Source organism: Falco biarmicus, chromosome Z (assembly GCF_023638135.1).
Source record: "Falco biarmicus isolate bFalBia1 chromosome Z, bFalBia1.pri, whole genome shotgun sequence".
Lineage (NCBI taxonomy): Eukaryota > Metazoa > Chordata > Aves > Falconiformes > Falconidae > Falco > Falco biarmicus.
The window spans coordinates 18,421,975-18,710,332 of record NC_079311.1 but is presented as its reverse complement, the minus strand read 5'-3'; the positions used below and the strand labels follow the sequence as shown (position 1 = coordinate 18,710,332).

The following is a 288,358-nucleotide window of genomic DNA, read 5'->3' as shown; positions in this document are numbered from 1 at the left end:
TGTGATTGTTTCACTGAACTCGAGAGGAACTTTTAACAGCTATATGCCTTTGTACCTATATATCTCTATACATCTATTCCTTTGTGCCTGTGTGCACATATGTGTGAATTGATTTAGGTACCTCATAGTAGTTATGAATATCAGAATCTCGGATCCACAATTGTTACTGTTGTGATTGTAGTAAATTGCACTTGATTCACTTTGTATGTGATAAATTAGTCAATGATTAAGTGCTGCTAAAATTCTATGAGCAACTTTAGTCTGTGAACAAAATCTTGTATATTCTTTAGGTATAAACAGTTGCCCATGTCTGAGACCAGGACTGGGTCTAGACAAACCTAAACTCTGTTCAGAGTTCAGAAAGCAAGAGCATCTCCTCTGAACCTTGTGGTGGAGCAGGACAGTCTCTCTTGCAATTCCACATCTTTAATCTCTGTGTAAATCATTCCAGATTAATTTTAATTTGATTCTTCTTTGTGTGGTTTATCTAGGTAGTAAATAATAAAAGTGAACCTTGCCATCGAACTTTGTGAAGTTGCACTCCCACAAATTCCTGTTAAAGCTATTTCACTCATACCTTTGATGGTGATTCTTTAAGGCACTTAATCAAACCACTCATTTGTGACAAATTGGCATAGTTGGCAGGATGGCAAGTATATCACTGATTACTTCGAGAAACATAGAATAAGCCCAAGTCCTAATATCTCAGAATGGTCTCACGATAACTAGCATGATTTGTTGAGAAGCTGCGTATATAACCTGGACAGCAAAGAGTTAAAATCACTGGAATAAACAGAGCAAGTGTTATTTGTCAAACTTCCAAAGTTAATTTCTGGCTCTCAGGTGAGAAGTGCACATCATCTGCTCCCTTTGCGATTAAAGATCACAATGAAAACATTTTAGGTTTTGATGTTTTGAACTGCTGAACCTGGAGCCTGCTGGATAGCAGCATATGGCCTTTTGGTTTAAATATCTGCCCCAACCCTGATAAATATCAGGAAGCTACTACCACTACCTTGCGGGCACTCCACACAGCACCTGCGCTCCTTGATTGAAACATTACTCATGTACCGCAACACCCAATTTCTGCTGCAGCATGAAAGGGAATCTCTGAAGTCATGGCAGACTTGGAAAACCACCAAATCATCTCCAGAACCCACCCCCGTATAATTCACCAGTTTGGCCAGTCCAAAAATAAGACAGAAATGGCATCTTATAATTGATTACCAGGACTTGAATGCAAATACAGCTCCACTAACAACTGCAGTACCTAATATTGCAACCGTAACAGCCACTTTACAAGCAGCTGCACACCCAGCACTAGATGTAAAAGATGTGTTCTTTGTGGCCCCCCTTACAACAGGAGGATAAAAAGAAAGCTGCCTTCACAATGTATATAATGTACCATTAACAGATTCCCACAGGGGTATAAACTTTTACAAATAGTCACACTTCCTCAGAATGTGAAACTGCACCAACATATAGATGGCATTCTAATCAGAGAGGAGGTACCTGAAGAGGTAGGTGAAGCAGCAACAGCACTGTGGCAAGCACTACATGAAACAGAAGTTGGAACACCATCTGAAAAATGTCAGGGACCAAGCTAAGAAGTAAAGATTTTGGGTACTTTGTGGATAGCAGGCAGTGCAATGATACCTCCAGATGACTTGAGAAAAACAGAACAATTGCAGATGCCCAGTCTAGGAAACAATTACAAATGCTTATGGGTACTTTAGGATATTGGAGAAAACATGTACCTGGACTTTCTATGATTGCTCACCTATTATACTCACTTTTACAAAAAAGGAAACCATGGAAATGGAGTATAGACCATGAAGAAGCAGTCAAAACTTTAATGAAGGAATTAAAAACATACCAGTTGTTGGGACCAGTACACCCCCACGACCCTATGTAGTAAAATAGGGTTTGGCTAAACATGGTACTTACTGTAAGCTCATCCAAACTGGTCCTGAGAGACCAAAAATACTTTTATTATTTAGCTCAACTGCATTTAAAGAGACAGAACAGAGATATTCTGAATGGGAAAAAGGGATTTTTTTTCTTTAGGAGGATAACTACAAGCAGGAAAACCTGTTACTGTAGATTTACCACAAATTGGAACCGTGACTCCAATTAAACCTCGTGGGCCACTTGCTCAGGAAGCTACTGATAGCAGTGGAGCAAAACATAAAATCAGTACTAGATGGATTTATACTGTGTCATGAAAGCGGTAACTCAACCTTCTCCACCGAGACAATTCTTTCTTTTGTCTTACAGGAGAAAATGAATTGATGGCAACAACAACAATGGCAGTATACTCCTAACATAGTTTCATATTTCCTCTTCATTAGGATAAATCTAATCTTTCTAATTCAAACGCAAAAATTTTGGGACCACTAAATTATACTATATACACACACTACTAAATCATACTGCAAGTGTTGGGATGTCATCAAAAGATAAGGCAAACTTGAATCTTGCCACTCTGGTTATAAATGGAAACAAAGCATATCTAAAGGATGAATGGAGATGGGAGACACTATACTAAAAGGGAATTGGGATATTTCACAAAAGTAACAATATCCATCAAATAACATCACTTCAAGCCACACCAGGGAAAGAGATAAAAATAGGGTGCTGGGCAATCAATGGATCTACTCACGAAAAACCCACTGAAATTAAAATATACTATACTGATTTTTCTAAACAAAGAAATAATGAGAAATATTGCTACACAACACCAAAACCTGATTGCTGGTACAATTTCACTTTTCACAACCCATACTTGCATCTGCCTTTGAGCATACATACTTCTTGAGGTACCCACAGCTGGTCTAAATTTACCTGTAGTAGCATTGCATAATAGCATTACCTTTTGCAGGCAGGAATGGATTGTTGCAGATGGAAGTGAGAATCAACAAATTCCATCTTTAAAGGGAAACAAGACAGCATTTCAGTAGGATATTGAATTGGAAATCACATTAAATGTGTAACAGCAATCTTACACATCGTGATTAAACTCTAACAAACACGTAACTGCATACCTGTCCTTTCAAACACGAAAGATGGTACACCCTTACTATCTCCCATCCAGCACACATAATGTGTCTTTGGACAGACCCCAACTCTTGTTCCAGCCTAGGTTTTCAATTCAAGATTGTCATCGAACAACCAGATCCATAAACTCCACCTCCTATCAAACTGTCTCCTTACACTTACGACACATAGTTAAAAATAGAGCAACACCAAATGTTGTTTAACCCGTCATGACATCTTAAACAAGTGGAACTATCAATGCAGGTTGATATCTCTACAATTAAAACTGCCTGCTCACCATCCCTAAACACAGCTTGTTTGTGACACCTTTTTTTTCCCTAAAAATACATTAAAAATCTATCTACTGAAATCTGTATCTTTATGATGTGACTGCATGTTTAAATATTTTATATCAAGTGTCCTCTGGACTGAAACCCAGGTGTCTTCTTATCCATACCTCAAGCAGTCTCTCAGCCACCTCTGCTTTAGAAGGCAGAGATGACTCCACCTGCCTTTTTTTTTTTTCTGTTGAATTTACTTCTCCACCTTTTATGTTTTTATCCCTCTAAAATAAACAGCACTGAACAGATGACACTTTGGAGAGATGAAAAGGTGGCTCCCCGGGACACCACAGGACACATACTGTTCTGCGTCTACCTAACATTTCTTTGACAGCTCCCCATAAGTGAGGAAGAATGCTCAGCTAGTACCTTTCTGCTGTTAAAAGTGATGTGAAAGATTTTGTCCATTTAATTCCCTATATTATCATGAGACATGAGTGTCCAGACTTTCTTCTTACCCCAAGTAATGGCCTGAAGCTAGCATCCCCAGTCTTTGTGCAACCTGGTCTTCTTCCTCTATGTTTTATGAGAGTACCTAGCACTTTATTTTGTTGCTTTCCCTCCTTTTCAACTATGCAGCAAAATGTAGCTCAACTTCAGATATATATTTCAGTATACTTCCTGAATTCAGTTCACACACTTAAGATGGCTTTTGTACAGCAATTCTACAGCCTGTTTTGCAGGGCTTCATTAAGACCTTGTTAAGAGTACTTAAAGCAGCAGAATTCCCATTTCCTCACACTGTGTTTGTATATGGTTTTGTGTCTGCGTTCGGTCATAGCAATAACTTCCTCCTTGGTTTAGGTAGTTTTTCCATTTTCAAAGTTTTTACAGTTCAAGAGGGAAAAGGATGAAGTTGTACCAGGAATGAAGCTGTCTGTTTTTCTTTGCCAGGGGCACTGCATTTCAAAGTGGAAAAGTCTTTTTGGAAACATTTTGTTTTCCAGTTACTTACAGAGTCATTCACATGCCTAAACAAAATGTAGGCATTTAGTGCCAATTTAGATACCTTCAAGTATCTAAGACAACAGCAGGGTAATATAATATGATACAGGACTACCAGGAGCCCTCCATCTGTCTGGAGCAGCAGCACAAATCCGAATGGCATACACTGGCAATTTTAAACTGGTACTAGAAACCACGTGTAGGCAGCTGAATTGGTCCCTTAGGATATATATAACAGTTTCAACATGAGGAACCTCTGGTCTATATGCAGTGCTTTCTGTGCCCACCTTATATTGTTGCACAGTTAGGCAAGAATAGATCCTTCATGGCAAACACTGAGAAGAGAGAGTGGAAGCATCACGTTTCTTGTAGATCATGTTGAAGGTACACGCAGAGCGCCAGGCAGGGACATGTCCTGCTCTTGAGATGAAGGAAGTCTTTTGTAGTCTGTTGCCTCAACTGTGAAATGTACAAGTATTCATTGATTCAAACACAATCTTCTTTTAAGGTGTTTCATCACTCTTTTGTCCCTAAGGCTGTGAATGTGCTTCCTGTAGTTTCTGTTTCACGGGTGTTGTGGTTTAACCCCCCAGCTGGCAAACCCCCTGATTTCTTCATTACAGTTTAAGCCCACCCCAGCTGCTCACTCACTGCACCCAGTGGAATGAAGGAGAGAATCGGAAGGGTAAAAGTGAGAAAACTCATGGGTTGGGATAAATTTAATAGATATAGCAAAACAAGCAGTTCACTCACTGCTCTCCATCAGCAGGCAGGTGTTCAGCCACCCCCAGGAAAGCAGGGCTCCGTCACACATAACGCTTACTCGGGAAGACAAAATACCGCAACTCCAAATGTGTGTGTGTGTCCCCTTCCTTCTTCCCCAGATTTATATGCTGAGCATGACATCATATGGCATGGAATATCCCTTTGGTCGGTTGGGATCAGCAGTCCCAGCTGTGTCCTCTCCCAACTCCTTGTGCCTCTCCAGCCCACTCGCTAGTGGGGTGGTGTGAGAATCAGAAAAACTCTTGGCTCTGTTTAAGCACTGCACTGTATTATCAGCACAGCTTTCAGCACAAATCCAAAACATAGCCCATACTAGCTACTATGAAGAAAATTGACTCTATCCCAGCTAAAACAAGCACACACAGTCATGAGTCTTTACAGTCCACCAAATTCTGGGACCTGCCATAACATCTAGAGTAAATTATACAATCATTTATAGTTTGATACTGTGAAACATATTAATTGTGAAAAATCCATGTATATGGTGTGCATTTTACCACAGAGTAAGCAACTATGCATGTGTTTGTGAATTGGTACAGGATCACTAATGCTCACTGAAAACAGATTCATCAGAATCACAAGACTATTTATAACTAGAATAAAATTGAAGAATGTTGATGGAACGCCTGATTTATCCCTGATGAAAACCTGGGATTTACAGAATACTGTGTTGGTTGCTGCTTTTATTATTGGACTAGTCTACTGTTTCTGAACACCCAAAAATATTACCATTTCTAGCAGAGATATACAAGAATATACCTATTTTGAGCTAGCAAATATCTCATGTAGACAAAAATAGTTGTGCACACTTCCTACTTTTTTTTTGGGGGGGACCTTTCGTCGCATGCCTACATGGCCAGTTGTCACTGAACTATATTTCGTATGTCCTTTCATTTAACACTAAGCTTCTCCATCTGCATTAAAATTACAGTTAGGGAAAAAAAAAAAAAAAAAGTGATTTTTCTGTCAGCCATCTCACTGCTTTATTGCAGTTAATTTTTATCAGTCCCCAACTCCAGACTTAGGACAACAGTCACACTATTTTTCTGTGTCACGGAGTAACACAATAGGAAACTTATTCCAGCATGTTGTCAAGGTACAACTTGGTGCCTTTCAGTGCTGCATGCAAGTGCAGTGGAGGATTAGGCTTCTAATACTAGAAGTAAACATAAATAGCATTAATGGAGAGACTAAGCAAAGTAAAAAAAAAAAACCTAATCTTCAAAGAAGATTAGATGTCTTCAAAGTTCTGCTGTGGTAATTAGATATTAGATCTCTCCAATCATGCACATCAACCTCTCTCTTTTCACTCCTCCCCTCTCTTCCAAGCTGCAAGGGATACAATGCTTTTTCTTCTGATAAGGAGCTGAAAGGATCTTAGGAGTAAGATAAATATTGAAACATTTTATATTTGGGGGTTTGAAAATTCTTCAAGTTACATATATTTGAGAAGCATGTAATTAGGGATACATGACCCGCAAACTTCTTATGGTATGACAGAGTTAGCAAACGGAAAAAATGCTGAGCAGTCTTGTATACATTTTTGTGATATATAGGGAGTGTGTGGCAATTTTCTGTGCAGGGATACTTGTTTGATCTCTCTTCAGGGAGTGGGAAACTAAGTCAGCAGAATGCATGTTAGGGAAACTAATTTTTAGTTATTTTAGGTTATTTCCCACTTTGTTACCAAAATCTACAGTTCTTGAAAGGTACTTCCAGTCATTCAAGACTAATTGCAGTATGCTTGCATAGTGGTAATGTGAGAGGCCAGGTAAAGTGAAATTCTATTCTGCAAGATTGTATAAACTTAATGCCCTACTGTATTCAAATTAAAGGGAATTAAGTCTTCACAGCCATATAACCTCCAAAAGTAGCTTATCCTCATAAAAAAAAAAAATATGTGATGTATGGCTAAGACAAGCCTCGTCAAGTACGCACTGCCCGCAGCTCTTAGGTGCCTACCAAGCTGCCATGGTGATCTTGCATGCTTTCTGGAGTCCAGACAAAGCCTGTGCATTGCCCATGTCTCTGGCTTTCCAGTACTCCTCTCATTACATGGACTTCTCTTTTTAGCACTTACAGAACTGAGAACAGTTGTCACCTCTTGCAACTGGCACCATTTTTTCATAGGCTGTTCTGTAACTTAAGAACACCTTTTTCCACAGTGCCAGCCCTGAAAGTACTTTAGTTCAAATTTCATCCCTTTAACGAATATGGCAGTTGATACATGTGAAGCCAAGCTTTATGGAGTTCACACATATACAAACATACCATCCAGTTTTGGAATTCACTTTCGTTTCTCAACTGGGCTAAATTTTTATTATTTATCATGGCAGTTGCTTTTGTATTATTCCAGCTACAGCAATAATTCTGGATTATTCGGGTTAACATGCAGTGTGCTGTGCATGTTCTGCCTGAACGATCACTTCCACTACCATGCAGAACTACATTAAAATATATCCAGTTGTCTTATACTCCATCAATGTTAATAATATTTTCAAGCAGGTTATCTGCAAAATTCATGAAAGAGTAATCTTTTCCTTTTAGCCCTGCTATTCTTCATACTGTATTCTCAGAGTGTGTTAGGGACATACCAGTGTTGAAGAGCACCTCTTTGCCTCCATCCCTGTGTGCAGCGACCCTCCTATTTTTACAGTCTTATTCATTAGACTTCTCTGCTGGAGCAATAAGCTGCTGTTCCCCACCTGGACCATGTCTGTTCTGCTTTGGAAAAGTTTGAAAGCAGATAAAGTCTGCATTTTTTGTTCTTCATTTTTATGTGACAAAAGTAGTCTTAAGCAAGTGTGGAAATGAAATACAGGTATAAGAAGAGCTTGAAAAAGGGATGAATATAATCTGAAAGTGAAGTTGGAAGCTTGATTGGGTCAAGTTGTTGTTGAGAAGCAGAGAGCAAGGAAGAGAGACAAATGTGCATGATCTTGAGGGCATGTCATTTTCTAGAGAACATTGTGATCAGAAAAAGTATCCAGATCACAACGCAACTCCTGGCTATGTCACATGACTTTCCAGAAAAAAAGTAGAGTTTAGAATGGAAAAAAACCTTTTTTTATTTTATCACATATTTTCAAAAGGCAGAAGTCACAAGAATTTTCATCTGTATTACTGTAACATCAAAAATATTTTTGAATATTTGTGGGAGTTTTGGTGGGTTAGAGGGTTGGCTAAAACACAACAGTTAGTCATGTTGACTAAATTTCAGAATTATTTTATCTCTTATCTATTAGTTTCTTCATATAATGTATAATTCAACAACAATGTATCTGAAGGTGAAAAATTTGTCTTTTGAAAACATTACTAGCTGACCAGGGCCTAGCCTCAGCTGGAACAACAGATGAGCAGCAGCAAGAAATATTTTAGGGCTAACGTGAATTTAATAAATGGTGATATAATAATTTTCTAGATTATGTGGTGTCATCTTCATGCTATCTAGTTTTGGTGGAGAGATTATTCCTAAGGCTCAATCAAAAGCCCATGTGAAATCATTGTAAACATTTTCACATATATGTCTGCAAAGTAATCAAGCCAGGGAAAATCCCATGGTAATTCTCAAGTGACAAGAGACTCATTGCACCTCAACTCTTTGAGAATAAAATGCATGAGAAAGATGATAAATAAGGGATATAGAAAAATATATAAGCAAAAACATGAAATGTTTTGTAATATTCTCCATTGGTATGACCCACATCCTGATCTGGTAATGGCCTACACTTATCAGGGCTTCCTTTCTTGTGCATTTCTTCTGCACCAACATGAAGTCAGAACACAGCTGAAATACACAGTTGGAAGCACTAGCTGGAAAGCACTTTCAATTTTTTGAATCTCATAACTTGGCAGATACAAAGATTAAGAACTGTATGATACCAATGAATTTGCAGTGATATTTTTAAAATAATGTTTTTACCATTTTTCTTTCAATTCTTTTCCCAAAAACAGGTGGTTATCTTACAGCCAAATAACTAATGTAAATTAGCTGTCTGAATCTAAGATCCTATCAGAGTCAAGGCATGAGTAATTATTATTTTTTCTTTTTTTTGCTACCACTGTGTGACTAGGTGTGGTTAACACTACAGCCTGACCTTACCTACCTACATTACAGCCAAAAGTTTAATTTCCATTAGGATTTGACAGAAAGCTAGCTAATGCATGCAGTTATCTCATTGGAAAAAAAAAAAAAAAAAGCTTTTTTGACAGTGAAGACACAGCCTAAGTCTACATAGTAAGACAGATGGGGCTAGTTGTGTGAGCGAGCAGGATTTTATTCCTTATGGCTCTCAATCACAGAAGCCATAAGCAGAATGGAGCATAATAGCAGGAGGTAGTTGAAAAATATGAAAGGGACATTTGTAATAGAGTGAGTATAAGTAAAAGAGCAGGTTTATATGCTAATATTAATTTTGGAAAATTTTCTGCCAGCAGATGTATCTTGCTAAAGAACTGTTTTCTTTGTTGCAATAACAGATGCATATAATTGTACCCTGAGAAAATGGTATTTGCTAACATCAATCCCATATGCTTTTTGTTTTAAGGTAAAAAAAGGTATTTATGCTTCCACCATTCTGCCAACATTAGTTCATTTACAATGCCAATCTGTTTCTTTTTAATCTAAAAGTTATAACCTGAAATGTTACCTGATTTAAATTTCAAATTCACAGGTCACTATAAACTTTTATAGTGGTGAACAGATGTTCATGTGAGCTTGACTTAGCTGTAGAGCACCTTAAAAGAAAAACATGTCAATGGAATGTCAAAATTAAATCTCCATAGGAAATGCCAGGGGGGTAAATCTTTCAAAAATATTGAAGTTTGCTATTAGTTTTGCTGTAACCCCTTGTTCTTTGCCCCCCTGGCTTTATGTGAACCACAGACTACTACTGATTGCTTTAGAAATTTATACCCACTCAGAAGGATAGTTTCAAGACTCAGAGGTAAAGTAGAATGGTAACACATATGTGGCTTTACTTACGCTATGTGTTTCTGCACATCTGTGTAGACAGTGTCTTGCTCAAACATAAAAAGACTTGTACCTGTTAAGATGTCACTGCTACTGTATTTGTACTTGATTAAATGTCTCATGACAGTTAGCAACAACCATAACAATCATAACAATGAAAAAAAAAAAAAAAGCAGCAAATTGTCAGTATCACACTTTTTAGGGACACATGCAGCTGTTCCTTAGCTCGGCAAATGAGGAAGAAAAAAACAGGAAAGTGCGAGAGAATTTATCAAAAAAGTTAGCTGTGACTTTGTAATTTAAAAACAAAGCCATTAGCTACAAATATTTGTGCCTAAATTCTTCCTTCAAGATTGCTGTATTCCTAAGTATCACCATAAATGACTTAGGTTTTGCAGTGGTGAGTGGCAGATAAGAATCAGGTCCTCAGAGCTTGGTTCATTACCTTGGCTACAGGTATCACAAGTGTCAAAGCTATGAATAATTTCACAGCTTGAGCAGAAGTATTATGATTTGTTCTTATCTCTCATGGAAACATACAGGCTCAGAACGATGACTTGTGTCAAAGTCATTGTATGCATTCTAGTGGGTCATAAAACCAGTCTGATCAATATTTTTGTATGCTGAGAATGACTTGGGGCCTCAGCATTCTTCATTTAAGGAGAAAACTCTGTGGCACAGTCTTGACCACAAATCCATGACTCCTTCCCTCACAACACAGCCTGCTTTAAAGGATAGTAGGCTGATGCTCAAATCAGCAGCATTATCAGCACTCTCCTGCCCTTGTCCTTTCACTCAGGGCAGGAAAACAGCACAAAGAATGTAGAGGGCTTTGTGGAGGAATATCAGAAGGAATAAAGAGGGGTTTTCTCAGGCCTAGAAATGTGCATGCATTGTGCAGAGCTGCCTGAATGTAGCACTCTCACTCCATCTGGAAGGTTTCTGAGAACAAGCTTGGATTTTGTTTTGAACAGGGATATTCCAGCACATGAAGCATCTTCACAATGGTCTCCTCCTCATGGTTAACATTCAAGTATTTCCAAACGAACATTTCTTTTAAATTCTGCTCAGTCCAAATCAACATGTGCCTTTGGGTGGCTACAGCCAAATGAAGGTCACTTGTCAAAGAAGGCCAGCCTATGCTCTTGTTTCAATGAAAGCAGAGTTCAAGCTCTAACTTACAATGCCAACTCACAGTGTCTTCTCTGGCTCAAAACTCTTTCCTGTATATTCTGAGTAAAAACTTGTTATTTCTTATCTTGCCACATCTTAATGTGTTTTTATAGGGCTGTAAACCTCCTCATTTTCAAATCCATAAGTTTGCTTCATTTTACTGTTGGAGCTAAGGTAGTCCTCTCCTATTCTTATTATGAGGCACTGCACTGTCACCAGTTTATCCTTTTGTTCCATTGCACGCACTTCCTTGCATACTGCTTTTCATCCTGCTGAGTTCACATGGCAATCAAATTCTAAATGTAATTTGATTCTAGGTGTATTAACCACAGGTACACTGCTCTTCAGACACTGTGAAGGATTGAAAGAAAAATACATAAGGATATTAATGGTGGGGCATGGCTCCAGTTACTCTGCTGGCACCATACTGTGATCCCGATCATCTCTTAGATCTCATGTACCACCCAACCACACCAAACATTTGTGCCCCTGGGAGGAAAGGACAGTGTGGAGGCAATAACAACCGGTGACGGAAAGGAGGTAGGGCTGCTTCTGTCAGTGACATTGGCTAACGGTTTTACATTATGACAGTTTTTATAACACAATAACTTAATTAGAATCATCTTGCAGAGTAACTTTACAAGCAAATGAGTCAGCAAAGGCCTGTTGGCAGGATCCAAAGAGGCATAGCAATGGATGTCACACCAGTGCACATTGAAGTTTTTATGCTAAAGTTTCAGGCTTTGATCACATTGCGAAGTTGCATTCTATCCATAAAGATCCAAGGAGGAAAACAAAGCTACAAAATTCAAATATGTATATCATGTTGTCTGACTTCCTACTGTCATTAATCATCACTGCATTACTCTATGTGTATAGCTCTTTTAATTCCTTCCTTTTTCCTTCTGACCACCAGATTTGTTTTCTCCTCCTTCCTCAAGTCTCTCTTGTCTACCAATTTTTTTTTCTAAATAAGCAATGCTCAAAACCAATGTATGATATACACAGTAGAGTTCAATATTTAGAAGTGTGTGCTATTTGAGCATATTGCTTTTTCTGTTAAGCTGTGGTGAGACCCAGCCATTTGCAACTCTAAATTAAAACTTAATTCCTGAATCTCCTTTTAAATACATGCTGACAAAAGCACAAACTCAAATCAAGCCAATAAAACAGGTCTTTCTTTAAAAACTAGTGGCCTTGAACTCTGTCATCCCATTGCCTCTTTATTTCTCCTTCTAGTAAATATTGCAGAGAGGATCGTATTTTTAATCAGTTACTGAGAGTTGTTCTTGGCTTTAGGTTGAAGGTCAGAAGTCAGCCTTCATTTACAAGAAACGCCTTTCATTATTCCATTAGAAGCTGGGTTTGATGTCACTGAATAATGAGCCACTGAAACTCCAGTTTGCCTATGTATAGCATGTTACAGTTGGCATTTTTCATTAGGTTTGTAAATTGCTCTGATAGGAAAGGCTGCCATAAGCCTATGTATGCAATTAACTTAGCTGTATATTAACCAGTGAGCTGTAGCATGGGCTTCTTAAAAATGACTGCTCTGGTGCATCTGCCCAAGGCACCAGCTTAACTGTATCAGAGGCCTTGAGCATTACAACACCTTCCTTTCCACCAGACTTCTTGGGGCAGAATTTTAGCATATAGCCTTTGTTAATACTGTTTCCTCTTCCCTAAGTGCCTTCCTGAAAACATAGGTTTTCTCCCATTTCTCATTAGGTTTAAGTGTTCTGGGGAACTGCCCAGGTGTATTTTCTAGCTCTGAGATAAGGCATTTTTTAAGCTTATACCCCAGTCCTGTGTTTTTCAGGGTGTCTGCTCAGAAGGGTGAAATTCTGTGCTTGAGCTGTCAACTGCATAACACACAACTCATAGCCCGAGGAGAGAAGATGAGCGAGGATGGGTACCAGACACCTCAGCTTACCTTTCCATGCTGCTGCCTGGCTCATGGCATAACCAAAAAGCCCTGAGAGAACAGCCTCGGTTACAGTAGTCTGCCAAGCACGTCCTTTTTCATGGCTTGTTGGAGGTGGTTCAGACAGATCAAGTCAAACCATCTGTTAAAATCACAGTTGTGTCCTAGCCTGCTAGCTACAGCTTGCCCTGTTTTGGGTGAGTTTTTGTCTCTGGGGCCGCTGCCCTCACTTGGATTAGCAAGAGACTCCTCCCCAACAAAACATTGGGCCCACTTCATCTTGGACACAGAAGTCCTTGCTTGGACTCAGACATCCCTGCCTTGGTTTCAAGCATCTTATGCCCCTCTCCCAGCTGAGGGAGCACTATTTCATAACACTGAAAGGACAGCATGTCCTGCTTTACCTGGCACAGTCCCGTTCAGACTTCAGCACCGCAGTATGGGCAAGGCAAAGTCACTCTGATGCCACTCCAAAGGGATCTGCAGGTAGCAAATTGGCAGTTCCTTTTACATGCTGTCTTAAGTGAAGGATTCACTTAATTAGAAACAGAGCCTGCAGACTGTTTTTTACATGGTCCTCATGCTTTTTCTTTGCAAAAAGACACTGAGCAAAGCATATATTCCCCCTTTTCCACAACATATTTCTTGTAGAACTGCAGAGCAACTAATAAAACCTAATGTGTTAGTGTGAGACTGAAACCAAATTCTGTGGTCATAAAAGACCTTAATCAACATGTCAGACGTGTCAGTAGTTGAGTCTGTGTAGACTTCTTTCTACAGTCCTTCCCCATGTAAGGAACAGTCCTTTCTCATGCAAATAGCCCCCAAAGCCTGTTCCGTTTCCTGAATGAGTAATTCCATTCAGGACTGGCCATGCTTCCTCTCACAGAAATCGTGGCTCCTATGCACAGATAAACTTCTACCATCTTCATGAGCAAAAGGCACACTTCTCAAAATACCCAGCAAGCATTTCAGCTGTAAGGAAGGATGTAATTATATGCACTTATTGACAGCTATTAATCTCAGACTCTGCCTTCTCCCCCACAAAACCCCAAAACCAAACACCATCAAAGTGCAAAATTGTCTATACACAAGCATAGAGTTTTGAAAACTGCTTAAAGGTAGAAAAATAACCTAACTTCACTGAAGCACATGGGAATGATTATAAATCAGACATAAATTTTGAAAACAAACCTGCAAATGTATGTAAAGGTAAATTCTGGCCATTTGCTGTGCAATAAAATGCACTGTTAGCCAGGTAATGGAATCATAAAACACTGGTTGTATTTTCCAGACATTTCCAGGAAAGGAAATATAAAACCATTTTGTTTTTTTTAACCAGATTTTCAAATCTTATATTTTTAATAGTTTTTCTTTCAATCAGCTGGCAAAAGAGCTCTAGGAAAAAAGCTGAATTGTGCCTTTCTTCACCATGCAAGTTATTGCAGTGATTTGAACAGAATGACTGATGCTAGTTAGGTAAAACTTAGAATAATTAGCACAAACTGCCAGGGTCAGGCCCATAGAGATCATTAAGTTCAAGAGAAAAAGAGCTATTTTTAATCAAAGGGTAGTATTCACTCTTGATCATGTTGAAGGTGAGGAGTGCTTGCAGCCATCTTCTACAGTACCTGTATTATATTCAAAACTTATGGTCTTTTGAACTAAACCTTTGAACTGAATTTAAACTAGCAACTAAGTGATTATTTAGTTCATTTGAAATGCCAACTTATTTAAACTACCAGCTCAATAATGAAAAATAATTGCAGGGTTTACAGAAGCACTAACACTTGAAGAAACTATCTTCCAGTTCATGTAAGTCAACTCATCATCCTGCTGTGATTGTCACATCTTTGCACTACAGTTTGTACACCTGGCACACTGAAACAATGGACATTAAGACTGTGTATTTAAAAGATACTGGACTAATTTCAGTAATTCATGACTGAAATACCCTCTTTTACAGTATCTTATGATGTTTTCCACATATTGCATCTCAAAGCTCTGCGTGGGTATTTTTAGCCTGCTATGAATTAATTGCATGCAGACACATGCACCAGCTCACCTATTCAGCAAGTGGCAGCTTAGAGTGAGAAGCATTTGTTTTACTGTAATCTGTGTTAATCTGCAGTGATATTACCTAAGACAGGGAATATAAACAGGGGTGCTTGGCTTGTTATCTATTGCTTTTTTCAAATAACAACAAAGGACTTTAAACATCTATTGAAAAAAACACTAGAAAGGAGAAGATACAGTATTTTCCCCAAGAGATCAGCTCAGATGTCTGACACCACCTTTAGATAAAATGCAAGAAGTGTACAAAACTTTAGTCGGTAATAATGAAATTTTTGATATAATGAATTTACACTGCATGTCAGCTAAGCTTTTAACTTTTCTGCTGTTCCCAAACGTACATCCACAAAATTTCTCAGGGATCAATTATGTCTCTAGGTTTTTGTTGTTGTTATTTTTCAGGCTAATGCATTTTAATACTACTTTTTAAACATTGTGAGACTAGTTTTTGGTTTAATATTTTCTGAAATGGAATGCAAGAAAAAGTTCAAACTGTGTAGTTACAGTACTAAACTGGGAGAGAGAATTCAACTGTTTTGTAGTATCACAGTTTTGGATATTTTTTTAAAATTGGGAATGCCACCTAGCAAAAGCATTCTAGTGCTAAAACAGATTCATAATTCAGCTTATCTCATTTTAGTCATTACTGATGTTTATAGTGAAAAACTCTGGTCTCATAGAACAAAAAATGGGTCAAGAGTAACAGTGAAGGACTAGAGGAACTACTCTACGCTACAGATCATTTTTTAATATCAAGCCTTACTTCACACAAATTTTAGCTTTTATTTTCCTTTTATTACACCATATAAAAATAACCTTAGTGCTATAGCTCCCTTTACAACCCGAGGACAGCTTTTTGAAGAGGCCACAGAATCTTTTAGGACCCAATTTGAAATTCACTGCACTGAATGGAAAGGTTTTAACTTGAGTTAGCCAAAGCATGGAGCTGCAGGAGGTTCAGTATGGGATCTAGACTGGTCCTGACTGTACCCAAGCCTTTCCTCTGTGTGAGTGACTGTGAAAAGCACCTTTGATTCAATCGCTTATGAATGTAAGAGGGAGAGCAGTATAGAGAGTGAAGAACAGTGAGAGTGTCAGGATGCTTAGAAGTCAGTCATGCCTCTGATTTTTGTACCACTTGACATTGCAAACCAACAGACTCTGACAGTCACATCCTGCCTGCCTCCTTGCCGTACTTGCTTCAGGAATTGTCACCCTGTACAAGTACATAGACCAGGAGGAGGAGAATAGCACAGAGCAAAATAGTTCCTGCTTTAACATTCACACTGGAATAATGAGAAAATTTAGCTGAGCAGGGGGAGACCAGATTTTCAGCAGCTTTTGGTGAAGAAAACTACCAAGACACAGGAAAACTGCTGACTAGAAAAAGGATACTCTTCAAAGTTTAAGAAAGGTAATAAAAAGTGTAGAAGACAATAACTGAAATGCCTGCTTTGGCACTGTGAAACATAAAGGGCATTTCTTATTGATTTTACAGAAAAAGTGCTGAGGAACACATCTTGTTCACATTTATTCTAGGAAAATTCCAGTGACTTTTGGAGGAATAAAACCAGTTCTTTTCCAGGGAAATGTTCCATGATTCTATAACAACTGAGGATTTCAGTAAGTATGGTTTTACTTCAGTAGGTTTTAGAACCGTCCTTTAGATTTTGCAGAGCAGATATACAATTTTTAAAGAATCTTTTTTTCTCAGTTTCTATAAAATGATTAAAACCCAGTGATAAACCATTATATACATAAACAGAGACAGGACTAACCCTGTGTTTTGGTTCAAATCAGTATTTCAAAAGCCATCTATATGGTTTCTAAAGAGAAGAAAAATACATGTATATTTTCAAACATTAAAATACACACTCGAGATGAAAATTTACCAACTCAGTTCTTGTAAGGTTCCCTCAACTCCCATTAAAATCAAAGGGACACGTGCTTAAACACTTTCCAGGAGAGAGACATTTTCTTAAATTAGTCATAATGAAAATGAATTCATTTTGGTCTACTTCCCAGTATTCCCCTAGAGTCACAGTTTTTATATTTCCCTCTCAACTGTAGTCTGGGTGAGATCTTGTGCCTGGAGTTTTTGAGCTATAAGTTTTTGTAGGCAATAAAGCCTATTTCTGCTTGGCACAACTTCTTGCTTTGCTAGATTGGCCCTAAGGAAGGAAAAAAACTGTGCCACAACACTAGAATTAATGTTTTCAGGAGACCATGTGCATGCATATCACCCTGAAAGAGAGCAACTGATGTCCCAAAGTTTTTTAACTTCTGTGTACCAGCTATAAGGTGGTAAATCTAATTCATTAACAAAAATACAGCACCTCTAGGAAAAATGATACAGGAACAGTACTGCCATCTTGCTGGAAGAACAAAATAATGTGATTTGTGTTTCTCTACATTGTTTAGATAGCCTAGAATTATCAGAATTAAGAACGGTAATAACCTGGTAATTAATAGTAATTCCTTTTATCTCTGTGGAAATGGCATTACAGAAGCATCACTGACCTAGAATTTTTTTCACGAGTTCTACAGCTATTGTCAGTATATTTCTAATTACCCTTACAGTCACCCAAACTATTTCAGAGCAGTTACTGAGATGATGCCAAAGAACCCTGGATCATCCTATTTTCTTTATCAACTGATTGAAAGGTCAGAACTGTCACAAAAATTTAACCATAATGTGACAAGCAGGGTACATTGAAGAAGTAATTAGAACTATCATCTGCCACTTGATAACTTTTGGGAATATGAATGTAGGCAAATGGGCAGAATTAAAAAAAAGAAAGCAAAGTTGTTACTGCTTCAGACTGCCCATCTGTAATAAAAACTGCAATTAAAAAATATAGCAAAAAGCAAAGTTGTTAAAAAAAATGCAAAGCAACCACCTTTGTTGCTTGACCTGTCTATTAATTGCTGTTATCATCAGTGTTTTACATGCCTTCTCCACATAAGTGGGGAGAATGAAGTCTTAGAGGTTCAGGGAGTAGCTGGTGGAAGTTTTAGTTTGATCCTAGGTTTTTCATTCTTTTTCTTCCATCCCTGTGCAACATGTAAATGCCATTTCACTGCTTGCAGAGCAGTGAGCCAGGACCATCTTTGCTGGAGCAGGCATTGGGTGCTGGGCCCGAAGGCAGGTGACAGGGCTGTGCTGACTCCTGACCAGGCATGTCAGGAGCTGAAGGACCACATACCTCTGCATGGTCCCTTGGGAACTATGGGGAACAGGTAAAAGTTAATGTGTTAGTAAACCCAGAAAAGATAAAACTGTGAGGTTGGCTAAAACTGCCTTTCCATCTCCCATGCCCATTTTTTGGGCCGATGACAGCTAATCAAGGGCAGGTCTCCTGATTGTGGTAACAACTAAAGAAGTTTCTGCTGAGAGTGGTAGTGATTCACTGCAGGACTCTCAAGGCCACATGGCTGCTGTCACCTAGACAACCTACCCTTCTGAAACTTTTTTCAGTGTTTGGATGAAGATTACCTTCACTAGGACTGTTTTACCACTTTAGAAAAAGACAACCAAATACTGAGTGTTTATATTCTCCTAGAAACAGATCTTCCTCTCAGTCATTTGGAAAAGTTCTGCCTAAAAGGTAGCTGAAGGGAACATCAGAAAAGACCATAAAGTACCCCATCAGCTAACCTGCACGAGTGAAATTAAATACTCAGTATAGGCGTTTGTGAGTGAACATGTAGTAGGAGAAAATAGTAGCAAGAAGAACAGAAATGGCACACAAACAAAAGGTCTGTCATGTTTCTTTTGCTTTTAAAAGGTTCCAGTTTCACCACTTTGTCAGCTCCTTGCCTTTGCACTTTTCCACCTCAGTTCTCTCCCTCTTACTACTTGGTCACTCTGTTCCCCCCTTCGCTTCTCTTTGCTGTCCTTTTTCATCTGGAAAGCCCCAGGATGCTCAGGACTTGCCCATGAATCCCTGAGTAGGACTTCAAGCTGTCTCCAGCACTGCAGCCTGAACGGTTCCAGTTTAAAAATGCTCAGCAGGCAGCTTTGCAGATCCCACAGCTCCAAGGGACCCTCCCAGTACCAGTTCCAGTGAATATTAACATTTAATATAGTGTGTATGTCATAGAAATATGTTATGCCTACAGAAACTATAATAGTATGTTTGCTGTTTCACTTGCCATGTTTTGGATAACAAGATAAAGGGATTCAGTACTTGTAAAGTTAAAGTGATTGTGTATTAGCTGGACTTAGCAATGCTATGCCTATGATTTAGCTATGCGTGCATGGATTGACTTCATGCAGCTTCTTTCAAGCACTTCTACTGCAATGTGTGTTTCTTCATTTAAACTCTTTAAAGGTTGCTATGGCCATGATAAATACCAGGAGTTGTTAAAAAACCTGTAACACATGCCTAGCTTCATAGCTGTTGCTTCCCAAGGCAGTCCCATTTCATGAAATGCAGGCCTGCAGTGTTTATATTTGGACTTTTCAGACTCTTTTAAGATATAGAACGTCTTTTAATACAAGTTGTCTTGCTAACACTTTGCCTTCCCTACATGACCACATAGATCAGACCTTCCATTTAAAAATGGCAAATATTTTTTCAGAGCTGTTTTAAAAAAAGGGAAAATTACTTTTTTTAAAAAAATACTTATTAAAAAAAGGATGGATTTCATTGAAATGAGAAAAAGCTGGAATATGTAATCCCCTAGATCTCTGCAAGCCCTGGCCACTGCTAGTAAGCCATATGGAACATCTCCGATTTAATTTTATCAACAATAAAAAATTGCTTTCTAAGAGAAATTCCTTCCAAGAAAGAAAAGGTTAAGTGGTTTGGTCTCAGCTTTTATCTACAGTGACAAAACTTTACATTGCCCTCTGTCTCCAAAACTGGCGCTGCTAGCCAGGAGAGGAGTTACCAATGAATGGGAGGTATTCACCAGGAAGCTCTAAATCACCCAAACAGTAGATTCTGCCTACTTGTGTCCTATGCCATTTCTGGAAAAAAAAAATCTGTTCCTGGCAATCCTGCCATGTTGTATGAGCCTAGCAAGGCTGATTGCTGATGTCGTACATTAGAACAGCCATTACGCTTCCCTCATTCATGCTAGCTTCCTGGCAGCCCCTGTATCAAGAGATCACAGCACTAACTGAACTGTGAGTCCTTCTTTTTTCCTTTGAGTGTCTCTTCACATTTGGTGAACAGACTACCCTGACTGTGTGCTTTGTCTCATCCTAGTTAGGCATACATCCAGAGAAGCCCAAAAAATTACATCAGTGAGACATTAAATGAGTTATTTGCATTATGTGTGTGATCTTGTTTTATCTGCTGAATAAGTGGTTAAGATCATACCACAAACATGCCTGAAGATGACTTTTTTATTTACTTTTCATTATAGCAGTTCTAGTATTTTAAATTATTATAATAACAGTTAAGAGAAAAATGTTACAGAGTTAGTCACTCTACATGGAGAATTTATATAGCCTATGACTTGTTGAGGCTCTTTTTTTTGATATACTAAATATTTTGCAGCTTAATCACTCATGCATAATGTGAGAACATATAGCGGTCACTCTCTAAGAATGTAAGTACACATTGCTATCCAACATATGAGTTTAGAGCTGAAGTGGGATTCTTGTTGAACTACACACACAGGGTAACCGGAGTCCTTTTATCTATGATACCTTATACATTTCCTCTCATAGTTTTTTCACACTTCCCTTTCCACCAAGCCATGGATTTTGCCCCTGATTTTCCTTTGTGGAACAGAAAACGTGAATCTGGGGAAAAAATCTGCTTGTTGGACAAGGTGATAATGAATCTCAACATGGCAGTTTCCTGTTGAATGTATTGATTACTGCTACTGCCCATTCACTATAGAGTGTCATACAATGGCTGTTACAGTTTTCACAGCTCTCAGTCTAATTATATGGTCTTTGATTTTCAAATACAACGGAATTCTGGTAGCAGTTGCCTTATTATAATAGCCCTTTTTATTTGCTTCAGGATTTAAATTCTTTACTTCTTGATCAAAGGGCACTTTCTATTATACTTCAGAGAACAGTGGGTTATGTAAGAGGTAGTTCTTATTCCTGAAAACTACTTTATTTGGAGAAATACAAATTTCTTATGAAGTCTCTGGTGCCACAGACCTTGTATGAACTTTGCTCAGTTTAGACAATTAATTTCAGAGCAGAAGTTAAATGAAAAGGAGCATGATCAAACAGTTAAAATGTTAAACTTAGCTTACGGCTCTTGCTTTTAGGATAGAGAGCCCATGTTTGTGATCTGTAAATGAGTCATGGCATGTATGTTCTTCAGTTTCTTGATCTGCAGTGAAAAAGTCAAAGACCTTCTATATGCCTTATGAGTGTTGAAGGGCCTACATTTACAGAAGCTCAAACCAGCACTCCAAAAATAAGCCTGGCCTTGCGTTTTATCCAGTGTGGGTTCAAAATTGTGGAAAAAAAAATTCTGACTCTGTACCTAGAATACACTGAAATGGTTTTCAAGTTCATTAGAAACTAATCCAAGATTTCCCAAAATTTGGACACATGCCTGCTTAAAACTTGGCAAATCTTTCAGGATTCAGAAGGCAGAAGAATAGCTGAGAGTGAAACAAAAAGTTAAAAGCTCAGGATTTCATCTGCTTTATGTTTATCGTGACAGACAAAAAAAACCCCACATTCGTAAGTGAAGTGGAAAGCTGTGATCTAAATGCCAGCTCACCTTGTGTGCTGCTTCAGCACATGTCATATGCCTTTGAGTCTCAGGAAGTAAAACCCAGAAGTAACCAGTTAAACTCAGAAATCACCCTTTTCATCTAATTATTTTAATTGGACTCATCTTAGCTATGATTTACATATGCATAATGGTAAGTTAAATAAGTGCAATAAAACACTGGAGAGAAATCATTGCCTAATTCAAATCCCCATTGACACAAGCAGTGCTATGCTTCAGCTTTAGCTCTTTCATGTCTGTTTTGACTCTTGGATTTCAACATGCATTGGAAAAGAAAGCACTATACATTCTCTCAACACTTCTGGGTGAAATGACTTGTTATACATTATGTAGAGTCATCCATTTACTTACATACAAGTCTATATACTTATGTTAACCCCATAAAGGGCTTAATTTCTCCAGCATGGTAAACAGAAGGCAAAAAGTTAAACTCCTGTTACCAGTAGCCAGAACATCTGCAGCTGCTACCTGAAATTCCACTTCTGTGTTTAATAGTTATTGAGAGAGCCTTTCAGAATATGGGCTCATCTAATTGGTCTCAGGTGCCTTATTCCCTGGAGGGCAGGTAGAACAAAGAGAGTGGCAGGTGAAAAGGAAACAGCATGAGTTTCTTCTATTTAGGCTTTAAGCCATCAAAGATCTGTTGGCTGTGATTAAGCTCTGTGCTGCAAGAAGTTCACTGATTTTGGGGGGCTAGCTGGCCAAAGGTAGTTCTCATTCTCTTCTAGAGAGCTGGTTATAGATCCCCTATGTGGTATCTCTTTGCTGCAAAGTAGCACCTAGATAACACCTAGAAGGGCCTGGGCTTGACCACAAAAGTTTGAGCATCAGAGGATTATTGCAGGAAGCCAGAGCCCTGCAGAAACTGGAGGCTGGTCAGGATGTCCTCCATACCAATTATAACAGGAGCGTCAGAACTGCTGTTCTTGACGAGGTATGCCTTCCATGTGTCTTGCAGAAGTGAAGTAACAAAATTTTGAGAAAAAGGTAGACTTTTGGTTGGCTTCTGTTAGTGTCCCAGCCAGCACTTATTCCTAGTCTTTGGTCTGGTATAGATTAGGCCAATAACAAGGGTGCCTGTTTCATCAGAACGTGTTGATCTTGACAGACTTTAGCCTGACTTAGTAGTATGCAACATGGAGCTGAAACTAGAATTTTGCCTGCTAAAATTAGAAGTTTGAGGGCATGTTTGAAAGAAAGAGTTGGAATGGGGATGACATCAACAACAACAGCTAGGTCTAAGTTTTACATAGTCTTAACTGAGGATTTTCCAAATACCTTTTACTCAGTATGAACTTTCATTAGGAGACTAGACACTGTAGGTTTATAAACTCATTTTTTTAATGAAGAAAAAAGAGCAGAAATAAAAAAATGCATGAAAAGCTCTTACTCTCCCTTGCCTAGACCCTGGGCCCCTCACACTTTGCTGCATATCCTGGAGATGTTTCAATGTAAAGAAAATTCAGAGTTGCTCCAGAGAAGTCCTACCCATCCTGAAAACAAGGGAATGTCTTTTGAGTTTTCAGATATTTGTGTGCATCCCTGTACTCTCATCTTTCCTGATAATTACATGAAATCTTTGAAATGGCAGAGAATTCCACTTTTATTAAAGAAAGGCTCAGGTACCCAATGCACTATAGGGATCTGACCTCTAAGTGAAGACACTCTGCATGTAAATATCCGCTTTCTTTGTTATAAAGTTCTTAAAATTGTTTGCTTTGTGCACACAGTTGTGTGTTTTGTGGTGCCTTAGAGAAAATAGGCATTGTTTGGGAAACAGAAATATATCTTCAGAGCAGTCAAAAGCATCCTCAAGAATTTACATGTTTGCAATGCCAGAGATTTATTTGGCTGAACAGAGACTCAAGCATTAATTTCAGATATGAAAAAAAAAATTCTCCAGCTGTTGTCACATCTGTTATCAGGACCTACTGCCATGTCAGTGAATACATTTAGGCAATTGTTACAAGAAGCCACCTTTGGCTCTTTGTGCCTACGGGAAAGAGGGATCCATTAGAAGCTGTGAAACATTAATCTTTCGATGCAGAACATCAAAAATGGATTTCAATCTTAATGGAAGATAGGATACTTGGATATCAAAATCAGAGTGAGAAAAAAATACTGCAGTACTAAAACAATGTGCAGGTGAATTCGTTTGGAAACTTAAACACAGGAAAATTTATGTGAAGTCACTTTGAGCAATAGAATGACATGCCTTCAGCTGACAACAAAAAGACTCCTGTGTATAAACTGACATGTGTCACTGAATTAAATGTATACCTGTTTGTTCTAGCTGGTAAAGAATTCTCAAGGGCTTTTGTGTAACATTTTAATGTTTCTTGACATATATATACCATTCTTACAAATTCGGTCTTGGAGCAGTAGGTAAAGTGAGAAGTAAGGGAGCTCTCTGAGAATAACTTGATAAGTGCCTGTGGAAGTATAATATTCACTTTATAAAAGGACAATATTTTGTGATAGGAACAACTAGTTTTAAAAGTATGTATGTTTAAAAATACTTTTTAAATAGTTAAGATTTTAAAAGAGACTTTTAATGTTACAGTTTTGTAAAAAACTTCTAGAGAGAAGCAGAGATACACAATATATTGCACACCTTCTATACAAGTCTGTAACAGGCTGGATAGCTTTCACGCCTGCGGTTGTTAGAAAATCTTTCCAATTGCTTAATCAGTAAAGAATACCAATACAAACAACTCTCTTCGATGATTTTCTTTTCAGGTCACTTCTTTCATCACGGATTTGCATTTGGCATCTTTCTTACTGTATGTTCAGTGCACTAGTCAAACAAATGTAGTGCCACAGCCATCATAAAAGTCATCAAACATTCCAAGCTGAACAAATTGGTTTGCACCTGCCAAATACTGCACAATTGTTATTTTGATACATTGTGCATTAAAGCAAAATCCATCAACAGAAGAGCTTAAGAGGAAACAAAAAGTCTTATCTTCTGGAGACACCTAAAAGACCAGCCATAGTGGTGGTGAAATTTCTGTGTCATGATTTAATTTAAAAAGAACATTGTCTTACCCTTTCAGTACTAGATTTTAAGTCAGATAGTCTTCTGAAAAGATAGAGTTAGTAGTCCAGATAATAAAACTGCTGTTACAGCTGTTTTTCTTGTGCTGTTATTTCTGTACCTTAGTACTTCATCTGGGGACTGAGGCCCTCCTCACGGTGTGCACTGTCTATATATCAAATAAGCTGATAGTCTTAGTTCCAAGAAGAGGGCTGCTATTTGTGAAGATCAGGAAGGACAGAAGCACAAAGAAAACTTATCAAAAGTTTTACATTGAACAGACCTTTCCCTTTCCTTCTTCCTGGACTGTCTCTTCTTCAATGAGGTACTGTTTTCTATGTTATTTTTACTCACTTCCATCTTCAAGTCCCAAATTCTAATCACCATCCTTCCTTTTGAAAACGAAAGTGGAATGCAGTTTCTACTGGAGACTGTAAATCCATTTTTGCTGCAGGATTGATACAGCAAACTTCCATCCTCCAGAAACACTTGCTGCTCTATTTTAGACTTCTTAATACAACATTCAAAAAGTGAAAGGTCCTAAGGTTTTCTTAAATATGTGCATGTATGTGCAATCTATCCTTACACTTAGCTGGACGCTTCTTTGATGTGTGTGCAATGTGGAGCTGATATAATATTTGGTAGCTGTTTGTCTTGGTGGTTTTAAGGCAGCCTTGCTGTATGATTACAGCAAACCCATCAGCTTTACCAGTAAGAATTTTCCCTTAACCCTCAGTAAAATGAGAATCCTTACTTTTCAGAAGGTGAAGGATTTGTGTTTCACTACTTATTATTGTGCTGGTATTTCAAATGGGAGACTGCATGTCCAGAAATCCTAGGCAAATGATCCAGAAAATGGTAGGGCACATAAAATGACAAATAGCATGTTTTCCTGCTGCAGATGCAAAACATCTAGGCCAGTTCATAAAAATTCCTACTGCACAGTGAGCTCTTAGGAGTATGAACTATGGTAAGTGTAATTCTGGCTTTCCTCAGCAGGACTCCAATCTGGAAGGGGGCTTTTAGGTACTATGATCATATAAGGTGCAAGACATAATAATGTGAGGTTTTCCTTCCTTTGTAATAAAAAGGCAGATCCTCACTGTACTATCAAATGGAGGATGCCTGCTTTACCATACATTAGCTTGCCCCCATAGTATCAGTGGAGTTAAAAGAGAAAAACTGAAGGGGGATGAACATCAGACTTCGTTCAGAAATCTGTTGTCCTAGGCTGTTTGGAACTGGTGCAGTGAAACTGCAAAGAACACTTTGTGTGGCTGTAGCAGTTTTCAGTTATATTTCAAAAACATCAAAGGTAACATGTCTTGTATTTCTCCTTTGGACCTGGAGATTGAGATAATAAAAATTAGATGTGTTTCTTTTAACTTTCTGCGTGGCTGGGCTCACTTCTTATGGAAGCTTAGTGTTAATGAATAGGTTAAGTACAGTTGGAAATTAGCCTTCCCCCCCAAAAGCTCACTTGAATCAAGGTATTTTTCAGATTTTTAAAGTTAAACTGCTTTTCTTCAGCATTTGAACAATCACAGGTGCTTCTGAATAGTCAGTGCAAACAGAAAAAAGTTGCCGTTTCACTTTGCTCATTTGATTTTCTTTCTTGCGTCTTGGCAAAATGTGCCAGTGTGGATTTCTCTAACAGCAGCCTCCGAAGTGCTCCTACTTATGTGTCAAATTCTTCATGGTTGGTATATCTTCATAAGACAGAAACACAGCATAATAATTCTATTTTTAAATAGAACAGATTTTTGCAGTGTTACAAACAACACAATAGCACAACCTCTGTGCTTGATTGTGTTAATTATATGAATATTGTTAAAACAATTTCCACTTCATACTTAAAATATTCATGTGCCTGTGTCTTCTGTAAAACATCTTCATTGCCTCTTTCTTGCCTTGCTGTTGACTGCTGCTAAAGATCTTTCTGTAGGACTTACATTCAGAACTTCAGTTAGCCAGAGAAGCAGTCCCACCATGATGAAGTTGGCTATGACCCAGAAAATAAACATTATTTTGTCTTTAGAGTACATTCATCTTTCACTTACCAATCCAACAAGTATCCCTAACTGTCTGATGTAAGTGCTCCTTTAAACAACCAGTTTTTATGGCAGAGAGAAATCATTTCCCTAGAAACCCAGTGCAACCAGTACCATATACAGGTGAATGTGTATTTGTGCCTTCTGTATTTGTGGTGCAAGAAGTTGCATGTTTTCATCAAACTTGGAGGTGCACATGGGAAAAGTAAGAAAAAGCCCCAGTCTTTCTTTCAGTCCTATCCAAGATCAGCATTTCTTCTGAAACAATTTCCTTTTGTGTGTAATTGCCAGACACAGACATAGGCGTTGCATGGAAAGTACCGTGGTTAATTCAGTGGTATTCTCTGCCAAGGAGCCAGAGGGAGATCCGAGAGATGTAGGAACTGGTGTGGAGGAACAAGGCTTCTTTGTACCCTGAGACTCAAGTGCATCCTGTAATAGCAGTGGTAGGTTCATGGCCCTAGGAGAAGCAAACTCCCTCTTTCTAATGACCACCTCTGTGTCACCCATGGTGCAATTGAAGAGGTCATTTTCTCCATGGCTCTTACTTTCAGATGAAATTTTCTTTATTTTATCATAAGCAGAATCTGTTTTTGTTTTCACAACATGAACACCCAATTTTGATTGCAAGCAGCTGTTGCCATCTGATCAGGGATGTATTACAAATATTTTAGCAAATGTTTCTCCTGCTTCTCTTTTTCCCCTAAGACTCCAACGAAGTTGATGCGTGACTGGGAAATCTATTCATATGTGAAGAAATTCGCTGTGTCGACCTCCAGACTTCAGGCAATACCATTTCACAAGCACGTACATCAAATGGCACCTGTTAGAGTTTAAACTTTGTTCCCTAAAACCTTGGTAAGAGATGGTAAGAGAGGTGTGTGGTTTACTCTGTGAAGCTTGGAGGTGATGAGGAAGTTCAGTCCCTGTTGACTAAACCTGAAACCAAAAGCGCACTGCAAGTGTGAAGCTAGACCTTCACTGTGTCCTTCCCCACGTGCTCCACTGAGAACAGTGGTGTTTAAATCACTGAGATGTGATAATACCCCAGAAACAGGCTCTTCAGAAGTATTACGAGTGCCAGAAAATATTTTCTGCTGTAGTTCAAGGTCAGGGAGCCTTAATCTCTTTGGGGGAGAATAAGAGGTTGTTTAAACAAAGTCCCTAACTCAGATCAATAGGGAAAAGAACAACTTACAGCAACAGAGCTCTGAATCCCTGGTTTTAATTTGATTCATCATTTTCTTAACTATGAAAATGACATCACTGGGACAAAAACTGCTTGTTCCATTCATGCTGTTACTCTTCAAAGTGAATAAGGTGAGCAAGACATGAATGGTCCCACTATACTATGGAATAGATGCCATTTACATATACTATATTTAAATTCAGATCCAAATTCTGCCCTAGTATATGCTCAGGTTCTGATTCAAAGGTGGAAATCTACTCCATAATTGTTTGGTTACTATGTACTTTCAGTGGGAAGTAAATCAGAAAACTTTGTTACACAGAAAGAGTGTATTTTTTGATATGGTGTGTACAGCAAAATCCAGCAACATGTCTCGTATCTCCACATCAGGTCTGCAGATTATCAGCTCCCAGCAAGTCCAGCAGAGATGGTAGATGCTGACCTCTTCCTAGAAAATACTCTGTGTTGTCCAGAATGCTGACTGAATGGCAAACATAAGCGTCCAGTGGTTCATTTGATGTCCCTAGGCAGTTTGCTGCAAGATTAGTTTCAAGTTTTAATGAAAATAAGTGGTAATGATCTAATGGGCTTTTTAATCAGAAAATGTACAGTCCTTCAGCACATTCCACTTGAGTCCTGGGTGACTGAAAAGCAAATCAGAACAACCACTGATGAACACAGAGATACTCGTTCTGATTATTCTACGAACTTGTAGAGCTTTATATTGCATACCATAAACACTGTATCACAATTTTTCTAGGCGTTTGTGGCCAAACACTGTAAATACACACAGGACATGTATAGCAATGCTGTAATCATCTCCATGTACATCTGATGGTGCGTGTCGCTAATATCAGGAAATAACCAGTTAAAAAAATATGTGTGTGTGCACAACACTTTTGCGTCTTCTAATATGACTGATCAAGGGTACAGGCTGGATCCTGATTCCTTGGTCTCCATGTGTAACTTCTGTTTACTTTAGCAATCAGAGGCTATTTCTATGGTAGGTTGCTCCAAGCATAAGGTGTTATACCCACTTACTGCAGAAGTAAAAGCTACCCATGCTCTCATGTGCTTTTTCTCAAGCTGCTCTCTCTCGTTTCTAATTCTAATGTGAATGATTCACATTAGAAACATTGCCCTCGTGTTTTTTTCTTCATGCTTTTAATTTCTTTTGTTGCTGCACTGTTCAGAGGATACAAAAAGGTTAAGAGTGTTGTACTTATTAGATTTGATCATATAAAGCAATATTGCTAATAAAGATCCCAGACAACTCTGAAGTGTAAGATTATTTCTGATGTTTACTGTTAAAAAGCCTAATCCCTTTCCCCTTGGTAGCGCTGCAGTAACCTGAAGTTCCACAATGAGTTTTTTGAATTTTTTAAAATTTTACAGCCTGGTAAACTCTCTGATAGATTCTTTATCACTCCAGGTAAACTGAAAAGCTTGTGTTCATGACATAAAATGTTATTGAACATGTTTAATGAAGTTTCACAACACACAAAAAAAAGAAATTTAGTAATAAAATACAAAACAATGGAGAGAAGAAGCAATATGAAACGTGAAAAAGGCTTCCAGGACACCATTCTAACACTTCTAGGAAAAAAATGCTTCTAGTCTCCTCTTTCTAAATGCAACACTTTTATCAAAGACTGAAAAATAAATATGCAGCTAAATAACATAACTCAGAAAAGTGATTTTCATGGCTGTGCAGACAACAGAGACCAATGTATGGAGTATAGACAGTTCTGGTGTCTGAATAACCTCCTTGAAAACAAAGTTCAAAGCAGTATGAAAGAGACAGAGCTCTCTCAAGAACAATAATGAGAAAATATCATAAGATGTCGCATGGCTTGAAACATGCTCAGCTGTAAATTAAACCATTAACCAGGAAGCTTTCATGGAAGAAAAATCATACAGTTACAGTTCATATATAGTCTGAACTCTGACTTTGTTTCCTTTTTACCAGGAAATAGTTTTTTATGTGCTATTTTATACAGACTGCACAATAGCTGATTAATATTTAATGCAGCATGAACCCTTTAATGATGATAGACTTTATCTTGTGCACTGGGACTTGTGCTGCAGAAGATTCCCTTTGGTTTTCTTTGCATGACAGGGTTCTAGAAAAATAAGAATCTCCGCTTTTCTTGAAAGAGTAGTTTTAGCTGACTGCCCTGTCAAAACAGGGCTTGAAAAATGTAAACCAATACACAGTAGGCTATTTCTGCTACTGCATTTTTCTTACAGATGGCTGGAAAGAAAGGGAACAGGCCAATAAATGACTTATACGCAAATATGTAGAAATGAATGCACCCAAGCTCTTTAGTCACAAACCAGTTACATTTGCAGTTAACTAAAAATAATCTTCCTGGTTATTTCTCCAAATCTGTAGGCTGGATCCTTGCTTTGTGGATAAGAATAGGTTACATTTTTGTGGGGGAGGATGGACATGTTTTGCAGGCTCAGACAGGCTCTGAATACTAACTCATGGGTGCAACCTATATATACATTTTATAAGACTATCTTTTTCTGTCCATTTGTGGGCAAAACTGTGTTCTCTCATTGTTCACCCTGGTACACTCTGCAGTGTTTTTGAAGACCTGAATTTCATATTTTGATCCTGTGGGGACAAAATTCCTATGAAGGATCAGTGAATCTTTGCAAAAAGGACAGTCATATCAGAATGTTTCTGTTTAGGCTGACGATAAGGGATGCACCTTGATTCTGGTAGCTACTTTATTGCTACTTAAATGGTACTTCTTAAATTTCTGAAATGGAAAAATTATCATCTTAATATACTGCAAATTGAAGCCATTCGTGATGTCTTAATTTTTGTCTGTGCTACTTCATATGTTTTGTAAGTTCAGAAAATACTATCTTTGTATTATATATTATGTATATATTTGTATTATATATATTAATATTTATCTTAACATCAATAGCATGGAAGTCATTCCCCATGCTGTCAACATCAGTGTAAAGACATCAAAATAAAGTCATGATCTGTGAACAAGCACTTCAATTCTTTCCATTCAGGAGTGGTATAAGGGTTCCCTGGATCAGAGTTTCTCAGTAAGTTACTTCTCTCTTCTGTATCCTGCTATCTTTCCCTGCTTCATGGATTTTTTACAACCCTTCTGAAAGCCTGATGCTGCTTGCCAATTTACATTCCTGCATCCTCATGGCTACTCACCGAGCCCATCAGATGCTGCAACTACTTCATTCGCTACTGCTTGCAACCCCAAAACGTGCCTCTGTGTGAAGGTTATTTTTCATGTTTAATGAGGTGCTATGATTATACCACAATTTCTAGTGTTTGCCATGATGTTAAAGAGTCACCTTGTCTGACATTGTAAATGAACTGTATTTGCAAAGTAAATATTTTCTCAAAGGTTTCAGTTCCCAAAGAGCAAATTTGAAGCTGCCTAGTGTTCAGATGTAGTTGAATGCAATTTATATGATTGCTCACTGAACCATGTGCACTGTTCTGCAACATTCCTTAACTGAGAGCCAAAATTGTAGCTTCTGCCATGTGTCTTGACTGAGTCACATAACTATAGTCAAGTAGGTGACACAATAACTATGACAATTGCCTTATTACTTAATAATGATGACTATAAACACTGTATTCTGTTCATGTACCAGTCACTCCACATTCAACAATTCTCTGGAGTACAAAGTTTGCCACCTGGTTAAAAAAAGCATGATGGATATGAAAGCATAGGAGAACTACATCCAAATCCTGAGTACTGATTAGTACAGATTAGCCTTGGGGCAGGAAGGTGCAGGTGGCTGTTATTCTGGGAGCACACACAAAGGGTGCAAGTGAAGGGTGGTGGCCCATGCAAAAAGGTTTATCCAAGTCATCTCATTTCCCCACCTGTCAAATGAGGAAAAGTAATAGCTTTGTTCACAGTGGCATTGTGAAAAAAAAGACATTAGTTGCTTGTAAGGTACTTGGAAATCCTCCGATTGAAAATACTGTGGAAGTGCAAACTATTAATTAGGTCTATAAATTTTATGAACCTGTGTCCTTGGCTTGCACAGAATAAATGATACGTTACTGGCACAGGCCAATTAAATTATTTTAAAGTTGCAAAACAGACAAAACAAACTGCCTTTAATATATGCTAAAATAGTATGTTTCAGCCTGATTTTGCTTTCTGCTTTCAAATGGGTGGGTGATGAAACCCTGTAACCTCTTTTCCCTCCAAGGTATTTTTCTTGTAAACCTTTTTTCTTAAAGCGTTTAAGGTTGAAAACTATCTTTATTTGGGAGACAATTTACTCTTTCATTCTATTATTTTATTTAGGATAAAGACTTGATTATAAAAACAGTAAGTGTTTTATTGTAAGTGGTACATTGCTTTTTTCCCTATTAAAAACCTGATTAAAAGCACTTAGTTCCATGGTCTTGTAACTTTGGCCCTCACTCTGAAAATTCACTAACTTCCTGTTGAATCTATTGTGTAATTACCAGGTTTTTAAACAAAATAAAAAAGAAAAAACTAATTTTCTGCTGAAAAAAAGAATTCAATAAAACTTTAAACACTCTGATCAGGCCTGTCTACACATTACCAGTACAAAAACATTGCCATCCCAGACTGCAGAATGACTTTTGGTAGTTACTTGGTTTTGGTTGTAAAGAAACCCTTCCCGACATCTTTCTGGAACCACAGCCAGCTCTTAATATTCCTTTGGGCAAATGTCAACAGTGCGTCTTCCAGCTTTCAAATTTGCTGTACGCGATACAGATTACTTTGATGTGATGGTGAACTAATCACCACTGGGAAAGAGACTTTCTGTTAACCCAGTTCTACCTGATTAAAAACAGTTTTTCATATAAGGCCTTTTAAAGAAAGCCTCCTCCGTGTGTGGGTAAAAGTCCTATAATCTGGGTAAATTTAGCTGTAGAAGGGATAGCAGCTCCTGTCTGCCAGATGCGTTACTTTCCTTCACACAATGCAGACTTTCGCTTAGATACATACTGTCATCAACTAACATAAATTGTGACCTACCACTTTTCACATAAGACGCAATAACATATCCCTACCTGTATTAAGACTGTAGAGTTGCCTGGAGCATGACTTCTTCCAGGGTCTCATTACTGAGCAGGGAAGAAGCAAGTTGTCAGACATCATAAAATAAGCAGCCATAAGAGCCATTAAAGGGGAAATGTAGACATTGCCAGGAGCAATGGAAACAGGGGCATGCAAGTGACAAGCGCTCAGAGTGTGAATGGGACTGGGAATGAAAGTGATACCCACCTTTGAATGGTCACTGCCATGCCACTGTCTCTGTAAGCTGCTCTCTTAAGAGTGGTTGGTTTTATTTTTGCAAACACAGAGTCCACTGCTTGGTATGTGACACCAGTAACTGCAAACCAAAGAAAACAAACAGTGTACTACAGTTAAACAGAACACTTAAACAGAGTCCTTCCACTTACCAGCCTTGGCAAAGACCCTCAAGTACTTATTTTGTATTGTGATCCCATAGATGAAATACTGTCAGAAACTGAGATTCTGTTTAAAGATAGCATCAACATTCCTTGGGTAGGCTCTAAATCTTAAAAAGAAACTCAGTATGGTTTTTTGCTGAATTATGCTCTCTGTTTCAACACAGAGTAGACCTTGAAAACACAAACTGTTTATTGTGTTTTAGGCATTTATGTGCTTCACAGAAAAAGTAAACTTGACAGGTTATACCCATGTGTTTGATTTGTAATAATATTAAATTATTCTTAAAGGGACTATAGAGGAACCAGAGGCTCCAGGACCCTCTGGATTTTTAAGACTGATACCTGTTACTAAGTACCACCAATGCTGCTTTTTTTTTTTTTTTTTTTTTTTGGTATGCTTATATCTAGGTAATTCCTGAAATTAAAGAGAGTGAAGAACAAAGGGGAGAGGAGGATACCTGCAGTTCTGAAACTTTGCCTATTTCTCCTTCAAGAGACCCTTCCTTCCTCCACGCAGCTATCATTTTCAGAGTGCAGCCAGGGAAACTGCAGTTCGGGTGTTGGCATGTAGCAGAGGGCAGTTGTCAGAGAGCCACTGGAGGAGTGTCAGGGTGTCTAAACCCACATTGCCATGGTTGCAGATCTTGTCTGCCTTCTTGTTTCCGGTAGTTGTGCAACACCATCTCCCTGTCCAATTTTTGCTGTTAGCTTGAGGATTTGGCGGTTCCTGGGCATTTCAGTTGCAATAAAGTTATGAGAGGGCTGTCTATAACAGGCTCATCTTCACCTATGAAACATGCACCCCTAAACATGCAACAAGGATCAAGGCTACCAAAGTTTGTATTTTCATTCCTCAACATGGAATAGGGTCCTGTGACTCCACTATGTACTGTTACACAGACCTCCAAAGTCTTTTTCTTTTTGCTGTTGTTTCCCAATAGACTTCAGCCTTTTGTCCCTTCGTTCTGAGAAATCTGTCTTCTTGCTTTTTCTGGCTCCAGGATCAGGGCACATGGGATTTCTTCTCACAAAGTGATTTGTGCAAGTTAAGAGCTAGCCCTGGCACCCACATGTCTTAACATTCATTAGTTTCCTTGAATTTTCTCATAATTTAGATTATGCAAATTCAAGTTCCACAGACTTTCTTTAGAGCCACAAATTTGTGCAAATATTCTTCTCTTTCTGGGAGTCAGTTGTTTGGGTTTAGTGTCCATCTTTCTCAGATTTTCTGTTCAGCTTTTGCAATTCATTGTGAGAACCTCTTGGGGCTGCCTTGTAACGATCACATGTTTTTGCTATAGCCACTAGACAAATACCACTATAAGCAAAAGCAAATCCAAATGCTAATCCAGGGTGCAACCTTAGCATGTTAGTACTGTTTTTTAAAAGTACCTCAGTGCTTGAGGGATGTAATGAAACTTATGGAGGATTCTGTGTTTGTATGATTAGGTGTGTTTTTTTAGGAAGGGCTGCCACATATACTTCCTGTGGGATAAGAGTGGAGTGTTTGGGCATTTGACAGTTTAAATCAAAGCTCCTGCCTCATTGTCAGTAAGACAAGCAACAACACTTAGCAAGTAACATAATAACATTTTCTGCATAGCTCTTATTTTCCTGTAGAAAAGTTGATTCAGTGATTTCACCGTTTAAGATGCCAGCATGGGAAACCCTAAGTAGGTCTGAATAAATTTCCCTGTTTGTGTTTTGTGCTCCACCAGGACTGTATTAGCCTCCAAAACCTGTTGTCCATTCAGAAACAACATAACAATATCTATTATACTGCAGGGAGAGCAAACCTCAAGTGAAGGCTTTAATGATCCTCATTTTTACTTTACTAGAGACAAAAAAATTCCCTGCAGAAGTTTCTGAAACTGGGTGTTTTCTTATTCATGTATGTCCCTGTAGTACTGAAGAGTAGAAATGTCTTTTCATTATGGAATTTTGGTGCTGGTTTTTGCTTCTTTCTGAGGTAATAGATTAGGAGGTTTTCAAGGGCATTTGTAGAAATTCTACATGGAAATTTCCATTAACATTTCCTAAGTGCATATGACCAGCAGGCACAGACCACTCATTTATCTCCTAGTGGACATGTTGATTCAGTGACAGAAGAACAAAGAGAAAGGAAGAAGTAGGTCATCCACATTTGCCTTAAAATGGCTAAATCCCACCTTCTGTAAAGACTCTCTAGGGAAATTCAGCCACAGATGCCCCAGTGACCACCTACCATCAAGTATGGGATACCTTGCAGAGATGGTGAGAACGTGATAACTTTGCCACCAAGAACTGATGAATTGTTGAGCACTCTACACTACTAGAAAAATCACTGAGATCTGTGTTGTGCACCTTGTAACATGCTCTAGCAAAGCTAATCCTTTTGAGAAAGTCAGCTCCACCCTCATTTAACATGGACACCTGCAATTAATGCACTCTTCTGAACGCTTTGATTTCATCATAACCTATCTCTCCCCATCTAAGATGAGGAAAATAACAACACTTCATCTGATGGGGATTATAAGGATAAAGTCAGGGCTTACAAAGCTCTCAGATAATGTAGTGAGGAGAATTATAGAAAAATCTATGAGGAAAATAATGATTCTGCACTGAGCACAAGGAATAACTGGTATATAACAAAAAGCAAGGTCGGTGACTATGAATTCAGAGATCGCAGTCCAGACTGTGAATTCAAGAAGATAGAATGTTTCAAGGGGGGAAGCGGTATAGGGTAGTGCTGTCAAAAACTAGGCAGAGTGATTGTTCTTTTACCCTGTTGAAATCTTACTGTGGTCAGCAAGAAAAATTTGCTTCAGATGTCAGGAAGCTCTTGCTTTAGACCAAGGGGTCAAGCCAAGTATCCCAAAGGAGCTTATCCAAGTGAGATGGCCACATGTGGTGTCACTGGACGGCCCGTTTCACTGAGCATGGAAAATAGTGCAGAAACCTTGACCTAACAGAGAAATCTCAAATCTTCACCTTTGTTTTTTGGTGGAGATATCTGGAGAGGATATATATGTAAATATGACCACTGCAAATGGACCATTAACTCGAAATTTATTTGGGAAATTTTGAGAGTCTTTGGGATTGATTGAACCACTTCATGTTTCACTCAGTAAAAAGAAGGGAAAGATTATGTCCAAAGATTGGAGAAGGAAAAAATTGCCCTTCCTGCTTATTAATATTCATCCTTAAATATCAGCAATGGTTTAGAAATGATAGCATGTATAAATTGTTTTTTCCTATGTAACCTACCACAAAAAAAGAACTTTTGAAACAGGGGTAAGGGGAGGAAAATAAGACAGAGTACCATGCTTGTATCAGCTCTCCCTCCTGACAGCAGAAGTCAACAGTTGCCTTTCTGAGTATCAGCAGCAAAAAAAAGTCAAGCCACAATTTTGTTAGGGTAGGTGGAAAAAGTAATTTACAGCCTTTAGTGATGCATATTTTATCACATGCTGGGGAGAAGCTGCAGTAGCCTCATAGCACTGTGATGCATAAAAAGATTCATTTAATAAGTCCCAAAAATAAAATAGGGCTAATTAAAACTCTGTTATAAATGTCATGCTGCAAATTTTAGTCAGAATGAAGGATCAAGTAGAAGTTTTAAATAGAAGTGAAATATTCCAAAAATAGATTTGATGGTACTGAGTCGTCAGGTGTTTTTCATACAGTGAAAATAGCATGTGTGGTATTTTGACCCTGGCTGGACTGCAGGTGCTCGCCAAAACCATTCTATCATTCCCTTCCTCAGCTGGACGAGGGAAAGAAAATATAATGAAAGGCTCATGGGTTGAGATAAGGACAGGGAGAGATTCCTCAGCAACTACCATCATGGGCAAAACAGACTGAACTCAGGGAAATTAATTCAATTCGTTACCAATCGAATCAGAGCAGGATAGAGAGAAATAATGCAAATTCTTAAAACACCTTCTCCCCCACCCCCACCCATTCCATCTTCCCAGGCTCCTGCCAGCAATCCTGCTCTGGCCTGGGCTCCTCCCTCTGTGGTTCCACAGGTCCTGCCAGGAGCCTGCTCCAGCACGGAGTTCCCATGGGGTCACAGACTCCTTCAGGCACCCACCTGCTATGACAAGGGATCCTCCATGGGCTGCAGGTGGGTACCTGCCCCACCACGGGCCTCCCTGGGCTGAGGGGCACAGCCTGCCTTGAATGGGCTTCACCACGGGCTGGGGGGAACCTCTGCTGCGGCCCCTGGAGCCCCCCCTGCCCCTCCTGTGGCGCTGGCCTGGGGGGCTGCAGGGCCGCTGCTCTCAAATATTCTCACTTCTCTCTATTTGCTGCTTTTCTATCCCAGCAGGGTTTTTTCCCCCTCCTTAAATAAGTAATTACAGATGCTTTACCTCTCATACAGGAGATGTTAACATATCACTTTCCTTGGGAAGGAAGTAGAATGGAAGAGCAGTAGGGATTGCAGGAGGTAGAATATAATATATTTTTCAAGGGCCATGCTACCAGTACTGCCATTTACCTCACCAAGTCATGATGCCACAAGCCTTCAGCTTTCTGAATCTATTTCAAACACTGTAACAGCTCATGTTTTTCTGAGGCTGAGATTTGTCCTTTGGAGGAGTGCTTTAAAGTGCAATTCCTTTGATACAGACAAACAATGCCTACTTGAAGTAAAAAGGGAAGAAAACCAGGAAAGTGTGAAGGTGTCCACATTCCCATTCTGTATATGTGAAATTGTGTGGAACAAACCAACTCAAATGTAAATCTGATAAATAAAACTAAGCAGAACTGGGAGAGAAAAGAAGGAAGGGAAGGGAAGGGAAGGGAAGGGAAGGGAAGGGAAGGGAAGGGAAGGGAAGGGAAGGGAAGGGAAGGGAAGGGAAGGGAAGGGAAGGGAAGGGAAGGGAAGGGAAGGGAAGGGAAGGGAAGGGAAGGGAAGGGAAGGGAAGGGAAGGGAAGGGAAGGGAAGGGAAGGGAAGGAAAAAGGAAAAAGGGAAAAAGGGAAACAGAGGGAAGAAAACTTTGGTCCGTAGACCCAGAAGAAAAAATTGTTTCTAACCTCAAACCTGGGAAGCAGTGCAGCTTTGTACATTCTAGCAGGTACCATTGTCATTAAGACATAAACTGGAAAGGGCATACAGTTCACTATTTAAGTCCAAGTAAAGCTGGTGAGAGCCTCATGAACATACAGGGGGGACAATGGACCCCAAGGTTTTAGTATATGGATTAAATGTTCTTTCTTCAATTTCATTTCAGTCAGCCTGGCCTATTTTTGAACCATTTAAAGTAAATTTTATGGTTTCAAGTACTTTTTCTGCTTAGAGAACTCAAAACAATCTGTAAATTTTTTAATAACATTTGCAGTCAATTTTTCCCAAATAGAAATTAATTAGTTTTCCCCATTTGGAAAATACATAAAACTAGATTGTATTCCTTCTTTTATAAAAACAGATATCATCCATGCTTTTAATTGTGTTTCTTTTTCTATACTAGGTATGGAACTACTGAAGGTTCCTTGAACTGAGTCATGGCTTTTTAACAGGTGATTTCTGACACAGATGATCCTAATGAATTCATAAAAATTAGTGCAGTTTACTATTATTAATGTTTTAGAATGATGCTAGTAATATTCTTCCTCCTAAATTCTTCATTTCTACTGTTGTATCTTTGTGTGCCAGTGGTTATCAGACTTTATCCCTGGGTCTTGAGACATATGAAATGTTTTGCAAGTGAATTCAGAGCTTGTCGTAAGTGTCCTAGATAAATTTAAGGATATTTTCATCACTTCTCACTTAACATTGCATGTTGTTGGGTTTTTTTTAGCTGGGGTCTTTTGTTTTCAGTTTTCTGCCATCCTTTAACATAGGTTTAAAATGCATTTGTTGTCTTGCATGTAATCAACAGTTTTATATCTATTTGGAACCTAGTTTTAAAAGTACTAATCTCCATATGGGAGATCAAAACATCATTGATGGAATATGCCAAAAGGGTTTCTTTCATAAGTTTCCTCTAGATTACTCCTCCAGAGATCAAATCCTTCATCAGTACTAAAGGAAGAGGGAATTGGTTCTTCTGCATAATATTCAAATAGCAGCCCTGTGTTCATACCTGACTTCAAAGGGTGCCTTTGCAACCCCTCTCTCAAATGTATTTTGTCTGGCTCCATATGGGGATGAAACACCTCCTTCAGGGAAACACAGCTGCACAGGAAAGGAGAGCACACAGCTAGCCCCCTCCCCACAGTAAAGGGCTGGGACACTGAGAGCACTTGCCCTGCCTGAGCACACAGGCACAGACATTCAGTTCAACTTTACTGTTCAGAGACAGGGAGAAAAGCAGGAAGATTCTCTAAAGAAACAGTTCTCCATGTCTGTTTATCACAGCGTCCTGACTTGAGCAACATTTTGTTTGGCTTGAGCCTACTGTGCATTTACAGAGTACGAGGAAGACACTGTCCACCTAAGTGCAAGTGTTTTCTAAGGTACTGTTATGGTTTGACCCCTGCCGGCAACTAAGCCCCACACAGGGGCTTGTTCACTGCCCCCACAGTGGGATGGGGGAGAGGATCAGAAGACTGAAAATGAGAAAACTTGTGGGTTGAGATAAAGAGTTTAATAGGTAAAGCAAAAGCCATACACACAAGCAAAATAAAACAAGGAATACATTCACCACTTCCCATGGGCAGGCAGGTGTTCAGCCATCCCCAGGAAAGCAGGGCTCCATCACACATAACAGTTACTTGGGAAGGCAAATGCCATAATGCCGAACGTCCCTCTCCTTCCTTCTTCTTCCCCCTGCTTATATACTCAGCATGATGTCCCATCGTGTGGAATATCCCTTTGGCTAGTTTGGATGACCTGTCCTGATTGTGTCCCCTCCTGATTTCTTGTGCCCCTCCAGCACCCTTGCTGGTAGGGCCCAAGAAACTGAAAAACCCTTGTCTTAGTATAAACATCACCCAGCAACAACTAAAAACATCAGTGTCCTGTCAACATTGTTCTCACATCACATCCAAAACATAGCACTGCAGCAGCTATAAGAAGAAAATTAATCCTATCCCAGCTGAAACCAGGACAGGTACCCTCATTGAACTCAATGTAAATGGATTAAGGACTTAGAAGGTCCATTTAATATTGTGTTAGTGTATAATATAGGAAATGAAAATATTACATTTTCAACTTTATAAACATTTTAGGGAACCATCTATCAAGTGCAAGCTGGTAAATGGTTTGGCTCAGCATGCGAGGGCAATGAGTTTATCTCAGCATCAATGATTGAATTGATGGTTTGGGACTGATTAGCCTGAGCAATCCATTTGCAGGTTTGAATGAAATAAGTGATTTGTGACTTAGGGAGAGGGAGCAATATCAATAATGCAATTCCCTACAGCAAAAAAAAAAAGTTAAACCAGAGGCAGTGAACTTATCCTAGACTTACTTTACAAGCCTATACAATGGCAAAAAAAACACTAATAAAGTCTAGCTGACTGCTGTATTTTGAAATAAACCCCAAAACCACTATTAAGGTATGTGAAATCACATTAAAATGAGGTTTCTGGCTCAAGCTGACATAACACACAAGCCTTTTTTATGTTCCAGCAACAAATGCTGTGTTTTGGAGTGTGGCAAAACTCACTTGCCCTAGTTATTAACGAATGAGAACATCCTTGACAATGGGATTTAAATGTGGAAAAGACAGTGATAAGGAAAAAGACATGTTAATTAATGGCATGTCTCCCTCAGAATATATTGGTTTTTCTGCATCAGCATTATAAATAGTTGAGTAGCCTCTTGAGGCAATCATCCAGAGACTGTTTGTAAAACCAGTAACTTAAAAAAAAAAAAATCTGACTAAATGACTATAGCAAGTGAAGTGGGAATGTGCATTTATAGGCCAAAGGTCAGTACAGCTAAATACAATGCAGGCTTCCGTCCTGCTGTACTTTACCAAAATTCATGTCATTACTCTGTAGTGATTGGTTTTGCTAGCAGATTAAAGCACAGTTGACCTTGTCTTCCTTCCAACATTCAATTTTACATTTAGAATACTGTCCTGGTTTCAGCTGGGATAGAGTTAATTTTCTTCCTAGTAGCTGATACAGGGCTGGATTTTTGGATTTAGTATGAGAATAATGTTGGTAACACACCGACGTTTTAGCTGTTGCTGAGCAGTACTTATTCTAAGTCAAGAACTTTTCAGTTTGCCATGCTCTGCCAGCAGGGAGGTGTGCAAGAAGCTGGGAGGGAGCAGAGTCAGGACAGATGACCCAAACTAGACAAAGGGATGTTCCATACCATAGAATGTCATGCTCAGTATATAAACTGGATGCAGTTGGCTAGGGACACTGATCACTGCTGGGGGGGCTGGCTGGGCATCAGTCAGCAGGTGGTGAGCAATTGTGTTGTGCATCATTTGTCTGTCTTGAATGTTGTTCCACTCTCTCCTTTTATTGTCTCCCTTTTCACTACTACTACTACTACTATTGCTATTGCTATTACATAATTATTGTTATTGTTATATAGCTTATTATATAGATTTTATGAGTATATATTATTGTTATTGTATTATTATGTAATTAATATTATTATATAATCTCAATTATTAAACTGTTCTTACCTCAACCCACAGGTTTTACCTTTTTTCTGACTCTCCTCCCCATACCACTGGGGGTGAGGTTGTGGTGGTGGACTGAGCAGCTGCATGGCACTTAGTTGCCAGCTGGGGTTAAGCCATAACAAATGCTAAAATACAGTTGGTTATTAGATAAAATTACACTGCAAAGATTATTAGTTGAGTCAAAGACCACTTCCATGACTTGCACATCAGTTATTTCCTTCATATTAGCATATTGCATGTAACTTGTTCCTTTCAGATGTCAAACGGTTAAAGTATATTTATACATAAAATCTCAACTCTGATGCTCAGACAGCAGGGACTGTGACTTTGAATTACAGAAGAGTTTGCTACATAGCAAGGCCAAAAATAACGCCCAGGAGGTGAAACAGGTTTGAAGAAGTCTAGGTGAGAGTCAGGGGTGGGGGGGTGGGGAGGGGGGGTGTCTTTGTTTCATCTGAAAAAAGAAGGATCATGTGACTGCTTTGCTTCTCATCATGCCCACTATTCACAATAACATTTCTTTTTGGTCAGCTTTCACTGAATTTGACAGACAGAAGACTTAGGGAAATGAAGCTCCCATACATAATAGGCACCATCAATTTTAGAGAGAAAAGTAGGGAAAATAGCCATATCCATTTTGTCTGGCAGCTGCCTGCTGGTCAGGATGACTACTTGTAGTAGGATCTAGCTTCAGCCAGTGCTGCCCTTCACTTGGTTGACTTCCAAGGAGGAGGAAGGACAGGCCATGTGAAGGGAGGTCTACGTGCTACAATGGGTATTAAAGATGCCCATATTACAGCAGTGATCACCTCATGCAAGCCATGGAAAAGCTAACAGAAGTATAATGGGTACAGGGGCATTATGCTCTCTCTTCTGCAAACACTTCGTGCATTCTTTTGCTTAACCACATTTTTCCTTTATAAACTCTAACCATGCAGAAAGAGAGGCTATTTCCACATGTGGAAAAATCCATTGAATTCATAGGTTAAGAAGAAGGGGAACAGGAAAAGACAGGAGGGTATATTTCCAGGTGTTGCAGGCAGAAAACTGCAAGTGTATGACCACAGCTTTGTGGTAAGGAAGGAGGAAGGGTGGAGCATCTTGGCACAGCAGTCCAAAAGATTAAGTAGCTCCTTGCCAGTGCCAGAATAACGGAAAAGAGGCACATGAGGGCAGAGTAGGTGAGAAGGCAAAGGCAGCAGCTTGTGCAACACAGTAGGAAAAACCTCTGAATGCTGTTGAATAAAAGCTGCAGTGGAGACTTCCCTCTCTTGAGCAGTTCTCAGATCTCTTCCACTGGAGCACAATGGAGCCATCCACCTCCAAGAACTGTCATAGGAAAACTGCTAATCCTATTGCAGATAAACCTCAACCGCTGTTACTGCTATTTCCACTCACACTTGGGAACCATCCAGCAAAATGACACATGCTGAAAAAAAGCTTAGCAGCAGTTGTTTGCCAGCCTAAGAAACAAAAGAGACTCTTGAGCGTTACAAAGGGATTGTTTTGCCTGCCTTTGTCATCTCAAGGAGAATCAATGATTTGAAAAGACCAAGACTTGTTTCAGTACCCCGAAGAGCTAATATGCTGTCTGTGACTTCAGTGAGGCAGCTGCATGTTTCACCTAAACAAGATTCATGTGCTAATAGCACAGGTGATTTAAGCAGAAGCCTCACATGAGAGCAGAAAGGAAAAAATACATAAGTGGCAACCTGGCCCATCCAAGTACAAAAGCAAGGCTTGACTTTAAACACTCAATTTCAGCATTGTTTAATTTAGTGGAATGATTCACCTTCTTAAAGACAAGCATATTCCTGTGTGCTTTGCACATGAGGTGTGTTTAAGCACTGCATTGCATTCTCAGTTACCCTGTTTACACTGATGAAAATGATACATTTGAGTAAGACACAGCTTTAGCAAATGGAAGAATAAACTGGAGCACAGTGAGAGTAAAAGCTTGTGAAGTTGATTTGCTCAGTGTCTCTTGGAACACCCCACAGCAAACCATAAGAAAACTCATATCATTGCAGGATATTTGATTTCTGAGTTATTTTATCTGTCAAATGTTTCTGCAACATAGATTCCCATGTGTCAGGTGTTGCTTTGTTTTGGAGACATGTTAAAGAAAAGCTAATGAAGAGTGAAGAAATGCTTGTCTTCTATTCAGTCCGGTTTTCTTTCTGTTCTATTTCTTTCCAGTGTTTCTAGGGAGGGTTTTTTTGTTACTGTCTACTGTGGTAGGAGTCCTGAATGCTAGTTGTTTTCAGCCCTTGGTTCAACTCCAGGAAGTCGTGCTGAGCAAATTACTATAACATGTGAAAATGATACGACAAGTATATTTTACACTCCCCTTGAATCAGATGGGTGAGTGCAAATTAAATTTTGCACTGACTTGCTCAAAACAGCACATAATCTGAATGTTTAGGCTGATTGAAATACGAAAAATACAGAGATTTCACCTATTTGAGCACTGCACAGGTATAGCAAAAGTATTTTTTGCCATTATCAAAAGTCGGGGACTTTCAGCCACTCTGCTAGAATGATGCGAAGTTGAGCCTTTGAAGAATGTTACACGGTACACATCATATCATACAAGTTTCAGAACTAGTTAGGGCCTATAACCAGATGGGCATGAAGCAGAGATCTACAAGACATTTATTACCTAAGAGGATACAAGGCATGGTGACCTAGTACTCTGAACATAAGGAATGGGGAATTTAGTTCTGCTTTATTGGTGATTAGCTATCTGCACTGAAATAACTTTTATGGCTTTTTTTCTTTGCATCAGTTTCCCTTACAATGTTGAGTAAATCATCATCTCTTGTCAATCTGTCAGCTGATAAATATAGGCTTTTGGTTTTTTCCCATCCTGTGTTAATGCTGATTATTAGTGATCTGTGCTGTCTTAATGCTGATTATTAGTGATCTGTGCTGTCTTAGAATCTCGCAATATGTTTTTTACACTCTGAAAACTATTCTTTCTGTAAATAACCATATAAATTATATAGTTGATAATCTACATTCTACCATTCATCCAGGTGTGGCCTTGCCAGTAGGAGAGCTGTCAGTCCTCGCCACTGCATGGCAGGAATGACCATGGAAAAGCCAGCATGGAGAAGCTGGCAACAGCATCACCACCTCCTTCCCCCAGGGTCTGATAAGTGACCTTCAAGTAGAGATCCCCAGGTGCATAAACAGTGTTTTATCCTGCTTTGTGTCCTCCTCCTTAAAAGCTGGTCATACCTGAATTCAGTCTTCCCTCCTTCTGGTACCACATGCATGGAGGGGTGGCACAAATGCAGAACATCTCAGGGTTCACTTTGAACAACCCTGACTAGTTACACTAGCACCTGGGGCTTCTGGATTTCAGTGGAGCAGGCATTGCAAGCTGTGGGAATCTGCAGTATCAGACAGTTTCTCTTCAGGACAAACCCGTTAGGCAGCATTTGTACTTTATCAGCATGTAACAGGGAACAGCTTCAGGGCTGAGACATGCCCTGGGACACTGTGGAAGAGTGCTTAGTTAATGCTGTGGCATCACTTGTGGGAGAAGGGAGACATTTGTAAGGGTTTAGTAAAATTCCTCTCTCAAAAATGCAGGAAAACTCGTGCTATATTCTAGATTTCACTCACTTGCACAAAACAGCAATGATGGTGAACGAGCCGTGAAAAATGATTGATTGTGGCAGCAACTTTTAAATTTACCTTTGTACCTTTATAGTGCAAGAGACAACTGCAGCACACTACAGGGTTCATACACATCAATGCACCCTCTATTTCAAATGTCATGTTTGAATGCTTCAGGCCTAATTGTTGGTTCAGTTGTCATAAACCATGGGGAATGTTGACTGAATATCTCATGGCAAAGGAAGATAGGGGCATTGTGTTTTGTGTTGCCTAAGGCATACAGGACAAAGGCTTCCTTATTTCAAGCAGAGTAAACTCATCAAGTCCACATTGTTTCAAGTTGGATTTTACCCTGTGATCAGAAATGGTTAGAATGAGTGAAAGCACAAAAAGCCCAGTGATTTACAACCCAGTGGGGAAAATTTACATTAAATGCAATAATAAACTGAGAAACAAAACATCTTTCATTGATCATTTTTCTTTCATACTCATCTATATGTGGTGATTGCTGACATCACAGCTTTGTAAAGAGAAACTGATTTTATCACTACATAGTTAGGGTTTAGGGTTTGGGGTTTGGGAGAAGGGTTTGTCTTTGGTTTTCTGGCTTTTTACTTCGTGAAAAGAAGAAAACAAAGCTGAAAGAATGTCATAACATGACTGTGTGTGTTTTTTTCTTATCAAGGAATAAAAAGGCTTAAACACACTCTGAATCCTGCAGTGGAAAATAGAAAGTGTTTCACATTGTTCATTCATGACTCTTTCTGCTGTAATTAAGCAGCTAATGCTCCAGATGGCTTAGTTTTCAAAATTAATAAATTTCAGCTCTGCTGAACACTTTATTTTGAAACATGCAAAATACTAACCAGAAGCTCTCAGTAACTTCAGTTGCAAATGTCCCAAAACACTGGAGGCTTTGTGACATTTGCAACTTGGGGTAAGGATGTAGTGTCCCAAGTTTCGTGCTCAGTGTAGCACTGTACTGCTTGGCTCATGCAGTTCCCAGGATCCAGTCCATGCCCAGCAGCCTCTCTGGTGCAGAATCAGCACTTCTCCCAGTTAAGCATTGCCTATCCTCTTTGCATCACTTTTCAGGGATGGACTGAGACTTTGGCAAGGGATATTTGCAGGGAGACATCTGGCCTTAACATGCCAGTCAAAAAGAGAGTCCTGCTTGTTGCTTGGGACAAATATGTGCAATACCACCAGCATCAGCATTAAAGCAATTTGCCACAGTTGCTTGTGGAGGTCAACTGAACTGAGTTTCCATTTGTTCTCCGTCTGTGGCAACCATCTGCTTGCTTTGGGAGGGAGTCTGCAAATACACGGCATGTTCTTATCCTGCACACTCAGGTCTAAGGCATAGCTAGCCTATGCTGGGACTTACCAGAGACTTTGTGCAGCCTTGCATGCTTCTCTAGACAAAGTCCAACCCAGCCTTTAAGTTCAAATTTCTTTAGCAGCAACTTAATGTGACTCTGGAAAAAAAAACATTCCTCTGACTTTTCTGTGCAACCTATTCTTATAATGGCATGCATGTGTGAAAAAGTACTGCTTAATGGATGATATGTTATTTCATGTTTTCTTGCTGTTTGTCACTGAGGATGAACTACTTTTACAAAATAATGTTGTATTAAACTTGTAGGAGTCTTCAGGCATTGTGAATGTATTTTTCATCTTCTGCACTGCTTCTTTTTGCTGGATTATTTTTTGGCAACCTCTGCCATGTAGCTCCAAACTTTAAACATCTCAGAAGTCTGAGCCTCCTAGAAGGCACATTGCTTATACATTCCAACATCTTTGCTAAAAGCAGGCACCTAGTACTAAGGCCAGTGCGAAAATAAGCACTGCTGCTTCTGCAAGCTTATGGTATGAAAGGAGTGGCCTTTCAGAGGAGCAGAGGGAAGATTTGGAAAGCAAGGGCTAGCCCATAACATGACTTGGGAAGACTTCATGAATTAGGTTAATTTTTAACTGCTGTTGAAGGTAAAATCAGTAAACTGATTGATCTGGCATCTCAGATATCTGGCACTGAAGAGGGTGTGGTCCCTTTTCTGGGTCGCAGAAGATCAGAGCATTATCACTGCTGCCAGTTTCTTAAAGGTATCTCTCCCATAGTGCTGTGACACAGCCAGTTGTTTGTATTCTCACGCTCCTGAATTGACAGTACTGAATGACTGCAAATACCTTGTACCAAAGAAAAAGATTTACTTTGTGGAATTGATTCTGGGCAGAGTCCAGCCTGTGCTCACCTTCCCTCAACAGCATCACTGCCTGGCTGCTCACTCACAGTCCCAAGCAGAGCAGAGAAGACACACCGTGCCTTTGCCTTGAGCCGGTGTCCAGAGGCCTGCAAAGGCCACCAAAGAAATCCAGAATTGTCTTTTCCTTAGCTGTCCCGGTAACTGGAAGAAAGATGTTCCGTGAGGTGGTGTGTGAGGCTAGCATCACCTGAGGATTTGATTTGGCAGGCAGAGCTCTACGGATTTGGATTTATGGTTCCCACATGCTGGTCTGTCAGCATGAAGCTGTTGTAACACAGCCAATATTCCAGGTCACTGTTTGTGGCTTTTTGTCCTTTTTTGCACATTTTCAAATGAAGACTGTGCTCACTATCAGACCGAACTGATTACAAGCCAGCTTGTCCTGCACCTTCTGTTCTATCTTGTATTTTCATGTGCAGGTCAGTCATAGCTCTTTTACCATATTTCCTCTGAAGCTGCATTCATGAAAGAGCTTTGAGTTTTATCCACCGCCACCCCAACCACCTGTTTCTGCCTCTGAAAACAGGCTTATTGTAAACTAGTCAAACCTCAAATGAGCACACAGGGAAAGGGATCATTTGATTTACTGTAAGACCACCATGAGATTTCTTTCAAGCTCTGATAAACAGGCTTCTCAAAGATCTTAAAAAACATCTCCAGGGCCAGGACCTCTGTTTACTGCTTAGGCCTTTAACTCACTTATGAAAGGCTGTACTTAAAGGAAAACAATTCCTTTCTAAGGTCACAGCCCTTCATGGTGGGCTTCACATCCTGCACAAGGAATGGTCTGTGTGGTCACTGCTCAGAGCTGTGGGGTATTGGGCAGTTTAAAAACTGTGAGACTATGGAGTAGTATAGGAGTAACTTGCAGATTTAGGGAAGAAATAATAACTTCTAGTTGATGTTGGAAGCACTGAGAGCTGAGAGTGGGAACAGACAATAAAAAAGGCAGCTCTCTAAAGGATTCCCTTTTAAAGATGTCATCAGCAGGGGCTGCCAGACGAAGAGTAGTAGGGGTGTAAAGACTACACCAGTAACAGCATCAAGTGATAACAGGAGATCCTGACAGTGGATGGGAGTTTCAATTGGGTATTTCCTTCCAGTTCCTGCAGAAGATGTAGGAACTGAAACACAGAAGGGATGCCATGCCCACATACCGGCAAGCCTGTGCCGACAGCACTAAGGCAGCTCAGGAGGCTTTGGCTCTCAGACCCACATCCCACTTCCTGTCCTTTGCTGTGTCTCACCATATTTACCATTGGCACTTGTGAGATCAAGAGCAGGACCTGCCAGCTGGAACAGCTCTTCTGCACTAAACCTACTCCTCTAGCCATGTGTTGTGGTAAGGTACGCCCAGTGAACGCTGTGTTCACCGTGTCCATCTTTGTGTGCTACATTTTATTTCACAGCATTTTCATCCTCACTTCCCTTGTGTTGGTAGGAGAACTTCTTCTAAAATCCTACACACCCTGGGTGGCTTCAAACAGTCTTGCTTGTGCCAATTTAAAAACAAAAAAACCCAAAAAACAAAAAAAAAGCAAAAAAATTAACAAAGCAATTTCATCCTTCAAGCCAAATTAGGAACAGTCACGGTCAATCCTAGACATAGTGAACTGTTAATCTGTTGTGATATAATTTAAAATGTTCTAGCTAGGAATATCCATTTAATTATTCCACTGGGGAGGTGAAGCTCCAAGTTTAGGAAGATTAGTTTCTAGTTTAGATCAAGCATAAAACAGTTGATTTTAAAGTCCATCGCTCTTATCACTAGCTTTTTTATTCAGGAATATTTCTAGAATGATCTTCTGTTTCTTTTTCTCTCTTCTACAGTTCTCGTATACCACTGAATTGCCAATGAAGGACTAAAATCTCATATATTTACTGCAAGTATAATTCAAAATAACCAAAGTGTGATAATATGTAATGGAATTAAGCAATAACACATAGGATTTACTTTTATGGCTCTTTCACAGTGTCACTTTTTGAAAGCAATGCCACCACATTGAATTCACTCTATTGAATGCTCCTTTACAGATCTCACAGTTAACAAAGTTGCTCAGAAAACACCTTAACCATTCCAGTTCTCCTGTGAGTCACTCAGATCTCTAAATCTATCAGTTTTCACTCATCACCAATCAAAGGGCAAGAAACCCTGAGGTATCTCAAAAAACTTTGATATAGCAAAAATTAACAAAAGTGTCTTCCAACATTTCAGTACAGCTCAGGATTTAGAAAAATCTGAAGATCTGCTGCCTGGAATGGAGAATTAAGTCTTTGTTCCAGGCTGAAGTGATTTGTCTATTATTCTCTAGCATGGTCATTCTCAAAACAGTAAGTACACTTTAAAAAAAAATTATACCACAATCCTGTGTGTGAACTCCTACTTCTTTTCCAGCCTTATAATAGTGTGTGTTCAAAGGATCATTTAAAAATATTCTTGTTTCTGAGTATAAAAGTGAAAGCCACAGGTGCTGTGCTGGATGGCTTTTATTACTTTTAAAAAAATCTATTTCACATTTCCAGAGGATTCCATCACATTTAAGGCTTTGATATATCATCTGTCTATTTCAACATTATATACTGATCATTACAATGTAAGGCTAAGAAGGGATGATTAATATTCACAATAATGACAGCTTTGGGACAAGTTATTCATGTGAGCATTATACTGATTTCTGAGTGTTCTGCCTTCATGGAGAATGCACGTCCCTCTGGCAGGTCTGATGATCGTCTGCCTTGGGAAGGACCATGCCTGAAGGAGAGGCAGGTTTCTTGTTTGATCTTCTGAGCAGTTAGGAAGGCGCCCATGCACAGCTCTAGCTGAAGAATGAAGCAGTGCCCTTGCTGTGTGTTCGACTTCTTTCAGCTGGGTGTTTCAATGATTCAGCCCACTTCAGGGTCACCTAAGGTCACCACCATCCTAAGACCTGGAGGAACATGACCAAACCTTGCTGTTCATCTAGATACTTTTTCTGTGACCTGTTTCTATCTGGGTAGTTGATTAGCAGCAGGGTACAGTCTGGATGTGTTTACAAAATACAACAGAGTACATGTTCAAGACTAGCAGCTAAATCACATAGAAGAACTTCTTAGAAAATTAATTTTCACCAAACCTTTTATTTATTTATTTATTTATTTATTTATTTATTTATTCATTTATTTATTCATTTATTTATTTATTTATGTCTATACAGAGTGGGAAGACAAAGTCAACGTTCAGAAATGATCCATGAGGTTCATTTCAGGGGGAAACCTGTTTTGGTAAAAAAGCTGTGATCACATTCCAATCCCCAAAATATTTGTATAAATTTTGCAATATTTTAACATTACTGAAAGCCTTTTCAAAGTAAAAATAAATAAAATGGTGCAATATGACATTTTTGATATTTTTAAATCAATTCTGTTTCTAAAACAAATGCTGATCTATGAAATACTGCTTGAAAGTTGTCAACTTTACTGAAAGGCCTGTTTCCAGGGCAACCGTGTTTGATTTACACTTTCTGACCAGATTTTCTGTGCAGAACTTTCATACTATTACCCTCTATTGCACTTTGCAGTCACAGCCTCTTCAGTATCTATTAGTCTTTTACCCTTCCTAAAGTGCTCTGTTGTAAGTCAAAGTAAATGGGTAGGGAGAAATGGCCTTTAATATTTTACTGAGCAAACCTGGTTATAGCCAGCCTCCTGTCACGCAGCCTTGGTTCTTGAAGTGTGTTTCATTAATTCTTCAGTATGTCCTGTGATATCCTTTCTGATCATCATAGGATAAAGTTCATTTCCTTCACACTTTTTTTGGAGCTCTTTGAGGTGGTTTTCATTTTTGTTTCCAGATGTACGAACAGTTTTGTGCTTCTAAGCCAAATGTGGTTTAAATTTCCCTTCCATTCAGGAAATGAACAAAATAATCCACAGCTATGCTCATGTAAAGCACATCATTTGTCTCCAAGTGCTTGCAACAGAGTCAGGAAAAGCAACTGAGCACTGGCTATCCTTGACAATGAAACTTTCTCATTTCCAGTTTAAGACCCATTACAGGGTTGGAGTCCATTCTCCAAAGACACTTCAAAACATTTTAAGTGTCATTGTGTCAGCCACGTCAGTTTATTAAGTTAAAAGACAGCAGGGCTATCTGAGGGAGGTGGAAACTGCTTTACTGCTTCCTGCTCCTCGCAAATATTTGGTCCCAAAGCACAAAAGCAAATGTGATTTTGTCTTAAAGTTTAAAGATGTGTCTGGTCTCAAACCATGCCAGCACAGTTCTGCCCTCTACAAGTGACTAGCGGGGCATCCAGCTCCTGCCAAGTCTGTGGCAAAGAAGTGCCAGGAGGAATATCCTTCAGCTGGTCTGGGAGCAAGGGTCTGGGGAGCTGCAGGAGCCCAGCCACCCCCAGGCCCCCAGCGTGAGTCATCCGGCAGCTGCTGCAGCCTCTCTGGCAGCTGACATTTGATGAGTTGCTTTCTAACCTAGTAACCTGGCAAACACTGTGCAACCTTTGTGAAACCCAAACAGCCCATATCAGACCTGAATGTCAGGCAGATCTTTTTAATCTTTTTTTTTTCTTTCTTTCTTTCTTTCACACACATATATGAACACCTCATTCATAACTGGTTATTGTTTAGCTGAGTGGAGGGAACCTTAATGTTTCTAAAGCATCAGCAAGCTGGTATCTTAGAGGAATATGTTCAAAGCTAGGTTGAGAGTTATTCACTGTGTGAGTCAATAAGTATTGCAGAAAATGCAGAGGCTGATATATGCTGTCAAGAAAATTTAATTATTTTTCCTGTCATTCCATGCATGCACACACATACCTACTGTCCAGCATAGTTATCTGTCACTGTTTTGGGTTTGTATGCTGGAAAAAAAGGTAGGACGTTTTTGTTTAAACAAAAAAACAAAGAATAAATCCTTGGCTTTTGGTCCAGTGGTCTGAAGCCAAAACCACTACAAATATATTACTCCACATGTTTCAGATTAACATGAGAACCCACACATAGGGGAAAAAAAATGTCCTTTCAAAATCGCCTACTTTTTGTAGCATTGAAACCTAAACTACTGTTGATTGGCAGGGCCAGTGCTGGCAATTTTTATTCACATAGTTTGTACCATGACTTAGCTTAACCCATTTTATTTGGACTTATGGGTCCTGAACAAGTGGACAAATTATTCTGAATTTCCTCCAGACCTGGCAGGTATCTCTTCCAGAGTGTGTGAGTTACACCTGACACACACATTTGGCACATTTTTAACACGAGAGTCTGACTTGGAAACTGCTGAGTGCTCCACTTCTTATTGAGAAAGAGCATCAAGACCTTAAAAAACAATGCATGAAGAGAACAACAAAAATAAAACACTGCAAAATCCAGCACCTGGGTAGAATTTGCTACTGCATTTTGAAATGCATTTCTCTTCATGGCTGCCCAGTGTGGCTAGAGTTCTCTGAAGCAGCTGACGTCTCAAGTATCCAAAACAATTTAAAATACTTCTGTTCCTAATTTAATTCTGGAAGAAGAAAGAATGGGTAGGAGTTTGGGACGTAATCTCTAATAAGTAAAATTACTCAAAAAATAAGCAAAAATTCAAACCTACCCATTCAAGTGCATTGTTCTTGTCCTGACTTTAATAAGCATCAGAAACACAGTCAAAATTAAATTTCTCGTAAAATTTTATGATCCAGGAAGTAGAGATAATTAGCTGTTTAAAATTTCTGGATTCAAATGTTATACAAATTACTTTGTTGCATGTGGTTAGAAGAACCTTTCACGTAAATCACTCTATGGCTTGTTGGCAAAACCCTGTTCCTCTAGCCTATCACCTGGTCCTGGTCCTCAGCTTGTGCACAAAGTCGAGTGATCAGGTGGTCAGCATCCAGAGTCTCCTCCACATGCAAGACCTACTGAGCATTTGCTGGTTCTCTTCAATACACTTTTTCAGGAGGTCAGGTGTCATCTGGCTCCCTGCTTCTGGAGCAAGCCATGTAACCAGCTCAGTTTAAAATGAACAGGCACAGTTAATTAAATTGTTACAGCTCTCAAACTGAAGTAATGCATAGACCTTCACAATGCATAACTGTACCTTGCTACAACATATTTCAGCACATGTGTCTCTGGACTATAAATGGTACATTCAGATTATTCCATATTATTAAAATGCCTCATATCCTAATGAGTGACTTAGCCAGCCAGGTCAGAGAAAATAAAACTGAGCTTCTCTCTGAAAATTTTCATTAGATAATAAGGTAATAACATAGAATGAAACAAGATTATTATTAATTCCTTCTAAGCTATCCCAAAATATTTAGTGAATACAGTATTTTAGCTTTGGACCTATTTTACAATGTGTGAAAGAGGAATTGGCATTAATCATCTAACATGTAAAACAATCTTTCATGTAGTTGCAAGATATATACATCACTAAAATAAAGTGCTGTATTCAAGCTGATAAGGTAAACATAAACTGTAAGACTTGGGTCCTTCTTAAACAAGGTATGTTTTAAAACACCACTACTTCCAGAACTTAAAAAAGTGGTTTAAAACCATACAGGTTTACAAAGCATAGAAATTACAACAAAAGCAATTCTAAACCAACATACTTGCAGGTACTGGTTTAATTAATTTTGAGTCCTCTAAAACTCCCTTAAAAACCACAACAAAATGGACTTGACCTTCAGAAATGTGGGAAACTGGGCATGCAAACCCTGTCCAAGTCTCTTCAAAACTGCAGTTGCATTCTGTGGGCTTTAGATCAATCAGTGGCTTAAGTTTCTTATTAACTTTGCATATCTGATTTCACCATTTAACCAGCCACCCTTTTAAAGAGAGCTCATTAAATGGGCAAATTGATTGAATGATTATTTCAGCCTTTTTTGCACGTGGTAAGTTCTGGGTCAAATTGTTTTCTTTTGCTTGGAGAAGTGGTAGGTATACTAGGCAGACTCTGTCTGAATGTTAATGTGGGTTAATTGTACCTGTATCAGTCCTCGTTCTGTCAATGAAGTAGGTAATATTCATTTCCTTCACCTCCAGTCTGCATTGGGACACATCACTTTTATGTGCAGTTGCAAATACATTGCATCTTTATCACTTTTGACAGGCTGCTTTCTCCACTGAGAGCACGTCTCGGACCACGGAAAACATCTGTCTGTTGATGAATACTGTACAATGAGGCACATGTGTGCCTTGTAATTTCTGGTATTTTTTGATATAGCACATTCTGTTCTGTGGAAAATTTCTTTCTCTGTATCTTCACTTATAAATTAAAGTCTATTCTCTTGGATCATAGAAATGAATCTATGAAAGCCAATAGTTTTTATTTCCACAAGTAATTTCTTCCCCTGTCCACTCATACTCCTAAAATAACATACAGATAGGAAATACACTAAGTTGCACTGCTTTTTGTCCCATATACCATTCCTTCAGGTAAAAGTAAGCAAATAGCTTGGAAAGTTGAGCTGAATTTTGGGTATCCCTGACAAGATACATTGAAGCTGTACATATCTGAAGGTCTGTGTTTGGCACCACTCTTACTCACCACTGTTATCCCTACTGGAACAAGTTACCACAGGACCAGATAGCACTGTTTGTCTGCTGTCATCTGCCACAGACTAAGTCCTTTCCCAAAGACTGCTGAGTTACAAAAAGTTTCAGATATCCGCTTCTGACCAAATGCGGTGATTTTACCAATGTCCCATACAACACAAGTCATTTGAAACTGCTCACAATGATGTTGTCCACTAGAAAGTCCCAATAACTCTGACTACTGAAAATGGTGTTCTCAGCAGTTCCAACCTTTAGTATCACAGCATTCACAGCCCATAGATATTTTAAACCAGTATAGGAAAGCAGAAATACAGAGCCCATGTTGAGATTCTTCTTTTCCAATAAATGCACAGTTTAGGAACCAGAAGGTTGCTCAGGTTTTTTTAAACAACTGTGTGGTTTGTTTAAAGAATTGTCTGTGCTAACTGTTGCTGATCTTTTTCTTTCTGTATTAGGCACAAAGGAATGGACTCCATCTAACTGTAAGTGTAAACAGCCATTTTTTTAACCATGGTTGACTTTTATATGTCATAGCTTGTGGAGAAGCAAATAGAAAGTTTAATTAAAACAGAGCTCAGTCAGGTTGAACCTGCAACCTTTGAAATAAGAAGTAAAGCTGTTATCCACTTGGCTACCTGGTCTCCATGGGAGTGCATACATATATATATATATATATATATATATCAGTTTACTATATGCACTTTTGTTCCCTGAGAATATTAGAAATCTGGAGTGAATACAACATTTAAAATAATTTTAAAGATCAAATATAAGTAGTATTCAGTTCAAACAAAACCTATTCCCCAATTCATACAAAGATCTAAGTGCATAGAAAATTTAATTAAGGTTAGATTGGAAGTAATAGTCTGTTATTTTGTTTGAACCAAAGAGATTTGAAGTTTTAAGGGCCAAATATTAGCAATAGTCAGCATACCAGGTACTGATTTCAATGGGATCAGGGTATGGCCCCTGATGCCTCATTTTGGCATTCTAATGAATTTATTTGACTGCTTTGAAAATTCTCTTGGCAGAGAGCTGCTGCAAATACAATGGTTTGGTAATGTGGGTCCATTTTTTCCCTCTATGCTGTACTGGCTGTACTTTTAGCTATTCTGGAATAGAAATATTATTCAGAAAAATAATCATATTAACAACTATAGAGGGAACGTAATTAAAAGTGAGGTGTAAATGCTGACTTCAGACAAAAATTACTCCTTACTTCATAACTCCATAAGTAAACAAAATGTAATACAAGGTGAAGCTGATCTACTGTTTTACTTCTTAGAAAAAATGGTGTGAAAATGTGTTAAATACTTCTTTGATACTAAATCCATAAATATATGCAGAAAGATGGCAATAATAAAGTGACTTTGGGATATGGGAGTGATTGAGTCTGTGCAAGCCCATCTAGGGACTGATATTTAAGAGTCTGGTATTAAAGTTTGCATCTGAATATGAATTGTCCCTGGCATGTCACACAATATTTAGGGCTTAGGAAAGGGCATATATCCATGTATATCCTGGCTTGTTTATGTGAGTTGTGTAAGACCAACACATTTTTCCTCTGCGAGTGGCTTTCTTGCAGGGTGGTTTTTTTGCCTATATGGATAATACAATATTTCACTCTCCTAAGTTTTCTCTTGAAGATACAAGGATTTCTGTTCGTGATAAACTGTGTGTTGATACATGTCTTTATTCTTTATGGGTCATTTACCCACATCCCGTTTGTACATATATCTTCAGCATGTGTGTTTGGGAATCTGAATTACTTACCTCAATTGTTCTGTCCTTTAGATGTGAGATCCCTGGCACAGTTATATTACACTAATAAAAGAATGCCATGGGCTTTGTTAATATCCAGCTTCTAATGGTTATCTGTGATGTCCCTCCCAACCACCAAAAAAAAAAAAAAAAAAATCTGTTTTTTACCAAATGAAATCAGCCGGGGAAAAATCAAAGTGCTATGGAAGGCCATGGCAATGCTGGTTTGGACTATAAACCCATGCCCTTTAGTCAGCAGAATACCAGATACTCCATCAAGTATCATCTTACCAATGTCATATTTGTGAAACTCCCTATTTAGCTGAGCATCATAACCATGATGAGACAGATACGTGTTGAAGTTCAGTGTATGCTGGTGACTACTAATCTCAAGCAGCCTCTTTGACATTGCATTGTCTAGCCACATGTTTAACCAGAGGATTTGACTTGCACAGCAGGTTCACCAACAGCAGCAATATGTGAGTGGTTAAACAGTTCATTTTATGCAGACTGGGGGGCAATGAGTAATACACATTCCCTGTCTCACTCTGCTAGCTCCTTGAAGGAGAAAGTGATAGGATGCTACCATTGCTATGCAAGTTTCTTCCAGCTGTTCTAGGAGAACATTTGTCCTAAGTCACCCATGTTTGCTGACTGACTGAGCAAGCTTAATTTAATGTTTTGTGTATATGATAGCACTGTGCAATGATATATAGAAAAATGGAAGAGAGACTCGGTGGAATAACCAAACAAAGCTAAAATAGTTGCTGTGCTTTGCAGTGCATCACAGATAGCTGGTGGTGTTTCTCATTTACATATACCATGAAGAAATTAGACTATGGTGGACGGGTCTTGAAATGGAAAAGCAGCACAGAACTGACATTAATGTGGTTTCAGTGTTTTAATAGCCCATGTCTCTGCAACAGCTCCATTGCAGCAGCTGGGCTATTCTCACTATCCTTTACTAAGAGGTGGGTTTTATCTACCTCAGCCTTCTCCTCTCAATCATTTGAAATCAAGCTAACTTGTCAGGACGCTGATGAAGTAAGTTTTGGGCACGCTGACAATGCACTTGTAGCTAGAATAGTGGTCTTATTTTAATTTATGTTTTAGTAATAGTAGCACTGCAGTTGGCAGCACTAAGACAGTTAGCAACAGAATTCCTGCTCTCTATGCAGCTTTTCTGCAGAGCACTCAGTGGCAGTGGGTGGCAGAGGATGGACTTAGATGCTCTGTATATTTTAAGTATATAGACAAGTAAGTATGCTCTTGACACAACATTTTCACCTTTATAGATCAAATATGGGACTTAATTGCAGAAGAGGTCTTTTTAATACTTCTTGAATGACAACACTCAGAGAATAAAGACATAAATCTATGTGTTCAACCTTTTCTGTCTGTAAGTAGCAGTATACTGCAAAACGGTAGTGGGTTGCTCTTGGAAGTAAATATTCCACAGCCTCAGGACGGCAAAACAGGCCTGTCAGCAGTTAGGCAGTTTATAGTTACTCTCTCCATTTTCTGTTGTTAGCTGCCTTCTGTACCTCTGTCTCTCACTGACATGGTCTTGGAGAGTTTGTGGGAGCTTACAGCTTTTAGATAAGGAAAAATGTAACAAAGGAGGAAAATGCTGTGACTTTTGATTCCTGAAAGTGTCTGCTTCTACTACTAAATCCTAGCATATGTGCCACCTACAAACATGTAACCAGGAGGGGTGGTGTGTGTGTGTGTGTGTGTGTGTGTGTGGTGTGGTGTGGCTGTATAAAATATAAAGGAAAGGCAAAACACATGATCTTAGGCAGAAGGAGTTAAAATTATCACAGTGTAACTTGTTATAAGATGCTGTGTTGAGCTTTTCAAGAAATGTTTGTTCAATGGGCCAGCAAGTACTGCAGATTCCTGGAAATGTGTGGAAATAAGAGACAAAGCATCTTAGTAAGCACACACTTTAATGATGCCTACAAAGACTCCCTAAACATTTGTGCAGATTTCCCCCATAATTTTTAATACAGACAAAATGGCTAAGAAAATCATCATGGGGAAAAAGAAACAGCATGCAGTAGCCTCCTGATTAGCTGTAATCCTGAGGTAAATTACACATGTTTATGCAGGAGGTCAGTCACTTCTGTAGTAGAGAGAAGCTAAATATCTGGCTAGTCAAGCATAACAATTGTACCCTGAACACTTAGCAATAGATGGAATTCACCATTTGATAAAACTGTTTACTCTAATTCACTCAGCAGGAATAGCCAATGGTTAAGTGAGGCTATATCTCACAAGAGTATAATCTATGGAAATGTATGTAGCATCCCATGAATACTAAACAAATTCATTATGATCAGCAGTATTTCCAATGAATCTGTAATGATGGAACCTTTAAATTAAATTGTCTGTCTTGATTTTTCAGTGTAATCAAGTTCATCAGTCCATTCCTTTTTTTCCCTTATTTAAGGCATCAAACCCATGAGCTCGTCAACATATGAAAGCAAATTTGAGCAGCTCAGCCCAAGAACAAAACAGAGAGAAAGAGACAAAGGAGTCATTCTTCACATCACGGAGCACCAAATTCTTCATTGTAAAAAGCACAGTGAAAAAAAGACAGGGATTAAGAAATACAGAACAAAATACCCATGCTAGAGAAACTGCAAGGCTCCACTTCCTAATCTCTATTCTGCAAAGGTATTGTAATGCCTAAGAGGGATAAGATACCCCCTGACATTTCGATCAGTCAGAAGGATTTTTGAAAGGCAATTGTGACAAAGCTTAAGCCAGTTTCTTCCTAATGAGACAAACTCCTAAACAACATGCTGACAGAAAAAACATATATTTTCTACCTGTCCCTCAAACTCTTACCAGGAGCACCTCAGTGGTGCCATCAGCAGACTGCTTGCACCAGCACTGGTCAGAGAAGCATTTCCCTAGGCTGACAGCAAAGTGGGTTTGTTTTTTTTCTCCTTTGGGTGAATCACCTGCCAACACATCAGGTATCCAAGTGGGACACAACTTCTTTTATTTCTTCAGCATTACCATTGAGTCATCAGAGAAACAGCAAATTAATAACTACTGTCGTAGTATTGTAGGAACCCTTGGCTTCCTTCATCTATTAGTGACATTCTCTTAGTGACATCATCTTCCAAACAGTGCAGTTCTACAGCTGCATTATCTGCTCTTTTATTGCTCAAAAACTGTTTACAGTCACCAAAAGGCAAAGGCTACTGATTCTGCATGTCTAACAGCTCTGAATTTATACCTTCATATATCTGTGTTTCTCCCAGCAGACTAGGAGCACAAGTCACTATCAACACTTCTATCCAATACAGGGAATATGTATATGAACATCTCAAGCTTTAGTGTCTTATGACTTTTTTAAACAGTGCAGCCAGCTGAAATGTGTCTTTTCAAGCTAAAAGATCTTCTGTACTTAGCAGAATTGTTGAAAAAGGGTCTCCACTGGCAGTAAATGGCAGCATTTACCGATTTAATTGTTTCAGTAGATTTATATAATTTCAGTATTTACCCCAGTGAATACCTTCTCAGCTTTATTTCTCTGTCAGAAATTAGTTTGAGTCCTACATAAAAAGTAATTTTATTCTCTCTATCCAGTGCATAAGTATAGTTTAAAATATAGCATCTCACTTCAGTATATGTGAATCAGAATTAGTCAAGGAATCAGAGAAACTTGATGCAATTGTTGATGACAAGTGGTCTTGATAATTTTTAACTGGTTGCAGCATTCTTATTTATCCAGTAGGTTAAAGTGCATGCAATTTGCTGTGTCAGCATTTGATACAGCTCTCTGAGCAGTCTTCCTGCATCAGACTTCTCATCTATGAAGAGACAGAGATGACACTTAACCTTTTTTTAAGTGAATATAGTTAAATTTCTCATAAACTTTCTTCAGTACAAGTGTAAGATAAACAAAACTATAGACATGGTTGAGTTAAATTCCTTTGAAAATGAAAAGGAATTTTTAAAGAGCCTTTTCTTTTGTAATATTCATTTAGCTCTCTTACGGACATGGAATTGTCTTTCTTTTGTCTACCCATCTATTTTCATGTTCAATACAGAAACATAGGACACCATTCATCATATCAAATCAGCCCTGAGGTCCATCTAACAGTGTACGTCTCCTGTTGGTGTTGATAAATGTCAGATGCTCCAAAGGAAGTTTTAGGCCAAAGCTGAATAAACTGTCCCTTGATCTCTGCTAATAGAGACTGACTAAAATCTTGAGGATCAAAGATAATAACACCTTCAAAATTTTGCTGTCACTTTGAAGTTCAGTGAGTGACTCTGCTGTTCAAATAATTAATCAAGTCTTCAAAGTAAAACAATACAAAATTCTGGAAAACTGTCCCTATTTCATGCTACTGGGAGATGTCAAGTTAATTGCACAAACAAAAGGTTTCTAATGTGCTTGCTATATCACTGTAACCAACACCTGCTCTCTCCCAAGTTCACTGAACACCCTTCAAAAATACATGCTGGTGTAGCTTTGATTTGTTTTGATCTGTTGCATCTCTATAGTAGAACTAACAGGAAAAAGTTTTGCATGAATTGTGTGACCTCTCCCTTTCACTGTAGAGTGGCTGCAGTAAACACATGTTTACAGGAAGAAGGTAATACAACAGCAGAGCAGAAATATGTCACTGCAAATATAAGCAGCTTCATAAAATCACTTCTCACTTTCCACTGCCCTATGAAACATTGTTTCAACACAGTTAGATTCCTGCTCATCAGCATTTCACTGATGTGGGTGTATCTTCACATTTTTGCTCAGTTTGGGCAGATGTATGTCTTTGGCAACACTGTATTCATCTATTGAAGTCCCTAAACATGTGGCAGCAACACATATCTCGGCTGCCTGTGCCTGGCTCTACACATAAGCCAGGATTTACATTGCTGGCACAGAAAATCTCCTTTTCAAAAGACCATATAAAGAAAGCAAAGCAAATCTTAACAGACTTAGCAGTTTCTATTAGCATTTATTAAAGGTCTCATCCAATAGCCATACAAATCAACAGGATATTTTTTTTTTTTTTTGATACCAATAAGCGTTTGGGTTAATTCCTAACACAGCTGTTCATCTTTTCTCAAAGTTGTCAATGAATATATCACAGAGAATTGGAAGTACTTAGGGATGATGTTTACAGTGCCATAACATTAATATCTACAGCAGTGCCATGGAATACTTGACATTGCTTGAGCATAATGGATGATACAGAATGTGTTCAGCAAGAATTAGATTATACCCTGTTACACAACAAATATTCCGATTAATTAAAAAAAAAAAAAAAGCTGCATCAATGTTACTCAAGGTTCTTTAGCATTTACCATCTGGAGACATTTAAACAGTCTTAGAACTGACATGATTATTTGTTGTAGATTCAAAGAAACTGAATTTTTAAAATAGGTATCTATACAAATCAGTCACAACAAGAAAAGTATTTGGGAAGTTTTACTTAACAGAAGATGGAAGAGATTACTGTGTTTGACTAGTGGCAACTAAACACTTTTAAAATAGTAAGCACTGAACGTCTGTTCAGATCATGATGGCACAAAAATATAGTATGAACAAAAATATTTAAAATTAACTGAAAGACAATTGTATCATAACTGTAGAAAATTTTGAGTTTGATATTTCCCTTGGTTTTGCCTCCTTGAAAAGATCTGCTGCTAGAATATAAGAACCTTCCATAGACACTTTTTTCAGACTAGACGTAGTCTTTTTTTAAAATAAAAAAAAAAAAAACAGTGAATGCTTAAGGAAAAAATCTCAGCAAAAATTAGATTAGTTATAAAAATCTCTCAAAATAATTGGTAGGTAGTGAACCCATGACAGCCTGGGTACTTTGAAGGGATCTGAAAAGCTAGACAGTAAGGCAAATATCCCCAAGTGAGGTGTCCCATAATAACAGAAAAGGTCCCCTGAGTCTTGCCTTTCTGCTGTCTTTCTGGAATGCCATTAAGAATTCTCCCATTTTTAAAGAAACCCTACAAACACCAAGTATTAATGGACCCATGACTGTATCCCAAAAGCTCTTGCTCGGTGTTTTCTGAATATTTCTGGAGGCAAAGTACTTGTGTGTTACTGTAGTTCTTATTACTGATATCTTTTTTTTTTTTTCCTTGACTTGCACATCATCTTGAAATTTAACCAGAAATTATCCATAACTTGCCAGATTGCTGGCCTCTGATACTTTCTTCTCACTTAATAACCACAATTTCAGAAGATAAGGACAAACATAGCTATTGTAAAATTAAGGCATTCACCAAGAAGCTTCTCTGTTTATTAAGTATAAGGAAATATCTTTGACAAACTTGGAATCTATGACAATTTCTTAGTTGAAAGCAAGTTGACACCTGATTATATAAAAATCAAAATAAAAGAATGTTGTTACAGCCCAACGTCAGTTGTTGTAGTTCTTCCCTGAAAATAATAAGAACAATGACTGGATGCAAAACCTATTTACACAAAATGACAGCTATCTCACCAGTGTAACAGCTAAGGTAGCACCATGGCAAATTACCCAGTGATAGTGGAGTGATGCTTGATCTGAACTCAGAACTCCTTGTGCAGTTCAGCTGAAAACAAAAGAGGAGTAGTGTGACATAGCAGGTGCCACAAGGATCATCCTGAAGCTTCTTCTCATCACATCCTTACATGAATATTTGTGTTTGGCCTTAGCAACAATGAAGATGAAATCTCAAGATAAACTGGATGGAGGACAATACTGCTAGTGAAACAGTGAAATGGCCACTGCTTGTTCACTTAGTACCATAAGCCCATCTCAGCTAAGTAAAACTCCCTGAACAAAACTGCAATTACACATAATGTTGCCTTGAGTTATTTTGCACACAATGCCTTTTAATGGTTTTTATTGTCAGATTGATTAAAAGTCCTACACAGCAATACATGTACACAAAATTTCAAAAGAAGCTTAAATGCCTCTATTGAAAATATCAGCCATTCCTCAAAGACTGCCAAGTGCTTCTACTTGCATTAAGTATTACCCAATCAAAAATATCCAGCTGTTTTACACAAGAAGCCATAAAGACTAAATCACTGAACTGATTTTCCTTTGAGTGAACACAACTTAGGAAAAGTATAAAACAGACAGGAATTGGATTCTATATTACTGTATTCTAAAGAATTTTCAATTAAACAAACACTTGAACAAAACATTTGAACAAACTCCACACCCTACAATTACAGGAGGGTCCAAATACTTCATGGAAACAACTGAAGCACAGAGCAACCTAATGTAATATTGGTCTTACCCTGAGGACAAAGTGGACCTCCTGAGTCCCCTCCCAGCCCAAGCTGGTCTATGATATTGCATATCTGTTGCTTTGAGCAGTGGATCTCAGCTATGAAAGCAGACATCTAATTTCTAAACCCTTGAAGAGTCATTGTTTGCTATACATATATTTGCTGTATATATATTTTGTTACATAGGCAGGCAACAACTAGAAGAGCTGATGACCATACATCAAAGCTCTGTTTTCTCAACCAAAGATATTAGAGGTCTGAGAGACTTTAATAAGACTTCCTTGGCTTTATGTAGTTTAGAACATGTCAGTGTTTTCAGGAGATGCCAAGTGCAAAAGAAGCCTCCAAACGACAGTCCACCCACAATTAACTTAGTAAACAAGACATTTAAATGAAATGGCTTCCCTAGATTAAGTCATTTATGAGTATAGACAATTAACTTGAGGCTCCACACATTTTCCCAAATGCCTATCTTCCAAGTATGTGAGTAGTCTCATTTACTGTAACAAGAGGCTGCTGGCTGAGGTTAAGCAAATGAGTAAATATTTATAGAACTAAATTATTGCCAAAATACTAGATACAAACAGCTATGCACTACTTTCTAATTCTAAACATTCAATATCTAGAAAATAAAATCTGATAGCTTTTCTATTTTTCTTTTTAAAAATAAAAGGAAGAAGGGAAGAGAACACAGAGAAAGGATTTCATTTCACCTGCACGATTTAGGATGCAATATTGGAAGAATTTCTTACAACCTGCCTTATATAAGAGTAGAACACCCTTTTTCTCCTTTTCAGCACACACTTCTAATGCTGATTGGAATGGCTATGGTGTAATAAAACCCAACAATATAGCATGTTATTAAATAGTGGTTTCAAATTGCCTTAATCTGCTAGGGCCCCCACAGATCCCCAGCACTGTAAAAACTTCCACCCCCTTTCTCTTTCTGGCTGTTGTAGCTTTTTCCGAAGTATTCTGTGCTAGTCAGTTGTTGTGTACAATTTGATATATTTTATGGCAACCTTCAAAATATTATTTTTGTAGGTTTTGTTTTGCCCAATAAAATTCTAAGGAAGCACAGCTGACGTCTCTCTCCAGATATACTTTCACAGTGATGTCGCAGTTTGTTTCAGCTGCAGTTAGTGTAAATATCCATGAACTCCTGGTCTTAGCAAATTTCTCATTGAAATGGTTTTAGTTAATTTCCAATGCATACATCAAATACTACAACATTTCTAAACATGTTTTATTTAGTGGTCTCTGCTACTGTCCCCTGGGTAAAACTCATCCTTTTTCCTAAGTCTCATGGCTGATGAGAGAAATTGCAAGAGAGGAATAGCCAGCGCCAGTGTTAGCCTGGGGGTTGTTGCTCAGGGTAGCAGATTGCTCCAGCAAGAGGCATTTAATCCCCGTGCAGCCACATCTTCCATCTTTCTTCACTAGTGGTGGAGACAAGAGGCAGAAGAGGAGCTTGAGAGGAGCCTGCCACCCTGCAAGGAGCAGGGCACTGTTGGGATGGCTCCCTGCAAGAAAAGGAGCCAGAAGAAGAGGGCTTCTGACCACAGGTGCTACAGTCTGCAGCTCTCCAGGGCTGATGCTTCCAGAGGAGAAAGTCTTACACTGGTGAGGGCCAAAGGATTTGCTTTATCCCTGCAGGGCACTAATGGCAGTGGACTATCCAGGTCAATACAGATAAGCAGGGGAAAAAAAGTGACATCTGGATCAGGAAATATATTTTGTTCTTCCTCCAGAGCAGCAGAATATAAGCTTTTCCCACACTGCTGAGAAGGCCTTAACCAGCACTTCTCCTCTGTGCTAGTACAAGTGTTCTCTGCACTGGTTTGAGTAACAATTGGATAGGGTTATGCCCCAGAAAAGTTTTCGAGGAGCTATTTGTTCTCCCTGTTCTTAATATATGCTCAGGTCACTCTGATCGCTTTCTGTGTAAGAAAGAATAAGTATCACTACCATGCACAAACACCCCCAACTTTCTAACAAAAGGAAAATCTTTACTTTAAATGCCTCTTCTAGGGATGGATCTGGGTAGTTGAGGTCAATATTTGGTTACACTCTACCCTTTTGCACTGGGAATGTCTGCAGAGCAACTATCCAAATGCTGCTTCCTTCTGTAGTGATTATTGCTCATGCTCTCAGGACAGTGGGTGATCTAACAATTCATGTTGCAGAAAACAGGAGCAAGAGGTCTCTTAGACACTTCTGCATTGGAGAGCTGCTCCTGTAAGAACTCTTTTATGTTCAAAGATCTGATTTAAGTTAAACTATGCCGATCCTGTTATTTTAGGCAGCACCAAGCTAGCTTAAATAGCTTAATGTTTCTTGTTTTTCAGCTGCCATGTTTGTGAGGCATGGAGAGGACTGGTGGTGGTGTGAGCAAAAATTAGAAAGGAGTGAAACAAAAGAGTAGTGGAGAGGCCAGAGAGTACTGTGGAAGACTGAAGTAGTTGTAGCAGATGGAGCTTGATTTTGTGAGGCAATGTCCTCTTGAAAGGTTTGTATTCCTCCAGCTCTCCCTGTTTGCAGAACCAAGTGTAAAATTTCCTATCCCAGCTGTTCACCACTAAAGCAGTATATTAGGACTTGTAACAGTTTATTAATATGTCAGATTATTTTATTCCACAGAATGAGATTTCTTTCATCCAGAAAAAGGGCATACTGTCCTACATAAGAAATGCCAGTAGATATTAAATTCTAACTCTGTAGGGACAATGTAAAATCTGTTTTCCTTCTTCTAAGTGTTGATTTGGTTTGGTGGGGTTTTTTATTATTAATATTATGTCTTATATCCTTATTACACTGCGTCCCTCTTCTTCTGAAAACTCTGGTTGCCTTCAGCTGTTTGTTATGATTTGGTTTTCTGGATCACTTCAGTATCTCTTTAGGACTTCACTCCTTTCCTGTCTTTTTTCTCTCTGAGATCTCTCTTCATTTTCCTTTCTCTTAAATGCTCCTCTTGTCCTCTCTGTTTCCTTTCATTATATATTTCCCCCTCATCATATGTTTGCTTTTCTAGCGCAGAGAAACATAGTGATTGATTCTATGCTTGTCACATTTTCCAGAGCTGGAATGAGAGGGTCTATGGTGGATTCAGGTGTTACCACTGTCACACAAGCTGCCACCTCAACTCATTCCTGCACACAGCCTAGGTACGAGGCCTTTTCTCTGTACTCTGGGGTCATCACAGAGAAACTCCTCAGGAAGTCCTTGCACAAAGGACAAATGCTGCAGATATACAGCATTTTGGCCATATATCTCTTGGAACACCCCCACTTGATTCAAGGGTATTTGAAGTAATATGTGATATAACTTTTCCATCCTCTTTTCATAATATAACAAACCTGTGCAAGCTACACATAAAGCGATGGTGTAGAAATCAGCAAAAGCTCAAATGCTGAAAGTCCTGGCTTTAATCCAACCCTTCCTGCTACTTGTTTAAAATATCCTGCAGAGGGGACTTGGAGGGGGAAGGCTGTGTGACTGCTCGTCCAGTCAGTGGGATCTCAGTTGTTAACAACTGTGCCCTTTAACAAAAGAAGTTCTTCTGCTACTCATTTTCTTTTTCCTCTTGGCAAAGAACATGTATGAAAAACATTCAGCCACAGCACTGTATTTCTCCCACCATTTTTATGCATTTCATTCATCCTTTTTTGAAGATTGTTGCTAGAATGAAAAGACAGTAGAAGGCCGTGCTTCCAGAGATCAAGCTTCCCATTGTTTTTTGAGTAAGAGATTGTATTTGAGTACAGTGATTTGCATAAGAATTAGTCCCCTTCCTTGTATCGTCAGCCATTTTCAGCTCAGTATAGCAATCTTCAAATTTTTGGTTGTAACTATGGCAATAAGATTAGATGTTATTCAGTAAAATTCATTTTACAAATTAGCACAGGAGGGTGGCCATGACTGTCATAGAAGGAGAGATGTAAAAACATTGTGGAATGAGATTGAAATTAAACAAGAACTCAGAATATTCCTCAAAATAATGATTCTCAAACTCATCCAGCACAATCTGGTAGTTTGTAAATGATTTACAGTTAGCCACGATAAACATGATGGGATCAGTGGGCCTGATGAGGGTTATATTTCTTACTCAAAGCCATTTTGAAAAGACATTTTAACCCTATTTTGGGTGGATGCTGAACTCTTTGATCTGGAACTTTTATAACAGTAGCAGTCAAATCAGTTCCAAACACTTTCATTACAGTACAGATCTACAAAGCTCATTACGGTCTGGGAAGAAAAGAAGAAAAAAAAAAAAAAAAAGAAAAGTCACACTCCAGGCCTCAGGTCATGTTATAATGAGGGCAAGAACGAGCAGTGGTAGGTACTATTTGGAGTTCTGCCTCTGCCTTTCTGCTGCCTGGTACAGTCCTGTCAGTTCATCAGAACAGCAGAACTTAATTTGCACACACTAAAAATGGCTTCCTGAAGTTTTGCATCATTTGCAATAAACCTTGGTTTTGATCATATTTCATTACTAATGAGTCTCCTGTTCATACCTAGCCTCTGGTGTTCTTAATGATATATGCAAACAGGGTTTAGAAGGAAGTTGGGTTTAGATACTTTTTTTTTTCAGAAGTGTAATGAACACTTTATTATTATTATTATTTGCATTGTCCCAAGGAGACTGTTACCTTAATAACAAAAGTATTGTAAAACGTGTTTTCAAAACGTGTTTGACTAACTGGTTCTTTCATTGGTATGGTATGATATGACACATAATCTAATATGATATGATGCTGATTTCATATTGATAGGGTCCTTTCATCAAATATTAAGAAAATATCAAATTTCAAAAAGCAAGTGAAGTTTTAACTTTTTTGCTCTTCTAAATACAGTCTTTCACAGCTTTTCTTGGATATAAGTTGGTATATTAGAATGCTGGCAGAGATCAGCCTTCCACAGGAAGACAGCAGTATTGCATGAAGTTTAATCTCCCAATACAAGTTAACCTCAAATTGTGTCATTCAGTGTTGTATGAGGCCTGTACTAGCCCTCCAGAAAGCAAGCTGTCCTCATGGAACAAACACATGTTCAAATTGCATAAATAAGGAAAATAGAAATTTGCCTTTATAAGTAACGTCAAGCAGCCCTGACTCACAATCTGACCTTACTATCCTACCAAAGTGCATGCATAGTTTCCAAGATCATGCCTAGCCAAACCTGACCTTTCAGGAAGAAGGGGAATAACAGATGGCCTAGATTTATGCAGGACTATTAGTACTGTCTGGTAAGGTCATCTTCAGGTATTTTCTCAGTGCTTAGTCCTGAGGTAGCAAAGGTCTTAGGAAGAACACTCAGAGCCCTTCAAGATACAGCCAATATTTCCTGACCATTTGGGGCATTCCCAAAGTAAATAAATGTGTAGCTATGTTGGCTACTTTTTTTTTTATAATACCTTCTTCTGAATTATTTAATTGCAAATACTCACCGAAAGCCAGGAACAGGGACATTACTTCAGTAGACACATCATACATTATCAAAATTGTTTTGTGTTTCTTCTCAGGTAAAAACAAAAGCTATTGGGGTGGAAATCTACTTGCTCTCACTATTGGTTACCTGAATAATTGTTTGTTGTTCTAAATGAAAACAAATGGATGTTTGTATATAAATAATCACAACCCATTTTCTTGCCAGCAATACATATTCCAATTGGTGGTATATAAACCATCAGTTACTCACTGGCTCAAAAATTACTGTCCCTTTTTTTAATGGTTTATTCTGCAGGATAAAACAGTTTCTGGCAGCATGGGCAAGAGCTTGCAGTCACAGTTTTAAACTCTCCATACTTTTGAAGGACAGGATTCAGCAGTATGCTTAGTTTACTGTGAGTCTCTGAAATAGATCACACCACGGCACAAATTCATCTTACACAGGGTATGCATTACAACCAGGGAGTATAATGCAGTATGACAGCAGAATGACAATGCACATACCAGATTACTAACATCTGTGTATTATGTAGTTATCAGTGAGTTTAAATGAAGCAAAACAGTGGGGAGACTGGAATCAAATACTGTAATTCAGGAGGTGACATGACATTCGTCCTGATTTCAAAAGCAAAGGGTGAAAGGATCAGGCAGGTCTGTGAAGGCTGTTCTCTTCCCAAGTAGGAAGAGCATCAGTTCAGGACACAACTTGCTACACAGTGAGCTAGGTGAGGAATGGAACTAGACCATCTAACGCATGTCAAAGTATTGTTTAAACACTTGGTAGTTACCAGAAAATACCAGGTAGCACTCATAGGTTTAGCTTGTGCCATTTAGATGAAGCAGTTATAGGATAGGTAGGAATGTGATAAGGACAGCTTTTCAAGAATACCCACAGGAATATCTACTGCTTCATTCTTATGCAATGGACAGATTTGCCTTGGATTCCAGCCCTAAATCTAATCTCTATTCAGGTGCCAGAAGTGCTGCATAAAGGCATTTTATGTGTAGCACGGCTCCATAAGTAACTTGTCTCATAGCAGCTGCCCAATAAATCTCTTTCCTTGACTTCTCCAAGCATCAAAGTGAACAGTAGTGGCAGGACCTTCAGTTGTCCCTGTTTCCAGACAGGGAAGACACCCTGAGTTGTTCCTTTTTCTGAGTTGAATGCACATGAGCTGGGATGCATGTGTGCACTAGCAGTGGGAAATAGCTGACAATCCAGTTGAGAGCAGATGAGGCATGGGTTAACAAAAGGTTGCTGAAAAAGCCTATCCTGCCTGTCTTGGTAAAAGTTGCACATTATGTGTATAAATAAAGGGAAAAGAAACCATCTTAAAAGAACAACTAGTTTTCAGGCACTAAACTGACCTGCAGACCTACTTACTACATCTGTCTCCTGCCTTAGCCAATCAAGGCCATACAGCCTTGAAATGCCACGAGACAATCAGTTAAGTGTATCAACAGCCTTTGTAATTGCTGACTGTGTTTCTGCTTTTAATTTGTGAATGTGCTGTGTCTCATAATGCCTGCCTCTGATTGAAGGAAATGCCTGAGTGTAACAGGAGCCTGTGGATAAGGTTTGCTCTCCTGTTGTCCTTCACATACTGAGAACAATGCAGAAAATGAGTCATTACTTAGCTGACAATGTAGCAGATCAGAAGTAGCTGATATTTATCTCTGATTAGGAAAGCACCACTATAATTCTTTTTACCTGAGCAACTTAAAACCTTTTCTTTAATCTGAGAGAAAGGAAGCTCTGCCGTTGTACTGAGTGGAGGATATTTTTAGAGTTACTGAATACTGTAGGATCAGACTTTCCACCTGTCTTTGAAACGTGTTGGAGCCTTCCTGTTCTTGTGGACTAGTTTCTTTGTCTCATTATAGCCTGTCCATCCTACTTGTTATACAGTTCTCATGTGATGAAAGAAATACATGAGGGCATACTGGTATACAGTGCACAAGCAATGTCCAACTCTTTACGTAGATAGCTAACCACCAGCTTTTAGCTCCTCCAGGTGGGTATTTGGAGGGCTATAAGGCCCTATATGTGTGTGCCTTTAGTGCAGTTGTGGGTTAAATGAAATACCAAAATTATCATCTGCTGACAAAGGTCTATATAACACTGCATTTGGGATTTGTGGGGAACTGAGCTGCCAAAGGTGCAAAGCACAGTAAAAATGTATGGATAAAAATGAAAAAAGGAAGTAATTCTGCAAAGTGCTTTAGGGTAGGTGAGGTATAGAGGTATTTTTAGCATTTTTAATCAAGCTGCAAGGAAAATTATGCAGCATACTCATTCTTGTAGGGTTTATATAGTCAGTACTCATCATCAGTATGGGTTTGCTGGTGTACAATGGAACATTCAGCTGAAACAGTGAGATCTACTGTCTTTTTCAATATAGCTGGTATATAGCTGATATGAAGAAGATTGGTTACCTTTATCACAAAAATACAGGCTGATCACGTGTGTAATTTTTTTCTGCAAGGTCATGTGCTGGTTCCCCAGACTCATGAGGAAATCAGAGTGTAGCTTAGCTTGTTTCCACTCTATTTCTGCTTTGGACTGCCTAAGACAATGATGTTCAACACACAAGCAGGAAAATGACAACTTTATAGGCAACTCCAGAGCAAGAATGGGAGGTTCTCCTTGGAGTCTACCTGGTTTCTCCTCTAAAAATCAGAACAAACCCATTGAGGATGGTAAAAACGGGGGGAAAAGAGGAGGATCTTCTGATGAAGGACCGTGAAGAGTGAAAACCACCAGCAAGCATTATGGTGAATTCATTGCTTGTTCTTTACAGTTGAGAATGCAGAGCAGAAACTGCATCATCACCAGAATGCCCTTCAGCTGTTTACTGATGGCAACACTGCTGCTGCTGTGACTCATCCTTGGCTTCTCTTTGTCTTGTGGTTATTAAACACATTGGGACTGTGGTTGGCCGCAGCCCAGCACCAAGAATCTTTGCCCCAGCTGCAATTTGGGAGCAGCCCGTAGGTCAGCATGCTCAGAGAGCAACAGAAAGTAGGATCCATCCTGAGTCCAATACCATAACTCTGCTATCACAGATCACTACTGTTATTACAACAGATCCTGTAGAAGTGCCCCATATCTCCACACAGTAACAAGAACCTGTTTTCTGAATACATATTACAGTGCAGGTAATTCCTGTAGGAGATGCAGCAGTTTAATGTGAAAATTTCCTCATTCAGTCTTTGCTTGTTCTTGTGAAACACTGGAGCTACTCTTCACTGCAGAGTGGTCCTACTGTGCCCTTTCCTGATGTAAATCACATTACACCCAGCTAAGAGTTTCCTGCCTGTTTGCTTGCCAAATGGGCAGGAAGGCTCACACTTAATTTACAGGTATCTGCATTTGCTGACTTGCCCTATTAAGCATGTTGACTGGCTCTTTTACTAATTGAGAGTGCAAGAAAATGAGAAAGAGGCAGAAAGAGAGCAAGCAAGCACAAACTGAGAAAACCCAGACACTGAATTTTTGGAAACGTGTGGTAATTTATGTGTGATAACTCTGAAATGCCTGACTGATAGAAATTGGCTAATGGATTCAGAGCTGCCAGTGGGGAAGGAGGGGATGTCAGACAAGGAAAGAAAGCAATGTGGTTATACAGGTCTTGTTTCCTTGGTGAAAGCAGCAGGGGACAAAAACAGCATTAAAATAAAACCTAGGAAAAAAAGTAGCCATGGAGAGTTTTCCTCAGAAAACTTGGGCCCTTTCCAGCTACTTTAGCAACACAGTCCATCACTGGTCACAAGGCCCATGTGTACCTATATTCCATATAATTTTATGTGAGGAGTAAGTGCAACTCAAAAGGGATGGATTTTTATTGTTTATGCTCTCTGCTCAGGCAAGCATTTAATTCCAGTTGAGCAACACCTAGTAACAGGTTGAACACACAGGACATCCTTCACTTATCACTAGAAGTAAAAATAAGCCACAAATACAGAAACCAGTTTTCATAGAGCTTGATGATGTCAGGGTGTCTGTTGCTGCTTTGGCCTATTTCTAATTGTCACAGAAAGGATGGAGTTATCTAAGCAATGTGTCTTACCAGGGTGTGCTAGATCCACCTAGCAATTGTCATTAGACAATTACTAGAGAAGGAGATCATTTTCTCAAAGACAGAATCAGCTCAAAAATTACAACAACCTAGAAAATTAATTCTTGCAGCTACTTTATGTTAGCAGATATGTAATGCTGAAGGAGACCAATAACATATTATATTATAGGAGTTCTGATAAAGAAGTATTGCATTGTTTTTAAATATTACTGCTTAGACATTGTTCAAATTGAATGTATTCTGGTTTTGATGAATAAAATGTGGTGTCAGCTGAAGTGAAAGACAAAAAATTAAGTTCCTTAATCTTATCAAAAGCAAAGCCATTTCTAAGCCAAAATGTTCCCATTTGAAACATTCTGTTATTCTGATTTATCAACTTCCTTCTTTTATTTGAAAACTTTAACAACATGAAAAATTCACAGATGTGTTCATAAATCGGTCAAATTTTGCAGAAAATAATTTGTTTGGGACATATGGTGGCTGCATTTCTCCAGACAGCTTTCTAGGGAAACAAGACTGATTCAAGAATCAAGATGATTCAAAATGCATCCCATTTTTATCACTGAAAGTCTTGACCAGGGCTTGTGCCCCACTGTTTCTTATAAATGAGGTACTTGAAGGAGATACTCCAAAGTGGGGCACTGCTTCCTCCTTGTGCGCCACCACCCTCCCCACCCCACCCCCCAAAACACCAGCTAAACAGCATCAGCCTCAAACCCAGCAAAGATGATGAAAGAGAGTTGGTTATAGAAGATGTGGATGTACTGAAATACATAGCATACCAGTTTAGACAATCAGTGCATATCAGTAGCTGACTGCATACTTAAGTGTTTTCATTTACAACCAAAAATATTATCTGTGGAGCTGGTCAAAGTGTATACTGACACAGACGCACTATCTGACTATGAACCAAGCAAAATATTTTCTGCTGCTGCCTTCTTTTCTGCCTCCAAATATTAATTCATTGTTTCTTTGGTTCACCCAGTGGGCAGTTGGACCTGCAGAACTCCCTTCTGATCTATGTTATCATACAGTTCTTCAAGTTTACTTTTTTGTTGTTTAAGTAAGAACTAATTAGGTGCACATGTAGGAATAAGAATGGAACAGAAATAACTTGTCTGTGCCATTAAAGGGCTAACGATGGGTGACAGTACCAGGCACATTCTACTAAAGCATGACAGCTGACTTTAGGGCAGGTGTGTATTAGCAGGTAGAAGTTCTGAAAAGGGAGTGGGGTGCAAGATGCACTGCTGAGAAGTAAGCATTTTAAGAATAAGCATAAAAAGAAGCTTTTGCAGATGCTTTATCTCACATTGGGAGACAGTGTCTCTACCAGCACCCTACCAAGTAATGAGGAGGTGTTGATATTAGTACGTTTTTGCTGGTTGTGGCAAAGCTTTCTTTCCACTGAGTCACCATTTAACTAGCCAAGTGTGAAGAGAAAGTTTCAGGCAGAAACAAAAACTTTAAGCTCTTTCATTTTCATGACAGTGGACATGTAGTGGGGTTGGGGCGGGCGGTGGATTTGGTAATAATAACCAAGTGATTTTTTATATGTTGAGGATTTGTCACTTTCTGGAAAGAGTTATTGTGAGGCTGGAAATAGTTACAGTCAGTGAGACCTTTCAAAGATAAACAGTCCTCTTAGAAAGCTCTGCCAGAGCCTTATGTCATGGCCAGAGTGACCTGACAGGGGGGCCTGGGTGGCTCTTCCTTGGGAGCATCCAGAGACCACTGAGCCCTCACTGCCCTGGCAGCAGTGGGAGCTGTGGGTGCACCCTGGGGCCTGGCCTGGGTGGCTACGGAGGGCCTCTCCATGTCCATCTTCTACTGTCCCATGGAGGACCCCTGCCCTGCTGCCTCCCCAGGGGGCACTCCTGCTCCTGGCCTGGCCCTCCTGCAGTCCAGCCCATGGAGAAGCTCTCCTGGAGGCACCTTGGCCATTCATGGGGGTCTCAGCTTCCCCCGCCATCCCTGTCCCCAGGTCCTAATGAGGAGCTGGAAGAGGCGGCAGGTCCCTCTGCTCTGGGCCAGGGCAGGGCCTGCTCGGCCAGGGACCCCCAACACCCCTGAGGAAGAGGCCCGGCAGCTCAGAGGCCCGGCAAAAGGCCACCTTACTGGTGGCACTGGGAGGGCACCCCACTTGGAAATGACTCAATTAAATGATGTTTTCATCATCTAGGAAACTCTCCCAAATAGCAGATACATCTTGAATTTTTTCTTTCAAAGAGTGTTCCAAGGAAAGCTGGTAACCTGGTATGCTTACAGTCAGTGATGAATTTGGTGGAATAGGGTTTTTTTCTCTTATGGAAGGAGCAGCTGAGAAACAGATTAGTGATAGCTGCCCTCCTCACTCCCAAACACTGTCCACAGCTGGCAGAAGGCACAGACCAGGACCAGCAGGATAAAAAGTATTACTGTAGCTTTTTATTCTGTACAGTAAAAATTAAATATGTTTACATGACTTTTTATACTTGAAGTGACTTCTCCATGATAAGAACCTTGTTATCTCTTGCCTTACTTTGTTTGGGCCTTTCCAAAGCCCGTATAAAATGGCCCCATTACCATGAGCAGAGATTTTGCATTTTTTTGTCTTGTGCACAGACCTGGACATACTTTATCAATGTATAAATGACTATGCAAGGTAGAGGAGAAGCTAACTCCCTATATACTTACTCACAGAAAGGACTGTATTTCCTACCTACTTCTCTTGAGAAAATAAATGATGCATGAAATCATAAGGAGTATTCTCTGAGCTAAGCCCTTTTATACCCCTTCTCATTCATCTCTCTGAAGGATTTCGGATCCAGTCCAGCACAGATTCAGAATTTTTACTTTTTATGATAGGAACTGGTATTTTAATTTCTTAAGACTTGCAGTGTCATCATCACCATTAGACTGTTCCCTCTTTCCATCTGAAATTACAGGCTAGCACAAATCCAATTTCGGATATTTTTTTTTAATGTGAAATATATGTTCCTTCCAAAGGTAATGTAACAGAAAGTACATTTTCAATTATTTTACATGAAATGTGCACTGTTCGGCCACTGCATTGTTTTTTCTCTTTTTGCTTTCACACAGTTGTAGCAGGTAGCATACTGTGACATCATTGCCTGTAGTAACAATATTTCCTTTTTTTGTTTTGTTTTAGTATTTTGAGCCAAACTCTCATGCATCTATTTCCTGTCACATCCAGCTGATTTAACTTACTGAGTACAGAAAAAAAAACAAGTAATGAATTTCCTGTACCATTGGTTATAAAGAGCATCCAATAACAATCTTTAATGTCCATTTGCAAATTTGCTTCCTCTTCCATGACATGAAAGATTTCTTTGGAAGTGTCTTTGCCTTATCTCAGACTTGAAGCCATTTATCATTGAGAACTATGGCTTCTTTAATCAGCCAATACTAATAGCCATTGGCTCTGTTACAAACATTAGGTATATACCTTCCATCTTAAAGTGCTTGTCTTAACATTCTTTAATTAGGCAGAAAGAAAAGACAATTTCTATAATGAAAGAGAGACTATATGAGAGATTTTGAACTCACATTGAAAAAATTGTCACTTACCCAGCAAGAGACAATATTCCTGACCTTGGGTACCTTTCAGAGTTGCTTTCATACTGTTTATCTGAATGGACCTGACGGAGATCTTTACAAATCTAATGTTTTTATTTATGTTAAAACAGCTGTGGCCAAGATCAGGGACCCTTTGTTTCTCTAAAACAATGTGTTTCTCTAAAAATACATGTAAGAGACCACTTCACAGAGATTACTACCTGAATAGGGAGTTCAGGGAAAGTGTAGGAGGAAGCACAGGTTATGATTACTGCTCATGTTTTACAGACAAGGGACTGAAACCTAAGAAAGGCTATGCTGACCCTTTCCAGTGTAATAATCACTCTGCTAACAGACTAAGCTGCCAGGCAACTGATCTGGTTCCTTGCTTCTGTGACCAGTGCTATCATTCTCAAGGATAATGCCATGAACCTGCAAATTCAGTGCTGAAATAAGGATGCTGGTGCTTCAGAAAAGCACACTGTAGGCAGGGTAATATATCCATCACTTACGTTGCTTCTTGCTGTTCTGTGAGCTAATGGCAATGCAAAATCTTTGAATACAGGCTAGTGAGCTCTTTCCCAAAAGATTTCACTAAAGAGCTTGTCTGCCCCAGGGCTGGCTGTACATACAGTATCTATCATGGTCCCATATGGCATGGTTGTGCCTGTTTATGCCAGACCTTGTCAGTCTGGCTGCACTGGAACTACAATGGTACCTCTGGACTGTCCCAACTCAGGCAGGATCTTAGCTAAAAACAGGGTTTAACTGGGGGGTGAGTTGGGGGGTGAGGTGGGGGAAGGAGGACTAGTGAGGAAATGTCCTCACCTTGACTGATGGTATGTGTCCATTCACAGTAGCCTGACCATTTCCAGCTCTTCTCTGAAGAATTACACTTCATGGGAAGCAAACATGTCATGGAAGTCCAGCTACACAGGTTGTATATGGAGTACAGTTTATGCCTTTCGTTTCTCTTTAGTCAGTTCATTTCTAGTTAACCTAAATAAAGTGTCATTTTTGAACAAAGAGAGACTTGGTGGTGGGGAAGGACAGCCAAATCATTGCTCTCAATATCTTTCTGGACTGAAAAATATTCTGTGCTCTTTCACTGTGCAGTGGACCTGTTTCTGTTGAGCAGAAATTTCTTTATGCATTGAATTTGCTTCCGTACTATCCACTGCTTCTGGTTTGTTGTTTGGTTGTTTTTTTTTTTAATTTTTCCAAGTCAGTTTTCCCAAGATTTTCCATTTTATTAAGATTTTTCACATTCACAGAGGTTGGTTACCTGATTCTTATCTGCCAGGATCACTCATTATTGCAAGAACAAATTGTTATCAGATTTCATTGTAAAATGGGGTTGGGTGTGTACAGTTTGTCATTATATTTGTGTGTGTATGTGTGTTTATCCAAGGAAGATATTAAGAAAATGTACTCAGTCACTAGCTCTGTCAACACAGAACATTTTCATATTTAATCATGTATTATCATTACACCATATGATTATTTCTGAGACATATGCAGATATGACCTTTATTATTGAAATTTCTGCTTAATGTACTTTAACATCACTGTGATTTTGAGTCATGTAATTTTTTTTCCTAAAATTAGATTATTTAATAACAATAATGAATGTAAGCTTTAATCTGCATGCAGCCCTGTCCTCTTGCTCCCATAATGTACTAAACTGGGATCTTTTCATGCATTGTAATTTGGGAAGTTGTTCCTGAGCAATTGCACACTGAGTTAAGCTAATCTTTCTTCCTCAGGATGGGAGATTCCTTCCTGATGCAAAACTGGGGACTATGATTTCCTTTTCCAGGATACTTGACTTTGACTGATAGCAGCTAACCTATTCCTTAAAATGTCCCCTAAAGCTGATGTTGCCAAGCCCAGGGCTGTGTGACCTGCCCTCCTCAGGCAGAGCATCCTGTGCGTAAAACTATTGTGTCCCAGGGGGTATGTGCATGGTGGTCTCTGTGGGTGTGTATCAGGGTGCATAAAGAGAGAGAAAACCTCTTACATTGAGTTTTCTGCAGACTTTCAGCTGAAACAGCAAGCAGAGTACAAACATTGAACTAAAGTCAAGGCAAGAAAGCAGGAAAAAAAAAAAAGGTGTTTGGACAGAATATAGATTAAGAAAAAATACACTTTTTTACTGACACTAGCAAGAAAAACACATTGACATAATTCACTTGAAAGGGAAATGACATGTTCTTCTAATCTATTGATGACCTTTCTGAGTCAGTTCCTCGTTGGCATGAGCTGTTACATGGTCATTTACACCTGTGCAGAGTACAAGTGCAGCAAAAAACTTTCTTCCTTTTGTGCTTACATTAGTGCTTTTGCTCTAGTTTCTGCTCATTGTGTAGCAGCAACCACAGAGAATCAGCCTTTCCAGAGCTAGGTTACAGGTTGCTTCAGTATCACACCCTGCATTCTCACTTTGATACAGTGTAACAAGTTTGCATTAATGCCACCTCAGTTGCTTTAAGAAGGGATCACTTCAAGATCATGTCCCACCCAGATCACTGCCTGTCTTCCTCCCTCCCCCAGCTGGGACAGACCTCCCTCTGTTCAGTCAGTTCATATTGCTGCCATTTTTCTCCCTCCTGTCAACGCCCTTTTTCTGCCAGGCCTGTCCAGCATTCTTGTCCTGCATCAGCCACTCTCTGATTTCAGTGCTCTGCTATCTTACAGCCCTTAATTTCTGGCTCCCCACGCCCTCTCCAGCTGATCCCAGACTCTACCTCAAGGAAGCCCCTGTCCTGATCCAGGCTGCTGCTGCAGCCTCCTCCCAGCTAGTGTTGCATTTTTTCTCCTTGATGTAAGCACTGCATGTCTGGGCATCTACAGGAAGAGCACAAGAGGCACATTCCTCTACTTCCAAAATATAGCCCCTGATATCACCCTGGCTCCTCAGGGACAGACCCAGGAAGGATGCAGAAAATTTGGCTGCTTCAGGTTGTAGCTGTAGGCTGTGGCATTCACAGCACAGAGGAGTTCCTATGAGAAATGACTCTCCTGCCCTAACAAGTCTCTGTGGAGCATGTGTGAGCTGTCATCTCTCAAAGTTTTCTAACTTACATTCACCACCTGATTTAAATGACCAGCTACTCCAGTCTACGTCTGAATAGCAAATGCTTACCATGCAGCAAGCTGGGGCCAGCCTAGGAGTTACTCACAGGATTAATATCTCTGAGTACAGAATAAATCACAGCAACTACCAAGCTGTCTTCTGACATCACAAGCATGAGAGGAGGAAGGAGCTGAAATTAAAAGATTACCTTGTGGCAAATTACTTACCTAGTTCTAACAAAGGCAGAGGGCCAGATCCTCAGGTGATGTAAGTCACTGTAATCCTACTGAGGTCAAGTCATAGATTTTAAGACCAAAATGGGACTCCTACATCATGTAATTTGACCTCTACCAAGACACAGGACAAGGAATTTAGATCATTAATCTCTTTACTGAATTTAATAGTAAATATTTGTCAGAGGTGACATTAAAGGGGTGGTAGGCTTGATATGCTTTTTCACTGTTTCAAAAGTATTTTGTAACACTGTCACTATGGAGCAAATATATATATATATATGACTGTGTGTGCATACGTTTGCTGTAGGGATGTGGTGAGTTCTTTAATGTTATGCTTATTTAATTAAGCTCCTAGAAGAGGGATTTTTCAACTTATTTGCAGTTGAGGTATACCAGTATGGCTGAGAGACATTCACATTTCCCACACACTGGTTTTAACAGAGCCTTAATTTTTCCCAGTGTCTCTGGCTAAACTCTTTCAAACGCTGGTGCTGTAGGATTTTCTCCAGTTCGCTCTCCTTGGTAGCACTAGGGAAAAACATTCTAGATGACTGGTGTGAATGGAAGATTAACAATTCAGCAACACCTTCGAGTACAACTGGAGAGAATCTGGTGGAGTACCACAGAGCAATGCAGAAGAGAGGAGACCCCACACCCCCAAGACAGCGTGTCGTCAAAACTATAGGTGATATTAAGTTCTGATAGATGTTAAATGTTCTTCTCTGGGTCGGAATCATGATAGCTGCAAAGAGTGTAGATACAGGCACAGACCTGATATGTCTGTCTCTTCTCAGCCCTGAGAAATGACACCTATGGCAAAGAGCATAGCTAAGACAAAAGGGATACAGAACTGCCGATCTTTCAGAGCACAAGTGTGCTAATCAAGAGAAAAAAGGGCAGTAGGTGACTTCTACTGAAAACAGTGAAATGCACTTAAACTAAGGCAGAAACAGTATTTTCATATGCATGAATGACATCCTGTGAATTCTCTTGTGTTTTCTATGCTGTCTACGTGTGTGTGTTATCTCTGTGTCATTGCTAATTAGTATGTATGACAGAACAAAATATAATTAAACTATTTTATATTAAATCTCACCATTAAAAATTGCTACAGCTGATAACCTGTTCTCTGAGTTTAGATTAATGGTGACATCTAATTGAGCTGTAACTGAGCTACAGCTGGTCATCCATGCATCATTATAGGAGTTCCCAGAGTCACAGAGGAGACTGATAGAGATCAGCCTGCTGTGCCTGTACTTACTGCCTTGTGTAACTTCGGATGATAAAATCAATCACACAATTAGGCATTAATTTCATTATTGAGAAGATACTGTAAAGCAAAAGATGTCCCTTGTGCTCCTGGTTAACATGTACCTAGTAAGCACAAATATGGCAGATCATTTTCACTAGGCAAATGTCCTAGTGTGAAAATCCTGTTAAATATCTTAGCAATTTTTAAAGGGTAATTGCTTTAAAAATATCCCTGGTAAGTAGATTGCATTCTTCATTCGTGCACCCTAATAATGGTCCAGTGCATATGAAAAAATGTTACCTATCAATTTGACTAAATATTCTCCCACTGTTGCTTTTTGCTTGTTCAAGTACATCTGCTAAATTGCCAACTGTTTAATGCTTATAAGACATGATTTTACCAACAAAATTGTTTTTTGTTCCATTACACTATCCTTAGTGACCATGTAATCCTGTTTTTCTTTTCATTGATGCTTTGCTGCTCCTAGATTCTTCCTGCTATGTATGCATGGAGGAGACAGGGCAGGAGGAAGGGATTTTTGCTTTTTCAGTTTACACTCTGTTGTATCTGGCATGGTTCACATTGATCCCAATTCTGCAACTTCAGTCCCAAATTGCTGACAACTGCTCCTCTGCCCTCAGGGATCATATTAACTGATACTTTGTGGATTTTAGATTGTAGTCCCTTGAAAGAAAGGCCATGTCTTTGTTGTACTGCAAAGTGCCTAGTACGTATGAGAAGAGTCAGTAATCATAATAACAAAACTCCGCTGAGAAAAATTTGCAGATCTAAAAGCTTTTGAACTTCTCAGAGTATTTTTTTGCTTTGATTTTACAAATACCTTTTCCTATAATTTAAGTAAGTTTATCATCTTGATTTCTAATCTATCCTCCAAGCATGTGTATAGTATATAAGAGCTTTCGACAAGGTCTATGAGAACAGCCAACCCTCCTTAACACATAAATCAGGCTTTGTAATCCACAGTGCTCAAGTGCTTTCTCAAGGGTGTCATTTGTTTATTTTCTGGCTTCCTCAAACAAACCATGCCCAATAGCATAATATGAATTTGGATTTTGATCAAAGGATTTTAGTAACAATATAAGCCACAAGAACAAAAGTGGTATAGTTTCAACTTAAACCCACAGCTAAATAAAAAACACACACACATTCTAATGATGCACTTTAGGTGTAGTCTATTTCTGTGGCTCAGAGAAAATATGAAGGAAAAATGTATCAGCAGATACAAACGTTTACATTCGGAAAACATTTTGCAAGTTACATCATGTGCCTTCTTCCTTCTTGGTATCATGCCACTGAAACCCTCCAGCAACACTTTGAATGTGTAAGGACAATTGCAAATCTGAGAAGCATTTCTCAAGATTTTGGTTAAAATTTGCTAGTTTCTATCAGAATCATACAGGGTGGATATTTATAGCATTTTATCTCCTGCTGCAAGCTTCCTTTCATACTTGAAAGCTTCACATCATCTTGTTTAGCAGTCACAGGATACAGAGCTTGGAAGATCATAACATTTAATTTTTCCATAGGAGTTTTTTTGTATTTTGTTACTTGCTATCTTTCACATGTACTATTAATAGAATTGCTACACTTCAATTAACAATTACCAGTTAGCAGTAGCAAGATCACTTCTGTAATCCATTTCTTTTTAGTAATTTTGTTTGTTTATTTGATTATCTGTTAGAAAATCAGAGATTTCACTGCAGTTAACTTTCCCAGTGACACATATGCAGTCTCCTTCAAATATCTGAACAGGCTGGGTTTGCATTGGCTCATGAGATATGGGTTATCTAAAAGCTAAAAGCAGAATAATCTCTTTGAAGTTAGGTTTTCCTTCTCAGTAACACCTTCCACAGCTTTTAGGATTCTTAATCTAGACCACCTTCTGACTGTAATTTCAGGTCAAAAGAAAAGACTACAGAAGAGCATATACATTGCTTAGATTCATGAATTGTTCTGGGATTCAGTCCCCAATGGTAAACGGGAATATTGTACTTCCCTAAGTCTATTCTTATTCCTGTATTAGTAATGTACTGCTATCTAACAAGGATGTCATGACAGTGAATGAAAGATAACAAGACAGTGCCTCAAAATACAGGTGCTCTGTCCTGAATTTGAAACAGATTACCCTTCTACCCCAAATATTGCCTTTACTCCCCATCCTACCTCTGTTTCTTTCTTTATGATTTGCAGTCATACTAAGGTCTTGAATAGGAGTCTAGCCTTCTAGTGCAGTGCTTGCATGAATCTCAGAATATACATAGCAGTAACAAGTGCTGTCTTAATGGTTTAATTTCTCGATGGAGTAATCATTCAGTGGCAGTGGGGTATCTCAAAGACACTGAAACCATGACTCACCACAGAAAACAGAGCAAGAAGTCATCAGTTCTTCACACTTCTTTGGTCAGGTCACAAAGAGAAAAAGTAGCTAGTGTCCTGTTTTGGAGATGACACAGTAGCACGATGAGTTTCTGCTCATCCCAGGAGCTACAGCCACAGTCCATCATGATCAGGGAGAAATATGAGTCAGTACAGAGCGGCTGAGCTATACAAGTCAATGAAGATCAGTGTAAGATGCATGAGAGAACAGTTCAGCAGGATGGGCAAAATTTTGGAGTTGTTTGGATGGTCCTGTAGGTGAGCCATAGTGAAGGTCTTCAAAAGGAATTCTGCCCTCCCTTTCCTATCTGAAAAAACTGATAAAACCGTATGCAGTCTCACTTCCATATTTCGTTGTGATTTTTATGAAACTAAGCTGAAATTCTCCAAGCTGCAGGGACCTGGGCAAGTTTTCTTCTGTTGTATTTCCATGTGTTGGATAATCTTTTTTTTCCTTCTGTTCCTCATGCTAAAGCAGCCAATTCAAGCATTCCCAAGGACATTTTGCTGCAGTTCATTCCAGGCATCCGATCACAAAATGGATAGACACTGTATGCTCTTTGTTTTACCACAGTCTCTGTTTACACCATGTGGTGATTTTCCCTTTTAAATCACATGAGGTGCTCCACATTCCCCTTTAAACATTTGTCTACTTGGTAACAATATTTTTACAGGATCTCACAAGGTAGAAATTAATTTAAATGCTTAAGAACTTGTTTTGAGTAGTAAGCTTTGGCAGCTGCCTGTGAAATGAACTACATTCCCTTCCCCCTATCCAGCTGATGTACAGCATCCTGGATGGTGGTCTGACAGAGTAAACAGGGACAGAAATTTTTCATTCACTGTCTCATAGTTAGAGACTAATTTCTTCTCTGCCTGTGCTGCAGTGTGCTATGGAAATGCAGAGCTACTACAAGGGATGATGGACAGTCCTGCTGTGCGTAACTAACAGGTGCCACACAGATAGATTTCACTGGCCAAGCTGGATGTGTCTCTGCAGAGGGTCTACTCACAAGCTGTCACTCAGTTTCAGCTCCTTCTGTGAGTGCTTTATAAATCCACAGATACATATGTAGATTGTGGGGAGGAAAAGTAGGGGATATCAAACAATCTTCTATATAAATCACTTCTCTCTCAAGTAGGTTTGCATGACAGTTTCTGGTGTCATTACGGTGGTGAATAGCTGGAGTTCTGCTATTGACGTCTGTGGAGTTATAACTGGATTTCTACAGGTGTGACCAAAATCCATGTTTTCTTCCTATACACATCTGCATATTTATCTTTCTTGGTAAACTGCTGAAAACCATGGGCACAAAGCTGGCAGTGTGCCTTAGCTGCAAACACAAAAGACAGGAAAGAATGGTGACAAGTTCAGAAAATACTTTTTTCTCCCATACTTGAGAGTCAAATGGGTTCCTACTTCTTGAACTGTAAAGCCAAGCCATTAAAAAAATTAGTAAGACTCAGCATTTCCTTAGGTTTATAACACACAGAGATGAGGGAGGAAACAGTTTTATTTCTTTTCTGTTTTACAGTCAGTCTGAATCCTCTCTGTAAAAAATGCTCCACTTTTCCTGACCTTTCCCACCATGAATTTAGAAAAATGCCACCTCTCTACTCAGTGTCAGATTTATAGCCGAATGTTTAATGCCTGGGTTGTGCATACACAATTAAAAAAATAAGAATCGCTGTTAGTAATCCGTGTAATACCATGTGGGTGAATTTGGGTGAGCATGAAAGCTCCAGTGAACTGTTCACCTCCACAGTAAATGTAGCAAACAATCCCCTCTAAGTTCACAAACTGAATGTTGTTTTCCCATGAAGAAAACTCTTTATCATGCAGCCTGAATGTGCCCATTAGGATGGCAAGGGAGTGTGGGTCTAAAGAGAAAACTTTTTTGCTGGCAGCTGTTGGAGAGGGATTCTGCAGTCCCATGGCGGGGCAGGGTCCTCTCGGCCCCCAGCTCTGGATCCTCAGTGCTCCTGAGGACTATATCTTTTCAGCCAGAGTCAGCTCTCAGCTACGTGGCTGCAGAGTCAAATAATTCTGAATTTTAAAGCCTTTTGAGTTGTTTCAATTTACATCAGTGAGTCTGAGATCAGAACCTGGCTTATTGTGGACGGTCTGTCTGAAAGACTCATTACTTTTCCCTCTCAGCTCAAGGCAGCATCTGGACTATTGATAACAATCTTGGAGCCAGAAACTGTGAAATGCATCTGGAAAACTGAGCTGGGAGTCCCTGAGTGAAACACAGCAGCACAGTCATTAAGGATGGGTTTCCAAACTAGGGCTTAAACGATCCCAATTGTTTGCCTGCATAAACACACACCATCAGATGGATTGAAGATAAAAGCCAGCTGTAACACACCTTAAAGCATGAAGAGTTATACCTGATTACAATTTTAACCTATCTAATGTAGCTGTGGATAGTCTACTTATCTACATAAATGTTTAATTATTTTTTGAATCCTACTAAGCCACTGGCTTCAGTGAGATTGATGGCAATGTTTCACAAAGGTTACAAGTCGCAATTAAATAGCAGTAGGGCACACTCTGGATGAAAGTGCCACTCAGCATCAAGTAACTCTGTTAGTGACCCAGCAGGGAATTTCGGCTTTTACTACCAGAGATGACAACAGTCTTGTTTCATAATCCTTCTGGATGTTTTAACCATGGAGCCTTATCTACCACAAGTTCTGTATATAGTGAGCACTGCCAAGTTGCTCTGTTGTTGAAAGGTTTCCCATTGTTAGGGTTTATTGGGTGAGAAAGGGCATGTTTTTGGTTTTCCCTTCTAAAGAAGCAGGGGTGAAAGGGTAGAAATGTCCCCAGATTCTCAGGTCAGAGCTACCTTGCCACTTCCTGTTGGGAAAGGTGTGATGATGTCCAGAAATGAAGCAAAGATGAGCAGGATGTTTGCAAAATTATAAAAGAAACTTAATCTAAAGCACAAAGGATGGCTACAATCTTCTCTTGACTAATGTCACTTTGCACAGCCATCACTACCAAAGGGACATAAAAGCTGACCTGATGGACAACGGGACACCTGCAGGGGCAGCACCGGAGAACTCCCAGAATGCTGAAAGCTGGCATTGCTGCTTTTAGGAAGTTTCTGTTGCCTGACCAGTTCAGGTGAGGGGCAGGAGGTGCAGGGCTGGACCAGAGTGCTTTGTGCAATTCAGCCCGGTGGAGTAATGCACAGGCGGCTGTTATGAGTGTTGTCCCTTGTACTGACCCACCCAGCTCAGCAGGAGAGAGGAAAAAAGCAGATGTGCTTTTAGAAACTGTCATCACCCAGTTGATGACTGTCCACCAAAGCCTGAGTTCAGAGAAGTGGATATCATGAAACAGACGTAAGTCATCTGGGGTTTGGGCTTGTTACAGCTGTCTGCCTTTTAGTTTTAAGATGCTGGAACTTGCCAGGTAGGTACAAGCTCACAGAGCAGGCAGCAACACAGCTGCCCTCTTAGGACCAATTCTCATTACACTTCTCTCTACCAGCAATCTGATGATAGAGACATTCATAGCATGGCATGTCACAGAAAGCTTCATATAGAAAGAAAGCAAATCATGCTTCAATGCCTGTGTCTGAGCTGCCCTGCATCTTTCTTGCTGTGCTCTCCTGTAAGCCAGAATTTCAAGGAACTCTCACATAAAATGTAGAAACTGCATTTCCCTTGCTTTGTGACCAAAATGAATAATAGTAGGTGAGGAAAAGGTTGTGAGAGATAAGCATTAACAGTGTGAACAGATATTTGTGTGGAATTCCTATTCTCCTAACTATCCTTTCTGAGCACTTGGGCAGCCATTGCTCTGAATGCTGTTGCAGAAGAGCTTGCCTCTTGGGGCATCTTGCTTTAGCTGCTGCTTGCCATCGTTTCTAAGCCTCCTGTTTTTCTAAACTTCAGTGCAGCCAACAGCACATTTGTTTCACTTCAAATTCTTGCACAACAAACACAAAAAGGAAGCCCAGTTCTTGCACTCAAGAGAATAAAAGATTGGGTATAAAAGGTCACTGGCTGAGGACTGCTACTCTGTAGATTAATGTTCAGGTTCGCTGTGCCTGTGCATTGCCATTTCTACAGAATTAGACCACTCACTTTGGGGGCTTGCTGCTGCTCCTCCCAAGCATGCATGGCCACATTGTGTGCATGTTGCAGCATACACTATATTGCTGGAGACAGTACTGCAATTACCCACCATCCTTGGCAGGGGACAGTCCAGCAAGGACAGGGGAGAGGAACAAGGAGGAATAGGTAACTTAAATGTGCTGAGGATCCCTGTGGGAGCTGGGGAGAGGAGAGCAAGCTGTGACTCTGTGTACATCTGCTTCGTCTCCAGAAAGCTTACAACTGAACTGAGCTTTTTGGCCTTCTGTCCTTTAGTGAGCAGCGTGACTTGTAGCTCTGGGATGTATACAGGGTGTGATCTTGGGGTGGGAAGCTCCCTTCTCTTCCCACCCCCCGCCTCTGACATACAGCAGTTGGATTCGCTCCCATTTCACACAGTGCCTTCCAAACATGAAAAACATTAGAGAACATGGTGGAGTCTGACCAGGGTGCTGGTGCCCTTCAGAGTCAGGGGAACTCTGGAGGTCAAGACGAAAGCACTAGGAGACCACAGTCTCCAGCTTACTCTGTTAATTCATCTTTTATCATTTCAGTTTACCAGCTGGCACGGTAGGCACTGTGACTTTGTTCCCACAACATTTTGTATGACAATGAGTGCAGCTTTGGACAAGATGAGTGGGAAATCACTTTAGGAGTCAGTGACAAACTATCTTATTCAAAATCTTCTCTTGTTCAAGACTTAGAAACATTCTTCCTGCAAATCTGTTTGAAGACCTAGCTAAAGAGCAAAGAATGATGATAATTAGACCTCTGACAATTGTGATGTGTTGAGGAACAGACCTGTTGTATTAGTCTTGAATGCAGTTTTCCTAGACCATCATTTTGCTCTGGTTTTTAATCATCTTGCCTGAAGGTTTGTGTCAGTTGTACCTTGTCACTTAGCCCTTTGTCTCTTGACCTGCTGAAATGAAACACAGAACACTAGTAACACATTAAACAAATGAAAGGGTGAAATATTAGGCATTGCTGAAGATTTAATGGGGAAAACTTTCATTAAATGTGATTCAACACACTCAAAACTATATTAAACACTTTCTGTACTACAAATGATGACAAACTTCAGTATTCTTTATGAAAAAATCAGCCTCTTTCTTCTTCCTTTATCCAGAAATGGATAGAACAATATAGATTTCCGTTGAGAAAGTGTTTTGCTTCAGAAGCTGGACTTTTTTTCCAACCAGAAAAATGAAAAAAATATGCATGTATAACAAGGAAAGAGTAACCAGGAAGGCTGCACCATATGAAGGTTATTTTCAGTTCACCTTTGTGTTATTCCTAATTGATTAGTTACTTTTCAGGACTTCAAAACTTTTAAATGGCATTTGTCCTCTGAGTGTCTCACAACTATTAGACTAGGGCTTACAAACTTAGTGATGAGATTTTCAAAGCTTCAGGAAAAATGTGAATGTTTAATTCTTATTTTGGTTACTTTAAGCTCTGCTGTTATTAAAAGACCTATCCTAAGTGTTTAAAGCCAGACACTTGTGCTATGTTAAATTCCATTATAATTGTGATTGCAATGCTAAGCTTATTGATCTGTACTTTTCTTTTAATGTTTAAGGTGTTTATTTAGAAAGAAAAAGATGGATTTGAGTCTGTAACTGAGGTTCCCCATGTGAATGTTTTGTTCTTATTTCTAATAAGTCATACACACGCAAGAAAGGCAGGTCACAAAGACAGCTCTCACCCTTTGAGCCTGCCAGACTTAGGAGCTGCAAACATTGCAGGGAGTGGAATAATCACGTGGACCTTACTTCTACTGGCAGCACCCAACAGAATGAGACCACTATGATGGACAGCTAAAAGACATTTGTGTTACAGACCTTTTGGACTTCATAGATTTAATGGCTTGGAAATGAGGTTTGGCAAAAAACAGCACTGCACAATATATCAGTAATGAGCTGCTGCAAACTCGGTTACCTGAAGCTTCCATTTACTTTTTAAGAGTAGTCCTGATTAAAGTGCTTAATTGTACCCTAGCTTTGATATTTAAGGGTTAACAATTAAATAAGCCTTGTTTAACTGAGAAACAGCTTCTGAACAAATTACAGATGAAGAACAAATGATATGTTTATGCCTGTCATATGTTTGAGTGAGCAAATTGCAATGAATCCATTACTAATGAGAGACCGTCTTTTAAAAAACTTAATCTTTAGCTTGGTTTGCTCTTGGGTGTTTCTTGTCAGTTTTGCTGCTTTTTTGTCTAGAATGAGCTTCCTTTTATTCCTTTTAGCCCCACCCCAGACTTGTTTCAGTATCTGGGACACTAAAATCATAATATCACTTAGACATCTGGGAGATCACCTGATCTAAACTTAAACAAACTAAACATTATGAGATGCACTGTGTACTTAGTATCTTCAACCGCATGTAAGGACTTGTAAATTTTTATGGAAGTATGTAATGCCCATTTCTGACTTTAAGAAATTTCTGACTTTAAGAAATTAAAAGGACAAACCAGTTCACCAGCGTGCTGAATTTTTTAAATGGAAACCCTTAAGGAACAGGGATGGTGAATTCATATTAGTCTGACATTATCATTCCATATGGCTGAACCAGCAAGAAGTATTCCAGGTTCCTTTAATTCCCACACTGGTATTATCTTTAAAGAAGAACATCCTGTGGTGAAGTGTTGCACTTTGTTCTGCCTGATATAAATAACTGTATTAGGTTAATATGATTAAGGCTAATAAGGCTCTGAACTTCATCCAAAACATTGTCATTAAAGCACATTTACCACTGATGAATTAATTAGTAAAATACAAATCACCTTTTAAGCAGGATGTGTGCCAGGGTTAGTCCAAAAATGCCAACATCCAAGCATTTTCTCTGTGGTGGCTTCAGCTAATAAATCTGAGAAGAGGATAGAAGGACAAGTATGCTGCTAATGTATACTCTGGCACGGATCCTCAGAACCCAGAGAGCAAAATTTAGCACAGAGGGAAAAGGGCAGGGTGGGTATTTACCAGCATCTTTAGCTCAGGAAACTATCTCTTCCAGCTGTTTCTACCTGTTTCCACACTCTTTTCACTTATATTTAGGAACAAAGAAGAGAGGAATGTTCCACAAGATTTTGTGAATCACAGAATATAGTTCTGGATGTATTTGAGGGGACTATAGATTTTATGACTGATTTTCTCATGAGGTATATGTGGATAGTTCCCAAGCAACTTACAAGAAAACCTTAAGAACTGTAATTAGAACCCTGGAAAGGGGATTAGCTTCACTTCTCTGATATATAAAGAGGTTCCAATTCCTTTCTAATTTATGTAACTTCAACTAAAACTGAGGGATCAATCAAATTCGGGGTGACATGAAGCAAAATGTTTACTTAGTCAGGCTTCTCCTGACACCACTGCATCTCTATGACATAAGCTGTTCTACAGCATTCAGCCATTTTTTATCAAGACTGTAGTCCTTTTTGAGCTAAGGCATCTGTTCTTGACTACACTACACCTCTGGGCAAATTGTTCTAACAACTGACAACACTGTTTTCTTGTTACTTATCCCTATTATTTCTCTTCTGTGAATTCAGCCCAAACCCCCACAGTTTGTGTCTCACTGCAAGAGCACTGAGCTCATTTCAGCAGGGATAGAGGAGTCTGTGTATGTCATGTACTAACTCCCATAAGGGCTGCAAAAATTTGAGCTGTTTTCATATCACCACTTTTTAATACAGTTACCTGATGATGACTGTTAATGATTTTATGGCCTTTTTAAAAACTCCCCTCTACTTGATTGGCCTGAGAAGCAAGTTTGTTATAGGATATGTCATCCTGATTTTGTGTAGACTTCATGTGAAGTTACGTGGAGTTCACTCAGAGACTGGTTTGATAATCTTTTGGTGCTCCCCAGAAGAATATGGTTTCTTGAGGAAACTGGGAAGTGGGCAAGTTTCAGCCTCAACAAAGTGTTCATTTTCTCACAAAGAAATAACCTAGTGGAGTTTATTATGGACTAACCTCAGAAAATCTCCGCAAGTCAACTTTAAAAACTCCCTGCTAAAAATGTATCAGTTTCCATATAATTATTTAGCCAAGCTGTTATACTGACATGTAAAACCATTAATCCATCAGTACTAATCCAGGTATTGACATCTGTACTCTTCTGACTGCTAAATGTTTGCTCTTATTTAATATATTAAGCACATATAGTGGTATGGTAGAATGGCTGAAAAAGAAAAGCTTTATTATAATACTGCAGTGCTTTCCACACTGTTGCATTAAGCAGCAAAGACCTGATTCTGTTCTTGCTTTGCTCAACTTAAGAGAGCAGACACATCACCAACATACATGGCATTATGTTGGTGCATGGCACAGACAGAAGGTCAGATCTGGATGTGCAGTGGCATGTCATGCCACTGAGTTGGTGAATTGAGTGCTCACTATGGACACTATAATTATATTTCTACTATGCGCAGATAGTAGAAATTGCCTTTAAGGAGAAAAGGGACGTTGGCCAAAATTATCGTGCTGTCACTGGTCCATTTAGAAAGAGTGGAGGTTAGTTCTTTGGTACCCAAGCAGCCATAAGAGCTAAGCAGAAAGGATCATAGAGTATGCACTTAATTTACTGTCTAACTGATCCGCAGAGATGGGAAGGTACATCATCATCAGTCAGAAAGCAGTACATCTTTGCAACACCTTATACATAATTAATTTACACCGTAGAGCAGAACATGTACCAGTTACTCTTGCCAGGTGAATGCAGATCCTAGAATGAACTCTTTGGTTTGACTTTGGTCAGGGATCCACAACCTCCTTCAGCTCATGAGCAACAGAATTGTTATCATTGAAGTTACTTAGGGACTATAAAGGCCAAAACTCCTTGAATATTTGAAATCTACTGCCATTATATTTTCACACAAAGAATTACACAATCAAGAGCCCCTTTAAAACATACTTGCAAGTGTAAATCATAGTTTTGCATGTAATTACATATGTGCTTAGTAATATGTAAATGCAGATCCAGTAATTACATATGCAAACATACAGAGCTGTGATCAACACTGAGAGATGTCTAGAATGTGTCTCACACTAAACTGCTGGGACAAGGAATTCTGAACTGGGCTGATGATGTTCTTCCAGTTACATGTATCATCATTACCTGAAGAATCTTATGTACAGGGGATGTTTACCTGTGATATCTGGCTCCTATTCCACTTCCTGCTAGAAAGTTACTGTTCTTTGCAGCGTTAGTAACACATTTATTTCCAGTTCAACTCTCTTTTTTATGCTTTCTTTTTTATTTCTGCTAAGTTATATGTGTTTGCTTTATTTTTAATTGTTTTTTTTTCTTTTTTGAAACTATTCTTCGGAGGAAAACTAAGCCCAGAGTTTCTGGACCTGAAGGTTTGTATTTAGACTTCTGTAATCAGATTTATGGTACATAAACAAATAGCTCAATCATCAAAGTTGTTGAGAACCCATAATTATCATCAAATTCAGTATGTATATAGTTTCCACAAATCAAGAGCTGCACAGGCTGGTTTTGAAAATATGCAGAACAGAGATTCCCTGTTTTTAAAACCATGATCTTCTGTGACTTGTTTGTGAAATGAGTGGCAAGCTTAGAACAGAGGAAATCCTAGCTTCCAGACCTACGGCTGATCCATTCACTGCTACAGACAGTTACAAATGCACAGGTAATTCCTTCATTAAAATTCTGTCTTGGTTTAACAGGAAATTCATTAGTTTGCTAGAGCATTAGGTAGCTGTACACCTAGCCCATGGACCAAACCTTTTTTGATAGCACTAGAAATTACAACAAACCCAAAATCAATCTTACAGATTGGTTCCCTGCTACATAACTCTTGTAAACTCCTAAACAAATAATTTATCATCCCTGAAATGTTCAAAATATATAATTTGCTAATTTGCAGGAAGCTTTCTTTGTATGTCAGTGCTAAACAAAGGTGAAAGAAAGGAAACTATTAATGAGGACAGCTACTGAACACCTACCCATTGTGTAAACTTCTAGGAAATGTAACTGCTTATTTAATATTTTATCAAAATAAGCAAAATTTTTTTGCTGGGGACAGACACTAAATTGCTACAGTAGATCACCCAGACGGGATTATTCTTTCTTCAGGTATGCTGTGGTCTTGCTTTTTGCTTGCCTGCCTGTTTTTGCTCTAGGAAATATGAAGTTCAGAAGGGTTTCCTTATTATTACATTTTTTTTGTAACTGTTACATTATGTTAGCCTTGTCCCCCCTGTCCTCCCCAGAACCATCCACACGTTGCCATTTGGTAAAGCTGTGGTTGATCAATTCTCTGTAAGGAGACCTTTCAGATTTTTTTTTTATTCAAAGGGTTGCGGGGTGAGGCATGGGAGCAAAGTCAGAAAAGGTAAGACTCTAACTTCCACTGCTGGTAGATATGGCAAGCTTAAAGCCTACAGAAAATACTGCCTGAGACAATTATGTGAAGCGTGAGAAGTAAAAGATACTCATTTCACACTGGGAAATGCTTTGAAAAGAGTATTTTCCTTACAGTGTAAATTAAGGAGATAGTATCCATCAACAATAGGTCTCTTGCTAATGAAAAAGATTATGTATCTAGATTTCAAGGTTTATTTTGTCACTGTTTTGACAGTCTGTGATATCTGTAAATGCTTTTCTAATATTCCTGTGTATTGAGTAAAGCTGACATTAACTAGCTTTTGGCTTCTGAGCTTGCTCTCAGCTTAATTAATGTATTTAGGCAGTCAGGAACTACAGTTACATGAAAATAACAGTATAGCCAGTGGAACATCTATTTATTGTTTCTTATGTATAAATAGACATACTTGGGAATGGACATGGCCAATGAAAAATACCAAGCAAAAATTTTCTGTGTTTAGGGTAAAATAAACAGAAATAATACATATGTATTTACAAATTTGAACAAGTTATTGGAAGAAATGTGACAGTGATGGATGTTATAAGAAAGAGGGTTGGTTGGGTTTTGTTATTTCATCTTGATTAGCTATTTCATTACTGTAATGCTTTTCCAGCTTGTAGCTAATTAGCTATGGCTGGTCAGAAGATACCAGAAAAATGCTTTATACAGTGTCGCCTTATCATCAGAGCTAGCATAGGACCAAAATTTGCCAAAAGGCTCCTGGAATCAGCCTGCAAAGGCTGATAAACTTCCATAGAAAGGGATTATGTATCAGATACAGTGCAAAATGACAAAATGAAATTGCCATACAGGGTGCACAGTACAGCAATACGGGAAAGGAATTGGAGCTTGTGCATGATGATGACACACTGGTTTATGCGGATGTTTTTTACTAAAAGGGTTGTCAGAGCCTCTCACCAACAGGAGGAAAGAAACAGAGCAGAGAGACCACACACAGACCAAGCTGGCATAGGGAATATGGTTGTTTTTCAAGCCTTTCCCCACATCCACTTTAGATTATTCATACTTCCATTTAATCTGTTGTTTGCTGCCTTATATTTGTGAATAATTCACTTTAATAAAGAGCTATTCAATGTCTAAAAATAAGACAAATTGAGCAATCCTACACTGAGGGACAACACTAGGGGAGAATTTTCAGAAAAGGGGTATGGAGTGAAGGTAGTTTTTTAATAAATGGGTCTCAAAATTAAGATATAAAGGCTTAAGTAATTTCATATCACAGGCTTAATCTGCTATGTGATAAATTTTTGCATCAAAATATGTACCTTGAAAGGCATGAGAACTTGATGCATATATGCATGGGTCTGGGTGCCTGACATATATGTGAAGTGCATCTCTTAATATAAATAAATTGGGAAAAGACATTATATAAATAAAAATGAGCAAGGAAACATTTCTGCTTTGCTGCAATGAAATAAAATTACCATGAAAAAATTATTCTGATTCTTAAAAAAGATTTGGACCAAACTGATTCTATTAAGTGAGGTGAAGGGGAAAGATTTTATTGTCCTCAAAATAGAAGGGATTATTCACTAACTTATTTATTTCCTTCCTCTCTGTCTTTCTTCTTTATTTACATTTTCTGGGGCTAAATGACACAGTGCTGAGTAGTGAAAGCATAAGATTTGGTCATAACGTTTTTGCTGCCTCAGCTGATTCCATTAATCTTTGTGAAGCTGCACAGGTGACTGTGAGGGTGTGCCTTCCAGTCACCCGGCTCACTAGGCTTGCACAGGAGAGACAGCGTGGAGCATAGCACCCTGGCTGCTCACAGTCTCAAAGTCAGCCGCTTTCTGAGACTTCCATGTCATAACCTGTGTACCAAAGCAGCTGAAGAAGTTGAGAGGGATGCAAACAGATGAAAAAGACTAAGCTGTCCAAGGTGAGCAGGGATGTTGGTGCCTCTCTTTCTCCTAGCTGCGTAACTTAAGACTCCTGTTGCAAAGAAGCCTGATTTCCACAGGAAGGGTATGTCTCAGAGCAGCCAAGAGTTTTGGGTCTGTCTGCTGTCCAACGAGTATTTGCTCATGGTACTATAGTGTTTCCCAGGTTTTATGACCCCTCCCAGTGGTGTAACTTCAGTTGTGGTATAAGGCTGTGAGCGTCATTTACACAAATCAAGTTTGAAGCCACCCAGGGAACCTTCACATGATCTCCTGCCAACATGCTTCATGTCTGTACTGGGAGGGGACCCCCTGTGAATGAGAAAACAGCTCTGGATGTTAGCTTCTGTGTTGAGACTGTTGGGTGCTAAAAATAAAAAGGTTTTGCGTTGGAGGTCAGTGGTTCCTCTGCTCTGCTGTCACATGTCCAAAAGGTTTTAGTGAAAACTGTAAGAAAGAAGATTTAGAGACTCACAACAAGTATTTAAGCAATTACATAAGACTGGAGGAAATGTATTTTTTATAGGTACAAAGAAAATAAACTTGAGCTCATATCTCCAACCATATTTCAATAGCAGTTGGCACTTAAATTTTGCTGTTGATCAGAGTTTCTCCATAACTGATGCTAACAGGCAAGATGATTTGGTAATCTTAGGTGAGGAAAATGTGCCACAGCGTAATGGGAAATTTTTTTAACATGTAAGTAACGGTCAGTTTTATTTTCTTGCAGTCTAACAAATATTTTGATAAATGCTTTTGAAAGCAAATGCTTTTCAATAAATATAAAAATAATATTTAAAATGAAACCTCTGCATTCTCCTGATTGCATACAAAATTTTCTGAAACAGAGACTGAACAAGTACAGTTTCACGATCACAAACATGTAGATATGATACATATGATTGATGTGATATGACGGTATGTCACAGGAACTGATGATCAGTCATTCAGCTTCTTCACTTGGCAAGATTAACGGCTTGTTATAGGGCAGAGAAAAGGTATTTTACACCAGTTTTGCCCCCTAGGAAAAGGCCACAATTTCAGATACTGGGGTAGTATTTCTGCTTGGATGGTGATCTAGAACACCTTTAAAATAGGATTGTGAAATTGTGTATGGATGCACAGAAAACACAGATAGATGCACATTTGCTGGGCTTAATGAGAAAATATGAAAAAAACTCTGTCCACTAGTTCAACAATGAAGTTTATATTTCTTGTTTTCCCCTGGGTAAGAAAGTAATGCAAGTATTCTAAAAATTCTGTTTCATTAAAATCTAATGACTTTATGGTGAAAAATGGACAAGGGTTTGCAGTTTCCTTAAGTCTGCAGAGTTTAACCACTCCTTTGGGTTCCTGAAGATGTCCTACCCCCTCAAATTCCTGATGAGCTCATCAGATCTTTATCCTGTTACTAAAGTTTAGACCATCACATTAGGGAACACAACATTAACTTACTTATGCTAATTACGTCCTTAAGTGCCCATGAACTTCCCTTAGGCAGGGGAAAGGTCTCTGCTATACAGTGAGCAGAGACTATCATTAGTCCTTAAGTTATTGCATACAGCCCACCAGCCTCATTTTCACAGAGGTTAGGAAATGGCAGTACTTTGTTGCTGTTAACTGATCTGTGCTGATGCTACCCTGCAGGCTCACCCGGCTGCCCTGACATCCCTGCCCATCTGCTCCCCACTTCTCAGTCAGGGTTCCCCACCTGCCGTGGATGGGGAGATGCCAGCCCCAGCTGGTGTGAAGAAGTACAGGGGAGTACCTGGCTCCATGAGCTGCAATGCAGAGAGGAGTGTTAATTCTGGCCCTTCCTTCCTGCAGAGGACCAGTTCATCTTCAGAGACATAAGCCCAGAGTAACTTGTCCTAACTCATCATCCATATTCCTGTTAGCTGCTTATAGCTTTTTAGGAATACTCAGGTGGTAGGAGGAGTAGGTACGGGAACATAGGTGAAGGTGGGGATGTACTTAGTTAGCAGGAGCTGTGGCTTTGTGGGAGGAAAGCATGTCACAGGGAGAATCATTTCTGTTTCCTGCTCTTTGAGAAGAAGGGAAAGGCAGAGACAAGACAATGACCAGCAGAACTGAATTGGGGCAGTTGAAAGGGATTACAAAATACCCAGCCAGGTCACAGATGCAGTCCTAAGGTGCATGTTTTAGTGACACACCTCCGGCAGGTTACCCCATTTTCAAAAATGGTGCCTGCCTCTGTGATCTGCATCCTAGATGGGCAAAAGGGACCAACCGCATTGAACAGACAACTTCAGTGTAAAACTTTAGCTCTACAGAACTTGTTAGCTTCATCCATGCTTCTTTGTTTTAGGAAGACTTTATTCAATTTTTTGGTTCACCTGACTGGTTTGAACTGTTTTTCCTGATGATGATGATGATTGTTTTCCAAAACCAAACACAACATCAGTTTTATTCCCCATCTGTTTCTCATTATTTGTAGGGCCCATTAAAGAGAACATTGCAGCAACTAATGTTAGAGCAGGAGCTGAGATTAGGAAACCTGAGTACTCCTATCAGCAAGTAACTTCAAGCACTTCTTCTGTGCTGTGCCATTGCCAGTTTTCCTCACAGCAATTATATATTACTGTGTGATTACAACAAACCTCTTCTGTGGAAAAAGAAGACAGAAAGCAGTTTCTGAAAATCTACAGTTTCACCATCAGAATTAGGAAAATATGTCTGCCTACAAGTGAAAAGATGGCTCATATATCACAACAGTGAGCTGACCATATTTTTCACCTCTCCTTTTCTACTCTTTACACTAGCAGTATAAATTCACGATCATTAACACACAGGTGCTCAGTGTTCCCAGAAGTCAAGCAACAAGGGAGTTGTCTTTATTTCATTCCAGGATTTTAACTTTCTGATTTAATGTAGTAAGTTCAGTCATTTCTTGAGCACAAAGGACTCCTATGGCTGTTTCCTGAGAAACCACTTGGATGGGAATGGGGCAGCATTTTCTGCTGTCTTCCTGCCAAGTCTCCAGCTTCAAAGAATTAGCTTTTAGGATTTCCCATAAAAAAGCTGAAGGAGAGAAAAAATAAAGATTACCACAACAATTACAGCAGAAAATAATCTTCCTGCACCAACAGCTATGAAACTTCCTGATTTTACTTTGCAACCTTAGCCTTAGTAGTCAGAGCTAGGAATTAACCCCTACACTGCTTGAGTGCTGTTACCATTTATTATTCATTTTGCTGTTCTGCCTGGAAGCCCAGCCAGTGACTGAACTTCTTTTGTACTGAACATTGCATAAGTGTGAAGTATAAAGACAGCCCCTGACCTCAAGAGCTTGATAGATACAGAGTCTGTATGATGCTCCTTTTTCTGCTTCTGTTGAGATCTGCTCCTTTCATTGTCACATCTGTGCTCTATCTAATAGTTAAATAGTAATTAATAATCAAATAAGGGAAAACTTCTGAGGCTCTCTCGTGTCTTCTTTAATTCTGCACTAAACCAGTTAATTCATAGTTAAATCTCTTCTGTACTCACACCATTGCAGCCATGGTACCCTGTCATGCACTTACACACAAGCCTGCAAGAAGAGAGGGTGTTCATCTGCTCCCATAGCACCTCTATAGGATAGACAAGAAAAAAATACAAACCTTGCATCCCAAGGTCTCTGGACCCTTTTACATTGTTTCATTTCTGCATTGACTCCTGATCTTGCTGTGCATGCTGAAGAGCATATACTCCTTGGATATTTACATTGTAAAAGCAGCAAAGTCTTATTTAATTTGTGAGAGGAGTAAAGGCTTTAATAAAAAAGTCTTTGAAATTGCTTATGACAGCTTATCATGAACATCATTGTTATACTGTCAGAGAAAATACAGTAGCTTTAGTTCCAACATAAAAGTATCAGAGCTGGACAAATTCTGATCTAAATTACATGGTATAGATCCAGTGCAGTTCTTCAGCCTACCTGATTTATTGTAGCACAACTGAGCTCAAAGTAGGTCTTAGTATTTAATCTCCAGATTAATATTTTGTTCCTATTTAGAAATATTGCCAAAATGATCTAAGATATTAATAGAAAGAGACCAGTGCAACACAAAAGTAGGTTGTTTTCCAAATCTCCTTCCCAGAAATCTGCTAGACTGACCGCAGATTATTGAAGCAACATAATGAAATAGTAACGGCTTCAGATGCCTTAGATGAAATCTGCAGTACAAATATACATTGAAAGATTTGAGTCAGAAGTGTAACAGGTCCTTACAGAAGTTTCTGAAGAAAACTCCCCATGTCTGTGTGAATCTGTATAAACCTGTTACATTTGCAGTCATTCCAGACAGGGAATCACAGGAACTGTTCTTGTGGTGACATTCCTGGGCTGAATGGTGTGCTGGGATGGATGAGGGAATCATGTGCAGAACCATAGCCCATATGGTACACTGGGATTTGGTTTTCTCTGTTCCACTAAACACTACATTTTCCTGTTCCATTTCCAAAAGCAGAGGGGTGGCCATAAAATGCAACTACTGTGTATACAAAAGCACGCCAAGATTACATTGAGGGAGAACTCAGTGCTGTACAGTCAAGGATCCAAAGTTCAGAAGTACCAGCTGTCTGTCTTTCACCTGTGTGGTCACTATGATAAATTTGTTAATTGTATGATCTCACAGTGCTTTCCACTTGATTTGTCTTGTTCGTGAATAATTAGTACTCAGCTGATGAATGGCTCTTCCATATTCTCCTCTCTTTTGTTCCATGGCTGGCCCCAGGCCATTATTGGATGCTTGCAGTGCAAAAGCCTTGCTCTGTTCTTAGGGTTGCTTACTTCTTCATGGGCTTTTCTGAGGTGCTCATCAAAATCTAGTGCCAGAGAGAAAGAAATTTTTTTGTTTCAGCCTCAGAAGTTTTTGTCCTACCCTGCCAAATGCTGAGCTGCTTGACTAGGTCCCCTGAATAACATGTGGCATGAGGCAAGCATTGAAAGAGGCAATCTACAAGGGCAAATACAGAGAAATGCATCTGCCCCATGAACAAGGAGGTACCTATGTTTAACCAAAGGGGAGGAAAGGAAACCCTGCTTCTCTGTGGGGCTTATAATGCTCTAGTCAATAGAGGCAGGCCATGCATCCCTACCCTCAGACTCCACATCTTCCAGGGCTTGTGATACCTCCCTCTCACTATGGGGAAAGGAGCAGCGTTCACTCCTTTCTTTTGGAGTGTGGCCAGTAAAAGAAGAGAAAAAAGAAGTGCTGCTCCTAACCCTTTATCGGGAGCATTAGGAGTAGAAGAGGAACATGCACAGTCTGTTTCTTCTCTTCCCAGGGGAACAAAGGTATTATCCCAGAAGGTTTACAAGTTTTCTCTGTGTTGGCAGAGGGACATTCTCTTCCTTCCCGCTATGGGAAATTAATTCAACATGTCTGAGCACAGGAGGTAAAAAAACAAATTTTCATAATGGAAGATGTTGAGAATATTGCTAATAAGCCTGAGTAGCTCTTCTGCTGATACTTTGTATACCTTTTTTTCCTTCTCAGCTCCACCCCACCCCAGCCCCCAGGCCTTAATCTTTCTAGTTTTACTCAAAAACAAGTAGCACTTTACTTCCTCATGTATTAACGATACCAAAATGGTGGCAGCAGGAAAAGCAAAGTCATACCCTGTGTAGAAAACGTTACTGAAAACAACTGGTTATTTGATGGGAGGGAGGGGTGGGGATGGGGTGGTAATTATTATTTTTACTATCTTGTCAATTTTTTTCCTTTGAAAGGACTTATGAGGCCAAATCACTGATGAGTCATTTGTGAACAAAGATGCTTTGCAGTGATGCTCTGAACATGCAATTATGTGCAAAATATACATGCTTCCCCACAGATAGTTAATCTGAGGATCATGGGCTGAGATCACAAATTTCCTTAAAGTTTACATCCAGCTCTTTTCAGCTAGTGATTCCAGTATGCTTTCCCACAGAAAACTGTATTGCAGATTCCCTAGTCACAGAATAATGCTACTAGCAGCAACTCAGACTCCAAACATAATGTAACAAAAGGCAAATAAAGCTGGTCCCAGAAGCACAGTGCCTTATGCTAAGAAAACTTGCAGATGAGTTTATAACTCTTAGGAAAAAGATGAATGAAAAAACCAAAGGCCAACAGTGGTAGCAACTGATACTTTTCCAAGGCAGGAACTTCCAGAATTAATTCCTTCTTTCATCCTCACCCCTTTCTTCCATTCTTCTTGTCACTGATTAATTTGTTATCGTGCCACATTTCCAAATGCGACATCACAGGGCATCATGAAAGATTAAAATATTTCTTTAGATTTAAATCAAAAAGGAGCTACAACAGAAGATAGAATGGGTAAAAGCTCCTGCTATAAGGTTAAAAGTCCATTTAAAAACCTCATTATCAATTGTCCTTTACTGTCCTGCTTCTTTTCATTGTGTGAGTTGTTTGCAGCATGGCAGGCTTCCAAAGCTATTTTTCAGATGCTTTGCAGCAGATGTGATAATTACAAGATGCACCATCATAGGATTTTGCATTTATCTGTTTTTCTTAATTTCATTTTTACTACCTCTCCTTTAAAGACACCATGGATTGAGGCCATAAACTGTCAAATTCTGTATCTTATGAGGTGGCCAATATCATGAAATGCAAAATGATTTAAATTTTCAATCAAATGGACAGAAATGAAAAATTCAGCATAATTCCAATAGAAGCATTTAAAAGCTCCCAAGTGGGATTTCTTTTCTCCTCCTTCTAATCTTTGTCATTCCAGTACTAACACTAAATTAGAGTTTGTAGAAAATTTTTGTGTCCAAAATTAGATCAGGTTAATAAGAAGAGGACTAAAGAAATCCAAGGTTGTTTTCCTTCATCTTTTCCTTGGTGCTTTTAGGAACTTCCTCCCCCTAAAGAATCAGCCTCTGTGGCACGATTAATTCTGGCTGTCAAGAAACAAGAATGCCATGACACTTGCTAATCAGCAGGGAAAAAAGGTGGGAAATAGTCACTCATCTGCTCTGAAAGACGATTTTCTGTATCTAAGGATCTAAATATTAATAAATCAGAACTGGAATTGGCAATTAGAGTAGGCACTGTGTGGACAAAGCAGCAGATGTGGCTATTCTTTTTAGCTAAAAAGGAGTATCTTCAGCACAGGCAGTGTGCTTCACCCCCCCTAGCAATATGACATTGTGAACACACACATGCATATGCGCCTGTGCGCGCACACAGACATACTCATCCCTAAGGAAGCAAACTGATCAAGTGGTGGAGAAAAAGAATACAACCTGCAAAGCACAGGGAGAATTGGAAGGAAGGACATATGGTGATGTTTTGCTGTTCTTGATATTGTCTAGACATGAAAGACAGCTCTGCAGGAGGATTTGCAATGCCCATCAACACGCAAAAGGCAGCTTTCAGCTAAGCAATTCTGATAGCATTCGGTGGCTAACAGGCATGGAGAAGTGTAAGCCACCTGGGGTCACAGGATAATTAAATGCAATCCTGGTTTTCTTTCTTTCACTGTGGGAGGAAAAAAAACCAAACAAAAACACAACAGAAAACAACAACAAAAAAAAACCCAAACAGAAACACTGAGCCTTGACCTCAGAAAAGCAAACAAATTTACAGGTTTTTCTCATGTAATTACTTACTACTTCTGGTTAAGTTTTTATACACAAGCACAGGAGCTTTCACAGCAGTTTCATCTCATAGGATAATAAAAGACCCAATGGTGAAAGTTAAGGAGATGAAGCAGGCAGAGGAGAAATCATATTCCCACCTGAACTGTTGAAACCACTTGCTCCAGTGTTGTGAAACATTCAGATGTTAAAAAGGCACCAGGTATTTGTTGGGCCAAAGGTGATGTTTATGCCGCTCAGCGTACTGGGACAACACACAGTGAACCAGGCTACCCTGCATTCATGAGAACTGTGAAAGCTTCTGGGCACCATAGGCTGCAAAGCTTTGGGTAAGGGTGTTTAATGAGCTGCACCCAAGTAAAAGCCAACATACATTTTGTTTTGTTTAACTGTGGCATAGCTTGGGTGGGAAACAGATTTCAACACAGAAAAGCAAGAGCACTTGGATTTGCAACCATCCTCCCTCCCCCCCAACATGATTTTTTTTCTTTTATATTCTTTATTCTTGCATAAGAGTTTTAATTTTGGAAAAAATGATTTTTATTTGGGTATAATTTTGTATATATAACTACTACTCATTCAGGCTGATTCCGTTAGCTTTGCTTTACTAACACAGAGATTTCAAGGTTATGAAACGCACAGCTCATGGAAAGACTCCCTTTTTTTTTTTTTTTTTTTTTTTTAAGCTAGGTAGTAATACCTAATAGGACTAATAATAATAACTTTCAGCACTTAATATAATATTACCACTGAAAACACCTAACAAGCACTGCCTATAAGGTGGGAGCAAGTCTTACCATATCCATTTTATGGACTAAGAAGTTGAGACAAGAAACTGAGATTTTAGTATTTTACCTCTAGTTTAAAACATTAGTTACTGAAAATCTTTTCTCTTGCTTATCTCTGTTATTTCCACTGAGCCAGCTCCATCACAACCTCTGTTAGTGAGATTTTCAAACTAGCAAACCAGCATTCCTATATCCTACCCAAGTTTTTGCTGCATCTTTTCTGGTTTCAGATGCTATTAAAATAGGTCTTTCTCATTCGAAGGGGGGTGTTGGGGTGGTGGGGGTGGTGGGGGTGAGGAATCTACATCAAAATGAAAAACAAAAAACCAAACCTTCCTAGAACGTTCCCACTTCCAGCTCTCTTAAGATATTTACAGTTAGCTTTCCCTTTCTTTAACCTAATGTGTCCACCAGTTTCCAGCAGCAAAGAAGCCTTCATTTCTCCATCTCCTTTGGCCTAGAAAGGGTTTCTGACTATTACTGATGTTGCTCTGCAAATTATTGAGCCTGAGGGCCCACTCATAAATTATGTGCTGTCCTCTGCAAAAATGCTTACTAAAAAGACAGTTGTTAGGAGGAACTGCACTGCACAATTTAGCTAGTGCTTAGCAGGAATACCTCTTTTACTTGAGTTTAGGAGCAGTTTAATTTAACATAGCTTGAGGTCCATGGTGTTTCTCACTGAACTCACAGCAGGCACACGTGAGGCAACATGCCCTTTACATGCTTGCATTTTAAAGAGGCTTAAGTTCAAAACAGATGAAAAACTGTTTTCATCTTTCTGTGTTAGTACCTCTGCATTCCTTCTTTTTACTTTTCATCCTGAAACTGTAGTACTGGATTTTGGAAGTATTAAGGGGATTATGTTAGTATGACATCTATTTGACCATGTAAAACTATTTTTCTGTAAGTTTCTGCCTTGAATCAAAATCCACAGTACTTGCTGCAAAGATTTCTAGTGATTTCAGGGGCTTTTTTCAGACATTCCCTAGCAAATGTGAGAATATTTTGCTGTGTATGTGGAGGCTAGCTTGACTATCATCAAGTTGTTCTAGAGCTCAGTAATGCTGTATTATTCAAGCTATATTTTATTTTATGTAATACCAATATTAATGATACTTACCTCCATTTGAATAAAAATAATTAAATGCAGGTTAATTATGTGCCAAGACATGTAATGTCATGGAAAAAGGGGATGCTTTTCTAAGTATAAGAAACAGAGACATTTCAGCACCTCATCAGCTTAGGGCATGCCTTTTTTTTTCTCCCCAGTTTCCCTCCTGTAAGACTGTAGTGTAGTACTGTACTTTGTGAAATGACATGAGTGTGAAGTAATATGCCACAAATCATTGGCATGCAATAGCAAATTAGACTGTGAAACGTTACGATGTACTCCACTATAACAGATAACACATTTTTTAATAATTTGTTTATTTTATTGTTCAAGTGAATATTTGCCTCTGGCTCAGAGAGTAACTCTTCAGCCGGTCATATCATTTGGCAGTCTCAGACGAAGACAGCCTTCTTGGCAAGTGGGACATAGTCCACCACTCACAGATTGTAAACAGTTCTGCTCGCTGCATGCCCCATGCAGTCCAGCCTGAAGTCCCCACTGCAGTGAAGCCCAAGGCACAGGCTGTGGAGACCCATACAGCTGTGCGGAGAGTCGAAGCCATCGTTCAAGCCCCAGTGAACAGGGCGAAAACGGAGACATTAAGAAACTTGGTTTTGCATCTTTGCAGCAGTGCTTGCTGTTAAGTGCTGGTCATGAGGAGGGCAGCATGCTGTTATGTATGTTCGACAACACCACTGTGGAGTGTTTTACTGACCTATCTACTTTTCTAATTAAAGAAAATCACTAAGAATTTTTATTTCCTCTGCAACTCTCTAGAAGTCATTTGCCACTTCAACAAAGTAAATTAGGAGGACTATTTCATTTTCTATTGGTTTCTCTGCCTGCAGCACAGAACCATGCCTTTTATATCAGGATGTCAGTGAGTGACAGCAAGTATGTAGTATCTAACAGTATTAATGACTCTCTATTCAACATAGGCAAATAGCTCAAGGAGAAAGGGGGTTTTTTTCTGTATTTTGTGCCAGTATTTTTCTAGACAGAAGTCTATGGATCATTCACTTTATGGTGTTTGAAACACTCAACAATTAACAAGAGTCCACAGATGTAGAAAGAGCAACACAAAATACACCCAACAGCCATTAGCTATTTAAGTCCTAATTAGACACAACTTTTTTCCTTCTGCCTCCTTTCCTTTTGTAACCACAGAAATTAGGAGATCAATTTAAATGAAAAATATTTTTAATTGGTCTTAAACTGGCTGAAAATTCAGATTGTTTAGGTGTGTGCATGGGAATCCCTCGTGATTCCTGAGCCTTTCTTCTTCCTTCCGTCACATGCTGGAAATGGCTGACAATAAGAATTTACTGAGAAGCTGTCCAAAAAGATGCAAAAAGGGAAAGAAGGCATTGTGAAAACAAGTCCAACAGCATATTATTGAACTTCAATGAAAACGCAGCATGGCATTACAGTGCTATACACAGATGCCCTTACTCTCTAATTAGACAGGAGCTGTCATATCTGCAAGTTCTATGAAATTAATAGTCACTTTGCTTGGGATTAGTCTAATTCTATGTAAATTCCATGCAATCTGTAGTTTGCAGAAGGTGGGTATTATATCTGATACAGGCCACTGTTAACTATATAATCCCCCTAGGTACAATTCTTCCAACATCTTGCGCTACGACAGCTGGGAATAACTTACTATGTGAGTCATCCTATTGAGATCCATGTAAAAACTATTCATGAGTAACGCAACAATAGGCCTTCAGATTAAACATAAGACACTCTGGTTCAATTACACAAATAATTAAACAATGAGAAAGTGATAAGACCAACATCCATCACTTAGACTCGCACAACCACACACATACAGTTAATTGTATCATGAACAGTATGACCTCATGATATTACAAAGATTACATTTTTGTTAACCAGAAGCAAAATTGTGACCACGTCTCCCATTAATTTTAAGACACGTGTTTTAACATGATTACATTTGCAGGAGCTCAGTTTCCCCAGTAAGGCCAGCGTGCTCAGAAAAGCCAGACATCAAAATGAAAGCTGAATTTTCCAAAAACATTCAGTACTTAGCGCTGCCCCTGCATGGTATCTGTGGCCATATTTTCAAAAGAGCTCAGTATTTAACATGATGAGAAAAACATCTGTGAATGCTGAGAAAATCCTGACCATGAGGTAACATTTTCAGAAGTGCCTAAGACATGATTTCAGAAGTTAAAACATGATCTCAGATACACAAACAGGTTGTTGTGAATAAGCAAATCAAGACATACCAGCATAATAAATTGCCTGCATGTGCACTGCTAGATCTTTCTTGCCTAGGTTAGCTCAGGGTGCTATAATTCAATATTGACCTAGAGAGCATTTAGGATAACACGAGCACCTCCATTCATTGGCTAATAAAACCTGCATATAAAAATCACAAGGTATCTTCAAACACACATAAGCATCCAGCTTCTAAAGAAAGCAGGAATGTGGATGTTTCTGAAAACACAAACAGGCCCCTTATCAGCAGCCTTTTTAGAAGTTTAAAGCAATTTTAAAATGTGGCTTTAAAGCACTTTTGACCCATAGTAGGTATGTTTGCTTAAATCTTCCACAAGCATGTATTTCATAGACAAGGGTGAGTAATTAAAAAAATTTAATTCACTAATATTGTGTCTTTTCAGGTGTTATCTACAGGAATTGTTTTCAAAAGCAGGCAAAGGTATTTCTTGATGTATTTCTTGATCTTCATGAATATTTTTTTTAATCTAGAGCTCACTACAAATATTCAGAAATGAAGATGTGTCGTTTAATTAGTTAAATTACATGATACTGTTTCTTTTTGCCTGAATGGGTGACTTGGATAACTAAGCGGCAACAGGAAGATTCTTGAATTGTAATCCGAGTATAAAATAAGTTATTTGGAATTACAGATGCAATTAGAAACTTGCTGCAAGTTTCTATGTGTGTGCATGTATTCCAGTAATGGGCCCATGCATGCACACGCACATGCCTTCAGGACCAGCTTTTTGGCTGGTGAAATGAGAGGATCTCTGTTAAGAGCTAAGAATATGGCCAGTATGTTTTACATCCACTTTTCAGAGCTATATATAGATCAAGTCAGCTTGTATTTGCATCTTCCTTAAAGCTCTCTAAGGAATGCATTGCAGGTTGTCATGACCGCTGGACACTGTGAAGCACAGCAAGTAGATCCACATCTCTGTGGCAGTCTTTCCAGTAAAGTAACAAACTAATAATTAAAGTTACTCCCAGATATCTTAGCCCTAGCTCTTAGCCCAAATCTAGCCAGCTTCTAGGGCTGAGGACTGCTTTGGGGTACACACAATCAATTTATTTTTTGAGTATACTATGTGCAGCATCCACACCATGATACACCTCACTGCCTCTTGATGACTTCCTAATTACATAAAAGAGATTGATGCAGCTGCAGTCCCTACACCTGATTCTGATTTTGCTTACACTCAAGTAGGAACCTCTAAGAATACATCAGAGTTTCAGAAGTTCAATTGGGTGTAAATAAAGATTGCAATCTCTTCTTCGAAAACTTAATAGAGATCCAGATTGGCCTGTGCTCTACCAGGGCATTAGTCAGTTTGAAAATGATAATGCAGCTTTAGTTAGCTGCATTTCTTCATTCGGTTTTTCTTTCCCTTGATGGAGGCAGCACACTATTGCAGGTCACACGAGGCTGAGTCACTGGTTTTCTTACCGTGTTTATGAATCAACTGCTCTGCATCTGGGGGGTGCCGCTTCACCTTTCAGTGCTTACTCATCTGCAAAATATATATATATATATTAATATCCATCTCCCTAGAGAAGTCCCATATGACAGTCTTCTCAAACTCTGAGACCTATAAGAAACAGCAAAGAAGAATCCAGCATCACTGCTGTTGCTGGAGCATGTTTGAATGTATATATTGAAAAGTTATCAGATTGGCATGCTGATAAAATTTGTGGCACAAAATGTTTCAATTAAGCTGCTTGAAATGTTGACAAAATAGTGCATCCTTACTTTACCTGCAAAACAATCTCCAGTGTAAATTACAGTTCTGTATTTGGTATCTGGTAATACATGTGTCTTGGTAGGAGAAACTTTGAAACAGTGATTCATACTGGATGAACATTTTGACAAGAGCTACCATGCACTTCTGTATTTGGTGAGCTGAAGGTCTTATGTGTTGAGTTCTTATTGCTGGAAAGCTTACTCGATGGAAACAAAACCACTTTCCCTCAACCAAAAAGCAGACACCACAGTTTGTCAAATGAGTAAAATTTCTGAAGGCAGAGGTCTTTTGCTTGTGAGAGTAATATAAGCATGTCAAGCAGTATGGGGAGATCTAATTTCAGCCCTAGATCGTTTTCAAAATTCAGCCATGGGAGGAATTTGCACCTGCAATTTAAATACAAGAGTAAATCAGAAAAATTGCTCCTCTGTGTGTGTAACTGCAGGAACAATTAAAATAATTGAGAAAGAGGTGTACAGAGAGCTGTTCATAACTCAGTTCTTCATCCCTCAAAGCCCTTTGAAAGGCCTTAGCAGGACTTTCTGAAAATGATGACATATTTTTCCTTAAGGTATACCAAACTATGCTGCCTAGCATTCAACCTGTAATGTGAAGGCAGGTTTGAGTGTTAATCTTCTGAAACAGAAATACTCTACCTGTGCAATATGTGGTAATGCATGTGACATTTGATGAATGTCAGTCTTTTCTGACAGCAAGAGCTCAAACCCCTGGGAGAAGTCCTCTCTGGCAAGAATCATTTAGCTGTAACCAGAGGGATGAACTCTGTGAGACAGAGAGAAATAGCTCAGGGCAAGTCCAGACTTATTTGATGGCAAAATTGTTACAAAGGTCTCCAAGCCCTGAACAATTTTTTTCCAGCACATCTTCATTTTAGAACTGTGAAGTTACATGATTGCATGTCTCCAAAAGAAGCTGCAAAATAATCAAGTATGGAAACCTTGGTGTGGGTGTCTGATCAGCTACCTCAAGGGATAATGGATTTTAGCAATAACACAGAGGATAAAGTCCTTTCTGGAGGTCTCTTGCCAGGCTCATTCATTCTGTTGGCCTTATTTACCTCTCTGTTGCCCTAGTTTATGCTTCACCGAGTGAAGTTACTCCAACATAAAACTTGAGTTAGGTGTGAATCAGCTCTCTCAATTCCGTAATGCTTTCAACTCAGTTGTGGCTGTTACATCTTGCTGTGGCTGACTCGCTGTTGATTTTGCCCAAACATTTCTTTTTAATTGATTTGAACTAGATATATATATTTTACAGCAATTAAAGAAATAAGAATTGAGTATCTAGCAGTACAACGTAGTCTACAGACCTCTGATAATCAGGATGACAGTTTATGTGGTATATGTCTTTTTCTTTTTTTAATTGTGTATGTAAATTAATAGCCTCTGCAGATCTGCTTTTACTGTGATGGTATAAGACACTGTAATGATCTAATAATTCTCATGCTGCAGGGCAGTCAGGTATAGCTGCTGAAAATTTTTTTAACTAAAATTATATGGACAGGACCTGAGAGTTATTGATGCTGAGCACCCACAACTCCCACTGAAATCCATAGAAGCTAAGGGTGCTTATCACTTCTGAAAGTAGGCGAGTAATGTATTCACAACAGGCTTTGTATATACAAGCCATCCTGTGAGCGGCAGCACTAATTAGGCCTGATTTCAGGAAGACTGTGTTTGTACTTGCCTGCCCTGCAATAACTCCCAGTCCTTCCACCACGGCCCTGTCTCACCTCTGCAACCTCAGCTCCCCACGCTCTGTTTCTAGAGCCCCTTCAGCCTACACTTCCTCCTCTTCCTCCACGTATCCCCTGCCCCGTTCCCTCCTTAATATTTCCTGCTTCTTCCACACCTCCCCTCAGGCACCATACACCTACCTCTTGCCTCCTTTCCAGTTCCCTTCTACACCAAGTGAAAAAAAGCCTGATTCATTATTCCCTGATGGGCCTGAGGTTGTTTGGCCATGTTGGCTGGCCAGCTGGCAGGCAAAACAGAGTAGGTAATTGTTTAATTCACACTGAAACCCTCCCCTCATTGGGAGTACTAATTTAGCTCTCTTTTCCCTGTCTAGCTGCCAATTTTCATGAAACCTGGAGGAACATAATATATCTAAGGCTGATACCTCTCTGTTAAATTTAGTTGAAATAAGCCAACAGAATCAGAAGTTATTTGAGGGCAGGACAGAAAAACAAATGGGCTAGTAGTACTGTTATGCAAGTCTTATTTCCTTAGGAAGCCAGGCTCATAAAACATGCAGGCAGCTCTTCATTGTATTTTTCTTCTCATGACCTTTCCTGTCTGCTTGCATCCCAGTTCTGCAACGTCATCCATATTAGAAGACCAGCGTGGCCATTCAGTATCCCAGTTAGGCCTGTGTGGCTGCATGCAGCCTCACCCATGGACTGTAGACCACAAAATTCTTCATTTTCAAGCTCTTTGGACAAGCACCTTTTCATGACAGTGACAGTGTATGATCCCCCTTGGCACTGTTAACAACTTAGACACCAGATACCTCATGCAGTAAAAACTTCCATCATCTTCTTCCACAACACTGCACAAATTACTGGGAATCTAACCCATTGACAACAACTTTACAGTTTGTTCAGTCTCTTGGTGTTATTTCTTTATGGCATGCTTACAGGATGTGTGGGGTTTTTTGTTTTTCTTCTTAGATAGCAAGCTAAACATTTTTGTTGCTTTCTTCTGTTAGAAATACTTGATCTTAATTTTCTTCTTCCCGGGAGCCTTTGGAGGTATCCATAGAGATGTGGCATACAGATGTAAACTGAGCCATGACTTTTCCTCCTCATATGGGAGCTATGGATGTGAGATGCTGATTCTCAGAATCACCAGAGCAGTGTTAAAGCCTGTGAGAGAAGGCTGGCCAGTTGTAAACATGGATGTGCATGTTTGCCTAGGGCAACTGTACTACTATGCTTGGCATAGCAGTGCTATTTTTTTTCATGAGTGGTAAAATAGAGTTCATTGGTGGTCCTGTAGATCTTTTCCACAAAAGGGAAGACATTTTTCCTACTGTAGACAAATTCCATATTGAGCAATTTGTGGAAAATTAATACAATATGGTGTTCCTCACTTCTTGCCTACAGAGGTTGGAAGTTTCTTTTAGCCTTATCCAAAACCACTGGAGTGAACTGGGTTTAGACCAGCCCTTCCACAGGCTAATGCATGTTGCCTGTGAGACCAGCTCTAATTCAGCACAAAACACACAGTGACTTCATCAGCATATCCTAAACATGGCACAAGTGTATAGCAAGAAGTTTTTTCTGATCACAGCCCCACATCACACTTGAAAGTGATCCCAGTTGTACCACCACTAAGGAGACATTGTTCTGAACAGACTTGCTGATCCATGGTGGCCATGATCCAGTCCCTTTCACTACACCTAAGGGCACTGGGACATCACAACACCAGCCACCAAAGCCAAACAGCTCATACTAACTCCCAGTGATGCAAAGTTTATGGTACAGAAGAGGCACTGGAGCACAATTAAGAGGGACGTTATGCTATCAGGGCACCATGGCTTTCCTGCAGCCCTCACCTGACTTCCCAGCTTTGAGCCTGTTGGCCTGAGGACAGAGAGGGAAAGAGCAGAAATAATTCTGCTACAAGTTCAAGGAGCTGCCAGTATCACCTTTGGTGCCTTGTCTGTCCAGATGCATCCAGAACCCATCAGGAATGACTGGGGACTTGGGTCACATTTCCCCCAGCCCATGCCCTGAGGCACCCAACAGTTAGTTTACCAAGTTTCCTCAGTGGTATAGGCCAACTGCATTTTGCTGGCGCACAGATAGAAAGCAAATCACTTCCCTGGACAGATCCTCAGTTTGACCAGATTTAACAGAGCCCTTATTCCTCTGAGGGAATGGAGACAAGCCAGACTGGATGGACTTTGCCTTTCCCTGAACTGTGGACTTGAGAGGCACTCAAGCAGGGATGGCGCCTGGGAAAGTCATCACCACCTCTTGCCCACTCCACGGGCCCTGATTTTGAAAAGAGGGCTTAGCAGCCTGCTGCTTGGTTTCATCCAGCAGCAGTAGCCCAGGCCTGCCCTTGCTAAATGCCACCCAGAGAGAGGAGGAGAATGCGTGGTGGGGAAGGAGGCATGTTCAGCTGTAGGAAGCAGTTGTACAGGCACCAAGGCCATTGCCGCTTCAGTGTGGCAGTGTCTGTCCACAGAGGGTCCCCCAGGGTGTCCCATCTGTACCACCAGCACAGTCTGCCCACGGCCAGCACCAGCCTTGTGGTAGCCCATTTCATGGAGCCAGGTCCTATTGCCTTTGACCACAGAACCAGGGCAGCAATTAAAAGGTGTTAGTATAAGAGCAGCTCCTACAAACGCAGGTATGCCTTTCCCTAGTTGCTGAGGAGTGCACCAGCTTCTAGTCTGACCCATGTCTCCTGTTTCTGACCATCCTGTTCAGCCACATTCCTCTTTGGAGCATACCAAAGCCTTTGGCAGGTATGGATGAGTATCTGCTGAGCATGGCAAGGGACCTGAAGTGCTCTGCTCCTTGCATTTCTGCTTGTTTCTTTTTCCTTCACCAGGTGTCGGTCAAGTGGTCCTTGTTGCCTGACTTTGCATGAGTCTGTCAGTGCTGAAGGTGGAAATGACCAAGCAGCACCTCATTTCACACAGTCAGCAAAGAAGTCTGAGTTGTTCTGTAGGGAAACAGCTCTTCCAGAGACCAGTTGAAAGCACTGTTAAATCATGCCTTGGAATGATATGCCTCTCACTTGAGAGAAGGTAAGGCTGGGTCTAACTGTGGGCTCCAGGAGAACTTATAAGCTATAACCTCCAAATGCTTATTCCAAGTGTACATTGTCTCAGTCCCCCAAAACCTCTGATTGTGCTTTTACAGAAAAGAAATCCAGGCCTAAAGCTTAGATGGGAGTCACAGCAAACACAACCGATCAATAAACTCAAAGATGAGAGGTACTCTGCAGAGAGTGTAAAGCCAAGCCAAGATTATCTTCCTTGAATTGCCTAAACTAATGTGAACCCCACAGTCTGGGACAGATCCTGCAAAAGACTTCTGACAACTTGTATCCATGAAGATCTGGTCCTGTGTAAGTGCATCTTTTTTGTGGTTTTGTTTCCATGTAATTTGAATGAAAAAGGTCTTATATGCTGCAGTTACCTCTTCTGTGCTGATAGTAAGAAGCAGATCTATACAACTGTCCTGAGAAAGTGGGATGGTACAGAAAACTTTGCTGGGATTCTGCTCTGTATGCAGGCATCCTGTCTCCTGAACAGCTCTGGGTATTACAAGCAACAGTTAAAGGAACCATGAAAAATGCTGTAGTTAATACAGAATTAGGTTACTAACCTACAGTTGATTCTGTTTCATCCCAGCTATTACTTGAGAAACTTTACACATTAAAATGAAATAGTATTGTTCCACTTACATGTTTGCACATTGTATTATAACTGAATTGTACAGAAGCTTTTTGCAATTATCTGAATGATGCTGGAGCCCATTTCCTTTCTCATAGGTGAGTGCACTAATGGGAGAGGAACGTGCAATCTACTTCCCAGAGCTTCTCTTCTTAACCAGTACCAGGTGACATTTGTAACTGAGCACAAGGAGAAACTTTAAGGAAGGAGGTTGGCTGCCCAGCTGTGGCAGCTCCTCAAGACGGAGGGACTCTTAGGGTCCCTGAGTATGCAGCAAACACCAGACAGTTGTGTATTCTGAATATTTATAAATTACTTTTATGAATGACAGTGAAGATGGTGCTTTGCCATATTGCTGTTTCTTGCCTTTGCCTGCCCACTCCCCAGATCTGTCTGTAATTAGCTGGATTGCCCTGCAATGAAGGGATAATTTTGGGACCTTCAAACACGAGGTATGGTCTTCTTCTCCTCTGCCTGGGAGGGTGAAGGCCTGATGATGATTTTTGTGTGTTGGGATGGAGGCCCTTCATACGTGGATGTTGGCTCTGGTGCACTCTGTATCACATTCCAACCTCGTTTTTTTCTACAGCTTCTCCCCATTGTAATTCCTTTTGATATAGATGATTGTCTCATGACTGCAAACTAAATGCCCCAGGGCTAGGCCTCAAGCTCAAAAGATTTTATTGCAATAGTTGTACCTTGACTAAAATAGTTCACCTACTAATTCCCCAGCATGGAGATCATTTACATGTTCTTTAATGTGCACAATAATAATTCAAAAGCATCCCTCCCATTAGCCTAGCCACAACCAAAGTATACCGAATCTATAAAGAAAGATAGCATAAACTGCTATCTTTGGAAAAAAAAAAAAATCCTTAGGAGAGATTTAATGAATAAATTCTGCAGCTGAACAGAAATAACAATCCAGTAGATAGAGACCAGAAGAAGGAAAAATTAGCAGTCCGTTTAACTGATAGTAACACAAACAATAAATCCTGTGTGGGACTGGAGAGCTTTCACTGTGTGATATAAAAATGCATCTTATTCTTTCTGCTTATACTTGGTCCTTGGTAAGACCACTTGCCTGTCCTTTCCCCTAGCCTTCTAAGAATCTCACAAAATGGGCCATTTTTGACTCACTTCTACTAACTCTTTTTGTTTCTTGAAGAAGAGACAGCTCTGTCTGTTCTAGTGTCTTTTCAATATGTAACAAGCAGAGGGCCTAGAAAGTATACATTATGCAATGAGTTAACCATTTATAATATTTAGAAAGTTACTTCCCTTCCCAGTTCTATAAACAAATACGAAAAGCTGTTAAGCCAGAAAGAAATCAAATCCTACTACTGAAAACAGCAATGAAAAAATGCCAGTGGTAAACTTGAATTTTGACTCTCGGCTGCTATAACCATCAGTGGGTGAAGACTGAGTCTTTTGTATTGAAAAGAACCAGTTAAGATTTTGTTTTTCTTAACCTTTCCAGTGCAAAAATATAAAGAATATTGTTCTTTGAAGCAACCCTGCAATTTGGTCCTTCGGTGTGATTTTTAAATATAGCTATGTGAAATGCTAGGCTTTTGACTTGCAGAAGTTGGTGGATTTTTTGTTTTTTCATGTTTGTGGGAGTTGCAGAGGAATTCCCAAATCTCATAGCTAAGCTTTGGTAAAGCAACCACTCTGGCTAGCTTTGGCGTCAGAATTATGAAACAAAAGCTGGGGTCAGATTTACCCCAAACCTGCAGTTTCTCTGGGTTTCCTCTCTGCTGAGCCCTCTTTGCTAAATGCAGAACTCTAAGCAGACCAAAGGGTTCTTGCAGCCCTGGGGAGCTCTTGGCCAGTAGACAGGGGAGCTCAGACTCCTCCTTCCATCTCCCAGCCAAAGTGTCAGGATTGGATGCAGATGCACTGCACAGTCTTCCAAGTGCCTGCACTAGCTTAAGAGTCAGCGAGACAAAATTAAAAGTCAGCACAATGCAGACCTGAAGTAAGGTCACTCTTTACTCCTGGGGGCTGGTATGATGACCACCAGAGAGAAGGAAAAAAGGGGTGAAGTCAGGCTATGCTTGCTGAACAAATAGCTCCTCCCTGCAGGGAAGCAGTCTGAAAGATGGCTCAGCCACAAGCTCTTCAGCAAATTCCAGTTCCGTAATACCAGGAAACTTATATACGATCAAAGCACTCTTCAAACACTGGGCCAAATTCTGATCTCAGTTTTACAGCACAAGTTCAGAGCAAGTTTTTAAGCCAGTAGAGTTGCTGCTGTTTAACATCAGTATCAATTTGGCCAGATGCAATTTGGCTCAGCTTGCTGAAATTGTGGCAAAATATGTAAATGAGGTATGGTTCTAGTCTCTTAGCTCTCCTTTTCAGGGGTTTGCAATTTCCCTTTTGGCTCCTGCTCCCCATTTAATTATGCCAGGCTCTAAAATACATTCTCATTGGCAAGCCAAGACTTTGAGTAATTGCAACGAATGGAGGATTTCTTGTTCCGACACACACATTAGCTAATTTTCCTTGGGTTCTGATACTAACTATCAAATTCCACCACCCCCGTGTCTCTGGGCTGGGTGGTTTGGTTTTTTTTTTTCCCTTGTTTTCCAATTGCAAAGCAGACATCTGGCAGCTCTCTGGTGGCAATAACTGATACACTCGCTCTGCTCTCTTCGCTTTACCCACTTCTCCGTGGGAGGTAGGAAAAGAGACAAAGAAGCCATGGGTTTAGATTCAAGCCCTTATTTTTGTCCTATGTAATTCCACAGGGGGATGTTTTCCTCTTCCTACCGCCCTCAGGCTTGTGCTTTCTATTATCACTGAAAGAACCAACTACCAAGAAAGGCTTCCCCTGCCTTTAAAACCAGGCAAGGCCTTTCTGGTTTCTCATTTCGCAGACAGAATTTGTTTCTTCTGAGCCTCAGATGAGCTCTTTTCTTGCAGACCCAGAGGAGAGGGGCACCTGGTGGGGCACAGGGTGCTTGATTCAGAGCTGCCACCTGGCCTGCCTGGTGCTTGCTGCTCTGGAGATCACAGCAATCGGAGGAGCAATGTGGACAGCACCTGCCATGCTGTTTTTCTGTGGGAAGAGTCCCCAAGGGGAATATTGACATGTGGGAAGGGGAGGGGAGAATGGAAGTAGCGTGTGCAACTTTATTTTATAATTTACCCTGTTTGTCCCATGAGTTCTTGAAGGAGAATATAACAGAGCCCTCCATGACCTCAAGCTTTCACCTTAATATTTAATCATGATTTAGATTACTGTGATGTTAATTAAGACTGAGCAAATATATACTACACATAAACGATTTCACTCTAAATCAACAGCTACATTTTTTTCCCAGTAATGATCGTCATTAGCCTGGAATGTTTCTCATGCCCATAATTTTTTAATAGATTGAAATTATTTTTATTGTAAAATAATCCCCACATGCCCCTGTGTAATTTTGAATATTAATTCATTTCTGTTCCCATATCTGTGACAATCCTGCCTGAAGCCTTATAGGCTCATATGAGAAGATCCGATTTTGTTCTTATGCAAACTATGGAGTCTTCTATTCTTTTGATACAAATGCATTTCAGCTTCCACAGATGCCAACACAAATTAATTGTCAAGATATTTCACATGGTCTGTGGAAGAGCCTAACTTCATGTGACACTTCGTCTGTTGTCCACAGCAGAATACATGCCTGATAGTCTTGAAATGATTTTGATAGTTGGTTCTAACCATGCAGGCTTGTACACATAGTCAATAGATACCTCTATCATGTTTTCATCCTACATCCTACCATATTTACTCTACTGCCTTTACTCCAGCTCAGTTACATTGCAAGAAACCTTTCCCTGATATTTAAGAGAAATTAAAAGTATTGAATGTAGCTATTAAGCAGACTTACGTATCTGCAAGAATAGCAGCTATGCTGTGCCAGTCTCAGATAACATTTTCAAGTCATTTTCTGAGTAATACTAATAATTCAGTCTCAAATCTGCATTTTTCAATTTCCAAACAAGCCATCATACTGTTTGGATTTGACATATTAACAAGTACTATAAAGCTTTAGTACCTGAGACTGTCCGAATTTATAAATATGGAAAAGAACATAGAAGAATTAGTGTTTTAAAAATAGGCTCAACTGACTGAAAAATCTGGCTAGAAATTTCTGCACTGTGTACTGAGAATGCACGGTAGTAGTGAGCTCAGTATGTTGAAGATGTGCCATTACTTTTTACCCCATATTAGTTTGAGACTGTCAGCAGCTTTAATGTACTTTATTAAAGGATCCTCCTACAATATGTAGAACAGGCTTGGTGAGTAGACACATGAAAAAAACTTCAAACCCTGCATCCCACAGTTTTGGCTTCACTGCAAGTGGTAGTAATAGTCTACACTATTTCCTTTAAGTTGATCACAGGGCAGGACAATAAGAGCTTGAGAAGGCTTTTAAAGAGAAAACTGAATGTGAAGCAGGTAGAAATGGTGTAAAAGCAATTATTTCATGGAAGTGGTAGGGGTTTTTTTTCCTAAGCATATTTCTGGTTCAGTTTAAGAAAGGCTCATGTAGCACTTAGGCCAGCTAGAGGGACTTTCAGGTTCTGCAAGAGCAGAATTGGTCTGATAACAGCCTAAGGGCAGGTTGCTACCAGCACAGTTTGTTTATTCAAATCACTGGTCCATTAGGACCATTCTCTGTTTAAGAGACAATTAGTGCTTCGACAGCTGCTAATTTTTCCTGCTCCCTGCTTCGAATTGCTGTAAGGCGGCCCTTCCTCAATGTGTTGCTTGCAAATGGATTACCATGGATTACCACTTCTGTCTGCAAAGAGTGGGCAAATTTACACTCAGCCTGTCTGTCTAATGGGTCTCTCCCAGCACACAGGTGGAGTTTAGCCAAAGCTATCCTCACAGACAGATGGTGTACACATAGTAGTGATCTGTGAGATGGACTATTGTACTGCTTTACTTTATGGCTTTCTGTGTTACGCTGCCTAAACTCAAGTGTGCAAAGTGCTGCTGTCAGTCTTAACTCAGAGTGAGCAGTCTCAGCACGTCACACTAATCTTGAGGGAATGGCGCTGGCTCATTTTCAGAGTTTCAATTGATTTTAAATTTGCTTGGATGATTTATACAGTTAGGGAACAAATCGGGGGGAAAAATATTTGTCTCTCCCTGCAAGCCTCGGCACCACATGAGAGATCTACACCTTTACCAAAACTAGAGGTTGGAGTCGTACAATTCCCATGCTATAACTGCTGTGCATCCCAGACCCAGAGTTTAAATTTGATTACCATCAGGAAGAAAAGGTCAGTAAACTCATTTTAAAGGCAACTTCTATTCCAGTTATTTTCCTCCAGTATCTCTTTTTAAATGGAGCAGCTCCGTCACGTGGAACTTCTGTCCCCTTCAGCTTTTTAAAAAGTGATCCACTTCAGGTTATAGATTCAGTCTCTCTTGTTTCTTGCTTGTACAGAAGTTAATCATGCTTTTAGTATTGGCTAGGTAAGAAAAAAAAGAAAGAAGAGACTCAGTAAAAGGGGTTTAAGCATTTATATTTTACCTTACATTTGGGACAGGCTAAGTGCATGTATATGATCAGTAACTGTGGCTCTGCTGATGTGCACTAACTTGTTGAGCTGCAGTAACTTTAACGTCTGTCTGAGCCCTGAGGGTTTGTCTACACACAAAAGTTGTAGTGTTTAACCATACCATTAAAGTGCAGCATTGCCCACAAGGACAAAAGCTTGATATAGAAGTATGTAAATCCATGGAACTTAGTCTTGTAACAGATAGCAGTAAGCTAAAGGTACATGAAGTACCTTTATACCTTACCATAACATTATCTAATAATAATAACAGCAGATCACCACTCTGCAATTAACCAGTGTAAATACTGTGCAGAAACCAGGCTTGAAATAATACAGCACCCTCACTATTGTTAAAATTGTAACTGAACACGTATTTCAAATCCTTCCAGTTCTGCAGTGGGTGCCATTCAGCAGGGAAAAAAATATTTCACCCAAATTACACACAGGAAAAGTGTGTGGTGTGAGCGGGAAACACAGAAATAATAAAATGTCACAAGAGTCTTCTATGAGAGAGATTAAAACTTTCTGTTCAAGCAAGACACGGTGTATCAAAATTCAGGAACTAAAGAGCAGGAAGGAATCTGAACCAAGGGTCAACTGAACTGCTAAGCTTTTTACATGACATGTTCGTTTGGTAATTCATGACAATTAGGTGACTTTAAGAAGGTGGAAAGTAAGACAGTAACATGATAGTCAGCAAACAAGTTTTGCTGGAATTCTTGTAGGAGCTTGATTTGAGACTTGAGACCCATCTATAATGTATTCACTGTATTACAGAGGAGCAAGAAAACATGAGCCTTGCAGCTATATTGGATAGACAGAGCTAAAATCTAATATGGAATACACATTAAATGCTGCATATATGCACAGAATGAGGTCTGTGAGGAAATTCGTCAGGGGCAGCATGAGTCCTGGAATGGACAATAGACTAAAGACTATTTCTTTTTACACAACTTAGAAGTATTGCCAATACATGTCATAACATCATCTGCTGTGTGAAACAAGTCGGCAAAATGTGTAGGGCACACTCTTTTTGTCCTCTGAGAAAAATGTGAGGTCTAAACTTAGTGCAGAAGAGGTTCCTGCAAGGGCTGGGTTGTCACTGTCAAATGCAAAATGACAGCAGCTATTCCAGGACAAATGGCTATCCTCAAGTTATAATGCATGACTTTATGCTGGTGCATTTCCTTTTGACCTCTGTGGTGTAATTTTTATGCTAGTCTATTGGGCTTATGAGGCAACGTTTTGGTATCACTCCCCATGTTAGACAGAGTCAGTTCCAGCCAGCTCCAAGACAGACCCACTACTGGCCAAAGCTGAGTCCCTTAGCAATGCTGGTAGTGTCTCTGTGACAATGTGTTTAAGTAAGGGTAAAAAAAGCCATGCAACAACAGCTGTGAGAAAGAAGTGAGAAAACGCAAGAGAAACCGCTCTCAAGTTACCATATTTACCAAATGCAGTCACCAAGGTCAGTGAAGAAGGAGTGGGAGGAGGTGCTTCAGGCACCAGAGCAGGGATTCACCTGCAGCTCCTGAAGGTCATGGTAAAGCAGGTTGTTCCCCTTTGCAGCCCATGGAAGACCACACTGGAGCAGATACCCACCTGCAGCCCATGGAGAGAAGCCCAGGCAGGATCAGGCTTTCTGGCAGGAGCTGTGACCCCACGGGAGGCACAGCTGGAGCAGTCTGCTCCTGAAGGACTGCATCCCATGGAAAGGACGCATGCTGGAGATGTTCTTGAAGAACTGCAGCCTGTGGGAAGGACCAACTCTGGAGCAATTCCTGAAGGGCTGTATCCCATGGCAGGGACTCCACAGAGAAGAGCATGAGGAGGAAGGAGCAGCAGAGACCAAGCAACCCCCATTCCCCATCCCCTTGTGCTGCTTGAGGGAAGGAGGTAGAAGAAGTGGGAGTGAAGCTGTGCCTGGGAAAAAGGGAAAGGTGGGGGAAGTTTTTTTTAGTTTTACTCTTATTTCTCACTATCCTACTCTGTTACAATGAATTGGCAGTAAATTAAACTAATTTCCCCGAGTCGAGCCTGTATCGCCTGTGACAGTAACGGGTAAGTCACCTCGCTGTCCTTATCTCGATCCATAAGGCTTCTGTCATGTTTTGTCCTCCTGTCCAGCTGATGAAGGGAGAGTGATAGAGCAGCTTGGTGGGCACCTGGTGGCAAGCCAAGGTCAGCCCACCACAGAGAGAGTAGTGTTAAAGGACAGATTTTCACATGACTTTATCTTATCTTGCCTTAGACAAGTTGAAAACAACTGAACCACCATCTCAGGCAGTAAAATGCCACTCAGTGTAACAGTGTAACTCTATTCCTTGGTAGACTCTGGCCCCACACAACTAGCTCTGTAAAGAAGAACTTTTCTCTGCCACAGACTTGCTGACCTTTCAGTACTGATCTTTTTCAAAGCACAAGCACCAAAGTGCTGATTTAGTTTTGGCATTCAGTTTCATAATCAAAAAACACCTTCTAATTCTTCCTACCAATGTATCCAGCATTACTAGAAGAATGCAGATCACACCCCAAAAACCAGCTAACTCATAAGGCACGGCCAGTGTCAGGACACACTGTGGGAGACTGATCCTGGAGCAGTGGATGCACAAGTGCTTTGTGCTGATTGTGCAGCTGCACGCATGGATTGAATGAACTGAGTGGAGATTTTCCAGAATCAGGTATAACATCCAGAAGTAGTTACTTTCTGGGCATTTCACAAGGATGAAAGCAGCTACAACAGAAAACAGCATCTGATTGTCACACCAGTGTGGAGTAGGCAGTCCCACTTCAGGCCTTTCATTACTTAAAGACAGAAATATTGGGAAGGTTGTTTAATTCCAGGGCTTTACCTCTTAGAGTGATTCTCCTGATATATCTGAAATTAAGAAGGAACTAATATTTGCAATGACAGATCTGCAGAGTTTGAGGCTTCTCTAATTCCATCTTACCTTAAGTATGAAAGACCTTCTGTTAACTAGCTATAGCCTCCAAAGCCCTGCCTAGCACTGCAAAGGCAGCCTGCCATTTCCTTTTGCCTGTAGCCTGGGACACTGTCATTAGTCAGGATATGGAGTTATCCCTAGCAACTGAAGATTACTTTCCAGTCATCCCTTCTAGTGACCTCTCCCTGACTTCAATATGCCTTCAGTATTTGCTCTGTAAGAAATGCTGTAGAGAAGGTGTAGGTAATGGATATACTGGACATCATTCTTGCACCATCTAACTGGCAAAGAAGAGAAGGTGCTCTGAGGTTTCTGCAAAATGAGTCCAGCTTCCCCATAAGCTATACCACCACCTGGTGGGAATGAGGTCCTAGATGGCCCACAGTGCATGCTACCCTCACTTCACACATTGAACCAAGTATAATTCATGTTAGAAAAACTGACCGCATGCAAACACATACCCTGCCCCAAACATGCAGTGAAATGCAACAGCATAGTTTCAGATTTCTTGAGGGAGAACACATTTTACCTCACATTTTAAATAACCATACACATAATCACCTAGCACAACTCAGCGGTGCGTAGTAGGCACAGTAACTGAGTCTTGTATCTGAACCATGTGTAAAATCAAATATATTTGTTGGTATGGGGCTGTTTAGCCTGGGTAAAAGAGGCTGAGAGAAGACCGCTGAGAGAAGACCTTATCACTCTCTACAGGTGCCTGAAAGGAGGTTGTAAGCATGTGGGGTAGGTCTTTTCTGCCAAGTAACATGCCATAGGACAAGAGGAAATGGCCTCAAGTTGTGCCAGGGAATATTTAGGTTGGATGTTAGGAAAACTTCATCACTGAAAGGGTTGTCAAGCATTGGAACAGGCTGCACATGGAGGTGGTGAAGTCACCATCCCTGGAGGTGTTTAAAAGACATGTAGATGTGGCACTTAGGGACATAATTTAGTGGTGGACTTGGCCGTGCTAGATTAACTAGGTTAACAGTTGCACTCAATGATCTCTAAAGGTCATTTCTGACCTAAACAATTCTAGGAGTCTATGCGCAGCTATATGTGAACTTTATTTTATTTACTTTTTTACATCTATGTATGTCAACTGAGTTCAGTTCTTGCCAACACAAGTGAAAGAAGAGCCAGCTCCATAGACATGATGAACCTGTAGGCTTTAAAAGTGCAATTTAACCGAACGCTTTGGGTACACACAATCCCTTTGGTAAGATTAGAGACAGTGTTGCTACATTGTGGCTCACAAGATGACTGCTGGCTATTAGCTGTCTCTTTCTTTTTTTACTTTTTTTTCAGTATAACTGCTATGTCACAAAGTTTTAATAAAAAAAATACATTCATGCATTTGCGATGAAAGTCAAACAATGACAACACACCGTCCACATAGCAGAGCAGGATACTTCCACTGTACAATTGCATTTCATTTGAGAACTTTCAGAAAACACAAAATTATACAATATGTAGAATGATAAATCACCAAAAAAAGCCATGTACAACTAAATGTAATAAATGATATGGAACATGCAGGCCCCTGGAGTGGGATCTGGAATTCTGACTTAGATGCTTTCTGCTTCATATGTACCGCTGAGGGAGAGAGAATCTCCTCAGGAGGACCATCTGAGCATCTCGTAAATTGAGCAAGTGATTAGGAAATCAGTGTGCCTGACACTTCATTCAATTCAGATGAAGATGTCAGAGTCAGGGCTGTTGGCTTGTCCTGGTTTCAGCCGGGATGGAGTTAACTTTCTTCTTAGTAGCTAGTACAGTGCTCTGTTTTGGCTCTGATGTGAGAGCAGTGTTGCTGGCACACTGAAGTTTTTAGTTGTTGCTGGGTGATGTTTATACTAAGTCAAGGACTTTTTGGTTTCTTGGGCCCTGCCAGTGGGAGGGCTGGAGGGGCACAAGAGACTGGGAAGGGACACAGGACAGCCAACCTGAACCAGCCAAAGAGGTATTCCATACTGTGGGACATTATGCTTGGTATATAAACTTGGAGGTTTGGCTTGGGGGGGATCGTTGCTTGGGGACTGGCTGGGCATCGGTCAGCAGGTGGTGAGCAGTTGTACTGTGCATCACGTGTTTTCCTTTTCCCTTTTCCTTTGGATTTCATCCTTTTCCCCACCTTTTCATTAAAACTGTTGTTACTATTGTTGTTGTTCTTACCTTTTTTATTCTTTTAAAATTATTAAATTGTTCTTATCTCAACCCTCAAGTTTTCCATTACTTTCTGATTTGCCTCCCCACCTCTCCAGGTGCAGGGGAGTAAGCGAGTGGCTGCATGGTTACCAGCTGGGGTTAAACCATGACACGGCTGCACACTTCAGCTCAGAAGCTGGCTTTAGTGAGTAGGTGAAAGTATACTTGCATTTTTCTGAAAGGTGAAACAAATAAAGAGGGATGGACAATCTCTGCCCCTCCCTGTAACTTCTTGTTTTCTCTACAGAAACTTTCTCACCACAGCACCACAGTTTTGTTCCAGTGCTGAGTACCTCAGCTGTCACAGAGATAACATGGCACTGTGCAGAGACAGTGACCCTGTGCTTTCACCAAGCACAGCCTCCGCTGTTGTAGCCTCCTTTCTCACAACTAGAAGACTGGAGGAAGATCAGCATTTTGCCTTCTTGCTTTGGATGCGCAGGAGTGGGAAATGACATGCAAGCTTTCCCAGGCTGTGATGAGGACTGAACCAAAGCCTCCCATGAGCCGGCTGACTGGTTTTGTTATCCAATGAGCAGTGGTTGCTCCCTTCTTTCCTGCGACAAACAAACTGATTTGGATGAGAATCTGATCCTGCCAATAAGCAGCCATATATACTTGGAGGAGAGCAACTGAGTGGAGCCCTGTGTCAGAGCAAACAAAAATAAGGAGCTAGCTGCACAGAGAGCTGCACAAGGATCTCTGAAGCAGAGCTCTGGGCAAACCAGGGACTCTGAAGTCAAAAAAGAAAGGGCGCAGGGTTAAGCAGCGATTGGAAGAGGGTGTATATGGACCTCAATTTTACACTTCCATGCCACAGTTCCACCCGGGTTGTAGTTTAGCTATCAAAGCCTTTCATTGGGTATAGTTCATGCTTTCATCTTGACACAAATAACTGAATCTTCAAATTAGGATGAACTAATTTCACTGATTTTTCAAGATGTTTGATGTGTTTCCAGATGTTTTATCTTTTAAAAGTAAGAATTAAAAAAGTTAACATGAGAATATGATGTGTTTATATTAGATTTAGATTTTATATACATACTCAGACCTACTAGGAACTCTAGGAAGAAAGTAACCTTTGATGTCTTGGTGAAGTTGTAGCCATTGTCTTTCCGAAATGTTAAGATATTCATCAATGGACATTCACTGAAGAAAGTGTCTATGTCAAAATAGGCATTATATATGAAATACATAGGGAAATATTATATATGAAATATATATGGAAATATACAGGGAAATATTCTCTGCTTCTTTAAAAAAAAAAGAGAAGGGAACAGAAGAAGTGTTCTGCACTAACAGAATTCTTTAAATTGTCTCCTTGGTTTTATGCAAAATATTTATAATTTTCAGGATCTCAGTATTATAAATTTTGCAGTCTTCAAGAAAATTATTATATACAGAGGAAAATAGAAGCTACATAAATAATTATTAGTAGATTAAAAATAACTTTCCCATGAGTACATAGTTAAAAAAAAGGAACACACCATCACTGGAGCTCTATTTGTTAATATTTCCTGGCCAGGCATACGTCAAATAGCACTTGGAAACAAACTGGCAGAAAACCAAAGCTCCCTGCAACAACATGGTGATTCTTTCTTCATTGTGTTTATATTTTTCCCCACTTAAAGACAAGCATTTGACAAATCCTTGTCAGCTTGATCTTCTGTGGTGGCTTAATATTTTCAAAGATAAACATTTAGTTTACACAGAAGATCCACAACTGCAAACTAGTACTGCAATAGTCAAGCAACTTTTGTCCCTCAGAGGAATTATTGTCTAAAGAACCTCAGATGTTATCAGTGATTTACAACCAGTTTGAATTTCAGGTTTTATTTGCATTCCTATACATTTTCAGAACCTTATCAGAGCCACAGATGTAGAAGCCTGAGCCTTTCTGGTAATTTTGTGCCGCCCCTCTGTGGAGGGGCTTTAGGAGGATTATTAGGGCATTTCACATCATATGTTTATAAGAATTGCCCGAGTGGGTCAGGACTTTCAGCCTGCTACATTTTCTGTAAGAAGAGTCGAAAGCAGCTTCCCAGAGAAGCATCTTCAAAGCAAAGCAAGGATATAGTTAGACTTCCCCTAAATTTTCTCTGGCTTCCCAGAATTTGTGGTTTGTAGGGTTCCCGAGTCAGAGGTGATTTTTCACATCTTAGAAGTCTTCAGGTATTTGTCTTCCAGGAGCTAGTTCAATTTTAATTTGACCCTATGTGAAATGTTAGGTTTCACAGCGTCCTGTAGTAAAGAATTTCCACCATGTAATTAGCTACTGTGTGTAAGATTCACCTCCTCTGATTGTCCTGACTTGTTCTCAGGGCATTTGCTAAATCTATAACAAATTTTTGGAGGGCAAAAAACTATAGGACTCACTATAGATTTATACTGGTGAAATTCTAATTCCCTGTCTGCTTTCCTACTTCTTTCCTAATAATTCCCAAGAGTCAGTGTGCTTTTTTGATCACTAAGCTGACATTGTCATGAAACTGTGTTATAAACTCAAGATCTCATTCCTGACTCATTACAGTCAGCTCACAGACCATGTATTTTATATTTTCCCCACGAACTCATGGGGAAAAGGAGAGCCAGACAAGGTCCTGTGTGCATCAGTCTGTATTTATCTCGTTAAATTTCATCTGTCATTTTAATCCCCAGGTATGATGTCCCATAAAGTTCTTCTGCAGTTCTGCACAGGTAGTTCCATCATTACTACCCTCAGCGACTTGGTTTTGTCAGCAAACTTTGTCACCTCTCTATTCACCCTCATCAAATCAAAAAAGTTCCTAGGTTTGTGGCAGTCTATTGTCATGCACATCTGCACACCCATGCAGTAAGGGCAGAGAAGCTACAGAGATATCAGAGCTGTGGAGGAGAACAGCAAAACAGCCACAGGTTTGAATTATTTGCTCATGCATTCATTTGAATCTAGATTGCAGGTTGCTGATGAGGAAAAAATGAGACTAAATCAATCTTTTGGAAAAAGTAATCTTTAAAGCATAGTCCTGTTCATAAAGCAAAATTCCTGCAAGGCACATCAGTTGACTATATTTTAATGGAGTATAGACCTTAAGCCAGCTTAACTAAGTCACACTTAAATCAATTTATAACTTCTCTAGCAGACTTAAGGGAAGAAATATATCACAAACTAGCATGTTTGTTATTACTTTCAGAGCTACTGTAGTAGATTACAGGTGTTGCTACCATGCATACTTGTCGAGGGTACATGAGAAATGTGACACCTCAGCACACTGCATTGTGACCAGAAATAGCAAATGAACCACAGCAGTCTTCAAGCACGCTTTATTGTGACAGGAGGCAGAAATGTTCTCCCAATTCCTCATTCCTTTTTAATTTATTTACATGCTAATTTATTAACAGACAGGCACTGTTCAAAAATACTTTTATATTTATCACAGTCAAGCCCTCCTTCTAGCAGACTTGGGCTAGCTTGTGAGCTGCGTGTCTTGGGTCAATAAATTCTGACACTGCTGGACATATGGAAACCAGGAAGATCCATACCAGATACAGCTGCTGCCTCCCACTAACGCATGGCTCCTTGAGCTTCCCAAAGTCAGCGCATGTGGACAGAATTAGATAAATGACATAGAAGATACATGAGCTAGGAAATTCCCAAGCTAAATAGAAGTAGACTTAAGACAGAAATGGCACTGTAAAAAATGGCTTTGGAAGCAGCAAATAACATGCAGCTTGGAGATAACAGAGCATAGTGATAGCTGTGGAGGGATGTAAGCAGGAGCAGTTGTGGTCCAGGTCAATCAGTTTGGACCATGGCCATTCCTTGCACCACCCCAAAGTTGTGGGACTCCAAGAGGGAAGGTAGAGTAAAAGACTCCAGGGCTGCCTAAACTGTGGAGTAACTGGTACAGGGTAATGTTGGTTTCTGCACATTGATGCAACCCTTTCCTGGCAGCCTGTGGGCCATATACACTCTGCGCTGCCTCTGCATGCCTGCCATACCAGCTGGTTCTGTTTTCATGTTTTCAGATGGCACCTGTAATGTGGCCTGCCAAAGGCTCCTGAAAGATTAATCTGGTCTTCAGCAAGGGAAATAACCTCATATTAATCATTTTCCCCTTTTTTTTCCATCCCCTGCTGTAGTTTTTGCCCTGAAATAACAACATAATTTAAATGCAAATGGGTAAGACAGAAATTAATAAAAATACCTTTCTTCTTTTAGTTCTTTGAATTTCCAAGTTAATGCAAGACAGTGTGACTCAGAAAACAGCCAGTGACTTCTGATCAGCGTGTGTAATGATAATATATGTCCAGTGAAAATTAAGAAGCCATTTCCCGAGACCACCTCACTTTGCTGCTGGCTGGCTGTTTTTAAGTCAAGAGCACAGTTGTGTGCTCGATGCTACCAAATGCAGTTTATCATCTAAGCTATGGCAGTAGACAAAATGTCTTCACTAAAGTATGTTCACGAGCAGATTGTCAAAACCTATTCCTAAACTGCCCTAGCCTGTGTTACCATTATGAATTTTCTGACAGAAAGTTGCAAGTTGTCAGGAGATGCTCAGTGAAGTAAAACTAGAGGGAGCTTCTTTAAACACAGTGGTCTTGGGGGTGGTGAGGCAAGACAGGTAACTATATGAAGCGCCTGAGAGGAATGCTGCCCTTTCTGTCCCCTCCTACAGTACACCCATTGTTGGTAAAGGCTGTCTTCCTTTTGTTGGTGTTCATTGTGGAAAGAAATGCACTAGTTATTTACTGGTGAAAATGAGATGGCAGTAACAAGCAATGGAAGGCAGTGTTGTTTTTCATTTTGCATTGATGCCCCTCTACAGAGGCATGCATTTCTCACATTAATCTTCTCAAAGCCTCTATTGTCCTGGCTTCCTGTTACAAATCAAGCTGGTGATGGCAGCCCCATGAAATCCCATTAGCATACTGAGAGCAGTGTATTACAGTACCAGGCAATAGAATAAATGCAGAACAATAAGTATAATAGGGAATGCATTACCCTAAATGAAACAGCGGCTCTGTACTGAGTGCCAGTTCTATGAAGGTGCCTTCTCCACCACTTGAAAACAAATAAACAGCATTTCGGGGGTTCAGTGTCACTGTCAAGTAAAAACTGCCTAGTTTGAGCCAAGGAAAACAGAGGTGCAGGAGGAGCTGCATGCCCAGGTGCAACCGTCTGTCTCCCTGTTCATGGACTCTGATTTTAATCTCTTTGAAAGACTTAACTTTCAGGTATAAAAAGCTTCCTATTTTTTGATCTACAGGTATAAGTGGGCCCTGCAACCAGCTGAACTTATTTTAGAGTCTTATTCTTCACTTTGTGGCATCAATGGCAGCACATGATTATAGCCTTCAGAAAAGAGGTGTCTTTAAAAGCAGCAGGGTTGATTTTTAGTGTTATTTCTTGTGAAGCCTGGACTAGATAAGAAGTTGCCAGTTTGTAGCCTGCTATGGATGAGTAGGGAGACAGCTGGGTCATCAACATATGCTAATACATCAGTAATGTTGACAGTTCTCAGGGGCAAGCCTGTATATGTCCTCCCCTTAGGTGTTCTTCATGGTCATGAAGTAAAAGTACATACAGTAGGCAACTACAAGATGCTTTGGAAAAAAAGGGGAAACCCAACCAAGATAAGGAAAAATCCTGCAGAGAAATTAACATTTACCTTTGCCTTGGACAAAGATTGGAAAAGCCTCTTCAAAAATGTGGATTCTCCCTGACTGTCAAATACTGGTGTGTTCAAAGGTGGGAAAGCATCTATGTTTTTCCAGAATGAAAAGATGATCAAATTCAAAGGCTTTTAAGAAAAACTGTCAATCATTTTAAAACAGCAAACCAGACTAGGTATTGGCATATTGTTTCTGATGACAAATCATTTTCAAGTTTTAAATATAGGTTGTATTCTAAAAGTGGAAACAGTAAGTTTGGATTTTTTCATAAATGCCAGATGCAGAGGTTTTCTGTTAGTAACTTAAGATGATATAATGACATGGAATATAATTTTCTGTCTAAAATAGTTTAATTTCTAAGTGAAGCTGTGGCTTGGCAAGCAGGTCCAAGGGGTCTCTTAAGCCAATGGATCTCCAATGAGCTCTAGACCCTCTATTTGCAGATAAGCTTGCAGGAGTGGAGTAAAATATGAATGAGAACTTCTCGCTGAAGATTTGTATTCGGACAAACATTTGCAAGTTTGGTTTTTCAGCTGAATATAGCCAAAATGCATTTTCACAGAACTCTAGTTAATGTTGTTTGGTGTGTTCTTCTGTCATCCATTTGTAATGCAGAAATACTAAATGGAAAAAAATCCAAACCAAACAACCCAAACCTGGGTAAAAATACAAAATAAAAACCCCAGGCAATGTTGTATGATATCTATGTGTTTCATCTTTCCACACAATTTAGGCCTGCTTTGGCATGAGAAAAACAAAGTTTTAATGAATTAGGCCAAAGATCAGGGTGGGAGAGGAGCATAAAATATGAACTTCTTCAGAAGCTTAGAAGAATATGTTCCATTCAGGAGTTCAGACTGAGGTTGGATGAAAATTTACAGGTAAGAGGTGAAAATGAGAACTGACATACAGAAAAGCATCTAGTAGTGCTAGTTTCATTTAAGCGAGTCATCTCAGCGAGGAGTTTCTGTTCCTAACTCCAGAATAAATGTTGAAGAATTCTTAAATACAGAAAACTACAGGACAGGAAACCTCAGCATCTTTCCTGATGATAAGCGCTTAATTAAAGGATGAGGAGTGTTAATAATATTTTTCAAAGAAAAGACCAAAGTAGTTCGTCAGATATGAAGGTCCTTCTATGTAGTCCATCATGTGAGAGGAAACACACTGAAAATATCATAGTTAAAGGGCAATTGATTGCATGGCTTTTGAAATTACTACCAGCAATTATGTAATTGTTCTTTCCTTGTAATAATACCACCTATATACATTTCGTTTTCTGAAGACCTATGAAAGAGAAACTACCTCATGTTCACCTATGTGCTTCAGACTAATGCCCTGGAAGATTCTCCTTGAACAACCGTGAAGTTGCTTCATTCCAGGAAGTACATATGCAATGCAAGGTGTGAAATCATTCATTCCTCAGCTATGTGGAAATTCCCCTTGCCACAGTGTGCTCATACTTTCTGAATTGTTAGTTGTGGTCATTGTGAGATGAGTCCTCCAAACATCACTGATGCATGTGAAGAGAGACATGTATTTTTCACACTAATTGCATATTATTCAATAGTAATGGGTAACACAGAGAGCTGGTTCTGAAAGTTCATTTTCAGTTTAAACTGACCTCTGAGGCTGAGTGTTCTGCAGTGTTTAAATGCCTCCCTTTTAAGTATTCAAAATATGCATGTAGCATAAAAATAAAATTCCTAATATGATACACATAAGAATGTAAGAAAAACTGTAATATCACATGTAAGAAAACCATTATCAAATATTTTAGCAATGCACTTTTCTTTTTAAATCCCCATAAGAAAACCTTATTACAACTGTAATCTACTCTGTAATACCTTCTCTAGTGCTAAAAGCAAACTGGATGAAAATAATCTCAGAGGTGTGTCTGAGCATAACTTGCTTTGAGCATGAGCATATTAAGTTTTATGGCAGACTGAGCTCCATTTATAACTAGTCCATAGAAGATCTCCGACAATTAAGCCATTACTGCCCTAAAAATGGATATGTTATTCCAGAACTTCACTTTTTAGTTATTCTCTGCAGTCTTGCTTCTCCCTCAGACCTAAAAACAATATGAAATTATCTATTCTTCTTGGAAAAAAAGAATAAATAAAAGTCTGCAAGTGACGCTGTTGGCAGCAGGCACTGAGGAAATTCTGTGTATTTGCTCAAGTCCCTCCTACTATCCCAGTTGGATTAGGCTCTGCTGTGTAAAGCCCTATTGTATGAAGTGCTTCCTGCCTCACAGACCATAAGCCAGGATCCAGAAAAGCTTTTAGGGATCTAAGATAGGCTTTAACTGCATAAATACAAATTGTAGTCCTCAGAAACATCACTCAGCTGTTGTCTAAATCTGAAAAGTGCTCAAGTTTTCAGCATTACACTGACTTAAGCCTCAGTTTATGGTCATTCCCAAAATGACTGGGAAGCCTTGGCAGTACCACACAGCAATTTCTATCTCGTGCACAAGCCCCACTGAATCCCACAGTCCAGATCTATTGTCTGCCAAGTGGCTCAGTACAATCTGCATTGTGAGAGTGCGTCTTCCAGACAGAGTCCTGCAGAAGGCATGGCCATTGCAAGGCCCCTAATTGTGTCAGATGATGGACAGAGATGGACTACTCCTGCTGCTCATGGAAGACCTATTTCAGTTCTCTTTCATACCTGAGAAGGTCCCAAACTATCTATCTGCCCAGATCCATCCCTCCTCTCCTGTCACCTGCCATGGTAAGAGAGGGACGCCCTTATCAGTTTTTCCCATTGTTGATCCACTTGCTATTGAATATGTCAAAGTAAAGTGGGGACAGGTAGTGAGTGCAAGTGTGCCCATCTGTCATACGAAGACTTCAGTCTCTGCTTACTGACATCAGATATTTTATCAAATGGCCTCTGAATGTAAAATACAACTAAGCAGGAAGAATAAGGCAGACTGCTCTAAATTCCTGCTGGCTCATTTGCAAGGTATGAATAACTTAAAGGAATTTGATTATAGTGACCTATATCCAGAGTGTTCATTCAGTTACATCACTCCAAAACTGCACTGCAGGATGTCTGATTGTTGCCATACGTTGCCTTCCAGCACACCAGACAATGATGCAGACAGTGAGGTATAGCACTTCCAAGCTGCTCCTTCCTGGGATTTTTCTGAGAGGAAGAGAGAAAGAGAAAGAGAGAAGGAAGGAAGGAAGGGAGGAAGGAAGGAAGGAAGCAAGGAAGGAAGGAAGGAAGGAAGCAAGGAAGGAAGGAAGGAAGCAAGGAAGGAAGGAAGAAAGGAAGAAAGGAAGAAAGAAAGGAAGAAAGGAAGAAAGAAAGGAAGAAAGGAAGAAAGGAAGAAAGGAAGGAAGAAAGAAAGGAAGAAAGGAAGAAAGAAAGGAAGGAATGATTGGAAGAAAGAAAGAAAGGAAGAAAGAAAGAAAGGAAGAAAGGGAGAAAGAAAGAAAGGAAGAAAGAAAGGAAGAAAGGAAGAAAGGAAGAAAGAAAGGAAGTAATGATTGGAAGAAAGAAAGAAAGGAAGAAAGAAAGAAAGGAAGAAAGGGAGAAAGAAAGAAAGGAAGAAAGAAAGGAAGGAAGGAAGAAAGGGAGAAAGAAAGAAAGGAAGAAAGAAAGGAAGGAAGGAAGAAAGGGAGAAAGAAAGAAAGGAAGAAAGAAAGGAAGGAAGGAAGAAAGGAAGAAAGGAAGAAAGAAAGAAAGAAATGGAGAGAAAGGAAGGAAGAAAGAAAGAAAGAAGAAGAAGCAAGAGAAAAAGAAGAAAAGGAACAAAAAGAAGAAAAAGAAAGAAAAAGGAAAAAGAAAAGGAAAAGGAAAAATAAGAAAAAGAATAAAAAAGAAAAAGAAAGAGAAAAAGGAAGGAAGAAATAAAGAAAAAAAAGGAAGAAAAAAGGAAGGAAGGGAGGAAGGAAGGAAGGAAGGAAGGAAGGAAGATCTTTTTTCCATGTTCTGTAACGTTACTCATCTCTAGTTTGTGAAAACATCAATTAGATCTGTTACACCCTCAGAACATTATTGTGACATTGGATAGGCTACCAGACCTACTATTGTGCTTGCAGCACAGGTATTTTGTATCCTTGGACTGTATTTCCTGACAACTTTGACTTCTTAATGGAGCTGGATGTATGTTTAGTTAAAAATTAGCCCTAGGTTGATGGTTGATGATTCCTGACATTCATTAGAATTCCATTGATTGTGAAAGTGTGTGAGTGTGCTTGGTTTTGCTGAACTCAGTTTACTTTCTCTGTTTCTACAAAAGTAGGGGTTTTGTTGCAGGATTTCCTGCGTTGGTTATTTTTTTTCTTTTCCTTAAGGGCACTGTTTTTTTCTAATTTCAGCCATACCAAACAGAAAAACGTTGCAAAAGATAAAAATCTTTAGTGAAGTTACAGAAATTTGCAGTCTTGTTTCTCATCCAAAGATATTTAGGCAAGTTCAACTAAGGTTTGAAAAGAAACAAAACTCTACTAAAACTCTGTGCCAGGCCATTGCCACTTTCAATATTATCAGTACTGTACTAACATACCAGAGAATTTCTCTCTGACTTTAGCTAATCACACCTCTGGTTCTGCTGGCCTGCCTTTACGAAGACTTTCACACCACACATCTTGCCCACCTGCAGAACATCACACTAAACCCTTCTCCAAGATCTGTATAAATCCCAAATAAGATGTACATTTGCCTAGAGGTCTCCCAGACATTTATTTCTTCCATTCCCTCATTCCGTGGAAGATTAGTTCTGGGATGACTCCTTCATTCCCAGAAACACATCAAAATAATAGAAGCATAGGGTGTATGACTCTTTTTGAGGAATAACTGCAGTCCAAGAAAACACTAGAAAAAATGCTGTCATTCCTATTCGTTGCCTTGTCCTGTCTTATTACACTCCCCTCTTGCAGAGAGACCTCCAGCAGATTTGGTGGGGGAAGGCAGGAGGAGGTCATTAAGATCCCCCTTCACTGAGGTTAAAAAAACCCAGGTCACTTCATTACAGGTTTCTCAGGGGAACAATCCAGACCCTCAGTGTAAATGACAACTGTGGTTTCCAAGATACCTCAGTGTTTTAGATGGCGATTCCAAGTAACTAGAAGAAACATACAGCATGCAAGTAAAGCTAACAGCTTTATCAGGCACTTTGTTGAAAAATGTGAAAATGAGGCTGTGTGATTTTTCTCTCTGGACTTCATTACAAGAGAAAATAAAAAAAAATAATTAAGAATTCTTTTTCTGTTTTAATTCCATTCAACTTTATTTTGGCTGAACAGGGAAGAAAGCCATAGAGGCGCTAGAAAACCCAGTCTTATCAGTTCAACTAATACACTGAAACATTTTCTTCTGACTGAAAAATCATGACACTAAAAATGGTTGTTAAAGAAAAGAAGTCTTATATGTCTATTAACTTCCAGTATTTTTAGCTAAGGTAGCATTTACGCTAAATGTTATCTTCATTGTTCAGTTGTTAGCAGTCTTTGTTGGGTCTTAAGCTTTCCACAAATGGATGTTTGTAGAAATATACAGGAAATCAAAACTGTAGGCATTGTGAGAAAACAAAATTTATTAATATTTTTGAGTATTTAAATCATATGCAAAGGTAGACCAGTCACATAATTTTATTTCTAGAACTCTCCTTAATGATCTTACATATTGAAGCTGAAAAAGGTATTATAAATAAGTTCTCGACACAGTATACTTATGAAGTGGGGTTTTTTATAATTTTTTTTATAAATTCATGTTTTCTCTGAAAGTGAAATCAAGTGATCTGTCTTACTTTCAACTCAGCAGAATAAAATAATCTCTGAGGGTCCTACTGAGAAAGAATTTTGTAAGTAATTCATTAGGCATATTTATATAAAGCTTCACTACCAGCACCTCTGCATCTACAAAGCAGCGTCTTTCCATGGATCCGTTTGGGGATTTTAGTTTCTCTTTATCCAACAGTGGTATTCACAAAAATAATGAATGTTTCAGTCAGAGCTCCCACAGTTCCTTAAGAATACCACAAGGACTTTACTACTAATTGAAGAAATAGATAACATGTGTCTTCACTTCAGCAGCCTTTATTTATTTTATGGACATTTTTTCATCAACTTTCAGACATTTTCTATTTGAAATTCTAGATAATTTAATGTTCCCCATCTGGAATGTTAATACTCGGCATGAAGAAAAGGAAGTCAAAGGTGGGGGGGGGGGGGGGGGGGGACGCGGGGCAGGGCGGAAGTAACAACATTTCTTTGACTCCTGTGTCAGTAGTACCAATTAGCTACATGAATTTCCCATCTGCTTTCACTAAAGAATACGTGAACAGCTGCATCCTACAGGAAGACAACCTGATGTAGCCAATAGAAGCTGTCAAGCACCTGGTCATTTCCTGTCACTAGCTTCACTGCTGCTGTGGGTACTAAATGACACAGGCTCCGTCTGAGAACTGGGATAAACGCTACTAAAAAAAATAATACTGTTATTCTGCTTTCTCTTAGTGAAATCTCTGTGCCTACTGATCTAAATGTTTGGGGTTTATATTTTACTTTATGTGCGTTGGATTGAATAGCGTAATGCCATACGGGTGGAAATTTATAGGCCTCACAGCCTCCTAAACAATAAGTACACCAGACTGATGCTGCAAATTAAAGAGAAATCAATGATTTCCTTTGGCACAGTCTAACCCTGCTGTTATTTGGTAAGGTAAAATATATTGTGTTGGGTGGTGGCATCTATCTATTTATTTATTTAAGGTAATGTCTACTCCTTCACTCTTATGTTTCAAAGTGTATCACGCAAACTTTCTCATTCTTCAAACTTAAAAGGAGATGCTATTTTCTACCCTTCTCCTCCCCACCACCCCACCACCCCATTAAAAAAAAAAGTTGCATAGATGTTACGGGGATAGATAAGTTCAAAATGGCTAGCTCACTTATAGAAATGGAAGTACTGATGTTTTCATATATTTTGCAGGAAGCACAAAGTTTCTTGCAAGACATCTGGACATTTTCAGCTTTCTCCTGCTGAAAATTTTGAGAATACCTTTGTCCTTGTTCAGTGTTGAAGCGATCTTCTTACTTGCATGGTATTGTTCAGCTCTCTGGCTAAAGCATTGGAAGGCTTATAAAGAGGTAAGACCATCTGTGGTGTTAGGCAGAGTGAGAATGTTTTCTGGAACTGTCAGGGGAATTAGGAGATTTCTAATCTTTTTAAACCCAAGGACTATGAACCCTATAATTCTGACCTTGTTTGTGAAATAACTGGTTTTAAAAGAAACAGATCACTTTGAAAGTAACAGTAGGTGTCAGAATTTAAACTTACACTCAACATCTTCACAAACATCAAATGAAAGTCACACATTTGTTACCAGTTTGGGCAATGATGTATGTGTATTTATGTAATTTCAGTGCTGCATCTCTTATCAGGATTTTTGCCTGACTGTAAAAACTGCTTTGTACACTGCCTGCCTTATTAAATTTGCTGATACCATGGCTGTGGTCTGCAGAGCTGTGAATGCAAGACCATCTCCACTCTGGGTTTTAAGATCTATCTTCCCTCTAGTTCCAAATAGTCCAAACAATTGTCTTTCTTCTCAGTATCCCCACTAATCATCTTCAAAAAATACTGTTGCAAAAGAGGTTTTGTATTTTGCATGCATTATGAGAATGCAGTCAAGGTTTGATAATAGGTCCATGCCTAGAAATGAAGGGTGAAGAGTAATGGGTCTGGAGCACAAGTCTTATCAGGAGTGGCTGAGGGAACTGGGGTTGTTTAGCCTGGAGAAAAGGAGGCTCAGGGGAGACCTTATTGCTTTTTACAACTGCCCAAAAGGAGGTTGTAGGCGGGTGGGGTCTCTTCTCCCAGATAACAAGTGACAGGACAAGATGAAATGGCCTCAAGTTGCACCAGGGGAGTTTTAGACTGGGTATTAGGAAAAATTTCTTCACTGAAAGTGTGGTGAAGCATTGGAACAGGCTGCCCAGGGAGGTGGTGGAGTCACCATCTCTGGAAGTGTTTATAAAATATGAAGATGTGGTGCTTAGGGACATGGTTTAGTGGTGAACATGGCAGTCCTGGGCTAATGGTTGGACTTGATGACCTTAAAGGTCTTTTCCAACCTAGATGATTCTATGGTTCTAAATAAGCAGGATGCTTGAGCAAGTTTTCTCCTGTGTTCTATGAAGGTCTCTGTTTATCCATTGCAAAGACTTGTTTGGTGTTGTCTTCCCTGGTCGTCAGCAAACACAGGCTCAACAAGAGAGCAGCTAGCAAGGAAGCAAGTATCTGTATGGCAGCCTGGGCAGATTCCAGAGAATGCTCTTATATGATTTATGCTGGTATAGCTGAATGTTTGCAGCCTAGCATTTCTGTTAGGTCAGCTCACGCTGGGATACGTGGCACAGCAACAGCAGCCTCTTTGTGTCATTTGACTGGGAAAGATGGGTTTTCTGCCACAAACACATTGCTGTACCTCTTTTTCTACACAAACAGCTGTGAATCTCCTGCATTTTTAGCAGAGGGAATTGAAATACAGGGATCAGAGTTACAACCACCAAGTGTCCTAGCTAATTGCAGATGTTCATCCCTTGAAATCCACAGCATAAGTTTACAGGGTTTCATGACACTTCATAAGTTCTGGGGGAGCTGTTCTGTTTCCTTCATCTGTTCACACCCGTCCCCACAGTGCCTGTCCCTCATTTTTTCCTTTCACAGTTGATAGCCAAGCTGTTTTTTTGTCTTAGCCCTAGGAGCTAAAAATAATAATAATAATAAAAAAAATTAAACAAAAATTTGGACTCTGATTTATGAGGTTGTAAGTAAAACTGAATAAGGATCTTGGAACGGGAAATGAATATTATTGGTATTCAGCAAACTAAAGTCATGATGGTGATTATTAAAAATCAGAGCCCACAAGACCCTTCAGAAATAAAAAAGAGTCCTTTTTGAGTTCTTTCATGACCTGTATCTATGAAAAAGCAATGACTTTTTAATATAAACATCTTTACCTTTTAAAGGTAATACCTGAAGCTAAAACTGGTTTTCCTAAGATATATTTAGATCTTTTAGACAATGCTTGTTCATGAAGTAGAGAATATAAATGGCTGATTTTGGGATCTTGGATCATTAGGTTATCATGTCATGTTATGAGGTATTTTTTTAATCACATTGTAGAAGTATATGGTTTAAGAGTACTTTCTCTCTTCATAATCTATTCTGTTGTGGACATATCTCCATTCTGGTTTTCTCTTTCAGGCAATTGGCTCTGACAATAAGAATATCCTGACAAAATTACACTTTAGATCTGAAAACTGAAGAGCATAACAGAAGATTCTGTAATTAATTTTCAGAGATAAGATAAAATATCCATAAATCAAATCTTAAGCTGCAGCAGATACCTTCCTTCATTATTGGAGCTATTTGTGTGAGGTTTGTTCTTTATTCCTGTTCACCACTTTCTATACTTCCCTTAACAGTATATAGGCTCCCTTTCAAAAGATTTATAACAGGTGGGCCACTGTCTATACAACCAGCTCCAGATATCTGGCTTTTGGAAATCTGCACCTATTCAGTAAGTTCCCAGCTCTAGCTTACCCTCCATAAACACTTCTCGAGAACCTAGCCACCATCAGTCTTCCATAACTGTGTAACTCTCTTTTTAAGAGTCTTTTATGATGACAAAATCTCTGATAAGGGCTCCCATTACATCAAGTTTTATCATTATCCCCACTGCTGTAACAGTACCACTCTACAACACACAAACAAACTGGCTTTTGAAAATTGTTTTAAATGGCACAAAGTATCCATTAGACAGATGCATACAGTATCTATATTGAACAGCAAGAAAGGATGGGGCATCATGGGCATAAGTAGCCCATTTTGGGGGGGTAAGTGTCTGTTTCACTGAATCATTTGTGTTTTACTTACTGACTCACTGGATGAACCAAATGCTGCAAAGCAGGGAATTTTGTCAGATGAAAATGGTGAACGATAATTCTGTTACAAACTGAATTAGAGACAGGTGTACTATCCTGTGTTGTTTTATTCAGAAAGCAGAAGGACTGTGAACCTGTTGAGGTAAATTTATTTTTATTTCTTTTTGATTTACAAATCCACCTATTTTGTAGTCTTTAAGCTCTGCACATTTTGTCATGTAGTAAAGGTCTATAATATGAACCATCAATCAGTGTATGTATCTAGATATAAAGCAATGATCTTTTAATTCCATAATAGCTACTATATAAACATATACACGTATAGCATCAGTCACCAATTGCTTTGGTGTTTCCGATCAAGTATAGAGCTCCACTGAGCTAAATGCTGTACTAATAGGGAAATATTTAACGCCTTTCATATTAAACAGAATGCCTTTCACTTAATCCCTGTGGTTACTGCCAGGTTTAAGGCTAGAAGCAGCAATAATATACCCTCAGAGAAAGGTAGATAACAGGCAGTGCAATGGAAGACTGTGTATTTGCACAGCTGGACATGTACCATACACTACCAGCTGGTACGGCTATGCAACATTTATCCCCTTTAGTCACCATGAGGCACTAGAGAGAGAGAGAGAAGGTAAGCAGGAGAAAGAGAGAGCAACAGAGTGAGAATAAGAGAGAGAAGAGCGAGAAAAGGAGTCAGCAGCTTAAAATTGTTCGCAGTGCAGGAGGAGCAGTGGTTGACAGGGGAAAGCAACTTATTAGCAGCAGTCAGCTATGAGGAGCTCCACTGGAGAGACAGAAAGTGCAGCTTGAAGGCACTGGTGTTGAAACCATTGGCTGCGGCATCAGTTTTGATGTGGTTCTGTCTCTAGCTGCTACTGTGGTTGCTTGCACTGCTCGCAGCTATCACTCCCACAAGCCTGAAGAAGGCAGGCTTTGCAGTACCACTGGGTGGGTATAAAAAAATAGTCAGAGAACCAGTGGACTGAAAGAGAGAAGGAAATTCTTGCCTGTAAGGACACGTAGAGGCCTGTCCCACTAGCAACCCCATCATTTACCATCACCAGAGCAACAGCTTAAGCTCCTCCAATCACCCCTACAGTAACGCACTGTGCTGTGCAGTGCTGTGCTGTGCTGCGCTGTGCAGGGGGTTATGGTTTCTTAGGTACACAGGTTTGTGTCAGAAATCATCAGCACCAGTTGAAGTACATGATGTCGGATGACAGGATTTGTGCTAGTTCTGTGAGTAAAGCTTTATACTGGAGACTTCACAGCTTCATTGTAAAGACTTCTTAAGGAAGAAGCTGAAAAGATGCTCAGTGACTGATTTCAGACACTGTAAACCAAGAGAAAGGGAAAAGATATCCAGTGGGCGAACAACACGTTCATGTCAGTCAAGCAGCAAAATCTTCTTGTTTATTCTAGATGAATTCTTTTCCTTGATGTTCAAGTCTTCATAGATTATTTTCCCTGTCTCAGTGATATAATTATTGTATAGGAAGAATCACTGCTGTAAATGAATCCCTTGTTCTATTTGTCAAATCAGTGGGACCCAAGGTAAGCCTTACTAGCCATGTGTAAATGACAAAGAGTAAAAAGAAGTCAAGTTAATTAAAAAGAGATGAAAATGTGAATTGATTATTTTCCATGGTTGCAAATTTTACTTATAACCCTTTATGCTCTTTCTTGATGCACTCATGTGAAAAATAATGCTGGTACTTGAATCAGTTTTCCAAACTCTTTTCAAGTCTACTGTGCACTGCAACCTTTAACGACAAGCACTTAAACAAAATGCACTGTTCCACTGGATTTACTGTGAGCCTCTTAAGAGGTTCTTCCATTCAGCAAACTCACTTGAAAGCTTGACAATCTAGCCTTTTTTTTAAGTTGAAGAGGAGCTAATTTAAAATCACTGGAGAAATCAAATGTAGGAAATTAAAGCAGCAAATCAACAGAGGAAAGGGGAACAGAATTAATTGGCCAGTGATTTAACTGATATCTCCTCTGATCATGGACATGTTATGGGAAATTCACGCCGCTTCCTGCCAGCACTTCTTCAAGACCACTATGGGTGCAATAGCTACTTATACACATTCTATGAGTAAAAAGAATCTTAAAATATTTTTCCATAAGCGCCTGCATTTGATGTCTTATCCCTATAGTGAAATAACTCAGGATAAGCTATAGGCCTAAAATGGTTTCCATGTAGCATGATTTCTGATACAATCACTTAACAGGAAATAGACAATAATGAAACTGTGTCTGGATATATTTTTTCTTCTGAAAACAGTTAAAAGCATATTTATTTAAGCCATAACCCTGGCTTAGTGGTCCTGAAACTAGTTACAAACTTGCTAAATCATTTTGACTTAAAAAAAGAAAAAGAAAGTAATCTTGAAAGTAGGCTTCAGAAAACTGAGGAAGTGATATTGATACTACCTATGCCCCTTTTCGTCTCACAGGCTGGTGTTACGTGGCTCACTCAAGATCAGCTCCCTCGTGCCCCTGACAGGGATTTCAGCCGACATGTTTTGCAGCATGCTGCCTCTATCAACATGCTAAAATTTATTCCAGAGTCATCAATCTCCCTGTTCATATCTTGTCAGCCTCACTGCTCTCAGTGCAATGGCTCTTCAGATCAGTCACGTGAAGTGAAACAGGGTCATAAATGAGGCTGTAAGTAATTCAGCGTCACAGACCCAGTAGCATGGCAGCAGCAGCACTCCCCTGGAGCTCCGAGTCTTCTCATACAGATGAGAGGACTGAACAACCCAACCAAGCCTTGCCCAAGCTGTTGAGTAGACCAGTCCCCAGACTACCGGATGGATGAAGCTGCCACTGCAACTACATCAATGCCAACATATCGCTCCCAAAACCCCTCCTAACGAACGAGACTACTTGACTTGAAGCAGAGCATGTGAGGTTTTCCTCTTTTCACCCCTTAGCCTACAGGACTGCTTATCCAGGCCGTAACCCACATTGTGTTAACCCTTGGGTGCACAGTCCTAGGACCACGGTTAATCACTTGATCTTTTAAAAACTCCACCACCCAGTGCCCACCCCAGCTCTCCAAGGCCAGCTTTCTGCAGCTCACCTGGATTATCACCCTCTTCAATCTGCTACGGGAGCTGTTTGTGTGATTCTCTCTTAAATACTTTTCAACCTGGATGTGTCAGGCTGACAAAACCCTACCACTTGAATTGTTTAAGTCAGATAAAACACTGTTTAAACAGGCATATGAGGGCCTTTCACACCTATTCTCTCTGAAAAACTTCCAGAGACAAAACAGACCTTGCACTAAGCAGTAGAAATGTAGAACTGTTGTGACTTCGTGAGTGACTAAAAATAGCACGTCATGGGAACTTCCCCCCACACACACACCCAGCCCCCGCCATGTCTGGTAATATGAGTGAAAAGTAATCATAAATATGCTCCCCTGTTTTATGCAGAACTAGATCTCAGCCCTGAGATACAGTCATAAACTGTCAGATCACACACACAGGATTTCATATGATGCAGAAAACCACCCCTCAACAATATTTTAGGTCTTTGGTTTTGCTTTTGGGGTTTTTTTCTGCCTCTGTACTGTCTATTGACTCCGTAAAGAGTAGCATTACATTTTTTCTTCTTTGCAGAAAATCATGGTCTTTTAGAATTCAAATAATTTTACAGGAAACCAGGTTTTCATACAATTTTTGTACTTGGCTCTTTCAACATCTCAGCCCTGAGATATGGACATGAAAGGATCTTCATGATGCTATCTCGCTCTGCTCCCAGTTAACAGGCTCGGTGAAATCCTGCCCCACTGCATTCAAAGGCATTTTAAGTAGATTGTTGTAGCATTTGACTCCTTACCTATTTCCAGGGGCAGCCTAGAGAGATCTAGCAACATATGCTTCGCTTTGAATCTAATGGATGAAAAGTGGTTGAGAGCAGACTCACGTGTCTGGCTTCCCGCGTGCTGCTGCAGCTCTGTTTATTAATTCTGCAGTGGGTATTTTATAGGCGCCATGCAATGCCAGCTGAAGGTTACCACAGTAAAGCAGCAAAAAAGATGAGGACTACAAAGTCATTGGCAGTTTATTTTAATTCAGCTGGAAAGAGCAACTTCTGCTTTTATCATCCTTTGTATTTGGCAAAGGTTAGAGTTTATCTGAGTTTCACAAAGCTGCCAAAATGCTGAGTAGATCCTGTCATTGTCTCAGTGAACACTGAATTGCATATTAATTGAAGATCTAAGGCTTTACATCAAACAATAGAAGTGTAACCAAACATTGCAGACCTGGGACATGAATGCCTCTGGAGCTAGATGGGAATGTTTGATTTAACAAGACCCTTTAAATGTTTCCTACAGAAATGTTGCTAAATCCTTTGAAACTTTGACAGCGTTTTGCTATTAGCTGCAGTTAAAAATTATTTTCTGTAGGTCAGTCCAGCCTGCTTTCCTTGTAGTCATATCCAAATGGCCAGTGTCAGGAATCCCAGCTCCCAGGGCTCCTTGACATGACACATGTCATGGAGTTTAAACACCTCACCTCCTGCAAGGCCTATTGATCATGTATACAGGCACATTCTTACCTTAATGCTTCCTAATAGAAGGAGAAATAAGATGAAGGCCACGAGAGGAGCTGCCTATCTCATCCTTCTAGTAGGTGTATGAGTGTTGCAAGGGCAGAAAACAGCAGCCAAGGGAGGAGACCTAAACCAGCAAAGTGACATTTGTGTGCTGCTTGAATAAACAGGTGAACTCAGTCACAATATAAGCATTAAGAATTTTTATCACCCACAGACAAGAAGACGTCTCCTGGATGTCACTTAGTATATGCATACACATAAAATAGAAGGAGGCAGAAAGAACTGAGCATTTATCCAGTATGAGATATTAATAATACAACGTATATCGCTAGAGGTAGAAATCAGGAATAATGCCAAGGAATTTAATGGATTCAAATCCATATAAAAACAGGTCTGGTAATGATTACAACACATTTGAGTTGCAGAAATTGTTCTAAGCTGTTTATCTGGATAGGTTCATTCTTTTATGGAAATTTGCACTGGATCTGGGTCCAGCTTTGCTACTCAGTTGGTTTTTTTTTACAGTTGTCCTATCTGAAACACAGAATTCCAGCATTTGTAAGTTTACATGTTTAGGTATGACTCCTCTCTTGCATGATCCGTTTGTTCAGGGAAACACAGTGAATTAAATCCCAGTTTCAACAAGGTAACTGGCAATAGTATCATTCTGGATAGTTAAGTACCTTGCTTTAGAAGGAGAGTTACAAATACAGGTTACAGCGTGGACACGATCTTGGCTGCATACTAGATACCTGCATCCCTTTCTGGATCTGTCTCCACCTTACTGCCCTAGGTATATTGTGTGCCATTCATACAGGATATTTTGCCAAGCAAATCCCTACACACCATTTTTCTCATTACATTTGTAATCAAAAGGTAAATAGTGCACAGATGTAGAAGACTTGCCAAGTATAAGTGATTAATGATAACATATGTAGTTTTAATGGACTTTCTTTTAAAGGAGAATAGATTATAATCTTCAGCATGCAATGGTGTAATTTCAATGTGGTACAAAAGTCTAGGAATCAGATATTTGAGTAGGAGGTAGCTTAAAGTACTAAGTATCTGCCATAATTTTAGACTCTCAATGCTGTAAACTGCAGCCAGGAAAATTTGCATCCCTGGTTTGGATATCATCCAAAGAAGATCTTCAGGCTCCTACAACTTCTTACAGACTTAGCATAGCAACTTCCATCTCTACCTCATCCTTGCAGCTGACTGCTTTACTTCTGCCCCTTATTTACTTCCAGTAAATACATAGGGCAACTGACTCTTAAGATTGCAAAGAAAGGATTGGTGAACTAAAAGATGTGTTAAGGCTTTATTTCCATATTCAGTACACATACTTTAAGTAACAGAGGTTTCTCAAGTTTCTTTTACATCTTTTCTCATGGGCATATAACTGATGCATCATAAAAACTTTGTCCTACAGCTACTGGCACCAGAACAAAGAGGTCATGGTTTTGAAAAGTCATTTATTACCAAGTGCCTCCTCTATATAGTTAAACATACATAAACCCTGTGATTCTAAAAGGTAGCAATAAAAAAAAAAAAAAAAAAGAAAAAGAAAAAAAGCCCAGCAATGAGATGAAAGAGGTAAGGTCAGTGAGATAAGATCTGCTTTATATAAAAAAAATACATCTTTCTCCTATCAGTATAGCAAAATGAATTTGACTGTTCTCTATATTTCACCCATTCCTCCAAATGCTGTTTCACATCATAGTTACTATTTGCATGCACTAGCATTTGATGCGCTGTATATTACAAATAAAACATATTTAGTGCTGTTGTTGGAATGTTAAGTTCCACAAACAAGAAAGGATATGCAAGAGCATGACCTCTCAAGGAGAAAGTTATAATGTAAAACTGAGTTCCTAAAGTAAAATATACTACTTGTGATTTACCCACATGCTCAGAGGTGACTAACAATCCCCACCCTGCTTCAAGGTCTAACAGTAAAGACTGCTTCCTAGGTAGTTCCTTCAAGACAAATTACAACTTCAAAGGAAAGAATATCTCCATTCACAAAACAGGTCACCAACAAGAGCTGTCAGGTGGAAGGAAATGTAGCAAGCAAGATGCATATAAAAATGGAAAGTAAATTGACTGAGATCTCCTTCATGATATACAAAGGAGAACTTCCACCTGCTCTGCGCCCATTACCTCTGAAGAATGTTATAGTCTTGCTTTTCTAACACTGGATACAGAAACTTCAGTAAACAAACCACACACACACCCCCAAAAAAAACCCCAAAAACAACAACAACCAAAAAAAAAACCAAACCAACAAAAATTAAGGATTTTTTATTTTTTAGGGTTTTTTTTTTCAAAACTGGAACATATAAAGTCAACTGGAACATATAACAAAATCTTTCGCAAAGCTTCACCTATATATTACCACGCACAATACAAATAAGGAATAGACTGTATTTCACCACCACTATTTTTTTTTATTTCCTCGTTCACCACTGAATTCATTCAGGCCTGATCTTCCAGCCACATAACATGAGGGCAATGAGTTGTGTACTGGAACCCTTTCTGCAACTCACCTGAAGAAACTGAACCATTTAGCCAGTTTGGAGACGATGGTTACACGGGAGCCCCACTTGCACAAATCCGTGTCCAATATGTCACCTGTTCTTCAGAAATTGTCTTCTTTCCATCAGTTTGCTTGCAAAACATGTCAAAAGCACCTCCCACTCTTGAGTACAGCCATAGTGCAGCTGGAGCTTTTTGAAGAGGTGGCCACTCTTAATTACCTGTGCAGTTAAACAGTCTGAGCTAATAAGGCTAATCGAGTTTCCCACACCATGCTGTAAACTCATCTGTAGAAGGGATGAGTTTGCTGATTGAAGTAGCTGGTGCATTTTGCCTGTCTCCTAACAAGTGGTGGACAGAGAAAATACAGCAGTCACAGATTTTTAAAAGTCTTCATTTATTGCCAGTTGCCATACAGCACTGTTTTCAATACTTCCCTGCCAAACTTACACACATGGACGCAGGGCATTTGCTATAGAGTGTGGTAATAGTGTTGTATTTTAGGTTTGTAACACAAACCATTTGTCTGGCAGCACAGTGCATACTGCCTTCTAACCTAAATCTAGAAGACTGAGAAGCTGAGTCTCTCAGTTTAAAATTAAATGTGGATATACAGGACTCTCCCAGGTTTTTTGCAGTAACATATGCAGCACTGGAATATCCAGCTTACTTGTTCCATTGTATTTTCTCCCAGAGAAGAGCACTAAAGGGACGTTTCATTGGCTGCTGAATGCCCTGTATTTTCTCTCTTCGCTAATCATGCATACTGTGCGATGTAGAGTTTGAACTGCTAAGCATAGTGTGATTCACTTTCTTAGGTGAAAAAGAGGCAGGACTGTCACACTTCACATCAAAATCAGTGAGTTTGCAACTGCTGGGACTCAATGATTGATGAGAGCTTTGGCATAGTTTCTGTTTGGAAAAAGAGTGCTTTGAACTAGTGGATGAAATACGAAGAGGAGAGACTTACATAATGGGCCCATCTCCCCTAATCTCCTCACCAAAGAATACACAAGGAAGAAAAACAAGGAGTCCCTTGTAACCCTTGCAGTGACGAGTGCCTCGTTTAATGTATTCAGTTACTTATTAGTAGGCCAATATAAATCTAGCACAACAGTGTGCAAAGTCAGCAGGGGGTCTGAATTCTGATGTTATTTTTCCCACCGCTGAATAAATGATCCCAACCACCAGCTTCAGAAGCTCATCCTCATTAGTATGTATGAAATCAGTGGAATAAGCACTGGGAGATTTATATTGTTCTGTATTCAATTTAATTAATAAGAGATGGTGCCAATTTCTGGAGGAAAGAGGCAGTGTTTATAGATTCCTGTGCATTTTTCATTGTTACTAGTGATAGAAATCTATCACAGCATGGTGACCTTAAGAAGTGCCCTCTTCATTTTCCAATCCTACTGACATTCATTAACTAGACATTTTAGCAACCTGCATATTATAATCTGCCACCATTATTAAGGTCACTGTAGAGTTTTCATTGTAAGCCCCCTACTTAAAAGGTTTTAGAACTCTGCTGGAAAATTTCAGGGTATCAAAGGTACTTTATGCAGTGGTCTTGCCTATTTTTAAATTCTGGCAGGCCAAAATGAAAAATAACAACATAAACTCCTTTTAAAACAAAAGCAACAAAACAAACAAACCAACCAACAAAACCATACATACAAAACATCTATCTGTTGGTGTCAGACACTGATCTGAGAGCAAATAGCACAGGTAAAGTCACTGTGAAACCAGTTCCCAAAAGGCAGGAATGGGATATTCATTCCATTAGCAAGAAGCAGATTGTGGGAAAAGGTGGCTTGTATATGTGTTACCTGATACACAGAAAGACCTTGCCAAATTCTGGATTTGGACTTGAAAATCGGTGTCTCACCGCACTGAAGTCAGCTACGGTTTTGCCACTGACTCCAGTGAGACCAAGAATTGAATCAGACTTTCCAGTTTAATGCCTGTTTTATTTTATCTATTTTATTTTACAGTTATGGTCTTCTTAATTTTCTGTTTTCATAGAGTTAGAATGTACGGTTACAAATCGGTTAATGTAATGGATTTCGCATCTTGAGTGATATTCTGGTCCTGTGAAAGTCAGTGACAAAACTCCCGAAGACTTCTGTAAGGCCACCTCTTCACCCCAAGCACTTTAACCCACATCAAACGTCGCTTATTTATACATCTGCTTTGGTTTTTATTCAGCTGAACACTCAAAGATTTCAATAGAACATAGACACAAGCAAAAATTAATACTCTTAAATCAAGTTTTATTTGTGTCTGTGACATAGCATGTAAGTAGATATTAAAATGCACATGTGTTTTCTGCTGATCTGTGAACACTAATGCATATTCCACACAGGGCTGAATGCACAATTCAAGCAACATCCACAGGAAATCCCTGCCAAAAGTGAGGAATAATGTCTTCAGGACAGACAAAACAAAGAGTTAGTCACCAAGAATATTGCTATAAATGATACCCTGGACAATAATAGGTGAAATTATTTTTCAGTTAGTGGGAGTTTCATTGCTGATGGCGCATAAATGAGGACACCTGTGGTTTATTTCATGCAAGCTGATGTTTTTCTCCACATTTCTTCTTCTTTATATATAGCCCTGCCACTTCTGCACCTATGAGGTATCCTTCTCTATCTACTAAACTTCCACACACGCATGGTTAAGTACGCTCTAATACACTACATTTGGCATGATGGTTTAAGGAAAGGACAATGGTTTGACTCAGAAATTAAATATCCTACTTTCATGGTGAGTCAAACAGGCTTCTCCTAGCAGTCAGTTTCAGCAGGGTCTCTTGCCCTTTCTGTTGGATCAATGATAAATCTTCCAAACAGCTTTCAGTCACTTCCCCTCAACTTTGCTGCACTTGTATCAGTCACAGCGGAGTGACTGAAACTCACTTAGGCAGGGTTGGAATGTCTCGGCTGTGGTTTACCTGGGACAGTCGCACTCAGGAGCAGGGGGTAGCTAAAGATTGCCAGGAATGAGTAAACACAGGAAGTCTCCACTCCCCTTCCCTCATTCCCTGGTAATACTGCAGGCTTCATTAGCAAATGCTTTTCAGCTCTGATAATCACCAGGAAACTCCAGCCTGCAGCCAGCCCGGGGAGAGGCTGCACCTGGCAGTAATGCTGTAGTCACCATCACCCTCCGACAGGCCAGAAGCTGTCTTCTCTGCACACATAAGAAATGTCTAGCTCCACAGCTACCTGTACTAGCTTCACTGCAGCTTCTCGCCAAGTAAAACCCTTTTAAATACAAGTACTATTGGCAGAGTACAGATAGCTGCCTGGATAAATCTAGACTACTGAACTTGTGCCTCCAGCATTCATATTATTACCTTTTCTGGCCCAATGCAATACAGGGAAAAGCGAAGAGAGAGCCCTTTCCATGGCAGTTAATTGAACTAGAGCTAGAAACACCATCCTGACAGTTTTCCTCTTAGCAGAATGATTACAGACAAGCAGACAAAGGTAAATAACCATTTCAGCTCTTTTTCCTGAATAACTTCTTGGTCAGATAAAGGATACTCAGAAAACACTGAAAAGACCCCATCAACTCCCCAGTGCCAATTCCCCACTGTATGCCACAAAAGCCACACTGTGCTACAAACTGGTGGCTCATCCCATGTCCTCCCTTGGAGAGGAATAATTTTCTGCTCTTACCCATGACACAGCAAGGACATTAACTCACCCTTGGCTAGGGCAGGTGCACAGGGGGGGTGGGAGAGAGGAGTTTCCACTAGTCTCCTGTTTTCGCCTTGCTCGCAGGTGTGAGCCAAGAGAAGGTGAACTACAGCCAGCCCACTTGGGGATGGTGACAGCTGGTCACCCCAGTGCCTTTCTAGACTGATCCACCATCTGATCCCTGTCCCAGAGCACTGTTATTTCCTGGCTATCCTGTTGTCAATTTTTCCACACAGAATTAGGTCCAAGTAGCTCATCAGGCTGTGTGGGAAGGTGACTGACACTAATGAAAACTGCTTTGCCAAGAGCAGGACACGCTTTTTTCTTCCCCAATACTTTGTCATGTCTTTCAACACATTTACAGTCACTCTTCTGTATCTTAGCAGGCCATAATGTGTTTGACATTAATTTCTCCTTTAGTATGTAAAAATATTCATATTGTTTAAAAGCAAGTGTAAACCTAGGGCAACTCAGCCTCTCATTACTTGTTTTACTTAAGTAATCTCGCAGGGTTGAAGGACAAAACCTGACTAAAGGATCATTTTCCAACAGCTGCTCATTTGTCAAGGTTTAACCAATCCCATTTTTCCTGCATTGCTTTACTATATCTCACTAATCTTTTGCTTCACAGAAAGACTATTTGCTGTGCTCTTACTTTGGTCCTCTTTCTTCCTTTCTCCTTCCCCCATCACTTGTCTCTGGTTTCCCTCCCTCCCACCCACACTGCACACTCTGCTTCATAAATTTTCTCAGCTGGAGCCTTCTCCTCACCTCTTCCATTTTGTCCTGGCTGCTCTTGTCCCCTCTGTCTCCTTCCTTTTTATTTATTTTTTTTTTGTTTGTCAGTTGCAGGCCCTTTTTTCTTCCCACTGCCATGAATCTGAGGGTTAAAAAAAAAAATAATAAAGTCAGCTGGATGAGATTTAATGTTATGAATTCAAGTACGTGTGTGTTGGGGAGGAGGATGGAATAAAGCCTCTTTATTTCAGATACTGAAACCATTAAAGGTTTCTCTTTGGTAATATTGTATTGCCTGGTAATTCTACTTACTGAGTGTTCCTAAGGGCTCAGTTCAGCTGAACGGACACTGAAAGCAATGACTTTGACTTATTAAACTAACCACTTATTATTATTTAAAATTGGATTTGCTCTCAGTTTGATGCTGTAATTGTATTTAAAACACTTTTATTATAATATTGACTTCTTTCAGTGCAGTCTTCTCATTTATAATAATTTTACACTTAGTTCCTCCATCTAGATCTGAAATGTTCATTGCTTTTTTTGGGAGCCACTGAAATGGTTCACGGTGGTTCATATTTATCTGCTGCAAGAACACAGGCAAAGCCAAAATAAATCTCTTTTCTCACTGTTTGCCTTAAGCTCTTGATCAAGCCCCTGATTTTAGAGTCCTGATGAGCACAGAGGATTCACCCCAAGAAAACTCTATGAATTTGACTTAACTTTCCAATCAAAATATCTTTTACGTGTTTTCTGAGTCTCTCTACACCTCTTTGCTTGCTGTCCAAACAACTCAGTGTCAAACCTTAATCATATAAAGAGAAACAACAGCTGAGAGACATATTTTATTCCATTCAGTTCTTCACTGTACTCAAAAAGGATGCAACATCTAAGCACAATGCTGGAAAAACTCGGGGAGGGGGTGGGGTGGGTGAATTTCTGAAGTAGTGAACTAAAAATTTAAGGCACAATACTTGAAACTAAACCACTGTGAAATAATGGAGGAGCATACGGTCTCCTTCCATATTAAAACTGATGGGAAAGAAACCCTGAAAACTCTTTCTAGATGCTCTCTCTGCAGTTTCTGATTAATTCTCCTCTCAGAGACCCTACGAGAAGAGATGAATGTGAGATCATCAACATCCAATGTGTGAAGAAAGTAAGCTTCCCTTTATGGAAAATCCGATAGAGTTCAATAGCAAATAATTTTTCTAGTGACTTAAACAACTACCTACGGAATACAACAGATCTGTTATTTTTCTGTTGTGGAGCTCCATAGGCTAGTTAAAAATTACCATACACTCCCTTCCTGGTGAAATTTTATAAAACAGATCAGCAGCAGGTGAAATTGATACGGACACATTAACATTAACAAGATCGTGTTAATTTACACCAGAGGAGGATCTGGCCCATATGTGGCTAGAGTAATTTGACAATGAATCTCTGCAAATCTCTGTTGGTTTTAACGACAGTTAAATTTTACATCACTTTCCCATATTGATCTTCCACACTCAGTTATTCTGTCTTTTTAACAGGGAACCACTCCCTTCACCATATGGTCCAGCCGCTATCCACAGTATTCTCTGCTTATTTCACCATCATGTAACACTCTCCGGTTCTGGGAAGTAGATGACACAGTGACATGTGAATACTGCTCACGGTGCAACATGAATTTCTGTTGATTTTTCTGGCACAGTACAGCAGGGGCTGACCAGGGCAGCCTTCTGCATAAAACATCTGCTCCACAGCCTTGTTTGCCTTCCAAAATCCTCCATAGCTGTAAAGACCAACCTGAACACAATTGGCACAGACAGGCTCCCTTTCAGTTCCCAGGCAAATCTTTCAGTGGAGCTCCTGGTATTTCCAGTAAGCATTTTGAACAACTTGCCTGAATATTGAACATGTTGGGCACCCCTGCTGAGCGCACCCCAGGTCAGCCTACAGTCACCTGGGTGTTCATTCGGAAAATGTCTGAACAAACTGATTCAGAAAAGCAAATACATATATGCCATCCAGCAGCCTAAAAATGTGGCATTTCTAGTAAGGTCCTTAGTTATAGAAGGAATTCTGCAGGAGTTCACCAGCCATTAAAAATCTGATCAATGGAGGAAACTCGTGACCTAACTGTTTTTAATCTAATCTCATTCTACATGCTTACAGCAGTCTGCAAAATGTCTAGCACTCATAATTTTAAACTATGAGCCTGACTCTGCAGGAGTTAATTGGGCAAAAGAGCCTTTGCCATTTTACATTAAAAGACTGAGAATTGGGTCCATATTGGCTTTTATGACTCTTCTTTCCTTTAGCTGCAGTGTGCCCAAGAACAGCTACATGCTGGTTAAAAACCTGTTCCCTTTCAACCACATTTTTAGAGTACAGCTGAGTTTGGCGATTTCCTCTGAACTGCTTAAAAGAAAGATCTTATTTTTCTCTGTGTAGGAGTAATTACTTTGCCAGGCATTCAATAATGTTGTCTTGACAAAAATCATATTTGCACTTTGATGAGCTTTCACTATTGCTGTAAGATTAAAGAAGTCAACGCTTCTTTACGTTAAGATGTCCCTGTACTTAACATTTTGTTTTTATTTGTGGTGAGATACATCCTGACAGGTAAAGGCATCTCCTCTGATGCCAGAATGGGAAAGGGGGGAAAAGGAGTTACAAGCCCTCCTAAGATTACAGGCTTCAAGTGTCTTCTGGACATCAAAACTGTCTCAGACCTTCTTAGGGGAAAAACCCCAGAGTGTTTCTCAGACAGCTGTCAAAATCCTCAGCTCTGTCACTCTTGTGTGTTGCTTCTTGTCAACATGAAACTCTGCTGCACTTTGAATCTTTGAAACGGGGTCAAGAATGAACTGAACTGAATCTAACAATAACATCTGATACAGAAACTGGGGAATATTGCACAGGTTTTTCTGACATGGGAGGATAAGGAATGGGATGTGCTTAATGACAAGGTGCCATCGCACCCCTGCAGTATTCCAGCTCCTCAGGACTGTATCTAATGGGATGCTGCTCCTACAGTCACATGGCTCTGGGAAGGTGGTAGAGTGGGAAATATATGGGAAAAGTATACAGTGTTGGGCTTGCCAAGTCAACAGCGTCGAACTTCACAAAACCCAATTTAAAGAATCAGCTGCTGCCAGTGAAGGACACCCAAGAGCCATTCCCTCATGTAGGCCAGGTGTCCGACAAACTTCAAGTCAACATATTTCATATGTAATTGGGAGGGAGGGGTAGAGGTAATGTTTTCATATACACTCAAGTCACACCTTTGGTAGAGACCTTTTCTGAAGAGGGGTTGGAATGAGTTGGAGAACTTCTCTATAGCTCGTGTGAATTGCCCAGACAAGGCTTTTAAAATGCACAGCTCCATGGAGACCTTACCAAGAATTCCTGACTGGAAAACCCACTGTACACTACCTCTGCAGCTGCCAAAAAGCAGCCAGTGAAAAAATATGTCTTTTCCCATCAACAAGGGTAATAATTCCCTTCCCCAAGCCAGTGTGAGTAGCCCACAGTTGTTAACTAGTCCAGGGAAAACAAATAAGGTTGTGTCTCTGTTTTCAGAAAATCTGACAGCATGGAGAATTGAGATTGATATTAAAGTTCCACAAAAACAGCTTAAAAAACTTGGTGGGAGAGAAAGATCAGGACAACAATTTACAGGACTGGGTACAGAGACAGAAAGGGAACAGGGAGTCAGGTAAAAGAAAAGAGGGCGTTTTTTAAGCCATGAAGACACATCTTGATTTTGCAGATCAATTCCAGTGAGTTAAGAGCAAAAGCAGCAGTGAGGGAATGAAGGACAGCAGAGCTGACTTTTGTTTTGACAGAAGGCTAAATGAAAAGGGCTATGATGTGTGACTGAAGTGAAGAAATTAGGCAGTGCAGGCTTGGAAATAAGAATTTAAAGACAGGGAAAGAAAATGGCTGAATAGAAAAAACTTTCGTAAAAGAACTTGAATATGAAACTTCTAGCAACTGGTGCCTTAGCTAGTACCAGTGTCTGGAAAATATAACTCTTTTGTGCTCCCTGCTTCTTGCAGAACTTTCATAATATAAAAATCTGGTCTGTATTTTTCAAACCCCTAAATAAAGGGGGGCAAACCTTCTCTGTCAGAGAGCCTCTTGATTAATGAAGAAATGCAAGTGTAAAATAAACCATTCAGTATTGCGGAAATATTTGTGAAGTATCTGAAGCACACAGCAAGGGCCCAATCTAGATCTGCTTACAGTTCAAACCCACAACAAAGTCAGTGGAAGTTCTGAACACCTCAAAACTGCGTAGTGATTGAGCATAATGTAATGACTGAATGTCAGCCTTCAGTATTCTTGAATGGGCATTTCCCACAAATCCTGACTGTGTTTGGTCTCAGTTCGCGTTTCCTGACAGGGGGAAAAGTAGCATGAGATGACTGGGGGCCTCTTTGTGGAAATGGAGTTAGGGGTCTTGGCAAATCATGGTACATTCATCTGGTTTACCCCCCTGACACACGCTTGGGTGCCCAGAAATTATTTGTACCAGTTCAGTTTCTCTAATTGCTTTCAGATCTAGGGTAAGTTTGTTCCACTAAAATTTATCCGTCCCCAGCAATTACTCTGTTTGGTGCAGAACTGGCTTCTGTTTTAGATTTTCAGGGAAAGAAAGAAAGAAAATATATATTAAGTCTCAGCTCCTTTGGTCAGAAAATTACCCTAAGTATACAATCAGTTTCAACTGTCTGAAAGGAAAGAAGAAACTTTTCCCTGATACAGATGAATGTTTTCCTTTGTAATCTAACAACTAGAAACTGAATGAATGCGTGTGTAATTTTAGATCCCAAATCAAATACCAAACCAAAACCAATTTCTCAAGAGTCTTTTCATTATCTGAAAATAAAAGGCTGAAAAACAGCTGTCGTAAACAAGCAATTACTTTCATTTTAATGCCACACTTAGTGGCCCGGCAGCAAAACCCCTAGTTGCAGTCTGTCCTTTCACTTACCTGGTTTGGGAAAAAAAGAAAGAAAAAAACCCCCAAGTATAAATCGTGTTAAAGCAATTGCACATGTAATGTAAATGAACCCTCTGGAAACTGGATACCTTCGCGCTGCAGTAACTCGAGGCTCTCCTTGCGGCGTTACTCCGGCGAGATCTGGAGGCTGGAAATTAACGCTACAACTGGAGGGGCTGCGCGCCGCGGCGGGGAGGCGTGCGGGGGGTGCGCAGCGCACCGACCCTCCGCCGCCCCGCCGGCTCCACGCCGCAGCCCGCCCCGCGGTCAGCAGCGGCGCGGTGGGGCAGACCCGCGCGGGGGCGGCCGAGCCCGCACCACCCGCTCTCGGGGCCGCCGTCCCGGGGCCGCGGCGCCGGCGGGGCCAGGGTGAAGGCGCGGGAGGCTCCGCCGCCGTGCGCGGCGGGTGGAAGAGCGGCGCCCGGCACAGTCCCCGCGGCCCGGGGCGGGGGGGATTACCGCCGGCGGCGGCGGGGGGCCTCGGCGCGGGGCCGGAGAAGGGGGGATTAATGCATTAGCGCCGCTTGCTCCTGCAGCTGGCTGGATCGGCTCCGAGACGGGGATTACCGCAGCGAGCGACCACCGAGGCGGGATTGGGCGAAGGGAAGGGGGGCAGGAATACAGGCGGGAGGGCGAGCCCCGCGCCAGCCGGCAGCTGCGGCTCCAGCCCCCGCGCCCCCCAGGGACACGGGGGATCGCGCCCGGGAGACCCGGCGCCCTCTGCCAGGCGGCGACATGCGCGGGGCTGCGCCGCCGCCCCGCACTCCGCAGCGGCCCCTACTGCCGCGCCCGCAGCCCGCGGAGCAGCCGCGGGTCCCCGGCACCGCGCACCGTGGCCCCGCCGCGGGCGGCCCGGGCTGCTCTTGCCGCTCATGGGCGGCTCCGCAAGCCCGGCTTCGGGCCCCCCGCCACGCCGCCGCCGGCCGGGGAGTTGGGGGCGGCGGCAGTTCCGGGGGCGGGGGCCGGAGGCCGCGGGTCCCCTCCGCTCGCACCTGCTTGGCGTAAGCCCGGTAACGCTCGGCAGCGGCCCCGCGCCGGCGAGGAGGAAGCGCTGGGAGAGGAACCGCCCCCCGCCGGCACGGGCAGGCAGCGCCTCCGCGTAGCCGCCGCCGGCGCCCCCGCCCGGGGCTCTACGGTGGCCGCCCCGCCCCGGCAGACCCCGCCCCCCCGGAGGCCCCGCCCACGGGGCGGTGCTGCCGGGCGTGTGCCCCGTCCGGCGGAGCGGGGCGGGGCGAGCGGAGGGGCGGGGAACGGGGCGCGCCCGTCCGCCCGCCCGCCGCTGTCCAGTCCGGGCTTTGTCTCCGCCTCCGCTGGCGGAGCCGCGTCCCAGGGGCAGGGGAGGCGGGCGGCGGGCGCCGAAGGGAGGCAGGGCAGCGGCGGCGGCGGCGGCGGCGGCGGCAGGCGGCGGGAGACAGCGGCTCCCCAGTCCTCGCCGCGCATAGTCCAATGCCTGGCAGCCCGGGGCGAGGAGCGACTTCGCTTTCCTGCAGTGGCACGGCGAGTGCCTCCAGCCTAGGAGTTTTCCTGAAGCAGCTGTCGCACCGGGAGCACTTTTGGTAGAGAGGGAGCAGGAGAAGACCCCGAAATGACTTACCTCCCGAGGCGCGACTGAAGGGGACTTCCTGGAGTGGAACCGTAGTGGAATTTGGGTCTGGAGAGGAGTTGCTAACGCTTTTTTATTATTATTTTTCCCTTCTTCTCCGTGTTCCCTCCCCTCTTTTCGCCCATCATTGGAAATGAACAAATTGCATTTGCAATTCAGAAAGTAGAAATATTAAATACTCCATCCCCCGGGAAGCACACACGTAGTAATGACAAAGGATTGCAAAGGAGAGAGTGGCTCCAGTTTCCCAGAGAGATCCCCTTAAATGGATTACTAAATGGGACACTACATCAGCTAGTTGTCCTCTAGCTGCCTAGATACATGCACCGAAAAGGTACAGTACTCCCTCGTCCGTATCCCTCCCTGATCTTTTGGGGTTGCTCGGAAAGGAAGGCTCCCGGGTCGCCCCGGCAGGCTCGGGAGGAGCGAGGACGGTGCGTGGTGTAAGGCTGGCTGCTGCTTTCTGCCTCGACAGCGTTTGCAGCGCCTGGGGAGAAGAGCCGCCTGCAAGTGCACACGCTGCGCTTGCTGTTGCCACTTTCCAGGCAGCTCGTGGCTTCGCCTTTCTTTTCTTTTCTACACCACCCCCCCACCCCCCACCCCACCCCCTACGACTGCTTAACGTGTTAGCCTTCCTCCCAAGCCCCTTGGCACGGCTTGCATGCGCGGTGCCCGGGCCCCTGAGCCCTGCTCGCAGCGGGCCGGCGGCAGGGGGGCGCGCCCGCCGGGTGGCCGCGGGGAGCCGGGTGGCCGCGGGCCGCCGCCGGCGGGGCTGGGGCCGGGCCGCCGGGCACCGTGCGGAGCTGGGTCGGGGGGGTCGTCTTTGTTACAGGGACAATGTGGGCGCTCCGTGCAGAGGCGCAACGCCGCGGTCCCAGCTCTCCCGTGTGGGGGCTAGTTGGGTCCCGCCTGATTTATTCGGGTTTATTTTTAATTTATTTTATTTTCCCCCAAGGTTGGGGTTGCGTTTGGGGGGCAGGGGCCGGGAACTGAGGAAACTTGCTGCGCGGCGCAACCCCCGGCGCAGCCGCGGGCTTTGTTCGCGGTCGTGGGCTGGGGCTGCGGGCTGCCCTCCCCGCCCGCTCCCCGCGGACAGCGCCCGCCTTCCCCTGCGCCCCGGCCGGGGCGGCCGCCGGCCGACCTCCCGCAGCCCCGTGGAGAAGGGCGGCTCTGGGGCAGGGCTGCTTCTCACCCCGTTCTGCGGGACGCCGCCGGCCTCTCCCCCGCGGGCCGGCGGCTCTGCCCGCCGCTTCTCCCCGGCTGGTGAGCGCAGGCAGGCGGGCTGACCCCGGCGCCGAGAGCCCAGGGGAGACCGGACCCCTCGGGCGGCCCGGCGAGCGGGGAGCATCGCGGGGCGGCCCAGCTCCTCTCCCTCCGCCCGCGCCCTTGCCCTGCCGCTGCTTCATCTCCTCTCCTCCCTCCGGCCCCGGGGGCGCCGGGGGAAACGGCGGAAAAGAGAAAGTTTTTCTAAGGGGGAATGACAGGGCCGGCCGTCACAAAGCCGTTGCTGTTCGGCCGGCCCTCCCAGGGGGGCTGCGGGCTGGCGGCGCGGCGCCCCGCACACGCCCCTCGCCGCCGGGGAGCCCCGGGACCGGGTGCGGGCAGAGCCGGGCGGGGGCCGGCGGCGGGGCGCCTTCGCGCCGCTGCTGCGGAGGTGGGGAGGGACGGTGCGGAGGGACAGGATGCTGCCGATGGGCAAGGATGCTGAGGAGGGAGGCGTTTCCCCCTACACGCATACACACCCCGTCCCCATGTACGCACGGGCGGGGAAGGCTCCCGGCTGAGGGCAAGGTGCGTGAGGAACCGTTGCTGCGGCCGCAGACGAGCGGGAGCCCGCACGCCCCCCGGGGCTGTGCTGCTGGGGTCGTGGGGCCGAGGCGCGGGGGGCGCGGCGGCGGCAGCTCGGGCAGCCCCTGGGGCTGGCTGCGGGTCAGCACCGCCCCCGCTGCGCCGCCGGGCAGGGTGCCGCCAAGTTTGCGGCTCCTTCACGTGCGGAGAAAGTACCTGCTTCTTGCGAGGGCTCGACCGCCCAGCCGCCCCACCGCGCCTGCCTCCTGCCTGCCTCCCTCCCTTCCCTCCCGCCCGAGGGAGGCGTTTCCCGGGGGTGGCTCCGGCCGGCGTGCGGGTGGGGGGCTGGCGGGGGAAGCGGGGCTGCAGCCCGGTCAGTCGCGACGGAGATGCCCTTCTGCCCGCCGGCACCGCCTTTGTCCTGCCTGGCTCTTCCCAGGGTGAGTCGCAAGGCGGTAACTGCTGGGTGTTCCTTAGGCAGATGGCTCTGTCTTCTTCTAACCTTGACCGCTTGGCCAGAGGGGAATTTGTTCAGTTCCTCTCCCGAGCTAATTGCTGCTTTTGAAGTTTGTAAACATGCGTGCTTGTGCCAGCGCCTGTGCATGCAGCGCGGATCTCGAGCTGCTGGAGGCAGAAAATTATTTCACTAATAGAACGGCACAAGTAAAGGCTTTAGTCAGATCGTAATAAATTGTAAAAGACGCAAATTCCTGACTCTGCAAGGTGAATGAATGCTTGGTCTCCCCAAGGAACGCACGCGGCTTGCAGGTGCTGTAAATAACGAAGAGCTGAATGCCCACAACCATTTTCTGTCACAGGGCTGCGTGTGGTGGCTTATTATTTGACACTGATTCTGCTAACTTTTGTTTAGTATCATACATTGACGTTATTAATTTTTAAGCTAACCTCAAAGATAGTAGCTAGAGGTGCGAATTTCCCACAGTCTTTGCAAAAAATTAGTTCGGTGACTGCTTTCCGTTTGCGTTCATTAAGTGTCATCCAGTGAGCCATTCTCATCCAAGTAATCTTTACTTGGCTGGTAAACCCTTTGGCATCAACGTGAGAAAGTCCAGCAGGGTTAGGCTCTTCTAATCACAGAACTCATGGAGATTTTGAGGAGTCTGTGACATTTCTCTCAGAGTAAGATTTATGCAGCTGTTATCATGTTCAGGGCTTCCTTTGCCATTTGATTTCAGACCAGAAAAGGAAAATGAACTTTCTTGGTTAACTTCTGGGTGGGGTTTTTTGGTTAGGTTTGTTGGGAGTTTTTTTGTTTGTTTGTTTTGGTTTTGTTTTTTATAAGACTGTTGTGCATTGTGAGGAAAATTGCCTTGTATGTGGTTGAAAGCAAATACTAGCTTCAGTAAGATCGGGAAGGTTCATCACTGTTAAAAAAAGTGCAGTTGCCAAGGCGTTTTCACTGTCTAGGGTATAATTGTATCTAAAATGAACCTGTTTTTAATATTGTAGCCTCTCATAAGGTATAGATAAAGAGACCTACCACTCTTTAAAGCCAAATAATTTCCTGTGCATAAAAATTTTGATCTCTGTTCTCCACCACTCTTCACTGGAGAAAATCTCTGGCTTTCATAGAAATTTTAGTTCAGGAGCAGAATGCCCAGATAAGGTTTCTGTACAAATGCTATATTAATTTTAAAATAGTAAGTAATACTGGTTTTTTTGCTTTTCATGTAGTAGGAATCAAATGCTTGAAGCATGCATGGGTGAATACTTCAGAGAGGATGAATCATATGGTCACAGATGTTCTGTGTATTCTCAATTAATCTGCATTAAAATTTTTGTATTCTTACTTAATTAGAAAACCAACCTTACATACTACTTCAACCAAAAATAATTGGGCACTAGCATCTATGAGAAACAGTACTAACTACAATCTCTAGCTACTTGAAGATAAAAGCAAATATTAGCCATAAACCCCTCTTAATGTTTGTAAGTAGAGAATCACAGTTATTGGAATTTAAGACTGAAGAAGGAGGTAGGTCAGGCTAAGGATGAGGACCTGCCTTCATTGCATTTTTGAAAAGAAGAAAAAAAGGGGAGGGGGGGAAGAAAAGGAGAGAGATCAAATTAATGACCTGTGATAAATCCAGACTAGAACTGTTTGCATTAAAAAGGAAGTAGGTGATTGTGAACTTGCTTGTGCATGTTTTGTGAAGGGAAGGGGAAATTTGTCATCTTGTTTTGAAGAGCCATACATAAATACACATGAAAGGAGTTTGCATGGTTTACAGCAGGGGAGACATAAAACGTTTTAGGATTAAATTGACCTGAGCTAACACATGCCTCACATCCAACTTGTTTCCAAGAACACATTGTTGTGCTACCCAAACAAATGTTTTGTGTGTAGTACCTGATTCCCATACACTGTTGCAGAGTGCTGAAAACAAACAACCGGGTGAAGGCTGGAAAATAACGCTCAACTCTATTAGATGCAGCATATGCTAGAGAAGAGTTGAACTGTACTAAAACCAGAAGTTTTCATTCTCCTAATTTAATACAGATGCTGCAGTATTTTACCTCCTACTAATCATTTATTGAGGAGGTAAATCTCTAGCCCTTATCTTTCCCTGTCTCATTCATCCGAATATGCTTTGCTCACCCTGTAAAGCCGTGCTTGCCTGAGTACTTTTCTGAGTAAAGGCAGTTGCTGAAATATTACTCAAATAGAGACTTTTTTTTCAAGTTAAGGCCCCAGCCTGAAAATATTGTTTTCTGTTGGGAATCAGTACTTGGTGAGGACCTGAAGCTGTGGTGTGAGCACATTTGCTCTGGATTGACCTTCAGTGTTAGGTCAGACCAAGGTCTGTGTGTTCTGGAGCAAGCCGCATCTGACAAATTGTGACAAGCTACGTTTTGACAGCGCAACAGAAAAATACAAGGAATAAGCAAGGCTTCTACTGATGACTGTTTGAGCATTTTATGCTCATTAATTCTGTGTATCAGAATTACTCTGAGGCGGGTGAGACATACACAGATATCATTTTGTCTGTCACATACAGTCCGTAGTAGCATGGAGTCTGGCTGCTGGTCAGCAGAATGCAGCAACTATGAACCGTGTTCAAAGGCAGAAACAAGCAGCTGGAGGAAAGCCTGGGCCTGACCCTGACACCCCTCTATAGGAATATTTTTGGTTTTGGCCTGTTGCACCAATCTCTTGAGTGAGAAACAGTTTAGATGTGCGTAGAGTCTGTGAAGGCAGAAGGGGACTTACCTGGTTCAAGTGCAAACCTGGCAGACTGGAGCTTGCGTGTCTTTATATGCTGTCTTGTGAGACAACTCAACCATTACCTGTGGCCATGGAAATAACTGAATATTCATATTTATACAGTGTTAAGGGATCTTTATTTGTCCATGGTGAATGATGATCTGGCTTTGGGTCTTGATTGCAACATGGCAACATGGCAGCACAGCTCCAAGGCTTTAGGATTTAAAGGGAAGAGTGCCACCTACTGTGTTATAATTACATATATATTGCGTGTCCCTCCTATCTTCCAGAATTTCCAGGCTGCTCACTTGCATATCCTATTTTAGTAGCTGGAATATGTGAAAGAATTAAAAATTAAATGTGGTGTGGGAACTGAAAAAAAAAACCAACCAGAAGAAAAGAGGTGTGCACCTACAGCATCAGAGTATTCTGGAGGTTTTAGGAGGGGTTCACTGAAAGGCATAGAGGCATTTGCAGTTCTTGTCACTTCAGACTTAAAAAGGCTGCTAACAGTTAATAGCGGGGCCACTGGAAATAGGGAAGGGGATGAGAGATCTATGCCTCCCTCCATAAAATAATCATGCTCTCAACTGTAATGTACCTGGTGAACATAAATGAGGCTGCCAGACTTATGCCCTCTGATATCTACAGTTTACCTCCAGCTATAGTTTAACAAAAAAAAAGGAAGTAGATAGCAAGTTGTTTTTTTTTAAAAACAGCTTTCAAAAAAGGAAGAAGAAAATGAGAAAACACCATCATGAATGATCCCATAATTCGCTGCAAACCTCTTGAAGTCTTTCCCAGTATAGAACTGTAGTTATTTATCAGTCAAAAGGACGGGTGTACTATGCTCTTTGTGAATACAGAGTCATTTTTGTATGAAAGGAATTTTCCCCAAGCCCCAAAGTGTTTCTTTAGTAGCTGAAATAGAGATGTAAAATGAAGTAGATAAACCAGCTATTAACAGAACTGCCAGTTGCTGTATCTCCAGAGTGAAGACATATGTTAATTCACTACATTCAGTGATGACCTTTCCTTTAAAAGTATTGTTAATAATAGGCATTTCTATATAGAGCACTTATACTAGATGGTTGAAATTCACATATCATGGACTATGACATGCTATTTCCCCCCCCCCCCCCCCCCCCCCCCAAGAAAACTGCTACCAAGGAACTTTCTACCAAAATACGGTTTTACAACGTTCATGCAATGCTGAAGTTAAAAGAGTTTCAGGGGATAGATGCACAGCACGGCAGCACATCATGCAATGTGGGAGCATGTGGGCTGTCCTTGGTATGGGAAGCCTTTGGCTCCTTCTCCCTCACCCTCCTCAGGTAAAGCCATGCCTCGGCTGTGGGCTTATACTCTTTGTGTGATACAGGCAAAAAAAGCATCCTTGTGCTTTTATCATCTCAGTAGCCTGTTGCCTTTAGTGAAAACTTTATGAAAGTGGAAAGAAATATTTTTATTATGCCTTTCTACCTTAGTCTGAGACCATCTAGTGGATGAGGACTATAACACTACTATTTTTTGCTGGAGATAATATTGCAAGTTTGATTATGCACTTTAAAAAAAGGTATTCCTAACCCTCATCAATTTTGCAATGAACCTGACAGGCTCAGAGGGCCTCATAGTAATGAAAATGTGTGGAGTATATAATAGATATGGCTGGGTGTTCCAGTTCAGCGGATGGAAAAAGCACTCTCTTATATGAATCCCGAACACAATGGGAAAAACTGTGTCCAAATATATTCCTGACTGCAGGAAACATTATTTCTGTTGTCTTATCTCTCTCTGCTCAGCTTCACTCAGAAGTTCTATATATTGTGTATTCCTACATGTGGCTTTGATAGTCAAATGGGAAATCGGCTGTGTTGGTTCCTTCACCATTGTTCGTTGAACATTTATCCATTACTTGCAGTCAGGGCAGCCGTTCATTGAAATGTTAATGAGAATTTGAACAGTTTATAATTCTATAGTTTCGGGGGGGTTAGCAGAAAAAAAATGCTGTTTTATTGATGCCTTTCAAAATCTACTTTTTATTGGTAGATTGAGATGGAATCTATGCTAATTCCTCCTGCATTCCTGAATTATGGCCTAGCTAGGCACTGTCGCTGGGATCTTCATCTATTAATCATGGAAGCTGCTTTCTTATTCGGTTGCCATAGTTTCAGTGCCTCAGATAGTGTTGGGGTGCCTTGGGAAAGGCTTGAGATATACTCGGACTTGCAAACCTTGCAGTTATTTTGGCAGTAGAAGAGCTCTAAAGGAACGGAAAACAGCATCCAACATTATTCAGAGTTGGATTAAAAGAGGAAACTTCTGGATATGTCTCTTTGGATCTTGTTATGTGAATGTCCAGTTAATATTTACTCCCAAGATTTGCTTTTTGTTTTGTCTGGCTGGTAAAATTGTACACTTCAGAAACTAATGGCTACCTTTATCCGTTGCAAGAGCAAAACCCACTTTTCGTTAGTTCTGCTGATAAATGGTTCAGCAAATTAGTGCATTTAGGGTTTCCTAAGCAATCCAAGTAATTTGTTTTACATTCTCTTTTAACCTAGCTACATAAAGCATGACATCATGTTTGAGACTGAGTTAATGTTTATTGTTACCTTAAATTTAATAAAATGACAATAAGCACCCTTGTTAACTGCAGAGCAGCTTGAATTACACAGTAGAAAAGGGGAAATAAACTTTTTTTCAGACAGAACTAGTGCTCCTTCAGCACTGAGTTGGCATTGGCAGTATTTTTTTAAAATAATGTTTCAATATCTGTTCACAAATTCAGCATTAAAACATGGATGCTTCCAGAAATGTGGAGCCTTGAGTAGTCAGAAATAGCTTTTTTGACAAATGAGGAAAGTGGTAAAGTAGTAAATAGGTCTAGCAGGAAAGTAGCTGGAAGACTGACTTGCCAATGTAAAGCTGAATATTAATCGTTTGCGTAATATAAAATAATGCACAAGCATCTTTTCCCTAAGCAAATCATGGTCTCCTTTTTCTTTTCCCATTGAGAAAAAATTTTCATCGCTTCTGAGTGAGCAGGACTAAGCCACATGTTTTAGCAGGTATTTAAATTCCATTTCTTTCGCACTTTACAGTGTCTCCAGAATTAAGTGATTTCCCTCCACTTCTAATAAAGCAGTTTAGTTCTTACACAGATAAGCATGATACATACCTTCTGTTCACAAAGGGAAAAAAAAAACCAACCTTGAATATTCACATCAAGCAAAGAATCATGTTAAAAGCTGTGCGGTTTAGATTAAAGGATTCAGTATAATTGAACTAATCTGGAAAATTAGCCACTTTTTTACTTCCAGGTTATTAGCTTGCATTCAGAGATGACTTTTAAAGCTTCGGCTTGGGACTTTACTACCCAGTCCTGTCAATTACTGAAGTGGGATGTGGGATCAACAAGCATATTGAAAACATGTGCCTGTTATTTGTAATCCACCCTTAGGAGTCCTAGCAACGGAACAAATGGAAGTCCAAAAATTTCACATGAATTTTAAAGATGACAAAGCTTTTTTTGTTGGTAGATGCACAGAAAAATTGTATTTGTAATTTTATACTCTCACATAGTATAGAAGTTTCTGTTTTATAGTCTGGCTCCTGCATACTCTGCTGTATATGCATTTTTCACATTAAATTAAATGCAGCCTTTTTTCCGTTAAACTCACAATGTGCATGCGTGTACCTAGTGGATTGACAGTCTGATAGAACAAATAGTATGCCCTGGTCATTCCATTTGGAAGGGAGCTGGTGATTACTTAAGAAAATTGTTACAGTGGAAAACTATCTTAAGTCAAAGCTGTAAAGGTAAAAATTCAGTTGTGTTCTTCTCAAAATTCATTGTACTGCATTTAGTTTCAGGTTAGGTATAGAACTGCTCTGCATAGAAATCAATTTAAGCAGTTCTGTCAAATACATTTGTACTTTCTTTAACATTGATTAATGATTTTTATTGTATATTATTTGTTACGTTCAAGAAGCAGAGAAGTGAGTGGTAAGTGATTGTATAGTCAGAGGCCCAGTCTTGTTAATGTTGGAGAATAAAAACATTTCTGCTGAACACCTAAGGAAAAACGCCCTTACTCCATTTATAGTTCAGTATAGTTCTTTCAGTTTTGTGGTTGGTCATAGAAGTTCTTTTGCATCCCCAAGCACCTGGATTTTAGCATCAAATGTACTAATCTCATCAAGGAAAGAAAACAATCTTTTCTGGGAAAGTAATTGTTGCATTTGTGCTTTTTTAGCATTGCTACAGAGTTTACTTCGCAAACCTTGCACATGTTGAATGGCATCTTAATGCCTGAATATTCCTGGAAGGCCAAAGCTTGGCTTGGGCTGCATGCTTGCGAAGGGATCTGAAAGAAAGGAAAATTGTCCCTCGTTCAACCTCAGAGGTCCCCGGTGCCAGCAGCTGGTCCCTGGCTGTGGGCAGAGTAAACTGCTGCCTGCTGGTCCTTTGAGCGGGTGGAAAGGAAGGAATGACGGGAGGGCGGCCAGAGCCCTGGCTGCACGCCTGGGTCTGCCTGGGAAACGCTGCGTTTGCAGTCGGCACGGGCGAGGACAGTATTACTGCATCCTGTCCCAAAATGCCAGAGCAAGAAAAAAGATGGCATGCAATGCCTTTTGTGCCGTCTGGAGCTGCTTTTCTGCCACTTGCTCTACATGCAGGTTACAGCCCAGTGTCTGTCACCGGATGGCAAAGGAGAGGTTGAATCCCACAGGATTATCTTTCTTGAGTAGCACTTCATGCTATGAGCATGGCAAAATGCTGCCTGATGTTTGATTCAAAATGCCTTTTTTATTATATAGAAAGGCTCACAGGCTGTTTAACTTCAATCTTGAACCTTGGGTTGTAGTCTTTATAGTACTGGCTTTTCATCGTATCTCTCTGATAAAAGAAAGGCGTTGTGCATTAAAATTACCTTTTGAATTTAGTCTTCTGTATGAACAGAATTTCATACTGTGTGTATAAACTTCTAGGAGTGTTAAACCCATTCTGCTTCTGAGTAATTTGTACTCATTTATTACAAATGCACAGTTTTTGCAATTACAACTTACTGGTCCTAACCGTATTAATCAGAAATGACCACCGTTAAATTGATTTTTTTAAGTTTGCTGTAGACTGTTATAGGGGGGTGATCATATAACATTATTAAAGAACTGTGTCCATGCAAGAAGACTTTCTTTTATAGAAAGGCATCGTGCAGATTTTTTTTTGTTGTTGTTGTTCTTGGAAAGGAGTTAAAGAGGAGAATCTTTCCAAGTTTCATGAAGAAGTAAGAAGACAAACTTTTTTCTAGTGATTCTTTGGGATTCTTCTTTCCCAGTGAAATTATTCTTTAATTCGAAAAGGAATTTGTTTTGCTTTAAAAAGAAATTAAGAACTGAATCCTTAAAGAGCTGTGGTGGGAAGAGGAAAGATTTTTGCATGAGCTACTACACTTTTTCATTATTATCTGCAAGGTGTTTCCTTTTAATTCTGTTGTAGGGAAGTCCAGCATGCTCAGATACACTGACTAATTCTGTCACGAGACGCATATATTGTAGGGTGGTGTCGTCTTTTTTGCTTTATCCTGTTCTAAGCATAAGACCTAGAGATACTGCCAGAACACTTCCTTTCCCAAGATTAGGGAAAAAAAAATAATAAAAATATCCGGTTCTTGTTCAACAGTATGTGTAGTCCAAAAGGCAAACTTAGCCAAACCAGAGCTAATAGCCTGAAGATGTGTGATGAAGGCTGGTGATTGACTGGCTGACTGTAAGAATAATGTCATTTTGATTTGTCAGAACATTTTCCTTAGAGTATGACATATATGTGTTAAAGTATCTATCAGAGAGAAACTTTTTCCTTCTCGTGCACTCTTGACATTTTTGACCAGTTGTTTTTGTTTGTGTCCATCTGTGTTTCTCATAAGCTTTCCTGTGTAGCTGAAATCCTGGAGGTAGTATCATTTGCAAAAAAATCCAAATAGCACCCAACTCAAGTGGTGTTTATGTGAGAGAGGCAATTCAGCCAGGCCCTTTCTGGTGCATGCTGGTGCAACTAAATGCTAGTGATGTGCTGCAGAAGGGTGTAAAGTGTAGCCTATATAAAGATTACTGATGTTGGGTAAGGGGTCTGTAAGAATGCTTGCATTGATTTACCTTGAATAGCAAATTGGTTCTTCAAACTTTTTTCTTTTTCTTCTCTTTCTTTTCGCACATAAATGGTCAGTAATCTATTTTAGTTTGAAACAGATGAGAGAATTCATTGCTCTCACATTAAAGTTACTTAAAGAACTTTTCAAAACCTGGAGCACCTACACCTACACATCAGTGCTTTTTCAGAAGGGGCTAATCCTGACCTCCTCCTCTATGCCAGGCTCCCAAGATCCAAATATCTGGCTTCCCAACTGTAAACCTCTATTCAAACAAGCTGCCTTAGCTCACATGAATATGTCTTCAGAACCAATTAAATTGCTCATGCAGGTAAGTGCAGAGGAGCTGGGCCAAGGCACAAAAATGTAAGTTAGCAGGATCTAACCTTTGGTCTGTTAACATCAAACAGAAAAATGAAAGCACAGTTTTGCTTCAGATTGCACGTCCATATTTATTTCATCAGGCATGGGACTTGTCTAGAAAATCTATTCTTTGGGTGGTTCGTTTCGTTGACATAAACCTTACTGATTTCAGTGTGAGTAGTTAATTACTGAAAGCAAATTAATACCAAAACCATCAAGAAGGCATTGTACTGTAATGGCATTTGTACATTGGGCTGGTATTTAAGCTTGAAAGAGTCTAGCTAGTACTGGAGATTTTTCAGCAGTAAACCAGCAGAGAACATGTTTAGTAGGGGGGCTGGAGTGCTACTTCACAGCTGCGCTGCCTACTTGTAGACAGCCATCATATGACAGCCTGCTCTAACAACTCTACGCATTTAAAAAACAGGGTTGTGTAAGAAGGAACACAACACGTTTACTGAAATACATTTGTGGGGGAAGGGCCTTAAAGATTTCAATGGGTGGAATTTAGTGAGAGAGAATCCATTACATTTACGTGAGATTGCATGTCAGAGCCTGGAAAGAGGGCAAGTCACCTCTCCTACCGACACATGGCAGCCTTAGAAAGTGCTACAGATTTCAAGAGAAAAAGACGTTTCACTTTTTGGCACAGTTTCTGAATACAGGGGTACAGCTAAAACATACTATACTGTCTAGACAGAAAAAGAGCTTGGTCACGTATTTTTTATGCCGAAAGGGAGAAGTGCTTCTCCTTTTTAAAGTTTTCCGGCAGCTTGTTCAGCTGGGTGATTTACGTTGTGAAAACTAATGCACTGTGTTTTTTCCTTTGCATGTCGTCTGCCCTCTTGTGTTCCAGAATCTCAGTGCAGACGCTTCAGGCGTCCAGATGATAACGAGGGTAGTGAAAAACATGGAACGAGAACAAGAACTGATGGACACAAGCCATGCTCTTCAAAGGCATTGAGTTTGTCTGTGTGTGTATGTTGTCATGCTGTCTGCAGTATAAGAAGCAATACAGTTTCCAGCTTGCTTAAACGGAGACAGAGACATTAGAAAGTGGGTTAGCCAAACTGATGTGCAGAAAAGCTCTAGGAGTGAATTTGCAGTGATGGGTAAAGGCCATAATGCATATGATTAAAGTGAGACTGCTGCCTACACAAGGAATTGCTAACAAGATTCTTTCACAGCTTTCATGTCTCAGACCTGCTTTTACAGAAAATAAATTCATGTTTAGTTTCAGAGGCTGCACCGTTTTCCTCAGACCTACAGAGTAGATAAGACAATCAAACTATGCAAGTGCAACCAGTTGAACAGAAAATAATGCAATATGCATTGAGCAGAAACAGTGGCTGTGTGTGTTAGCAAAATGGTGTCCCAGGTTAGCATTCGTTCTGTCTACATTGAGCACCTGTTCTCTTACTGCTTAGTTCTTCAGTAATCACAGGGAAGGGAGGCTAAAAGCACAGATTAAGTTAAGGCAAATTAGCTGGATTTTAGAGAGAGAAGGGCAGATACAAAAGGATTCCGTGTCCTTTAAACAGTTTCCCCCACCACCACCTCTTATTCAAACGGGAAGGTAGAAATTGCTTCAAGCTATTATATAGTTTCTGGCAGTAGTTCTGGCACTTCCCCTCGCTTGTATAAAGTATATTTTCTGTACCTCAAAAGATTATTTAAATACACTCTTATGTTTAAAGCGCTTCCAGAATTTATAATTATATGAACTTCCTGCAGGATGCAGAAAAATAAGACTGCAGCAGCTGTATGTTGTCCTAGTGCTTAGACAAATAAATAGTAATTCAATTAATTCTTTATTTGAAAAGTGACTTAGAAATCAGCTAGAAATAGGTTTGACCCACCAATCTAAGGCCATTTTAATTTTCAATTTTCCAATCGATTTTTTTAACTTCTTGAGAAATAGTGTGCACTTGGATTTGGATTTTGTCTCAGGTCAGTCCCATGTAAACTCAGTGCTTATTTTAAACAATTTCATTTGTGTCTTGCTTGAGACACAGCATCTTTGAGCCTTCATTTTCTTAACAATAGTCATATTACGGATCTGGAACAGGTCAAATGCAGATTCTGGAAGTGGTTCTTTTGGCCATCCGAGAATTACTTTTGCATTAAGGACTCAAGCCCAAGTGCTCAAGTCTTGACAAAAAGAACTTGCAGAGATTAGCATGTTTTGGGCAAGTTTTTTGTTTGGTTGGTTTTTTTACTTCAAAGCAAAATACTCATGGTGAGAGTTTTATATAGTTTTGAATAATTCTGCTTCCACTCCTGCTGATCTCTTGAGATCCATACAGGCTGAGAAATCAGCAGAAGGGCACAGCAAGCTGATCAAGATGCCTGTGTCCATGTGCTGATTTTGGGTCTCTTGACTTTCCTTGTGGCTTTAAATTTGTGCCTCCCCAAAATCCGTTTTGCCAGGGTACAGTGGACTCCCATCTGGGGAAGACCTTTCTGAAAAAGTGGTGTGTTTGTATTTGCATTCTGTGATTGTGCTATGGACAGATGCTTGCTTCTAACCCCAGCTCACACCTTTGCCTGCCGCTCGATCTGCACCTCAGTCTTGATCTTCAAGGCTGCGTGCTGGTTTTAGGCAGAGCCTTGGGCAGAAGGCTGCTGTCAAGCAGCTGGCATTGTGTGTAGAAGAAAGGCAGTGTGTTCACAAAGAAAGCATTCAGTTCTTCAGGCTCATCTGATCAGGTCTCACTTATTGGAAAAAAAATAGTGAGTTGTGTGTGTTTGAAATGTGTCATGGCTAAAACGTCTAGAGACTTAGAACAGAAACTACTCAAATGAATTCATAAATAAATCAGATGTTCCAAAAGAATTATGAAAGGCTTCAAGAGTTCTCTTCCTGGGTACATCATGATGGTGATGTACTGGAAATGTATCTGCAAATAAAGATGTTGCCTAATTGCTTCACTCACACCTGTTACCTGCTGGTAGACCAGACTTTTCAGACCAGGCAATTGTTTATTTAGATTTCTACTTTGTGTGTGCTAGTAACTTAAGAAGTTAAGATTGGAAGCCTCCAGTTCTTCTCAGTACAAACTGCATACTCTGTAGACACCTGTCCCAAGCCCATCTCAGTACTTACTGAATAGCCTGGAAAACAGGGAGGTTGTACATTGGAGAGGGCATTGGATTTTCAATGAGACCAACACAAGGTGTGAAGACATGGGGAATGTGTTGTAGCACCAGCTCATCTTGTTTGAGAGTGGTGTCTTAGCAGCCCTGGCCCTGTAGACATGCTGCCAACTTCAGCTCAGGTTTCAATGATTCAGACAAGGAAAGGTCGTTTCAGCAGCTCTGTGGTGAACCTAGTTAGGATGGAACAGAGGTGCCACTGAGTAGTAACAAGGCAGCTCACACTAACTAGCCTGATTATCTTAAAAAAAAAAAAGTGGAGGTGGAAGACTCCATAAAATATTATGTTACATTCTTGTGATGGAACCTGTGATCTCATAGGAACATATGTGGTATTTCCATTGACATCAACAGGTGTGAAGCAAGGACACTGTCTTTGGCCACAGCTTTGGCTTAGAAAACACTAGGATGTCTTAAAGTCACTGCTGTCAGTCTCTGCTTTAAATTCCATTGCAATTTTATGTTATAGTGTGAGATATAAAAAGATTAAAAACTTTTCTGGAACCTGCAAGACTAAATGGAAAATTAAGGACAAGTTGTCTCCCTTAACTGCAGGAAAAATCCTCACTTTTTATCAGCTTAAATGAAACCCTCTTCTTGAACTGAGTACTTCATACCTAATGCATATTTTTGGCATTAACTCAGCAGGCAAAAGATGGGAAGCTGTGTTGTCCTGCTGAAGGATACATTGGAGGAGAATAAGTAATAGAGAATTTATCTTCTTCACTATTTGTGGTGTCTTTGAAGTGGTGTTAATATTTGGAGAAGTTTATATGTCAGATTAATGCCTGCTCTGTGAGCTTGTGAGAGAGATTACAAGAAACCTATGAATAATTTGCAGGCTTTCCCCTGCCCCCACACCCACACATACACACCCAGCAAAACCACTAAGATGGTCCAGGTTGAGGTATCACTTTATCTTGACAACATTTTTTTGACTGAAGCTTCACTCAGAATATTTTAATGAAGAGAAAGATATTTTGGGTAGATGCTCCCCAGTTAATTAAGTTCAAGTTAAATTTATGGAGGCATATTAGTGCTTGGTATGTGTAATCTCTCAAAAACATTGTCTTTGAAAAGATAACATGATGACTAAGTCAACAAGAAACCCATAAACCTTGAAATGATGAGCGGATACAGCTGTGGTACCATACTGCTCTTGCTGGATCCCAGCTACCCCCACAGCTGGTGGGACAAACACAGATATGTAGAGTAACATCTAAGGAAAAAATGGTTATAGGGGGCAAGGAAAGTAGCTGTAATGTCAGGGCTGCGGGGTGGAAGGCTTTTAGGAACAGAGAGATTAAAGGAATAGCTGTAGTTACATACTCATGCTGGTGCAGAGGGGTAGCCAAAGTGCCAAGGTACAGGAGGGGAGGGCAGGGTGAAAGTGCTGCATTTCATTGCCTTCTACCTTACAAATTAGCAGCACGCAGTGGGATGACTCCTTTCTGATAAGCTGTCGCCCTCTAAAGTATATAGGAAGCTTGGAGTGAAAAAACCTGGATGGCACATGGGAGATGGAAGTGACATCGTTTGTCTCTCTGCCTGATTTCTTTACCCTTTGTACAGAACTTGGTAGGTGAGGGAGTGAAAAAGTTCAGATGGGACCCTGCTCTGTCCCCACACCCTCCTTCTTGCCCTGGGAAATCTCACAAGACTCCTTCAACTTCTCTCACAGGCTATTGGTAGAGAAAAGGTGGTTTTCCATCATTGCTGAGCATCTCGAGTGGTTGGCTTGAAAAAGCATTTTTTCTGTGGGGAAGAGAGATTGACATGTAGCAGTGCAGAGTAAAGAGGCACTGAAAATAAGCATGGTAAGCAATTTTGTTGTAATAAATTTTGGGCAAAGAGGTGGAAGGAGGCTTTACGACATGGTTTTGAGGGAAGCTGCTACTGGGCTGTAAGACCTTCTTGCTGCCAGGCTAATGGTGAGTTGACGTGTTTGCAGCCATGAGGGAAGGGCACTGGCATTCCCCTTTGCAGCTGGCTGGTCAGCTGTCTGGAACAAGATCATGGCTTTTGGCCAGTTCCCACTGAACTAATAAAACTTCCTTTATAAAAAAAAAATAAAAAATATCCCTGCACCTGGCACTGTTTAGGAAAATTGTCAGTAGCCTCAATGGGGAAGCCAAAGCCTAGCTCAACACAGAGGCTGAAAACCCTATAAGTTAGATTTTGATGTATTAGACCTTTTTAAAAAGATGGCAGCCTGTATTTCTGAAGAGGGGGGGTTTGTGGGTGGGGAATGGAAAGGGAGAACTGGTGGCTTTAGAGGCAGAAGGCCCCCAGGTCTTTGCTGGACCCAGAACTCTTGCTGAGATGAGCAGGACTGACCCTTGTGCAGGCAACGAGCATAGTGTTGGTCTTTGTGGAAGGGAAGAGTAACATCAGCGCAAGGATCACTGTGTTAAGGTGTGATTGTCATGCTGTGGTGGTAACTGCTGATGTGCCAGGAGGCGTGTGAAGTTCAAAGCCACTTTTCCAGCTCTGGATGTCTACAGAGGAAAAATCTGCCGAGCGGCTGCTCCGAAGTGAGCCAGGAGTGCAGCTTACCGGCTGCGTAGTACCAGGAGGCAGGGTAGTATGTGTGGCGGCTCTCCCTGCGTCATGATGAACGTGAGCAATCTGGTGTTTGTCACAGGTCTTAAAACTAAACCCAAGTGTAAATAAAGAACCCTGCTGCAAGTGAGCAGGATTTTTATAGTGGTTTCCAGGAATGAAATCAAACCTAAACTGCAAGGGAAGTATTCTCTGCCATAATCAAAGTTTGTGTACAGAATGTTTCAAATAAACGCTCTGTAAAAATGATTTAATTCTAGTGTGATTATGAACTTTCACAAACATGCTGTTTCACATTACTCTCTTAAATAAATTTGATTAGTAACAGCTGTGACTCCTCAAGTCCTCCAAATTTTATTTTCTCAATAGAAAAGAGTTGAAATCCTCAAATTATTGTAACTGAAGATTTTGTTTGTATTTTAAGCTAAAATGTGCTTGACAGTGTCCTAGCAGTAATTAGGTGGGCACGCTCCTGCTTGGAGAGGCTGCAGTGAACAACCTTTAGTTCAGGCAGTCTTTTCAGTTCCTGGAGCACTTTGTGAGTATTAGCTGCTGTGTGCTGAATGAGTACTAAAATCAAAGTTATAAACGGTGCTGCTCAGTGACAGGCTGTTTGAACCCAGAAGCAGGCTGCTGCGGCTGCATTGTGAATGACCCCCCTGCACAAACTAGGCACAGGCACTCACCCCTTCCCACACACACATATATTGCATATGTTTTCTAATGGTAATGTTTGTCTACCACCCATGCTTGCTTTGGTTTGTTCACGGTGTGGTGCTCTGTGGAACAAGATAGCGTTCGGATGTTGAGGGCATGGGTTGTCTTTCCTACCCACTCCTCCCTCATGCAGAAAATAAATCTGGTTAGTGGAGCCGGGATGTGCTCTGCCAGTTGTACGCTGTGCTGTTGAATCCACTGTTTGGCTTCCCCCTGAAGATGCCAAATCGCACTTTATGGCACAGTGTGCTGCAGAGTTTCACCTTCATTACAGGGCAGGCTTCCCGGCCCACAGTTCTGCCATCTACTGCTGTTGTTGCCAGTGCTGGGTGGCTTTCTGCATCTGTGACCATAACCTACTTCTCAGCAGTCTTTGATGTGAGCAAGGGCTGCAGGCATACTCTCCTGTACAGCTCTTCGACTAATGAGCTTGTCTGCTAATTAAATAGAAAGGCGAAGTTGGCAATATCTTTGATATTTATTCTCAGTGTGGCCCTTTTGACTTGTTTAGAGTTGCAGGGTGGTCTTGAAGGAAGAGATTTGGTAAGCAGTTGCAGAGTTTGTATTATGCTTTATCAACATTGAAATAAAGTTTTTAAAAGACAGTTTTGTTCTTTTAAGCCAGATAATGCAATATAATTTAAAGTAGAAGTGAAGCTTAACTGAGACCAAATTTACAGTTAGAAGAAAAAAAACACATGTGGGAAAGGCCTTTTGTTGAGACCAAATTTACAGTTAGAAGAAAAAACATGTGGGAAAGGCCTTTTGTGAAATCAATATTAGTGGTTTTGTTTATGCCACACATGCTCAATGACATCCATGACGAATTACAGTCAGAGGTTACATAGCATTTATTACACGCTTTTAACCACCTTAGTTGCACTTTGCGTCCTAATTCTCCCCCAAGATTACTTTAACCGTTTTAGCCTTCTTGAGCAGCATAAGGTTGCTGCCATTTTTTTCAGGGGAAGAAAGCCCCAACAATCTAACTTAGGATAGGAAGGTTGCCTTTTTACCCAGCACATGAAGAGTCTCCTATATAGATATACATTTGCCAAGGGTAAAACGTGTTTTTTTGATGAGGTAGGAAACACGTTTAAAGCTGAGATCCTCTGATCTGCTAGGGTGAGAGGCAGATGGTTGGACCCCCAGGTGATTTGTATCTGCTCACTCAGTGCTCCCTGTCAAGCATCAGTGCTCTGCAGTATCCAGAGTGGGAGATTCTGTACTTCCAAGGAGAAACACACTGCTTGCCTCCTAGTTGTGTGACTTACGTAGGCATCAGAATGTATAAGCATTAATGCACCTAAAAAAACCCCATGCTGGGTCATTCCAAGATTTGTAATTATTAATTAGTTACTGTTTTTTCCTTCGTTCTCCTCTCTATCCACCTCTGTAGACAGATGCTAGATAGCTAAAGCACTGAAGCTGGATATTCATAAAAATATGTGAAAAATGGTTAAAAGGCCTAAGACAGTTTAAGTATGTGAAATGCTACAAGCATTCACTAATGCTGCTTCTATTTGTGGCTCTTCTCTGGAGTTTGTTCATAACGTGTGTCCTTTCCAATGTTTTGATGGTGTGGAAAGTTTTGGGGGTGTGCCTTGGTCTGCTGGTCAACAAAAGAGTAACTGGTGCAGGTTTGTGTGCAGGCTAAATGAAAAAAATTAATGTTACTACTCCGGCTCTTTGCTGGGGTCAGGTCAACAAAATAATAAAGGAAAAGTTCAGATAATCATATGCCACCTTGGTGGCACAGCAATTTTCACAGACTTGCCATGCAGCAGAATGATTTGTGACTTCCCACAGCTACTTCATACTGCTAATTTAAAGCCAAGAATTAAAGGACTGCAGGTCTTCTGGTAGCAAGTAATAACCTGAGAGAGCAGATCTCCTTGTAACCTTGTGGCGATCCTGGTAAGTGGTGTTGAATGCCTGGAGACTGTCAGGCTAGGTGCTCGTTTCAGTTGCAGTTATTAAATGGAAACAAGTGCTGCTTACATTTGTGTCTTCTGAATGAGAAAATTGCAAGTTCAGAAATCTACATTAGGAACAGATTGTATCAAGAGAGATTATGAAAATCTGCAGACTTTAAAATTTGTGTTCAGGTGAAAGGTGTTGAAGGATAGAGGTGTGTTATATAGGATGATCTCTCAGTTTCTTAGGTCATTAATACTCTGTATGAGAACTGATCTAGACATTGTAAAGTAAAATAGAAATATGGCTAAATAATTTTTCTTTGATGATTATGTAGAAGAGGAATGAGAGTTAATCATCAGAGACCTGTTTACAGGCAGTACATGGGAGGCTGGGACTGGCAGGGAAACCACTGCTAGTAGATTTATTTTCATTCTGATCCTTTCAGTGATCGTGACTTGGTGCTGACCATAAATATATTGTCTAGCTTTTTCAAAACAGAAAAAAAAATATTCTTTTCTATATAGGGACATGAAGAGGTGTAATATTAATTGTCTGCCCTGTATTTTTGATGGAAATACTAAGGAGCTAGTAGTTTTAGTATTTTGCTCAATAATAAAGGTTAATGCTGAAGGGAATGTTTTACTGGACATGCATTTGATAATTTTCCCAATTGCAAATAAAGAGATTTTAATGTTTTATTTTCTCCAGGGGTTTGCTCTTACAGTTTAGCTTCGTTTGCATTTGTGGAGGCTTAAGAGAGGTGTCACGACTTTCAGAACTGCTGAATATTCAAGACTTCTCTGTGCAGTTGGTGTCACTGGAAGGTGCAGCATGCTTTCAAAGGGCAGGCCACTGAGCTGTACTTTCGATTACAAAAATAGGCAGCACAGGTCTTTTTTTTAACGGGCTCCTGCAACTTCTGTGGATGCAAAATCCCCATGGACCATGGGCATCAGGTAAAATCAGCCCATCTGGTGCAGCCATCCCAGCTTGCTCTGCCCCTCGCCTGGCTCTGTTGGGTTGCACTGAGGTCTGCCCAAGGGCCAGACCAAGCTCACCTCTGTCTGCAAGAAGTGGTACTCAAAAAGCTCATTTTTATCAGTGATTTGAATTCCTTTACCAGAATCTGACAAGTGGCGATGAAATACGTCACTGAGTCTTTTGTAAGACTCATAGGAGAGTGCTGTTTTTCTGGAGTCTCTGGAAATCTGAAGAGGCACAAGTGTTGCCAGAGCTCTGCTGGTGAGGTCTTCAAAATTATGAACTAAGGAAGCTTGCAACACATCCCAAGGGACCAAAAGGTTCTCTTACTCCTAGCAATTCATTTAATATTGTGATTCCAGAAGACAGAGCATCAAAAAAAAATACCCAATGCTATGCAGCCTTGTGATAAAAATTGGAGTTAGCAACACTGGCACACAGGAAAACTTTTCTTTAAAGGTGTAAATATACATTGCATTAGCTGGCAAGTGATCTTCCAGTGATTCTTCAGTGATCTTCAAAAAGGTGTATGCTTTTGTCAGCTGCCACCCAACACAAAAAGATGATTTGATGAATAAAGAAATAAAGATTTTACAAACTTCAGTGTTACTGTTCTTTCATTGTCAGGTATGTCAGAGTAAACAAGGAGACATTCCCTGTGAGCATACAGCATGTGAGACTAATGGTGTGCCTCCAGACTCCAGGCCTGTTTAGTGATGGGTTTCTTGCAAATCAGTCATTGGGTTTAAGTCAGGTTTTAAACAGCTTTATTTGTAGATATGGGACTGGAAAGCAAGGTCAGTGTAGAGTCCATCCTGTAGTTATTAAAGCAGATGGCTGAAGAATGCAAGCAGACATCTGCATCTGCTTTGCATATTTAAATGCAAAATAAAAAAAGAAAAAGCATCTCAAGTTCTGTGGGTCTTCCAGACAATGTGTGTGTATTTCTCAGAGGGAACTAAGAATAACTTCAAAAATTTAGGAGTGCTAGGGCAGGACAAGAGGGAAATTGGGAAGAGTGTGACTCTTGGAAGATAGTTCTATACAACTTATGAAGAATATGTATGACATTGCAGTTTGATTCTTGAACTTTATACAAGAAATTTAGGCTTTCATCAGGTATCAGCCTGTCCCTGGGAAAACAAGTATCATCTGCAGTGAAGCCTCTTTTTTTTTAAAAAAAAAAAAAGAGCAGTTTTCAGAACTTGTATCTGATTGTCAATTGTATTGTATTGGAAAGTAAGAACCAAAGCTACTGAATCAGGGCTGACCTAGAAAAAAAATGTTGGAAGTTAAGGTCGTTCTGAATAGGCTTACAGTACTTACATAGTCACCAGCACATCTAGCAGTGACCCTATAAAAAAAAATCTGCTAAGGAGCTCGGAGCTGGTCCAGTAAATTTGCTGCAAGTACATTCACTGTCTGGTGAATAGATCTGCAGCAGCCCTTTGTTCTTACCAGCTAGGTGCTCTTATAGAGCAAACTGACAAGGAGCAGTGTTTTTAACCCCCTGTATGCAGGCACGGGAGTGTAGAAGCAAGAGGAGCATCACCATGGCTCAGTGTACAGAGGTTTACCAAGGGGTGTTTGGTGATTCTGTGTGGAAGCCCCATGGCTTTGTCAGCACAGTGCTCTGCCAGGGTGAATAAACTCTGCTTTTTGGGGTCTTGTAATGAGCTCACTCCCTTGTTAGATCTAGGCTCACTGTTGTTTTACCTTATATATGAAGCTCACACAAAGTAATACTTACTGTTTCTATGGAATACTCCAGTAAATTAACTTATTTCCTTGAGTATTTCTGTAAAGAAAGTGAAAAGGAGTAAAAAAACCCTGTAAACAGAAGTATTTTCTGGTGATGTTCACCAATGAGTCAGGCTTATGGATGTTAGGGATATCAAGATTTTGCACCCGCTTTCAAACACAGGATATAGTCTACAAGTAAAGTAGATACGTTAAATTGATGCTGAGTGGTATTGCTCTTCCTTATAGAAAGAGCAAATACTTGATAATTACTTGTCATAAAAAAAACCTACTTCTTTATTCCACGTAGAAACCATGTTTGCAGCCAACAATTGTGGTGTATGAACACTTTTGAAATAAAGTCAGTGGGAATGAATTTCCTACTGGAATTCACAGTGCTTAGAAGGTATTATTCAATCCAGTCTCATGTCACTAATTTGCAGGTTTTTTAAACTCCTTGCTTTAGAGAAGTAACAATACTGTAATTTTCAGGGTTTGAAAGGAGGGGGGAAGCTATAGACCCTGACTGAAGACTCTATAGAAGGAAGTTCCCATTGCCTTTAATAGCCTGTCAGGTAATCAAGAGTGGCAGAAACCTGCGGGAATCCTGCATGTGGCATGATGAGCCTTTAGAGCAGCCCTTGGTTACGAAAGCCTGGCTCGGAGATGTGCAGGGGAGAGGTGTGTGAAAACCGTGTCACAGCTGGGGCCAGCCATACTGTTCTTGGAAACCTGTAGGACACAAAGATGCATTGTTCATGGCATCTTTCCATTCTTTATTTTTCATACACTGGTGTTTTGGGAAGCAACAGTTAAGTACAGAACCTGGCAGCTCTGTGCCAAGATCAGACAACTACCTTTCTGGAGAAGTCTTGTTGCAGCTCTGTACGCAGTTTACCCTGAGAGTCAGGATGACAGCAGTGAAAGAGTGAACCAAAAAAAAAAAAATATTCTTCTATGACCTGGCCAAAAAAGTGCGGTTCATGCTTGCAGTTCAAAAGCAGAAATATTTCTTTAATGTGAAACAAGAAGGGGTAAGGAAATATTTCTTAGCTTTGTGGCTTTTTAATACTCCCTTTAATTTTAGAACATGTTTTTTGGTTTTGTTACTTATTGCACATAAAACATACTAAACTGCCAGACTTAATCTGAAAACTAATTACAGTAGACCTCAGGATTTTTGCATGCCTTATGGAGTACAGCACTTGCACTCCACAGGGCTGAATTCTCTGTCGATAGGGCTGGAGCCATCTTCTACCAGGGTAAACAGACTCCAGACATAGCTGGCTGGAAATGGTGGAAGGGGTCACCCCACATCAGGCAGTTGCTTGTACTAGCTTTATCCTTATCACAGAATTCAACAACAGTTACTTGAGAAGAGGTACTTCTACGATTATTTGTTCAGTGAGCTCTTGTAGTTCATAATAATAAAAAAAAAAATCTCAAAAAGCTTTGTCTGCAAGGAGCAAGGGAAACAAACACCTTGTGTTGGCATATGTGGTTTGGGTTGCTGTGAATGAGTTAGGGGAACTTGCAAACTGCTGCTGGCAGGATTGAGATGGGAAGTGGGTTCATGTGTGAAGGAACCGTCCAATATGTGTCAAAGTCCTGCAGTCTTACTGCCTCAGCTAAATTTTTAAATAACAGGAACAAGGGAGGTGAAATATCCTGTCCTCTTAACTTGAAATGGCTTTGCTGCTTTCATTGTTTCCTGTAGTAATGCACAGGATATCCAGCTGATTAGCCACAGTAAAATGTGATCTTCACAACATCTACAGGAACCTTCTGAGATGTAATCTCTTGCTGAACCTGCAGAATAAACTTCTGCAACTTGCCCACAATGCCAAGTATTACTCCTGCATACAAGGGCTTTGGAGAAAGTCAGTATAGATGAAGGTGTCAAAGATCTGGCCAGCTAGGATAAAGTCTCACCATTTTTTTGCCAACCAAACTTTTTCAAGTCTCTTCTTGTCTCTGCCTTTTATCATCTCATATCTTCTTTTCTGTATGTCACCATGTCCTTATTCACCAGAATATAGATAGGTAAGACTCATTATCTACAAGCATACTTTAATTAAAATGTATTAATACCTGTACGAGTGACCTTACTCTGAAGTGGCCTTACCTCAGCTTAACTCTGCGTGCTTTAGAAGATTAGTATGTTTTAAGAATTAACTTCGAATTCACATCTTTCTTCAATTTTCTTGACTTTTCTCAGGATCCCAGGATCGACAAACTCCTAATCTTTACTTTGGTTCAACTGAATCCCTTCTTCCTCTGAAGGATTCGTATTTCAAGCCTTTCTCCTTTCTTCCTTGTAATTGCAGCTGCCTTTGTCTCTACATCTTGATTGCAGTGGTGCCTGCTTCTCCCTATTCTTCTTTTGCTCAATTTCTGACTTTTTACCTTGTTTGTTTGTCCTTATCTTCCAGTACATGACAACATTTCAGGAGGTCTGATCTTCAGGTTATTTGATGCATTGTACCATCAGTCTTTGAGGAAAACCTGAATCACCTGAGATTTAGGAGATCCCTGAGAAGCAGACAACTTTGTATTTGCTTATCCCCACTAAACATACTTTCTTTGTAAATAACGAGTCTGGCATAGAGATGAACCATTATTTATGTAAATGTGAAGAAAATGTGTATGGGGTTCAGGAATTGAGCTGCAGTTCCGGTTATAGCTGGTTCTTAATTTTTCCCCAGAGAAAAGCAACTACTGCTAACTGTACCAAAAATTCAATGTTGTATTGAAGGAAAAGACTTGTGTTCATTTTTCTGTATCATTGAAAATACTTTGAACAATAAATAGTCTGCTAGTATGAATAAAATGATCACTAGCAGCGCTGTTTTGGTAGTTAAATGATTTTTAATAATGCCTGTTCTTGCAGCAACAGAAAGCGTTAGCTGTAGTGTGTGCTTGGGAATGAGCATCAGAGGAACCAGTCACCTACAGGTCTGTCTACATGATTAACTGTGAAACTTGTACCTTTTTAAGCTTTTGTTTATGTCATTAACTTCTATGTACAAAATAGGCAGAAATATCCACCAACACATCTCCATCTTAAAAGAATGGGTGCTTTCCTGTTCTTCATCTTAATAAAAAATGAGTACTTTCCTGTTGGTGGCAGAGTGAGTGTGATCCTCACAGCAAAAGAGAAATACTTGCTCTTGTGAGGTCAGTGGAAAAACTCACCAACGGTGATTTTGTTCCAGGTTTCTTGCCAGACTGTTTTGAACATGTGTGGATTTATCCTGGGATGAAACAGCTGGGGCGCCCTTCATTACTCCCTGTCGGAGGGGTTTGTGCTCTCAGCCCTCTGAACTGGCAGCCGTCAGAGCGGCCGCTGGTGCAGATCCGTCTCTTCTTGCTTGTGGCCAGATCAAGGCTGCTTTCTCTCCTGTTCTGAAAGCTGGAATGCAGTGCACATGGGTATTGTGTGTTTAAGAGCAGTATGTACTGCTCCCCAGTTTGGAAAACCTGTAGTAATTTAAGCATTTTTATATTAACTCTGGAGCGTACTAAGCTTGCAGGTTGTTCTGTTGATTTTAACGATGGGCAAAGGTGAAAGTAGAGATGGAGGTAACCCTTTGATTGAAAATAAATTCTTGAAAGGGAAAGAGAAAGAGAGGATGAGAAAAACGGGAAGAGTCATATCACCTTTCATGCCACAGGTTCAGCTTGCAAGTGGATCCCAGAAATGGTCCAGCTGGAATCCCTAGTGACGGGGGTTGTTTCAGTACATGAGCAAGGCTTGTATCCAAGTTACAGTTGCTCAGGTCTGGCCAGAAAAAAATAACAAGCAGATCCTCTGGTACTCTTTAAAGTTGCGCCAGTTGCAGCTGGTACTTACTCAAACCTGTCATCACCTTCAGTGCCTTCGAAAGAACATTTTGCTAAAAGGTGAAGGCATATGCTTTTCCCCTTGTTTCATCTGCATGACTTTTTATAATCTTCAAGTAAATAAAAATGCCATTTAGGCTTAAACAGGTCTCTAGTCACAATGCTTGGATTTATGGAAACTCAGATTTATTAGCTTGTTTTAACATGTTAATTGTTCATCGCAAGCAGATCAACAAATGTAGGTGCAGACAGTCTTGAAAAGGGAGCCTTTTAACTGGGTAACTGAACTTTTGAACAAGAAAGGAATGAAGTTCAAAACCTGTTAGAAAAAAAATATGAAATTTAGGTATTCTGAAAGTTCCTTGACGTGGGAGATACTATGGCCTTCATGTGTACAATTACTGGGGAAAAAAAGATTCTTTCTACTTGAACTTAGGTATTTTTCTTAGTCATTTGTAAACCAGGCATTCCAGTTCATTAGGCAACGAGAAAAATAGCAAATAAATTGCAGTGTGAAGGCAATAGACAGGGTGCATTATTTATTATTATTTCAGGGGGAAAGACCCCCAAAGCTGGCTTAGCAAAACATGGTGTTATTATGCACTGCAAAGGCTAAAAAAATGTACGCGTTATGATGAGAACTGTGGCGGTTAGCTGTCCATTGAATTCTAGTAAGAAGCATGTTGTACCTCGTTTTGCTCTCACGGCAAAGGAAGTTGGGAATTATACCACCAAAGCCAGTGTCATTGTTGAGTATGAGTTAACCTGGTGGCAGTTAGGTAAGAATCTTTTATTTCAGTGGGAAGCTAATGTGGAATTTTCCTGCAGAGCAGAATTTAAACAGTGAGAGTTTCTGCATAGTTTTCACTACTGCTAGCCTGGTATTCTTCGCTGGGAATAGCAGGATGCATATTTTTTGTTAAATTGAAGCTTAAAGTACTTGTTTTAGTTTTGCTGAAAGGAGCACCATGTCAGTGAACAAATGTGCATGAGGGCTGAGATTGTCTGCAGAGTCTCTGAGCCTTCAGAACCTCTTTCTGCAGTCCACCAGCGAAGGGTCTGCTGCGCATTTTTGAATGGTGGTGGTTTTTTGGGGTTTGGTGGGGGTTTTTTTTGGTGATTGAATGGATTTTATGAAATCTGGCAGAGTGAAATAACACTGAAATAAGAGAACACTAATTTAGTAATGGGGGTTACAGAAGGCAAAAAACGGGAACAAGGGCATGATACTGCTACACTGGAGAATTCCCATGTGGATAAATCAATCTTCTTCAAGGCTTACAGAACTTAGAGCTTTTTCCTGCCCTAGATATCCAGCCGCGTGTAAGATAGCAGCAAGTGTGCTAGAATTACTACAGTGTTTGAACCTGTAATGACAGTCATGTGTTAAGTACTGGCAGACAAAAGTTATGTGGGTGGACTGTCATCCTCAGTGTATAATCATTAACCCTTTCCTGCATCCATGGCAGTCTCGTTGTTAGCAGTTACTTCAACTATATTTTTAGTATAATGTCTTACATGATTTATTAATTCAGAACATCATGAGTTTCAAATGAAATCTCTCTGCAGTTCTTTTTCTTCTCAAAATGGACACCTTGTTTTTATAAGACTGACAGATGGGAGGTCTGTGTTGTCTGGTTTCACTCCCAACAAGTTTGGGATTTTTAGACTAAGCGAATTCAAATTGATTAGTAATTTGCCTCAGCAAGGCCAGCATGTATTTCAGGCTTTCCTTTACTGCTGGGCTTCTTCTGACTACATCCTGCACATGACGCCCCTGCCCCAAATCTGTGCAGCTGTTGACAGAGTCACTCAGCCTTCAGCCCATACAGCACAAAACCAATTGTTAACCTTCAAACACTTTGTCATCTTTTAGAGAGCTCTATAAAGAGTTTTTGCAGCAGAGATGAGAGAACTGAGGTTTTTTGTTACTGTCAGTATAGCTTGTTTTAATTCCTGTAGTTTACACTAAAAACTGTGACACTGATTCAACTTTGCTAGTGGAAATTTATTTGCGGAGAGGTTTTGGCATCGATTTAGAGACAGAACAATAAACTGTAGCCCAGGGGCTAAGAGAGATTAAAATTTAGCAGGGAAGAGGGAGAGTTGTGCCAACTAGGAAAAGGGGGAATTTCCAGGGAACAATAACATTACCATACACTTGCTAGCATCCTTTATTTGATTATCTTGTAGCACATTACAAGAATTAATGGAGCTTCCTAACTTCCTTATGAGGCAGGTACTGCATTACGATACTGCTTTGCAGATGAATAAACAAGGGCCTTGTGCAATCCTGGGACTCTCAGCAAAGTCATAAATATTCTCAAGAGAAGACTGGGAAGGAGTAGCAAAGATGAGCTAAGGTACCGTGGGCTGCTATCTACCAGTGAACCACCCATGCAGTGCTCGGTCTTAATTCAGCATGGCTGTCTGGCATCCCTCTCCTGGAGAAAACGGGCTTTGAATGTTAAGAGGAAGACATTAAGGAACCCCCCAAAACAGAGCAAGTTTGGAGACCTGGTATTTCAGTTGGCTTCTGGCTTCCCCCTTTGAACAGACACTCCAGTCCTGCTCTGCCCTGCTCTTCTGATACTTGGTTTTGTTTCTCCTCTTGCTCCTCCAGTGCAGTTCAAATGAGTTGGAAGTGGCCTAACTTGTCTCCGCCAACACAGGGTTCAAGTCAGCAGTCTAAAGGGAATTTCCCACCTCTCCTTTATTTGGCTATGATTTATTCTTTGGGGAAAGAAGATTGGGAACTGGGGAAAATCATGCATTTACCAACCTTTAAAAAATAAGCTGCAAGACCACCAATTGGTTACAGTTCTAAATCTGCTGTGTTCACCCCTCCTGGGAGTGCAGCGAGTCAGGGGAAAATGCTCCACTTACACCTCATCATGAGGAGCAGGCTTGAGTTGTACTGTGACTAAGTGCTTGATCCCTGCGTGCCAAAATGCGTACCTTCTAATTGACATGAAAGCAGCTTCTGGCTTGGTATTTAGGATGTAACACAGCTCCTAGCACAAGCTTGGTTTCCAGAATAAAGCACATTCTTTTCCACCATGCATGTTAATGCATTGTACTTCTTCCTTCTCCTAATAGCCCGTGAGATTTGAACTTGGAGTCAGCAAAGTAGGGGCTTTGTGAAGCACAAAAGAACACCAGGTTTTTATCACACCATGCCTGTATAAAGAGCTGTTCAGCCATTCAGTTGCTGCTTGTATTGTGCAGCTGTTATTCTGCTGCTGAGAACATCTTGCTGTCGACACTGAAGTAGTACCTGCAGGAAACACTGGCACACTGTGCTTTTCAGGAGGAGCTGGGCTTGGGGGTTTGCCAGATCACTGCGTGGAAAGCTGAGGTATTTTCTTTCCCCACAACTTTCCCATTCTAAAAGCCTTGTAAATAAGTAACAAATTTTTGTCCACCCGCCAGCATGTGTTACAGGATTTTTGCACGGTGATTTCTTCCCAACATGATGAAGATCCATGTTTCTTGTCATCCAAACCCACCTCTCCGAAGCTGACAGCAGGGCTGTGATGGGTGATAGTGGTGCTGTGCCGCCTGGGTCCCCAGTGGGGGGAACGTGGCTTTCTTGCACAACGGCCCTTTCTTTACTGAACTGATGGTCAGTATCTGGTCAGCCTCCTCTATTTAAAGTCAGCCAGGCAGGGATCCCAGTGCCAGTGGAGAGGGTGCTTTGTTTGCTTACAGGTTAATAGGGAATTCAACTGTTTCCCATTAAGCACAAACAACTGTGTGAGGACAGGGTGAAGGAAGTGTCTGAAATCCACAGAAGGGAGGGGAATCAGAGATAGGCTCAGCCTCATTCAGCCTCCAGGGCTAAATTTGGTTCTGTGCAACTGGGGGTACAATTCCCACTCTAGTTCAGGGCTGAAATTCCTCTGAGCAATTAATGCAAATGGCTGTATTTTTAGCCTGGCATCCTAAAGAAACAAGACTTGTGTGATCATATTGTCTGCATGCACAGTTGTCAGCTCCCAGTAACTTGTGAGGTTTTGGGTTGACTTAGCCCAGGCTGCAAGACCTTTCCAAGGTCCCTCCTGAAGCCAGGCAAGCAGGTGAAAAAGTTGGTTTCAGAGAGGCAAAGGGCGTGCAGGGAACTCTGTCCTTTTAAAGACTTAAGTATTAGGACACAAATTCCTAACAACCGGGCTTCACTGGCTCCAGTGCTTGTTTAGTAGTAACCTTTCCATATAAATAAACAGAACGTTCCTGCTGTAGGGTTGTGTGAGGCTGAATTTGGTATGTTGCATTTCACAGTGCCCGACACATCCTATAACATAAACTAGCAGACTAGCTAGTGCAGAATATTAATTTTGTAAGGTCTGACTTGCTGGCTACACTCCCATTGACTTTATTAAAATAAATGGCAGTTTTGTCTGCCTACGTTTTTCAGGATCTAGACCCACAGTTTGCATGTTTTTAAGTTTGAAAGTATAACAGTGCATGGCTCCTGATCTTTGCCATATGGGATGCTAACCTTGTGCACCTTGTGTGGGAGATGTAACCCCATTAAAATAAGAGGGTATTAGAAAAAAATGCATGGAAAAATGCATGGAAATCAATGAATGGCTGTATGCAAGCAACAGCAACGTGTTGGATAACAGCATGGCAGGCTAGTAAGTGATATACTAATGTCAAATATTTATTGTATGTGCTCCAGACTTGTATGTTCTCATCTGAAATATTTGTGCTTTGTTGCTTTTGTCTTTTTTTTTTTTTTCTTTTTTTGGTTGTTTTTAAGAGAAAGAATACTGGAGGTATGTCATCTGTATTTCTGACTGGATCCTTTAAATCCAGTGAGAATATTTCCACTGACTCTACTGAGAGCTAAACTGATCCCTCAATTTAAAAATTAACCTAGTCTTTCTTACACTTTGGAGTGGTGTAGACAACATTTAAAACCCTTGAAAGTACAATTTCAGGGTACAAAATGGAGCATGGTAGATCCCGTTCTCACATGGGATAAATTTGATGTCTGGGACTGCCAAATTCCAGTCCGATACAAATTGCAACAGCTGAGCTACAATTTTTAAATCAACCCTGAAGATGAGGGATTTATAGTGGTTTCATGGGAAGGATGTTTATCTTTGCAGCTGTATGAAAATAGAGGTCTATTCCATTTAGATTTATCTACCCAAGTCCCGTAAGGCAACTTAGGTACATGTTGTGTTGGGCTTTCTGTATATATGTCCTTGCTCCCTCTTCTTGCAGGTTCCCTTCCTATCTGCCTGTGCTTCTCCTACAACTCCCACAACTTCCCGTCTTGCTTTTCTTCCATTCCAACTTGAGGCTTAGAAGTCTTTTCTCCTGTTTGTGGGCCCTTTGTCAGTGCTTTCCAATGCAGCTGCTGACTGAGGTGTACAGTAGTAGTGTTCTGCAGGAGGACATTTTCCTATGCTTTTATAACAAGTCCCTGTGCTGCAGGCAGCAGTCATGATTACTGTATAAATCAAGTGGATGCACACAAGGAGCTGGGCCCAGACTCCAAATCCTCCATCTCTGAAATACAAGGACAATTCTCATACACAGACAAAACTCCCTTGGCTCAGTAAGTTTCCAGGCTTTTTTAGTTTGGATCTTACAAGAGTGGTATTTTTGGTGGACCACCTGCCTTCCCACCCATGATCTAAAACCTACTTTCCCTTTCATTTATGATTAAAATGCATGTCTGAGACAATATTAGCTGACATGGAAGAGTGCATATAAGAAAGTATTTAATGTATTTTAATGTATTTAGATGACTTATGACCAGAGAGATGGTGACAAAAGTGATGGGGAGTTGTCTTTTCATCTAGTAGTGACCCCATGGGACACAAACTGAACCTGTGTTTGGATGTAGCCATAGCATAGGGACTTGCAGTCTTTCTGTGAGCCAGCTGCTGGGAGAGCAGCAGCATTGCCTCCTTAGTATGTGGCATCAGTCAATACACAGAAGACTTCCTTGTGTCCTTCCTTCTCCTTGAATTATTTCTGTAAGATGAAAAAGTTGGATGAGTTCATAAAGGAACAAAGTAACACACATCCATGAGACTTAATTTCCAAGCACGGACTCCAAATGGAAATGAGTGTGACACACAACAGTAGCTTTAACGATGTGTTTTCTTACTCTTTCAATTCCTTCTATACAGCCGATGTCCTTCTTTTATTTGCATTTTCTTAGGAATCTCCTCTGCATCTTTTCCTTTTCTTCTCCCTTTGCCCATAATTGCCTTCCTCCACTTCTAAAGATTCCTGTACATGTATCTGCATCTGTCCTTCTGCCTCACAATCTTTTTACAGCTATTTTGAAATGTCCTTCTAATCTTCATATTTTTTGCTGTGTCTCCCACTCACTGATCATTTCTCTCCCTCCATGCCCAGATGCCATGACAGCTGTCCCTCCCTAGCCTGATTCACCCATTAGAACCTCCAGCTTCCCAGTTTTCACAGCCCTTGTTCTCTGCTTCCCAGTGCCTGTACTCAGGTCTGGTCCCTTTTTTCCCACTTTAGCCTTGCTCTTCCCCATTTCTTTTCTAGGTTCTTCCATCCCCTGTGTGTAAATATAACTGTACCTGCAGCCACTTCTGTTCTTTAGCGTGGGAAAGTTTGTAGGAATCTGAGAGTAGGATTTCATCTCAGATATAAAATAGATTTTGGAGGTTGTGGTGGTGATTCATGCCTCCTTCTCACATTAGGCCCACTCTTAGCATTGAGCTAGGAGTCCTAACAAATCCCTGGCAGCAGAGGACATGGGACATAGGATCTTCCATTGACAGACATTAGTGCACATTAGTGCCCACCGTGTAACACTGCATCATCTTTTCTGCATCTGCATATGTGCTCAGGTATATTCATACCTCTTCTGTGTTGGTCTCCACAGTAGTTTCCACAAGGCCTAAAACGCAGTCCACGTAGCACTGCTTGATTTTTATCTCTTGCCATACCTACCACTTGACACTATACTGGCTTGTACGAGTGCCTTAATACCTGCTTCTGCAACTGCTCCCCATAGTGAAGTCAATGGGATTTCTACATGCAGAATGAGTGCCAGGCGGCACTGCTTTAGAGTAGAAAAGCTTCCCAGGAGTAGGAAGCGCATCTTTCTGTGTCTGTACAGTGCCGAGCACACAGCTGGTGCTCAATAAATAATATATGTATAGGCTTGGTAAGGACTAACTGTTCATCTAGTGCAGCTGAGGTGAAACATCTTTTTGTAATAAGAGGCAATGCATTATCACATTTATTGGTCTATTTTATAATTTAGGCTTTAAATGATGAAAGTGTATTAGCCAGCTCGTTTAGGGGAAGCTCATTTACACCGCCTTCAGACAACATGTCCCATGTTTCAAATGACAGGAAGGATAGCTAGTTCTCTACAGCCGAATGCATAGTGATTAAACTGTCTGGGCACCACCAGTAGGCAGCCATCGAACAGATCATTATTAAGGTGGCTATAATTACAGAGTCAAAGCAGCCCCTTGCAGCACACTGGTAATCTGCTTTGAAAACTGGGGGCACGAAGGCATGACTGCTTTCGATGTTGAGGCCCAAGCTGTGCAAAGTAGCTGCAGATTTTTACGTTACGTCAGTCATGTCTTAAGCTGTTAACAGCTTCAGGCCACCAATGGGAATCAGGCCTGTTTTCCTGGCCAGGAGGGCCTGAGACAGAACTAAGTGCTGAGTAAAGGGCTGTTCAAAAAAAAAAAAAAAAAGTAAGGCTGTGACACTTCCACAAGAGCTCTCATGGTATTGCTTTAGTCATTAGCTGAGTGGATACTTGAGCTTAATCAGTATCAAAGGGACATACACAAAGTCATCTATTTCATTAAGCTAATTTGCATGACTCGGCTTACCAAGAATCAAATTTTCATGTATTGTCCATCTTGCTGTCAGCAAAATAAGGGGAGGGGGAGGAGTAAATGGTAAGCAATACAAGACTGAGATGGGGCGGTGTTTATTCCTTTTCTCAGTGATAACTGCTAGTCTCTCAGGAGCCCTCATTGCTTTTGGATACCAAAGATACAGAATAGTAAGTTTTATGAAGTTTATTTTTGGTAACTTCTAGTTAGAAATCAAACTTACAGAGCTTTATTAAGTGCAAGATCCTCAAAGCTGTGAGTAGTTAGGCTTTTAGCCACTGTTGTTGAAGAGGAGGTAAGTCTTGGTTTGGGAGCAGGTGATGGGAGAATTAGAGTAGTTAGTTAAAATAAACCTTTAGCCTCCTCTGATCACCGAGAGACATCAAATGAAGTGTTCTCTGTGTAGCTTCACACTACATTGCAGTCCCAGGGGAATTGCTGCTGCTGTTTACAGTGTACCAGGTCTGGCTGTGGCTTTAAGAGAAAGCTGTGATGTGCTGAGATGGCTGTTCTTGTTCTTCTGTTTTGTCCCTGGTGCTCATGACACTGTCCTGTTTCAGTACTGAATTTTTGTCTTTCTTTCTTTGTTTAAAAATGAAAGGTAATGCTTAATATCTTCCTTTTCATTACTGCTAGAAAGGAAACTTAGTGACTGTTGAGTGAAGTCATATTCCTTTACTTGTATCATCTGGTGACTGCATGTTAAACCTTCAGTTTGCCCAAGACATTGGGACTGAGGTTTCCTTTTACGTTTGTTGTGATGATTACATAATTCTGGTTAAGTCCAGCTGTTGAAGTCTAATAATTAAATGTATTTAACTACTATTAAATTACATAATAATATTAAATAATTAAATACATTTAATTAAATCTATTTAATTATTAGATTAAATAATTAAATGAATTTAACTTGATTATTAGACAGAATGAAGGAGAACTTTAAGGAGACAACTGAAAAAAATGTGGGATGTCATTTCTCCTGTTATTGGACCAAGACTGAATTGCTCATTCTGCAGTCTGTTCCCAGACCCTGCCCAGGGTTTTTCAGACATCAGTGTTTCTAAAGTCTGCTGTTTAGGGAAAAGATTTGGTAACAACTCTTTTGGTATTTGGGTAATTTTTGTAGGTATACCTAGAAAAAATGTAGCTCTGACTAACCAGTTGGTAGTGACAGAAAAACTAAAATGCATGATTAAGAGTTGAATATTTCCAGCGAGATGGATCATCGTGCTTGTTCTCCTCGAACTTGCAAAACTGTGCTCTGAAGCCATGCCCCTGCTGAAACAGAAACTGCAAGTAATAACTCATCTGTCTTGGGGAACGCATCTCATGTGTGTGCATGTGTGCGTGATTCAATTTTTAAGGACTTGGTGCTAGACTGGAAGTCAGCAATTGAATGTATTTGTTCAAGCCAAAACCACGGCAGTTTGGGATGTTGGAAGCCAGCTATTATGGATGCTGTTACGCTGTAGATATGCTGTCTGTACAGTTTAGTAACTGAAATGTTTGCAAAGAGAAATAACAGAGCCAAAGAAGACTTGTGTATCTGAATCAGGAGAACTGCAGGTGAGAACAGTTTTTCTTGTACCTGCAAAAATTTTTTAAAAAACCCTCCTTTGTCCACATATTTACATGTTGTCTATGTGGATTGTAAACTTTGCAGTACAAGGCCTTTTTTGCTTAGGATTTGCACAACATCAGTCATTCTTCTAAAATACAAGTTCAGGAAAAAGCAACCAAAAGGAGCTCCAGTGCAGTAGTATCTTCAAGATACTTCTTTTTTTCTTTCTGTTGGTAGCACTACTTTAATCCCAACAGTATTTTGCCATATGGGTTGTAGCCCAAACTTTGTTTTTGCACCAGTGACAGGTGGAAAGTAGGTTGCAGTCTTCTTGTTTATAGCTGGGTCCAGCCAGCAGTAGAAACGATAGCATGGACAGGACTGCGTAGTGCCCTACTTCATTCAGCTGATGCAGGGCATTGGTTGACTGTGGGTGATGTGTGGTTGGTCTGTGACAAAACAGCAATCAGTAATCAAATTGATGTTGCAGGAGATCAATTCATCCATTGTATAGATTTGCAGAGTCAAAGTGAAAGGGTATAAGAAGGAGGAAAGGTGGAAGACTGCTGCTGAATAAGCTTGAAGGAGAGTTTTCTTATCCTTGCATTCAGACCCGTATTACCTCGGAAGTCATATCTGGTTTTGCTGATTAGAACTGCTTTATTTCAGGCCTGCAATAAAAGACAGCATACCTTTTATCTGCATTTGAATTAGAAATACCTTGAAAGCAGCATATTGGAAATGAAAGTTTTTACAGAGTTTGTGAGTTGGTTCATGCAAGTACAATTAATCCTACTTGAGAGAGATCTAGGCAGGATGACACTGTGGAGGATGTGTGGCGTAGCATTCTTGTCCTGCTGCGTTTGACCTTATGTATTTCTAAGCGTGGGCAGCAAGAGAAGAGACTGAAGTGGAAGTTGTGATGAAAAGATCTCTGTCCTCGCTTGTGTTTCCAGTCAGGCAAAATTCTTCTGGATGACTGTGTCCTGCCCTGGGGAGTGCAGAGCCAGGGTGATGTGCTTCATTCCTGGCAGTGGGAAACGGTTATCTTTGGCAGGTCAGGGGAGAGGAGGGTGCCTAGCTCTATTGACTGAAAAAGAGCGTGGCAGTTGATCTGTTTCCGTGATGGAAGAAGAAGGAACATGCCTGGTGATCTCCAGGAGGAAGCAGCTTGCTCGCCAGCTTCTTCATTGTCCAACACCTGGAAGAAAGCTACTACATCTCTCTATCCCAGTTTCTGCCTATAACACCAGCCTTCCGAGTTTACCAGCACTCAGCTAAGAGAAGTTATGTCACAAGTCAATTTTATCAACATGTACATTAAGAGGTATATTCCAAGTTTAGTCATACTTTGATCATCAAGAGCTGGTTTTCTTTATTTATGTGAAGTACTAGCAATCTTCTTAAAGCTGTCCAAAAAAGGAGGGAAGGTACCATCTGTCCCCACAAGCTTGCAGCAGAAATAATTCTCAGCTTTTGGGGAGTGTAAGGGTGTGTGTAAGAGGAGTAATCTGTTCAGGTGTAAGGAAAGTCAGATCTGTTCTTGCATGAGGAAAGCCGAGCCCTGTTACAAGACAGGGACCCTGTATCTAAGTGCTGGAAAGGGAAGGGATCATGGGAAATTCCTTAGGATTCGAAAAGGAAGTATACAATTATTTCTTATAACCTGTACCAGGGAGGCATTGGAATTTTTAGACTCACAAACCAATTCCATTCTTTATAAAAGCACTTTATGGTAGAGCATTGACTGTCTGCAACTTTGTCTTGCTAGTCGTCTGTTTGTGTTGCCCCTCCTGACTGCCTGCTTCTCCATACAGACCCTGTGCAGGTTGTTTCTTCCTGTCTGGGGCAGTAAGTAATACTGTCAGGACACCAAGAAGAGAGAAGTATGGTAATTTGCTGAGGGGGAAGAATTAATTTCTACTCTGAATTAAGGAAGGGAGTTGTGATAGGCACCAACAGTTAATGAAGCAATCATAAATTATCAATGTATTTTGAATTTTGATTCCCCCCCCATTTTTTAAATGTGTGAGAACATACTCAATAGTATTAATTAATTAATTAATAAAATTGTTCTACATTTTTTGAGAGTGCCATTTGTTCTCTGGCTGGACATGTTTTGGACTCCACATGCAGTAAGCATAGGTTACTGGTGAGTGAACTAAATGAATGTGTTCCTCCTTTCTGGAAGTTTTGTGGGAGCATGGAGAAGCTCTGGGCTGTTTGTCCCACTGAGGCACCTCTATGGCTAGTGTCTAGAAAAAGAGATTGCTGACAAGTATGAGATAAAGAAGATTATCAGGTAACAAGGTTCCTCAGAGCTTCCAGAAAAGATTTTGTAGGTTAAGTGCTTTCTTTTGAAGTTACATTTTTCCACAGAAGAGGGGAAATGCATGTCCTTGGGATCTCTTTGTTGTTGAAAGTCATTGAGAGAAGTCTTTTTCCAAAAAGCTGTTTAATTGAGCCAGCACAGACCATTTTGTAGGTGATGTTGGTGCTGTTATTGAGGATACGAGAAATTATCAATATATATAGACATAGGCACTGCAAAATCGACTTTTTCACAAGCACAGGTTGAATATAGGGGCATGCATGTGCAAAGAATAATGTCTTACTTAAATGTGATGTTTACCACAGGAGAATAATACCCATGAAAAGTCTCTTTTGAATTGCTCACAGGCAGATTTTAACAAGAAGAAATACAGTGCTGGATACAACCAAGAGCGTCTAATTTGCTTACTCTAAGAAAGCAAGAATTCAAACCAAAAGGATTTCTTATTTTAAAAGTTTAAGTATAACCTCAGATTTCACAGGACGTTTTGATGTGGTATTTACATTTCCTCACATTAGATGGGAGACTTTGCCCAAAAGCCATATAAAGTTGGCGGAATTTAACCGAGCCTTTATGTAAAGATTCCTGATAACTGAGTCTTTATGAGGATGAAAGTATTACATACATACAGTTCTCTATAACTGGAAGGCTTATAAATAGGTAAAGCAATATCACCTGTCAGCTGATGCAGGTGGTATGAGCTGTAGAGCAGCTACAGGCCTTTCTGAAGTCCTGTGGGAATCTGTACTCCACAAACAAGCAGGTATCAGTGTCAGCATTTCCACTGGCATAAATAAAAACTACCCGACGCCCTTTAGTTGCAACTGCTAGCTGTGTGACTGTGCTGCAAGCTGAAGAGTCGCTGCTCAGTGGTGCGGGAAGCATGATCTGTGAGACATCGGTCATACATGTAAGCAAGGCTTGGTACGGGCTTGCTGCACTGGAGTCCAGTTGAGAGCATCACACTTTGATGCCAACCTGGACCTCTTCAGGCTTTTCTAGTGAGTTCAGCATTATCTGTGCATACAGCCTTCAGTCTCATTTAAAAGGAATTTGATTTTCAGGTCCAACGTCTTTTGTGCTTTTTTTTCTATTCTATCTGCTGTTGGCAGGAATTTGGGTCTTGGCTGTAGATCAGCTCCTGGCAGCTGATCAGCTGAAAGTCCACATTATTGAGGCCAACCCAAAGATAGAGGAAACTCTCTCTGCAGCATTTGATATAAATCACGTAAGCGGCAGAACTGCAGAGTAAGAAATAACAGCAGCAGTTTGCCAGCTATGTTGTCTTCTTCCTCCTGCACTGGATTTTCTGTTCTCAGGCAAGCTAGGAGGGATTCTTTTGGGTTCAAAAACACCTGGCAGACTTGTTAAAAACCTGTAACTTTGTGTGCCTACTCATCAAGCAGTCTTGCTGGAATCACAAGGATGCGCTCAGCTGATGAACCATTGCTTTTCCTGCACCCGCCACCTTTAAAGAGTGAAGTTGCAGGGGATGGGGGAGAAAAGGAGGAGGTCTGGGAATACACCTTTGGTTGTCTCAGAAAGTCTTAGTATTTTGGTTAGAGCCAAACTTTCTTCAGTGAACTCCTGAGCAAGAATCTTCCTGTCCTGATACTGGTGGACGTTGTTTCTTTGGTGGGATGATGTCTGTGTTCTGTCTGTTCCACGCAGCATGTTTTTTTTTTCAATGCCACAAAATCAGTTGGAGTACTAGTAATAATGTTTTCAGCATCAGCTGTGTGCTGCTGCCATGAAAATGACTTCTTTTCCCATGTATCTCATTATTTGCAGTTGGAACCTGAATGCAGCCAATCATTCCTAAAATAGCCATAGGAAGGGCGAGCAATATAGAAATGTCTTTGTCTTGTTGCGGGGTTTTGGGCTGCGTAGCTGAGCCTGCCCTGGGTCAGGACCTGGAAACAGGCTACTGTCTCATCTGGGTGACAGTCTGGATTGTCTTTTGCAAAAACCCTGCACATGGTATCAAAAAGGCAGAGGGTATTTCCTGCAGAAGAGAATGACTTTTCCTTGCTCTACCAGTGAGCCAGAGAACGGATTAGAGGCTTTTCCTATTTGCAACGAAGCTCATCCATCATGCCCCATTCAGGCAGTCATACTCTGTGGGCTTGTTCTCTCTTGCTACACTGAACCTTTTTCTCCACAGCTTTTCCAAAGAAGTAAAGTACATAATAACAGAGCTATTGCTTTTGTAACTTGTACTACAGGCATTTGTCAATGCTGCTTTGACTTCCTTTTCTATGCTGCTCTAATTCCCTCATGCTGTGCTAAGAAGCAGGTGTGAACAAATGTGTAAGGATGCTTGTATTCTTCAGTATGTGGGTGAATGTGTGTCAGGAGAAGAGAGTAGTGTATTTATGTGGTGCAGGGGCTCATCTCTGTCTAACTGTAATCTCTTTTTTTTTGCTTTTTCTCACCCACACCACCTCAATTTTAAGTTTACCCTTGAAATCACATCAGATAGTTCAAGTTTCCTTTCAATAACAGACACCCAGTAATTAAAGTGATCTTGCAGTATTCTATTAATTACAGGAATTGTGATTTTTATATTCAGAGGTTAATTGATTATATCTGCATATAGCATTTTCCCTTAAATTGTATTACAGTAATTAACCTTATGTCCAGGTTAACACACAGTATCATTTGTCTCATCAGTATCCTGGAAGTAGGTTTTTTTCTTAGCTATCTGTTGGTTTCTTGCATTGCCTTCTGTTTTCTTCGTAACCATGAAGGGTGGAGTGAAGAGAAGAGTGAAAAATGCTGTGTTGGAGTATTGAGGTGATCCCTTTATACAAACGGCTGTCTTGAGGATAGGGTACTTTCTTTTATTAACTTGTTCATAAAGCTATTTGGATTATATATAATGTAAAATTTGGGAATTTGTTGTGCATGAATCTAGGCAGAGCAAAGCTCCGAGTCTGCCACTTGCAGCTAGCAATTACTAGCAAACTGCAGGAACTGCATTATTGCAAGCATCATGCTCATCTCTGAGGAAAAGCGTACTACATAGATTTTCTGACTCAAGAGTCAGATTTATTCTACTCAGGGTTTCCAAAAATACTAGCAAAAAACATCAGGCAACAACGAGTAATCATGAAAGATAAGAGAACTAGGAAATTTATCTAAAGTTTTAATAAAAAACCTTTCCTGTGGTATCTGAGCCTTTTAAATTTGGGTGAATGTCTATGAGAGTATGGGCGTATGTGAGTGGATGATGTATGAGGGAGAGAGATGTGAGAGGAGGTGCGGAGAGACCATGCTCCCCATTAATTTGATTGTTTTCTTGGCACTGGGAGTCTTCTGGGGTTTTTTCCCTACCTGCCTGTGCTTATCCACAGGCATTTTTAAAATTTCCCTCAGGGATTACATTTGTTTTGTGGACGTTTTTCATTTTTGCAGTTATCTATTTAATGCTTTTCTGCAAGGTGCAGAGAAACCTCAGAAAACTGATTCCATAAACAGATTAGGGGCTAAAATTATGAATACATATTGAGAACTCTTCGCTTACCTGTATTTTTTATCTGTCAGGGACAAACATAACTTATCCTGATGAGTTTGCCTGACTTCCAGAGGGAAAAGCCTTACCCTTTTTCCTGCCTTAGGAGTCAGCTTGCCTGACCACAGTGTACCTGCATGCCCTCGTGCTGCGCAGCCGTCCCCAGCATACAATGCTGAGCTTTAGCCTGAGTTTTCCTGCTGCCATGACCGTTGCAGTGCGGAACAAGTGGTGGGCTCTCCAGAGGCAACTGTTGGGGTAAAGCACTTTTGGGCAGTATGACATCCACAGCTAGAGTAAATAATACGTAAATGGTAATGTCTTATTCCTAGCATTTGCAGCATTACTGTGGGTTTCATTCACATTTTGGTGTTGGATCAAACCACTTCACACCAGAATTGACTGGTGCCTTTTGAAAAAATACTCTGAAAAAACTTGCTGTTCCATTCAATGTAAATGAAGCCAGGTTAATAAGTCAATTTTAGCAAAAATGGATTTAGGGCCAGAACTGGCCAAATTGCATGAAAACTAAGCCATGTGCTCTGATTACTTGACAGCCAACTCAGAAGTGAGGATTTGCATCTCTCTACTGTTATATCACCTTACAAAATGGACGCTTTTCCAATAAATGGGATAAATTTCCTGTAGAATACAGCCAGAGTTCATGCACTAAATGCATGAGTGTTTCTTGCATTAACAAAAAGCAAAGGAGAATCATTTGTGGTTACACAGAGCTTTAAACATAGTGATACGTTTTATGGGATCCTAACTTTTTCTTCAGAGTTAACCTATGCCCTTTTATATCGATCTGTTCTGTTATGCAGACGTAAGAGGACTGGAAATTAAGTTTTCATTCCTAGTTAGAGGCTGAAGAAGGGCTGCAATCCATTTAAGTATGTACCAGCAGTAAAAGTAAGCAAATGCTAAGTATCTGAGGGAATCTGACCTGAAGAGCTGGCTGAGCTGTAGGGATTGTTTTAGGATTACTGCCTGATTCTAATGGTACATTTACAGCAAGCATGTGGCAGCTGAGACAATGTCCACAGGGCTGTATCAAACTTTTAATCAGTGACAATTGTCAGTATTGTATTGAAAACATATCTGGCTTCATGTTTCACCTTTGTTATCTAAAAGGAGAGGAAGACAAAGGGAGGCCACATTCCTTTCCTGATACAGCTTTGGGTCACCTGCAGCTACATAATTCTTATTCCATCCATCAGATGAGAGAATGGAAGGTCAGTTGACTGGCACTGATATTTCCCAGGCGAAGTGAGGGTTAGGGAGAGTAATGGTGTTGCTGGTAGTGTATCTGTTTTCTATTAAGCATGCTGAGATGAAACAGCAAAATATATATTAGAGATGGCATTCTCTTCTGTCAAAAGACAGTGATTGCTACATTTAGCTCTTAAATCAATTCAAAAGCTTGACAGAGGTTTGCTGAAGTCCCACAAATAATCAATAGAGCTATTTTTATCTGTTAAATGAGTGAGGCTTTTAAAAATAATAAAAGACATCTTTGTAATGACCGGCCAAGCTGTTCCAGAGTTAGGTCTGTTGCTCTGTGTGGTTGGGGGTGGTGAGTGAAAGAGGTTATTTAGGCATTGCCTTTGTTCCGTTCTTCAGGTTTATAACCCCAAAATAAAATTGCTAATGTTTCTGGCAGTCATCCTCCAGCCACAGATGGCTTTCCTCCCAGTTTTGGCAAGCCTGATTTCAGTATAAAACTGAGCAATTATTAGAAAGTGAAATATTGCATGATATAATACCACTACCGCCACCATCAACATCATGACAAATGGAGCGTTCATTGTTTCTGGTGCCATGTGAGACAACTAGTGCCACTCCGTTACCCCTTCCTCTAAAATCTGTACCTTTGCTGCTGGTGGTGATACACAGACAGAGGGATAGAACAGAGCAGATGCTTTAGCAAGGAACTGTGGCCATTTTCTCATTTGTGTTGGCTCTGTATTTCAATGCAAATATCACTGAACAGGTGGCTGATGAGGCCCCAGTGGACTGTTTACAGTAAAGGTTACAACCAAAATCGATAGGCCTGCGATGCTTCTAATTCCATCTGGGAGATGTTCATCTTCCATCTGACTGTTCCCTCTCTGAACAGCAGCATCCTATTAACGCTGCAGTCATCGGGGATGTCTCACTCGGGTCAGCAGAAGGTTTCTCCTACTTAGGCCTCCATTTGTTCTTTACATTTTCTTTATGCACTGCACTGGATGGAGCAGTAATGTTGATCTTGACAAGACAGGTTGCCAGCGTTAAGCATGCTGAGTTTTGCCTACTGACTTGACACCTGCTACTACTGTTCAGCAGGCCGAGGCTCATCGCTGCTGCTTGGGGGTTGTCCAAATCTTTTCAGCTTATCGCTTACTGAAGCAAGAGCTGGTGATGTTACTTATCATAGCTGACATTATTGTGCATGATGTATGGCCTTGTAAAGTTGCAAATGAGGGGAGAGGAAAGGTGGTAAGAACTCATGTTTGCACAGACCTGAACAAAATAAGCAAGTACCCCTGGAACTTGCATGAAGACTACTTTGTATTTTGGCTGAAATTTTATTTCAGATGTGCATTTTGCACGTCTTAGTGGGAAGATTCACATGATCCAGGTATCTTTGTTTCACCAAACTGGTAATGAAGTTTGTATTACTCTTTTTAATGAAGGTAGATGCTGTTGCTTGCTATACGAGGCAAAATCGCTCTCATCGGTGTCATTCCCTTGAGCCTAATTGTCACATCTGGCGTGCAGCCCACAGCAGCTGGGCAGTGAGTAAGCAGTACTGAATCTAATTAAAATGGTAGTAAAGCATGTATATCAGAGGGCACCCATGCATTCCTGTTACAGTGAGGTAGAATTTTTTTATATGCACAAAAGATGAGAGAGAGTGTGCTTCGTGGACATAATTCAGGGTCAACAGGGATGCCAGGCAGTTGAGGGCTTCCCTTGGCCGCTGCCTCCCTCCCCTCAAAAGCATTCAGGAGCAACCCCTTCATATCGCATGATCGAAAGGAGTACAGGTAGGTCATTACCCCCATGCATTCGTGCACCAGCCTCTCTGGCTTAAGGGCCAGCTACCTAGAGTGCTAGAGTGCTTTTTTGGCCACATGAAATGAATGGCCAGCTGTAGAGACAACAGGAGCAGGACAGGAGAGGAAAGACAAATGGTAGCTGCACCATCAGTCACAAAAAGATGTTGGGAGGTTGGTAGTGGTGATGGGCACAGAGCTGGCATTAAGTCTCTGTGGCCACCTGCACCACCATTCAGGTGACTGAGCAGCAATTGTTAGAGAAAGGACAACATGAGCAAAAAAGCTGGCTGTCCTGGGCACTGTCCTGCCACATGCCAATTCAGTTGTAATGTCTGGCATTCCATGCTGTGTCTTGCTGATAGCTACTTGTGTCTCCTCTCCCTTGAGCTCCCCGAGCACCCGCTGAGCTTCTGTTCACTCACACCTGTCTGATCCCCTTGGCACCACTCAGCCCGGGCATTTTGCATGATCACTTCTGCTGCCAGGTGCAGCCTGTGGGGTGGCTGATCAGCAGCGAGCCCACCACCCAGACAGGCATAGACAAAGGATGCTCTCCTGAACAGCTCTGCTGTGCCGGCCTAACTTTCCTTGTTTTCTGGAAGCTGCTGCCTGCAGGTTGTATTCCTCTCTTTTTGTTGTTGCATTATTCCTAATTCCTTCCTCTGACTTGCACAGAACTCTTGTCTTTCACTTTCTAGGAACTGTGAATTTAAGGGGGTAAATAGCAGTAACAGCGTCTTCCGCTCAGAGATTTCCAGAGGCTTAGTCAAAGGAGATGAAGGATGCTTGCCAGCATCGCATGGTAAATCTGTACCATAGCAGGGAACAGCAGTAAGGTCAGCCGACTGGTTTGTGCGCTCTGCCTTCAGCGTGGCAAGGCATCTGCTGTGGAGATCAATACATGCTTTTTTTATGTATGGGTGGATAAATCTTGCTCTGTAAGTCTCTTTTGACGAGACACTGAAGTAGGACTTGGGTTTCTGATTCACTTTGCATGCCTTTAAAGCTCTTACCACAGAAGGATCTCAGATCTTTTTGTTACCTCTGTTACGCAACTCGTCAGTTTCTTCCCTGCTTTTTTACGGTCCTTTTGTTTTTCCCAGGGTAAGGCATGCTGAACGTGGTGAGAAGGGCTATTTGCTTAGTATTTCCAGGATCAGTTCACAGAGGCAGCTACTTTTCTGGTCGTGCATTTTTCCATATGCAGTAGTTCAAATTCATCTGGATCCAGTTTTTAGTTTCCTCACTGTGGTTAAATGCTGTTCCTCTTACTAGACTTACTGTCTTTTGGAGGGGTAAGTTATTTCTACGTTTGTAGAAACAAAAGATTTTGTTTCGGTCAGTCCATGGTTTTTATGGCCGTTAGGTTTTGTGGTCTTGCCTCATGCATAACACAGACCATTGAATTTTGTCTGGTAAATTCTCACATTAAGTTTAGTAATTTGTGGATCGAAGTGCAGCTGTCGTATATGAACACAACCCATCATGTTATAAAGAAGGTTTGTAATAAATGAATACAACAAGATCTGTCCATTACTGAGCAGGCTTAGCGTGCCATGGGAAAATTCTGATATGGTTACATACATTGATTTTACTTGGAGTTACACTGAGATTGGCTGAATGTGCAGTGAGGCCAAAGCAACAGGGTGGGAGGTTTTCTAACATGGAAGAGCATCCCTTTCAGTAGTTACTTATAGGTGTGTCTACTCAGTCATTGCTTTTACTGTTGAATTTTCAAGATCAAGTCTGGCCTTACATTTTTATGGCATTTACTAGGAAGTTAGCTCTTCCACTGAGGATTTTTCATGTGATTTGTATAACCTTCCTGGAACTTACAAGCTATAGATACAATAAGCTGGTTAATAGGTTATTATGGCAGCAGCCATGTAATCATTCTTTAACGAAGCAGCTATTCTATATGCATTTCCACCTAGACTGTTGTTCATGAAATGCTAAAAAAAACAGACAGCAAAAAGCAGAGCTCATCATGGTGGCTTCTTGTTGGCTCAGATAGCCATGGACAGCTATAGTGGAGGGACTTGGCATAGAAAAATCAGACTTTTTTCCTTTATTTGGAATTACTTTCTCAGCTTCAGAAACTCTTTCATGACAGCAGCGTGATTTTTACAAAATTAAATGCCTCTTTGTCAAGCATTTATGTGGGGGGGGGGCTATATGTATGTGTATATGAATATATGTATTTGTGTGGATATGTATATATAGGCTTTGAGTGAGTAAATATAATAGTAACAGCAAATATTTTGCAGTAGTATCCATATGCCCCACTTATCCAATGTTCACCTTTGGGCTGCAGTGTTGAACAGAAAAAATTATTCCGTCTAGGAAGGCAAAACTTTGATTTCTATATATGGTAAAATATCATATGGTTTATTTATACTTAATCATAATATGACAAAAAGGAAGGAACACAGAAGTAACCAGAACAAATTATCTCATATAGGTATTTGAAAGAGAATCAACTTCAGAAAGAAGAAGCAGAGCACCAAAGCATCTTGCATAAAGCTGTATTTGCATTGGGTTTAGACATGCAAGAAGCAGCAGATTAGTTAGGTGGTTTCTGAAGCCTGGAAGAAATCAGATCTATTCCACCAGCTCAATGGCTCCAAGTCATTGCATTAGACAAATAGATTATAAACCATGCTCTTAAACGTTTGCAGGATTGTATTTTATTAGCAAGTGTAATAAAAGAACACCACCAAAACTCACTCTTCTCTGTGGTGGCAACACTAGCTTCCTTCAACAGGAGCAGTAATCATTTTTTGAACATGGAGAACTGGAGTTCCCAGAGCCAGTTCTCTCTCAACCTGTATGACTTAATGCAGGCCAGATTGAACTGAAGATCTCTCCATTGATGTTTGCAAAACTTTTATTTGGAAACAGTGCCTATACTTGCCCGGCATCACTGTCTAGCTACTCATGCTTCATCAGACACTGCCTTCACAAGCACTTTTGATTGGAAGTAGTTTCAGCACAGTTGCAAGTGAGAACATTTGCATCACTCCCAGGAGCCCAAGAAGAGCCGAGTATTTGCTGAAAAGGAAATTTGTACTAAAAATGTGACCTTCTTGAATCAGCACTTTTCTGAAATTGCACTGAAACATTATAGCATTTTCCACTGTTGTAAGAACAGCAAAAGTAACATTATGTTTGAATAATTACCTCCTAGTAAAAAGCTGCCTTTGGATGCAACTTGAGTCCTTCTCGATGTTGCTTTATTGGCACAGGCATTGATACAGATATGTAGTCCCCTTGAATCATTGACAGATCAAAGCAGACATTTTGCATATACTTTGCATGAATTCAAACAACTATGTTAGTACTAAAGCAACAGAGAATTATGCTTTTTTTTCTCTCTTCTCCCTCTTTTCTTCCCCAGAAGCAACCCCTAAGAACGAGAGAATTTCATGTAATTAAAAACTTACTAATCTAGTCTTTGTTAGAAGGCAGTGTATCAGTTCATTTGTTGGCTAATTCTCTTCAGGTGAAAGAAAAAAGATATGGCCCGATAACATACATAAAATGACAAAGTAAATGTGCTGGGCATTATTCATTTTCCAGGAAGCTGTCTCCCATGGAGGGGCAGTACACATCTGCATGAGGAGTAGGGAACGATGGTGCAGAATCACCCATCAGAAAAGTGTTTCAAGGTCTAAAATGGAGTGGCATCGATATGTCTGCAGTACCATAATGTACTCATAGCACACCGCCTTGTTAAACAGTGGATGATGTGCTGATAGGGAGTAACAGAAAGCAGCTATTCTTACGCTCCAGAGTCTCCTTGTGAGCCAAGTGGTTTGAATTGTCGGCCTGCCTACTGATACTGTGGATGAATACAGTTTCAGTAGAAGAACTGAATTGCTTGATAAGTTCTTCCTGTTAAACTGTTGCTCCTCATAATATGTTTCAGAAAGACTTCTGCATCGGACTGTAACAAGAAGGGAAGAATTTCAATCTACTTGTGCATTAAGATAAGGCACTTTGTTTTGTCACATTGCAGTGCACTTAGAGGGGCAAAATTTTTGAAGTGGCAAAATTACGTTTTAAAAAATTGCATAGAGAGAAAGGAATTAACCCCTTTAATGTGTATAACTCACTTTTAATTCAAACCTTTTAAGGGAAACTGTATTTCCAAGTATTATGTTAATTTCTTGCTGCTTATTTCTAGTTTGGGCATTTCTAAGGTCCCCAAATGATGTTTTTTCACTGGGCATGGAAACAAACAGAAAGAAACAGTTCCTGCCCCAGAGAGCTAACAGTGAAGAGGAAATGTAAGAGCTGATTAAAGAGACAAATGGAGGAAACAGGTAAAGAAAGTATCTGCAGGCAGACATAGCTGTGTCAGTAATCGTACACAGCTATCAGCCTAACCAGTGCTAGATGGAAATGCTTCTCTTGGGGCTTCTGTATACTACCTTCTAGTATGCATTGTTACATAAGGTATAATAGACAGACAGTGTATGCATTGTGTTGCATTTATTCTTGCTATTATTATCCTTTGCCATCCGTCTGACACTTTGTTCAGATAAGGTGTCAGTCATTGCCTGACATTAGATTTTATCTCGTCTCAGTCTAACTCTGTCTCTCAGTTATTTTGTTAATAGAAATAGAGAATCAGCCAAATTTCCAATTTGTGTGTTTGAGTAATAATAGGCAAATACAGAATATAATAAATCATTAGCCCTTATGGACTGTATCACCTTGCAACAGAGTCCCTATTCCAATCCAGTTATAGGAGTTGAAATTTTATTTGAAAGCAAATATCTGATAAAGCAAATTAATTATTGTGACATTTTTCAGTTGGGTAAAAGATGAAGAATCAGCTGTGTCTGTGAAATTACAAATGAAAATGGAGCACTCGAGATTTGTTAATGCTTTTTTTGGCATCGAGAAAGGAGACATAGGTATCTAATATTAAATGGTGTTGCAGAAGGGCAAGTTAGCACTTTGTTTGCCAAATTAAGTTTCAAAGACTATGTAGGTTATGAAGTTTGACTTTCTGCCCGTAAATCTTGAATGACTGACAGACTTACTGTAAAACAGCTTTGTTCAAAAGGAACAGGCATCAAAGGTTTGAAACTCTGGAAGGGATGAAAAGAAAACCCCACTTTTACACTGATTTCCCCTGCAGATCAATGTCTCTGTGAAATTTGCCTGGGAATTATGAGCTATTTACTGTATTATGTGCTGTTTTCTTTCACTGTATCCAAAGGCCCCTGTGGTTCCTTTTATCTTCAAGATTTAGGGATATTTTTGTACATGAGATGTGAATGAGTGAATACGTCAGTGGAACACAGGGAAAAAAATGCTGGGTTTAGACAGTTCTGTTCTCCCTTATTTTATTGAATGTTGGAGTATTGGGTTTATGGCACCTAAATTTAAGGGTACATATTTTTATGGTAGAGCCCAATGACATGTTCTGCACGCTCTGTCAAGCTCTCTCAGTGTTTCTTCACTTGATTCACAACTCTGCAGGGCATGAATCAGTCTCATAGTATAACACTTAATCTCTTTTAAACCAGAATAATCTAGTGTGGGTTGTTTTTTTTATTTTATTTATGGTGTGTGTCATCATGTCATCATCTAATTATGTAAACCAAAAAAGGGGGAAACAAAATATTTCCTGGAAAACTCTGTCAGCTGTCAATCAGTACAGGAGATGAAGTTTCTTTATTGCATATAAGCAGCTGATGCAGAAGAGTCTTCACAACTTGCAGATACTTAAGTCTATCTCCAAGCAAGTGGTGGCACTGCTGGGGTCATGGGCTGAAGGGAAGCTGGCCTGGTAGCGCAGTTTTTGCTTAGAAACATGACATACCTCCTCAGGTGCAATGAGAGGCTTGAGGAGAAGGAAAGCTCCCTCTGCTTTCATTGACTTTTTTTAGCTTTCTGTATGCAGTGTTTGGAACTGAATTGACAGAAGGCGCTTCAGCTCTTTGTCTTCCACAGGGTGAAGTGAAGAAGTGAAGCCTCCCAGGTGAACTACTATGAGGTCAGAAGCCTTGCTGCTATATTTCACACTGCTACACTTTGCTGGGGCTGGTTTCCCAGAAGATTCTGAGCCAATCAGTATTTCGCATGGCAACTGTAAGTATAAGAGGCCAGAGGCCTTCATTTGACTAATACTGAGCAGGGGACTTCAAGTCAGCAGTGTTTTGTTGCAGTTGCAATGAATTAAGTATTTTTTCTTGATGTCTCCCAGGTCAGCCAATTTATGTTCTCAGATACAAATACAGGAATACAACTTTTTCACATTGACTTATGACTGCTGGTTGGTAAACTGCTTGATCTTCCAAAACCATAGCCTTTCTCCTCAAACAGAGACACTTCAGTAGCATAATCAAACCAAATACCTTACTCTGTCCAGCAGCAAAGGGGGGAAGACTTTTCCCTCTCCTTGCCCGTAATCAAAGTGGCCCTCACCTGACTTGCAGAAATGTAGTTCTGGATGATCAGTGAAGCATCTCAGAGTATCAAGCATAGCACACTAATGTAACTGAACTCTGAAAACATAATCTGTTGATCTAATATAAATAATTGAATTTCTTTAAGCTCTGATGGATTCTGCTTTAGCATTAGGCATTCTTTGCTAAGCTGGAAGCGTGCTAAAAAGCAAATAAAAACACAGAATCTTTTGTAACAGAATGGCTCTTCTTTCTTACCAGCATTAAGTGGCAAACTCCAAAATCTAGGGTAGCACAGACAGCTGCAAATCAGTATTGAGATTTGCTGGCTGAACAGGTGGAGAGCTTTCTGCGCATTTCGCCGTGCAAGTCAGGCTTAGCATAACTAATTCTTTCACATTTACCTCAGCTCAATTACGATTAGTGCAAAGGAAAGTTTTCCAAAGTCCCAAAGGTTCAAATGTTTAAAAGGAAGTCTTTAGTGCCTGGGTCTCTAAAAGCATGCTAAGGAGTAGCATGTCAGCAATGAGTAGGCTTATGTTTAAGCCTACTTTGGTCCAGGAATTTGATTTTAAAGTGAATCTCTTGATTGTCCTTGCTCACTGTGATTTGGGGTCTCCTTGGCACCCATAAACTTGTCTGCCTTGGGTAACACCGACTTCAGGCGCACACTGGGCGTGCTCCAAATGCTAATAGGCATCTGAGGTACAGTAAAAGGACAGAACTGCACTGACACAAACCTTGCTGAAGCATGTCTAGTGTGACCACTGGGTCATTAGCATCAACATTTTCACCTTCCAGAAGAGCTAATCATCCTTGCCAACGCAGATATAGGCAATCTTGATCCTTTTGGAGAACATGGGATAACTTTTTCCTCTGCGGCATGGCATGCTGAAATGCATGTGAATGTACAGGCCCCTAGCTAATGTAGATCCATGAGTTACAGAGGAAATGATACCAGACAGAGAACAGCCTGATGGTAAACTTGGCATTTTGCATGTAGGACGTGGTCAGAAGGATTACACTGCTGAAAGTAAATCCTGCCTGGGCTGTTTTAATTTGTTTCTTCAAAAGTTCTCAGCGTCTGGTTTGCAGGGAAGTTCCTGTTCCTATGCAGTTTTATCACCAGGCTTTCTGACACATGGCATTTTCAGGTGCTTTGCTGAAGCCATGCTATGAATCAATCCTTTGACCACGCTTAACAGGGAAAATACTTTTGGAGGACAATAGCTGAAAACACAAAAGCAGTACATGAGTTTCTGAAGAAACAGACTCTCTCAAACAGCTCCAGGTTTCTGGGAAAGCTTATTGATGGGGAAGAGGGTCAGGCATAGCTAGATGCTAGGCAGCTCCATATAACATGCACATGCAGCAGGTCTGCATTGATGATGGTTTTGTCAGAGGTATCTCCTCCTCCTGTCTTCTAACTCTGTTTACTTAACTAGCTCCCCAGTTTGTGCATCTGTATGTCATGACCACATATACATATGAAGTCTAAGAACGAGGTGGCCCTTGGTCAGAAGTGTTCGCTGTCATTATAGTTTGTACACACAGGTCATCTGAAGAGCAGCAGCACACCCCGTGTATACTGAGGTCTCACAAAAAAAAAAAAAAAAGGGAATAGAATGAATAAGTGCTTTTCCTGACTGATGGAGCTGGGGGGGAAAGCTGACTTGTTGATAGCATAAGCTCAGTACAGGGCTTCCAGTCAGTATTGTTGTCCAGTTGCCAGAAGAACTGGAGTAACAGACTGGTTGCCAAAATAATATGCAGTGATTCCATTTTATAAGATTCAAATGGTGGTTTCCCATCACTTCTCAGAAATCCCCACAGCTGTTCTATGACTGTAGTCCAGTCCTGTAGGAGACCCAGCGAGCTGGCAGTTTGAACCAAGGAGAGCCAAGTCTTTTGCTTTAACCAGTAGTCTAGCCATTGTGGTGATTGATGGGCCACTGTGAAACAGCTTTGTCCTGCTAGACACACTTTGGCAGCCAGGAGCGGGCATTTAAGCTCTGCAAGCAGTGGAAGAAAAACTGTGAGAAAGTGCTGTGTACCTGTGTGCCAAGAACTCCAGAACAGCTTTAGTCTCGAAAAAAACTCACAGTTTTTGTCTTCTATATCGGTGATGGCTTTCTGCTTTGCAGCTGCAAAGACTGTAACCTTGAAGAACCTTCCAGCGCTCTGTGCTCATGCCTTCCAACCCCTAGGCTGTGCTGCTGGGGCAGAACAGAAACCACAGATTTTGGCCATAGCTGGGCCCCAGGATGCTTCATGTTAATTAACACTGTTTCTGTGTTTCTCTGTTTGTGATTCTCTTCTGACCCTGCCTTTTTTTCCCGTCGCACAGATACAAGACAGTATCCGGTGTTTGTGGGTCACAAACCAGGGCGGAACACTACGCAGAGGCACCGGCTGGATATCCAGCTGGTCATGGTCATGAACAGGACCCTCTACGTTGCTGCTAGGTCAGTAGTTCCCTACTTTGCCACTCTTCCTTTGCTTCTTTCAGAGAAGGTAGGAGAAGGCAAGGAATATTCTGAGTTGCTTTCTGCTGGACACATTATATTTAAGTTTTTCTCACACGTAGAGAGAGCTTTGCAGCCTGTTAGTAAGACATATTGGAAGCCTTGTTGGTTGATAACTAAGGTTCAGTTTTGCAAGGTGCTGAGCCAGTCCTTTCAGGACTATACACCTCTGCCTCCCTTTGAAGTCCAGCAACAGGCAAGTTGCCAGAGAAATTGTTTAGTCCCACGGAGGAAGGAGCCTGTCCTCGTCCTGTATTTTGTTTGTACACAACATTTACAACATATTTTAGGGAATGATTCTTCTGGTGCACAAATGCATGTTCAGATAGGAGTTATTAAACTGTAACATTGCTGATTTAGGCATGTTTTTAGTATCTTAAGACAAAAACCAGGCAAATGTTTCCTGCTGTTCTTTTGATGTACTCAGCAAGGTTAAGTGAATTTGGTGTCTGGATGTTTTTTTGGAAAGCTATACTGTGCAAATACAAGCATATGCTTTCTTATAAAAATTGCATATAGAGCCACCCATTCAGTTTGCATAGCTCAGCATGGCACCATCAGCTTCAGTGGAGCTACACCAATTCATACAGCTGCCAACCTGGCACAGATCAGACATTAACACTTCTCTCCCTGCCTGTTGTTAGCAAAGGAGATTGATGATCATAGACTGGGGATTGGCTGATGGGTGCAGGATGAGCACAGGAAGGGTCCATGTTAGCAAGGGTGGGTAGTCCAGTTTAGGAGCTCTTGGACCCGGATCCTGTTTGGGACCTGCCCGCAAGTTGCCCCTCTGGTAGCAGCTTGTTTCCTACCTCTCTCTGATCCTCCTCCATCGGGGAAATATGCACCCTTCTGTGTGTGCCACAGAGAGCCAAGCTGTTGGTGCAGATGGGAGAGGTGGTGAGTGGGATGGCCAGGAGGTGAGAAGGAACAGCTGCTGAACAGGCAGCCTCTTAGCACCAGCCCTGTCCTCAAAGCCCTTTGTGGCCTCCAGAGCTGCCTGGCTTTCTTCTCAAACAGCCACTCCCTGTCTTCTGAGTGGTCAGATGCGTCTTGTGGTGGAGATCTGCCTGTCGATTTCCACTCAGCACCAAGTAATTAGTTGGTGACTCTGGCAGAGTCACTGAGTGCTGCTTTTACATGGTCATGTCACTGGCTGCTAGAAGGCCACATTCTACCTGTTCCTCTACACAGGCATTGCAGCTGTACCAGCCAAGGGCAGCTTCTTTGGGCTTCTCATATATGCCAGTTTGTACGGGGTCTGGGTGGCAGGGCTGTAGGTTCTCACTCATGCCAAGCCCTTGCATCATGTCTGGGCAAAGAGCATGCGTCCTTCCATGGGAGCCACGGTTGCATTGGTCATCGGGCACAAAGAGCAGGCATCCCCGCAGCAAGGCCTCCCTGTGCTTTGCCTGAGCTTGGGGATTAGTATTTTTGCTGCATTTAGTGTGATAATGAATAGGGTGGGGGAGCAGACTAAAGGGGTTTGAAAGGTAGTGGCAGGATTTCCTCCTTTTCATGGCTGAATTCCCTTTGCTTTCCTTATTTGTTTTCCTTTAAATTAGGAAATCATTTGCAGTGAGAAGGTGGTAAATCCGCTTTGCGGATTTTTGCTCTGCTGTATTCATAGTTTGTTCCCAGACTGAGATTGACGCAATTAGACTGTCACAGTGCCCAAGCAACTGGCATTACAGCAGGAAAAGCCAGTGAAACATTTTGGGATATGAAGCCACTGTGCGCACAAATTGTATAAAGAATGCTGATATTTGTAGGATAGTATGTGTGCTGGTGTGTGAATATGCATTCTTACATATTATGTGGCTATATATTTGTATGGAACAGTTTACTACAGTGAGAGTGCTTATATACTCCTAGGGTCTTGTGACCTGCAAAAAGAATAAAGACCTGGCCTGTTTTGTACTTACACAAGCACAAAAAAATCTTCTTACACTTTTTTCCTTTGGTAACTCGAAAACTCTCTGACATATTCTTTCCCCCCCTATACATGTTACTGAATAAAACCCCTTCTGGGCTAAGAAGTCCATGTGATATAAGTTAAAATTCAAAGGTAATTTTTATCTTTAAGTAATGAACTTCAGAAAATGAGTCATCCTTTGATAACTAGTGTGAATGAAAGTTTGTAATTGCAATACCACATCTCCTTGAGAAGTAGTAGTAAATCTGGAGACTGAAGCAAATGTGTACACAATCAAAGGTGTTTCTCAAAGAGTTTTGTAGCAAGATTCATTCAAAACTGTAGCTAACATATATTCCTTGGCTATCATATCAGATGTTGCTTTCATGATGGTTTTTTTTAGACATTGAAATATAGTGAAGCTAAGTTGATGTTTGTGCCCAGCTATCGGAAAAACTATCAAAACAAATGATTAAACATTGAGAGTTTTTGGTTTGGGGTTATTGGGGTTTTTTTGTTTGTTTGCTTGTTTTAGAAAATCCAGTGTTTAGTGTGCAGGAGAGGACTTACTCAGATCTGAGAACCGCTAACACTTTATTTCTGAGTGACTGGCACAGAACGAAATTTCAGTCGGTCAGTTGCTTATTTTGTCAAAGGGGATACGTGACTCCTGTATTAGCTATTACCAAATAAAATTTTGTGTCACTTCAGAGAGGCTTTATTTCATGTTATCAGGCAGAGATATCCAGCCAAGATAAATTAGAATAACTCAGCCAAAGCCCATGAAGCCATTCTGTCCAAGTATCTGGTTTGCAGTCTGCAAAGGATCAGCTCTGTTTTCTTTTTTCTCGTGGGAAGGGTATTCCCTGGCTGTCTCTCTCACACTCACTCACACCCGCGCACACACCCCCTTTTCTAAGTTTGCCATGTCTCCTCCTCCCATTGTCTTGTGCAGTGGCAGCTTTTGCTCACATTATCTGCCACCCCTCATGTGTATGTACAAAACAGTTTATTGAGCCCAGGAAGCACGGGGATGGCTCCCTCCTCATTTGCAGTTACACATTTCCAGACGTTGGGCTGAGTGGCCAAGGGTCATGCACAGCCAGTGGCATTATTTAAATTCCCTTCCTCCACAAGATTATGCCATGGCAACAAAACTCAGTTCTGCTGACTGGAGGTGGGAAAAACGGAAGCTCTAGGATTAAGTCAATTTGTGTTAGAATAACTTAATTAGCAGCAAGCTGTACACATACCACAGCTAGTAGATAGTAGGAGTTGAGCAGCAGTGGGAAAAGGAGGGCAAGGACAATCCCACATTGTCTGTGGTTAGAGAGCCCTCCCCTGAATATGACAACTCTTTCACTCTCTGCTGACACATCAGCAACTATGTTTCATGTACAGCATGAGAAAATTATATGTAATTTGCCTGATACTAACCCTCTTTCAGATGATCCCATAACCTAGCATCTGAGTTTTCTTTGGACTGTTTCTTGAACCAGAAAGGGAGTCCTCTGAAGGCTTTTTTATTGAAAGGAACTAAGTAACTCAAGACCCATTCTAAGTACCACCACTGTATTTTCTAATTACCTTGTTTAAAAAGAAAAAAATCATAACCCCTGAAAAGCAAGACTGATGATTAAAATCAAGAGCTGTGCAGGAAGAAGGTTTTTAGAGCTCCAGCCACACCTAGTTTGCAGTTCAAGAGATTTTGTTTCTACTTTATATAGCAGGAGTGACAGCAACGAAGTGTGATGTACATAAAACGGAAACTGTGTAGTAACCTATGAAGCTGATATGATGCTAATAGGTAATTTTAGTCCAGCACCAACCCTGACCGCTGCTCTGCCAGTTCAGTCAAGCAAATAATAAGCTGAAGCATTAAACCAGTCTTGGAAATAAATGACAGCTCTGGTTTTACAGACTCCGAGAAGAAAACCCACAACCTCTCTGTTTAGTATCTTGCAAAGCAAACAGCCTCAAGCGCTGTAGCAGACAGTAGATTTTGAAAAGCCAGTTCCCCACAACAATGCCGCCTCTTTCATCCATGTGAGAGAAGGGTTGCTTATTCTTCTTATAGCAGTATGTTGAGTTTGCTTTATTTAAGAGACTAGCACTGTTTTCCCAAAACCCAATAAAATGAAGCTAACCTTCCTTGGATTTCTAAAATGGAAACAATCTATATCCTACTTTTAGCAGACCCCTCCAATGGTGTGCATCATGCTTCAGCTTCACAGCTTCCTGCATTTTGAAAAAAACCAATTGTTATTTCAAGGAGAAATTAGGTGCTCAGAGCCAATTTGATGTGGCGGTTAATATAGCGTTGTGGGTTGGTGGGGTTTTTTTTCCAAGTTTTAGGTTCCATACAAAAATATCCTTGTTCTCATCTTGCAGAGCGGAGAATGTTTAAAATTCTCTCTTTACCTGAGTAGCTGTGTCTATTTCCTCTTTCCAAGGAGGGATTGGCAGCTAGTTGTAGAGAGTGACAGGTTCTCAGGAAAACAGGAAAGTAAGAGCAAGCAAGAAATGTGAACTTTTTTCAGAAGAGTATTTTGCAGTTTAGTTTGGCCACCAGTGTGTGAAGAGAAGAATGATTTCTGGGAATAGTTTTGTGGCTGTCAGCCTTTTGCCTACCACATTGTCAATCAAATTACCACAGCTGAGGTTAGACACATCATTTAAAAAAAAAAAAAAAAAAAAAAAAGCAGCATTAACCTCTTTTTAACCCAGAATGACTAAATGTGGCACGGTGGCTGCTAGCCCAGGAATCTGGCAAAGGCTGCCTAAGAGCTATTGCAGCTGATTTCAGGATGCGCAAAAACATCTGCATGCTAGATCGTGGCATCTGCTGTAGGACCTATAGAGCTCATTATATGAGACTAATCTCCTTTCCAAAATCTCATTTGTTCAAATAATTGCTTTTGGGAAAGAATCTTGCTTTGAAGTTTTGTAGCATTTTTCTTTTTTTCTTAATGGGAAAGAAAACAGTTTATATATGAAAGTGCATCTCTGGGAGAAGCAGACAATGCTGTAAGTAATGTTCCCTGGTAAGACCTGTGATCTTTTTTTTTGAATGGATTATGGATTATCTGTGATAGATAGCTCTCTTCATAGAAAATGAACTGACTACTCCATTTGACTTTGCGTTCATTTGCCTTTGTTTACAGGGACCATATTTATACTGTTGATATGGACACATCACATACAGAAGAAATTTATTTTAGCAAAGTAAGTAGCTTTTATCATCATCCAGATATCAAGGACACTAGAACAAGCTTCAAATAAATAGGAAGATGACATTGTTTCAGACAACTTGCCAGTGCTGCTGTAAAAACTGTAATAAGCAAGTAAGATGGCATTGCTAATCATATTTGGGGAAAGCTAGAATAGCAATCATGTCCTCTGTGAATTTCTGATAAGTGATTTAGCTGGGCTGATAAGCAATCTGTACTGAAATACAGTGAGGTCTCTGATGGAACATCTGTCAAACATCTATTAATTTATATTCAGCAGTTTTCTGTAACAGCTATACTATCTCAATTAAGTGTACTGAAACTTTCATCATAAAAAGCAAATGCTATCTACATATATTCATGCCCACAAATTTTATTGACTCATGCAAGTACTCACTAAATAAAATCTTATTATAACATCACTTTGTAGATGTATGCACATTATCTCCATGGGAAGTTACGTTCGAACTAAGAAAAGATCTGTCTACATTATCGTATTGTATATTAACATAAACATACTAGAAATAATCCCCCTTCAGCTCCTTTGCATTGCATTCACATTGTGTGACACATGCCAAACACAGCCTTTGTCCAGCAGAAGATACATGAATTTGGACATCGGAGGAATACCACTGTGGGAGGGGAGGGTGTTTCATTATAACTATGAATAATGCTGAAGATGAGCTTTTGCCCAGTTACTGATCAAAGAGTGAGAGCACAGGCTTGTGGTTACTCTTTCAGCTTAGAGCCCTTCATGAATACACAGTGCCTCCGTTTACTGATGGGAAACACTGTCAGGACTATTGTGGCAATAGTGTTACAATCATAGTACAGTATCTGTTACTGTCTTAGTCCATATGTTTTTAAATGGAGTTTTATTAATCAGCCTACCACATTATACTATTCCTGAAACTCACCGCAAAAAAATCCAGGCTGGGATTTACCTTTAAATGTTCTGGAGGAAGAGTGTTAACAGATAAAGTCAGCAGTGTCTTGACAGGTGAACTGTAGTGGTAAGAATTACCTGAATTTGATTTATTTGCTAATCTAAAATGTCATCTTCCAGATTTAGAATCCCGTTAGGATTTATAGTCCGTAAATGTTTCTTCTGATTTGCAGAAAAAGATCAAATTAAAAGAAGACAGTATCTAGTACTTTTAAGAAAAGTGCACATATTATTGGAAGTTGGCATATTGCTGAATTCTGTTGGTTTAGGCTTTAAAAAGCAGGGATAGGTTTCTAGTCTAATGAATAGATGGCAACACAAAATTAAGCGAATGCTCCACATCACAGATCTTTCCTTGTTGTGGTGAATTAATCATGGAGAAAGGGTACAGAAAGCTTTCAATAAATATATATTCAACAGCTACTTTGCCCTAAGGGACTTCTACTTCTGAAATCAAATGCAACAACCTCTAGGCTCTAATTGATTTCTTTCTTGATTCTTGCAGAAATTGACATGGAAATCTAGACAAGCTGATGTAGACACGTGCAGAATGAAGGGAAAACATAAGGTAGGCGATTTTCATTTCTTCAGCATCTGCCACTTTAGTTTAGTTGCTTCACTATTATCCCAGGCTGCTGTCTGTGATGTGAAATGGATCATGCCATTCACTTCTTGCCAGTAATTGCTTTTTCCATCAACTTACTGAAAGCTTTAATTTGCAAAAATAGTTTACTTTTAATGTGATAAAACGTTACGACAGGAACCACAGCAATATCCTGAAATACTTAAAAGCACTGAGGATTTTGGACATAATTCTTAGTGTACTGATTTTGCTTACCATTGCCTCAGAAATGCTGCTGTCCATTCTCCTGCAGGAATTTAGTGGTAAGTTTGTATAAAGCATTAGAAAGCATGAATGTGTACAGTTACAGAAGGACTGTTTCTTACACCAATTTTATCCTGCTGTAACCTAGGACTAGCATAAGTGGTATCAGAATTAGGTGCGGACTCTTTGATTCTTTACACCTCTTTCACCTTCTAATTACAGATGCTTTATGCCAATACATTGCATGGTGGTGCTACTGTCTTACAGCAACACAGATGAGATCAGCTCTTTCACTCTTAAGGAAAGCAACAGCTTTCAAACAAAAGTCACCTATGTGAACAATAGCAAAATCTGAGCTATAATATGAATATCGTATCTTTAGTTCTTTGTAGCCATTTTTAAACGACTGGCATATAAATCAATTGTGTCTGCTCATTGTCAGTTAAACATAGTTGAAATAAAGCCCAGAATATCACAGTGGCTACCAGCCAATTTCATTTTAGACCTGACAATGAAATATTGTGGCATAAAAATAAAACCAGATACCTAAAATGCAGTAGTTGAAACACTTTTTATTATTTTTCTTCAGGATGAATGTCATAATTTTATTAAGGTTCTTCTAAAAAGAAATGAGGATACACTGTTTATCTGTGGAACAAATGCATTCAACCCTTCTTGCAGGAACTACAAGGTATGTGATCTGTTTGTGGGATTTCATTTATGCCTTGTCTTTCTGTTGGATTTATTGTATTGGATTGTATGGATTATATAAACTGATGCTGCAGGTTACCTCTGGGGTAGCATGTTTTAAATGTCTCTGTTGTACTGGTCTCAATCCCAAAGCCAGTTCTCAAGATGCTTGAGGGCTTAGCACAGCAAAACCTGAGAAGATTAGTGTTGGGGACCCAGCAGACAGGGAACCTGTGGAGATCCTATGGCAGTGTGTGCTGTAGAAGTGATTGACAGCAGATTTCCACAGGGAAAGGTACAGCAAGAAGGTAATGTCCTCCTCACTAGTTGAGGATCTGCAAAGCCAAAACATTATCTAGAACAGTGTAGAAAACTGTGCTGGTCTGTGGATACTCAACATTAATTCCTTGACCCCAATTTCTTCCTTTGACGTAACGTGTCCCCATCATCTGCATTTTAATGGGGCCCATTTATTAAACTATTTCCCATTTTCTTAGGATTGCACTAGTATAATCTGATATAACCCCCAACAGTGGATGTCTCTGGGGTGGCTTTGAATTGAATTTACTTAGGCCCTTGATATCCAGGCTCTGCTTTTCCAGGCACTGCTGTGTCCCGCAGGTCATTTCTTATTCTTCTTCAGGAAAAAGAAAATTGAAAAATTCAGCTTTGCTAGTGCTGCTTCTGATAAAGTCACAGCACAATTCTCATTCATTTTATTGGGTAGAGAATTATTGTAAAAAACAAAGTCAAGGCCTTAACATCCAGGAAAACTCCTTCCTTTGTGGTATTTGCTATGACTGCTGCTCTTCCTTGCTTTTTCTGCAATGCTGCTTTACCTTGCTTAGCCACTGTGATAGCTGTAGTCTGGGAAACGCACAGGAGAGAAGTTCGGGGTAGTCTTCAGTCTGTGGAGGAAGAATCAAATTTGAATAAAAATACAGACCTGCGTCATGATAACTGTGTGGTACAGGTAGCTTCTCTGTTAACAGCCGTTTCTTCTTTTCTTCCTTTCCTTGCATCCTGCTCCTAGCATGCAATGAAGCTTCTCGGTCTCAGCACTGTATCTAGTCTTCCAGCACATTTTGTCATTTTTCAGTTCTCAATGCCGTTAATGCAGCTAACAAACCTCAGCCAACCCCCTTTCTAGAAAGCTGTCTTAATACAAATACAGATTTCATTGGCATCTTGATGCAAGGGATATAAATGACTCTCCTTACCCTTACTGCAGGTGCTTCATTCCCCGTGATGCATGGCCTCTGCAGACTGCCTCACCTGTTGCTGAGCTGTGGGGGCTGGCTAGTAGTGCCTCGGGGAGTCAGCAGAAGGTCTCTCACAACACCTGTGCGGGCTTTTCCTCCACGTATTTCTGCATTATTTAGAAAGAGCACTAAAGATGTGCCAAACGGAAAACAGGGTTGTCCCTCCACCCTGCCAGTGGAAATGTGGATGAGCCTGGGGTGTGGGGCTCAGTGCAGGGAAAGTTGCTCAGGACTGTAACTCGTTTCCTCTTGCTATCACATGAAATCCTTTTCAGCCCCTGAGTAAACACAACTAATTCCCTTCAGAGTAGATTTTGACAGGAAGGATACATGACAGAAAACAAACAGGGACAAATTGTCCACTGGAGGACTTGGGTGCTGTAACATACAAGCTAAAAGTTGGTTGGAGTAATAGATGATGCTGGGTGGGTTAGTTTTCACGCTCTGTGAATCTGTACTGTATGTAATTTATACGGTGTGAGCTGCTCAAGTTACTTGAATATGCTAGAAAGATTCTATGATTCCCAAACTACAGTAGTATAAGACTCTTAAAGAAGTAAGAGCTGTACCTTTCCCCCATAGGTCACTAAACCCATTTGAACTTAGCATAAAGTTGATCTGTATATTTGTATCATTATCAGTGCCCAGGGTGAATTTATTTCCCAGGAGTTACACTTAAGCTTCAGATTTTACAATTCCAGCACAGATTAATTCTTGCCTGATGGTAAGAGGATTTCTCCGTGACACAGACCCAACTGATACAGTAAGACTTGAAGAGCATCCTTCTGAGTATGCAAATCAAGGAAGAGAGCATCACTGTTGAGACTAGAGCAGAAGGATCTCCGGACTTTGGGGAGAAAAATGCACACACAGATAATTGTCCTAGTGTTGTTTCTTCTGACTACTGTGGCTTGCAGTCTTTTTCTGTGTATAAGAGCGCTTCTGTTGGATCACTGTTGAGGATAAATTTTGAACCCTTGCCAGAACCGCAGACCACATACCCTGCTACAGTTCAACAGGAAGCTTGTGTACAGATAAAATATAGACTGAAGACTTTTGTAAAATGTGTCAGGGTAAGAGTGATTAGCTCCAAAAGAGTGCCTGACTCACTGGACGCACTTTCTTCAGACTGATTTTATTTAACACTATAGGTTTTATCAGGTTTTTAATTCATAGTCAGGAGCACAGTTAGAGACTGAGGACCTTCCTCCCTGCCTAGAAAAGAAGAAACGCTGTCATAAACCTCATCTTGGGTAAGAAGTTTTGTTTCTCTAGCTGAGGATCTCCCTTTTGTTTTTCCAGATGGATACCCTGGAGTTCCTGGGAGATGAATTCAGTGGAATGGCCAGGTGCCCCTATGACGCAAAGCATGCCAACGTTGCATTGTTCGCAGGTAAAGTGGTGGAGATAAACTTTTTGCTTTCTGTCTTGCAGTCCAGGCTTGCCATAGCACTGTGTCTCTGGAGTCCAGAATGCAAAGGGAGTGGATAATGACTAAAAATAGGGAGCATAATGAAATCGCTAGCACAGAAGTCTTCCCTTCTCTGGGATTAACTTCACTGCCGTAAACACTGCCTGAAGCCTCAGTTTCCTGGTTCAATATTTCAGTATTTCCTGGATTCATGGTGATATGATGCCAGACCAGTGTAAGGCAGCATTTCTGGCTGCATGCAGCTTCTACAGAAGTGAAGTCAAGGCTTGTGTGAACTTTAATGAGGAGTGGGCAGGATATGCTCTTTAATAACTCTAAGCTTAAGTTAACCTTAGTAATAAAGGAAAGTAAGGGAACATGCTGTGATGTGCCCTTTTCTAGATCTAGAAGGAAAGGGAAGGTGATTTTATTTTAAAGCAGAAAACATCTCAATGTGGTGTTACCAGCTGCTGTAGATAAAGGAGAGAAGTGTGTTGATTAATAGTGTTTTATGCTGCATGCAGCAGAATACTGTGATTTCTATGACAATAGTTAAAAAAAGTGACTGCTTACTAATGGGGTCAATTGGGGCTGTTGATCGTGTGGTATTTTTGTACTTCTTTTCATGAATTCCTGATTTAATTGTTTCTTTACTGAACTTCTCTTAGTGTGAACCCTGCTGATCTTTTCTTAGATTTGGCTGTACAATAGGTGGTAAGAATAATACAGAAGTCACCCATGATAATGTCAGTCCTCCTCAGCAGGTGTGATGCTAGAAAGTAGAGCCTTGGTGCTCACATGGAAACACTTTAGCTATTCGTCTGAAGATACAGGAGTGTGCAGGTACTTCAGCCACTTGACAAAGTCTGTGGCCAAAGGGCTGTATTGAGCACAAGTGTGTTTGAGGTGGCATCAGCTGCCTCACAAAGGAGAGGTTTTATAGCAGGTTGCAGTTTGGTTTTTAGTTCAGTATGACTTAACCCAAGCGAGAGAAGAGTTACTCCTTCAGATTTCTTCTCCCACAGCATCCCTCTGAAATTACTGTTTTGAAAACTGATGACTTGCTAGTTCAGTGCACGGTCCCATTTACCTGGCTGGATTTTTTCCCTGCCATGTTCCTAAGGAGATTGTTTCTTGTTTCTTCTTTCCTTCCTCCCCAGAGGGAAAGCTGTATTCTGCCACGGTGACCGACTTCCTTGCAATAGATGCAGTCATATACCGGAGCCTTGGAGACAGCCCAACTCTGCGGACAGTTAAACATGACTCAAAGTGGCTGAAAGGTAGATAAACAAAATGACAAAAGCAGCATCTCTGATTAGAGTCTTGGATTCCTGACAGACCTCTCTGTCGTTTCATTTCGCCAATGCTTTCTGGCAGAAAGAAGGAACTGGATTGCATCACTTACTTATACAGATCTGTTTATTTCTTCCCCTCTCCTCCTGACCCCCAGTTACTGGACCTGACAGAAACTGTGAGCATGGTAGATCAGGATATATACTCCAGCCAGCTTTCCAAGCTGAAATCCATCAGTTTACAGCTGTTGGATGTAAAGATTGGAACTTACAGAGTTCGGTGTGCTTGGGCTCTGTTTGAAAATATTCCTGCCCCAGGCCTGTGTTAGGTAACAGTGAAAGCCTCATTAAGTATAGAGGGTTTGTCCTGTAATGTTAAGACTGAATGAAGAACAATGAAAATAAAATTAATCCTTCATTAAGAGGAATGAAAATAAAATTATGGGAATGTTGCATAAAGCCTTTCTTTTATGGTTCTTAGGGACTGTACAGCTGCCATTGAATTAGGCAATTTCTGTGCTCTAAATGCCCTCATTGTTAAGAACAGTGTAGTTTAGCTTCACGTAGGCGTTATGAGTAGTTAGCATTTGGAGTGATTTTAACAGTGAGCAAAGCCATAGTTTGAAGTCTTTTTCTGCATGCAGAAATGTTTTGCCAGGTGTCAACTTTAGCTGTCCCATTTTGCTTGCTGCTACAGACACGTGTGGGCAGAAACAGTTACATGGTTTGTTATTCCCTCCTCACACAGCCTGCATGCCATAAAGAGCACTGCTTGGACCGCTCAGGCATGCCATTATATGTAGTGTCTTTACTTTTCCTCGTACTCCACGCAGGGCAGGTGTATTAGTGACAAACACTTAACTACCTTGCCATGATGTTGCACAGACTTGTCCCCAGCCATACTGTCCCGACAGTGATTCTTCTGCGGTGGTGATTTTGCTAGTTCTGGAAACTGAGCCAGTTTGCCTAATGTGGGCATTTTACCTTTGGATGTTTAGTGTAAATGTATTTGTCTTCTCTTTGCACGCTATATGCTGTACATGGTGCCTAAATAGGATGTCTTTGGGTTTTTTTATAGAACCATACTTTGTGCAGGCAGTGGACTATGGCAATTACATTTACTTCTTCTTCCGGGAAATAGCAGTGGAGTACAACAGCATGGGAAAGGTAAGGGCAAAAACATTGCCTTGAATGACTTTGTCAGATTCAGGACAAGGAAAACATACGCTATTCTTGGACCAATGCTGTTAGGAGTGACCTTGAAATAAGAACCATAAATCATGATGACAAGGTCATAATTTTGAGAAGATTCCTATCGCTCAAGCCAAAAGGTTGGTTGGAGTGAAACATTGCACTGTCTTGTAAGGAAACGAGGTTGTTTCTTACAGTGATGGTGTATGCTGGAATCTCTTTTTCAAATCGTACAAAGAACAAGGCAAATGTAGTTAGTTCAGCATAGTAGCTAATTGTTAAAAATGGATCCCAAAGCAGGGAGATATTTTTCTTTAAGAAATCTAAATTGGAGTACTGTGTAAACAGGGGCAGGAATTCTGTGCTCTGCCATTCTGCAAAGAATAATTAAACACTTACTGCATTTTTGGTAGTTTCACAATAGCTTTCTGCCTAAGCAGTCAGAAAAGCTGACCAGGGTCACAAAGGTGGAGGGCAGGAAGAAAAGCCTAGCAAGATTTGCATAGGTTTTAAAGTGCTGAAAACACAAGAGTCAGAGCAGGCAGTGTGGGTTGCAGGGATTGTGAATATAAAATGTGCTTTTGTTTGGGGAAATAGAAAGCTAAGCAGTCTGTATGGAAATGAGTTTTATATGGGTTGAGAACAGATCTCTTGAAGGATTTATGGCTGTATAGTAAATGCCACAGCCTTATCTTTTATAGTACACTGTTCCAAAGCTGCATTTTTCTCTGTTTCTTATTCGTCACAGGTTATGGAAACGTGGGATTAAATTAAGCACCTTGCTGTGTTATTCAAAATGTTTTAAAACCAGAATTCCAGCAAAGTCTTTAGTTCAAACAAACATTTCATTTTCTCCATTATTTTTGCTCTCCTTCTTCCAGGTAGTTTTCCCAAGGGTGGCTCAGGTGTGCAAAAATGACATGGGAGGATCTCAGAGAGTGCTGGAAAAACAGTGGACTTCCTTTCTCAAGGCTCGTTTGAACTGCTCAGTTCCTGGCGATTCACACTTCTACTTTAACATACTGCAGGCAGTTACAGATGTTATCCATTTCAATGGCCGGGATGTTATTTTAGCAACCTTCTCCACTCCATATAATAGGTATTAGGTGCAATAACCTTTTCCTTTACGATTTGCTTTTCACTGCAGGTTCTTTTTACTTTAAAGGTACAAGAATTGATTGCTCATACAATGTAATTATTATGTATCATGCGCTTACTGATAGTTTGTGTTTCATTTTAAGATACCCTCTTATTACTTGCTGCATTTTGTATCTGCTAATTTAGAGCAGCTTTCAGCCATTTACTATCTGGGCATGTTCCTTGGACATACTTTTCTTTACATGGGAATAATTTAGACTGGCCACTAAGAAGTTGTGCAGCATGTAACTTGCAGAATGCTATTCCAAAGAGAAAATGTGGTATTTTTTTCTCACAGAGAAAGGACTGGGAGTGTCCTATTCACATCTAAATCCCCAAGAACCATGTTAGTACTCCTTCCCTTTATTTCATGCATCTATTGAGTCTTGCATTTTCTCCTGGGGGAGCCAAGATCCTGAGCTGTCCTGCTGGCTGGGGAGGAGGGTCCCCAGAACACCTGTCTTTCATTGTTTGTGTGGTTTTCTAAAAGCATTGGTTCATCTGAAAAGAATTTATTACAATTACACATTATAACATATTATTCCAGAAGTTATTAGAAGAGTAACTGTATCTAATTAGTGAGGTCTGCCAGAGAAGTTAAAAAAAATAGTAGCATTCTAATTAAAAAATATATTGCTGTTTCACAGAGTAACGTTTGAGCTCAAAGGGGAACTTTATTGCTGAAATTCATCTGGTTTTGCTGTACACTTGCCACCTCTTGTCAAAGCCTGACCTCAGTGAGGTCATGCACAGAACTGACTTCAAATAAGAGTAAGCCCAGCTGTGTAATGTGTAATCACTGCTTTTGACATCAAAACGATAGAAACTGCTATGGAATAATTATGCCACCAATAGGAAATACAGGCTTAAATTAAGATGATCTCTTTTTATGCAAACTGGTTTAATAAAAACAAGTAAACAAACAGATTCAGCATCAGAAAATAGGTTGTGTTTTGAGTTTATCTCAAAATGGAGATTGTCCTCTTGCTCCACCAGTATTTTGTGTGGTGTACTTTTCCTTAAACCCTGCATTTTGACATCTAAGTACTTGGTGTTAAAATCAAGATACTATTTTATAAGCCTCATTTTTTGCCAGACATTGAAGATGACAGGAAGGCACATAGGCTTGAAGACACCCTGTTAACAGACCTGCTTCTGACGTGGATGCATCTCTCATTCCTCCTCCACTAAGGAAAAGCCACAACAAATATCTTTGATCTCTAGAACAAAGCTTCCCCTTAGAGTGAGGTGGAAGACATTCAGTATACCTGAGGTCACCCAGTGTAGGAGCTGCTGATGGGTTGTAATCCAGTGGTTGGGAGATGGCTTGGCTGTGACCCACAGTACTCTGTCCTTATGGCTTTATCACACTGTGGACCTGTGAATTGCCATCCTCAAAAGTGGAAGCTGTTGCAGTCTTCTCACCAGAGGGATCCCTCCATCACTGTGTTTTGAGCACAATTCTCAGCACTTCTAGTTCTGTATAGCACACCTCAAAATTTTAGGATTGTTTTCTCTTTAGGGCTTAATTCAGCAAAGTGCAAGATCTAGCTGGAGTGGATCCTGAGCTGTCTTTTAGGGTGCGGTCATGTGTGTGGCCGAATACACCCTTGACCAATTCTTACATGCACATACATGTGACTGCCTCCATTTAAAACTCTGTCTGTTTATTACCACTTTAATATAAAGCTTTGAATTTTCCTTCCATGTAAAAACACAGTCTGTGGAGGTCAAAGTTAAGACTAATACTGTCTCATTACTTGTTGTAATTCAGTAATAAGCATTTTGAAACATTTTAATATTCAAACAGTTATTTTTGTATCAGTTTATTTACCTTTTTGAGTTTAGTTTTATTCTCTGTAACAGTATTACAGTTCCTACATTTTTTCTCAGGTGTATAATAACCTACTAGCTAAAAGCAGGACTGAAAACCTCAGCCAGCTCGGTTCATGATATTTACCTGATAAAATCAAGCAGTAAAAGTCAAACACAAATACAGTAGTTCATGTTTAAAAAAAATGAAAAGTTGACAAATTAATAATTCATGCTTCCAAGTGACTGACCATGGGAAACCTGTAAGCCTTTTAGCAAGTATATAGGTAAGGCTATAATTACGTTTAAACAATGCTGTCATGCAGTTGCATGCAAGTAATCAAGATGTTGAAATTTACAACTTTATGAACTAAAAATAAAATCGAATTTCCTTCTATAAGCTCATTACACCTCATTGAGTTAAGCAAATTCCTCAGCATAGTTAAATCCTTTCAGTTGGGAAAACTTGGTGGAGATCAGGCTGTGGGAGGATCAAGTAATAACATGTAAATGCTAAGTCAATGGCACATTGCAGCTTGCTCCCAATTTGATCAACACCAACTTCTGAACTGTCTGCAGTTTATTTCTGAAGCGTGACAGGGACTGTAATAATTAATACTGAGAGATGTTGTGGCTTTCAAGAACTTATGTTTCCAAATAACGGGCTCTGAATGAAACTGACTGTTACTCCTCATGCTTTGCCAGTGGTACCCAGAGTTTCCAAGATTCTTTCCCTTCTTCAAGATTATTGCAAGTACTTTATGCTATAGAGGCTCTGAAACAAATTATACTGGCAGGAGCTGTCTGCTGATTGGTATATTTCAGGCTTTTCCATGGGGCTGGCTTTTCCTGTCAATACTCAGAGGTTACAGGGTTCAGGATTGAGTAGTCTGTGACAGGAAGACTTCTATACAGCATGCTTTTTACTCAAGATTTTATGCATAACTGCAGAATGAGTAACAATTTCTGGGAAATGTCACTTTGCAGCATCCCCGGCTCTGCAGTCTGTGCCTATGACATGCTTGACATCGCCAATGTATTTACTGGGAGATTCAAAGAACAAAAGTCTCCAGACTCCACATGGACACCAGTTCCTGATGAACGAGTGCCCAAGCCCAGGTGCGTTTCAAGTATAGTGATATTGTTCTGTTCCTGCATGCAGAACAGAGGGGTTTGATAATTTGAACAGCCTTGTGCAGGTACAGTTGAAGATAGGTATTGTAACAGTAAAATAGAAATTGAGTTGCATTTGGATCTAAGGTATACAAGTGAGGATTTTTCTACTTAAACAAGAATTTTGTAACATAAATCAGGCCAGTGTCAGATCCACTTGGCCAGAATAATCTATCCGGTAAGAGTAGTGTGAATTGCACACCTGTTGCAAATTGGTTCAGTAACGGATATATCTGATTACAAAGCTGGTTCTGTGGTTTGCTCTGCAGTTAACATGTGATTTATGTGCCACAGACAATGTAACATGGGGAGAAAAAACCAGCATTCCATCAAAATGGAGGTTTACCACATTCCACCTATGAGTTGTTTTCACTACTTCCGCTTCCCTCTGGTTTGCATGTGGCTTCTCTATTGCACTCTCTTTCATATTTACAAGCACCCATTTCGTACAAGTTGCCGTTGACAGCCACTTGTTAACTCATTTACACCAGTGGTGTTTTGCTCCGAGAATTTGATATGAGTGTAGATAAAGCAAATTCATTTATCTCGGCCAAGCTCTACCACTTTAATGCATGTTTTACATTGTTTGTGGTATCTTACATAACTTCAAAAGAAAAAATGCATCTGAAGCTCTGTGGTGGCAACCGAGCTTCTGCCTAAATCCAAATTTGGCCCATCATGTTTTAGAATTGCCGAGTATAGTATTCCTGTGCTGTCTTTATTCTGAAGTTGTCACTCAAGAGAAGCTTGGAGGTGACTGGAAAAATCTGGTAAATTCTGTGTCTGTATTTGGCCTGCTACAAAATCCTGTTGCTGGATTTTCTTCTCCTTTTTGCAGAGTTTCAACAACTCACTGACATGGTGGGCTGCCTTGTAGTGCAAGGCTGCGCAAGGGCTCCAAGTTCATTAGTCTGGAACTTACTTGGAGAAAGAGTATTGGCCTGGAAGGACGAAAGGAGAAAGAGAAACCTTGTCTTTCAGTAGGAAGGAAGAAAAGAAAGTTGCATTATGAGTTTGTGGGATGAGCCAATAGCAGTCAAACAGTTATGATGAAGATGGGATAATACTGCTCCTTCTAAGCAAGCAGGCGATAACATGAAGTGAATTTGTGAACACTGTTCATGTAACATTTGCCCATCAATCTGCTTAATAGAAATAATCATTACTGCTAACTCATGTTGAAATGCATGAGAGGCACAAGACGCCTTTGAAATAAGGTCATTTTTGTTTGGCTGTCTCAGTATGGTGCAGAAACATTAGTGCTCCTATTGATCCTAACATTTCTCAGAAATATACCGAATCCTTTCAGGAGCCTCGCTTCCCTTTTTGGCCAAGGTGCACAGCAGTGTTTACAAGGTTTTACATTTACTCGATTAAACCAGTTTTGAGATTGAAACAGGATTAATTCAAACATGTGATTAGTATTTAGGAGGAAATTGGCCTCCACATTAGATATACAAAAATCTTGGGCACCACTTTAACAGAGGGTGTAGGCTGTTCCCTGGAATTTTCTGGGTATGTCATGAATCAGTACCCTTGCAAGGACCGAGGAAACCAGTGATGACCTTGGTTTCTCCTTCTCACCCTCTGTCACTAATTCTATATGCAGTTGCAAGACAATGGAAGTATTTTGGATATGAAGAGGCAGAGCACACAGTCTCTGCATGTAGTATTCACTGTGCAGCTGTGTGGGACCAGACTCACTGACCCAGCTAGTCCCCTCCAGTCCTATGCTACCTTCCTACATAACATCTAGTTACCTAAGGTTTGAATATTTACCTAAATCTGAGCAACAGATACGATAGGACCAGCACTATATTTTGTGCAAGCTGGCATTACTCCATTGATGTCAGTGGCTCTGTCCATGTCAGAGCAGATGAAAATTGAACACTGCGGTGTATCTGTGAGTGGGCAGCTCATCTTTCATCTTCCCATCTTACAGTGGCTCAAAGGCTTGAAGAATCATAATGCTGTAGGAAATGGGATCAAACAGACCTTTTATTGGAGAAAATAAACCACAAAATATTAATAATGGGCAAGGTATTTTGCTGCTTCCTCTGTAGAGGTGACCTGCCCCAGCAGAAAGGTTAAGTTATCTCTGAGGAGCAGGGTAGATTTTACAAATATGGTGAGCTGATTTGCATTTAAATTGTCAAAAAATGGTTGATAACATTTCGGTGAAACTCCTCAGTGTGCTACCATACTCAGATCATCTCATCTAAATTGAAAGAAGGGTAAACCCAATGTTTACATGGATGCTTGCTGGGTTGTTTTCACCAATAGCGGGCTTTCTACCAGACAGGACTGAAAGCAGCATTCTTTCACACAGGCTAAAAAAACCCCAACAACTTCCTTTTGTATATTAGGGGATGCTTTTATTCAGGAAAGAGCAGTCAACTAGGCAAGTTACAGAACAGAAAGCACCTGTGCCAGTGGGCAGCATCAAGCCAGATGCAGACATGCAGTGATTAGGTTCCATGTGAGCAGATGAACTACAAACTGTGTGTGTCACACTCCTGCTGAAGAAATGTTTTTGTGCTTTTAGGTGGCATGTTAAGTCCTTTTGAGTGGAGGACAGAGTAGGATTTTAGGCACCCCCTGAGGGTGTCCACTAGACTTCTCAGTCCTTCATTTAAACCCTTGTAATGCACATCAGATTTCACCAAGGCCGAGGGCCTCATTACAAGAGATTTGCCCTAGGCATCAAATAAGTGTTCTGGCTTTACTCTTTTGTTTTATTTAGGCCTGGTTGCTGTGCTGGCTCTACATCATTAGAAAAATATGTAACCTCTAATGAGTTCCCGGATGATACCCTGAACTTTATCAAAACACATCCATTGATGGACGAGGCTGTACCTTCCATTGTCAATCGACCTTGGTTCCTGAGAACAATGGTCAGGTACGTACCCTCAAGCGGACTGTCATCCTCATTGTAGCTGTCAAGTGGTACCAATAGTCTTGCTCAGGATACTCTCAAACTCTGTAAACATCCTTGGTGCGCTGGGCATGAATCCAGGTAGGAATGATGGTAGTGCTGAACAAATGCCGAACTCCCTGAGCAGCATTCAAGATGGGAAAAAAACTCCTTTCCAACCACACTGCTGAAACCGGATCCTGGAGGAAATGCTGTGCAGGGAAGGTTGACCCGCCTGTTGGTGTGCGGGTCAGGGTTTGAGACAGCTCTGTCGAAAACTTTGGGCAAGGATCAGCAGACAGCCCAGGGATATGTACACAGGCTACAAACATGTCTACCAGGATATGTTCACAGGATATGAAGATGTCTGTCTTGTTATGTACTGGTATATTTTAATGTGCACAGGCAGAAGTAGTCACATAATCCGTATCCTTTCTGTGACAACAAGAAAAAAAAATAATAAGGAAGAGATTTGAACAAAGACTCATAAATCAGCAAGCCTCAAATACACCATCCCTTTCCTACTAAAATACATTCCCACTCTCTGCTGTGGTCACTGTACTACTTATCTACCCTCCAGTAGTGAACAAAATAATGTGACTAATTTTGCTGTATTTTCCTCTTTTCTTCTATACAAGGGTAGAGTTTTGTGTCAGGCAGTGTTTAGCTCGAGAAGGGGCAGACTTAGTTTTAGTAAGGTATCTTCTGTCAGATTTTTATGTCAGCTTCTGTACCTCCAACAAAAGACAAAGGCAGAAGTCGCTCCAGAGCACTTTACTTTGATCGCCAGTACCAGATAACTGATACCGAATCACCAGTACTTGCTTTCAATAAATTATGTCATCCCAAGATTCAATATCACCTCAGTACTGAACTTGCTTAGTGGCAGTTGTGTGATCATTTTTAGTGAGATAAAATGGTGTTTAGCATCTCACTATTCCACTGGCACAGCTTTTTCTGCCAAAAAATTTGAATGTAGATCAGTTACCATTACTGCTGCTTTTAATGTGACAGAGCTTGAAATTAAAAAAAAAAAAAAAAAAAAAAAAAAATGCACTGTGCTGATTTTCTTTCCCTGCCTGAAGAAGTCACCAGGCTAGTAGTTTGCTTTTGACTGGAAGTATAATTCCTAAATGGCCTCAGACGCTTAGCACACCTTCAACTCCCTGCAAACACTTTTGATAGCTCCTGGACATACAGACATGCAGACAAACACACGAAAATTCCCCACCATTTGGGGAGCTAAACTGGTGCAGTCTATGTTGATTTACAGGGTTATTCAGCTAGGAAAAGTGCTGATATATGTTATGTGGTTGCTAGAAGGCTACCACACAGTTATCTGAAGTGGAAAAAGTGGTAAAATAAATGGCAATCTAATCCCAAGTGATGCAAAATGCTGTGTTGTTATTCTAGATACCGCCTGACCAAAATTGCCGTGGACTCTGCAGCTGGGCCTTATCAGAACTACACCGTGGTTTTCTTGGGATCAGAGAAGGGAATCATCCTGAAGTTCTTGGCACGGACAGGAAACAGTGGTTTCCTAAATGACAGCCTTTTCCTGGAGGAGATGAACGTTTACAATCCTGAAAAGTGTGTATCTGATTCTTCATACTCATGTATGGGTGACTTCGAGCTTCCGATTTCCCAGAGGGTGGTTTGTCCCATGAAAAGGGAAGTGGTTAAAGAAGCCAAATTTTTTGAGTAATTTTAAATTGTTTGGGGAGGGGATGTCTGCTTATCAGTCTTTACAGTGCAGTAAGATTTTTTTGTTCGGTATGTGTAGAAAATAGCCCATCCTATGCAGCAGTTGGTGGATAATTAAAAGTGAAATTCTGCAAAAGAAGATTAATTTTCTAATCCTATAAAAAAAAAGAAGATTCCTCTCCAAGTAACTCAACAACCAGCAAGCCACTCTCCAAGGGAAATTTCCTGCATTCCAGCCTTCCTCAAATATGCCTAAGGGGCCTTTGAAGTGGGCCACAATCATGCAGAAATTTCAGCTACTTTGAGTGCTGGAGAAGAATAAACACAGAAAGTGAAGGGCACTCAGAAAGCTTGCCTGGTGTGCTGTCTCTCTCCACTTCTTGTTCCCCTGTCCCGTGCATTTTTAATACTTGTTTATATGTCTGTCAGTGTTTTTCGTGGCTATTGTCTGTTCTTTTTCCTTGGTTTGTTCAATTCTCTCTGAGGTTTGAGGGGGAGAGGAGGGCTGGGCAGCTGTGGGGGCAGTTCAGCCCGAGGGATCACTAAGTTTTCATCTGGTTTCCCAGCAGAACTCATTTACAGCCTTATCTCACTTTTTTCCAAATTAGGTGCAGCTATGAAGGGGTTGAGGACAAGCGGATTGTGGGCATGCAGCTTGACAAGCCCAGCAGTGCCCTGTACGTTGCCTTCTCCACCTGTGTCATCAAGGTTCCCCTGGGACGTTGCGAGCGTCACGGCAAATGCAAAAAGTATGTGTTTTATGGTGGTTGTCAGAAGGCTACGCACAAGGTGTGGGGAAGGTGGGAGTGCTTATGAATGCCACCTTGTGCTCTTCTTTCTCAAGGGCCTGCATAGCATCAAGAGACCCTTACTGCGGATGGGTGAAGGAGAGTGGGGCGTGCACACAGCTGGTCCTTGGCTCCAAGTGAGTAATGGCTCTGGCTGGATGGGCCATGAAGCTCTGGCAGTGGCGCCAGGGGGTCTTGGGCAGAGCTGTTTGAAACATGGGGCTCTTAGGGAAGGAAAAATGTGGGAAAAGTTTGTTTCTACCTTATTTGCATTCACCTCTGAAATGTCACACACATTTTTTTATGTGAACTCTCAGCTGATTGGTAACTGCTGAAAGAGAAGAAAGAAGAAAATGAAAGAGCTGTACTAAGGTCCACATGTTATTGAAAGGAGGGAACTGGATGAGTATGTCTGGACCAGCCCACACTGGAGCCATCACAGCTGATTAAAGAGGCAATAGAATCCAAATTAAATTACTGAAGCAATTTGTCCACTGAAAACAAAACCAGTCCTTCTAATTTACTGTGCATTACTAAGAGGAATCACAGAGCCCAGTAAAAGCTTAAAGCAGATTCAGAGAAGTGCTGGAACTCCCCATGCTTAGCAGTAGAATTTAATTATTTTATAATCATAAAAGTCGGTGAAGGTTTAAATGTGGTTACTAAAGCCTCTTTGCAAGGGGCAGACCCACTTCAGACCTCTTGATTTCTTGGCCACATCTGGCACACCCTCATGCTTGCCTGCCCTGAGGAACAGCTAAACCTCCTCCAGGTAGCAGTGGAAATACAGTGCAAACATCACACAGACCTCAGCTGCCCCACTTAACCCTGCTGGTCTACAGGTCTTCAGTATTTAATGGATGAGTTACCATCCCTGTGCTTGTGTCTTGTTATTAATTTGCTATTTCAATTAGAATTGTTTTCTTCGGGGGGGGGGGGGGGGGGGGGATGCTGTATCTGTATATGCTTTACTACAACAGTGTGGACTGTTCCTGAGTGGACATTTGGTAGGATAATGTTAAAATGTGCCTATGTCCTTGTCAGGTTTTCTCAGCATTCCCAAAGAGCTTGAGTCTTTTTGCACTTCCATGGCAAGTTGTAGGGGACTTCCATACCTTACTCTTAGAGGCAGCTCCCATGTTTATCAATAGCTCCACCGAGACAGAAGCAGCACATCTTGTGGCAGCTCAGTCCAGAGATGAGCAAGGCAGGTCGCTCTGTGTCCGGCACATAGCACTTAGGAAGGGGATCCAGATCACCTGTGAAGATGTGTGGTGGACTTCTAAACTAGCCAACAGGAGACAGAGATGTTAGGTGCCCTCCTGGAGTAGGTGACAGTTTCAGCAGGAGTTTTAAGAACACGGAGCTGGGAATGAGGTCCCTGCAAAGGTAATTACGCCTCAAGGGCAGGGTCCTAATGCAGACTAGGGCTTGCACTGGAAGTTTTACAAGGCTCTTGTCATTCACCTTTGACCATTCAGGAAGCTGGGAGAACAGCTTCACTAGTTATCCAGAATCATAGTCAGAGGATAGGAGCCTAAACTAATCATGTCATCTAGAAAAGCCTGTGAGCGTTTTCCAGTAGAACCCCTTGAGTTCAGTGGAATGCCTTCTGTGGACTGGACGTTACACCTTGCTGCCTTGTCCAGCGCAGTACCTAAATTATTGCTGAAATGCAGGTTGCCTTCTCCTAGCACAGCACCCACCCGATGGGTTAGCTTCCTTCTCACATCAAAGTGTTGGTGCACTTTGTCTACTGTATGGACAAGTGAGAGTATTTACTCCTGATAACATTATATATTACAGAGTTAACAGTTTAAAAAATACGAAACTGTTTGCCTCCTTTGACAACAAGGCATGCAGTGGATTTTTAAAAAAATGTAATAATAAAAAGAAAAAGCATCATCAGAAGCCAAGGAATCATTAAGCAATGATGAATAACTTGAATGTATATGTTGCAAGTTTTCAGCCTTATTGTGGAAGTTGCAAAGAAATGGCCACTTTCGTGATGGGACTTTATTTCAGTTGCACATGTGATAATTTCTTTCTGGTGGTGCCTGTGACTTTTGTTACTCATGCTGTTTTGTTTCTTTCTATTATTTAGACTGGCATTTGAACAGGACATAGAACATGGCAATACAGATGGCCTGGGTGACTGCCAAAGTAAGCAAAGCTTTTTACCCTCTATTTACCATGTGTCACAGCGTCCTTCTGAATGCCTCAAATCACCATTACCTGTCGGGCATTCTTTTGTAGCAATTGAAGCCACAGGGGCAGCAAGTGTGGCTAACAATGCAGGTTCAGAAAAGAAACGGTTGTTTAAATGTATTAAAAGAAAATAGCCCCGTTGGTGTGATTTATAAAAACAGCAGACTTCAAAACATTTATGTAGTGAGAAAACCTCAGTTCTAGAGGATATTGATTGTAGCAGTGACATAATAAATTGAGTGTTCATTGTCTTTATTAGCCATAGTGGTTTGGTTGTTTATGTAGATGTACAGAAGTGGCTTGGTTTCTTGGTGTAAACTGTGGCTTGGACTACATTCCAATGCAGGACAGGCAGACAATGAAATACATCTTCAGCTTTTGGATCTGGATCAAAAAGTGGCAACTACTTTGTTAAACTTAGTGGATTTTGCTCACAGGCTGGACAACATAGTGGTTGATATTAAGGGTCAGGTGCTACTGACCCTGCCTAAAAAATTTTAATAGTGAACGTTAGGTACTGACAGCATGAGTTGGAAGCTTAAACAGTCTTTAAAAAATTACATCTTGCACTGAGGTGCTTAAAAGTGCACAGCTTGCACTGCATGCAAGGAAACCTTGCGTGCTGATTTCTAAGCCTTCAGGAATACCAACATCTGTGTTTAGGACAGCTCTCATTCCAAATGTTCTTGCTAAGGTTGGTTTAATTCTAAGACCCAAATTTTATTTATAAACCTTATGAAATCAAGAATCACATTCTTTTCAGTGCAATTTGCAATAAAACTGCTGAAGCTAAGGAAGTAATGTACAGTGAGAGACTTATTACTTCTGGCATAGCGCAAAATAACAGAGGGCTAGAGTGCGCCATGGGATACAGTGCAGGCCAGCTGCTCTGGAAAAAGCCAGAGCCTTCTTTCTCATGCCTTGTGCATCCTTGTTCAAGAGCCATTTATTACTGTGATCACTATGCTTGAAAGTGTACAAGGATTTCAGCCTCTGCATGCCCCACATCTCCCTCTGTCTCTGTCCTAAGGTATGGTTATGTACACTGTCTCTTAAGTTTTTTGAAGGAGGTGTACACATAGTACCTCCTGTACTCCCCATGAAATGGGTTAGCACCAAAATCAGGTCAGTTCTTAGCTGGTGCAGCTTTGCCCTTTTCAGCCAGTCCTGCTGTCTTTGGGCGAGTAGGTTAGACAGGAGTGGAGTGTACCTGTTATCAGTTAAGTATAAAAGAAGGGTAGGAAATATTCAGAAACAGCACATTGTGTTCATGGAGAGAGATATGCTCCTGTGCAGAGAGCAACAAAGCCCATGTCCAGCTTACATTCCTCTTTATCCCTGAATAATGCATTGCACCTTGATACTGCACAGGGGTAGATTTCTCTCCCTGCTAACCCAGCTGATCTTATTACTTCATGTGCTCTTGCATCATGTGAGTTTTGTCCTCATTGACTCATGTTGCTAGTTGCATCACTTGTCATGCCTTGCATTAGATTAGGACTTGATCTTGCAAAGAAAGACATGGCAGGGAGGACACTGGCCTTCCCACCTGGTTTCCCTTGCACAGGGCTGCTGGTCATGAACGCTTTCAAAGCCAGATATTGTTTTCAGGTATGTCTGAATATTAGTTTTGCCTGGGTCCCTAGGTTACCAATCACATACATATAAATTCAGCTGAAGCATAAAAAGTTTTTAGCAGCAAAAAAGAAAAAGAAAAAGAAAAAATGAGAGAGAAATAATGATTTTTCCCCTGTTATTTGTCTTTCAGATTCCTTCGTAGCCCTGAATGGTAAGGAAGTTCTTAGATTCGTTATTTACTGACAGCAAATCCATTTTGGAGGAATCACTTTTTACTAAACTTTTAAGTATTTTCATACTTTTGTTTTATTTAATGTTTCTTCCCAATTTATTTCGTTCATAGACATTTCAACTGCTTCACCTGATCATGAAATGTCTTACGACACAGTGTATGGTCAGTTTATGGGTGTTTTTAAAAATTCTCCCCAGATCCTTGTGTTAGCTACTAATTCCTGTACTCAAATAGCCATTACCCTTACCCTTTTTCACTTGTTTTGTCGTGGTTTTGAGGGCCTGATTCACTAATCATAGCTAGGATCAAGTCATACCTCTTGATTTTCAATCCCTCTTTTCTAGTCCTCCCTCAAAGCTGTCTCCATTGAATGAAAGTCAGATACAGCCTATTTTAATGGTATGACAGCAGATATGCTTAAGAGCATACTTCATCTGAACACTCAGACAAAGGTACAGTGATGCATCTTATCTGTTCACGAGGGAAAACAAGATAGTAGTTCATATCCCACTCATGAGTCGTCCAGGCTACAGCAGCCAGTCAGAGATACCTTAGGGAAAAGAGCAGAACAATCCCTGAGTTACAGAAAGATGTCTCATAAGGAAAAATAATCTGTTACCCATGTGAGTTGAAACTGGGTTATGCCTCAATTCCTGAAGGTTCCTGTCACTTCCAGGGTGAGTTTTTTATGCTGTCCACCCTTGCAGTATCTTTATTCCTAGATGGGCTCTGGTCTGTAAAAAAAAAGGGTGATTTGCACAGCAAATTAAATGTCTTGAGCTGAAGAGGAGCATTTCTGCAAGCCTAGAATAGCAGTTTCCCATGAGGCAGCTGTTAATCTGTGCTCACGGTACTTTCCACCGCTTTGTTCTTTATATTTGGAAGTGGATTATGCTGGTACTTGGAGTGCAAAATAAATGTCTTCATGAGGAATTACTTCAGAATAATCGCTTTAAATTCAAACCTAGACTTATATTGCAATATTTGTTCTTTATAGACATCCTGAACAAAGACAAGTACTCACAAGCTAGGACGTGTGGTATTGCTCCAAGTGAACTCAATGGCAAATTTCCATGTGGTATGGGAGCTTGCTTGTGAAGTTGCTTTCAGGGTGTACAAGACTAGCAGTTCATCAGAGCTGGTAAAATTCACTGTATGTGTGGCTGAATGTAGCAAGAGGTAGGTTAGTGTGCAGCTGTGATGAACATTTAATTGATCTTTTCATCTTATACCTGCAAAATATGTAGGTAGAAAACAGAATCGATACAGCAGGATATAAATAACAGGAGGCATAGTAATGCTGTTCAACATTTGTAAAAATAAAATCAAATTTACCATCTTGTTTATTACCAGGAAATGGAAAATGTGCAGGTGAAACTTGTTTGAAAGTATGATAATGAAAACCAGTGAAGGGAATGTACAAAATCAAAGACAAGTTGAGACTTCATAATGTGTGGAAGACTCATGGTTTCATCTGCATATACAGCTTGTACTTCCTTTCATTTCAAAATTATTATATTTCCAATGCACAGAACAGTGATTGAAGAACAGTAATAATAAAATCTGTACTGCTGAATGTAAAGATAAAGAAAACGGTTGGGCACAGTGCTGATGTGCCAGAAATGTTCTAGGTTTCCTGCTTCTAAGTGCATTCATAGGCTGCACAGTTATAGCTGTGGGACTGTCATTCTGGATCCCATCAGCTACCATTTTAGTAGAGACTTCAGTAAAACTGGTATTTTAATCTGACCAAGAAAGTAGAAAAGTGATTCAAGTGAGAAACAGAATGAAAAAAGCTGCTGTCCCAAGGAGTACGGGTGACAAAGGGGAGTCCGTTCTAGTGTCCAGGCATGTCAAGACCAAAGACAGACTACATGAATTAGCCCAGCTCTTAATGTAGGACCCTGCAGCCAGATGCAGTAGAGAAATGCTGACCCGACATTAACACTTGTTCCCATTCATGCCTCATCTTTCACAGATTGTTTCATTGGCCCTCCTCAGGTACATCCTGGTAACATGTCCTATAGGCAAGTCAGCTCTTCCTTTTATGAGTTCAGTATAAATTCCCCTTCTGATATTACTGCAGCCAGGCTTTCTTTTCACCTGCCATAGCAAAGTATGAAAGGAAATGTGCTAGCCATCTCTATTGATCTTCCATACGAGGCGTGTAAAAAAATTCCACCATGAGGTAGTAAGCCAGTCTCAGTAAACATGCTTGTTTGCTAAGGGTAGTGACTGCTCTGAGTAATTTTTTTTTAGAAAATGAGAATTTTATAAATGGTACATTTTAATGTTATTGGGTACAGTTAAATGTATAAGCAAATGATACTTCATAATAGATTAAACCTCAGAATGCAGCAATATACCGGAATACCAACCAAGTGAGTGATCAGGGTGCTTTTGGATCGTGGGCTACATATATCCAAAGGCATCTGAAACTCCAGTTGCAAAAGAAGTCTTAAGGCCTGATTCCCGTGATTTACTACGCTATAAATCACCTCACTTCAGCAGACTTACTGCCAGTCTGCAGCAGTGTGAATGAAAGGAGAACCAAGTCCTTAATGTCTGTGTTCTTGGCATCAGCCTCCTGAATTTGGCAGGTGGGCTCCCTTTTCTGGGGCAGTCTCACATGATGAGTTGTAAACAAGTACAAAGTGCACTTTCAAGTTCATCCCTTTTGACACCCACGGAGAAGGTAGCAGTCTGAAGGTCTGGCTGCAGAAGGTCAGAGAGAAATGATGCAAGGGATACATATTAAAACAAGGAGATGAGGCTAGATTCCTCTGCAAAATTGTTAGCAGCTTCAATTACCTTTGGAAACATCAATTCTTAGTGAATTGGGCCCTTATTTTATCCCCTAGCCATAGTCCTTTCTCCCTCTGTAGTATTGATTTAGCCTTTCCCTCTAATTGTCTAATTAGGTTGCTATAGCTATTAATAGGCTAGTGTGCAGATAGCTTAACCTCTTAGATCCTAATGACCTGTGCATATTAGAGCGACTATCAAATACGTATTGAATACCTGTCTTTGTTTTAAACCTGAAAAAGAACTCCTTATATTTTACAAGTGCACTTCAGAATGAGCTATAGTTACAGAAGTGCAGCCCTTCTGAATCATTATCTGTGCCTGTAGACACTAAGTGCTTTTACTCTCCATTACTTGATTACAGCACTCCAAATGAAAAGTTTTTGCAAATATGGAAGCACCTGAAACAGTTTTTTAAAAAATCTGTCTATTTTGATTTTTACATGTTTGCTCTAAACAAAGAAGTTTGGAAAGCACTGTGTCTGAATTTCAGATGGTTTGTTTTAAAACAAAGGCAGAATTGTTTTTTAGATGTTTAGGTATTAACTGATACTAACATAGAGGTATTGGCCACATGTCAGATATGCTAAAGCCTGTTTAAATTGCAGCAAAGCCTATTTACACAGTCAGTACGGTAAAAATGGTGTAATGGGGAAAAAAAAAGGTCTACTACGTACACGTTGCAAACTGTACAGCACATCGTAAAGGTTTAATAATGGCTGTGTGTGAGAGGGCCAGGACTGGATTGCCTACCACTTCAGTCTTTTCTCTGTTTATGAGGGAAGCTTAACTAGCTTATACATTTGTAGTGCCACTCTGCTCAGAGACGAAATTCACCCAGTGGGACTGGCTATTGAGGCAGTTACAGGACACAATGATACTGCTTACGGGAGCAGCCGCTGCCCAGTAGTAAGTGTTTGCAGAATACAGCTCTGACACAAGTGGGACAAGCTATTAAGATCTAATTTGCTCCTGCATTGCTTCCTCAAAATCAGCTGGAAGAAAGTTTATCTCGATTACGTGTGGAAGGTTGTTTCTCAGTGTGTCCTAGACTAACACATTAGTAACAAAGCGAATAGACTGATTTCTTACATTTGTGTGAAACACTTCTCTACCTAATGACCATCTGGTACACATTAATATCTTCACAAAGCCTTAGCTTTCCATTACGAAGAAGTTCTCTATGTATTTGCAGCATATGGTTCAGGAAATCTTTTTTTTTTTTTTTTTTTCTTCTTTCGGAAAATGTGTCCCTTAGGCATATATTTCCTCTAGATTACTGTATTAAGAAAAGTTTTTCTTTAACCATACTTACAGCTTTTCCTTAGAATTCCCCCTTTAAGCACACTTAAAGTGCAAGTGTCTGGACAGAGATGTGGGCATATAAATGCATATCAAACACAGGCATAAAATATGATTGCTACTTGGCAAGTTTTTCTTCTCTTTTACCTCCTTATCAAGCTATGACTAATTGCTTTCTTATGTTGAGTGCATCACTATTTGTAGGCTGACCAAGTATTGTACACATTATCGTGGTTGCTGACTGGAGTATTAACTTGTAGACTGGAACCCCATGAATGCTGGCACTGTGGTTTAGTCCTTAGAGAAAAGAAGATAGAAATCTCATAATTTCCATTTTATGGCCTGTTCTCTGTCCCATTGTTTCTCTTATTTCTTGGAGATGAGCACAGGAGTTGACAAGCGTAAAATGGTGTAGGGGTGAACACTTTCACACTCCAGCATAATTCTTGCTTCAAGAGGTCATGTGTTTTCAGTTGCTGGACCTCTACCTGTCCTTTTGGAAACAAGCAGCCCTGCTGCTGGATTGCTGTGCAGTAGGCAGCACTTTCGGGTCAGAGTCCATCATCCATCTAACTGTGTTACCAATGCTCCCAGCCATTCTGTGGCTTATGGAAACCTTTTAGAAGTGGATAATGTTTGGCTTCTCTTTTCTATTTGACCGACATTAAAAGCTCTGTCTTCAACAAAATACAGCCTCTAATTTGCCATGTTAAAGACAGGCAGTGGGGAGAAACTACACTTCCTATCATGAGAGGTAAAAAACAATCCAGTGCCCTTGTCAGTATAAGTCATTAGCCTGAGGTCCAGAGCTAAATTGCATTAATGATTAGCTGCAGTAGCTGAAGGTTGGCTTCCTGGTGAGAATACGGTAAATCTGACCAATTTCCCCTGCTAAGTGTACCAGTTACAGGAGTTAGTTGTGTCCCTCTCCCATGCAAAACACAATCCAAAGTACTGCCATATATAGTCCTATGCAGTAAATCAAAAGGGCTCCTCAAAAATATACAGAGGAGCACAGACATTTTCTTCCTCCAAGACCATTAATATTCAGCAGTTCTTTAAGTCACAGAAGCATCTTAATAGAAGTTACAGCTATTTTGCTGACTTTATCAGTAGTTCTACCCCATGAAGCTGGTGAAGGGGCTAGATAAAGCAAAACGCATGGGTGAATCAAAAAGCTTGGGAGCATTGGTGGCCAACATTTAGATTTTTGATTGCTGGAGTGGAATTGGGGACCTAGGTTCATCAGCTCTCTCTGCACTTCTGAGAGCTAAAGCCATCTCTTTAGAAGCCATTTAAAGCAGCCTTGTTCATATGCAGCTTCTGAAAGCTTTGTGCTTATCCAGTGACTGTTTAAAATGAACTACACGAGCACAGTCTTTACCTGCCTGTCTCTTGTGCCTTCTCTGTCCATGAGGCTTTAAATTTGTGCTGCTTGTGTTTCTCTGTCTCTGCCCCAGTGAGTCTCAATATTTTTTTCTGAGCAGTGAAACAACATCAAGGCAAGGAGTGGGGAGAGGGTCCATGCTAAAGCAGTGTAGCCTGGTGATTGGACTCCTCTCCAAGGGAGACTCACATCTAAAGAAGGAAAATTCATTTTCTGGGCTTTTAAAAAAGGAGGCAGGAGAAAGGAGGGCTGCTGTCAGTCGGTCCAGCATTATCTGAAAAGAAAGTGTTATCTGCCATTCTGTCTGAATAATCTGATTCTACTAGTTTGTGTTTGAGCATGTTTCAAAAAACCCTCTTTTGACAGGCTCTTCCAGGAGAGTAAGCAAGGGGAAATATGGTTACTCCACATCAAATTAACCAGGCCTAGAGCACCTTGAGTCCTGCTGAAAATAATTCATTTTGGTGCACATGCCAAAAGGGAACTTTCAGAGACTTGTACAGGTTTGAGTTCAGAATGTTCTGGTGTGGATGGTGTTTTGGTGCCCTCTCCCCAGCAGTGATGGCGTAGCCTGAGCCACTTGCCATCTGTCAGAGATGGTAGACTACAAGCATTTTGGGTGCTGATATACTTCCCAGGATCTAGCTGCAAAGAATGTATGTATGAGTCTACAAACACCTCTCAGCCACAGCCACACTGCTGTTGAAATGGTGTGGTATTTTCAGCACGGCATGTCCTGTGAACATGTTGCTTGCTGGGGTGTATTTGATAGGTGAGGAGCTCGTCAGCCTTACTCAGGACAACAGTAACAATGTCTAGAGTAGTTGTAATGGAAAAAAGCCATGGCAAGACCTCTCCAGCAGCTGCTGGAGTCACAGGTCCTTGGGCAGATCCATGTAGTAAGGCGTTGTCTTCACTGCCACTCTGAGCAGAAACCATGTTCAGTTTCATGCTTATCTCAGAGCCATTTTGGACCCTCAGCTCAGACAGGACCAATGGTGAAGGTGTGTGCAGGCTTCAGCAGCTGATGGGCCCTGCACATTTCTCATGTGTAGGGTGTTGCTGCAGTTCGAGCACACCAGTGCTGAGCAGGCCTTCATTCCCCCGGGGGCACGAGGCAGAGAGCCACTGATGTCACCGTTTTGTAGCTCATCTGTCATTCCCCTTCAGTTTCAGCCATATTAGAAGTTGTTCCATTTTAATCTGGTTTTTTAAATGCTTTTTAACTAAGCAGTACCAGACAGCATGGACCGACACTTCAGTGTTGGTCAGGCATGTGTACTGAATCCAGCCAAAGGATGCTTGACTCAGATGAAGTGTGCTCAGCCTCTTACAACACATTTAACTCTGCTGAGTAACAGCACACAACCGCCAGCTCAGCGGGAGCCTGAGGTGTGTGTGCAACTCTTAACACCCTGATCAGGAAGATTCAAATCCCCTGTTTCCTTGGGGCCATGCTTTGAAGGACTTTTGAAACATTGCTAAGCCTAAGACAAGATGTTTGCCCATCACGGAAGCAAAGCAGTGCGTGTGTTCCTGAGCATGGGGAGGTCGTGTGGTAAGTGACTAATGAGACTTGTCTTCCCTACCTGTATTTATAATGTAAACAGGACACTCCAGTTCCCTAATCCCAAGCACCACCACTTCTGACTCTCGCGCTCGACAGGGTTATGATGCTAGGGGACGCATGCTGGATTGGAAGGATCCGCTCGGTTCATCTGAAAATACAGATCCATATGTGGCAGTTTCATCCCATAACCATCAAGACAAGAAGGGTAAGGCCTTGGAAATGACGTCCTGTGGTGAGGAGGGGAGGGGGGGAGGACTAAAGTGTAACTGCTTCCAGCTGGCTCGGAGTAACATGTAATGAAACTCCTGTGCTATAATTAAAAGCTTATCGTAAAGCCTGAAACTAAACAGCCAATCTCAGAGTCAGTCCTAGATAATTCACTGCCTGAGGAAACCACACAAAACAAACAGAAGTGTATGCCTGTGCAGAGTGTGTTGTGCATGTGTATGGGAAGGAAGGAAGCCGTGGGGATTTAGCTCTCTTTAAACTTGATCTACCGTGTTTTCTGGCAGAGGAGGATCCATGGCTTCCCATTGTTCTGAAGGGTGCACTTTTATACTACCCTTTTGTCTGAATTCCCAGGGCAGCACATCAGATCTCAACTAATTTCATGTTATTTCTGTCTCATGACAACTGACGGAGGTACTGAAGGTGTGCTCTAGTTTAACTACTGAAGTAAAACTGATGGTAGTCCTGGCCGCTGGGCCTAAGCCCTGCTGTCTCCAGTGAGACCTGAGCATCAAATACCTTTGAGAGTGGGGGCTGAGGAGGTCATTAGCGTATTCTAAAAGATAAGGAGATGTCTGCTCATGGGGAGAGATTCTGTGTTGCATTTCTAAAGCACCAGAAGGTTGGGACTTAGGTGTCATTTCACAGGGTTCAGCCCTGTGCTGAAGCACGCTTGGGTTTAATAAAAATGACAGCCCTGTCCCTTGGCCTTCAGTCCTCCTTTGCTATACATACAGAGAATTAGGCAGAGAATTGCCTAAATTTGCCACTTGAACATGCTTAGAGGAGAAGCTTTTCTCATATGTAAGGATGGGGGTGCCCTCTCATTCCATCTTGGCCCTCCATTGTTCTTCCAGCTCCTTTCAGTCTGTGTCTCAAAGAGGTTAAAATGGTTCCTTTGTAAATAGGGGACTTAGGTTCAAATAGCTCCACTGTCTAGAGAGATCTGAGTCCTTGTTATTCTTCTCCAGGGTGTTCTTAGATCACTTCTTTCAATCTCTTCTCTGTTGAAGATGTTTCACTCTTTGTGGACTAATTAAGTAGTCAGTGGGCCAGAAGGACAATGGGTATGGGCAAAACTCGCTGAGTGGTTAGGGGACTCACCAGGGGCAGGAACACACATGAGCTTCAGTCCTTTCTGCTATGAATACTTGATATAAAACACTTAAAATATTAATTGAAATGTGGATTCCAGTCTCTATTGTTCATGCATTTTACATGAAAAACTCATTAGACAAAAGCATCAGCTGTTCCTGAGAAGCTACTGGCATGCCAGACCTGCTGCTTTGCAGTGTCTGCCCAAACTAGTAGGTTAATAAATCGTATTCCTTCCCCTCCATCTGACCCAGTGAATCTTGAATTCTCTGCATTGGCCATGGAGACTTTCAACTTTCAGCAAGGGGTGATGAGCACGTTAACATCACAGAACAGTCTTCAGCAGAGCTGCACAAACAGCTGGCAGCAGTCTGGACCCAGACTGAATTTGGTGCCTGTTACTCACAACAACCCCAGATACACAGTGCCTCCCACAGCCCTGGGATATACTGGATTTCTCACTGAACTGCCTGGGATTGACCTCTAAGAGCCTTCACGGTTTCTAGCCATGAAGGCAGTGGGCGTCACCTGGCTGGCCCAGCAGAGACAAAGCCTGAAGCACTTTTCCAGCTGAGGAGGCTGGTCAAATTAGGCAGGAGATGCAGTAAAATTTCCTGAGATGCCATGGCAAATATTAATCTAGTAGCCTTGGCTTTTAGGCTTGATGGCAGGAAATGGAATATGGAGATTGAATTCCCTCAGGCAGAGGATGCAGACTTGTCTCCCACCTCCCAGCAATCAGCTTTTCCTATAAAAAAGGAAAAACTGCCATTTTCTCCTCTTTCTTCAACTGGGTTTTAGAATTGGCCCCTGTTTGAACATTTTTTTTTCAGGGCTTGATCCTGTAGACATTCGGGGAAAATAACTGGAAATCTAAAGCATAAAAGGTGAATTTCTAGAGCCTGATCAGGCTTACATGTGAGTTAAGCATGGGGTTCCTCTGCACCCTGCAGACCTGTGGGCTGCTGAGCCTTGGCAGAGGAGGAATTTCAGGCAGCTGCAATACTCGAACTCAAACCCTGAACTTAGGGTGCAAGGAACTGAGGGTGCTGAAGGTGAAAACTCAGATTCCTAATTCCTATTTAAGCTCAGTTTGAGATATCATCCTCATTTTTTTAGTTCCTCAGCCCTTGCTTTTCTGCTGTAGAAGGGCAATTCAGAAAAAGTGATTTCTGGGTATCACTTATGTAGAGGAGGCAAGGCAGATAAACCTGCATGCCCTTCTAAACATGGCATGTGATTTGCCTAGCACTCATGTTTCCTCTCAGGAGTAAATCAGTGGTAATACTGACAGTCAAAAAATAAGGCTTTTTTCTTTTTCTGTCTAGTCTGTTAGTAACACCTGGTATTCAAAATGCTTCAGGTGAGAGGACATTTCTTAGAAAATCCAGTGTTCCTGCTTCTGAGAGTAAGTGGCATCTTTCTCCCCTCCACCCTGAGAGGAGGGGATATCATTAAGCAGATTTGATGAGGAAGTAAGGAAGGAAGAGACTCTTGAACCCAGCTCTTCTGCTGGCGTCAGACAGAGGAGCAGTGTCAGAAACCACTGATAGTGGAAGATCTGGCCCTTTATGTACCTGGAGGAATGCAGAGAGGTATATGCATTTTAATGGCACTATTTGTTATGTGTGGGTCCCTACTTCACAAATGTTTTGTGAAGCAATGCTTAATAGATGGAAAGCTAGCTCTTAAAAGCATCTTGTATGCCAGTGGCAGCTTTCAGAAGAGCATGCAGTGAAAATATTAATAAATGTATAGCTGTTGGTTTATAATAATTTTCACTTCAATTCACCGACTGATGAGGTGGCTTACATTCTATAGTTCCCTCCCCAGGGAGTGAGGTTACCAAAGAGTCTTATTAGCACTTGACAGAGTCATTTAAATATCATGTATTCTTTGGTGCGTAATTATGAATATTGACAAAGCTGGAAGCAGTCTACATGCAATCAAAACAATGGCGGCAGAGGTGACCGCATGGTTGTTTACCATTACCATCTACTTGTGTGTTGTTACTCCTTGCCTTGCCCAGTCAGAGCCAGTTGTCTCCAAAATTAATATTGATTTGTTGTTTTAAAAGGGCAAAGGAAAGAGTTCTTACACAAAATTAAATCAGAAAATATTACGTGTACTATCCTTTTATCAAGGTTTTGTTTTCACTTTTGCTGTGATTTCTTTTACTTTCACACATTCACAATGAAAAAATACTCTTTTTTTTTTTTAACATTTTCTCTTTGTTTTGCAAGGTGCTTTGTGTTCTTCATTGGTTGTGTCTAATCCTTTGGACAGTGTTTTCTTTCTTTTCCTGTGCTCACAAATGGCTTCTTACTGATTGTACTAACTGTACAGAATCCACTTGCTGCTTTCTTTTCTGTAACACGGGTGCTTTGATGATGTCACATCCATCCATATGCTTCACTTTTAATTCAGTGCAGGCATCTTGGGGAATATCTGTGGGGGCGTGAAGAGGGGGTTCTTTAAAAGGGTTGACTCATGGGAATGTGACATTTGTGTGCCACAGCTTTAGTAGCTAAATATACTCTGGGATTGTTGTTTCTGAGCTACATCACATTTCTTGCCAAGATGAAAATGTGTAGTGCAACCCATAGAGTGGGAACTATGCGTTGCCATCCCACTGGCATTTTCATTTTGGCCATTAAGGAATCTGTTGTTCCTACTGAGGAACAAAAAAGCCAGCTCTGATTGGGCAAACTGCACCCCTTTCCTCTTCTCCTCCATATCCTCTCCAGGGAAAAAAAAAAAAAAAAAAAGCAAACCAAAAAAAACCCAAAACCCAAACAAACAAAACGATGTTCTAGAGTATGTTTACGTTTTGTTTCCTTTCTTGCTGTGTTTTAGTGTTAATTTAATTGTGTGTTTCTCACCTTTGTTGAAACAGTTTCCCTAACCTTGCCGTCTAACCTTCCCCCCTGCTGCCATTGTACTTGGTCTTCCTCCCTCTGCAGTCATGAAGTTCCTCCTGTGGAGCGCTCCAAGGCTTTACCCTCTACACCCCAGTAGTGCTGTAGCGCTGTGTCTCTGTAGTCATCCTACTAACGAAAGGGCAAGGAGACACCACTGGTAGAGAGGCATATGTGAAGAAAACAGTGTTTTTCTTCAGGAGCAGCTGGCCCTGGCCCTTGGCCCTGCACCTCATTACCCTGCTGCCCTTCTCTACTGCCTCCTGTCCTTCCTGCCTCCCTTCAGAAATGCCTCATGCTTTTAAAGTCCTGGATTCATTAGCGCAAATGCAGCCCACTGCTCTGTTTTCTCACTCGCTCCCTAAATGCCTGGAGCCTGCCTTTTAATCACAGTTTTGATAAATTGGTTGCAAATCCAGCTTAAAGTTTCATGGTTCTGCTGCAGCTTCTCCACAGCATTCAGGTGGATGTGGCTGAGCTGAGCACGGAATGACAAAAGTGTAGTGTTGCTGTTAGCAGGCTTGATGTTTGTGTTCTTACTTGTCTCAACACTCATTAAGTGAAGATTGTGACGCGGTATCTCCTTTCCTTAACAAGCCTTTTGTCAATATCCATGTAACGATGGTAAAAAGCTGATGGTAAAAAGAAGTGGGATGTGATGGACACAGTTTACAGAGTTAAGAATTGCTGGTGTATTTGGGTGTCAAGAATATTCCTGTAGATACAGTATGTGGTAGCACCTATTATTTATAGATTGTAGAATCTATATTATTATTAATAACTGCAGCCCTGCCTTTGGTACAGAATTAGACATCATTAGCAACAGCCAACTCCTCTATTTGGAGAAGGCTGTACTATTGAGGAGTCCAAGGGTTGTTCATTTCAAAACCTGACTCTAGAAGATATTTCATATTGTACATAAGTGGCAGTGCTACTAAATTTTTCTGATTATCGCTACTTGAAAGGTTTGCCAAATGCTGACAATGCTAGTCTCCGGAGAGTCTGCGAGTGTTCAGGCAGGTTGTGCTGCAGTGAGACAGAATTGTATGAAACTTCAGGTACAGTTGTGATAAAGAATGTAAAGTGCTGATTTAACAAGATACTTTACAAGTAGACATGAAATGAGAGGAAAAAAATCTGGCAAAGAAAACATTCAGACTCTTTTTTGCATAAATTAAACAACTGGTGTTCAGCATGGGAGGGCTCAGTTTTGCACCAGGAAGTACATTTGCAGAGTAGGTTTTCACACAAAAATATTGCTATATGCTAATATGTGCGAGGATCTAAAAGATTCAAAGTGTTTTTTATCTGAGGAAGCCGGGAGAAGTTGTTACTATCTTGCTGGCATTATGTAATAATTCAGAAGAGGATATATAGAGTGGAACAAAATTTGTCAGAACTTATCTTTTGAATTAGTGTTTGCAGGTCTAAGGGAGAGGGCTTGAACTTTCAAGGTGAAGCAAATACTCTGTATTTGATCTGTATCATCATCCTGGCACTGTCAGAAGGAACTGGCTGATCCTAAAAAAAGTGTTAGGCTAATGGGAGAAGTAATTGTACAATAGTCAGTTCTGCCTGGATAGGGTTTGGGCAGAGATGTAAATTCCAAACATGTACCTGGGAGGAAGCTACACAAACATTTCTATTCTTTCCTGTCTCAAATTGTTATACACACAAATGTAAAGCAGATTGCAAGTACTTCACAGTTCACTAACGATTTCAAGTGTTGAGGAACAATGAAGATCCAATTGGACCAGATCATTCACTTACTATACTTTCAAGACTTTTGCCTACTATCTAGTAAATGAGTGTTGTGAGAAAGACAGCAGGGCATTTACCCTGACTCTGTCTATGATTGTGTGGCATTTGGCTGAGATTTGATATGAGAGGTGTGGTTACTTGGATCTGTAATGCTTCACAAAGGGATTTCACCTACACAAGACAAGATTATATGGGACTTAGTCCATTTAAACTTTTATAGCTAACACGTCTAGATTAAAATTTACTTACTTTTCCCATTAGGAGTTAAGCAGAGGTTGGTTGGATGAGTGTATGCTAAACAAAGCCCTACAGATTTTTTTCTAAAATGTTCTTAGGTAAATTAGCATCAGCTTACTGTAAATATCATGGGGTGGGGTGTGTGTGCTTATTTACATTTGTCACATATACTAGCTACTTGAGTGAAATACTAAAAAAAAAAATATTTTTTTTAAACAACCAACCAACCCTGTATTTGTTTAGAGTGGCTCTAATGAGCAACTTGTCCAGCAACTGAATGTCTCAGACACTAATCATGGCATACTTGCTGTGAAGCACTATTTTAGCTCTGTATCAGATGAATACCAGAAAGTCATTGTTAGCAGTTAAATGGGACCAAATTTCTCAGCAGTTTTTAATAGCCAGATACCTGTGTCACCAGACTAGGCTAGTAACTAGCAAACATGGCAGAATATTAATAACCTCACCATGCCAGTGTTGCTGGTATCCTGTGACATGCACCTGCGGGCTGTGCAGTCAGGATTAAAGGGACACATCAGACTTGTCCAGAGGAATGACACTGATTTTTCTTCCGTTCTGTCTTGTGTGTACAAGCTGTCTACTTGCAGGCCTAGAGACAGCTAATCATCTCAGATTGCATCCTCAAGTTCAAACACTGGCAGTAGAAAACTAGGTGCTAATTAATAAAATGGAAATTATATATAAAACTGATGAAAGAAGAATGCTGGAAGGATGTTTCTGACATCAGACTTTATTCAACTTGTTTTCATTATGTTTTTGTAAGCTTCTATGAGAACAAGAGCAAAGAGACAGAGAGGAGACAAGGCATGCAGAAAAGATGACAGAAACCAAGTCCCTGGGCAGAGCCACATCCTTAAACTAATTTTAATCAAACGTGGGGATTGTAATGGAATACAGTGCAGTGATTTAGTGTGTATTCTCTGTGACTAAGTCTTCATTTCAAACCTTATGTAAAAAAGCCTCAGCTCATTTAGTCACAGATTTTCTTTAGTAACCTTCTGAAAAGTTAAGAGGAAGAGCAGTTTTCACTGCAAAAGATGGGTAAGGATGAGGAAATCAAAATAATGGAGGGGGTATATTCTAACATATACCAGCTGCCTATGCCACACCTAAAGATATGCCTATACTTCAGCCCTGGCACTAACTTAAAATTTTCAGAAATCAAAATGTTTCTATGTTTCACTAACAGTATGGATTTCGGCTTTAACTAGCAGAAATGGAAATGTGAGTAACATGATTAGAACCAAGAGCCATTTGCCATTTAATAGCCAAAAAAAAATAATCATTACTAATAGAAGAGGTTGTGTCCATGTGCAACCCCTGGTTATGAAAACTATCAACAGAGCTTTTCTGTCCTCAGAAAAGTAGTGGATCCTACAAATACAAGAAGGGTTAAGTTTAAAATAGAGCTCATCAAATGTCAAACATGGCTGCAGGAAACAGCAGGTATCCTTGACCTGTAATTGTCCACCTGCATAGATTTAAAGCCAGGCTATCCATTTCCAGGCTGCAATGAGCAATAGAAGCTTGTCTTACTAAACCAGGGAAAAACTGTCATTGCCCCAGGACCTTGGTCTGCTTTTTCAATAGAAGAGGCCACATCTAATTTGTCAAAGCAGCTGCTGAGCGTTCAGGGCATTAGAGCTATTGTGTGATGGACTAGATTCCCAGCTGCATTCATCCACAGTCACCCGGTGAGGACAGCTCGGTGGAGGAGCACAGGCTGCCTCGTGCTCTTGTTTGACCCATGTAGCACTGACATATTTATCAAGAACTAGGAATTCCCTGTAGGGTATGCTGGCCCCACAGGGCTACTACTCTGTCTGGAAATAGCAAAGTCTAATTGGTGGACAGGATGTTAAGTAACACCCAGTTTCTTTTTTTTGGCATTTATATTGAGTATAGGGAGATGTGGTGCTGTACAAAGATGCTGAATTGGGAGGGCAACCTAGCCCTTTTAAATAAGAGATTTCTGAAACTGCTTTGAAATCTGAAGGGATTTAAGAGCAGAAAGCCTAGTAGCTGGAAGACTCTTAAAGTGCCTTTTGGTGTTAATGCCAGTGTACAATTAAAATGTCAATATGCTGTTAAAGATATTTGAATAATTCATTTTTCTCATATAGGATGTGCCTAGTTTCAATAATTGTATTAATTAATACGCGAGATGTCCTGTAGTAATTTTACAACAACCTAAACATTGGCAGTCCTGGTTCAGAGCACTTTTAATATGATCTGTGGACTGTGAACTGTTTAATTACATGCCTCTGTACAAAACACCATCTACATTCTTCTTATATAGATAACATTTTAGCAAATGGTATCAACATCCCCTTCAATATGTAGGAAGGATCCTGACTGTCTCTTTTCCTTTTTTTCTTTGTTTTCTTTAAGACTGTAAAAAAGGCAAGCTTAATTCTTTATATCAGGATGGCTTTTTGCTTACTGATTAACAGCATGCAGTTAATTAAAAACAGAAAAACCTGGAGAGGGCATAATTTAGATTTTGCCATGTTAATTTCATTGAACATTAAATACAGATAACAAATGCCATCATGTTTGGGAAGTAGTTGTTCCTATGAATAGCCTTAGTTTAGTCAGGTGTTTAGGCAGGTGTTACTTCAAGCTCTTTAATAGTCATTTAGTGAGACACTATAGTCTCTGGTGTCCAATTACTGTTGCTATGACTTTTGCTAGATTTTAATCACGTGTTCCAAGATTTTCTGTAGCTGAGAAAGAGGATAGGGAAAAATAATGTTGTTGTTCTCATGTTAAAAAAAAAAAAAAAAAAAAAAAAAGAGTCTTAAGGGCATTATATTGAGTTTTGAAGCAGATAGTCCAATTTTACCATTATGTCAAAAATGTGCATCCTGACATCCCTGTGAGGGAAGAAAGAGCTTCACTGGCCAAGCTATAAGTTTTTGAAAAATCTCAGTCCCTCATGCCCGGAAGACACTTGTCACAGTTAGGCAACTAAATACACAGACAACTGTGTGTACATTGAGCATTGGTGCTGTGACTGATAAGCACGTTAGCCACCAGCTGATAGTCTTGACAGCTTTCCATGCCCCAGCAGAGCAGCATAAGTCAAGAGTCCCTGCTGAAGTAGATTTTAACAGCTCCATTGGCATTAGAAGAGCTTAGGGCAGTTTGTAGAGAAGTTGATCACGAAGCATTAAGAGACATTTCTGGCAGAGCTGTACAATACAGCAAACATTTGGAAATGGCTAGCAGCACATTCGTCACCAACTTGATATTGGCTGGGAAGAATACCTGTAATACTCTGAAACAGTGAGTCCCAGTGGATAGCCTCCAGAGCAGTTCCAGCCTCCCATGTCTATCAAAGTGGTTAGCCCTGGATATTAAACTCTAGTTCTCCCACCAGCAGCCGAAGATTGCTATCTACTATGAAATAAAATCTCAGATGAAGGTACAGCTTGATAGCATTGTCACAACTGGACATAAACTAGACAGTTCTTTCATATGCCCAACAAGAATTTTTTTTAATTGGAAAATAACACCAGCTGCATGCTGTCAATAATACGCCATCTTGTTCATGCTCAATCCCATCTTACCCACAATTGCTACAGAATATAAAAGAACAGCTGTTAAAAAAAAAAGGGGGGGGGGGGGGGGGGTTGGGGAGCAGGCACATTTTTGAAGCCCTACAAAGCTACTGTTATTCTCTATCATGTTCTTGTAGAAAGAAACGGAGTGGGGGTTTTGGAGAGCCTGAAAGATCTGCAATTACTAAACACAAACAGTACCAGCACAGACAGGGAATATAACTGTTCACAGAAACACCTCCTGAACAGCAGCACACTGAAGCTTTCATTAAAATAATTCCAAGTCTTTTGAGAAGCACATATTTTCCAGGTGTTTCCTTATTCTTGAAATCATAAAACTACAATGAGTTCCTGTTTGGAAGCAAGCAGGGTGAGTGAGACAGAAGCCATAACGCTGAGTAAACAGTGCTGCTTGTTTTTAAAGAAGCTAACAGAAGTGGTCTTGTCGTGTGGTGCAGAAAAGGCCGTTGCTAGTTTCTTTGAGCCTGTGGTCAGCACTGGAGAAATTTAATTCCTGCCACCAGCTTATAGCTCCCATCAAACTGTTCAACAATTCTCTGTGTGTATTCGTGACTGAATGAGTCCCAATCAGGGGCTCTCAAAGGAGGGCACAGAGCAGGAGTGCCCTCTGTCCCTTCTGTCTGCTCTCCCCACTGAACCTCTTCCATTCACCACAGAGCCTGCCCAGAGGTTGGGGCAATCACAGCTCATAATAAAGAACATAAAGAGCACTGCTTTTTTTGCAGATAGCGTTCAGCTTTATCTCTACAAAACACTAGTCTCTATTCAGTGTCTTAAAGAGGTCTTACAGTCCTGCAGCACTTTATATACTTTTTGTTTAAATGTGACCAAACTACAGACAGTGCCCTGAGGCACTCGTCCAGTAAGACCAATTAATTTTCCATACCCAGGGGGATTTGTGTATCTCAGTGTGCAGTCCTTAATCATTGAACTAAATTACTAATATCAAACCAGCAGCTACTTTCGTATACCCAGCATCAAGACCTGGAGAGACAATACAGTTTATCTCTGCTTGCTCATGGCAAGATGACTTGATAACATCAGCTGTGCTTCCCTGAAAGGTTGGGTCTCACCTACACTGTGTTTAGAAAGGAGGAGAGAGAATAAATTTATATCACTGAGAGAAAAGAGATTGTGATAAAATTTGTTAGGGTCCCAATGCTAGGAAAAAATGAGGCTTTAACCTCTCACATGGAAGTTTGTAAATCTCTAGATCAGTAAACATATCTTGAGAACTAGTCTACAGATACAAAAAAGCCAGTCATGTTCCTTGTCACAACAGCTACTTTCATGTTGATTAACTAGCTGTGCAAGCTGCCTGGTTTATCTGCAGCAGTGCAAAATACTGGCTTAAAGAAAGAGCCTGAGCAGAAACTGAACAAACACTACAGAAAAATCCGGAAACTTGGGGTTTGGTCCAGTACCAGAAATGAGTGGAAGGCTGGGGGAGTTGCTGTATTCCAGAAACATGCTGTTTGTGAGACGTGCGATAAAGCAAATACACAGGTACATTTGCCTGGCCTGCCACTGGACAGTCAAAGAGGATGTCTGGATGGGCTTTGAATGTATGTTGGAGAAGACACTGGTTTGCACATACTGCTGTGGTTAGATTGCTGCTGGCCCCAGGGCAGCTTTCTTGGAGCTGGGACAGGTACATGCTTGTCAGAGTATATCCTCTGAGATGAAGCTACAGTTTCACCTTACCCAGGGAAACAGACTGGCCATAGTAATCACTGAGCATGTTAATTGCACAGATAGGAAATACCAGTGCATCAAAGCACAAGTGTACATGCAGTGCCTGCAAGGTGGGGAGGTGATAAAAAAAGTTAGGTAAGAAAATGCAGAGAACTATAAATCTGACAGTCAGAAAAAAATGCATGAAAGAAGCCATCACTGAAGATAAAAAATGAAGTAAGTGAGAGAGAAATCATAGCCACATCAGGACAAGAAGTCCATCAGGGAAACGCTCAGGTTGTGGCTGGAGTAAGTATGCTTGCTTTACTGGAGATACTGTGGATTCAAATGAATGTAGCTGAGTGGAAAGGCGGCTTCTGGTATTTATACTGGAAGAGTAATGAGGTACAGAAAAAGAACCGGCAGTAAAATTAGTCTTGCTGACTGTTATGGCCAGTGTTTCAAACTCATTGCAATTCCTCAGTCACTTAATGTATTCAAAGGCAGTTGATGGTATGGGACTGCAATACAGAGGGAAATGATAAACCTAACATGAGATGTGTATAAGCTGTTTGTTGCCTACAGCACCAGCCCTGCAAATATTTCTAGAAAAAGCAGTCTTGTCTTTACTGATCACTGGGGGCATGTTTTAATTCTTAAATCCAGGTCTTTTGACTACACCTGCAGTGTTCATGAGTGTAGAAATGAAGAGTTAATCCACTGTGTTTGCTTTCTGTCACAGAATATATGGTGCTGGTGTTTTAATTAAAGAAGAGTTTTTAGCCTTCCTCTATGTAAGAGCAGACCTAACATGGGCTCCAGCCATGTTCCTAATGTGCACCAGCAACCCAGCTGTGTGCAGAAACACTATCACTAAGAAATACATTCTTTGTGCACAAGTAAACATCCTTGGCTTGGTCACATAGTTGTTCAACAGTTAAATAATCATTTCCAGGGATCTCAAGGAATAGGATATATAGGGTACAGTCGTACTATTTAAATGTCATGGATATTTAACAGATGGCTCCTTTGTTAGTTCAGCTGTGATGTGGTCAGTTGCACTAGTAGCTCAAAACTAGCATTTCCATTTTTGTGTCTTTAAAGATCAGAGCTGATGAAGAAACAATTTTTTCTTTTAGGTCATATGCAGTGTTTGAAATTTAACCCCAGTTCTTCCATAAGGCTGCTTTGAGCTTCAGCCGGCTAAGCAGATCTGCTTATGTTGATACTCAGCAAACTTCGGTTTTCCCTGTTGTGCGCAAAGGCCATAGTTCAAAACAGGCTGTAAAAAAGCAGAGGAAAAGCCACAGAATTTCTCAGTGACAGCTTCTCTTTCCTTGACACTGTTCATAAAAACTGCTTCCAGAAAGGCACTGGGCTGCCCAGAATACATAATGCCCACAGCAGGGGAAGAAAAAAAAAAAGAAACAAAGAAACACCCAGCATTTGTTCTGTGCCATCAGAGGAGCTCCATGCAGGCAATGGGAACTGTGAAGATGAGAGAATCACTTTGCAGGCTACAACAACTTCTCTGGAGCCCTGAATTCATGCATATTCAGCCAAACATATGTAAATCTGGTTTAACCCAGCTGTGAAAGATCCCCTGAAGTAAACTAATAAAGAGCAGCTGGATATGTTTAAGCTCATCCCAGGCATAGTAGAAAGGTCCCAGAATGTGCACTGAGCTTTTTTTACGTCAGTAGAGGAAATGCAGCAGACTTTAAAGGAAACTTGTGTTTTAAGATGCAAAGCAGCAGAAAGTTTTCTTCTGCCGTGACAAGCTACAAAAGAATTAATTTTCCTTGACATTTGGACTTTCTACGTCTCATTTTAACTACTGTGAATGCCTGTTTTACTTTTTTGAAGGACCTTCTATTTTTGCTTATTCCCCAACACACAGAGGCATCTAAAATTATTGCTTACTAGGAAAGCTTGAGAGGTAAATGAAAGTACTTAAATCAGGAAAGTTCTAAATGATTAGCAACTGCATACCACCTGCCAGTGGAAGAAAGGTTATCGAGTGCTTTCTAGTGCAAGAGCTGGCCTTGAGCCTAGCCTCTGGGACAAATAAAATTGGGCTGGCTTCAGGACTGTAATGATTTTCATCATTATATTATAGATCAGGAGGCTGTGTATCTCAAACCTTCTCCCATGCCTGCAAACTTAATAAACTGGTTTATTTACAGAGATACAGCTTAGAAGCAATACAATTAAAAAAGCTCTAAGAGCTTGCTATTCCAGTCTTTTTCAGATCTGTCTCCCCTTTGTTTTAGTGGGGGTGGGAGTTGTCTAAGCATGAATTTGCTAGTTCAGATCTTGTAATTTCCATCTGTAATGATCCCTTTCAAAAAAAAGAGCTGCTTTTTTCTAATTTCTCAAAATTCCTGAGTGTGGCCATGGTGTAGGTTTTGTATGGCCACTGTGGTATGCAGAAGAACTTGATTGCAGGCTCATAATCAAACTAAAACCAGATAACTGAAATCCACTATGAAAATATTACTACAACACTCATGGGTTATCTCGTGGACATGGTGGAGTCATTTCTCTCACCTTTCTTACTTATCTAACTTAAAAAAACACAAGAATGAAAGTTTTCTGTATTCCCATTGAGAGCAAAGCCACCTGTTGATCTCCGGTCTTTTAGTAAGTTACAATGATCTTTTTTCTGTAGTCATGTTGACAGTCATTCATCAGAAGTGGAAAGAAGTGATATCATTTTGACCAGCTGAAAGGAGAAATAAAACCACCCTTAGAGATCAATAGATAAACCTATCCTGGAGGGATTGCTTCTGAAATAGGTCTGATTAAGGGCCAGCCCCCGCCCTGACACAGGCTACTATGGCTGATCTGATTGTTTAGATCCTCTTCAAGGCTTTGTTACATGTTACCTCAGGCACATTATGTATTGATTTTCTTTTCCTAATTTTTAAGTACGATTTCTCCTCATACCTCCAGTGATCCTCAGGCCTCTTGTAAGTGAAGTTTTTTTCTTTACCAGATTCATTCTTCTCTCCAAGCACATGCATCTGCTTTTTGTTGGCTGGATATCTCAGACTGCTAGCTTGGGCAACTGGCTTTGAGAACCATGGGGTGGAATCTGGGGAGAGATGGATTGCTCTCCTCAGCACAGTCATTCAAATCAACAATCCAGCTGTACTGCGAAGGGAGGGCAAAAAAGCATTTGCCAGCAGCTTTAACTATGAATGTTTGAGCTCTTTTTTTTCTAGCTGGTGACACGGAGAAAAACAGATACTGGGTAGAATTGCACTGAGTCAGCAGCACAGGTCCTTGTGGACAGAAGGAAGATGAAGGAGAAAGCTTACTTTTTTCATCAAAGCCCCTCCAATAAAAGGGCAAACATCACATCATCGGGATTATAAAGTGGTTGGTTATGTCAAACCTTGAAATGATTCTTTCAAGAAAAATTAGAGAGACAATCTCAGAAATGCATGGTAGACTCTGGTCGCTCCTCAGTTTGCTGTCACTTTAAATCTGGGTGTCCAGTCTAAATTAGTCTGATTTTTTTTGTTTGTTCCTACTACTGCTGGCTATAAAGGAGGAAGAAAGCTTGTTAATACCTGCAGGGATTTTCCAGGCTGAAATAGTATTTTAGCAGCATGAGACTGCCTGTAAACAGAGTTCTAACACTTGAAGACACGTTGAAAACTTTTTCAGTGGTATTTTTAAAAGATATTCAAAAGCCCATAAAAACTTCCATTCATAATGAGTCTATACCAGCACTTCTTGCAAGTCTAAGCAGGAGGAGATGTACGTCTGACAGAGAAGCTCGCACTGAAGAATGAAATTAACTGCAAGATTTTCCCCTTAAATAACAACAGCAAAGAAATCATTGTGCCTTTCTGGAACAATGACTTGTTCTGTGGAAAGTCTCAAGTGATTTTGTAGATACTGGAGATAGAAGTGGGCTCATTCCCATTTAGCTAGAAAGTGAAGTTTAAGACACCAGTGACACTCACTCCCTGACTGCTGTTAATGTGTGGTCTAGACTTAAATATTACCTTATTCCCTGATAGTTATTACTGCACTTACCTGCCAAAACATCATTCTTCATTTCACGCTTCTGTGTTTCAGTTTTTTTGTGTGCCACTATTTTGGGTTATTAGTTTACCATCTGTTGCAGGCAGCTTTGGAAAGTGACAGCTCCCTGCAGAGGTGATCACAGAGCATCTTTGGTGCACTTGGCATGTGGTCATCTTGTTGTCCAGTGTACGCCTCTCACAGCCATAATTCATTCCTGGGACAGAGTTGTCTTTGCCTCCACGCCACAGCTAACTGTAGTGCTCAGGCTGAAAGGTGTTATTTTTGGTGACAGCTAACTAGGTTATTTGCACATGGGAACTTGTAGTTAGGGGACCAGGTATTGCTGTCTGCCTCATGAATTATTTTCACTGAATTGGGCTTGGTTATGAAAGAAGGGAGCACCTGGACTGTTGTATCACTAAACCAGCCTCACATTAAGCTATTCAAACTGGGAAGTCATTTGCTGTTTGGTTTCATTCATCAAGCAGTTGGGAGGGTTATAAGGTAGAATTTGAGTTTGTGCTCACTGGAACTGTATGCCAGAACCTAGACTCAGAGGAATGTAATGGTGAGGCTTTTCTTGATGTTATGCCATCCCTGTCCCTGATCACAGGTGAGACAAAGGAATTTAGGCTTCATCATGGGACGTTTCTTTTTATCCTGTACATGCTAAAAGGACACAGCTTTTACTGGGCCTCTGGAGCTGAGGTCTCCTTTCTGCAGATGTCTGTTCATTGCTGTTCTCCTGAGACAGACTCCTTTCTTCAGATCTCTTCCCCAGTAGACCTTTGATCAGTACTTTTCAGCTGCAGCTTTTCAGCAGGTTTTAGCTCACTTTCATTTGTTTCTGAGAAGGTTAGTCAAAAGACTTTACAGAAGTCAAAGGGTATCATGCTTAATGTTTCCCAATAAAAAGTAAGCCATTTATCCTGTCAAGAAAGGAAGTTTGTCAGATTTAATGTAGTTTATTCTTGGGAAACTTGCTTTGGCCTTTTTTTTTTAAAGTTACTTCATCATCCTTTGAATGCCTGTGAAATTGATTGTTTCATCACTTGTTTTAGTGTCATTCCCATTCTGCAAATTGTGCTGGCAGGTCCGTCTTTTGTTAGGTCCTCCCTTTGGCTCATCTTAAAGGCAGGTGATATGCTTGTCCTTTTCTAGAGCTCTTGGGGCTCATACTTCCTCCAGTGTTCTCCAAGATACTCCACAGTGACTAGAAATAGCTTTGGCTAGCTCCTTTAGCAGTCAGGGATGAATTCCTTTAGAGAATTTGAAAGCATCTACATTACCTAAATATTTCTAGCTCTTCCTTCTGTCACGGTTGACACATGCCTTGGATTTGTTAAATTTCTGATCACAGATCAGAGTGGGGATTTTTGCTGAAAAGTAAAGCAGGAAAAGGAGTAAATGCTTCAGTCTCCATGTCTTTGCTTATCTGTCCTCCTTTACTGAAGTTTGTTGTACTGATACTTGTTATTCTTACTCAGTTATGCTCATGCCATGTATTCTTTGGAATGATGAAATCTATTCCTTTGTAAATATTTCATCCTAATTACATTTCTGCCCTTGGAAGTTCTTTCCTATTAGAATTAGAAGGAGCAGAACATGCCCAGAATAAGTTCATCAGCTTTTTCCTAAAATAATACTTTCAGCACTGTGCACATCTTGCTTTTAAACTTGTTTTTTAGCAGATATAGAGGTAGTCAGTCCTAACCCTTAACAAAATACTTTTGTAAATTGGTGAAAAGAATGAGCCTTACCACCTTCCTGCTTATGATGATCTAGTATCCAGTAGATACAGTAGATCCTTGTAACACCTCATTTTCTTTTCTCTCTTATTTTCACCCAAAGACATTCAACAAGTCTGCTTCTCACATTCTCCAGAACTTCAGAAAGATTATATGTATTATTGACATAAAATGTAATGGCTCATTGCTTTCCCCCCCCCCTACCTTTAGTGAACAAGCAGGATCAATACTCTACTCATGTGATTTATCTAAGCACTAGCTTATTTCAGAATTGAAACATTTTGAAGGTTTGGAAACATTTTTCTTAATGTCTTCTTAACCACCCAGCCAACCAATACTGTGTACCTTACCTGCAAGCTCTGCTGGAAGAAAGAATCAATTATATAGTAGAATAATACAATACCATACCACGTCTTCTCTCTCATTAGATGAGTAAGAAAAGGTGATTTTTCATGTTCCAGACTACTACTGTACAGAGCATACTGACTGAGAAAATGAATGGTGATGTTAGGAGGTGCAGACAAAAGGACATGGGATGAAATTACAGAAAGTTAGTGGAGGAGGAAGGATCAGGTTGTCTACAGGAATCAGAATGGCCATGAAAAGTGGAGGATATCAGGTGACTAGCCTGGCTGGTTTAGTAGCCGGAAACGACAGTACATCACACATGGGAAGACATTAAATTCTTAAGCCTCTTTGTGATTTACAATGGACAGTCTGACTTAACTGGAAGAGTTAAGGGAGAGAGATAAGTGTCAGCATGTCTCTGGCATTAGAAGCGTGTACGGTCTGATCCTTGAAGGTGCAGATATTTAACCTCATCTATGTCTCTGAAGTTTTTTTCAATTTCACTAGTATTTTTACCACCGGACCCCTCCCAAGTGTAACGTTGATACAGGTAACTATGTCAGCAATATTGCTTTCCAAAGAATAGCTGGTCATTAGTCATGGTGATAGGTCTCCATGTATTGCAGAAAACAATCAAGAGTATGGATGAGCAGTTCAACCACATGAAATAAGCAATGTATTTTCATATTTGGCAAGAATATACTGCAAACAGGAAAGTACTAGACATAGTATTTTAAAAGTGAAAGTATTTTATTTAGAATACCTGTTCTTTTCTATAGTGATATTTAATATCAAACATATTTTACAGTCTGGTTCCATAGCATTTTATGCAGCCAGCCCAGACAGTTTTCCAGTACATAATGTCTTAGAATACTGTCAGATAATACATAGCTATAAGACTTTTCAACAGCAGTTATTTCCTCAAAGCTGGGAGTCCCAGTGCTTTACTTGACTTTCAAAAATACAGGCCCTACATTTTTCTGGTTATTTTCTCCATCTATTTTAATTCTTTGAATAATAAGTGCTAATGGGTGATGCTGAACCGAGCCTTGGGGAATGTGTTGTTCTTCAAGAACTGCAGGAACACAATGCAGTTTGTAAAGTGGCATGAACACTATCCTGTTTGCTTTCAAACTGGCTTGTTTTGGGGACATAGTTAGGATCGCATACTCACTTATTCATCCCAGTCTGTGAAGGCAGTTAGTACTGATGCTAGGGACTTGAGATGTTGATTGACGGTGACTGCAATTATCAGCCTATTTTGTATCAGATCTTCTGTCTCTGTGGTCATGACAGTAGGATGCTGAACACTCCTAATACTTTTTCATTACTTAATTGTATCTATTCCATAAACATTAATGCAGGGACAAATCCTTCCCAGTTTATCTCATTTAAGTTAATTAAAATTATTGGGATTGCCTGCGTAACTAAAGACACATGTATGTGATCCATGATAAAAAATAAATTATGTCATTAACCTGGCATTGTGTCCAGAGTAGATCCACCTGCCTAGAGCAAAGCCACTAATTTAAATATCCTTTAAATCTAGTAGAGAAAACATAGTAAACCTCAGGGAGGTTTGAACTCAAGAGTAACTAGCTGGAATCAGGCTGTTTTAAGGCCCTCATAAATTTCTGCTGATAAAACACCTGCAGCATGAGTGACATCATTTCAGCTACCTCTTTCTTGAACACACATGGTCACTCAGTCTGAACTGTGTGGTAATTTTGTAACGTGAGTTGTAGTGATTCAATATCTGTTGGTAATGTAAAAGTGAAGATTTCATCTTGCTTTTGTATGCAGTGATGCTGGTTTGTGCTTAAGGCTATCTTCACAGAGTAGGATTTAGCCTAAAGCAGGAGGCTGAGGGCAATGAACAACCTCACTTGGCCAGTAGGAAGTGTCAGGCATTCCCTCGTGTCTGATCACCAGACACCTGAGAGAGAGGTCAACACTTCCCTCTCCACTCCTCATCATGAGGAAGTTTTAGATGGCAGTGAGATCTCCTCTTCTCAAAGCTGAACAAACCAAGCACCTTCAGCTGCTCCTCATCAGGCATGCCCTGTAGTCTTTTCACCATCTTTGTTGCCCGCCCTTGGACACATTCTAATACTTTTATATGGTTGGCCCTTCTGGCCACCAGGGCCCATTGCTGACTCGTCTTGAGCTTACCGTAATCAATCAAAACCACCAAACCTGTTTCTGCAGGACTGCATTCCAGCCTCTTGTCCCCTAGTCTATATATAAAAGGATATTGTTAGTAAAGCATGACTTTCCCTTCATGAACCCATGCTGGCTTTGACTGTAGGTGCTTACACCCTTAGGTGGGCACTGAGCAGGGATTTCTAATCTTTTTCATGCAAAAAAATTGGACTTAAGTGCTTAAAGGAGCATACCTCTGCAAAGCTTGTGCATGGATCGTGACCATGAAATTAGGCTTTTGAAGTTTAAGCTTTTCTTAACTTCCCACCCAGCAACGCATTTCTGGATAAGACTGAACGCTTCTCTGGCTATACTTCCCACCCATTTAAGACTCTGTATTTCTGATTCTCCAGTTAATGACTGGAGACAGTTTGTGTAAGTAAATTTGGGCTCAAAATGCTGCAGAGTCTAGCATGTAATATCATCAGGTGAAGGTCCACAGAAAACCAGCAACTTTGTAGTGATATATAGTTACTGCTGACTGTGCTGTAGCCACTGGACTGTGCTTCTGGTCTACATACAGCAATTTTGTATGTGGATTTGAATTACAGAGCTAGGTTCTACTGCTGCTTGTTAAGTGGTGATGACAAAGAATAGAAAAAAATGCATCTTAAAAAGCTGCTGGGCTTTAGAAGAGGATTCGCTGAGAAACAATTTGAAGATTGTTTCTAATCGTATATTGTTTTCCAAGATCTACTTTCCTTCTCCTAACTTTTTTTACAATTAAGATATTTATATGAATGCTGGATCTTACTTTCCTAAGTGATCATGAGCTCTTGCTATTTATTCTCCTTATCAAGTCATAATCCTCTATTTGTCACAGCACAATAATTTCTGTGGGAACCAGTTGTGACGTCGGTCTCAGGGACTTACGTTTTAAAGAACTTTTAAATATGATGCTCATATCTTGTAAGCAAATAGCCGTTGTCCACCTAGAAGTTGCAATTAAATGGGGACAGAAAAATATATGCTATAGAAGCAATACTGTATGTACCTAGAATACTTATCAAAGGTTTCTGTGAGATAGTAGCAACTTTCCAATGCTCTTTTAAAATACTTTACTGAGGATATTTTGCATTTGGTTCTGATTCTGTGTCACTAATACCTTCTCTACCGAACACATGAAAAAAACATTACTCTAGGAGTTGATTTACAACATGAAAGTTTTGTATATTCACGGAGTCTCAGGAGAACCTTGGAGGTACTTTTTCTGTCTTGCTGTCTCTCCTGTAATAAGGACAAGGATTACATTTCTTTAGAGCATGTGGGGCTTTTAGTGCCCTGGCCCTGGCACTTGGACACTCTCCGGACAAAGAGGTGGGGAGAGATGTTCCTTCAGGTCCTTGTCAGGCTGTGGCTGCTCCTTGTTAAGCACTACAAACAAAATAAAAAATGCAAAAAAAAAGCAGACTCGAGGCTCTGTGCTTGTGTTTCATTTGTGCTGCTGCCTTGGTTCCCAGCTATGTCAGAAAAAAAAACTATTTTCTTCAGAAATTCAGGGTATTGATTAATGCTATATTAGGGACTTCAGATAGAGGAGGTACACTCTGCCAAAGATGCTTTCTCTGAGAGTAGGCACATGGAGGGCCAAGTAAGATTTGATAATGATCTCTCACCGCAGCACAGGACTACAGGATAAGGCCCTCAGAATCAGGGCTTTCAAATGAGAAGGCACAGGCTTCAGCACAAAGGTCAACCTATTAATGTGTTCAGAACAAGAGAGAGCTTTTGAAATTAAAATAACAAGGACAGTCATCTACCAAGCTCAACAGATTTCAGCACTGTGCTCTATTTTTCATAGTTATTTAAGCATCCTCCTGAAGCTTAAGCGTGTGACACTGACTTTTAAAACACATGACAAAGTTTGGGTTTTTTCAGTTCTGGTTTTGTTCTTAGTGCTTAACAAGGAGCAGCCCCAGCCTGACAAGAATGAAGGGCAGAAAGAAAAGCCTTAAACAATGTGGGATGCACTTCTCTGGTATTTGCAGAGCTTCTGTCTCCTTTTAAAAGTTTTTCAATGAGAATGTTTACCATAGTAAAAATAAGATGGTATTAGCTGAGGAGAGATCGGATGGAGGGAGGGGAGGAATGAGCAGTATGTCAGAGGAGGAGAAATAATAGCTCTGACATGCTGAAGTCAGCGTGAGTTGCCCAGGGCCAAGATTTCAAACCAGTTGCACTTGCCCTACAAGTAAATTCCTTCTCCCCTCCTGAACTTTGTAGCCTTCAACTCCAGATCTGAAAGCTATACTGAAAGCCCAAGGCTGCATGTGCAAAATGCAGCTTGCAGGTCTCCAAATTTGGGCAAGCTGATCAAAAATCACCTTGCAAAACACAAATCTACCTCAAAGGGTGTGCCTTTGAACAAAGTAGTCAATGATTAGTTGTTTTTCCCCATCCTTAGTTTGTTTAACCACTGTATGCTGTTTATTGCAGGAGTGATCCGTGAAAGTTACCTGAAAGGTCATGATCAGCTGGTGCCGGTCACCCTGTTGGCCATTGCTGTTATTCTTGCTTTTGTCATGGGGGCTGTCTTTTCGGGAATCATAGTGTATTGCATCTGTGACCATCGCCGCAGAGACGTGGCTGTTGCGCAGAGGAAGGAGAAGGAGCTGACCCACTCCCGACGTGGTTCCATGAGCAGCGTTACCAAGCTCAGTGGCCTCTTTGGGGATGCTCAGTCCAAGGAGCCAAAGCCTGAAGCTATCCTCACGCCTCTGATGCATAACGGCAAGCTGGCTACCCCAGGCAGCACTGCCAAGATGCTAATCAAAGCTGACCAGCACCATCTGGACCTGGCCGCTCTGCCAACCCCTGAGTCCACCCCAACCCTGCAACAGAAGAGAAAGCCCAGCCGTGGCAGCAGGGAATGGGAGAGAAACCAGAACCTTATCAATGCCTGCACAAAGGATATACCCCCGATGGCCTCGCCTGTAATCCCAACCGACCTACCGCTTAGGGCTTCTCCTAGCCACATTCCCAGTGTTGTGGTCCTGCCCATAGCCCAGCAAGGCTACCAGCACGAATATGTCGACCAGCCAAAAATGAGCGATGGGGCTCAGATGTCTGTGGAGGACCAGAATGCCACCCTTGAGTACAAAACTATCAAAGACCATCTCAGTAGCAAAAGCCCCAGCCACGGAGTTAACCTGGTGGAAAGTCTTGACAGCATGCCACCAAAAGTACCCCAGCGGGAAGCTTCCCTTGGGCCCCCGAGCGCCTCGCTGTCACAGAGTGGCCTGAGCAAGCGGCTGGAGATGCATTCTTCTGCTTACAACGTGGACTACAAGAGAAGCTACCCTACAAACTCTCTCACAAGAAGTCACCAGACGTCGACCCTCAAAAGAAACAACACTAACTCCTCTAACTCTTCCCACCTTTCCCGCAATCAGAGCTTCAGCCGGGGTGACAACCCACCACCGGCCCCGCAGCGAGTGGACTCCATACAAGTCCATGCTGCTCAGGCGCAGGCTGTGACTGTATCTCGGCAGCCGAGTCTCACCACCTACAACTCACTGACGAGGTCAGGGTTGAAACGTACGCCCTCGCTAAAGCCTGATGTACCTCCCAAACCTTCCTTTGCTCCACTCTCTGCATCCATGAAGCCCAATGATGCATGTACATAATTGGGGGGTGGGGGTAGGGGGGTGGAGGACGGCAATTAAGCAGAGGTTGCGCTTGAAATCCAGTGTTCTACAACTGTTATCACTTGCTCCTCTGAGAAGATGGTTGTTGCAAGCTGAAAATGTGTTGGATTTCTGCTTTCTGGGAAAAGTGGAATATTTTTTTTAAACCCGAGCCATATGACCCATGGTTGAAGGTTTGCAATTGCAGGACTCGCCCCTACAACCCACCAGTTCTTTGCTCAAAAGACTAACCCTCGATCACAAACATTGAGCCAAAAGCACACAGGTGAAAAATGACTATGACATTTCACCCCCCACCCCCAAATGCACAACGCATTCCTGAACTGGGAAAGAGTGCTCTGAAAAGCAAAACAAATAACTACAAAAATGAACAAATTTAAAAAAGAAAAAAAAAAAAAGAAGGAAAAAAGAATCCACTGATAAAGCTAACTCTGACTTAACAATGGCAGAAGTTTACTATGTGCAAGTACTGTGAAATGATGCCCATCAGTGTTACAGCCATTTGGTTACAGCAGTTAAATGCCATGTTGGGCAAACTATGTCATAGATTTCTGCTACCCTTCTCTTTTAATAAATAACATGTGACTGCTAACGCAAGTAACTCCTCTTATTTATTGTTCAGCTTTCGTTTTTCCTAAAGAAATGACTTCTGCATATCATCCTGTGAGCAGCTCTTCAGAGAAGTACCTTGAAAGTTATACATATTTAACGTGAAACTCATTAACTGGAGTAATTAAAACTCTTTTATTTTTCCAATAAATTCACTGAGTTAGGTAAGTTGGAGCTGGAATTCTGAACTTTGTGCCTGGACTGCCTGATTAGCTGAAAAAAAAGGGGATATCTATTTAAGTCTCTCAGCTAATTAGCTGCTGGGCCTATGACCTAAGACAGCAACAAATACCACAAGTTCATAACTTCTAAAGCAACTGCAAGAGAAACTCTAAAAAGCCGCACATTTGTGCACCATTGCTATCAACATGGCTTTGTCAGTAGCTAATACTTTCTGTGAAGGCACCAGCTTGTGATGTGCCATCTCATTTCACCTTGCATGTGAGACGGCAAACAAAATCCTCAAACAGTGTGAGCTAGTTAATATGCCGGCTGTTACCATGCATAAATTATGGTCTTATCACACGGGTTTTTCGTGGGAATATATCTGTGAATAGCCTGTTTTCTTCCACATGTAAATTTGTGCCTTACACCCTCAGTTGTGTATACTTGTGAGCTGTAGTATGTAAAACCTTTTTCTTTTTCCCCTTTGAGTAATGCAAATATTTATTGATCCTTCCTCCTCCAAGCCCCTTCAAGAACTGAAGTAAAGACATTGAAAGAAGAAAGTGGTGGTTATTGTCATAACCCCATGTCCCTCAAGAAATTAGGCTAGCGTCATACCCTCCACTTCAATTTGACTTTATAGCTGTGCCAAGTCCTCTCTCAAAACCACCTACAAGCAGCAATGCTCCCAAGGCACCATGCTAGGGGTTCTGCCTTTCCCCTCCTCCTGCTCCTCCTTTACCACACATCAGTATGGCGATTGTTCTCACTGGGCAGCAGCGAAGTGACCAACACCCTTGTCCACGGGACTAGTGTGTACCCCGGCTGGGGATGAGTACTGGCGAGAGGGGCCAAGACCTGCAGATAGCCCAGTCACACGTCCTGCAGCATGCAGGGCACATGGAGCTAGGACAGGCAGGCGGGCTCCTGCTGTAGCTACCTGCTGCTCCAGAAGGATGCTGCATATACTTCTTTGGGGAAAAATGTAATTTTTTTTCCTTTGTTTCTTTTGTGTGACTGTGCATGTAGCTAGCGTGGGAGTGTGTGCGCGCACAGGTGTGTGCGTGTGTGTGTGTGTGTGCGCGCAGGTGTGTAAGTTCCTTTCCAGTCTTTCAGTTTATGCAAAAACTTAGATGTGTTTTTAATCTGTTACAATAACTGTGTCAACATACTGTAGAAAAATGATGGGGATCGCTTCTAAGCTTTTTATATATATATATATATATATATCTACTGAACAGTATGTTTGAGTAAGGTGGTTGTTTCTGTTTCAATTTGTTTTTTAAAATTTTATACTTCCATTTGTTTTTCAGGGTTTTGGTTTTGTTTCTGAATGATTGAAAAGACAGATTTTAAGTCCATTAGCTTATAGATGGTATATATAAAGTCTGGATGGTCTAGACCAAAGTGTGTAACAAGGGTGCTTGCATGTTCTTTCACTTCATCATGGCTTCTTTATGAAACAGTTTTGTTCACCCGTAGTGAACTATGCAGACTGGAGTAGATAGATCTGTATCCAAAGCAATGTTGTTGTTTTAATAAAAACAAACAGAAAACCCTTTGAAAACAGTAGGTAGCAAGGTCATCTTTTTTTAAAACAACCAACTCACAACCCTTTTACGAAGCTCCAAACCCCTGGAGCGCTAAATGTGCAGGTCCCCTTGATATTACCCCACAAAGCATTCTCCCAAAATGTAGAGATGAGTCATTATGGCAACAGCTCCTGCAGCAGTCTGCCTTCTTGATGTACACCGCATCAGTTACTGGGCTGACTTTGAAACATGCATTTTGTACTTGGTGGGTCTTCTGTTTTTTGTCCTTTCCCACCCCTGGTTCCCTTCCACCCTCTGTTTCGAGGGGTTCATGAACCTATGTGTGCCTTTGCTTTCCACCCTTGCTATACACTGGTAGATGCAACAAATTCAGACTCTCATTTGTTGTAAAGTTGTAAAGTATTGTGATGTCACCAGTTTCCCTTCATTTCCACATCCCCCTAACATCTGATTCACAACTTAATGTATGTTGAAAAAAAAAATTAAAAAAAAAGGCAAGAAAGAATAAGAAAGAAAGAAGGAGGAGAAAAGGGGAAATAAAAGCTCTTGATTACATATGGTAATAAACCAGACTGTTCTACTTTATTTCTTGTGTCCTGGTCCTTGTGTTCCTGTGATGATTTATCCTTCTCCATAAAAAAAATACAAACAAATGTGATGCTGATCATTTAGATCAGGTTATGGTGAGAAATACATTTGTTACTTTCTGTCTCTTACAGAAGATGAACTTGACTTTAGAGTAAGGTGATGGCAATTAAAAATTGAATCACACATTTGTTCTCCCTCTATTCATATTCTGCATTTTCTTTTTATGAGCTTGTTCATCATCAAATATTTATGGCAGACTTGATAGTTTAAAAGATCAAGGCTGGGATTTAAGCATGCGTGGTCCACCAAAATAGATCATCATACAGATGTGACTTCATCTCCAGGCTTTACATATTAATAACAGAGGAGCCTGTGTTTTCTTTTAGCAGGCATAAATCTATTGTGTTTCATAGGCCTGATTTAGAGGATGTTGCCTGAGACTAATTCTGCAAGGAAATGGTAGTAAACAGATAAAAAACAGAAGAGTATGTGATCTTCCTAGTCAGGGGAGTCATTAAAAAACACCTGCATTCTCCACATTGATTTTGTGTAGATGGGGATCACCTACACACAGCCATTACAGTACAGGTAAACACTTGGTTATGTTCGTTACTGGGCTTAGTGATTTCGTTTTGTGACAGGAGTTCCCTATGACCCTGTAGAAACGAGGTGTCCAGTAATTTACCCTTGCTCAGGTCATACTCAGGCTTTCCTGCCATGCCAGGGCACCCTGTTCTGAATCTAGAGCCTTACCAATATGTGCTGCTTCCCCATCTCACAACATGGATGGCCCTGACTCAGGCTCTGCTTAAAGTGGTGAAGTATTAGCTTTCCTCCAGGAGTGAGACATGATGGATTTTTTAAAAAAGGTCACAAAGCCTTGGCACACTTTCCTTGGTGGAAAGCATCAGGCCTCTCTACAGCTGCATCTCCCCGTCTCCACCCTGAAGGACAGCAGGGCTCCGAAGGTGGTGGCCTTGGCATAGCAGCAGCACATCTGCAAGAGCAGAGCATTGCAAACATCATTTTTCAGTGCCTTGCCCACATACATGTCTCTGGTTTGTTATCGGGTGCGAGCTTCCTGGCAGGGTCTCCTGAGTGATGCTAAGGGTCCCCCAGTCTAGGGACCGGGGGTGCTGCATGGTTACACAGTGTTCCACACTGCTACACTTGACTTGCGTGCTCCTAGAGTTGCAGCAAATGGGAAAGCGAAAGTTCTGCAGGTGCTTAAAGACCTGTCCTGCAGCTGGACCTTTTCCAGCTTTGTTTGAAATGCTTCATATAAGCAGCATTTAGGGAAGCTATTCAAAGATTAATACACCTCTATGTTAACATTAATATTAGTATTCTTCTATGAACAACTGTAGGCTGCTGCCTGGAGGACAGGGTGCGAGAATGCCTCTGGTAGCAGCACTGGCTGCCTCCTTTGCAGAGCTCCTTCTGCTGCCAGTGAAAGGACGGTCCATTTAAGTACGGGCATGAAGGAGGAAGGGCGGTAAGGAGGATGCCCAGACCCATGAGCCATATGGGGTCTGCAGCTGCTCTGCTTGTGTGGCCACACACTGCTGCCCAAGGGAAGGTGTGAACCAAGCTCCTTAAAGCAATTTTCCCTCACACCACCTCCCCGAACGTGCACCTCTGCACTGGCACGCACATTGTCTCTTAACAGACTTGTCCTACCATGCTGCTGTGCAGATACGACCAGGAGAGGAGCTGAAGGACACAGTGTGCATCAGACTCCCTGGCCAGACAAGCACAGTGCAGGCACCCACATCAGCACCCCACCAAGCAAAGGTCCCTCCACTGAGCACCCACAGTTCCCTCCTCAAAAGAGGCGATGCCCTTGGCCTCCAGTATGGTGGCTTTTGACAGAGGAGACCTCTGAGCTATCCACTGTCTATTTGAATCATGAGATCTGTCCCCTGCAGGGACTGCTTCTGCCACTCTGCAGAAACTCCCTGGGGTGAACAGGGCAAAGAAGATACCAGGAGAAAGCAGGGGTGCTTTGAGCACTTCAGTCAAGTTAGTGTCACCTTATTCATCATATTAATTGTACTCATGTTGACCTCATTTAGCATGTCATCGAGGAGGCATGGAAGTTGCTTTCCAATCAGCAATAATTTGCGTACATATTTTTACACAACATGGAACCCAGCCAAATGACTCAAAAAACCAGGTCTCCATAAATACAGCCTGGTCCACCACCTTGTTCCTCCCCTCTCCCTCCAATAAGCATACCTTTACAAATTACACAGGAGTGTAGTTCCAAAGGTAACTGCAAATCCTGCCCCATTGTAGCTCCTACAGCAAAGAATATTTTGCACCTGAAAGCTCCTCGCATGAAAGAAATGTAGGCAATCAGGAAAAGCATGGGCAGTTCACTGCACCTTACTGCCAGCAGGAAGGCAATACACAGGGCTGATTCGGCATGAAAGGGCATGCCAGAATAAAGTGCCAGAACTGGAAACAACACAGTGGTCGAGCTGACAGCCAGAGTAATTTCTGGGATGGAATTCCAGATCATTCTTGTGTCACAGAGTTAACAGGACTACTCCGTGCTCTCTCGCAGGGCTGGACATGGATTCTTGCTCCTTAAAGTTTGCTTATAGAGCTTGTATAAAGCAACGTGGAGGACCTCAAATGGTAGTCTTGTCTACCCCACTGCAATGAGGCAGGATCAAGCAAGCCTAGCCCATTCTTGGTGGCCAGTTGTCTAACCTCTCCTTGTAAACATGTTTTACTTTGGGAAGAAGCAAAAGTCACCCAAGGGATCAATGTCAAGTGTCTCAGAGTGCCTAAAGAAAATAATAGGCTAAGAAAGTGGGTTGGACTGCCTTAGTTAAGGCCAGTTTTCTATTTATCCAATTAAAGTTAATTTCCCAGAAGTATGGCACCTGCTCCAACCAACAAGTGTTAGAGAAACACATTGTGTGTGTAATATTCATATGCTTCCTGCTGATGCGTGTGTCTGCTAATGAGTCTCTAAGTAGTCTTTTTTTACCTTTTTCCCTCTTTTTTTAAAGAGTGGAGATACTTGTCTTGTCAGAGTAAGTACTAAGACCATCATCACATGCCTTGTGTAGGAGAACGATGATGTGTTAGACTTCTTTGTATGAATAGAAACAGGTAAATAGTCATCTCTCCCCTGACTTTGTAATTTAAACAGTGTAAGTCAGTAGGGAAAGGCTATAATTGGAGTCAGAGTAAGTGAGGTGAAAATTGCTAGGTGGCAGTGCCATCTGCATCTTGTTTTAATTAGCCAAGTTTATTATCAGAATATAAAACTTTCTGCTATTCAAGTCCTTAGTTTACTTCAACCGTCAGTCCAAAGCAATTGCCACATGTCTAGGTAAGCACAATTACTGATCAGCAAGGGAGAATTATCCTCCCCACTGATCTGGCTAACAGTTGCCATGTCTGGGAGTAGGGACAAAAATATGACTAACCAAGATCATTGTCACATCTGCTTAGTGTTTCATGACAAACTCTATTAAGGCTAACAGCACCACTGTTAATTCAATTAGATTAGTGTTTTCCTTTGCTGGCCATGATGCATTTGGAAGACCAGCAACTGTATGCAGAGTGTGGCTGGCAGTCCGCTGCAAGGAATAATAGCATCATAAATAATATATTAAGACGAAGATGAATCTAGCAGGCTGCAGTCAGAGCACAACAGTCATATAACTGAACCCTGCAATATCACAAGAAGGGGAGGAAAAAAGTAGCTATGACAGGAAATTATAACAACTATAAATGACAGGGACTACAGAAGGGAACAAAACTCATTAGGTCAGCTCTTTAAGCAAAGTGCAGGGGAAGCACAGGCCAACCTGCCAGCAGCAGTACAGGCACTGCATGCCCTCACATTCATCCTCCTTAAGATGAAACAGCAGATGTCTAGTGCTGGATTTAAAGGAAGATGATAAATAACGTAAGGTAACTGGCAAGGAGCTTGCTGGAAGCCCAGATCTTTCTCTGACCTGCAAGCTCTGCCCTAGTATTCAGCCCCATGGAGGACTTACCCGCCACGTGCAGCCAGGACTGGGGTGGCTGTACCCCCCAGGGCAGTGAGGCTGCCGGGCCAGGTTGCCACCCAGGTGGGGCAGAGCTGCCACCCTTGAGAAACTGCCCTGGTTTGGGGAAGCACCTTGCACAGATGGAGGGCTCAGCCCACGGGAGTGAAGGGCACAGATGATGCAAGGCTGATGAGTCCTTTGTATCTGGCCTGGCAGGTGGCACCAGCGTGTGGGCACAGCCATGTGACAGCTAGCACCAGGGTGTAAGAGCCATGCTTGCGGAAATCCTGTTTCAGCCTCTTCTGTGGTCAAAGGGAAAAAAACCAAAATGCACCTTTGCCTCAGCCAACATGCTACTAAAAAGGAGCTGATAAGTGCTTCCAAAAACACTTTCTGCCCTTGTCTTTTTTAAATTGACTCCATGTTGGAAAAGAAAAGAGAGGAAGAAAAAAGAGAAAGAAAAAAAATTTAAAAAGGGAAAAAAATAAAGGAAACAAGACCTTTATTTCTCTGACTTTTAAAAATTATGATATAATCTTGCCAATTCTCAACAAATACACTGTTAAGTATTCAGGCTGCTGATGGAGGTATTGCCTGTGATGGTGCAGCAAACTGCAGACTGAGCTTTTTTTAATGCTGCATAAATTGCCTGTGAAGCAACCTTTTATGAGATATGGTGGTTGAAACAGTTTTGCAAAGAGGAGACAAAGAGTTCCTTTTACACTAAAATGGTTTCCTTGGAAACACTGCAAAATGTAATGTAATATCTCTTTGCGGAAGTTCAAGGACTTGTGTATGCTAGCATGTGCTTCTCCTGACCCTTTTTTTTTTTTTTTTTTTTTTAACTGTGGTGTATGGTATTGCTGGCCAGTTTTACCTTTCGACAGTACCACAAGAACAGAACAACCCCGCACCACAGCAACCCACAACCTGAAGGACATTTCTCTCTTTGATAATCAAATGTCTTCTGTAAGCAGAAAAAAAATTTGATTGAAACCAAGTCCTTTCATCTATAGCACCATGGTTTCAGAATAAGGAAAAAACAATGACTGAAAATTGTGAGCTAAATTTCAGGTTTCAGACAGTTCTTGTGCCTGACCCAGTGTGTTTTCTTGTCTGTATGGAGCCTACACTACACAACATAAATTGATGGGAGTAAAGCAGAAACCAATAGCCCGCAATGCTAATCAGAGATCTGGACACGTGTTACAGAAAGACCAGAAACATGTCCAGATCTTCCTTTTACTTAAAGCCTAACAATCTGCCCACCTGAGAGAAGGACTTTGCCCCTCCCTATGTGCAAGCAGTGTGACCCCAGAAACACAAACTTTCTAACTGGAACAGCTCAGCTGTTCATCCAAACAAGAGATAACCATGTCTGAATTTACCCAGCTGTGTGCCTCTTTCATTAATTGTACTGCTCTCACAGATAATAGTGACATAGCATTAGGTGCACTTCCTATGCATGTTAAAAGGCTGCAGAAATACTGGTGCATAAAACCCTTTCCCCCAGCCCCGACTGTTCTCAGGACCTCGATATGGTGAAGTCCTTAGGCAGACAATACATGACCCCTGTGCAGTGCTGCTCACACATCCTTCATCCTCTAGCTGTGACCTGGGCACCCAGACCCATGCAGGTCTGCCCAGCACTATATCCAGTTGAAAAAGCATGCTGGCCCAACTGCAGAAGTACTGTGACAGTACACACAAGGCCACAAAGCCAGAGCAACAGGGCCCAAGCCTCAGCATAGCTAGCAGTGAGGGCACACCTAATTTCTTGCAAGATACAAGAAGTTGCTTTGCAATAGACTACCACTGGATAAAAGATTTGAACAGGGCTGGGGATAGGAACTGGGTTTTAGGACTCCCTTCACCTGTTTTGGAAATAGGGCTATCCAGTATTTCAGAAATAATAGCATTTAGTTTAAGCAGAGCATCATTCATAGGTGACAGAGCAGCACTGGCTGTCCCAGGCAGCCTCAGCCAGTGAACCTCCCCAAGTCAACTGGGCTGTGTCTCAGAAGCACACACCTCATGTACCGATCCCTTGTGCTGCCTTCCCATCCCAACTGCTAGATGTTACCACCTTGTTGCCGTGGATGGTCCTTCGTGCCTCAAGCAGAGCCTGCGACAGTGGCAAGCTGGAGCATGCATGGTGATGTGTCCAGATCTGCTTCTGGGGAAGGTTCCTGGAGTATTTCTGTGCTGCAGGTAACTGACAGACAGGTGGGGAGCAGAGGGGAAATCACAGAAGAAAGTCCTGAGGTGTTAGCTCACCTTTACAAGCACAGCATGGCCCAAGCAGCAGGTGGATTAAGGGCTGGTGTTTACTGTCAGTGCAGAGATGTGAACTTTGGGGAACGGCTGAATTTAGCAGGGTGATCAGTGGGTAAGGGAGAGAGCAGCCCTTGGATCCAGATGTGTATCCTGGAAGAGCTGGAGCGCATTTCTCTGGCAACACAGCTGCTGACCCAGGGAAACACTTAACTTTAAGCATGATTTCACCCAGTGAGCTTCCATGTTAAAACTGGGCCCAAACCACCACTTTTCTGAGCAGGGCAGCTCCTGAAGAAAGCATGCTAACCACATTAAGAACGATCTTCTTCCAAACCAACCCAGAGGAGACACCCATATGCATTGCTCCCTCCATGAGAACAACCACCCTTCAAGCCAGGAAATCTCATGGAGTTACCCGACAGAGCTGAATGGGCGTAAAGCAGTACTGTGCCAATGAAGGTAAATTGCAGACTCAGGATTTCCTTCTACTGTCCTTGCTCATGTCCCACTAACTCTGTGTGGACATACCAGTTACGATGTGCAGTACTCACCATCTCTCCTCAGGGGCATGTCAGAAACACCAGCTAGGCTATTGCACCCTGTAACACTGTTTTTGTTCACCCTCTGCTGTACTGGCTCTGTTATACTAATAAGACTAAAAAGCATTTAAATGAGATTTCATCTTTAAGATCAGCAGGTAATCGAGCCCACAGAGATGTGCTATGGTTATATAAACACTTTCTGAGTAGAAATGCATCTCACTTCCCTACTGTCCTAAACTGTTTATTCTGGATTTGCAGTTACTGAAGATTTAAATAATTCACATCTACATCCAATCAGCTCTCCTTTAGTGTAACTTGTGTGTTTAAGTATCTCCTAACTGCAGTACATCTGCATTTAGAGATTAAAAACCCTATACAGGCAAACACATTTACTGATATGAGTAAGTCATACTAAATATTAGTCAATGCAGGGAAACCTGCTTTTCAGGCAGGGACTTTCTGAGATGGAGAAGTCATGAGTTAGTCAGCCTGAGATGCTGGGGCTTTGGTTCTGTCTCCCCGTGTAACCAGCTCACCATACAGTTTATTTAGACTATCCAGAAGCTAGTCTCACCCATTATCACAGATGATACAAGATCTTCTTGTGATGCTGGAACACAGAATATGAAGTGCATTAGGCTAACTGGCAGAAACCTAAGTAGTCTCCAGAATATTTGCTTTTAAATGAACATGTCATTTTGTAGAATAAATGCACCTTGGTAGGTTTTTTGTTCATCTTAATTTGTCAATGAAAGTAAGAAAAACAAGTGTACCTGAAGATCAAGCTACTGGGTGTTACAATGCAGGGAAGGACTTGACTCATAATTAGAGTTGGCCTAAAAGCAATAAAAAACAATATATCATATTTGGATTCTGTGACTATATCATATAAGCAAAAGGATAAACTCCTCCCAATCTAGATAAAGATGTGTGTGGCCTTTCTTCATTGCTTTAAAAGTGGAAATGAAAAGCTGCCCCATTAACACCGATCACTCAGGCAGTGCTCTAGTGCAATGCCTTTCCTGAGTTCTACGCATTGCCAATACTGCAGTCATGACCCACAGGATTTGGCACGTCTGTGGGACCTTCAGCCCATGAGACAGGGAAGGCCTGAGAACCACCGCTGCTCCTGTGGCTTCAGTGCTGTAGGGAGGGGGATGGCTGTGGGTGCAAGGATCAGCCACTGGCAAGGATGCTCACAGTCCTCTGCGGTGGTTGCACAAAAGTGGCTTTTACTCCCTTCCGTCCTGGAAGGCTGTGGGCATCCACAGGTGCTTTCAACACTATTTGGAGAATGCAGGGAATGTTCATCTATTTCAAAAAGGGTTTGAGTCAGGCTGTTCCTTTTTAAATCCTCTTTTGCTCTCTCCTTTCCCTCTCATCTTGCTACCTGCCCAACTGGCACTACTCTGATGCCAGAGAACAGGCTGGCTGACCCATTTTATGTGAAGGAAAAGTAAGAACTGAAGCCATTTTGTCCCAGGCTGCCTGCAAACCACCAGCAGGGACAAGGGACAGTCACAAGGTCCTAGATAGCTGTTATATATGTGCTCCTCTGAATTGCTCAGTTTAACCGGCAAGTTTGAGGAAAGGCACAGCTCCAGAGCCTGTAGATTCAGGTGGCAGAAACAAAGGGGGGGGGAAAAGGGGGCCTGAAAGGAAAAGTATTCTCTTTTGTCAAGAATTTCCAAATAGGGCAGGCACATGCGTATTCCTGTTTCAAGCCAAAGGAGCCAGGAACAAAAATGTCTCTTCCCACAGTGTGAAAGAAAATCAAAAAGGCAAGTTGCTGTTATGAAAGCAGGGAAGAAAAACAGCATTCTGCCCTGGGGGGCAAGAGCTGTGGGTCACTCCAAGGTGGGGTATCTGCAGAGCACCTCATTGCCTTGCCAGGGGAGGTGTGTTTCCATCTGTGGGTGATGGGCTGGGCACCAGCCAAACCACCAGCTCACACCAGCCCCCATGTGCCCCGTGGCTCCTGCCTTGCCCTTGGCACTGCCTGGACGCTCACAGCACAGCCAGCTGCCAAGGGATGGGCAGGTAAAGGAGATGCCTCCAGCATCATGGGATTTCTGCTGTCAGAAACCATCCAACAGCAGTTTGACCATGAAACTTGAACTTTACCAATATATATACACATACACATAATTTATATTATAATATACATATACATTTATCTACATAAATCACATATAATATATAATATATTGCATTTATATTACATGTCTTTCATGTACATTAAAAACAATACTCAACTTGATAGCATACAACAATAAACTGCTTTTATTCCTTTCTTGGTATAGCAACTTGCTTGTAGCAGGGGTAATTTATGAAGGCTATTTTTCAAGAGCTGATGATCAACAATTCTTTCCCCCTCCTCTCCTGATCCCTTCAAAACTGAGGTTTGTTAGCTCTAGAAAATCTGGCAGAAAGTAGCCCTTTGCAACTTTTTTGGCTCCACATGGCTTTACCAGGAAAGCAAAGGGCTGCTTGTGTGTGGGGCAGCAGGGACCTGCCCCAGCGCTGCAGCCTGAGGGTGGCAGGTGCATGGAGGGGGTTCCCTCCCCAAGGAGCAGCATTGCTGCTGGGGCAAGGCACAGCAGGGTGCCCGGGGGTCTCAGAGACCTCACCTCTCCCACAGAAAGGAAGTGTATAAGTCACAGCCACAGAAGGAAGCAGTGTCGGGGAACAGGGCGCAGCAGCAGCCTTTTCTATGAGGACGGTAGGAGTAGATGGGGCTGATCAAACTGCTTGCTTCCCACAAAAGAAATAACCTTATGAGGCTAGAATTTAAGTAATTTAACAGAGATGGTGTGGTCTTACTCGTGCAGCTAATTAAAGGTTGCCTCACGTAAACGAAAAAGAAAAAACAGTGTAACATTTACAGCAATAAAAATGATGAGTGATTTGTTTCCAAATTGTGCCAAAGACAAAAATCCCACAAAGCCAGCAAAGTTTTTTCCCCTTCTCCGGAGAATGAGGACTGCAGGCAGCCAGCTGCCTCCTGCCCAGGGGGCTGGTGCTGGCCAGGAGCAATTAAACACTGGATTATAATTGGGCTTTGGTGAGTTACCTCTCTAATCAGTCATCAGCTGTACTGCTGCTGTCAAATAGCTTGGATGGTCTTCACTTAGCCTTTCTCTTTGTTTATTTATGGAGGTTTTGTATGGGTTTATTTTTACTTTAAGTGGAAGTTAGTGCCAGAATGAAAGGGCTACCTACCATGCACAGCGATTTCAGCTGCTGTCCCTTTCCCAGGGCTGTTCTGTGTTCCCAGCTAGAGAGGGCTGGGAAGGTCCTGCAGATGAAGTGCCAGCCGGCTGTCTGCATGACTGGCATGATGCACATAGCAGTGCCTTTCTTTTCCTTCTCTCCTTGCTGCTCCGTGTGGTGGTGAGCTTTGTGCCTCAGTGCTGGGGCAGTGGACTCCTCCTGCTATCCCTGCTATCCCTGACTGGCAGGTCTGCCAAGGAGGCCTGGAAGATCTTCAGTCCCAGCAACTTGGAGCTGGACCACATCCTTTTCCTCCTTCCTCTCATCTCAGGATGTTTTTGGTCCCCACTGTGACCCTGGCTGTGCCAGAGAGGAAGCACTGGAGGGTTGTAACACCACCATACAGGCTGGGCAAGCTCTGCTAGGCAGCAGTGTGAGCTGGTAGAGATAAGCCCAGGTCCCTGGACCATATCATGAAGTCATCATTTTTTAATGTATATTTGTGCATGTTACAGAATCCAGATGTATTCACAGGTTCATAGAACAACTGAGGCTGGCAGGCATCTCCAGAGGCCAATCTCATCCAATCCCCCTGCTCAAGCAGTGTCAGATAGAGGAGGCTGCCCAGGAGCATGTCCACTTGGGTTTCAAGTATCTCCACAGATGGAGACACCACAGCTTGTCTTGGCAATCTGTTCCAGCATTAGATCACCTCCACAGCAATAAAAGGGTTCCTGTATTTCAGTGTGTGCCCATTGCCACTTGTCCTGTCCCTGCATACCACTGAGAAGAGCCTGGATCCCTCCCATCAGGAATTTGTATATTTATACATATTTTTTTAATACCCTATGTTTAATAGAAAAATAAAAGAGGGCTTCTGTAACTGAAGCAAAAAATGATCCAAATAATACATAAAGGAAGAGAGAGGAAAACTTCCAGGAAAGCAAAGTGAAATGCAAAGCTACATGGTAAAATACAGTTAGCTTTTCTGTCTGCATATGAGATCATCAAGAAGATTTGTTGTCAGATGCTAACAAACTTCCTCAGGCCATATATTTACATACCTCCTAAAGTGTGTGTTTCAGAGTGAAAAGGATTTTCACTGGGCTAACACCACCCTAATCCCTCACTACTTTTCAAAAGCTTGCACTATTGCAAAGCATGTCTGAAACTTCAAAGTGAGAAGGAATTAGAGGTGTTCAGATGGGGCACAGAGAAGCCACCTCATCATGGCTGCACAAACTATTGCTTTTGGTACGTGGCAGCATTGCTTTGAAGCACCCACCTAGCTGAGGCCGCTGCGTTCCTGCTGGACAAATCCTGGTGATACTACGAACAGTAGCAAACAGCCTCTTGCAGTGGAAAATGTTGGGCAGCCTTATGTACAAGTAAATATTCACCCACATCCTACCATGTCCATTAATGCAGGTAATATTACTGCAATTAAAAACCTTGCATTTTTGAAGAGACCACAGTTAATCCGTCTGTTTAGAATAGCTTATCAGAATAACATCTCAGATGCCACTGTGTGGTAAGCACTGACGAATAACAGTGTTTTTAATGGCAAGTACTGCATGTAGCATTCTCACTCGAAGACCTTTGTGCATTAAGGAATTGTCATTCTGAATACTTCCATTTAACTTCTGCATTTTCATTTAATTCTGTGTGTGGTAGAAGTATGCACAAGCCACAGTCAGGTGTTCTTATTACCCTCCACTTAGGGTAAAGGATTACAGTAAAACAGTCTCAAAATCTCACTGAAGGCCATTTGGAAATTTTTAGACCTTTTCTGAAATCACCTCCATAGCTACATTCACCACATTGACACTTGATGAACTGCTGTTGAACTTGCCATCAGTCAAAGGACATTTTTATAGGATACAGCAGCACCAAGTGAATGAGACCAGTTGCTCTGGGCAGTGCATGATGCAGGGTGGTAACATGCACTGAGCCTCAGCCTTCCTTCCTTTGCATTGCTTTACATCTTATTAAAGCCTAAACTCCTGTCTGTAAAGTTGAAAAACCTGGTGGAAATTGTGGGTTCAAAACCTGAAATACTTGCCCATACATACTTCAGATGACATAGAGAACTAATGCAATCTTTAAAATAAACGAAGACTCCAGGGGACAATGAGTTTACAGTGGCTCTCTGATTTTCATGTCTGTCCATTACCTGTTTTGCATTTGGGGGAGAAAGACTTTACAGACAATATCTTATTTATTGGTAACATATAAAAGAAAATATTTGCAGATAACCCTAATCGCAGAGACAGAGGTTTCACATCACTACTTTCTGCTGGCAGGCTACCAAGGAGGAGGGCAAGCATCCACCATCTGTAGGAAGCCTTACAAGCACCATTGGATAATGAATGCCAATCAAGAAGTTATTTTTGGTAAAGTATGAAATAATTCTTGTGCCTAAAGCTATGAATTTGCTCAAAAAGTTTACCAGGAAGAGATGGAAGCAAAGATTTCTGCTTTTATGTACCATTTTTTCTTACAGAATCCCTTTTTTGTTTATAGATAAAACAATTCATCTTGCTAGGAATGCATTTTCTTCCTGTTTATGGACATGCAAAATGGCCTTATTATAATAAGACATTATTATGTTTGTATCACTTATTGACTTCTCTGAAGTCTTTTAAGAACCAGGGATGAAAGGTGCTGTGCAAGTGCCAAGTACATCATAAATTATTAAATGTTTCTTCAAAATCTTCTTGCTTGGTCTTCATTTCATCTACTGATACCAGACTTCAGAGTGAGATACACAAAGGGGCTTTATGAAACTCTCCCCTCCTTGCTATTGTGCCTGTTCTGTCCAGAACAAGGCAATCAGAATAAGCCAGAATATAGGCCATTTTCTGCAAGGCACAGCAGAGACACTTCCCAGGCGACCTGAAGCCACCTGTACCTGAGAAACTTCACAGGCCTCAATTCTCTAAAAATAATAAATAAATAAATAAATAAAATAAATCATAAAAAAATGAGAGAAAGAGAGAAAGAGAAAGAAATGTATATACTCATTATTTAGAGTTACACCATTTGAGTCTGTATCTTTCAGAGCACCCCATAAGGAAGGGATCTTGAAGGCAGCAAGGTGAAAAGCAAGTAGCAGCCCTGTACAGCCCTGCTGTACCGCTGTGAACAGCCGTGTCTGGGTAATGCAAATTATGCAGCCGCTGCTGGGCATTTAAAATGTATATGAACAAGCTGTCAATCCAAGATCTAAAACTTATTCAGTTATTCAAACTAATTCAATTCCATCACCCAGCTCTGACACCCCCAACACTTGCTGCAGGCCATTTTAATGGGAAGTGATATGTAAGTGCAAACACCTGGGAGGCAGGCGGTAGGGGGATTTTTCTGATACAACAGTCATCACTGTGGTTGTTAACAGCACTGGCATTTATGTGGTCCTAATTACGCTGTAAGCATAAGACAGGCAAGGAAGGTGCACATTCCTCTTCCTGCACTTCTCTTACACCGTCCGCAGGCTCCTGCCACCCCTGTGCGTGTCCCCCTGCTTGTACGTGCCCCCACAGCCCCACAGTCTCCACTGCCTTGCTCACCCTGCCCACAGACACAGGCAACACACTTCACATCTTGAATGTCCCTGGTAGGGCTTACATCAGTATTGTTCAAGCTTTCAGCATTTCTTAGGTCAGACCAAGATACCAAAGAGTAGCCTGGAGGAAAACGATTGTTTGTGGGAAAATGTTAGAAGCGTTGAACTTTCCCCTCTGTTAGTTAGCCTTCATTTAACCACAGCACAGACCATTGTGACTGTTAGCAGACCTGATATGGCCACTCACCCTGCTTACATCACATTACCTTTGTGGTAGAGCAGTAAAAGTACTGAAAAGAGGTCTTGCCTTGAGACCAGGTTCTGATTTATGCTGAAGTTCCCATCTGCAGACGTTGTCCTCCAGGTTTTTCAAACACCAGTAAAGTCTAGACATGGACGTTCCAGTTTCAATGCAATATTGCATTAATTGTGCATGAAGGTAAATGACAAACTGGCTCTCTGGTAGATCCTAAATTATGGTTACTAATGGATCTGGATCCAGCAGTGTTCTCATAGGACTAAGACTTGTGCCAACATTATTTAAATTGTTTTTAATCAATATTCCAAAAGATGATACAGAATCTCCGACAGCGGTGTCTGCAGATGCTGTATTGGTGCCCAGCACTGAGCAGAGAGCAGG

At 40.9% G+C, this 288,358-nt stretch overlaps 1 protein-coding gene and 1 long non-coding RNA gene across 8 annotated transcripts; one reads left to right on the top strand and one right to left on the bottom strand.

Annotated features, from left to right (window-relative positions):
* Positions 1 to 151,813: 151,813 nt before the first annotated feature.
* Positions 151,814 to 160,149, bottom strand: LOC130143043 (uncharacterized). Its single transcript, XR_008819618.1, has 4 exons — positions 159,995 to 160,149; positions 159,092 to 159,150; positions 154,040 to 154,148; positions 151,814 to 151,965 (listed from the first exon to the last, which is right to left on the bottom strand). It is a non-coding gene; the product is annotated as an uncharacterized LOC130143043 (long non-coding RNA).
* A 180-nt stretch (positions 160,150 to 160,329) lies between these two features.
* SEMA6A (semaphorin 6A) lies at positions 160,330 to 286,776 on the top strand. Of its 7 annotated transcripts, none has more exons than XM_056324704.1 (20): positions 160,330 to 160,939; positions 211,334 to 211,471; positions 214,136 to 214,253; positions 219,393 to 219,453; positions 220,910 to 220,972; positions 221,820 to 221,921; positions 224,485 to 224,575; positions 225,754 to 225,873; positions 226,964 to 227,052; positions 227,958 to 228,175; positions 231,013 to 231,144; positions 233,942 to 234,097; positions 235,526 to 235,702; positions 236,425 to 236,565; positions 236,661 to 236,741; positions 238,709 to 238,767; positions 240,581 to 240,601; positions 240,734 to 240,784; positions 247,727 to 247,891; positions 286,457 to 286,776. In XM_056324704.1, the coding sequence occupies exons 2-20, from the start codon at positions 211,372 to 211,374 to the stop codon at positions 286,555 to 286,557; spliced, it is 2,046 nt and encodes a 681-aa protein (XP_056180679.1). In that variant the 5' UTR covers positions 160,330 to 160,939; positions 211,334 to 211,371; the 3' UTR covers positions 286,558 to 286,776. The 7 variants fall into 7 exon arrangements, with proteins under 7 accessions (XP_056180679.1, XP_056180672.1, XP_056180675.1 ...); XM_056324697.1 differs by lacking the exon at positions 286,457 to 286,776 and adding an exon at positions 269,980 to 274,102 and having other exon boundaries at positions 160,334 to 160,939; XM_056324699.1 differs by lacking the exons at positions 160,330 to 160,939; positions 286,457 to 286,776 and adding exons at positions 162,269 to 162,833; positions 269,980 to 274,102.
* The last annotated feature ends 1,582 nt before the right edge of the window (positions 286,777 to 288,358 follow it).

Excerpts from the sequence above, each read along its gene's own strand:
- SEMA6A (XM_056324697.1), top strand. The coding sequence starts at position 211,372 with ATGAGGTCAGAAGCCTTGCTGCTATATTTCACACTGCTACACTTTGCT. Across the intron at positions 214,254-219,392 it reads ACCCTCTACGTTGCTGCTAG|GGACCATATTTATACTGTTG; the intron begins GTCAGTAGTTCC and ends CTTTGTTTACAG. Across the intron at positions 224,576-225,753 it reads CAACGTTGCATTGTTCGCAG|AGGGAAAGCTGTATTCTGCC; the intron begins GTAAAGTGGTGG and ends CTTCCTCCCCAG.